At 38.9% G+C, this 288358-nt stretch overlaps 7 protein-coding genes and 1 non-coding gene across 14 annotated transcripts; 3 read left to right on the plus strand and 5 right to left on the minus strand.

The window, feature by feature from the left end:
• Nucleotides 1-2724: 2724 nt before the first annotated feature.
• Nucleotides 2725-16753, minus strand: DNTTIP2 (deoxynucleotidyltransferase terminal interacting protein 2). 2 transcript variants are annotated; one of them, XM_075156314.1, is made up of 8 exons: nucleotides 16285-16401; nucleotides 13828-15581; nucleotides 12190-12325; nucleotides 11395-11490; nucleotides 10850-11014; nucleotides 9607-9716; nucleotides 3565-3663; nucleotides 2725-3230 (listed from the first exon to the last, which is right to left on the minus strand). In XM_075156314.1, exons 2-8 carry the CDS (start codon nucleotides 15579-15581, stop codon nucleotides 3224-3226), a joined length of 2367 nt encoding a protein of 788 aa, XP_075012415.1. In that variant the 5' UTR covers nucleotides 16285-16401; the 3' UTR covers nucleotides 2725-3223. The 2 variants fall into 2 exon arrangements, with proteins under 2 accessions (XP_075012415.1, XP_075012416.1); XM_075156315.1 differs by lacking the exons at nucleotides 2725-3230; nucleotides 3565-3663; nucleotides 16285-16401 and adding exons at nucleotides 7949-8100; nucleotides 16649-16753.
• Nucleotides 2843-2927, plus strand: TRNAR-UCU (transfer RNA arginine (anticodon UCU)). The gene is given in 2 exon segments: nucleotides 2843-2879; nucleotides 2892-2927. It is a non-coding gene; the product is annotated as a tRNA-Arg (tRNA).
• A 377-nt stretch (nucleotides 16754-17130) lies between the features above and the next one.
• Nucleotides 17131-29949, minus strand: GCLM (glutamate-cysteine ligase modifier subunit). 2 transcript variants are annotated; one of them, XM_075156328.1, is made up of 7 exons: nucleotides 29610-29947; nucleotides 26555-26620; nucleotides 24779-24863; nucleotides 23958-24014; nucleotides 22466-22668; nucleotides 21106-21220; nucleotides 17131-19368 (listed from the first exon to the last, which is right to left on the minus strand). In XM_075156328.1, the coding sequence occupies exons 1-7, from the start codon at nucleotides 29727-29729 to the stop codon at nucleotides 19199-19201; spliced, it is 816 nt and encodes a 271-aa protein (XP_075012429.1). In that variant the 5' UTR covers nucleotides 29730-29947; the 3' UTR covers nucleotides 17131-19198. The 2 variants fall into 2 exon arrangements, with proteins under 2 accessions (XP_075012429.1, XP_075012430.1); XM_075156329.1 differs by lacking the exon at nucleotides 24779-24863 and having other exon boundaries at nucleotides 22466-22690; nucleotides 29610-29949.
• A 2276-nt stretch (nucleotides 29950-32225) lies between these two features.
• LOC142084970 (very-long-chain enoyl-CoA reductase-like) lies at nucleotides 32226-55493 on the plus strand. The gene is made up of 13 exons (XM_075156330.1): nucleotides 32226-32252; nucleotides 42195-42245; nucleotides 42746-42797; nucleotides 43134-43178; nucleotides 44526-44629; nucleotides 46663-46778; nucleotides 46897-47002; nucleotides 51481-51553; nucleotides 51656-51699; nucleotides 53067-53124; nucleotides 53860-53948; nucleotides 55013-55058; nucleotides 55158-55493. Exons 1-13 carry the CDS (start codon nucleotides 32226-32228, stop codon nucleotides 55283-55285), a joined length of 939 nt encoding a protein of 312 aa, XP_075012431.1. The 3' UTR covers nucleotides 55286-55493.
• A 2130-nt stretch (nucleotides 55494-57623) lies between these two features.
• Nucleotides 57624-131482, minus strand: ABCA4 (ATP binding cassette subfamily A member 4). The gene is made up of 49 exons (XM_075156999.1): nucleotides 131417-131482; nucleotides 127390-127483; nucleotides 126731-126872; nucleotides 124822-124961; nucleotides 121902-122029; nucleotides 117434-117631; nucleotides 113799-113888; nucleotides 113174-113414; nucleotides 111534-111673; nucleotides 110305-110421; nucleotides 109337-109534; nucleotides 104618-104823; nucleotides 103630-103806; nucleotides 100760-100982; nucleotides 98723-98944; nucleotides 96567-96771; nucleotides 93937-93993; nucleotides 89742-89837; nucleotides 86822-86999; nucleotides 85331-85462; nucleotides 84923-85062; nucleotides 83967-84104; nucleotides 83510-83697; nucleotides 82637-82727; nucleotides 81829-82034; nucleotides 81351-81399; nucleotides 80585-80826; nucleotides 80026-80150; nucleotides 78606-78704; nucleotides 77400-77589; nucleotides 75184-75278; nucleotides 74214-74246; nucleotides 72946-73051; nucleotides 72750-72824; nucleotides 72110-72279; nucleotides 70931-71108; nucleotides 69389-69504; nucleotides 67523-67670; nucleotides 65946-66069; nucleotides 65065-65194; nucleotides 64056-64176; nucleotides 63141-63203; nucleotides 62923-63029; nucleotides 61789-61930; nucleotides 61104-61238; nucleotides 59521-59624; nucleotides 59341-59433; nucleotides 58749-58998; nucleotides 57624-57809 (listed from the first exon to the last, which is right to left on the minus strand). Exons 1-49 carry the CDS (start codon nucleotides 131480-131482, stop codon nucleotides 57687-57689), a joined length of 6831 nt encoding a protein of 2276 aa, XP_075013100.1. The 3' UTR covers nucleotides 57624-57686.
• An 11687-nt stretch (nucleotides 131483-143169) lies between these two features.
• ARHGAP29 (Rho GTPase activating protein 29) lies at nucleotides 143170-198300 on the minus strand. 4 transcript variants are annotated; one of them, XM_075156332.1, is made up of 24 exons: nucleotides 198181-198300; nucleotides 195039-195384; nucleotides 172676-172819; nucleotides 163925-164021; nucleotides 163489-163561; nucleotides 158403-158463; nucleotides 157783-157920; nucleotides 157442-157506; nucleotides 156832-156942; nucleotides 156635-156715; nucleotides 156144-156332; nucleotides 155769-155906; nucleotides 154269-154459; nucleotides 152588-152754; nucleotides 151924-152052; nucleotides 151657-151752; nucleotides 149950-150113; nucleotides 149518-149706; nucleotides 149234-149371; nucleotides 147400-147632; nucleotides 146352-146658; nucleotides 146073-146181; nucleotides 145587-145706; nucleotides 143170-145058 (listed from the first exon to the last, which is right to left on the minus strand). In XM_075156332.1, the coding sequence occupies exons 2-24, from the start codon at nucleotides 195298-195300 to the stop codon at nucleotides 144157-144159; spliced, it is 4104 nt and encodes a 1367-aa protein (XP_075012433.1). In that variant the 5' UTR covers nucleotides 195301-195384; nucleotides 198181-198300; the 3' UTR covers nucleotides 143170-144156. The 4 variants fall into 4 exon arrangements, with proteins under 4 accessions (XP_075012433.1, XP_075012434.1, XP_075012435.1 ...); XM_075156333.1 differs by having other exon boundaries at nucleotides 149950-150074; nucleotides 151654-151752; XM_075156334.1 differs by having other exon boundaries at nucleotides 143170-145004; nucleotides 151654-151752.
• A 26127-nt stretch (nucleotides 198301-224427) lies between these two features.
• On the plus strand, nucleotides 224428-256238 carry ABCD3 (ATP binding cassette subfamily D member 3). 2 transcript variants are annotated; one of them, XM_075156336.1, is made up of 23 exons: nucleotides 224428-224764; nucleotides 239118-239154; nucleotides 241475-241576; nucleotides 243176-243264; nucleotides 244168-244237; nucleotides 245112-245209; nucleotides 245868-245991; nucleotides 246965-247021; nucleotides 248253-248395; nucleotides 248778-248847; nucleotides 249305-249374; nucleotides 249501-249598; nucleotides 249677-249768; nucleotides 250287-250375; nucleotides 250452-250524; nucleotides 251543-251606; nucleotides 252013-252090; nucleotides 252184-252249; nucleotides 252351-252440; nucleotides 252674-252793; nucleotides 253233-253337; nucleotides 255055-255111; nucleotides 255879-256238. In XM_075156336.1, the coding sequence occupies exons 1-23, from the start codon at nucleotides 224649-224651 to the stop codon at nucleotides 255954-255956; spliced, it is 1986 nt and encodes a 661-aa protein (XP_075012437.1). In that variant the 5' UTR covers nucleotides 224428-224648; the 3' UTR covers nucleotides 255957-256238. The 2 variants fall into 2 exon arrangements, with proteins under 2 accessions (XP_075012437.1, XP_075012438.1); XM_075156337.1 differs by having other exon boundaries at nucleotides 224585-224764; nucleotides 241478-241576.
• Nucleotides 256239-268101: 11863 nt separating this feature from the next.
• F3 (coagulation factor III, tissue factor) lies at nucleotides 268102-274910 on the minus strand. Its single transcript, XM_075156338.1, has 6 exons — nucleotides 274796-274910; nucleotides 273575-273689; nucleotides 271330-271514; nucleotides 270742-270923; nucleotides 270457-270616; nucleotides 268102-269291 (listed from the first exon to the last, which is right to left on the minus strand). The coding sequence occupies exons 1-6, from the start codon at nucleotides 274863-274865 to the stop codon at nucleotides 269152-269154; spliced, it is 852 nt and encodes a 283-aa protein (XP_075012439.1). The 5' UTR covers nucleotides 274866-274910; the 3' UTR covers nucleotides 268102-269151.
• Nucleotides 274911-288358: the final 13448 nt, after the last annotated feature.

The raw sequence follows: 288358 nt of genomic DNA on the forward strand, positions 1-288358 counted from the left end.
GGAAAAGTCCAAAGGACCGATCCAGAACCAGGCGGCAGCGAAGGTTAATCTGATCGGTTGTTTTTGCCTAAGACACCACATTTTGTTAGTTCATGAACAACGAGCTGTCCTGTTTCTCATGCAGCAGCTCCATCTGCTGTCCAAAAGGACAGGTGGACTTTGCACTGGGACTACATTTACAGAATAAAAAAGGAAACTGACTTGAATAATTTGAAGTATCTCTGGAAAATTTCTAAACACTTCCGCAGTCAGTCCTCCTGCATAAGTGGAACCAACAGCCAGCCTTTACCTACCTGTGTAAACCAACTAATCAAAATGAAAATATGAGAGGAAATAACACATAAGTGTCAGGATTCTTCAGTCATACACCTTCAGAACTAGTCTTCTCACAGGAAACTCTGATTCTTCACTATCTGCAGTCATTTAGTGCTGCACTGTCCAAATGTACCATGTTACCAAATCACATTGGTGAGGTAGTGACTCACTTCACCGCACAACAAATAGGCTCAGGTATTCACAAACTACAAGATGTTTATGGCTATTCTCAGTTACTTACAAGTGATTTATTTGAGTTGCACAAACATAAATTTAAGCTTATTATTCTGAAGATCAACTCAATTCTTCAAAAAAAAGTTCTGTTTCTTTTATGCAGTGCAGGGCCTTGAGGACTCAAACTTTGCACACTTTGCATTCCTTTACCAGGAGCACTATGAAGAGTTCTGTCCATAACAGAACAGTTGTGGCAAGACCTACTCTGAATTTTGTATAAGTTAGTGATTTTTGGTCTGTGCTTACAACTGCTCTGGCTCCACAAGAGTTTGTTAGCTTGGGGGGTGTACCTCCAATATGGTACTTGCTGTAGCTACTGAACCCTTCCAGTAACACCCCAGTTTCTGGGCAGCATTGCAGGAGCTATTTAATAATCAGCCAGCTCATGAGCTTTGGCTCACTGCTGGCCACAGGCGCACTAGCTGACTTCACGGGAATCACGGGACATACTACCAGTGTGCCTTCATTGCCTGAGTCACCTTGGTTATTCATTACACTCAGTATCTCAGCCCTTCATGCAATGGCTAGTGGATTGTGTATCCTAATCAGCTTATTTTACATTGATTTGATTCATTTCCTGGTTCCTCAGATTTTAGGGTGCACTTATTTTCACATTTTTCTCCGCTCTTATGGATACTGATGCTTTTAAATTATGAAGTGAAACATGAGATTCTCACAAACCCGTTTTACTGTATGACCTAGGCCACGGCACTACAGAACAGATATTCCAGCCCTGCCTGCTCCAGCCACAGCTTGCTCTCCTGAGCTCTCCAGCGCGACCTGGTGCCTGGCAGCCCCGTGTCCCCTCCCCAAGCCCGGCAGGGGCAGCCACGGGAGAGCCGAGCTGGGGACTCACCCCAGCAGCAGAAAGCCATAGGCTTCGCCTGGGCTTAGAATTCAGTTTTGGGGCAGGTTAAAGAAAGAATAACCTCATGCTCTTGTCTTTTGGGGTTTCTAATATGCCTACTCTTGATCTAAAAAAATAACATCAAAGACTTGTTTCAGACCATAATTACAGCTTTTAAGGGAAAATCTTGTTTTACTGAATCCACTGGGGGTTTAACTGTGATTTTAGAACAGATATAGTTCAGTCATTGCTCCCTTTAATAGATTTAGTAATAGGCATTCACAGTATTTGGAACAATGATCCAAGTATACTGTAATGTTTTCACCCACATTGAAAATATTGTCACACAATAGAATATTATTTCCCTAATTTATTTTCTTTTTTGTTCTTTCCATTTAGAAGGGTTTTTTTAAGGTCTCCAGAAATATTCTTAGCGACTAATTTCCATGTGATTCCCACATCCCATTTCTCTACCTGTTGACTCACGATAAGTTGCTGCAGTGTCTAGCAGAGATTGCATGGACATGTTTTTACTGGTCATCTAGGTCTTGTGTTTCAGATTCCCACACAGTGGTTTTTTTGGCTCATGTGGCACTGGAAAGCCAGCAAAATGCTGCAGTGCATGGGATGCCCAATAAACATAACCATAGTTTTCTAGGTTCCTTTAATTCAGATGCTATCGCTTAAAAAACCCCAATCCTATAAAGACTTCCTTATGCAAATTTAAGGACTTTTGGAGGAACAGTTCCCCAATATAAGGCAATTGTGGTATACAATTATATTCCCCCAAACATAAGGATTAATATTGAAAATGCCCAAGTGGGATGATGGCAAATATTTTATATTGATTACTGATGGACTTACAAAACGTCAGTCTTTCACAAGAAATAATGACACAGGCCTATGGCGAGTGCTTAACAGTAAGCTGTGGGCCCCACCTGGGACCTGGCCATGGGCAGCGCTCAAGCAGCACATAGAGGCTGCCTCGAGATTCGTTTATACGGCGGCTTATAAGACTAAGCCTACTCATACTGGTTAAAAAAAAAAAGAAAAAAAAAAAGAAAAAAAAAAAAGAAAAAAAAAGAAAAAAAAAGAAAAAAAAAGAAAAAAAAAGAAAAAAAAAGAAAAAAAAAAGAAAAAAAAAGAAAAAAAAAGAAAAAAAAAGAAAAAAAAGAAAAAAAGAAAAAAAAAGAAAAAAAAAGAAAAAAAAGAAAAAAAAAGAAAAAAAAGAAAAAAAAAGAAAAAAAAGAAAAAAAAAAGAAGGAAAAAAAAAAAAAAGAAAAAAGAGAAAGTATTCACCGCTAACGCGTGAAATAGAGTTCATCCCAAGACCACTTACAGCCCTGCCACGGCCCGGGCGCCTCCGGACGCGCCGCGAGCACTAAGCGCCGGCCGGGGAGCGTCGGGCGCAGGGCCTATGGGCGGTGTGCAAAGAATCCAACAGGTGGCTCCGTGGCGCAATGGATAGCGCATTGGACTTCTAGAGGGTGAAGGGATTCAAAGGTTCCGGGTTCGAGTCCCGGCGGAGTCGCGTTGGCCATTTTTTTTTTTTTTTTTTGCCCGCCCTCCCCTTGTGGCTGAAATCTTCCTAGGCCGCTCTCCCGTCCCTTACCTCTCCGCCGGAGCAATCGGGTCGACCGACCTGGCGCTTCCCGGCGGCCGGCTTCTGTCAGCGAGGCTCTCTGGGCCCGCCTCCCGGCGTGACTGACGGAGAGGGGGGAAGGCTGGGAGCAGGCGGAGACAACGGCAGCAGCCTCCATCGAGCGTGGCAGCAAACTGGCCGTCTCCGCTCGAACCTCCGCTAGGCCCCAGCAACGTTAAGATGCTTCACCGCCTGCGGGAAAGGTGGAGGGCCGAGGATGGACGCCGCGGCGAGTGGCCGTTGGCCTCCAAGCTCTCCTCCTCCCCGTCCCGTCGTCTCCCCTCAGGCAACGACCGCCGTCCGCGCGCGGCAAGGGAGCGCCGGGGCGCGCGGGCAGGGAGCGCCGTCCGCGCGCGGGCAGGGGCCGGCAGCGGCGGGCAGGGGGGCGGCCGTCGGACAGCCGGCGCCCCGCTCCGCACGCACACAGGCTTTTCAAGAATACACACAAAAGCAAGGCCACCAAGCAAAGCCCTGCAACAGCAACAACGCCACGACTTTGTCAGTATCTACACACCAGCCTACTTACGCTGTGAGGCTCCTAGGGCAGTCTTCGGAAAGTAATTTTACTTGCAAATGAGACCGTGCCGCTCCTGGAGGCACTTCAGTGATGGTCCACAATACATTTCTGGTGATTTTCAAGCAACAAAACAAGCCCACAAAATGCAGTCGACAAAACTGAAGCATTTAATACTTGAGTTAATACCATCTTTTCTTCCTAACTTACACATACCTATAAATAGAAGATGAAGAGCCATTTTAATAACAGCAATCAAAAAAAAAAAAGGGTGGTAAAACACAAAACAGTAGCAGCACTAAACAAACCTCCTTGATTTTGCTCAGGATTGAATAAATTATAAATTCATCTGATTCATGATATTATTCAATTTGTGGTTTTTTGATAAATTATTTTTAATCCTGCATGTGTGACTACGGCCTCTTTTTCAAACTGTAATATTGTTTATTTAAAAGCAATAAAGGAAAATCCACATAATCGAAATGAAACACACCATCAGGAACATTAACTATCACTGTTTTGCAGCACAGTAACCCACTCAAGAATGCCATCTAGCTATAAAATATATATAGCCCTTTACAGAAACATCACTTTATCAGATAAATAGCAAAAACAAAACCTCTCTACATTAACCACATAAAAGCAACTAAATCAAATGACAGAATACAAAATGTTCCTCCTTGTTCAATCACTTCCAGCGATGCATTTCAGTTCAAATACTATTTCCCTTTCTACTTTTTGTATTTAAAGATAGCTTTATAAAATTTGCTTAGTTCCAAGTGAAAAAAATTTGAAGGCAGAGGCTTTTACATATACAGCTTTGCATGTTGGAAGCAATATTTACATAATCAATACTCTAAAAATGCAGAAGTTAATCAAGGGCTACGGTCCAAAAAAAAAGAGAATACTGCAGGTTCAAGGAGCAGGGCATTTCCTAGAGCTAAGCATGGTGACAGCTCTCCTGCGATACCAGCTGCGTAACAGATCCTAATGTGAACCCGAGTGGAAAAGTATAGGGACACAATTCCACAAAATATTTGTATGAAGAGGCTTTTGAGGAAAATGTTGCACAGACAACGTAGTCATAGTATTTCAAAATGCATTAAGAGAATCAGGAGAAAAAAATTCAAGAATTATAGCAAGCAATATAAATTGAACAGATGCTGCTTGCTACAAATTTATGGAGTAATTAAAAACAGAAAGCAATGTGGAAGCAACGAGGCAGTCTAATAATCAATAATAATCCTTTTATCTGTCTGGATATGAACAAGAACTTTTTTTGCTGTGAGGAGAGTCAAGCAGTGGAGCTCTGGGAGATGTACAGTCTCCATTCTTGCAGGTTTTCAAGACCTGATTGTATAAAGCCCTGAGCAACCTGGTCTAACCCTGCTTTAAGCAGGAGGCTGGGCAGGACAAGCTCTCACAGTCCCTTCCAACCTGCGTTATGGCAGGATTCCAAGTCTTGGCAACACTTACCTAGGTAGGCTCCTGTGATAAAGACAGGACTTTTTAAAAATTAAGAGATCAGAAATAGTTTTATCACATGGAAAATAGCAATGAGAAGAAGATACCTTCAGTTTTAAGGAGACTAAGTTGGTTGCAGAGAGATTAAAGACCCCCAAAGAAGAAAAAAGGAATGAACCGCAAACGAGAGTATGACACAGCAAAGAAAGAAGTATTTTACTTCTGTTGCTAAACTAACCCCGCCTACTAGTGGCACTGCACCAGCAACACCTGAGCCACTGTCAGCCGAATCCCTTTTCATTATTGCCTTTGATTGCAACATCTAGGAGATGGACTTGAACGCACTGGGCTGTACAACCATTGGATACTCTCTGGCCCAAGGACGAGAAGAAGGAGTACTGGCAAAACCAAGGGGAGCATAAAGAAACAGGAGAAAGGAATTATTACTGTCCGCACAAAACATTCCAGTGACATCCAAACCAGCAAGAGGGGCATATATAAAAAAAAAGCCAACAGGGTACCTACTGCCCTTTAATCTCAGGAAAATTTCTTGTTAATAATGGTTTATGTCAATAAAGGCAAAATTACAAATTAACTCAAATATTTCTGACAGCTATTAAAAGAAAATATTATTTGCATTTATAAGCAAAGTTTCTCAAATTATGCTAGTGTTTTTTTACGTATTTGAGTATTTTCAGAGAAATGTGATAATCTCATAAGCTTATGCAATCACATGGTGCATTTCTTTTTTACTCTCTCCCCAGCAACTTAAACTTTACGTCAATTTCTATCAAATTTAATTGAACGGTAGAGTCCAAACACAACCTGCCTATGCTTTTATGAAAACTGGTGGTTAAGAAAAGGTACACTAACTATTGCCTTAACTAAAAGAGGCTGAAGCACAAGCTCAGGCAATAGCTGACTGGCAAGCTGGCAAACACAACCCGCAAGTACTACCCTGCAGCTCAGTGAACACTGTCCAGTACATCTCACCTCTTGTTCACACAGAACACGGACACTTGCTGGGCACAGTGTGTGGCAAAACAGAAGACATTAGAAAGATCAAAGGAAGGGAAGGGACATAGAACATTAAAAAAATCCCTCACTAGCTATGTTGTACATAAAGTAGCTTCTGTAACTAGCTATTGAGCAGCCTGAGCAACAGACATTGAGTTGTTGCTTGCTGTGTAACACCAAAGCTTGCATTTCTCTTTTAAGGTCTTTCACAGTTGTACATTGCTTTTCCGAAGCGGCACTTGAACATCCCAGGATGCAACAGAATGACAACTACTGTGGTGCCTTGTTTTCTTTCCTCAGCATTCAGTATTAATTTTTTTGTGCTTCCATGTCTCAGCCAGAGAACAAGACACCATAGCTGTTTTTATTAGCTTTTTTATCATTTACAGAGAATCGAGATATTAGGATACATGTAATTGTATTAGAATAGCATCTGCATGTTAGCTGAGACTTGGGGACACGTGGTTCTACTTTTATGTGTTTGATGCTTCCCAATGAATTCCCTTTACTTTGCATACCATTCATCTCCAGGCAGTCAAGACTTTTTAAGGAATTTACATTCCCATTTGTCTCTGGTAGCAAAACATTATGGTCAACTTCAGAAGAATATAAAAAACTGCAAAGGATCAGGGGCAAATTTCTTTCAGGCTTCAGTTGGTGATCAATATATACCATGATGCTCATTTCATTTTAGCTATTTCCAGCACAAATAGCTAATCCTTAAAAAACCAACTACTTCTCATTCTCAGTAGCAGAAAATTCCATGGTTAAACACTGGTCAAGAGCATATTCTTGTTTAAGATCTGCAACCTTTAAAATTCTGTGTTTGTATGATAACAATCAACACCACTCGACCTGATAATCACTTCTAAATCTTTCTCACCCAATCCACCTAAGACAACATAGTGACAGGTTTATTTCTTCTATTATCCATCTTTTCTGCTACCTAAGGGCAGTAAATGAGTAACGCTAATTGTAACAGCAATATAATAACCAGGTCATTAAAAATCAACCAAACACCGCAACAGTTCTGACAATCACAAAAGGTTATGAACCGTCATTAAAGGGGAACTGAACTAATGCCATCTCTGGTTCTATAATGGTAGCAGAGGCCTTCCAAACTCACTCTATTCATTTACCTGAAGAACTATTCCAAGTCAGCTACCAGACCACAATCTGCATACTACACCCTAGATAACGGATGCCACTGTCAAGTTACTTTCAGAAAGATCATGAGAAAATTATCAAATGGTAAAAATTAATAAAAGCAACATATGACTGAATGTTAAAATTTTATATATAAAAGAACACATACTTACATTATTTTATCTATTAAACAAGATGTAATTTATATCTTCTTTATTATTTCTTTATATTTATTTATAAATTATATATATTATTTATATTACAACATATATATATATATAAAAAAAGTATATGTGTATATGCTGAATTCCACGACATTCTCAATCCTATTATGGTCAGTGTTGAAATAAACCCTTCACAACCAAACTATTTCTCAATACCTTCTATTACAGAATTGGCCAGCAGCATCTCTGAGAAGACATGGAAAAATTTATTCTGGCATGTAACGGGCACTCAGGTGAATTACACACATAACTTTAAACTGAATTTACTAAGTCACTGATGTTAAGACTGAAGCCTGAAAAGACCACAATCCGTGAAGTTGGATTTTGTGCTCAGATTTAACAATATGCTTTCATATCATTATCTTTTTACATAAACATTAATTTAAAATAAAAATTAATTTAATTTTAAAATCTAAATTAATTTAAATTTAGATACCTGATAATTTGATAAAGCTCCCTACCAAATTCTCACTGCAAGAAAATCCCTAAACCTCAACTTGCATGACCTGCAATCTTAAAAAAAACCAAACACCACAACCAAAGCATTCTGTAAAAAGTTTTATAACAAATAAGTTGTTCCAGCTTGTTATTTTTCTTCAAATCTTAATTGTGAAATTTCTTCTTCTTCCGATTCCTCTTCCCTGCTGCAAAAGCTGCTTTTTCACTCATGATCTCCTGATACTTCTTTTTATTGTATCTGAACAAAATAGATAATTTACTTTTAAGCATGGTAAACCAAAGTTCAGGAAAAGATAACATGGAAAGTACTCTACATACATAATTTGCCAAACTGAGTTCTCTCACGTTTTCCGAGTCAGATTTCTTTAATTTTATACACTTAAGTCTAGGTAAAGGGAAATCAACACTTGGATTAATGATAAATGCAGGTAAATTTGTTTTGGGAGTAAATTTGATTGAAGAATCATTAATTTTGGCATAACCAGGGGGTTCTTCATTACATATGCAATCACATTTTGGACAGTTTGCTAAAACACTGCTACTGCTCATAGTGGGAATACTCATCAATTTCGACAATGCTATGGACAAGTGATACCCATTTTTATACTGCCTTCTCAGCCAACTCAAGATAATCAACCTTACTCTGCTCAAGATTGAAAACTGAGATGAGATTAACACTAAACAATGAACGGGATATACTACTGAATACAAGTTGCTAGCTCCTCTAATACAGATTCTTACGTACCTGTACCAATCACCACAACGGATCACTACATACTGAGAAGTACTGAGGCTTTTAATTGCGACACTGAAACCTGACAAATATCTGTACTAATGCTAAAGTATCTGGTTAAAGCCCTTAATTAGCCACAACGTAAATTAACTCATCAAATTTCAAAGACGTTAATTTTTAAAAATAGCTTCTAATAAATACCTTATAAATCAGGTCAAGCCAGAAAACTAGTTAAGAAATAGCTATACTAACTTGCCTTCCCAACATAAATAATTAATTTACAAGCCTGACAACATTAACCTTATAATTCCAAATCATGTACTACTTCCAAGAAAACATGTCATTATGCGAAAAAAGTGCAGATTAAGATCATGTAATGACCAATATCAAAATGGATCAACTAAGGGATCTACTCCAGAAATTGTAGTATAGGCAGAGATTAATTAATCCAGTCATAATCTTCAAGACAGACTTCTAGAACAATTTTGATTCCTATGACAGGTGGCAGACTGATGGCATGCTTATAAAATGAAACCATATCAACTTTCTTAGAATTATGAAAGCACTTTTCTATCAATTATAACAAGAAAAATTATTCAATCTTTAAACAACAAAAAAAGTGCATGCATAGGCATAAATCACTCATTCAGAGCCCTTGGTTTTTGGTGTAAGCCTGTGCAGACACTTATTTTAGAAGTGAACCAGAATAGGGCTGATATGGTACCTCTTTAACACTGATGTTATTTTAGGAGTGGCTGCCAATAGCCATGACCCAAGTTGGATAAAACCCTTTTATGACGATAAAAAAAAATGCTGTCTCAGTCTAATTATCCTCTGTACCTTAAATCTTCTCAATGGCAATGCTGCTGAAATGCTAAAACAGATGAAAAAGTTTTCTCTGAAGTATAAAAAACCCCATATAAGCGGAATAAAAACAACAAAAAAGTTATATAGTTAAAAATACTCCTCTCTTACATAGGATATTAGTATTACAAAACCGTTTTTAAATACCTTCTAAACTCAGAATCCGCAAGCAGCTCTTCAACAATTGTTCTCTTCCTTTGTTTCTTAGGGATTCGACTATGGTAAAAGTCTATAGGAGAATCAATCACGGTTCCAACCTAGAAAACAGAAATGAAAACATTCTTACTGTACAGCAAGATGTTAATTATTTTGCCTTTTTTTTTTTTTAAATCAGAATGGTAACTTAAGAAAGTGCAAAATATCAAAATTAAGCAATGTTTTGTATGCAGAGTCACTTTTTGTCTCATTATTTAGTGCACAGCAGAGTGCCTGAGCTTTAAGACTGCACAGTTTTCAACGCTGGACTGCTGCATCAACGCTTGTATTCATAAAAGAAATCCAGTTCTTAACTTTTAAATATTCTCCTAAGAAGGGAAAGCAAACCCTTATGACCATCTTAACTCTTTCCTTTCTTAACTCTTTCCTGTCTCTGTCATTGTGGTGGTTTTCTAGATGGCTACACAGCAGTTAATCCAGCTCTAATACAAGGGCTTCATCCTGGAATGCATCACATTTTTTCCAACTGGCATGTTAGCCAGTTCTGATGATTCAGGTTAGTAGTGGAGATACATGGAGTATATGTTTCATGTAGTGAAAACAGACCTGCACAGATCTCATTATGTGGAACACTTCCGTCTAAGTTTTTCTATGCCCAGAAACTTAAAAAAATACAGCAAGACCCCCCCTTTAGAGTGAAGCGGTAATATTTTGAGAAATGAAAACAATTTCCTCAAGCATGCTAACTATTCAAAAAGGCATAAGTAGATGGAAGCCTATTTCTATAGTTCCTGCAGTAATTATTTTCTTTATGCAAACCACTTCAAAGCTGAGAGCTACAGCAGCAGAAATTCTGGCTGATCACAAAGCTAGCTGTCTCCATTCAAACTATTAGCTAGTAAGAAAATAAATGCTAATTATTTTCTACACACTTGTTAAAAAAGGCTAATACTTTAAAAAAGCAGTGAAAATCTAGTCCACTGAGGGTTCAGAATACGGATTAAGTCAGATGTTTGTTCAGTACTGAGATCAGCTGAAATTAAAAAACCCCAGCATATACACATATGTAATATAGGGTTAAGCAGTTGTAAATTGCAGCCAAGTAATCAAAAATACTTTAATAATTAAGCTATGAAATTAAATCAACATAGAGGCTAGCTATAAAATAGGCAGGGAATAAGAATAGCTGTTCAAAACTTCAGCAGTACAATGCCACCTTCTGCTGCTTCCTTACCTGGAAATACTTGGGTAGACCATCTCTGTCATTCTTCTTATAAAAATGCTTAGGGTCCAATGAAGCTCTCATCTTCAAAACTTTAAGATCATTTTTCAGTTCACTTGTGATTTCTGGGGCTTTCATACCAAACCAACCGTCACCTGTTGTTTTCTCTCGCTCTGCCTAGGATGCAATACCAAGAATAATACATTTGCATTCAGCAACTAGGACAGGATAGAGCAGGGAACTCTCCCCTCCAAAAGAGGGATAAAGCATTTAGAACATAACTCTGTACCTTTAAAAAGCGTATTTTATGAACCTTGTAATAAGAAAGTCATCAGCACTGTATTAATGACAGATTTGTACCATCTGAGCACACTATCTTGCACTTCACTGTCCTGATGACTAAAAATATGGCTTTTCACAGGATGGCTCAAGGAAGACATTAAACTGCAGTTCACCACTCCACTTCCAGTGAGGCCTGTATATGCACACAGGCCCAGCATGGGGCTTTCTACCAAAGCTTGTTTTGTTATTTGAGGCATTATCAGTTCTTCACTTACCCTGCGCTGTTTCTTCAGCTGGTGAAGTGATTCCCTGAAGGGTGGGACACATTCCTTTTTTTCAAAATCTGGAGTTATTATACTCTTCTGCAAGAACTGTAGGAATTTTTTTTAATGTTAGATAGTCATCTCACTGATACAAATTTTACTGCTTTACCATAGTTACAGAACCTACTAAAAGAATCATGCAGAATCTAAGCAAGCATTGTAATACAATACTTGAGCTTCTTCGATCCACAACAAAAGTAGTAGGGATCTTCAAAACAGAACCCTGGCCAACAACAGAAAGCAGTTGGCTAGCTCTGGAAGAAGTGAGATAGCAAATGCTCTAGAATAAAGAGGGCTATCATGGATAAGCCTAAGAAAACAGTCTCAACGAAATTAACACATTCCGTTTATCTCAAAGGGTGCTTTTGAAATAAAGCTGCTAATTCCGTATTAGGGAGAGTACAGACCTTTATTTACTGAAATTCATTCTTGCTATGGACTAAATATCTTGTTAACAGACCTTCAGCTCGTGTATCATTAGGCAAAACTGCAGGCATAATCAACTTCGCTTTATTTTACAAGCTAATGCTGGTATTTGCACCGCTTTTCAGTTTCTGAAGCGTCACATATGTTTAAATCCTTACCATTAAAATCAAATGTAAATCCACACTTTGGCTAAAAAGAATGGAAGTTCTCAGCAAACCGTAAAACAGGACACTTCTTTAAAAACAAGTAAACCAACCTTATTAAATTAACATCTTTGTGTTACTGTAGTCACAGGTAACTGCATAATTGTAAACACGTTACCTGGTCCTTCTTTTTCTCCTTCAGTTGTTTAATTACAGTTGATCTAGGCTTCTGTTTTTTTGCATCAAAACTAATATATAAACCTCCAAGCTTCTTGATATTCAAACCAGGGTCTATGCTGCTGGAAAGATGTAAACTAAAAGAGAAATAGTTAATGATTAGAATATCGTTAACAAGCATGCAGCTAAACCTTCTACTGTCCTCTGAGAAAGATAAACAGAAAAAGTATTTTTCTTATTCTTCCCACTTAGGTTCAGTTCTGCAATGATTTTAAGTCTGGGTATCCAGAAGAAATACATAATTTAGAGGTGACAGAAGATGAGGGGGAAAAAAAATCATGCCATTATATGAAGTGAGAGTTCATTAAAGAACACCACCTGTGGAATCACTTCACAAATCTTTCATAGTAACTCTAATGCTGTATTCTTATCTTAGATATTACTATCTTCTATAAAATTGAATTCTTAATTTGCTTAACCTTGCCAAAAGAACTCATGACCAGCATCCTTCTTCTATACATTGAGAAGCTTGCTAGCTAAAGAGAAAAAAAATCCACAAAAGCACAAACATACGGGTGGCAAAAATATTGTCAACTCTTAGTGAAAAGCATGAAGAAGCTAGAATTCATCGTAGGAATGTTTAAGTCCTTGTCTGTCTAACAGTACTAGGAATAACGTTATTAAACATTTCAAAGCTAGTATGTTTCACATTTTTTTCATTATTTCATGCAGGCAGCCAAAGGAATGTATCCACAAACAATGTACGATGGCTGACTCAAAAGGAGGTTTTTGATGACAAGAATGCTTAAAAGCTATGAAGTATTATGGAGAAATATGGTAATATCTGAAGATGTACAACAGATATTTATTGTGGCTTGAATGCTTATTAATACAAGCCCATTACAACTTTCTATTAAACTGTGACTAATCTTCTATAATGCCTTTACATTGAATGCTTGGCTAAGTTTTTGTAAGACTTCTGGCCTACCTGAAGGTTTTTAGAAGATTAAGACTTATCTTAAAGAGTTTATGCTTTAAACATATGAAGCATATAAAGGGATTTTAGCAGGAGTTGGTCTACAAGAGCTCAAGAAGTCTCATCCAACCTAAATTATTCTATGATTCTATGCTGGGCTGATTTCACTTGAAGTGTCACCGTCTCACAGCACAACAAGAACTGAAAACATAAAAGTATATGTGACTGTTTAGGATTAAAAAACATGATCTAATTAGGCAATGTGTAAGGAATTTACTGGACTTTTTGTTATTTATATCCAAAATAAAAAAATCAACAATTAAGAAAACTGTGACCTGAACAAGCAACTAAGTCAGCCTGACCAGTTTAACGCAGTTTCACATTTTGTTTTTTTAAGCCGAACACATACAAGGCCTCCAGATGCCTAAATATTTCACATTTCTGTTCTGCTATATACAAAACTGAAAAAAAACTCAAACCCTGAATTTATGGGCCATATTTGTGTTTTATAATCTGTGCAACCCCACTTTCCACATCAATATGACTTATGTGATGAGACTACTCCCTCATTTATTCCACATCATTTAGCACTTAATGTACACACCCTATGCATATGCTTGAATGAAATGCAGATTCTTTAGTTATTCCCAAAACGGTACTTACACGTCAATCTTATTTTTCAACAAATCATCATCTTCATCTTTCTCATCTTCATCTATCAATTCCTCTTCAGTCTCTTCCAGATCTGAGGATTCTTCATCTTTTTCACTTCCTTCATGCTTACTTTCAGCATCACTATCTTGGTTTACCTGATCTAGATAATACTTTTGGCTAGAACTCATGCCAGGCTCAGTATCAATTACAAAAAGCCCTTCAGCATGCAGTGAACTGTTTTTTAAAGATTTGTTGAGGGAAGGAGTCCTCTCACCTTCCTCTTTATAATACAGATTCTCTTCAACTGTATCTATGTCCGCCACGTCACTATTTTCAGATTCATCACTTTCATCTTTGCTCAGAAACAATGCAACAGAATTGTTTCCACTGCTTGATCTTTCACTGCTCTGGGATACAGATTCAGCATATTCTCCTGTTTGGTCTTCACCACTGTCCACACCGATTTCAAGCATCCTGCATCTACCAACGCTGTAAGTTCTTTGTGCAACAGCTATGTCCTTCTGTGGGCTGCTCACCGCACTAGCTTGCTCACCCTTTCTTAATTTACCGGCGTGAGTGAAAGACTGCTGTGCATCTGCCTCAGCATCTGCTCTTTTGCATTCTGGAATTTTTTTACTTTCATTTGGTGTTATTTGCCCTTGGGATTCTAAAAATTGTTTGGGACTCATGCAATCAGTCAAAGAAAAATCCATACGCTCTAATTTCCCCTCCCTCACAAGTATTTTACTGTGTTGTTCTTGTATTTGGCCACATGCTTCCTCTGAATCATCTACCCCAACAGACTGTGTATTCTTTATTGCTTTTTTTCCAGGCGATTCAGTGTGACATTCAGTCATTTTTGTAAGACTGCTGGGTTTCACATCATTCAAAACCTCTTCTTTCACGTCTTCACTCCAGAATGTATTGGCAGATTTGGAAGAACATTTGCTTTTAGGTGAATTGGGTCCTCTATTATCCTTAGTGACATAGGAAGCAACTTCTGTGTCAGAGACAAGTTCTGCAGCAGGTCTAGAATCAGAAATTATTACTGGCTCAGATTTAATAGTGTCCTCAATTAAATTCTCACCTTCTGAAACAATTCTGATTCCCTTCTCAGTCTGCTTAGTATTTTCTGCTTGTGATTTCATTTGCATGCTCCTAGTAATTCGTTTGGTAGTGATGGACGGTTCCATATGAGAACTTAAGCAGCATGACTCCGCATCAGAAGTATCTTCACTCTGGGCTTCATGAACTGTATCTGGCTGCAATTTCTTTTTGCTTTGCCTGCTTCTTGTAGTTCTGGTAACATTAGGCATCTGGACACCAGAAACAGCAGAGGAACAAGACTCAGCTTCAGAGATATCATCTTCATCCAGAATCCTGCTTAACTTATTCAGAAGAGCTGTCTTGTCATGTCTTTTTTTGTCAGGAGAATCCGGTTGATAAGGAACTACAATTTGTCGTCTTCTTGTTACTCTTACAAACAAAGGTGTCTGAAGAACAGACACAGCAGAGCAGTTTGATTCTGTTTCTGACACATCCCCATCAGCTTGTGGTTCAGCAACAGATTGTGCTGAATGAACAATCGCATTCTCATTTCTAGTAATTTGCATCTCTAAGCTATCACTGACATCTGACTTTGTTTCTGCATGTTCCACCTCTTCAAACTGAGATTCCTGATTTGCCTCTGGCTTACGAATTGATTTAGTTCTTCTTCTAGTCATCCTCATAGACACAGGAATACTAATTTCAGCAGATGCCATCTAAAAAAGGAGTAAAAAAAAGTGTGCTACTGACAGATAAAATAACCTTATAAAAATGAAGCTATAGAAATCACTAACGATCTCTTTAAACAAATCTACTCAAGCTGACAACATATTATGTGTCTCTGTGTAGCCCTTCCTAGGGAAGAAGTGTTAACAAACCATCCCTTGCTTATCTATTTGTCTACTGTCTTTTGGTCAAGGCAGGAGAAGAAACACACGTATCCATTAAGAAATATAAACAAACACATTAAGGTATATAAACAAGTATCTTCTAATTCTAAAAAGTTCTGGCAGGCTGTCATGGGAAGCAAATCCAGAAGCGATGTTCAGAAACATTCAAACATTTGTTCAACTATAAAATACTGAAGCCTAGCAACTGGCAGAATGTGCCCCAAAATGGCTTCCATAACCAATTTTAGCAGTTTTAGGAACAGACTGGCCTCACAGCAACTGCAACACTAGGTATTATCTGCTTCTTTAACGATATTTTTAAGTTACCTCGAAGGCAATTCAAAATTTTGGAAACAAAAAACACTCTGCAACAGCACAATCTTCCCAAGACACGGAACAATGCTGGATCAACATAAACCATGCTACCTAAACGATCTGTATTTACGCAAGCGTTTGCACGTCTAGTAGAAAACCCACAGACAAATGCTAAAATAACTGCAGTGCAAAGGGAAAAAAAAAATACTCTAACCTTTAACTCGCAACGTTAAATGGCTTAACAACCTACGACGGCTGCAAGCCCCGACAGGGAAAGGCGGTGGCACGGCCAGCCTGGAAGCGCCCTGCAGGCCGGCTGCGGCGGGGCGCCGCGGCAGGCAGGCGGGCACACTGCTGCCCCTGCCCGGCCGCCGCTCGCTGCCGCCAGCCTGGACTACCCAGCCGCCACCACCGAGCCGCACGGAGCCGGCGGGCTCCACCGCCCGCCCGCTGCGGACACCGGGGCCCTCGTGGCGAGGCCGCGTGCGTACCGGAAGATGGCTGCCGCAGCGCCGCCACCGCCCCGCACGGCGGGTGGCGTCCGGCCGCCCGCGACCCCCGCTCCCGGCCCCCCTCACCTCCGCCGGCCCGCCGGGGCTGCCGCTGCCTCCCCCGGCCCGTGCCCCCGGCTCCCTGCGCCGCGCTGCCCCCCGCCTGGTGGCCACCATCTTGTCAGCCGCGCCGTCCCCGCCCCTTCCGCCCGCCTTTCCGGCGGCGCTCGCCGGGGCAGGGGGCGGGAGCGCGGCCGGGGAGAGCCGCGGCCGGGGAGAGCCCCGTCCGTGAACCGCGGGTTGTAAAAAGAGGTAGAACAGAGAGCAGGAGCGCTCCAGACACTGACGGAAGATGAGCAGAACGGTGCAGCGTGTGGACCTCCTACTGAAAAGCACTGCGGCAGCCGCAGACTAGCACACCGTGCTGCCGGGAGCGTGTATTCCCGGTTATGGGAGAGGATTATATACGCCATTAGATGAAATCCCGTTTTATGACAAAGGCTAAAATACTATTTATGACAGTATGAAATACTGTTATTGAGATGATGAGAATTCATACAAAGCACAGATTAAAAGCCTTCAAGAATTTCAAATTTTAATTCAAACTTTCGAGTTTCTCACGGAAGGAAACCCCACCTCTCCCACATTGATGCAAAAGAAATTATTAATGAGATAACCTGATAAAACGTTATGCTATCGTTGACTCTAGAAAAATAAGATTATCATGTCTTACAGTTATGTCTTAAAGGGTACTTTTCTACAGCAAGAAAATTGTTAACAGTTTACAGAAAGGAAATAAATAATTATCCCATTAGACCAGCCTATACATTGTTTTAGCACAATTCTTGTTTTGTAGCATTTCAATTTATAAAACTGAGCACACATGCGAGTAACACAATACAGAATGTCAACAGCCAAACACAGAGACAGAATTTACAGATAGTGGTTAATCATCAGCAGCACACAACTCAAAGCTGGTAGGGAAGTTTAAAATGAAACTCGCATGATTTTGAAACTGATACATACTGACCCAACACTAAAAAAAGACTACATTAAGAGAAAAAAAAATTCAAACTTTTATTGACGCATTACTAGTTCCAGTCTCCCCCCCCCCCGCCCCCATTTATCAAAAGAGCTGAAGAAGTCCAGGAAAATTGCCCAGTATTTGCCACCTACAGATAAGATATTTGAGGACTCAAAAGTTATCTTGAAAAAGATTCATCTTTTAACTTAGTGGAATGGATTATAGGAAGGTGACACTCTAGACACTGCCTACAAGTATTCAAATTCCATTAGCTGCCTACATGACAGAATTTGAAAGATGTTGGTGAAAATTCTTTCCCTTACAGTCCAAAGCTCAAAATATGTACAACTAAGTTAATGAGTACTACTAGTATGAAGCCCTCTCCTGCCTGAAATCAAAAGGAAAATGAGTATTTTAGACACTCAGTGCCAAGCTCCTGCCGAACTATAATTTGAGCTTTTGCTATCTATTCTGATTTAAAGGCCAAGGAAATGAAAAGGCCTTTTCGTTATAAAGACTACATTAAACCAGAAGCCTTGCCTTAGCTGCAGCAATCTCTCTAGGATTCAAAAGCCAGTGTGCTAAGCTACTGCCAAACAGAAACATACCTAACTTCAAGCTAACATTGCTTGCATCATTTCTGAATGGCACTCAAGGAACAGTTTCCTAGGGAACCCCAAAAGAAGTCATCCATTTTACACAATCCTTCAGCTTCAACATTTACAATCTGTTCTGACTTGGCCGATTCTGATTACGTAGCTCACAAGTATCAAAAAAACAAGCCACAACTGAGAAGACGACAGGCACAATTCAATTTTTGATTAACAGATTTTTTCATCCCTCGTTTTCAATTCTTATTTTAAACATTCACACAATAATACATTTTCCATTTCAAACGGTAAAGATGCCATCACACTTGTGCAAACACTAAACAAAACATATTGAGGCACAAAGAAGCCAGAAGGAATTCAAGTAACAGTCAGAAAGTAATTTGGAAGATGCATTTTTTCTAAATCATAGAGGTCTTTTACACTATATTAAAAATAAACCAATTTTCCCATCCATACAGATTAAACAGCTGACTTGCCTATATGTACATACCAAGTAATGAGATACCAGTTTAATTTTTTTAGGTAATTTTTCATAAAAGATGACAATTTTCTACAAAAACTAGTCCTTGAATGCTTGAAATCTATGTATCTACCAGACAAGTAACTATTATTTCAGAGAAATTCATCTTTTTAAAATAAAAATATATAAGTTTCTCTATACTACCTAATGGCAGCTAAAATATAATGATAATTTTACAGTGAACTGGTCATACAAAGAAAAATATTTTAAACTGTTTCTCTATAGATAATTTCAATTAAAAAGAAACAAACCCAAAATATTTCATATTTTAAATGAACTGGACAATAGGTTAAGAAAGAAAAATAGTGTTAGAACACTGCAGACACTCCTGCTGACACCACACTGAATAATTACAACTTTTGGTCTTTGTTACAAATGCTGTAAAAGTGTTTCTATGAAAAAAGCGATGTTCCCCTAATCCCCAAGAAATTAAAACAAGTAAGCCATTAAAAAAAAAAAAACCAAACAAAAAAGAAACTGTTTTAAGAGGCATTTCTTTTAGCTTGCATGATATAGCCTTTGGACTTGATAATTCCTCTGCTTTTAACAATGACTGAATACCGGAGAAGCCATAAAGGAATCCACTCGTGTGCTTTCGTGTTCTGGATGCTTTCCTGAAGAACTTCTTGGAAGCTTGCTTCACAAAGTAATTCTGAAGTTAAAAAGGGATATTTATGCTTTAAATAATGTCATGTAAACAGCTGCAAAAAGCAACACTTACTAAGAGAAGCCTTTTCCTACAGTCAAAAATCTTAAGCAGTGCCAGATACTCTACAGATCCACTCTTGCAGAATGCACGCAGAGTAAAAGCAGCTGAGTGTTACAGAAGAAGTCCTCAGGACACTTTTTTTTGCAACATTGAGTATCTCCCACAAAACTAACTAACTGAGATCTCTACAATATCAAATGGAGTTGATGATCAGAGCCATTAGCAGGAAAAAATGAAAATTAAATTTGAGAAGCTAGCTAGACAAACCAGAAGTGAATAAAACATAAGGCTGAAATCAGCAAAGTGCTGAGCATTCTCAGTTACCCCTGCAGTCACTGGAAGCTCAACATTTATAGCATCTCCCATAACTGGGCTCATAATAACCATAAACCCAGAAAGCATTAAGGAAAATGGGCTTCAATGCCACAAAGCAGAAAAGGAAGGCAAGTACAAATCCTCCTAGTTTTCTCTGGAAAGTCAGTCAAGGGAATAATCTCTTTGATGAGGAGTATTCCCAAAAGATAGTCTCAATACTCTTTAGCTGACCATGACAGAAAAGTTAAGCTTAGCAAATAATGCATGAGGGAATCACTACTTGCTTTGTTTGCTATCCAAATCCTCTTCTTCATTTCATGACTCTCGATAGAGAGTATTTATTAAATCACAAGTTGCACTTTGGACTTCACAGGACATGGAAATTGTCCTATTGAATGGCAATTCATCTTGTATGCTGTCAGAGCAGTGCTGATATATGCTCAAGCACTGATGAAATTAATTAGTTGTAACAGTGGTACTATAAAGCATGTACTTCATAAATAGCGTTTCATATACTTTTTTTCTTTGGAGGGGGGAATGGGAAGAAAGGAGAAGGAAGGAAAAATATGATTATCATGAATAGTTGATCATAAGGAAGAATGTAGGGAAGGAATGAACTAAATACTGTTTAAGATTTCTCCCTTACAATTCCAGCAAGATATTTAAGGCATCATTATAGTGAAGAAGATTAGATCATGTTTGAGAGAAACTAATATCCCAGAATATTCTAGGGAGCTGGTAACTCAGAATTTTAGAGTCTAAAGGAAAGCCTCCAAGTCCTTCAATCATTTAGTAAATGAATCACGGCACAAAATAAGTAAAGAATTGACACCAACTCTTTTTGTAATAATGTTGTTTTAAGAAGTCACTACTTTGACAGAATCCTGCTTAAAGCGTAATAATTTTACATGTCTAACATTACCAAACTATCAAAAATCAACTGACCACCAACATTTCTATGCAAGCTATTTCACAGACAAGTTCTGGGCAAGTGGACTTTCATTTGTCGTTTACCAGCCTTCAGCAATACAACTATCATTTCATCCTATGTTTTGTGGAAATAAGCTATTTTTTGAGCATAGGTAGTACACATTTCTCAGTAGTTTGTTTTTCTATTTACTTTATTTTCTCTGATTAAAATGATTTCAAGAAACTATCCAAGGCTGGAAGATTGCCTTTTTCCCCCCTTTCTTGAAGCAAAAGCAAGAACTTAACAGAAATATTTTATAGAGGAGAAACTTTTAGAATCCTTTGTTCAGGATTCAAATGTAATAAACTTTGAAGTTCAGAGAAAGATTATTCCCAATTTTGTATTGAATAAAAGCATTTAGAAGTCTTCTGTTAACTTATCTGGCAAAGCCTTACCTTTTGGGTCATTGTGGGTTAACAGCTGAATGTCAAACTGTTTTGCAAATGCTGTGAGATCAGGTGGCATCACACAACAGGAAGCTAGGTTCACCTGATTACTACTTGGTTTCACCTGAAAGTAACAGAATTCTTTTATAAGAAAAAAAAAAGTACTTATTGTAGTTGTTTCCCCCATGACCTTTATTACAACAAAAATTTTGCTTTGAACAATCTACCTTTGACCATTGTTTAGAGGTCTGAACAAGGCTAATTAATTCTGCATGATGCTGAACAAGCAACTCCTACATCTGCTATTTCCTCCAGCACAGAGCCCAAAACAAGAATAGGATCTAACTTCAGGTGCTGCCAGAGCAAGATGAGTACAAGCCCATTCTGGCTTCCTGTCTGCTGTGCTCCCTAAACAGCAGCAGGTTTTTTTCCCCTCTCTAGTGAAAACATTACAGGGACATTAGTTTGAAAAAGACTTCAAATAAAAAATCCAAATAAATTTTTGTTAAGGGTATATAATTTGCCGCCTTCCATGCCTTCAGGTAAGTGCCTAAATTAAGTTAAAAGGGACTCTCTTCCACTGCTCATCACAAACGGACTCCTCCTCGGCTCATCACAAACTGTATTCATGATCACCATGCAGGTAGTCATTAATCTTCTCAATTATCCTCCTCTCAGTGTACACAAAATGAGGAGCATAAATTAGGACTCTCAGCAGGACTTCTTATACACATATAGTATGTTCACATACCACAAAAGAAATGTCATAAGAGGTGTATTCAAAGAACTAATAAGGAAACAATAAATCCACGAGCTTACATGAGCATGGACACTAGTACAGATCTCCATCAATCAAATGTTAAAAGGCAATTAGTCACATTGGACAACAAAATATTGTGCCACTTCATTCATAGCCTGTCTTCCTCTTTACATTTAAGCTTAGCATTCAAACAGCATTTTTCCAAGGGGAAATCCCTCCATTCATAACACAGCTTAAAGTGAAAAGTTATGTTTTCAGAGTCACTGGAATAAATCTGAAGGTTTAAGAGTACCGTTTATACTACTTCCTAAATATAAAAGCATTCAAAACTCAAATCTTCAGTACTTCAGAGAACCTGCTACTGAACAGACCTGTGGCTTCCAGCCTTTGCTGGTCTGTACCTCAGAACACTGAACAAGTGACAATCACACTTTGAGCCTCCCCCACCTCAAACAACATTGTGACCGTCTATAAGATGCTGAAAATAACAGGCTAATTAATATTTTGTATATAAACCCATTTATAACAGAACTTTTTAACAATGTGGCAGCCAACAAAACAACAGTTATTCTGTCCTAGAAATGCTACAAGTAGGAAGTTTGTTCTCACCTGTGCCCACAGATACAGCTGCTCTAACAGGGTTTTATCTAGGTCAGAGGTACCTATGGCAACAATCTTTTTGTTTTGAACTAGATTTTCCAGTTCTTGCCAATAAGGTTGCAAATACTCCAAAGAGAGGCTAGTTCCATCTTCAACGGGAGCTGGGGCAATAATGACTGAGTCTAACTGAGCAACTCCGAGGGCAGAACATGCTGAGGAAAAAGAACAGAGACACTGCAAAATCTTTTGTGAGATATGAACATAAGCAGTATGACTCTTCAAATTCAGAAAAAAACACACCTCCTGCTTCATTCTGCTAGCTTCCCATTCATCATTTGAAACTCCGAGTGTATCATCAGTCAAGGATAGTAACACAATGTTTTTAGCAAAGAATCAAACATACAGCTGAAGGCCAAGTTTCAACTGTAGGTCTTGGAGGAAAAAAAAAACCAACCAAAACCAACAAAAACCCTACCACCAAACAAAGCGTGAAGCTTTTTTCTGCTTTTCAATGTTAAAGCTATATTCTTCTCTGAAGACAGTGGTGACACACAATTCTTGATTCCTTCACTCCCAGTTTCTTCTAAAATTTGTAACTTTCACTCTGAACTATAACTCAAGTACAGGGCATGGACTAGAAGAACTATTTGATACATGTGAGGAGTTAGTCTAAAAGCACACCGAATATGGAGATTTATATTGCCAGACAGAAGTGGAAAGTCTTGCAGTATCACTGAGCTTTAGGAAAGATGCAAGTCATGAGGCCTCTTCTGCATGGCAAAAAGAATAAAACTGCGTAGCTAAATAAATTATTTTCTTCTGGAGGAGGATTCTATCAATGCATTTTTAACAAATGGTACTACAACTTACAATAAAGACGCTATTAACTGGGGTATCAATAGAAAAGAATGATATCTGACCCTTTGTTCTTTGGTAACCCCTTATGCCCAACAATCTTCCAAAGTGGTAAAGTTCAGTGCTGCTCACAATTAGTGCTAATTAGGTTAACAAAACTTTATGTATCAGTACAACCATTGTATTGTATTTTCAATAAAACTTAACTATTTCATAGGCTGCTTGCAGCATTGGTTTATTTTCTAAATAATCTCTGAAATACTGCACAGTTAGTAGCGAAGTTCATCATGTTAAAAACAACTGGCAACTAATAACAACTGTAAGAACTATTGTATCACTGTTACTAAAACATCACATGCTATTCCCTTTTTAACAAGTTTTGTGTGAAAGAATAAAAACTTGCTCCTGCTTGGAGCAAGGAATCAGATTTGAGTTTCTGGACCCAAGGTTAGAGATCCACATTTAATAACTTTACTGACTGAACTAGTATAAATAGACTCGATCACCTAAGACTCTCTTAATAGGAAAACAGGATATACTTCTGACAGTCACTAAATACGCCTCTTAGATGGAAAAGGTTCTAATTTTAATTTTCAATACTAAAGTAAAAAAGAAACCCTACCAGAAGTTTGAGTTTCACACTTACCCAGGTCAACTGCATCTCTGATCGATGAAGAGTTTGATCCAACGATGAAAAGTTTTGCTATTTTCAAAGAAACTGGAATCAATAACTAAACAAGCCAGCTATTATTAAATACATAGCTATTTACTTTTGCTATATACACTACTTAAGAGTTCTTGGGTAAAGGGTTCTTAGAATATACACCAATTACTTCAAAAATCGGAAAAAAAACCAACCTTCTGAAAGGTAACTGCCCAATAAAGACACTCTTCTCAAATTTCAAAGTTGTTGTGCAATCTCAGAACAAGAAATCATCCAGTTAGATGATCTAATAAGCTGTAAAGCTAGGACTTAAGCATCACAATACTAAGCAATAACTGTAACAACCTGTATAAAAACCCCAAACGTAATAGTACAAACAGACCTCTTCACAACTTACTGAGACTCAAAATGTACTAGTGTTAGTTTGGACTGCCTCCTTCAAGTTCATCATATTCAACCTGGAAAAATTATGCAAATAAATGTGCTTCCAAGGCTATTTCTTCATTGCACTATTATCTGTAATATTTTGCTTCAGAAAAATCAAAGATTCACAAAATACATTTAAAATGTCTTGAGGGGATGCAAGTTAAACTAGAAAAATGCCGAGCTGCTTTAAAACCTGAAATATGAATTCAAGTCTTTCTTAGCAACTTCTAGATTACTCAAAGTCCAACAGTGTGCACTGATGTCATTTGACTTTGCAATTACAAAACACGGTGGAAAAACTATACATATATGAACATCCCATTAATGACTGCATATGAAACCTTTTCATGCCGCCAGATTTTTGACTACATTCTTACCTGATACTTTCAACTCCTCCCTTTCTTCAGGATTTATTTTTTCTATAGCTTGAGCTACAGTACATTCCAGAACCTCCAGTATTTCCTGTAGTAAGTACATGAGACTTAGGAACAACTCATCAAGAGGAGACAGTAATTTAAAAAAAAAAAACCCAAACAAACAAACAAAAAACCCCAAACAAAAACCTTACAGCAGTTAGAAACAAAAATAATATAAAAATGCAATGACAGAAAGTAAGTAACCCAATGCTTCTTGATCTCTGAGGGGAGGTCAGGAAAATGAAGCTATATGCCTCTAATATAAAAAAAATACAAATTACTGATGAGAATTACTGGATTAAGATTTAGTAGTGTTCTGATTTTCTGATGTGAACAGATCACCGTGCCAATTCAAACTGCCTTGCTTTAAAAAAAGCCTCATGACCAGCTGAAAAAAAAACATTAGGGGTTTTGGGTGTTGGGTGGGAACATCTTTGCATAAAAGTATTTTGTAATTTCAGTGAAGCCTATGAAAAGCGTACAGTGAAAATGCTGTAAAATACAGATTTAAAACGATAATTTTGAAACTAAAAATTAGGAAAGTTTCAGAGATTTCACCCTCTGACCTCATTTAAGACTAGGCTGACATCTCATGTCAGCTGGCACAAGGTGACTTTTTAAAAGTCTTCACCTACATGAGATTTTGTATTATACACACACACACCACTCCGCCCGCAACCAAGAACTCTTTGGTAATTTTTGCTGTCCTCCCAAAAAATCCTCAAGTGAGTCTTCGAGTTATTCCATACAGTCAGCATTTTAAACAAAAGTTAACTTTTTTTTTAATTACTGGAAACCAATGTAATTCATAAAAGAATTTGGAATTATGCAGTTAACATGTTTTGACAGTAAGACCTAGCTTACACTAAATAATTAACTTTAAATGGATCATTACATCATACAGAGACAAATGTTTATTTATGTTCTCTTCTTGAGAAATCATTAGATCTTCCACAAATCATTCAGCAATAACTGCCTCCTCACACTCCAGTGTACAATGCAGCAATGTGCAGTTGATGCCACCATTACACAAGAACTTGTAATAAAACCCAAAGAAACGGTCAGGGAAGTTTTTTTAGATTTTTTTTTTTTTTTAATTAAACATGCTAATATTTCACAGAATAAATAATGGGAACCTATCACTGCTTTGCTGAATTTCAGAAGCAATAGTGAAAGAGGAGCAGACAAATACACCAACATCTTGATGTCAGATGCCCATGACTGTGGTTTTAAGAATTATGTGGAAGTCTTTAGTTCTTAAGGGAAAAATTGCCACTTCTGCATCTTCAGAAATATTTCTGAGACAACCAAGGCTATGCTTCAGAGTTCCCCTCCAAACGGGATGATCTTCAGCTATCCAGTTTATCATCTCCATAGTTTAGATAATTTTTACAAGCATGCTAGCAAACTTCTAAGGTACACAGAGTATTTTTTTTGTTGTGATTGCCCCAACAATTATCTTGAAATCTTACACACCAGGACTTTTATTTTGCTAATAATTGTCTTATTTGCCATCAACAGGGTTCTTTACTGAGGTATTTCTTAACCTCTCCAAATTCAGTAAATATTAAAAATAAAAATAAAGAGGGGTTGAGAAATACTCTTTTAAGATATCTGGAGCTGCGGATACTTTTACAGAAATTTAATAGATTCATTTATATTTTAAAAGGTGTAACCAACTATATATTTCTCTGTTTTCACATGTAACATGGATAACATGCATAACACCTCTCCTACCTGATTTAGATCTTGTCCAATCTTTGAGCTCCATTCAGTCAGCGTTTTCTGAATGCAGTCCCGCACCTACAAAATATTTTTTCATATTGCAGTGTAGGTATGTTATAGTTGCACAGAAATACAATGATTCATAGGCATGTAGGACAGACAGAGCAGGTAAACTAATTACACCATTCCCTTAACCACAGAAGATTCTTTCTTCATAGCTTCCGTCTGAAACTTGTTCAAACCAGTTTACTTACATATTTTCCTCTCCTCTTTCACAAAGAGTTTTAGCAGTAATACAAGTACTGTGCTTCATTTATTTCTCAGACCAATGCCATCTTTAAAGGAAAGAACAATGCTAAGCAAGCGAGAACTAGGGTGTGGGGTGTTGGGGTTTTTTTGCGTAGCGATTCTTAAGTTACAGTGTAGTCAGATAATAGTATACATGCTGTGACATTGTTAGAAATGAGACTTCACAATCAATCACTAAATACTCATTATATTAATTACTTCTCTTTCCAAGATACATCTGGCCCTTTTCATTTACTGCCTACCTATTCCACTGTGCCAAACCACTAATGCTTTTAAGTCCTTCATTACTGAAGGGGGAATCTTCAGATCCTACCCCACACTTGCATTTTTCCTGCATCCACAGATGCAAAACAAACTTGACTAGGATTCTGATTATGGATTTTCTGGAACATAGTAAGGCATAACTATTAAGTCTAAATCAGCTAATTAACTGCATATTGTACCAGTGCTTCAGCTGTACCAATGCTCTAGCTTCCCTCTGATACATCTCGGGAGTTGCTACCCTGCAGGCTAAGTAAATGTACTGTTAAGATTGGAATCTGCCACAGGTAGGAGCACTTTCATAAGCTGCTGCTTTACTTCACTTTTAGTAATATATTTTATACCTGTGTGGTTATCTACTTTTTGTACCATTAAATAGCAATTTCCTGTAACAACGTTAATTCAGAGCGCAAAATATCATGCACGAACTAGAAGCCAACCTCCCCCCATAAAACTGGATATCATAAAGTTTAAGAGATAATACAGTAATAATACTTTGTGAACACAAATTCTATAGATTCTTTCGCAGCCATTTAAAAAGGTATGAAAAAATAACTCCGTCAAAAGGCAAGATCCGACTCCCCCCCCCACTAAATAGCTATCCACAATGCTGGAAATCTTTAGCCTATTTTGATGCAACTTATAATGTTATCTTTTCCTTTTTGAGGGAAAGCAAGGCAGTGCTAAATATGTATACTCTATATATTGCTACTTTGCAAGTCTCAAAGTTTGTACTTCTACTGTCATTAGTATGCACAAGCCTGTCTCCAAAGCACACCATTCCCCTGCCCTCAACACATGTGAAAAGCGCAGCTTGACTGCTTTGACCAGCTTTTCCAAATACAGTTACGTCCCCAAACTCCTAATATTAGGGTTCATAATTTGCAAAATTTTAGCTTACATTCTGCCACTGAGAACTATATACACGCTAACTACACAAATAGAAGAGTTAAAAGCCAATTTATTTCTGATAATTAATGCCAATTATTTGCTTTTAGAATTCCTGCAATTCTGGAAAGCAGGTAGCCTTATGTTTACATGCAGATTTCTGTATAAACAAATGAATTTAAATATCTTTACTGATTAGTTATGCACACTGGTCACTCTTTATTTAACAATCCTCCAGAAAAAACTCACACAAGGGAGCCCATTACGATACAGCTATCTCTTTGCTACAGAATCTAGCCCTATTTCACACATATCACAGAATGTTGTAATAAGTAAGCAGGCAAAATAAAGTTATTACCACATGATAACTAAATAGAAGTATGATGAATTCTTCCTTCTTGTTACATCATTCTCCCAGTCACCTTTCTTACTATTTGTGTATGATTAATATGCAATCAACCAACTTCTAGATTATCAACAGTGCCATTACATAGCAATAACCAGCCAAAACCATAGTTCTTCTGATTATTAAATGACTATTTTCAAATTACTGGGTCATGACAAGACAGCAAATACAGTGGTTTTGAAGTTCATAGCCACAGGATCTCCAGACATTTTATCAGGATTATTCTAAGTGTTGACACATACTGCTAAAGGTAATAGTTTTAAAATGGTGATTAAAAAGTTCTTTCAACTTTTTAACAAAGAATGACAGCTATACTCTTTAAAGAAGACAGCAATGACTAATTTTCCTAAGACCTGTCCCCACCAAGAAATTACGTTACTTTCAGGTTAGAAGAGAGAGTTTTTGTCATTTGTAATGCAAGCTCCTACCTATTCATATCTTTCTCGTGCTAAAGAAGTCTCAGGGATCTCCTTTACCATTACAGACAGTACTTAAACTTGTAAGCGTTTTAATTCTTCTTTCCCCGAGAGAAGCAGCACGCTCTGGTTTCTTCCGAAAGAGACTCAAACACAGCAAAGTGCTGCCGGGGGCGCGGGGAGCATCTCTGCGCTGTCGCTAGTGGGGCTGGTTCTGGCTGTCACTGCCGCCCCGCCGCAGCCGCACTGCTGGTCTTCCCGCGCACCCCGCCGTGGGTGCGCTGCCCGCCGTCAGGCGCTCCCCGCCGGCCCGACCGACTTCCCGACGGGACAGAACGCACCAAGGAGACGTTTAAAGGGAAAAAAAAAAGCAGCCCTCTTCGCCTCTCGCATCTCGTACCTCGAGAGCGCACGCGCGGTACGGCCACGGGCACGCGCGGCACGCGTGGAGAGCAGGCGGCGCCCCCGCCCGCTGCCTCCCGCGGGCACCGCCGAGGCGGCCGTTAGGGCGATTAGACCCTTTTCCCCTCGATGACGGACACCAGGCTGTGCTGCCCAGCGCCAGAAAAACACACCCGACTCCGGGTCATGCTTCGATCGCTCGGACGTCCCCGCAGCCGGCGGCGGCGGTGGGGAGGGGTAACCCCGCGCTCCCCCAGCCGCCGCACCGGCCGCTCGGCGGCGGCACGGCCCACCCCGGCCCCCCGCCGCGCAGGCGCCCGCCGCAGCCCGCCTCCCGCCTAAGGGCGAGCCCCCGCCGCGGCGCCCTGAGGCCCGCCCCGCTCACCTCCTCGCCGGGGGTGGCCGGGCATTTCTTGCGCAGGCAGCCCCAGTTGAGGAGGTTGCCAGTCTGCAGGGTGAGGGTGGCCGCCCGCTCCAGCAGGGCGCGGGCGCCGTCCGTGCCCATGGGGAAGCCTGCCGCTGCGGCAGCCGCCGGGCTCTCCGCGACACCGGGCAGCGCCGCGCCGTGACTCAGCACAAATAACGGCGGCGGGGGGATGCTTTGTAACCGTCGCCGGTCACATGGCACGAGGACAATGGGCGGCGGGGCGGGCCCAACGCGGGAAGGAGCGCGGCAGCCGGGCAGCACGCGCCCCGCCAGCGCCGCCTCACGATCCCGCCGCGCGCCTGCGCGCCGCCCCTCACCAGGCGTTTGCGCTCACCGGGCAGCGCCCCCTGGGGGCCGGCCACGGCGCAGCACGCGGGGCGGAGCGAGGCGGGGCGGGGCGGGGCCTTCCGAGAGCGGGGGTTGGCGGGAGCAGCGGGCCGAGTGCGGCCCGGCCCGGCCCGGCTGGTGCCGCCGCACTCCGGGAAGGTTCGCGGAGGGTCGCGCCGCGCCGCGGGAGAGCATTGGCGGCTGCTGAGCTGGGGTCCGTGTCTCGGTCCGGGCCAAGGGGGCCAGCGGCCGCAGGAGCGGGCCTCGGCGTCGCGCCTTGAGGAGCGCCCGGGGTAGACGTGGCTCTGCCGGGCAGGAGCGGCCCGCGCTTCGGTAACAACTCCGCTTCGGCCCCCGGCGGCGGCAGGGGAACGGCTGCCGGGCCGGACAGGGCTCCCTGCGGGCGCCAGGCCGCGGGTCGCCCCGGTGGGCCCCATGCAGTCACAAACATTACTTACTTAGGTGCTCTGCAGGCTTAGTGAAGTTAATGAAACCATCTGAATTTTAGTCATGACGCTTTTAAGTAACAGATAGTCGATGACAGACACTGAGAAAAAAGGCCCAGAAAAGGAAACCAAATGCTTATTTAGTTTGGTTATGTTTACATTTTGATGAAACTTAAAACTTAATGTCAGGGTATAACTCTAGGTTTACACCACCTGATTTCAGTGGAGACACACTGGGTGAGACTTGAAGGATTATGGTTTGGGGATTTTTTTTAAGACCAGGTGGCTTCTGGAAAGCCACACTCTGAACGTTGAAGTCCATCTGTATTGGAGATTCAAGGTGGGGGGCTTCTTTTTTTTTGCTTTTTTTTTTTTTTCCCCCTAACTACAGTTAAAGGGAACAGTAAGCCACAAGTTATAATTTTGCTGTCAGCACAGGAATTTGAATCGTGTTTTTAACAGATTTTCCTTCCCCAGGCTGCATGTTGCACTAATACAGAGAACAATTTGCATAACTTCTGTCAGTCTGAAGCACTGCCTGGTCGCTTTCTGGTACAGAAGGTTAGTTTAAATGTTCTTTATATTTGTGTTCTGATTACTTTTCCATATTAGATTGCTTTCATGTATTTGAAACGTTTTCCTCATTACAGAGCATCTGGAAGTGAAATATTCCGAAAGAAATGTCAGCTTATTTGGAAAAGCAGTAATTTTGTTTTCTTTTTGTTTAACATAAAAATCCAGAAGATCTAACCTGGCCCAAAGGTTAACCATCCAGATTTGTAACTGGCTTGAGAAGGAGCGTACACCTCCATACGCTCCATTCACAGGTTTGCCCATATTTACACTAGCAGTGAATTCTGTCCTGTTAGGTCTTTCTGATTGGCCTTCTGGCTTTCCAGTCGAGACCTTTTCTTTTGGTGAAATTTATTCTTTAGTATTTCATTTAAGTAGCTTTGATGGTTATAATTCTATGGAAGCGGGTTAAATTTAGGGATTGCAGAAGGTTTCCAAACAGTGCATAGCATAAATCTTTCTGTCTAATGGAAATTTATGGCAGTGAAAAGGCAATGTTCCTTTATAGCATTGTAGAATTTGCTGATATTTAATTACCTTAGCTCTAGAAAAAGGATATCATGTAATGAACACTGGTTGGAGGAAAAAAGTATCAGCCTTTATGCCATGCATTTAATTCTCAGTGGCAGCAGGAACACATCACAGGAGAAGGGATCTCAGCAGAGTTCTCTTGCCAGTCCAATCACCCTTGAAACGTAAGGTAAACTATCAGAGAAAGAAAAGAGGATGTTTTCTAGCTCATGGTCAGCTGTGTTTTTGCAGGTTATCTGATTAAGCTACTTCAGATCCGCAAAAAACATGAAATGCGATGGATTTCCTGCAGTAATTCTGTAATGTTCAAAGAAAGATAAATTACCCTTTTGAATGAAATGCCACTGAATGCCACTCCAGGCGGCCGGTGAATATTACTTTTCTCTCCCAGTTTTTGAACCCCGGGAGCTGCAGACCTTGGCTTGTGCTGGGTCCCGGCGCTCCCCCGCACTGTTGCAGGCTGCCTGGGGAACCGCTGCTGGCTTTCCATGGAACTGTCCTAGCAGCCGCCCGGCGCGCACCACCAGGCAGCGGCAGCGGCCCGGGGCGGGGCGGGGGTCTGGGCGCCGCCTCCCCCGGCCCGGCGCTGCCGCCGGGAGCCTCCCCGCGGGGGCTGGGCGCCACCTGATTGGCCGCAGCGCAGGGGCCCGGGGAAGGTGCCGCGGCGGCGGGAGGCGGTGCGGCGGCAGCCCGCAGGATGGGCGGCAGAGCCGGCTTCTTCGAGGTGGGTGCGGGCGGCGCCGCGGGGCAGCGCCGGGGGCGGGGGGCGGACGGGGCGAGGCCGGGCCGGGCCGGGCCCCGCAGCATCCTGCCGCCGGCGGACGGGGCTGCCCGGGATCCCGCGGACTCCTCTCTCTTCCCCTGCCATCTGCATTGAAGCACCGCCGTCCGCTCCCGGGTCTGCCAAGGCAAGTGACCGCCGCCGGAGCCGGGCGGAGGGAGCCGGGGGGCGCGCCGCTCGCCGGAGTTTCCTCGGGGCGAGGGGGCACAAGCGGCCCCCGCCCGGCCCGTCCTTCCCTTCCCCGGGCACGTTCCCCTCGCCGCTCCTCTTGCCCGCGTCCCCGGTGGTCCTCGGACGTGGCCCCGGAGGGGGGGGCGGTCCCCGGGCTCCAGGCGGGCTCTCGGCGCTCCGCGGAGGCGCCGGATCAATGGCTGTGGGCTCCCCGCGGATCCTCCCGAGGGCAGTGCCGTGGTCAGCCTGCCGGGGTGGGTCTGGCAGTGCATCCCAGCCGTAAGGAAAGGGCGAGAGCGAGGAATGTTCTCGGCACCTTCTGTCCCCAACTTCTTGGAAGACCCTGTCGCCAGCCGCTGTGCACGTCGCCGAGCGCCGTTCCGCTGAGCCTTCCGGCCCGGTGCAGGCGTGCCCCTGGGGCGGCTCGGCTCGGCTCGGCTCGACGGCTTGGCCCACTGCTAGCACGGTGCGTTCGAGTCTTGCGTGGGAAATAAAAAATAGCCAGACGGAGTTTAGTACAGTCAGCTCCTTGTGTGTACAGAAAGTGCAGAGTAATGTGCACCTGGGGAGTGTGAAGGGTAATGTATCTCATCAACTTATATAAACAGCCATGCCAACTCTTTGCTAGCATTAGTTAGACTGGCTAATACAAAAATTCTTAAGAGTGGCTTGTATTACAAAAACAGGTCGGTACGTGCTAAATGGCAGCAATCGTGAATGTGTTTCTACAGGCTTACACTTCAGTTTCTCTAGCACGACTGTCTAAAAACAAATGCAATTCCTCCCCCCATGCAAAATACAAAACAATTGTTGTTGCAACATTAACAGAAACTAAAACAATCTGAAAAGCAGCTGCTCCTCTAGTTACTTACCACGACCTAAAAGTTCAGATTTTGCTTTTCAGAGCTATGAAAGTGTTTTGGACATCACTAACAATTCAGCAAAATAAGCTGTCTCTAGCTCTTGTGGGGGTGAGGTAGGCACCTGCACTGTGCCTTTTCCTCTGCAGTGTTGATTTCCCTGTTTTTTTAGGAAAAACAACCAAGCTTTTCACTGCCTCCTGCTTTTCTACCAGAGACCAAAACTCTTGTGAGATCCAAATGCAGGAGCAAGCACATGTGTATTACCCTCCTGAATGTCTTCAGTCATTGTCTGGCCTGCAGGTTTGCTCTTCTGCTTTAGTGGTGCTGGACTTCTGAATAGCACTTGTTACTAGAAGACCTCAAAAGCACCGACATCATTATTGTTACCCGATTTTGCAGACGGAGAAACGCAAGAAAGTGGAATGATCTGCTCCATCTTGTTAGGCAGAACAATAGCAGCAGATACAGGTCTTTGAGTCCTAAATCAAGATCCTGTGTCTAAGCAACACTAATCCAAACTCAGAATGTCTCATGAATTTATATGTCAGCCTTGTATGTCTTAGTCCTTTTCTCTGTACAGCAGATAATGGGTGGAAACAGGTTTGCCTAGCTCATCCAGTGTGTGTCTGAGCTGATTCAGGGTGTAGGATGTGGACAAAGACAGGCTATGTAGCACTGAGCAGTGCTGTTGCATATCACTTTCTGTGCTGTTCTCCTCACTGATTTGCTTTCTGTTATAAATTCAATGAATTTGAATTCTGAATTGCATTTCCCCACCATGCATTCAAAACTGAGCTATCAAAAGAGAGAAGGTAAGTGTCCCACCTCCCCCAGTGCTTCCTGGGGGGGAGGTGATGGGGGAGGGGGGGCAGAAATCTCTATTGGTGTTATAAACATTAGCGTTTCCTGTTTGAGGTACTGTATAGTTCTGCACATTTCCCTGTACATCTCTAAACCATTCACCCTTTATTGCTCTTCTGTGGTGCTTTCTTATCAGAATCACAAAGCACTTTACAATCATCAAACTGTCACTGTCTGAATTTTTTAGAATATGACTGTTACAAGTTTAGCAGAGGTTTATTGGTAGAATATTTCTTCCTGTTTTATTGAGGTTATGCATTTGATCATGCTTAGTACACAATCAATTTCATAGGTTCCTGAGTATGTAGGAAGGTCCTCTCCCTTATCCATGAATAAAACTACTCTGGTGAACGGACCTACAAATAGATGGGAAGAACATCAGACTGACTGAAAGGGTTGTCAAGCACTGGAACAGGCTGCCCAGGGAAGTGGTTGAGTCACCATCCCTGGAGGTATTTAAAAGACATGTAGATGTGGCACTTGGGGACATGGCTTAGTGGTGGATTTGGCAGTTGGACTCGACGATCTTAAAGGTCTTTTCCAACCTAAATGATTCTATGATTCTATGACTGTGAGTGCTAAGACACTGGCTGTTAATCCCCTTCCTTTCTTTATGAGAGTCTTTCTCAGCTCAGCTGAAGACAGAAACACTTAAAAAATAGGCAACATTGTATTAAAGTGACTATTAAGAAGCCAGTGAAAGGCAGATTCAGCTTTGGAAGTACCTTTAACTCCTTATTTTGAATTGGCTGTGTTCAAACTCAGTACCAAGAATTATGAGTAACCACCTAATTAAGCCAAAGTATGCCGGACCTAATGGATGGACAGAAAAAAAAAAACCCAGAGTGATTTCCGTCTACTTATGAGATGTCTGTATTAAAACTGATACGCAAAGTCAGGTTGCTGTACTCCTAGACATATGTCTCGATGGCTGCCTCTACATTACTTATTCTGTAATAATGCTAGAATAGGTCTTGTTTACTTCAGGTATTGGTATGTTTCTAATTTCACCTCAGCTTTTTTATCACTAATAGCTCTAATAGCACTAATAGGAGAAGCTTAGCAAGAACAACTACAGTCTAAAAGTACTGCATACCTAAAAGTACTGCACCTGATAATTTGAGGAGATTCACCTCTGAAAATTTAGAGATTTATGATAGAGACTTGTATCTAGATAATTAATATTTTGTAGGAGTGCTTGTTTCTCCAAATTGATTAGAGAACAACTCTTCTGACCTATTTTAGGTATGTTTCAGAGCTTATGACACAGTTTATCCTAAAAGTGCCTGCTTTTCTCCTTTCCATACAAAGAATGTCTATGTGACATGCTCAGATGTAAATGTCTGTAGTAGAGAGCTCTGAAGTTAGGCTAATGAATTCTACCCTTTCTTTCTACTTGACAGGTTTAGGTCTTCAAAAGCAATTCGTACAAAGAAAATAGTACAGCTCTCTGACTTCCTAGAGGAAAGTTACTTGAACAAATACACTTGATTTTTTCAAGATACTTGAAAATTAGCGTCGTAAGAGCCACAGTTGTACTTTTGCTTCCTTAACTGGTTTGGATGGGAAGTGCCTTTTGTGAGCAGTGATAACCAAAAATGTTTTGGAGTCTTCACTCCCTGAGGATAGATTGAACTGACATATGCAGTACAGTCTAAAAGCAATAATGTACTGCCTCCCCTTGCTGGCATTTAAAGTTTCTCCCCCTTCTGACTGTGATGAAAACGCTCTGAATGCAACAGGGGGATGACTGCTGCCTAGCTAGCATTGCTGAGATGTCACAGCTCCTGTTACAAAGGTTTCTCCCACTCAGAGCTATGCTGTCTAAAGCCTCATCAAGAGCACTGACAGCAAGTGTCAAAAGCAGGACTGCTGAGGATTTTAAGATTCTGTATCCTCCAAGAGTTGCCTGAACAAGACAAGGCCACATACAAGATATTTGAACGGCCATTTAAAGGGACACTGCTGAAAATTGCCCTGCTATTTGAAGACATTTGCTTTGTTTTCACAAGTAACACATCAAATTATTATCTCAGAAAAAGATGACATAAGGAAAAACATTCTCCCTTTCTCTTCCCTCACCACTTCTCCACACACTTACCAACACTTTCTACACTCAGTTGTGCTGCTTCACTTAAAAGACAGCAATTTGTCCTTTTTCTCTATGGAGCTTGAGAGAGAAACTTCTAATTTTGTATAGGAAAATATGATAGTAAAACATTACTTGGCAGGAGGTACCTGGAGTTACTCAGGATCTGAAAGCTACGTTTGAAATCAAAAGTCTAATTTTAGAAAAAATAATGGACTTCTTTGAAATATATTTTAAAAAATTAATACAAATCTTGTGAGTTCACCTGTCAGTATAAGGGCTTCAAACTTCCCAGGGCTTCCAGTCTTCCTGCCCAGTCAAAAGACAGCAGACCCATCCTTGATACCTCTAGGTAGAAAAAAAAGGAAAAAATCTCTCTCTCTTCAGTCTCTTCAATTCCATGTCAAAAGCATACACTGGATGTACATTTTGACATCCATACACCAAATGATCCATGAAGAGTAGGAATGGAACTATAGATACTGAAGTTCAACATTGCAAATCACAGTGCTGATGCAAAGAAATGATTGCGATTTCACAAAGAATTTATAAACCTCTTCTACCTGAATATTGTCATTGTAGAAAATAATCACCATAAACTAAAGCCCTGAGGCAATGAATATTCTCTGCACATGGAAAAGGCTACGCAGTGGTGTTGAAAAACCTGGACGTCTACTTAGTGTTGAGTCAAAGCTGGCTTAGGTTCTCAGATGGAGGGAATCCAGTCTGCTTTACAGTGACAGTGATACTCAGTGAATGATGTGATTCTTCAGTACGCCTGGGAAATTGGCAATGTGCAGCTCTGTGTTAGCCAGTGTAAGTAAATACCCACTGAGTCAGTATTAACTGGTGCAGGTTCCTTTCCCATCTTGTGTATCCTCCTGGAAGATGTCACGCTAGTAGAAGCTGGAAAGTTTTCATAGGCTTTCAAGACCCAGAATTCACTGTGAAAGCACAAATCTCTAACAGCTCTTCCATTTTGTGAAAAATAAAATGGCCTCCCACTCCAAGGGAATAGACCTTTCTTTTCCTTCCTGACCATTCTAAACCAGACTTATTTTATACGCTGTCAATTATATAAATGGATTTGTCTTTCTGAAGGGTGAGCATTTGTAGCTTTACACCTGTTACCATCCTCGGGTCCAGGTCTACAAAGAGACTTGGGCTTTGCCTTGCCTTCAGGCACGACAAATCTGAAACAGGTGGAAGAAATAAAAATGTACTGAGTTTCAGCACAGTTCAGATGGTGGTTCTCATTGGCTTGCATAGGAGTAGAACTTAGGAAGCTGAGGAGTAGGTACCTAGTGTGTGTCTTGTGAACTTTTAAATGTTAGACATCTAAATTCTACAAAAGTGAAATTTAATTGTGTAAAACCTTTTGAGTACGGGTGTCACTGTATTTCCTCTCTTTATACACAGTGAAATAATGTAATAAGATTCTAGTCTCATGAAATATGAGCTAATCATTTCAGAGAGGTAAGGCTTTACTTAGTTGGACTACTTACAGAATAAGGTACAGCACTCCACAGGTAAGATGATGAAATTTCACTTTGTGATTAAACATTTGTCTTGGTTCTGCTTTGGGAATTCCTCACGCAGCATGTGGCTAAGCTATGGAACTCCCCGCTTCAGAACACTGTGCATGCAAAAAGTTTACAGAGGTTTAAAAGGCAAGTGGATAAACTATTTGAGGAAAAATCCATCAAAAGCTATTAAATACAAAGGCAGCACTTCTGGTGCAGGAAAATCACAGTGTCTGTGTCTGTCTCCTCCCTTTCCCCCAGTCACTACATTCTTGCCCTGTTTTACTACTTTTCCTGAGTCACCTGCTGCTGGCTGTATCAGAAAGAAAGATACAATTCTAGATGGATCTTTAGACTCATCCTCTGCAACAGTTTATACATTCCTGTGCAAGGGAAATTTCAGACTGAAAGTCATTTGTAGCAGCAGCAGCACAAACATAGTTTTCAGTGTAAGTACACTTAGAGCAATTTCCCTTTGGCTTAACTCTATTGACTTCAAGAAAGTTATTCTTGATATGCCCTAGTGTGAGATCACACTAAGGCATGCTTACTTCCTTCAGGAGCAACACAGTATACCAGAAAAGTCTAAGGAGATAGAGAAAATTACTAATGCCATAGGAAAAAAAAATGTTTAGAAATATTTAATTAGGGCTGTGGCAACTGAATTTTTTTTAGTGTTAAATTCAAGGAACCTGACTTATGTAAGCACTCTAATAGTTCAGGGAAAATTAATTCATTCTGCATTACTCTTTCTTGGGCTGTTTGGTTCCTAGACTGTAAAATAAGCAATTTTTTTTACTGAGTAATTTCAAAAGAAATCAATACAATATATGCTTATGTCAGTGCTTGCAAAATCTCACTCAGCTACAGTTTACTGAATCTGCTGAGTACAAAATGCTGCAAATAAAACTTCCAAGATGCACAGACATGACAAGTGTGTCAGTATTTCCGTAATAGTTATCACATACTTTTTGAAGATCTGTTGATCCTTAAGCATTTGATATGGCTTTAAACTGTGGGAATTTGATCTACTGTATTTTTGTAATCCTATTGAAGGGACACTGCATCTTAAAAATTGTTTTTTAAACACTTGTTTGCTCAACTTCTTCCTCTATGAATAAACTTTTCCCCCTCTTATTTTCCCCTTTTATTTTATGAATAAAAGTTTAACAGCTGAATGTACTTTTTTCTGTTTATATCGTATATTGATTATTCTTTGCCCTCGACCTATTCTAAACAATAATAATCAAGAAATTTTCTGTTTTTAAAGACACTATCAGTCTTTAATCCTTATGCACTAGAACAAACTTGTCATCTAAACATTGAAGACATATATTTGTAGTCACTTATAAAAGAGTTTTAACATAGCTATCTTGCACAAATCTGCCTATTGATTAACTTCTAATCAAAGTATTTTTACTGAAGCTGCAATTTAAAATGCCTTTAAAAATTCACCAAATAAGTGGACTGTAAGTCATACTGCACCAGTGCAAGCCAACAGTCAATGTCCTATTGTGCTAAATGCTTTGAAAACATCGAAATTAAAGTTCTCTGAGCCAAACAATTTATGTTTGAAAGGTGTGATACCCATCAGTAAGTGTTCCAAGAACAGATTGCTGGGCATCTAAAAACTGTTGCCAACCAATGCATTAACTGACTTGGTGCTGCGCCTGAAGACTGGAAGCACTGTGTTCAGTGCTACAGGGGTTCATGTGATTGGCCACTATGTTCAGAAAAGGTAACATTTCTTGCCTTGGATCAGGCTTTTCTGTCCCTTATGCAGGGAACATTTAAACAGTGAGGATTGTTCTGATACAGCTAAGAGGCGTGATCATTAGAGGAAACGGTCACCTTGTTTTCACTCTGTCATCACACAAGTTTCTATGGGCTAGAGTGGAATCTAAAGCTGTGTTCCTACATCTGTCTTTCCGAAAAGGGAAAGAATGTTTGATATTTGCTTAGATCTTGAAAGTAACTGAAACTAATTGAAATGTTTGAAGTTCAGTTCAGAAATGGGTGTCCACAAATATAGAAACATTGAATAATTTAGGTTGCAAGGGACTTCCGGAAGTCATGTAGTCCAACTCCTGCTCAAAGCAGATACAACTAGATCAAATGGCATTGGGTCTTGTCCAGTCCAGTTTTAAATACCTCCAAGAATGGAGAATCCACATCCTCTCTAGGCTTGTTCCAATGATTGGCCAAGCTCATGGTGAAAACATTTCTTTGTACCTGATTGGATTTTCCCATATTGCAACTGGTGTCCATTGCCTCTCACCATTATCACTATGCACCTTCAAGAAGAGTCTGGATCCATCATCTCTATAGGCTCCCCTTAGGTATTTGAAGAAATGGGCCAGTACAGGCAGGTATGTCAGTTTGGCACTTCAAAGAGACATGCTGGAAGGGAACCAAATAACATTATAGAAGATCTTGGATGATTTGTTTGTTTGTTTTCCACACTGATTCCAAAGGTTCACAGAAGTACCTAAATTTCTGTACAGCCACTCCCATGAAAACCACAGAGCAAAAGAAAAGGCTCTATAATTTTCAGTTCGGCCTTGTGCATAATGAGAATAACCCAATTAAAAGAGCGTAGGTGGCAGAAAGATATCCAAACCACTCTGTAGTTTGCCTGGAGAAGATTTCTCTAATACAGCCACTGAAGGCCATAGACTAAAACTGCCCCTGGGGGATTCTGATCCAATATGTATATGCTGGGAGTGGGTATGGAATGAGAAGGAGACTGCTAAATCTGTAGGCCCTGCTGCAGTCTTTAGGGCAGCCCAGTGGTATTCACTGGTGTATCTCAAAGCTCTTGTGTCAAAGGTTTCAATAACCCTTGTAGCACCTCGGCATCAGAAGGGACAAAAAATGGTTTACAGCCCCCACTGTATTTGTTCTGCTGACTGCAAGAGTCAGAATGCTGTATTTCAAGGGAATCCACTTTATTTGCTTTCCCATGGAGATGTCCCACAAATAGAGACATTAAAACTTGAAATTTGTGTTATTTCAAATATAAAACATGAAGGGGAAACATACAATATCCCAATAATCTGTCACACATTCATTACATATCACAAAGGAGGAAAAGTCCCTTGATGTCCCACTTAGAGCTTACAACGCACAAGTAGAAAATATCACTGCATTAGTATTCCTTGTGGAGATCAGATTTGATACTTCTGGCTGGAGCTGAAGTGCTCCATTGCTGCACCCACAGAGAAAGAACAATTTGGGACAAGTGAAAGAAGGAAATAAGATACTTTAACTAAGTGATCTCTTCAAAGTAACCCTATTAGAAGGATACTGAACTGTGACTTCTATTTTTAGTAAGGAATCATATTTAAAGTCTAATGTTAATGTATCCTCTTGGCCAGTTAATACCAAACGTAATCACTGCTAGATGTTTATTTAAAAAAAAACAACAACAAACTTTTTTGGTACTAAGTAATGATAGTCCCAGTCATTTAGTGTGACAGATAAGCTTTGAACTTTCACTCTTAGCTATACCACAAAGCTCCATTACAAAGAGTTTGATGAGAACAAATGAAATTAAACCACCATCACTGTATTTTAGGTTTTGCTAGCCTGCTGCAACTGGGCTTTGAAACGTCTGGGGACTTTTCTGCTTGGCTGTTGATTAAAATCATAACCTTTGCCAAAGTGTCTTTTGATCATGGAAATAAACTGCTCTTTCCTCTTCAGAGCTGTAGCTAAACTACTGCTTGGAATATAAAATGCTAATATGTAGTTACTAATACAGGTGATCTCAGAGGCAAGAGTAACACTAAGTATTCCTATAACAACCTTTTAAGGAGTTGTGAAGTCCAGATCTTTAGCTGCATCAGTTCATTATGTCTGCCAATGTTTTCCACTCTCTTTACAATTCAAATATTCTGGGAACAATGCACATTAATCTTCAAGCTGTATGTACTCAGAATATTTGCTTAAATACATATATATGCACATTTAATTTTTTTTTCTCAAACTGTCTTTCTAGTTTTACAAATCATAAAAATACTTTTCCTTAGTGATTCCTGTGAAACTTCTCTATCCCTTATTTGTTCCTTTTGCTCTAGTATAAGAAAATACCCCACATCAATGTGTTTTGATCGATAAGTTAGCTACTTCTGCTTCTGAATATATCCAGGAAGACAATTTATTTGGCAAGAAAATTATTTTTGCAAGTTGAGTGCTTTGAGAACCTGGCTGTGATTAAAGCTGTCTCTTGAGCACATCAGAAGTGTTTTTAACGCAGTCCACAGATCAGAGAAAAATGGCGTCTCACTCTAAACAATGATTGTGAATCTGGGAATCAACTAAGAGTTTAGAGATTATTTAGTCAATAATTGGTAATTATAATTTTGTGTCCTATCAGGTGGAAATCCTTGATTGGAAGACAAAGAAACCGCTATGTTTCCTAGATAAGGTAAAACAAAAATCTGTTTAAAATGCTAGGTGATTTTAAAAATTACTAACTTTTCTTAAGTAAACCTAGTTTGTGAAGGGTCTTTCATCTCCTGATAGTCTTTCTTTGGCCACTGAAGAGGCAACAATTCTGCCCACTTCATACTGACTACAGAGTACTTCAACCCTTTTCCAGGAGGAGCTTTTGGGCAAAGAGCACAACTTCAGCTGCTTCACTAAGATGGTGCCAGTTGTGCCTTACTCACTCATAAGCCATCAAACTGTCACTGTGGTTGTAGTAACTCTTGATCACTGCTAGACAAGCTGCCTCTGAAACAGATGCCACAAATTGTCACCCCTTTTTCCAAAGAAGTGCTTTGAATCATCCATACCAATCCTAGCCACTGTAAGAAATTTATGTTGTTACATTGTTTGAGTCACATTTCTACTTGTATAGTCTTACACCTAGTAGTTGTCTTTCAAGATATGCATCTTACATATACAATATTTTTTGTTGCCTAGGTGGAACCAAACGCCACAATTAGGGAGATCAGATTGATGTTCCATAAATTATGTGAGTATAACTTTGCAGCAGTTCACATCACATCAGAATATCCACTATATAAATAGGAGAAAATTACATAATTTGAAACATGTGATGTACACACACATAATGCTAAGTAACCTGCACATGAATGCGATCACATTGAGATTTCAGTATCATTTTTTTATACTATCCTGACACACCTTTGTATTTTTTTCTGCTGCGTAATTTCTCACAGATATTCATGTTGAATAAATATTCCTAAAAATCTTTAACTAAATCTTATCTTGTTGTGTTGCATTCATTATAATAGTGGATGATCTAAAACAAACATTGTATATCACACAATTCTGTATGGTCTTACAGATCCTCGGTGGTATCCAGCAAGGCAGTCAATAAAACTTGATCCAAGTAAGTACTTATGAGGACTAGAGTAACAAAGCTGTGAGGAGGGGCCTGGCATAAAAGGTGTACTTTGCATGCGTATCAGCTCTTGAGAATGAGTTTCCAGCTATGTTAATTAGCACTATGAAGGCTGAAGAGAATCCAGAACAAATTTAATTCCTTGAAACTATTGAACAGAGTTCCACTCATGTGCCTGGTGCTTGGTAATTAACTCAGGAGTCTGCACATTGTTCCAATGCACTTTCTAATTACTGAGCACTTTTGCTTTCAAGACACGCAGCACAAAATCTAGATACTAATTTGCCTTAGCTGCAGTGAAATGATCTCCACAGTGGTGCTCAGCTGGGAGTACTAAAAAGGGCTATGAGTTAGAGCTACCAATTCACATAATCCTCTGCTCTCAGGCAGGAATTACAGTTCTTTTGAGGTAAGCTAATGCAAAACACATTGCCATGGATGTAGGATTTGCTGACAAAGCTGATGTCAGCTGGCTGACTTCATTAATGCAGTTGTAGATATTGCTACTAGAAGCCTCTTAGTACATGGCCTGGGTACACAAAAGAAAGTCTAATTGCCAAACTGTGTTAATTCGTCTCAGCATTCAGTATAAAATGTAGCACTTTTTTCTTTTGCTTCCATTAAGCATCATTTTATTTAAACAGTCCCTTAATAGTGTGCCGGTGAAGATTAGTTCATTGTGTAGAATCTGTTCATGGAAAACAGGCATATGAGCATCTTATTTCCTTCTTCAAAGATTTACCTGGTCAGAGTCCTCCATGGACTTACGTTGTGAGACTTGCCATGAGAAAATGCTGGCCTTCTGGAGATTCCCCCAAATCTAGGCATTAAAAGCTTGAGTACTAGCTTAAGTCCTGTGGAATCACCTCCTAGCTGGTTGGTTAGGAAAAAAGGAGGCAATGAAAACCTCTGTAGGAGAGCCTTCCAGTCTCAGCTTATGCTAGCTTCTGTTTGTCTGATGATGAGCAATGAGAGGAAGAGAGAGGAGGGAGATGGAGGTGCAGCTGACTAGGAGGTCAATGAACTATGTTAAAGGGCAGTGACCCATCAGCAAATGCTGCTGTAGCAGTGGTGAAGCAAGTCTACTAGACTAGGCAGGCACATAGGATTGAGAATTCTCCTAACTGTCTTGATGTGAATAGAGGATCCAGGCTTATATGTGATTATAGGGATCAATTAGAATTAAGTATAGACATTCTTAGTTTATTGAGATTCCAATAAACCCACGTCACGTCAAAGAATCTCCAAAGATTGGTTAAAACACAATATAGACCTAGTATGCTACCAAAGTTGACTTGAATTTCACTGAGATGTAATTACTTCTTTCCTTCTCAGAAGGAAAGTCCCTGAGGGATGAGGAAATCCTGCAGCACCTCCCTGTTGGCACAACTGCTACCTTATACTTTAAAGATTTAGGGCCACAGATAGGATGGACTACGGTGAGCTATGCTTCAAGTCTGAGCCATTTTAATGGCTATTTTTCCATAATTAATCCTCACATCACTTTTTGTCTCTCTCCAATATTTCTGCATGATGTCTGCTCTGATAGTAGATGCAGGCAATGAACCCTCATTGCTTCGGTTCATTTAATCAGGGAAAGCAGTAACAGAATATTCTGAATGCCTAGTTCCCTGGAAAAGCAGCAGTGGAAAACTTGCTGCAGGGTAGGTTGGCTCTACTGAACTAAGGTGCAGGTTCTCAAATTGCTTTAGATGTCTACTGCAAAATCACTAGGAACTAGATGTCTAAATGCCTTTGAGGATCTGGTTCACAGGGCCTGCGTAACTCCCCTGACAAAGATCAGGATTATACTCCTATGAGTTTGTCCTGCAAAGAGGCATGTGAACAACTTCACATGTCAGTAATTGAAGTGTCTTCAGCAGAAAAATGCATGAAAGTAAGATCAGTTAGCTGTCTGCATGTGGCTGCATCCCAGGATGTTAGTGGCAGGCTAATGACAGCTGATAATTTCTGGAATATTAGTAGCCATCTACAAAGACCTCGCATATTTACTGTCTTAGCTCAAGTGCAAATTCTGTCACAACTCACTTGGCAGGCAACACAGCACTGCTGTTTATGCAGTGAGGTGACCAATGACCCTTCCAGTTCTTCAGAAGGTCCATGATGCACAAATTATACTAGTGCTAATGGAATAGCACAGCACGAAGGGAAAAGTACCCTGTAATTTAAAGGCACATTTACCATTTCTTAACTATGAGACATTAATAAAATCTTGTGTTAATGACAAATAGCAAAACCAACATTCATAGGAGGTAAAATAAAAAAAGTCAAATGTTCTGCAAGACTGAATCTTCACATCTGTACTTTGGATGCAATGCTGATAAATCAGACAGGTATTACAGAATCCAAAAACCAGTGAGACAGGCAAAACTTCTAATGGCAATGTAGACTCCAAGACACACATGCATTGATATATATCAAAATATCACAGTGCAGAGTAACACCAGATTTCTTCCATTCCATAATCTTTTACATTCTGCTCTCCCTGCCCTTCAAGCTACTTCATTGAAATGTAAGCCAAGAAATACTTCAGTCTTATCAAATAAAAAAGACAAACTTCTCATCTACAATCTTCGCCAGAGAAAATGCTGATTGCTACAGAAGTTGATAACACAACTTTTCTGAGTGTCAAAATAGCTCTAAATACATTAGAAAACAGTGTTGTGTGGGGTTGGTTTTTTTTTTTGTGACAGAAGTACAATCAATTTCCCTTCTTTCTCCATAAATAAGGTATGAGCCTACCTTCCTCACTTACAGAAGTGTGGAAAATTCAACTGTTAATGTTTGGTCCAAAGTTAACTTCAATTTAAAGTGATATTCCGAAGAAATACACACTTATCTGAAATGAAATCAAGTTAGATAATAGATTCTTTGGCTTTCTCTCTTTTTTGTTTTCTTTCTGTTCAAATTAAAGATTGTTTGAACATAGAATGAATTGATTGTTTCCCGGGACATCTGCTGTGCTAACTGTTCGTACAGATGGGGTCACCTATGAACACTTTCAAGCTGTGTTTCCAGTTTAAACAAAATTCATTTATTAGAAACAAAGCTCCTCTTTTTCAGGATAAATTCTTCACCAAATATCATTTTAACCCAAAATAAAGCAACAGTTTTTGAGGGCAAGAGGAGGGTGAGAGCTGCGTAAATGTAACATGCATGCATGTTTATCATGACCCGTGGGCTGCCATGATTATCTTTTCATACACATACTGTGTCAGCTGCACTGGCAATGGCTGTTTGTATGCAACTGTAGCAAATGCATTGCAAAACATTTATGTGCATGTCTACCACTTTCATAGCCCAAGCCCAAACCTGTTATTCCCTCCTTGCCTCTCTAAATGCCATCCTGGGTCAGTGGAGGTGTTTACCCCACTGCATTAATTATCACAAAGAAACCAAAGCAAAACCATCATCTAATTCAGCTGTCTAATTATTTTCTCTCTTTTTGCAGGTATTTTTGATAGAATACACAGGTCCATTGTTCATCTATTTTCTGTTTTATTTCCGCATGCCTTTTGTCTATGGACTGGATGAGAGGTTTACATCAAGCCCGCATCCAGTAGTTAAGTAAGTCCGTTTGCAGGCTTGAGCAGTATTTCGTGTTAGCATTGTAGTCTTATTCCAAATGTCTTGCCACACTTGTTTTTTTAAGCACTCTTAAATGCTTTTGTCTTGCTATTTCTAGCTTGGCATGTATCTGCCATTCTTTCCACTACATCAAAAGGTTGATTGAAACAGTATTTGTTCATCGGTTCTCCCATGGGACTATGCCACTGAGGAATATTGTGAAGGTAAATTGTGTCAGAATGTATCCATAGCCCCCCTTACAAACCCAACCTAGCCAACCTATGCCCTGCCTCTGCAGCACAGATTTTTTGGTGTGGCTTTTGTAGTAATGCACAGCAAATCTCACCCATAAATCTGTAGTTCTTTCAAAAGACTTCTTAATGTTGCTATTGCACAACCCAGATGTTGCTATACTGTTATTCATGTTATAGTATTCTCATTGCTCTTCCAGAATTTTAAACCTTCAGCATACCCTTCCTTCTCACTCAGCTAGCTCCTTGGGTGTGAAGGTTTTAGTAACAATGTTAACTTTTAAGGTAGCACAGGCAGGCACAGTATTGGGAGGGTTGCTTTTTAAAAAAAAATCTACTTTTTATAGCAGTCATTTTATGTCTTCTTTGCCCCTAACACTCTCTTTGCTGTTAAGCAACTGTTAATTTACCTTTGATCCAGCGCAAAGCAGCTTGGTTGGTCTGCATTTTCTTCTCCCGCAGGAGCACTCCCTAATGTTACCAGTGCTGCTGTGGCACAGGGCAGGCGTAGAGATGTGGACCTCCTGTTTCCTAGATGTCAGCAAAGTAGTACAGTGGACTGCATGGTTATGCATGGGCTGTAGTTATGTTACAAATGTTTGCAACAGAGTACACACTGGTATTCAAAAATACGCTCAGGAAGACAGGCAATTGTCATCTACAACTGGAAAAGCGTATAGTATAGTATCAGCATTTGGGTATTTAACATTTGATATTTAGACGTCCCTTGGAATTTGCATTATGGCAGTGATTCTCCCAGCAGCTGAAGCTCTACCTTGTGGCTAACTCCTTACACCTGCGCAGCGGCTCTGGTAGTTCTGGTGATAGCTTTCTAAATGGAAGGAGGGTCTGTAGTTGAGCAGTGGCCCTCAGAAAGAATCCTCCCTAGCAATTTAGTGTGTTTTCTGCAGCGGAAGAGTGCAGGGGTTGTTAAAAGGCTAGCAGATCTCTTAAAGACTTGTTCTTGATGCAATAGTAGCTAATGTGTGCTGAACAGCAGATAAATGAGCAACTTTACCTTGAAAAAGAATCTGTACAGTGTGATAAATCTTCATTTTCTCACTGCCATCTCTGACAACTACTCGTTCCTTTCAGACCATACAAACTGTTGTTGCTAAAATCGACATTTGTACCAGTCATTCCGATCACTTCTACTTTTCCACCTTCTCAGGTTGGTGGTACTCGCATTCATCTGTAAAGTTGCTCACCGTTGTTCTACTTGCTTAGCAGTGCTTGGGTTTGATTTGCTTGACTTTGATTTCATTGACTTTGGTGGTGTTACTCCGAAATTGTGCCAGTGAGAAAAATATCACATCCTCTTCCCTTTTTTCTCTCACATACAGATGGTAGACAAAGCTTCTTACTTGAGGTGTTTGATATAGATAGCTTATTTCCTTAGTGCAACGGAAAGCAACCTTTAACAAGAGACACTTCAGTCTCAATGAGCAGAGATCTGAGACAGGAAGTGATGAGATTTGTGATTTTCATCCTTTGTTTACCAAATGGAAATAGGAATAAATGATGCCGTAAAATGCTGCAGGGGTTCACCAAAAGCAGTTCATGCTATATACTAACATAGTATAATTCTTTCTAAGATGTGATTTTTCTAGGCAATGAAAAAGTAGAATACCTGATTTATCTGGACTTAGTAAACAACTGGCTTAATGTGAATAAGATAGGGATTAATACAAAAATGGTGTGGTGATAAAGGAATTAACTAAAGGAAAGATGATCGTGGTTGTGCCAGAAAAGGATCTGTCAGACCTTTAATAACAGGGAGGTGCCAGTGGAATTCCTCAAAGATTAGTCTTATGACTGGTCTTACTGAATATTTTCATGGGTAAAAAGAAGGGATATTTTCGCTTTCTATAAAAACATCTGGAGGAAAGAAAACACTAGACCTAAAGAAGTACCATTTAAACCAGAAGACAATGTAATGAGACAAACAGAAGGGTACACGCTGGTCATGAATAAACATAGGCAGGGCATTAACAAGTAGTTTTGATCATCACAGGGATTATCAATTGGAGTAGAGAAGACAAAAATCCTAACCATAACTTTATAAACTTAGGAATAATTTATTTATGGGATCCCTGCAATATCTGAACTTGATCCACAAAATCTTTTTATAAGAGATTGTTGTAAAGCTTTATTATTCACCTGGAATAGGAAAGATTCACAGAAACAATTTCTTTCTTTCAAGTGAGTTTATGAAGTCTGCATGTACTCTGCTGTTCCTATCTGAACCTCACCGGAGGCTTTTGTATGAGCAACAAGGCTTCTAGTGGCAGCTGGACATTTGTAGTGTTACTGCTAAGGACCTTAGCAGTGGCAGACTCCGCTCATCTTAAAGCTCCTTTTCTTATGACTGAGGAATACTCTTGCAGTAAATCATGTTCTTTGGGTGAATAGTACTTGTTCAGTTTAATTACAGCATGTATTGTTGGGAGCTGAACCATGATAATTTATTCATTTAACTTTACTTCACTGAAATCCATTGCCATATGATCCATCCTGTGCCAAGCCCCGAAGTTAGGGAAAGGTTTTTCGTAAGATGCCATTCCAAGATTACAAGAAAATGTTTCCACCTAAGTTTGTACAGCAGTTAGTAAATTGTAGATGAGGATAGAAGAAGCTAGTATTAGGGAGGAAGCAGTAGTTTATGGATAGGACTCTAACTAGATTGTTCCTCACTGCAGTCATTCTTCTGGCTCTGCTGCTTTTCCTGGGGAAAAGGAAAGTTGTCACAGGGAAGTTACTTAATCTCTCTGTCATTTTGTCCCACCTAATCTGTAATTATTGGTTAATAATTTGCTCTTTCTCAGCAGTTATCTATTAATATATAATCTCAGAGCAAGGACGTACTATGTGCTTGTATTACAGTATACCCAATAGGGTGTCCATTTTGTCCGAGCTCTCTGGGCACTTCAGGGGTTCAATTAACTCTGAAAAGGAAGTGGAAATGCAACAGAATGTTTGATACAACTGCTTGAAACAGATGGGGGGGCTTACCCCTCACCAGCATTTTCAGAAAAACGCAACATCACACACTGCAGTCAGCTAGTGTGGGTTACAGATACTGAGGTAATCATTTTTGGGGTATTACTGCTAGAAATGTAGTTCTGGTATATATAGGGGGAAAAAGGCTGCAAAATTCAAAGCCAAAAAAAAAGTTAAACCAGTCAGGACTGGAAAGAATGCAGCCTTGGATAAGAATTTTGGCTGCATGAGCAGGAAGGGAAAGCTGTGAAGGAGAAAGCAGAAAGACCTAGAAATGTCTAAGGTACGTGAACCTAGTGGAAGGCCAAGAAAAAAGCATCACCAGAAAGAGTAAGAGGATCAGTGTTTTACTCAAGAGTGAAAATAGGAGGAAAAGAAAGATAAGGGGAAGGAAAAGAACAGCAGAAGTGGTGAAAGGAAGGGAAAGAGCTCAGTTTTAGTCTTGCTGAAGTCCAGGTGATAACCAAACATGCCCTAAAACATTAAAAACTGAGACACTAGGTTTGATAAAGGAAGAAATCTCAACTGATGAGAGGCAAGGGTTAAAGTCTGTCTGCAAGAGAATGGCACCTAGAGGTGAGAGCATAGAGGAAGAAGAGGAATGGGCCAAGAAAGGGCCTCTCTCCTACCTGCAGATATAAAAGGAGGGAGAAGATAACCTGTCACCAAGATACAGAAGCCGCAATGAGTGTCAGAAGAAAAACCACAAGTGGCAGGGCCAGGAAAACCCAACAAGAGGTAGAGATTGTCATTGTAAGTAGTTCTTTTCATGGATGAAGCCTGTGAACAAGCTCTGAGATTGGTCAGGAATGAGTCAGTGCAGCCATTAGTGACAGCTGTGTTATCAGAGTTTAGAGCATGGAAGCTGGATCACAGAAAGCCAAGGACAGCAGCAGAAAGGACAAACTAAAGATATCGCAGTGAAAGGGCAGTGGAAAGCATCAGGCATAATGACTTTAGGTATGAAAAGTTAAAGCATGGGAAAAAAGAAAACTGATGGGGTGAAGGAGAAGAGGAAGGGCAAGAGATTGGAGAATACAAAGTAATAAGCAGGGAAGAGAACACGGAGCCTAAATCTGGTTTCACAAAGTCCCAGGGGTTAGCAAAACAAGTCTCTCTTTAACATACAGTCTGCATGGCACTTCATCCTTGGCCAAATGGCTTGCTAGACAAGATAAATTTGTTTTCAATAGTAGGATCATACCTTCTAAAACTGTTTATAAACTTAAAAGCTCCAACATATTTGAGAGAAAATCTCACTCTATGAGCACTGTTTCCTTTCTGTTATTTCTTGTTGTCTGCTCCCACGTTACCACACTTAGTATTGTCATTTTTTGTTGTATTATCAGCAATTTGAAGAATCAGCCCAATTCATTGTTATCAGTGGTCCTTGCAGTGAATACTGGCCTAAAGGATTGTACTAAAACAAAGAAAAATTCCCTGTTTTTCAGAACTGCTTTTATTACTGGGGATTTGCAGCTTGGCTTGCTTATTACATCAATCATCCTCTTTACACTCCTCCTTGTAAGTAGCAAAACAACCCTCAATATGATTTAAGTACTTATGTGTTTGTATATTAGTGTTTGTATATTAGTACTAATCACATGTAAACTTTTTTTTTTATAGCTTATGGGAAAAAACAGATAAATTTTGCTGTGATCATGTTTCTGGTAGGTTTGTTGCTCTTTTTATAAAATGCTAAAACATGTTGCTTTATTTCTTATGTTGTGTTAGTGGAGGAGTGAGTAGGATAAGCAGATGAACACTTGGGACATACTACTAAAGCTGACCACTTGCATGCAGAACAGATAAATCTGTCAGATTTTAATGTGATCTTGTACACAAGGAAAGATTTTGATTCAGTATGCATTCCAAGACTGGGATATTTATCTGCTGGGATGATCTCTCATAATCTTTAAAAGAATCCTGGAACTACCAGTTTTGTGACACTGTGTTTAAAAGCCAGTGATTTTGTTTTGTGAACTGTTTATCGAGTGTTAAGAATCACAACAGATCATAAAACTCAGAGAACTAGCCAACTAAGAAAGTATGTTGCTGATAATTTCCAGGGATAGAGGTTCATTTTGCTTGGCTTCAGAAATTTTTTACAGCTTTCTTTATGAAGCAAAAATCTTAAGTCACTGTCTGTTCCTTCTCACAGCTCCTAGGAACATTTCATACATGCAGAAGCAACATTAGTGTAGCCAACAAAGATGTACCGATTTTTCCTATGTATGCGTAACTTTTTCAAAACATTGGCTGTTTGCTTGCCTTGAGAAACTAATCATCAGTGACTGCATCAGGATCTCAAAGCAGCTTCCCAGTATGAAAATTCTGCGAGTTCATAATCTATTCCCGTTTTACAGAGATACTACATAACTGAAAGCACAGTTATGGGAATAAAACTCAAGAGCTCTGACCACCAGTCATTTGCTTTAATAGTTGTGCTTTGCAGATACTGGAGACTGTCCGTAATCAGTTTAATACACTTCTGCATAATTGATGGGGGAAGCATTATTTAAAACCAGTGGAGGAAGCTGGGTCAATTATATTTCATGATTCATATCAATTATACTCTAGAGATGAAAACTTACTTAGAGTCCAGCCCGTATCTTCCTTGGGATTTTAATGACTTTTTAGAAACCAAAACTATCCAAATCAATTTTTGGGTGTTTTTAAAGACAGAAGAATAACAAAAAGATAAAGCAAGTATCTCCTGGATTTACTTTTATCCCCTTTGGCTTATTGCCTTTAGATCTCATGAGGATTATATAAGCAGTAAATTTGATCTTTTGGACACTGAGTCCACATTTGGTGGCAAATATCACAAATATGTAACACAGTATAATATGGACTCATGTTTGAATAAAGACATTCCATCCTCCTGTCAGACAGCAATCTTGATTAAGGATATTTATGTTTACAGTAGATTCTTTTTCCTTTTTTTTTTTTTTTAAGTACCCCAGGAAATAACAAAAGGAAGAAGAGTAAATAGAAGGGAAGCACATTTTTAATTCTGTCATGCTTTTTCTTGCAGCTGTGTGAAGCTGGAAATTTTTCCATTCATGTTGCACTTAGTGACCTCCGGAGAAATGGTAAAAATTGTATTATCATTTTTCACTGTTGCGCAGCCATTCAGTACTTCTACAGTTACTCTACCTCATGAAAGACCTAATCCTGGAGGGCGTTGATACCTGCCAGCTGACTGCTGTGGGAGCGCAGGTTGCTCAGCACTGTAAAGACTGGATTCTAGGGGAGATCAGACAGTGCAAGGAATCCAACACTACACTGTTAAACAGCACTTCTTATCTTACTGTAATTTTTATTGGTTAAGGCGAGGTTGTGTTGGGGGGAGCAGTTCTATTAGTTACTCTGGTAGTGCAAAAGGAAACAGTGCTCGTATAAGCTATGCTTTCGTGAGCAAGGGAAAGTAATTTCACTGGCTTCTACAGGGGGCACAAGATCTCTGTGCAGGCCAGGGTTCCTTGGGCACGAGCCAAACAGCTTACAACTATTAACTATGACTGCTAAAATCCCATTCTGTGACAATCTGACAAAACCTTTAACTTCTAAATCTAAAACCTGCGGTACCTCTTCTTACAGGAGTGACTGTGATCAAAGGTATATGTAGATGACTTTCTAATGCCCAGAACATTTCCTCACAGTTATCCTATTCCTTCTTGTGGGTCCAGAGGACATCCTGTTTTCGCACATCCTGCTTGTCCCTCTGACAGTGATGAGGCACAGGAGTAGGCAGATTTGGGTTGTCTTTATAGAAAACAATATATTTAGGAATGTGAATATTTTGTGATTTGTTTTCTAATCTATAGGATCCAAAATCCGTAAGATCCCATATCCAACAAAGAATCCTTTCACATGGCTGTTTTTCTTTGTATCTTGCCCTAACTATACATATGAGGTATGTATTTTCAAACACGATGTTAAGATTTTAGTTTTGCTGAATATATTTTCATTTCTTTTAGAATTTCAAACATGGAAGAAACCTCTGAAACAGTTCAGCTCAATACATTTCCCCTCCTCCCCTAAACCCCATGAAATCAGATTGCAGACAGGAACTTGTCTGTTCTTCCTCTCATCCCTTGAGGCAGTACTTTTGGGGCTAACCTTAAACAGACAGCCCAGACCCTGGCCTATGCTTCAGTATGGCTGCTAGACAAGACAAAAAGCTACACTTTAAAGCAGTGCAAATTTTGCAGACAGGAACAGGGAGAATGCCACTGAATGTGTGTTGCAATGAGGGGATGGGGGCATCTGGTGGATTTATAACATTATTATAATTAAGAGAGCCCAGGAATATCACAGTATGCAGGAAGATAGCGGGCAGACAAATAGAAGATACCGTGGTAGAGAAAATGGTGAAATAGACGAATAGAAGATACTGTGGTAGAGAAAATAGGAAATAGGCCCAGGTCGTCTTCCCCATTTTCTTAAGTTGTACAGTCACTTGTGTTGGTGGTGACTGCTTTAGAAGATTGAATCAGTTTATCACTTCATATTCCTTAATCAGGAACCAAACTCCCGACTCAGTTCAAAAGCAGTTAAAACCAGTGCAACTCAGTGTAAAATTCACTCTTGCACAGAAGGACAGCATCAGGTTTTAACTTCAGTGGAGATTAAGAGATGTTAATGAGAACAGCATTTGGCCTCAGACTATAGAAAGTCACCATTCCTAGCATTGATGGAGGTGTGACATATACAAATTAGGCAGAGAAATGGAAAGGACACTATGTTGTAATGCTTAAAATTTTGTCATGATAATAGCTATGGAAGCAAACACAAAGGTTTTGTTTGTGATAAGGCACTGTTCACTTTTTTGGCTAAAGGTTATTAATACTAGAAATTGATCTGTCTGACCTTGGCTTTTTTATTTACCTATACTAGGACAAGGTTGTTTTTGATCAATAAAGACTTAAATGCAAATGCTGTCACCAGAAATATTTTAAATTTCCTTGGCCAAAACAGGTGGGGACCTGGATCAGTTTCACTATCATGACTCAGTGTGTTCCAGGTGAGTAATGTTTTGGTACTTCACCCTGAAGTGATGTCAGCAACAGGAGTGTGTTTTTAATCTGATAATGAAATATGTCTTTTTCTCCCTTCCTTCCAGTGGGGCTGTTCACCTTGCTTTGCTTCATTCAGATGACAATCTGGGCAAAGGATAAACACTGCACCTACCTACGAGAATTCAAGGATTATCCAAGTCTTCGAATGCCAATTATTCCTTTTTTGTTGTAAGAAAAAAGGTTTAATTTGAATATTGCACGGAACTTCAGGAAGAAAAAGCTCATAAACCTCCTGCCAAATAAGTGAATTAATTTAAAGGATTTTGGTGCATGTTGAATCTCCACTGCTGAGAGAAATTGTATGCACTTGAAAGCTACACTTCCTTACATTCAAGAATTCTCAACTCAGAAGCACCTTCAAAAAATAAGGCTTCATTGCACAGCTGGTAGTCAAAAGCCCCTACAGTTCACTGTAACCTGATTGACTTAGATTTTCCTGCACTAGTCTATTTAGATTGATGGATCAGAGATACTGAGAAGTCTGTGCTGAAAAGCAGCTCCAAATTTAGCAGTGGCATTCTGCAATACATAAGTAGATTGGAATGAGGACGTACCAGCTAACTACTAGAGAGCTCAGCTCAGCCAGCACGGCAAGCTGTCCTGAAGACAGCTGCATGCTCTGCCTTCTTTGACTTGAAGAAGAGAGTGTGTGCCTGGAGGCAGGTGCTTTGTAACAAATAACATTACCAAAGAATATGAATGATTCCTGGAATAAAGAAATAGGCAATATCTCAAATACCTGATTTGGGTCTAACCCCTAATTTGCCAAAAGAATCCGAAGTAAGAAGTACTTGTAGTATTACTGGATGTAACATCCTGCGTTGTTGGGTTGTTTTGTTTGTTTGGTTTTAGTCATCTTCTTTAGTAAATTGCATACTAGTAAATAAGGTTCAGAAGATCTGATCTACGCTGTATCTGTGATATTTGGCCTGTTTTCATATAAGAAGTCCTTATGATACTAAAGGACCTTTTACCTAGCATTTTATGTCAGCATTCTCTGAATCATTTTTAACGCACTTTGTAAATACATGAGGTGACTGCTAGTCCTCAGAATGCTAGCTCCCTTCCTATTTTCAGAGCCAGGGAGAAAAATCAGCTACATTTTGGACTTCCTGTGTTTTCTTTTTCACAAGATGTTCAGTGGGACTTAGTTGGGTTTTGTGCAAATCTAGTAAAAAAAGACTATAGGAATCTATCTGAATGACATTTTAAAGAAGCTATTTTAGAATATGAAGAGAATGCATAGATACTGTTTTGTTTCATGATTAATTTATTTATCTGTAATGGATGTATAGAAAGATTTTTGCAACTATTTGTAAGGGTGAAATATGCAATAAATTCTAGACTGTATTTTGAAATAATTTGAAATAATTATGGCAAAAGAAGACTACAGCTCGTTGCTGAAGTTTTGCAATATTTTGTACAGTAAAAAGCAAGAATGTCCTTATATTAAAAAAAAAAAATCTACATCAATTGAAGAAAAAACCTACCAAAGCAAAAATACATGACCCAGATTTTATTTCTGTATAACATATCTTAGAGAAGATTTCTTATAAATGGTTAGATCTGGTAGACAACTGAAGAGATACATCATTATGAATTTGTTTTCAGTATTGTTATTTTCTGCTAGTTTAACTGTGAACCAGAGAAAATAGCTAAATGTCAAATGATTTCCCACTGAGGGCAGCATGGAGTGTAAGCAGGTTGAAATTTTCCTTCTGAGCACAGAGAAAGCACATACCCTATTCACACTTTACACCCACTTAAGGTCCAGTCACAGGAAAGAAGAAAAATTTGATCTTGTTTAGTAACAAAGATATCTTTCTAGGCCTCCATGAGAAAACAAAATTTTTGGCAGATTTGGACATACTCTCTTTTCTTTTAATCTACATTTTGACATTCTGCTTCTATTTGAGAAACTTGAAGATGAGTATGAGATCATTGTCATTAAGATTATTTTTTTTCTTGCCTGGGTGTGAGATCTGAATTAATTATTCCCATTCTTGCTGAGACAACTGTCTGTTTTCACTGGCAGCCTGGTGAGACAGTGAAGCAGTCTCCCAGCACTAGCCCCATCAGCCAGCACTGATGTTCTGACCTTGGTAGTCCTGTGCACTCAGGATGGCAGGAATCCACTTCTAAGCTGGGCAATGCTCTCTGCCTTGGGACCTGTCTGCTGACCGGTAGCAGTTGACTTAAGAGTTAAACAAGAAAAGCCTACCAGCCTGAAAGGACCACATAGAGAAACGGTCTTTCATGCTCTTTACATGTCAACAAGGAGGAATGAGACTTCTCTTCTTGTATCTTATAATGAACTTTATGTTAGAGGAAGATTTTGTTCTATAGCAAGGACCTGCCTTTCCTTTGACACTTTCAGCTTTTAGTGTTCCTGGTAGAGCAGTAGAAGTTGGCTGTTGCTAGGACTGTTGCTGTTGTGAGCACAGTGCTCAGAAAGGTGCAAAAAAATCAGTATAATACTGAGTGTGGGAACCTTTGTTTTACCCTTGTACTGCTCTGATATGGCACATCTTTGCACTGTGCACACTCTAAACGCGAGTGACTGTAGGAATAGTCTATGCAATTGCCTGCTGATGCAAAGCAGGGGACACCTTTGCTTCTCGGCTGGCTCCAGCTGCACGGGGATGCAAAGGAATTTCTTCATCCTCCATCTGCTGTTTAGCAAAGTTCACAAAAACCTGTGTGAGGAAAGCAGAAAATGTCACCACCTCATCAACTGAGATGAGTTAGCAGAATGTTTCTGTACATTTGCATCCTCTTGGCCTCTGCAGGGAACAGACAGAAAAGGGAGTCCATAGACATGAACTGAACTGAGACACTGCATATCATCAGGGATCATTAATTCCTTCTTTATTTTGATAAACTTCCTTGCAACTTCTTTCCTTTGGATGCACTTACTTGCAACTAAAATCGTATTTTTTCTTAGGCAGGAGATGAGTTCAGCAAGGTTTGCATGGCTTGCACAATGTAAGACAGTTTGGTTGTGATGGGAAAGAGGAGACAGAATACTTTAGCAGGAAGCTATAAGGCAGCCAGAAATGTCTCTTTAGCCAAAGACATCAAAGACAGCTTTGCATATGTGGACCCTCAGCTATTTAGGAAAGCAAGCAGATGGGGCTTATACCCTTTAGCAAGTGGGTGTTGCCAACAGTCCCAATGGACTTTCCAGGCTTTGTGTATATAATTGCTCCCGTATAAAAGTGCATGACAGAGATATATAAACATTTAACTAGATATCACAGCACTGCTGACACAACACAGTCCAAATCTCTTATTTAAAATAAATTTTTATTCCCAGCTCAGCAAGCCTCATTCTGAATAGCTGACCTTGCTCAGACTGCTGCTCCTAAAGGAATGCGTTGTGTGAACTCTGGCATTTGGGAAACACTGTCTTACCAGCTTTCAAATGGCACCTATTTACACAGGGAATTAGTTACAGATTTCATATCTGATCAACCCTCCTTGATGACGGGTCTGGGAATTTTGCCTGAGAAAGGGGTGCGAGGTAATTCTCTGCTCTGAACAGTTTGGTCCTTCAGTTGTTTGGATACATCTCCATTGCATTGCCTAACTTTTGCCAGACAGGCTTTCTCATGGATGCTTTGTTTTTCACTCACCTGATCTAAAGTTGTTTGAGAGATAGAGTATTCTTCAATATGCAAGTTTTCCTTATTGGAGATTATTAACCGAAAAATCTTAGCCAGAGAGGAGGAGCAAATCTGATACTGCAGCATGTTGTAGTGTTTCTCTCTTTGTAAACAGCCTGGGAAGTTCATGCGTATGAATTGCTCAGCAGGAGCAGGATCTGGAGGCAGCCCAGACTTTGGAGCTTTGATTTTCAGAGTGACAATGTAGCCATCTCCAAACCTGGGAAGCACATGTGGATTTGGGAATTGGATGAAAAGATGGTTTCATTATTCAGGAAGGAAATTCATTTTCAGCAGCTATGAAAACATTAACAGGATCTGAAAAATAATGCATAAGATCTAGCTTTGTAGGAAGCTCTGTATTTGCCCTGCAGAAGTGGTGTGTAGCATAACGGAGTTAAAATCAGGTCTGCTCAAGTTGTCTAGGATACCACAGAGTTGCACCCAGAAATGGGCCTGTTTAAACAGCAGCTCTTCAGATTGGATTGCTGTATTAAGAATGGTACATGTCACAAACATTAAGTTTTCACATTAAAAAACACCATAAAAATATTCTACTTACTTGTATTTCAGCTGCTGAATTGTGCCCAGACATTTGAAGGTACCTTTTACCATGATGGCTAAACGAGTACAGAGGGCTTCACATTCTTCCATACTTTCAAAACAGAGAACAGATATTTGAGATGAAAGCCAGCAGATGACCTTTAGCTACTCTGGGATTCTGAATTCTAACTCTTTTTACCTGTGTGAGGTTAGAACCACAGCTCGCCCATCTCTGAGCACACTGACAATAGAGTCCCACAGGAGGCGCCGGGACTGAGGGTCCATTCCGGTAGTCGGTTCATCCTGTAAGGGAAACGTTAAGACAATCAGAGTCAGAGAAGCAGATAAGAAAAAGAAAATCTATTTAGAATTAAGTCATTGTGTGTTTGGGCCTTAGCATATAGCTGCTTCCCTACTAAAATTTGTGCCTTGAGAAAGCACATGCACCTTGAGAAGCATATGAGTGAATGGGTACTAATGTACTTCTTGGCACAAAGCAGTAAGGAAAAAGTACAAGAAACTGCAGGTAAGAATATAACGTTGTCTGTGTAGGGCACAGCTACAGGGAAGGGAATGCAGTGACCATTATGACAAAGGCAGTCCCCAGTCTAGAGTCTTAGATATCAAAAATGTAAGCATTTGTGATACCCCCTTATAAAAACATTTAGGATCCAAAATAGAAATAAATGGAAAGAGGCTCATGCAGTGGCAGTTACATCAAATTGTGTCAAGTTTGGCTCCCATGTTTTGGCGGACATTAGAGATGTAGGTCAATATACTGGAGAAACAAATAAAAGAATCTTATATCTATAATACTAGCTTTAAGACAGAGATGGACACTTCGAATAAAATCTTCCTTTGCTGGGGCAACAACTCTTGTAAGAGGGGACTGAGTTCTCCCCAAGTAACCTTCTTACTTACATAAACATATAGGACACATTTCTCAACCCAAGAAGCTAGTGAAGTCTCCCTGATTTACACCAGCTAAGGATCTGGTCCTGCATAAATCAGTTAACCCAATTAGTAACAAAAAAATGTTAAAAAACTTGGAGAAAAAATTTTCTTTCAACATTTTGTCTTAAGAAATTATGAGAAAACATTTTATCCAGCTGTTTACTACATACAAGCAGAATACATGTAAAGGCATATTAAATGGCACAAGGAACCATGCTATTAGAATGTTATTAAAATGTTTCTTCTTAGCCTACAAATTAAGATGGTACAGTATAATCTAAATAAAGAATTTTTTTAGTAATTGCACTTAGAATTTCCCTTGAGATACGCAATTATCTGATAACTTTGTTATTTGATTATAACTACATTTCAGCATTTGTATAATTTAGTCTAAATTTGTATAATTTATTCCAAAGATATTAAAGGCTGCAAAAGGGTAGCTGTCTTCCTCTGTTCTGCTAAATAAAGCACCAAGGTATATGTCGTAAGATCATCTTTTACATGAGTGGTTATACTCTGACAAGAAAAGGCAGACTGAAACCAAACATGGATTTAAATTCAGATTTATCTGGATTATAGTTTTTATCTCAAACCATTCTGTGTTGAAGATCTTTCTTTCATAATCACTTGGGGTCCATTGAAAACATAGTTATGCATCCCAGTCTATCCCTGAAATTAAAGAACTCAAAATTACATGGAAGTAGAAGTAAGTTGAGGGCAGAAAGGAGCTTGCAAAGACTATCATAAACATCCTTGTACCTCTTTAGCATGTGGTTTTATGAGATCTTATATTGGACTATCACAGAGTTATGTTACCATGACACTTACTAGCAAGACGAGTGGTGGGCAGCCTATCAGCGCAATGGCAGTGGAGAGCTTGCGCTTGTTGCCACCGCTGTAGGTACCAGCCAGGTGGTCTGCATACATAGGAAGTCCCAGCTTCTGGATGCCCCATTCAGCAACCTATGAGAAAGACCGTCTTTTTCACACAGCAGCTAATGCATAACAGATGGGATTGCTGGCAGAGACATGGCAATCCCCTGGGTTTTAGCACATTCATTTTAGAACCGGAGCAGGGGAGTCCAAAAAATTTATGATAATGAGGGGAATTCTAACTACTTGAGGGAAAGCCATAAACCAGCCTCAGCTGTAGACTTCTTATCTGTGCAAGAATTTAAATTATTTTCTTCTGGAATCTGCTTCATGTTTTCTTTCTTATACACAAACAACTTTAAAGACAAGAACAAAACAGCAACCAGGGCAGTTCTGAGTCATAGCAATTGCATCTTTAGCCTTCCACAGTTGGCGCCACAGTTTTGCAAGTACCATTAATGCCATTTGATAGTGCAGTCTTGTACTTAACTGTCCAAATGACAGGAACCACTCCCAGGACTTCAACACACAGAATGGCAAGTCCACTTTGGAAATTCTGGCCCTTGGCATGTTATGAATCAGTTAATCCTCACAAATATTCACTGTAACTATGTATAAGTCAAAAGCAAGAATGCTTTACCCTCTTAATTTCCTCTGCTGGAACCCCCCGCAGGCGTGCATATAAATAGAGATGTTCTCGTCCTGTGAGCAGGTCATCAATGGCATCAAACTGAGGGCAGTATCCCATGTTTTGATGGACATTAGAAATGTGGGTCAATATACTGGAGAAACAAGGAAAAGAATCTTATATCTATAATACTAGCTTTAAGACAGAGATGGACACTTCGAATAAAATCTTTCTTTTCTGGGGCAACAACCCTTGTAAGAGCAGAATGAATTCTTCCTGATGCACCATCCTAATAAAATACCTGTCTGTACAGAATAGCAAGGAATATATTTTCATCTAAGTCAGCTCAGCCCTGGTTAAGAGTGTAAGCCCATTTCCCCTCACCCATTTTCCTATTTAAGTATAGGCTAACTTAATGAGAAGTTTCTTTGACCAGCCATACTTCTTGCAAATGATGTTTATTTCTAAAAGAAAAAAATCAGTCAATTTCATCTCAGAGTGTGGTCACTGGGAACAGACAGGCAAGACACAAGGCTAACACTTCGTTGGTAGTAATAGTAGGAGAAGTACAGAATCACAGAATGGTTAAGGTTGGAAGGGGCCTCTGGAGGTCATCTTGTCCACTCACCCTGCTCAAGCAGGGTCACCTAGAGCAGGTTGCCCACGAGCATGTCCTGGCAACAAAATAGCTATTGTTCAAATCACATCAATGGACAAAGAATCAAATCCCAACTACCCCTAACAAACGAAGACACACAACCTAGAACTAAACTAACATAAGTGAAGACCAGATCACGCTATATTAACTTATGACATTATGCCAGTGCTGTGTAAACAAAAATGCTAGAAACAGCCAAAGTCCCAAAGCTCAGATCAAAGTACCCTGTTGGACTGGTTATCTTACGTTTGCGAGCTCTTGCCATTAGATCCAATTGCCTTGTCCCACTGTTAGCATCACTATAACTTACCCACAGATTTTACAACAGAGTGCTAAAAGTATAAAGTGCCAGTGTGTGTTAGCTGTGGTCTCTCCCAGTGCCATAAAACTAGAAAAGGGCTGCTCGGTCATTGAGACTATGGTCTGGGCAGTTCTATCCCAGTATATGGACTGTCACAGTTGTTTTGTTTTTTTTTTAAGGTACTTACCTATTGCCAGCCACTACAGCATCTCCAGATGTCACATCAGTATCTCCAGTCAGCATTTTGAACGTTGTTGTTTTGCCAGCACCATTCACTCCCAAAAGACCAAAGCACTAAATTACAAAATTTATCACATTCTTTAGTATTTCCAACTTGCAAATCAGCAGGGGCATGAAATCTGAGCTGATGCATGGAATGTAATCTAGTGTTATTGAACAACCTACCTCTCCGGGACGGATGCCAACACAGAGTCTGTCCACTGCAGGCTTGTGCCTACCTGCATAAATCTAAATTGACAGAAAAAAAAAAAAAGAAAAATCGTATTTCAAGACATCTACAGCAAAGAAAGTCTTCTGAATTTTTTAGTTTAACGTTGTTGGGATGAGGCAACTTCAGAACCAAGGCAGGAGTAAATAAAAAATTAAAAAGAAAGAATAAGCATTCTACAAAGCCAGACATTTAGTTACATTAAATAAATTTGTAATGACCCCTAAAAATACCATTTTTTCTGCATGCAGCCTTTTACGTCATATCTTTAGCACCAGGAGACAGACCTGATGCTTTGCTGGGACAAAGTATTTCTGACATATAAAACCAAAGTGGAACAATACAGCAAGATAGTCTGAAGAATCCAGTTCTCTATTCATGAGATCCCAGCAACGTGTGTAATCTTTGTATTTCTGTAGCTCAAGCTTGCATGCATTCTGATAGCATAATTCAGATGCCTTCAATGTCTGGAAAGAAGATGAATTAGCAATAACTATAGCCTTCAATGTGAAAGCAACCAAATGGTTAACTTGAGATTAAAACTCACCTATGGAAAAAACAGCATTGTAGGAGAAAAGACTAGCAGTAGAAATGGACTGATAACTGTCATGTCAGACAATGTGAGGTAAAAAAAACCCAAACCCTTAAGCTGGGAGTGCTGCACTGTCCTTGCTGGACTTCCCTGTGATTTGATTTCTAATCAAAGGAAACAGCCAAATAACATGTCAAGCCTTGACTTCTAAAATTTTTGTTATTTTCTAAGGCAAAAGGTTGATTTTGAAAACAATACCATCTGAATCCACAGCTGAAATACATTCTGAAAGAATAAATTTACACTAGATTCATTTGTTTCATTCTTCTCCAAATATTACCTTGGTCAGTTCTTTTAATTCTAAGATATCTGTTTTGTTCCCTCCATTCAAAATTCTTTTTCTTTCTTCTGCAACGTCCTCATCTTCACCAATAATAGGTGACATGGCAGTCTCAGCAAACCTGCAAAAACCCAAGAGATTGATTTCAGAAACAATGAGTTGCCCTGGGTGCAGTTAGAATAACAGTGTGAAACAATGGCTAAGCAATTGCCAAAAACGGGACTGGTGGAAGCAGTGGGATTGAAACTTCACAATGTGACATTGGCTGGAGCATTCCTGCTGTTGGGAGAATCCCTGACCTTTGAAAGTTAATCTCTAAATACTAAAAAGGGAGGAAATGGCTTGCTCAAAAGAGCATGCCTTGTCAGTCACTGATACGACATAACCTGCCCCTCAGCCACAGCTTTTGCTATTTGGCTGCTCTTCAGCAGCTAACGATAGTCCTTCTATCAATCTTTTGAGTAGACCTCCCTGTAAGACAATAGTTTCATAATTATACCAATTTGTACTCTTGTTGGCAGTCTCGAACAGGAGTGAATGACCCACTCACACCTGGAAGGTAGCTGCTTTCATTGAGCTAGAGGCACACTTGTAAAGCATAGTGTCCAGGCTGCAACTGTCCTGTGCAATGGACTAGAATTCCTGTCTTGGGATGTCAGGCTAGTACCTCATGCCAGTACTTATGAAACAAACTTTCCAAGTAATTACTTTTCCAAGTAATTTTATAACCTCACTATTACAATGTCTTAATCTGAAAAAATTTACATTAAAGTCTTAATTCAAGAAAACTCATTTTTTTCATAATATATTCTTAAATCCTGTTAAGATAATGCACATTTGTAAATGCTTTCTTGAATCAGGATATCAACAAATTAAGATGAAATCAGGTCAGTAGACAGAAAAAAAAAAGCTGAAAAATTCAGAGAAAAAGAAAAAAGAGGGACATAGAGAATAACAAAGACACTCACCCTGTTAATAAAGGAACATTAATGAAAGCTTTCAGACATACCATCTTGTGGAGAACACACGGTGCTGCATAAGGAGATTCAGAACGAAGAATGCAACCCCTTGAACAGCCATGGCAACCAGGTTCTTTCCAACAAAGTCCCACTGAAAAGGATTGGAAACATGCTCCTCACCTTTGGAGAAAGAGAACCAGAAAGCAAGGTGAAATACTACTGAAAAAAAACAGAGCTCCTCAGAACAAAAGGCAAAATCATAATGGTTTTGGATGAAAATCTGTGCTTTATTTGATCATGATCAGGCAATGTCTCCATTTTCCAGTGTCTTATAAAGATTCTTAAGAAAATACACTCCAAGCTTAGCTGCTGCTTGGGAGCAAAAATTAATATAAGCTCTCTGTATATGCACTAATTTGGATATCATAACGTGAAATTTGCATGCATTATGTGAAAGACACATTTTCTGAATAAAAACAGATAAGTTCTGCTATATGACTATACTTTAATAAAAAGTAGTCTGATATCAAACAGCTGTATCCCAAGAGGATGGATTTGAAGAACAGCAGCCACTTTAAGCATTAACATGAGGGCCACTGAAGTATTCAAATGAAATGAAATAATATATCCTACTGTAATGATCTAAGGACTTCAGAACAAATAATAAAAAGACACCGGAGTTCGGCACTGAACTAATGGGTTCATTTCCAATATAGACTACTGGTTGGGCTGTAGAGTTCTGGCAGCTGTATCAGAAGCTGTGATTCCTTTGGAGAGGTTGAACTTTCATACTCCTCATCCACCTGATGATGTGAAAGGGGAGAATTTCAGAAACAGCCACTAATTTTCCAAGATAACACTTCCAACCATCTCATCCAAGGTCAGGACACGTGACACTGATATAACTTGTTGCTTATTGGCTCTTACTTACCAAACCTGGCATATACTTCAGTCACAGCTTGGTTCATGGCCAAGTCAATGAGTCCACGGCCCAGGCAAAAATGTGGGAACACAATCAGCACATTTTTCAACGTTTTATTAAACTTCAGCAAAGACTATAAGAAACAGATGCAACATAATAAGGAGTTGAAACCAGACTTCTTTAAGAAAACATAGCAACATGAGCGCTATGTCATGTCAGAGTTCTTTGTCATGTCAGAGAAACTGGATGTTCTGTGTTCTTACAACAGAGAAAACAGAGTATTTATCAAGTTACACCTAAAGCATCTGCAACCTAGAATGCAGCACAACAGAATGCTGGCATACACTGCACCAGACAAGGTGCCTGTGAAAAACTGTCAATAGGGAGAGAAATTAATCTTTGTAATGAAGTACTTCCCTGTGTAGCAGAGGTAACATGTAATTCTGGTGTCAGCTATTATAAACAGCAACTGTGAGCAACAAAAGAGAGTGCTATTTTTCTGTTGTAACATCTCTATAGCTGGAATATTTCCATAATCAGGACTGCCACAATATTGAAAAGTACCAGTGCCTGGGCATAACTACACAGTAGACTCTGGTGCAATGTGAAGATATGCAAAACAGTGTAAGTGCCAGTAGCAGTCTAGCTGCACCAACACTGAATCCAGAGAAGGGCAATTTTCCCTCTGGAGACACAGTGTCTACAACGGAGACATATTCTCAAAGATAACAATACTGGCCTGCTGTCCCATAGACTGAATCGCAGTAGATTGAACCCTGCACTATCAAGAAGCATGGCTGAGAATGCAGGAACACCAGGGACAGAAAGTATTGTAAAGCTGGCCCTTGAAACCATGAACTGAACCAAGATCTGTTTCTCCTTCCCAGCAAACAACAATGCTTGATCAGCACATGGTGTTTGAAAATGCACTATCAATAATGATAACTAATTGGATTGCTCTCAGATGTAGGAAGGGTGTCAATCTCAGTGGCCAGAGTATCAGCAACTGTAGAAGTGGTAGTAGTAGTGCATACAAGCCAACAGTTTTTTATAAAATGATCTCTTAGCCTTTCTAAGAACTAATTTTGGCACTCACTGTATTCTGTCTATTCTTGTACTTTTGGTCACCTTCCTGATGGTGTTAAACCATTTTTGGGCAATTCTCAAAATGCTACTATAAGAAGAACATCTCCCTAACACAATGACTAGCAGGAGTAAGTGTCTTTTCTTACTTAGTGGTGACTCTATGATTTTCTACCTCTTCCTGTACAACTCAAGCTGCAGAAGCAAGCGCAAAGTGCCATGTCCCCTCCTCCCCAACTGTGAAAGTGTACAGAAGTTTGCTTATAGGGATGAAAAACATTCAAGGTCATTCCTTGTGTGTGTGGCCCAAGGTATCAATTGCCCTGAGTCGCTTCTCTGGGTTATTCTGCTCACCTGTCCCTGCAGTTACTCAGCAAGTTTCCTTGATTTACTGCCATAAAAAATGGCAAGGTAGAGAAAGACAGTTACTGTTAGAGAAGGTTATGCTTGGACACCCTTTGCACAGCTCTTTAAAACCAGGTGTCAGGAAAAACATTACTTACCGGGTTATTTTCAAATAACTCCAGGATGAATGTAATGGCACTGCTGTTGATCCCCACAAAGAGATTAATACAAGACAATGCAACATAAGCAGTGCTAGGGACACTGAAGAAAGAAGAAGCAGGGTACATCATCGGAATTACTGCCCATCTGCATGCAAAAGATAGAAAAACTATGATAACAGCTTCTCAGTATTCTCATGTCTGTTGGCCTAATGAAAACACAAAGTTGAGCTTTCTTCTCATCCCAAGAGTAATGAAATGGTGTAACCAACCAGAGATGCTACTACAGTATTCTTTCCTTGGTTACTAGATAAAAAGTTTTTTCTGCTTAGTCGTTTTTGCTGTTAAAATGCAGAGCAATAGAAACTGCTAAAATTGAGAAAACTTAATGCTAGCAAGGTTATTATCACCCCAGGTATCCTTGCACATCTCACTGGATTGTACACCAGGAGGGAGAAACAAAGTAGAGTTAGATAAAGCAAACATGATGTACTGCTTTGCTAGATACTCCTCAGCCTTTGGAACTGTCCAAAGAAATCAGAAACTCTGTAAATTTTTATATTATTTTCTAACTCCTCTACCATTGTTTTTTTACTCCTGATTTGGAGCTTCCTGTGCCATGATTTCTGGGACATAGCAAATGCACATACAGCAGCACAAGAGGAGTATTCCTCTGGAATAAACTTACAATGCTTAGCAACAATCAGACTGACTAGGAAGAATTTAGTAACAACAACCTGAATTGCTTAACAGGACAATATACATGCGGTGAGAAAGAATCATTCTAAGTTTCCCATTGTGACTGCAGCTAGATGCAAGGGCTAATATATGATTCTATGAATTTACCTTCCTTTCTGTTTTTTATTTTGAGTAGCAAATTATGAAATTATTATTGAAGTGACTGCCATGTGATTAAATTTTTTCTGAAAATTTCATCTTGGTAGATGCTTTAAAATATGCAAAGACATTTTAAATGTCCATCCATACAGCCATGAATTACTGTATTTTCAAAAAATACAGAGAGCCACAGACCACTTGTTAAAGATACCACTATTGCACTTTAAAAAGATATAATGAAAATGAAAACAAATGAACATTCTGGTAGCATGTTTTAACATTGGGTATTTTACAGAGATTAAATGATGATAATGTTTTGCATTTTCTCAGGGTTTTCATTCAAAGAATATGAGAACTTCAGAAAATTAAAGGTAGTATGCCCAAAAAAGAACTGTTCCCTGTTAGGCTTAATTTGTGATATACATAGGAGGATCTGAAAAGCTTAATTTCTTTCTTTAACTCTAGAAATAGATCTGGTTGATCATTTTGCCTAGACTACATCAGCTGCAGGGCTAACAGGAATATGACTTTATAGATAAAAATATATGATCACTAAATGAGAGAAAGTGAATTTCAGTCAGCCTTGTAAAATGCTATTTTGCCAACACAAATGCTCATTTGAAGTTAAAAAAAAAAGTGTTGAAGACTCAGTACTCTTTGACCTTGGGTTAAATGCTGAAAGTTATTTTAGTATTGGCTGTCAATGAGGTAAATGAATAATCACTAAATTCCTACACAACGTACATATCAGAAAACAGCAAACTGAACAAATATATTTTCCTGTAAGGATCACATTTAATGCTTAAAAATGTAAGGCAGTGACAAAAAAAAAATCTCCTTTACAGCATGTGGCCAGACAGAGAGTGTAAATATCCTGGAGCAGGGACAGGATCCAGTTCTAACCTGTATTGTATCCACTCAGTTTTATTCTTTAAAGCTGGATTTCACTAAGTACCGAGCTCAGTAACATGAAATTATTTCCATGTGAAATACAGGGCCCCACATGCAGGAACAACCTTGAACACTCACCCATACAGAAGCAGCAAGGCAACAAGCACAGGGAGATTAGTCGGAGAAGTGTATGCTTTCTTGTTGAATCCAGTGAATATAACCACAACCATTCCAGCACTCAGTGCATAATTCACCTGCCACATCACAGGGTGAAGATCAGTGTGTAAGATCTGAAAAGGTCTGCAAACATATCCAGATCCTACACATTATTCCAAAAGGATTTTGTATTGAGGAATACCGGAATTTATGAGCTAGACTAGTCGCATTCAAGCTTCTGGATCAATGGGTCCTTGGCAGCATTCGACATTTTTCCGAGACATCTTTTATCAGACTGTTCATCAAAAATACAACATATATTGTTGTTTCTTAGATTATGGTTTGGGAGCCAATTATTTCATGGTCTTGCTGGCAGGCTGCCCACAGAAAGAGGCCATGGGTATGCAAGGAAAGTGCAGTTTCTGGTGATGCAAAGGCTGTGTAGGAGGGAAAATGCTAGTTACTTGAAGCCACATTCCTGGGAGGACGCTAAAGTGAGTATGCTTGGCCACTGCTCTTCTCAATTTCTCTGTTCAGTATTAGTAGTACTAGCCTACTGCAATGCACACAGGGCTCCCCATGCAGAATGGAAGGTGGCGTTTCACAGAACTGCTAACACCAATTAATACCTTTGCATCATGCTGTCGAGGGCCAAGCAGAACTCCTGTCAAGGAAGCTGCTGAGAGGCTGCTGTGACCAGCAGGGGACAGGAACTCAGAGACCTGCTTCTTTTCCCTCATTTACTAAATTAATGATTTGCTTTAGCTTCTCCTGAAAGAGCACCTTCCAAAGCCTGAAGAGTTTTGGGCTTTTCAATTATTTCAATTTTTTTTCTTTTTAATTTTTTCAATTCCATGTTCATGCTTTTCTTATTGCACAAGCCCTTGGCCACTCTGTTTGTTGAGAAGGCATGGCTAGAAAACAAGCCCCTTGCTGTGCCTCAACCAGGCAAAGAATTTGCTCCTTTGTGACAAAGTGGCCTGAGGAGTAATGGGAGGGTAGCTGAGCCCTGTCTAAGCAAGCCTGGGCCTGTGGTCTAAATCCTTTTGGAACAACACAGTGAACATGATTTAGTGACCTAAACAAATACATCTATGTCATGTTAGACACCATAGAGTATTTTGTCTGGCCTCCAGCTACCGTTCCAGCAGCCTGTGAATCTCCCGCTTAGATATCTTGAAACACGTTACGGTTCTTCTAGGAGTGACTAGCATCAGGCAATTGGGCTTTCCCCTGCTATGGTAAGTTGTACTTCATTATACGTTCAGTTGTAAGGACTGGAAACCCTAAGATTACAACAATTTCAGCTTCATTAGTTGAAGAATGAGCTGTGCATCTGATTTAATTTCTACATCTGTAATTAATTAGGTGGTCAAATCCTTAGCATGCTCTCTGAGAAACACTTAAAGAAATGAATGTTTTGCAATGCTCAGAATCACCTTCACTCAATTCACAGATTAGTCCCTAGTTCATGCAAACCCAGGAATAATTGCAGGCTATGAAATCAGATCAGCAGTTACTCACTATGTCCCACAGGAAGTTAGTCAGCCAGTAGATTGCAGGGCTCACACCACTGACAAACTGTAGATGCTTGGCTTTTGTTACACGTTCTTGAATCAGGTATAAAACAAAACTAGCTGGTATAAAGGACATAGCAAAAATCACACAGATGGCAACAACAGCATCGACTGAAGTGGTCAGCCTAAAACAGAGCACAAGAAGGGACTGTGAGCAAGGGAATGGACGCAATGCAACACAACATTATATTAGCTTTTGGGGAATCTGGAGGGAAATTTAAGATCTAGAAGTAGCAAGGCTATTTTGTAAGTAAAAGACTTTTCCAATTTCAAAATGTGCTAGTGTATTTTCCCAAGTTGTGCTGGGGACTGTAGCGAACAAATATGGATGTTGGTGGCACCATTCCCTGATTTTTTACTCGCCTTCATTCTCTGGAACAGTTCAACTCCTATATATATCTCAGCTTGACAGCCTGTCCTGTATGGTGTGTCTCGAACTAGGCATTAAGGCATAATAGTCGAAGTGCTCTGGGAGCTGGGAAAAGAGGGACTCAAAAAGACAGGCTGCAGTCTTGCAGACTGAGATGAAGCGCAGATCTTGCCGCTGTGCTAAGGCAGAAGTTTTCACTTTCACTGACTTCTGAGCTTAATAAGAGACATGAGTGGGAAGTCGTGTCTTCTTAGGGGTGACTTTTTCAAGAAATTATGGCTTTTAGGTTCTGGAATACACCATCCCTACTACATGCCATTGAAAATCTACCTGTGTGCTGTCCTTGTCACCAAGACGGAGGTTGCCGATTACTGCCTACTTGTAGTCAATTAAGGACAATTTCTGATTCCTTTTTTGATTATGAACTCAGTGTTGTTTCACAAGTAGATTTATTGGCTTTGGAGCATGAACAAAGACTTCAGAACCTTTGTGCTTGGGAATCAACAGAAACATGTAATCATGTATAAGCAATTGTCATAGCTCCTACATGGGATGGGAATGAACTCTTATAGGAATATAATGAGACAGAAAAGAATAGACTGTATATCTAATTCTTGATTAGAATAAAACTTCAGGGAAAGGCCTCCACGTTCTGTCAGTTGAATTATTTCTCCTCAGAGTGTGAGTACACTGGAGGTGATAAGCTGCCAGGAGAGGGAGGGGTAAAAGCCAGCAGCAGAGCACAGGCAGACTTACACAGTGACTTCAGAGAGTTGCTCCTTAGTGAGGTTCAGAGGATGGTTTACAGCAGTGATCCCATATTCCTCAGGGGCTTGGCCAGTCCGCAAGTTAGCTCTAAGGATTGCATTATTGGCTACATTAAGGAAACTAACCATAGCATGCCAGCCTTTGTTGTTAAACCACACCTAAAAGAGTCAGAAAGCACAGATTCATTTAAGAAGCCTTCACTAATAACCCTGAACTGCAGGAGAAAACTTGGCTGCCTTTTATCTACTTTGGTGGGCATTGTCAGCAGGGAAGAATCCAGCACCAGGAATTCATAGCTCCTAGGCACAGTCCAGCAGGAGGAGCTCACATACTATGCTTTTAAAAGGGTTGGGCAACCACTGTCAAGGGATTTTATAGAACCACATTTTAAAATTTAGCAGAACGTGTCCTATTCGGAAGTATTTAGGACAGCAGGAAGTACTAAGAACGTGGTTAAAAAAATCTCACATTAGAAATAACTTTACTTTAACACTGTATCCCATATTACTTATTATAAGCATAGTATTTCAGCCCTTCTTGCATCTGAGAATGCCACTAGCAATATTCTTACAATTTGAAGTCTATGTCAAGAAAGACTGTGAGTTAGCAGACTACTTCCAGCAAATACCTTAATATTATCTTCAGTTTCCATGTATTTAAGGAAATTAGAAATTTCTTTAGCAGCAGCCAGTGAAGCTTGTCCCTAAAATAAAAAAGAAAAGGTTAAAGACCAGCTGTCTGGGTGAAATCTGGTGCTGCAGGTTTTCAGCTTTGTAACAATTCCTTAGTAAAGGGGCAAAAAACCCGATAAAAATCTTGCTTACTCCTGTCATATTCATCATTCGGCCAAGATCACTTAAAAAATTGACAACTTGATCTCCAGAAACATGAAGGACTGGGAGCTTTCCTCCTATAGAAATTCCTCCATATCTAAGAAAGAGAACAGTACCATCAGTCACTTGTACCACAGTCGCAAAACTCTGTACATTGATGGAAATACTAAAAATCCACTTAATGTAAGTTTGATTTCTATACATCATATAATTCATGTACAACAATCTCCACTCTTCCTCTAACAAGTTGTATTAGGTCTTTATAGGGCTTACAAATAATAGTTCTATCAGTTTCAGAGGGGTTCATGCCAAGATCCTGAGAAAATTATTATTTAGATAGAAGATTTAGAGAAAACAGTTATTTCTACAGTGCAAAATCTTTAAATCAAGACAATTGACATATAACTGTTTGGACAGCATGGAGGACTGAGGACAGCATGGACCTCAGTTAAAATTTCAGTTGCCCTGGGAGGAGCAGGTATTCACCAATGCTGGTGCCAGCCAATACTCCATAATGATAAATACTATTGCACAAGATGAATCGAAGTCTAATCCCATAGAAAGTAATGTTTGCACGTGAACAAGCAGATATTCTGTGAAGGAAGCCAGTCATCCAGCTGCTAGCTTTGAAGTGAATTCCTACTGCTGATGAAAAACTAAATAAGTATGTTCTTCAGGCTAATCAGTCATCTTTCTAAGCTTAGTATCTGCAGTATAGACATCACACTGGAGTTAGCTGATGGCTCTACATAAGCATGGAGCGCTAGTGGAATCTGTTTTATAACTACTGCACATGTTCAGAGTGGGGATGAGGAGTTGTGGTTGTTACTTCTGTATTTGATAGGCTGGTGTCTAGGTTTCATCTTACCCAGGTCCTTTTTTTGGAGAGTTCATATTTTTCTGCTGCATTTTGAAAGAGCTGCATCAGAGCACTATCGCAATGTAGTGCAGTATTATATTGTAACTTTCTATCACTCAGATCCCATTAGTCTGATTCTTGTAGATAATCAAAACTGTGATAGTTCCATTGTGTGCCTCTGGCCTTCATCCTTGAGGGGGTAGTCCAAACAAATATAACCCCTTGTCTTTATAAAACCCTTGCTGACTCCCAACCTATTTCCCATTGAAGCCATCTCTTTGTTCTATACTATCTGCCACAATTCCCTTGTCTATTCAGAGAAATATTGTGAGGCTCCACGGTTAAACAGAAATTCATTGTTCCTTTATTTACCACCATAAACTGTGAATTCGTTTCTTACCTTTGTTCATTGACCCAGTATTTGCTCTTCAAGCTGAAAGAGACAAAGAGAATCCTGTCTCTTAATGCACTGCACCGAAGTCAATGGTATTGTCAGGCTTAAATTGAAATTAAAGGTGAATTCCTATGCTTTGCAGATCTCCAGTTTCCCCTAGGCAGCTTTTTTTTGTTTTGGTTTTTTGTTTTATTCGCTTTCTTTTTTAATTGCTGCTGATTACTTTGAGTTGTGGGGTTGTCAGGATTTTTGGCATTCCCTGCAGTTTTTTGTTTGTTTGGTTTGGTTTTTTGCTTTGTTTTGTTTTCTGACATGATTCATCTCCAGCTCATACAGAGATAAGCAAGATTTCTAAAGTGACACATACTGGCTCTATCCTAAATCCATAATGAATTGATTTTAAAAGATTATCTAAAGCAATTATGACATGTCCTAAGAGGAATCAGTCAAAGGCAGCCAGCACATAGCTAATATAATGGGAATTTCAAGAACTCTGCTGGGAATTGAAAAGGTAGCAAGGCCTGAATCAGAAATAATAGGGCATGGACACTGCACAGCTAATTACCATGCACGACACTCATGCAAGTTGAGGAGCTATCAGTAGGATAGATGTATCTATGTTGTCCTTTGGCTCTTTAGCACTTCTGGAAAGCAAGTGATAATTAACTCAGGCAGATGGTAATGCTGGTGTGGCTACAGTTCTTCAGGGAATAAACTAGTATCTCTGCAAGGCAGTTTACCATGCTGTGCAGATGCACCAGTTTTCTTACCATTGACACAGTTACCATTAACATGGCATTCCATCAATATTGAAATTTAGCTCTGCCTATAAAGAAGTACCTGATTAACAAATAGGTATAATTAAAACTCAAGACTACACAATACTGTGGCATATCAGGTGCTACGTTATTATTAAATGAGAAATTCATGGCCAGGTACAAAACACTGCACGTGAAAAACAGAGATTCATCCCTACCTCCCTTTTATCAAAGTAGGATATGTTTTCACGAGAAAATCTGAAATATTTCTGTGGGTCAGATCTTGAAGAATTTCTGTGCTGTGCTGCACTCTCTGGAAAGAAAAGAAAACCTAATCAATCACAGTAAACTTTACAGTCTCTAAAGCTATTAAGTAACTGTTTGTCAGGAAAACAGCAAAAGTACCTTTAGTTCACAGGAATTGCTCAGGTTCATAGTATCACTGAAATGAGAGTGGGTCATTCATTTTCTAGCCCAAACATCCTTACTTTACTAAGATTTCAGAAGAAATCATGAAACCACAGAAGCTTGCAATGCCTGACAAAAAAGTTGCACTTCACTCTGAAATTTGACCCAAGTTATTTGCAACAAAGGCCAGGGTTGCTCAAGGCCTTTTCTTCCCTGTGAAAGAAGGAAGCTTTCCAAATAAAGTGAGGTCCTAGTGGAGATAAGGTAGTTTTCTATGATTTAGCAAGTTGAAGTAAAAATCAATATGAAAACTTCACCTTCACTAGCACGTTAGATACTTTGAATGAAAATTACTCTCTTTTTTTATAATGAAAATGATGCCACATGACGCCTTTGTGAGTCTTTTGCAAATACAGAGTCGCTATGAAATGCAGACTCAAACTTGCTGACTTTATCCCAAGGTAGAATATACTTAAAAAGGTTCCTGGACAGTAAGTCTAATGAACTTTCTAGAAGTTCCTACATTTGTCCACAGAGAGGCAGTACCAGATGACACAGAAGATATATTACAGATGTCTAGCTGATTCTAGACAATACACAGGAATACTGGTAGCATCCTCATAGTGCCTTCATTAAATGAGCTGTCTATGCTCAGACATACTTCACAATTAGTTACATACTGTTGCTTTCCTGGAGACTTAAATGTGAACTGTTTCTTCCTGTCAAGTTATAAAAAATTATCATATCCTTCAAAATTATCAGGATAATATTATAATAAATACATTTCCCTTAGAGGACTAGAATCCCCACAAACAAAGAAAAAAATTAATTTTGCATCCTACTTGGATTTGAAGTTTTTGACTAAATTTCCCTCTCAAATACACTAGCATGCAATTAGCAAAATTCAAGATTGGCTGTCCATGGGCAGGGATTACTTGGAAATCAGAAATAACTTGGGATGCTGTGAATAAGGTCAGACTATAATCTCTTTATTAATTTCTTTTTTTGCTTCATAGGCAGGAATTCTACAGATATTTAAAACAACTTTGCTTTGTTGTTTTGTGAATAGTGATAGAGAAACAAAAGCAAGCTGAATCAGTATTTTTAAGAGATCGTGTCATGGATTTGGATTCAGAAATTGATTAAGCTTGTGACATTAGTGTTAAAATTAGTATTATTTTAGTCATTTGGCTAATGTGTACAGCCTGGCAAACAGGAATATTGAAGTTGAACGGTGTGCATGGTGAGACATTAAATTAGTGAGCTATTACTCTGAGAGTGACTACAGTTCTGTTTTCTTTAACGTGTTAAAAAAACATTTAGAAAATGTAAACACCAACAGGCTATAATTTTCCTTTGCTCTTCAAAAGAGCAAACACATTTTATAAAGGGCACTATTGAGATTATTATTGATAGGAACAGGTGGGAATGTAGCTCTCATCTCTTCTCCATACAACATCAGTAGTTATTAAATTACTCATCTTCATGCACATGCATACAAACCTTCGTTTTGCTAGCTTAGAACTTTCTAGAAATGGAACCAAAAGACATGTAAAAAACTAATTATTTGGGGTTGACTCAATATTAATTTTTCCCTTTTTAATGAGATGACCCCACTCCATTATTTTCAAAATTATGACATTTTTTCTTTCCTTCCTTTCTTCTTTCTCTCTCTTTCCCTTCACTTCTTTAAAGAAAGGCAATCTTCTAAACAGAATTGTTCTTTAAGGCAAAGAAATTTTTTAAATTTTTTTTTAAATTATTTGATAAATTGTTAACGTTTTTGTGATTTTCTTCTATATGAAAAGTTTGCAATTTGGATGAAAATACTAATCAAATTTACATGTGCAAGCTTTTCCAATATCTCTGAAACTGAATTCAAAATTCCAGCAATTCTCGCTCCCTTAAAAAAATGTACTCAATTCCTTCCACGTATATTGGCACAGCAAGGTACTTACACGCTAATCCCTTTTCCAGCACTTGCCATGAAACTTTCCTACAAAGATTTATGGCACAGGGACACTACCTGTGGTGGCGGGAGGCCTCCTGCACCTGCAGGGCATTCTGGCAGCATAGTGAGTTTCTTGTGAGTGCTGCACTTGCAGGAAGGTGAAGGATTCTCAGGGCTCCACTTTTGGCTCAGCAGGAGGCTGCTTAGGTTAGGATGAACAGCAGGTGTGTTCCAGGCAGTTGGCATACTATTGCATGGGTGGTTCCTGTGTAGAAGAACAGACTCTAAGCTGTGCAGAGATACAGTTCATGAGAGCTCACAAATCCACAAAATCACAATGCTCTCAGCAGACATTCTCCTCTCAGCCCTTATCCTGTGAGTTATGAATAATAAGAACATTTCAGAATACTTCATAAACACGAATAAATAAAATCTCCCCTCACATCTCTGCCAAGTTTACTTGCAGATAGGACACTGAAGGAACAAGGGGACTGTGTTTGACCCATTAGTACACACGAAATCTGCAGTGGACACATATCTTTGTGAAGAAACGATCCTTCTCCTTGCTCATGCTGTATCTTTTCTCTCTTTATTTTTTTAAAGTTTCCTCTTCGTTCCTGCTGTACCAGGCAGAAAAGAGGAAGGGGAAGAGAGAGGAGAGGACAGCCAGAAGAATAAAGTTGCTAGATATCACGATTAGAAGAGAGGCAGGAGAAAAGGAACAAATGGCAAAGTATAGCATGCCAGTGACAAATGCCTCCAAAGCAGGATTCACAGGCAGGAAAACAATTGTTAAAGTAAGAGCTCTACTAACGTTGTCCTCCAGAGTGAGAATAGCTTCAAATCGTAGAGACTGTCCAATTGCTACTTCACAATCTAAGCAATTGCTGAAGCTATTGCTTCCAAACACACCAGTGGGAACAGGAGGAACCTGAGGGGACTCATACGTGGAAAGTGCCAGGGAAGCTGTGAAGATTTGGGTCTGAGCCCACTGGCCTACTGACATACATTTCAAGGTTGCTTAATTCCCAATACAAGGCTACACGAGCTGGCTTCCAGCTAGTCACATTGAGCACTGTGAATCATTCTTAATCCAGTGGCATTGTTGTCTTGCTGTTTGTTTGTTACTTTTGACCTGATATTAGATATTATTGCCAACAATATATCTGAAGCATTGGCTCTAGTGAAAAGTCAAGCCAATTCATTCTTGTTTCACTACTCAAGTTCCACTAGTAATACCCTGCTAGAATCTCGTTCAAAAGAGATTAGCTAGCAACTTACTGAAGAGGCTGATTCTTCATGCAGCGATTTCCGAATCCTGGTTTATTCAAGAAAGCATCAGTGAGGGAGACCATCTGCTCACTGCCGGGACGCTCATTGCTAAGGGAATAAGATAGGATTTTCTCCATAAAAATTTTTTTTCAAACTGTTGTACTGGAATACACATAGCAACTGGTGAAGGACAGCCATATGGCAGAACCAACTGCCCCCCTCCAAATGCTAATAATTCAACTATTTTTTTTTTATTTATGCAAAACCCCAGAACCTTCCCAGATGGTTAACAGGCTAAAGCAACAGTCCTTTTCTCCTAATATTAAAGCATGACTTCCGACATAGTCCTATAGCAATATTCTCCAAAAAGCCTTGAATCCACATTTCTACCCTCTCAGCCCTGTCACACTCAGTAATCAGAAGATGAAAAACATATTCTGCATTTTCACTTGCTGAGGCCAAAGAGATAATGCTGCTAAAGTGAAGTGTCTGCAACTAACAACTTAATAACATTAGACTACAGAATATTGCTAGTGCCAAGTGTTATACAAGTGTGAATATCAAACTCCGCTCCATACACTACTATGTGTAAATTAAATTAAAGTTTCATGTGAATTTTCAGTATGAAACTCAAGGAAAATGCTTCAAAATTATTGCCTTCAGTTTTGCTGCTTTCTGCTAGTTGCGATCTAGTCTAGGATTAAACATTGTTTATAAATTTCCTCTGCATTGCATATGTTTTGAGTGGGTGCAAGTTCAGCTTTGGAATATGTGGAAATGAAGGTGAAGCAAGTGTTCAGGAGAGCACAGAGGAATTGTGCAATGACCTGGAGAGAACAGAACTGAAGCCTCTATGAAGAATTAAAGGAGACAAAGTGCTAGTAGACAAAAAAAAATTCAAACCCAGCCAAAGGGTACTGTGTGAGGAGAAACTGCCAAGCAGCAGCATTAATAAAACCTAAGAGTCTCTGCTTTCATCTTGTTTCCATAACTTTGCCCAAATACTGTACTAACTATAAATAAATCTACCACAGGTCAGCACATAGGCTTGAATCTCATTGTTCTTTAAGATTATGAATATAGGAGTAGTTCAATGGCATATCAGATACAATCAGATTCCTTACTGTCCTGGATCTCCTGTTAGACAGGATATGTAACTTTATAAGTGTTGAGGTCAAGAATTCAGGTAGGAAAAGGAGAGTACCAAAGATAACAAGGTATTTGAAGGACTATTGATTAGACATACTAGCAGCTGTATTCTCCACTTGCACCAATTTCATGCTATTTTAAATCTGCTGATTCCAGTGGAGTTAATCCTTTTTTATACCACATAGAGTGAGAAAAGCCCAGTAAGACAGGGCCCCACGATCCTAAACGCTAGGGAGAAAAGGGTGTATATATGACAGATGTACTCAGTGATTCCTCTTACCTGAAGAAAGTAAACTGTTGTCCATAGATCCAAGGGTGTAAGGTTAAGGCGGGATATTCTCCAAACGGAGGAATAATGACTGTAAGTATTAAAGACAGCAACACAAAACTAGCAGGGAGAACAATCTGCAGGGAACATGAAAACATCACACTAGGTTATTAGATATATGTTGTAGAGTGACACTGTACACACCTCATCATATATCTAAACAAAGGAGGGATAGCAGGAGCACACAGATCAGATCTGGTTTACCTCCTGAACACCAACAACTTAATTTCCAATGCTCTCAGTTAAGATTCTGGTTGTCACAGAACGGCATTATGTTAAAAATAAAATGCTGGGCTAGTAGTGATTGAATCATGAACTTGGTGCAGGTGATAGACTCTATGCAGAAAGAAATAGAATAAGAGGCAGAACAGCTGGAATCATAATTAGAACAGTTAGGGACACTGTTACCCATTTGCAGTACCTCTGTTGCTTTGCATAGAGGCATTGCTGCGAAAGACAGTGTTCAGAATGTTGTGGGAAAGAGTCAAGAACCACAAAAGTAAGTCAATACCTGGGCTAGGAAGTCCTTGTGGCTGCGGGAGGCATGGTGGAACCGTTTGATGAGCAGTGCTTTGATCTGCTGACGTACAAGCTGAAAACCTTTATACTGTTGGGACCCTTTGCCTTCATTTTGGTCTCCTGCTATGCCTACTGGCATTCGAGAAGTGTCATTAGTTTTCAGTGCGGTTTGTTCACCTGGTTTGTTCTCAGTAGAAGTTTTGCCAAGAGTAGAACCATTTTCTTGAGTGTCTCCTAGGTTAAGATGAAAAGGGGCAGAGAAGACACTTTATCCTCCATACATGAAGGTAACACAAACATTTTAATGAGCTCCAGATTTTACCAACTGTATATATCACATCACCAGATTGCTTTAATTACAACTGTTGCACTGGGGCTGTATCTAGTGGCATCATTTAGGTTAATGCTCCTCTTACTCAGCAGGATGAACAAGTTAATCATGTATGTAGTTTATGGACTAATGGTCAGTAAAGTACTTTTTATAAAACTACTAAAATCATTGACATCTGGGGGCTTGACACTCCACTTTTATTTACATATTTAAGAACCTCATCCAATCTAAACAAAAGTCTTTCTGCTGACTTCATGTTGTTTCTCAGATATCATGTCAGGCCCTAAAAACATATTTGCTGACCAAATTTATTTTGGCAAGAACACCATACAAAGACTGAAAGTTCTGAGGCTCTTCTTTACCTGGCATTCAGAATACAGAACAGTCTCATGAGAAGTTTATCAAATACTGATTCATGGATCTATACCTGCTTTTTGCATTCCAGGGTCAGCTTCTGCTGTGACCTTTAGGAAAACCTGCCATAGACAAATACATCTCCCGGTTAGGAATAGAACAGGTACAGTAACCTGACCTCTGGAACACTATACATCATCCTTTAATGTAACAAAAAAATCTAGGTACCTTTTCAGTACTCCTGCTTATTACACAATCAGAGGTCTCTTATGAAATATCTCAGAAAATAAAGAAAGGAACAAGCTAAGATACAAAGACAGACAGATTTCAGGCTAATGAGTCATGCTCCACAAGGCTAACATGAAGTAAGGCTTGGATCCTTTCTCTACGCCCATCCCAAAGACTTTCTGAGTGTGCCACAGGGTATGTGACTAGGTTTTGAAAGGGATATTAGGAATTAGTAAGATTACATGTTTAAGAACAGGAATTGTCTCAGAAAACATTTTGGGGACTGATGGTAAGATCAGCATATATTTTAATCTGTCTGTTACCTCTTCAAGTGGTGTGTCTGAAACTCCAAAACTGCTGAGTCCCAGGTCATCCAATGTTTCCTCCAGTTCTCTGAAGAGACTGGCATAAGATCGCTGTTTAAAGTGTTTATTGGGCAAAAGGTAAATGAGTTCCTGACCAATACTTTCAATTAATTTTGCTTCTGGGATATGATGATGAATTACTTCTGCTAGTTCATTCAGATCTCCTGTGAAAAGTCAAAACGCTGTTCAAAGAACAAATATTTAACCATGCTAAGCATGATTTCAAAAGCTGTTGTTTGCACTATACAGAAGGGGACTGCTCTATTACATAACTCACAAATACCTCAGTTAATTCTGTACTAGACTGGGCTACGTTGCTCTGGAACTATGTAGCAGGAAGCTATTTCAGGTCTGTTAATAAAGCACAATAAAATCTTCAGGAATATCTACTTAAGTTCTTCTCTTACGTAGAAAAGCCAAAATGACTTTTTCTGAGAACGCCAGTTTCCTTTGCTCTAGACATGCTTCAGTTTCCATTAACAAATTACACATTTTGGTGCATAGTAGTTCAAAACTCAGTCTATACTTCTAAAGTACACAAACTTCCAGTTCATCATCTGTACCTGAAACCACATATACATCAAAAAGGGGCAATGGTAAGCAAAACCACAAAGAAACCTTATAAAATTCCTGTTACAATACAATAGAGATGTTAGACACAAGTACTGAAGAAATGGGCCTCAGCAGCATTGATCTGTAAGATGAGATTGCAGCGTAATAGGAGACATAGCTATGTGCTGGAATGCCAAACCATCCCACTTCTTACCATCCAGTTCCTGCTCTGGATCTCCTTCTTTGTCCCTGTGTGCACAGCTGGAGCAGGAGCAGGAGCACTGAGATCCACAGCTACAAAGTGACTAGCATGGACAAGCAGCAGATACAAAGATGAAAGTGCTTCAGATACATGCAAAACAGGATGTAAGGGTTGTCAGCCTTTGAATGGCTTAAGTCAGTGAAAAATACGTAATATCTGGAGCATCTTGAACATATTATACTGAAAGTAATCTGAGGACTGGATTAAGCAACGCAGAAAACATAAATCCACCTGCACAAAGCATATCTGTCCATTCTAAATTACATGCAAAATACCTGGGAAAATGCAATCAGCAGTGGCCACGAGTACACAGATCATGTTGCTACTAAGACTGGAAGCACTACTAACAGCAGAAAGAATCCAGATCCCTACTTCTTAAGCTGTGCGAGGCTGGTTTAGCTATGTAGACTCCTCTGGTGTCTGAGCTAGTTACTAGACTGCGTTATGTTTACAACCAGTGTACTGCAAATGCAAGCATCAGAAAGACCTGTATATGGACAAAGGCAAATTGATTGGTAAAAGTTTAGACATATTTAACTGACGAGAGTGAACTATAGGAGACCACTGAGGGCTTCATATCCACCTATTATTTTCACCTGTCTAACTGAATATATATTTACAAAACCAGAGAAGATTTTTTACAGACTCATGTATCTATATAATTTCATGAGATGTCATCAAATTTTCTCATTGCTTTCTTCATTTTGAAGTCAGTTTTGCACACAGCCTCAAGCAGCACTTAACTGCTTTCTACCTTGGTGTGGTGCATGAATACATGCAAGTGTTTTTCAGATTACATGTGCAGGGAGGAAGCTACATACTTACTGCAGCCCTTCCAATTCTGGTGTTTTTCAGCTTGCGAACAAGAGTAAGATAGAAGCCAGACCCAAAGCAGTTCTTTAGGAATACAGGAGAGCCTGAGCAGAAGAGTTTCCCTTGGGATATAATGGCTACTCTGTCTCCAAGGATGTCTGCCTCATCCATGTGATGGGTTGAGAGGATGATGGTTCTGCCTAGAAGGAACAAGGAGGAATGTTCAAGGCATGGACTCTCTCTGGAACTCAAAACTGTGCTTAGTTTTTTGGCAATTAATGCAGGGTTTTCTCTGCACCAGAGCCAGGTCCCAGGTTTGCCACATCCGTAGGTATCTGTTCAAATAATCTTGTTTGCTTGTACTCATATCCCACTGCTCATCACAGTTTACAGAGCAGACACATGCTGCATCTATTTTTTTATTTAAAAAAAAAAAAACCACAACAATTTCCCCTCTCAAACTTGTTACCTGAGCGATACTTCAGCAGAAGATCCCAGATAGATCGCCTGGAATACGGATCAACTCCAGAAGTGGGCTCATCCAAGACTACCACTTTTGCTTCACCCACAAAAGCAATGGCAACAGACAGTTTCCTCTGCATTCCACCTACCAGAGGACAGACACATCCAGGAGTCCGAGATGAGTTATTTAAGCGGCAGAGATGTAATTAACACTGCTTTTCAGTGGGAGACAGACTGATACAAGTAAAACAAAACCCATCCTCAGACAAATATTTCTGCAAAATTATATCAATAGTCATACTTTTCTTCTGAAGTTCAGAACAGTTTGTCCAAAATTTTTTTTTTTTAAATATGTTTTTCATCTACGCATTGCATTTTCTGCTTCTTGTCAGAAGCAAAAGCAGGAAGATATGAGATTTTCATATTCTCATGTGAAACTAGCCAACTTTTACAGTTGCAATCAGGACAAAGTAGTGTAAGAACACCTGGCTGTTTATTCAAATCAGCTTTTGAATCTGAAAGTGAAATGTGTTCAAATACACTATGTGCATTTGTACCTTTTGAATTAAAGAAATTACTCCTACTAAGTAATACAGTATTATATAGTACTGATCCAAGCAGTGGAACAGCATAATAGTATAATATTTCATTTGCCTTGAAATAATAGAATATTGTATTTTGTTTTTTTTCTTACATTGACAGATTTTTTTTTATATACTCATTTAAAAATAACAGCTTTAAGTATATTTGAATTTGTTGTATATTTATAAGAAACAGAAGCTTTAGGGACAGGTTGTGCCAGCTTTACTACTTGTACAGTCCCATTTACTCTTCAGAGTAAAGACCTCCCCAGTGCACAGTGATGGGTCAGAATATGGCCTCAAACATGTAATTGAAACAATAATTGCCCAAAGACAAAGAATAGGGAGCAGAAAAAACATCTTAGAACAATCCTGTGGGCACCTGACAAATTCTGAGCCTCTTCATTCCTTTTATGGGTGAGGCCCGTGTCTTCTAGCATTGTTTCCAACTCTTGCTCAGCTTCATCCCTGGATCTCCCTTTCAGTTGAGAATAAAACAAGATGTGCTCTGCTACAGTAAGGCTGTGAAATCAGACAGAAAGGCACCAAGGTAATTTAAATGAATAAGCAGATTTTTTCCAAAGCAGCAATAAATTCACTCTAGCTTTATCTTGCTAAAGGAAGAGGGGCTGCTTTACCCTAAATCTGGATCACAGATCTTCTTTGGGAGAAGTGCCTCTGAGATATATCTACTGCCAGCACAGTAAGAGAAGCAACACAGGCTTTGGGGATGTGTCAAGCATGCAGACTGGGACCCTTATTCTTAAAGCTAGTATGGAATGATACTTACTGATTGAATAAGATGTTGTACTGAGGGCACATGCCTAATCTCTGCCGAATGGAGTCCATGTGAGTCTGAATATCCAGGCCGCCAATCAGCACAGTTCCAGAGGTGGGTGGGAAGAGGCCTGTCATTATCGACCTGGGAAAATAAAATGAGGAAATTCCCACTCTCTTGTCTTTCTGTGCCAGATTAGGAAGATGCATTGCATGATTCCACTAGGTGGTGCATGATGACTTCTCACTATGGGCCTTGATGAAACAACTCCAGTAAAAAGCACACATATAAATACTCTTGCACTGCTACAGTGAGAATCTTGTGGATCTGCTAATGTAATTTTTGATACTCCTGTCTGTATGGTTCTGGCCTGCATTAAAAAATTGTTTTATTCAGCTACTCTGTTTCAGAGCAGTTTGTTCAGCATGTTACATTGCCCCTATGTACATAGGGGTCTAAAAGGAAGCTCACTAGGACCAAGTCAGAGAATAATGGTTTTGAGATCTCCAGCCACCCTGACTTATGCCCTACACCTTTATTTTCTGTGAAATGGAAGGGGGCCAAAGGTTATGTTGCAAATGGGTGGAACCTGTTACTAGATTTGGATGAAGAGTGGATTTTTCAGTTCTGAAAATTTCAAAGCAATAGAAATTTTTGTTTTTATCAGGAGAATAGAAAAACAAATTTAAAAAACCTTTCAGCAGATTAGGATGTTTTTATTTTGGGTCAAACATATTTCTTGTGGAACAATTAAAAAAATTAAAAAGCATTTCAAATTGCATTTGATATAGAAGTCTATTTTAATGAAAAAAACTAAAGTGTTCTGCTGGGAAACATCATCATGAAACACTCCAGTTCTTTCAACGTTTGATGAACTTGTCACAGACTCATGAAATGTTTTCTTCACCAATTAATCCTATTTTGGGAAATAAAGTTCTGTACAAAGAAAATTAAACATTCCTAAAGTCCAGCTTCCTGAGACGCTAGGGTTCTAGGACTAAAGGAACATTTTAATCTGGACATGGATCTTGCATATATGTAACCATTTTGTCTAAAGAGGGCCTATATTTTATACTCCTTTGCACACAGACCAAAAACCATGACTGACTTAAGGCCAGTTAAAGCCAGAGAAACGAAGAACATGTGGAGTGTGGTGGCTTTCAAATCTTCAGCTCTTTCAGCCAGAAGATCATTCTCCCTCTTCACCTATCCGGAGTTTGGCCACGGGAAATGAATTCTGGGGGAGAGAATTGCTTCCTTCTCTCTAGACTTTCACTTGTTTATGTCATGCATTGCCTCCCTCCCAGGGCTTTAGCTAATCTAGGATATCTTCTCTTTGCCTAGGGGCAGCATTTCCCTGTCTGGAAAAAGCTTGATGTTGTGCGTCAAGCTAGCTGCAGGGGTGGTAGAGAGACAAGAGAAGAGTGAAAAGAGAAGACTGCTCCTCAGGACAGAGCAATAGAGCACTGCCCTGGATTTGCTTCTTCTAAAATACAGACTTACATGGTGGTTGTCTTTCCTGCTCCATTGTGACCAAGGAAGGCTGTGATCTGGCCCTCATAAAAAGTAATATTCATCCCATCTACTGCTGGCTTGGGCCTGTTCGCAAAAATCTTCACCAGGTTCTGAATGCATACTCCTGGAATCAATCCTGTTGGCTCGGGCTCAAAGAAGGTATTTACTTGAAAGGCAAGAAATCAAGAACGAAAAAAGAATAAAAGAACATGTTTTAATCCCAGTTCTGATGATGACACATCAGTAAGTGCAGAAGCAACAGCACATACCCAGTAAAATACAGCATCATGCGCCAGGGCCAGATTCTCCAGTCACACCAATACCAAACTGAGGCAAGATTTCTAACTGCAGTGCAATTTATTTAGATTCACCCACATATCAATGACAGGAGAAGCGGAGCCCAGAATTGTAATGGTCTGTGGAGAGGTAACTCATTGGATCAGGTGAAGCTGAACATGCTTTCCTTTTTCATTGTGTAGCAGGAAGATTATTTGGGATTGTTGTCTGTAGATACTTAGGCAGGCTGAGAGATGGCATTAAACAAGCAGCAGGTTGCCTTTCTGGCCAGGATGAAATCTGCCATTCAAATCATCTGCCCAGCTGTGCATTCCTTTACCATGATGCTTTAAAAAAAACCCCAACATTTGCTTTTAATCCCGGTAGGTGAAATTTACCCCCTTGCTGAGGCCAGCTCAAGACTTAGGCAGTACCTAACATGAGCACTACATGGGATGGCTTTCTCTCAGGATTAAAAATGCATTATTGTAAATAGCACCATCAGGATGTTTTATTGCATCAGCTTCTAGACAAAACAAACCTCCTTTGAAGTAAATTAAGCCCTTGGGCAACATAAATTATAGGAGTTGAGAAATTGAAACTAAAGACCCTGTCCACTTTTGTTTACACAGAATACTTAAGGCTTTGTAGGGAGGCTTGTTTTGCAATTGCAGTTTACTTAAATTGTACAATACCCAGCAGGCCTGTGTGGAGAACAGCCAATGCCATCTGGGTGAAACCAGCCCCACCTCCCATCAGTGGCTTGTACGACTGTCATTATAAACAATACTTAGGAAAAAGTCCTAAATATGTTGCACATCACAGAGCTGTGTATACTACAGAGCAGCTGAAATAATTCATGTAGAATGGGTAGCTTTATTTTAAATAAAATTATGTATATGACAAACTTTTCTTTTGCTTTGTGAAGGAATCTAAGTTTCCTTTTACCTTACTGGGCCGAATATAAACATCCCTGTATTTACAAAAGTTCACACAGAGTCCGGCTAGATAGTTCTGCATATATTGGCAATTGAGGTATCATCCTCGGTTTTATATGTATCATGAGCTCAATTCACATTTACCTGCAAGACTCACTGACAAGTTCTGAGGCAAATTCTCTGATGATCCCCCCCATTATCTGCTTTGCATCACCTGAAGGACATTAGTGGAGGGTTGAGCTCCTTTTTTTTGTGATTCATATTTCTCCATTCTGATCCTATTCCCTCAGTGCAATTTTGGGCCATTTAGGTCTTTCTTCAGAGGTGGCAGCATTTATGGGGGAGGTGGATGGGGCTTTGGTGAAGGCTCTGCTTAAAATGTATCAAGCAATTAGGAGAGATTTGTAGTGTGTCTGCCCTGCTAACCCGTGCTAGTATTGGACTGCACTAGAGTTAAGCCATTAGAACTACTCTCCATTTCCCATCCCATTACTCTTCCATGAAGCACTAGCTCTTACATGAAGCCATTTTGGAAACTGTGTCCTTGAAACATATCAGGTCTGCTCCTGGCTTCCCCACATGTCTCCCAGTTCCTCTGTGGCTGGCTGAAAGGGAAGGCAGGCTTTTTTGTACAGTGACAGGCAAAGCCCTTCCTCTGTGGCCATGTAGCAGCTGGAACTTGGGAGCTGACGAGTACAGCACCACAAAGATAAGGCAGTACTAGGAGTAGATTGGCTGAAATAACCTTTGCCCTCTGCCTGTCTTTTTTCTTTTGAAGTCCTGCCCTGTTTCCATTCACCCTGAATGCATGTTTTCAGTGCCTACGTGAGGAGCTCTGATGACCTCCCTTTTATCTCTAGCTTTTCAAGAGAGGCAGAGTGGGCCCAGAGCTGTCTGTAGCAGTTACTTTTGCTACAGAATCCACATGCATTCCTCTGAGCATCACATACAGAAAACTTCTCTGGCTCCCCACAGAAGACGACATTGGGACTTGAAAACAAGGCAGGTCATTCAGGAATTCTTAGGTGGTGGCTAATGTCAGCACCAGAAAAGGCTGCAGATAGACACACAGAGGACTTCAGATAAATCCCTTTGAAACCAGCCCTTCCCTACAGATGCAAGACACACTAAAGATAGGCAACAAAAAAGAAACCAAAAGGGCTAGGAGGGAAGAACATTCCTCTAAGCGTAAGTATTTTTATTGAAGTCATGGCTCTGTTTAATTCTAAGAAGTCAATGTGTACATCTCTGACGCTTCCCTCAGCACGAACACTAACTTGCTATAGAAACAGCCTGTATTTGCACGATAAAACACAAGTTACAGAGCTCTTCTGGAAGACAGCGCTCTCATGCGTGGTGGCTAAAATATTCTAAGGGATTGTGAACATAGAGGAATCAGTGACAGAGTAGCTGGGAGAGTCAATGCCTCTCTTGAGCTTAGCTCTGGCAGTCGCATGCTATCCTCTATAGCGTACTGGGCTCTTGTAGCTTGACTCCAATCATTCCTATGTCTAGTTTGTTATGAAGTACAATGAGTATAGTATCTCAGAAGTACTCAGGTTACTCTCTGTCCTTACTATTAATTTCATCTTTGTCCTGGACATCTGTCTTAGGCTTCCCCTGCTTGCCGGGTTCTTTTTCTCGTTTGTGTTTACATTGTTTGTTTTTACCATCCTTCTCCCCCTCGTTGTCACTCTTTTCTTCTGGCTTTTCAGGTTCTTCAGATTTCTTTGTTCTGCTTTCTTTTTCTTCCCCTTCCACGGCCTTCTGATCCACACAGCCTTCTGACTCTGAACTTTTTTCTATATAAACCAAAAATAACCAACATTTAATTTCCTCTTATCTCTAGAGGTGCTTTGAGGAAAAGGAGGTAGTCCTAAGCCTTGAGCTCTCCAAGAGCATTAATCATCAGTGCTTTACTCAGGTTAAGAACACAGCACTCAAAGCCATCTAGCTTAAAATCTGCTTCACAGTGTCAGGAACAGATATTTAAGGAAGACGACTGACAGTTTTGCAATTAAAGACTTAGAGTGGAAGATCCTGACTAATATTGGGTACATGCTTTACATTTTGTCCATGCAGCTCTAGACCAAGTTCTTCATCACATGAAGAGAAAGGCCATACAAACATTTCCCAGACTTACAGGGAGTGAGAGGAAGAAAAACAAAATGAAAAGGTTAAATGAAAAGCAAACTGCTAAACTGCTACTTAGATTAAGAGATTAGCTTCAGGCCAGAGTGAATGAGTTGGTGTTAACTTTTGTATAAGAATTTCTGGCTTTCCAATTTGGTCTTAGACCTTGCTGCCATGAAGGAAAACAGTCATATAAAATCACGTATGGCGACAAGCTCAAATCAGGAAGAACAGTGATGTAAGAAGAGGGAGCCCCTGAAGGAACTGTTTACATAACACGAATTCAAGCTGGCAGCCTAGAGTGCAACTAGCACAACTGTAATTTATCAGATGGCCTAGGACTTAATTTTGTTGTGAAATAACACCATAACTTTCTGCTATAAGAAATTTTAGCCCATAAAACTGTGTAAAATTACCTGGTGCACAAATAGCAACATAAAGAAGTGGGGGATACAAAAGGGCACTGATAGAAGTAAATTTTGAATGTACCAACATAATTTACCAGTTTAGCTTCATTTTCAGTTGTGCATTTACATTAGCTGACATTTTCTTATCCAGTTTTCTTCCCAACACATTAACCACTTACGATAAATGAAGAAAATGCTTAGTATTACCCTTGAAGGAAAGATACAAGAAAAGTTCTACAGTTGTTCATGTAAGCTGAGGCACTGAAGAGTCTTAGTTCTTCAAATAGGTAAGAATCACGTGCCTCCTACAAAGGAATTAATCAGAGATGACCTTTCCAACTGCCCCTGCTTGAGAAAACCCAAGGCAATGTTTTGTAGAAGAGAGATGAAATAAGTATCAGCAACTCAGGCTAGCTGAGGTAATCATGGAATAATTTAGATCAGAAGGGACTTCCAAAGATCTCCAGTTCAGTCCTCAAAAAATAGGGCCAATTCAGATCACAGTGACTATCTCCAAAAATGGAGATTTCACAACCTTTCTGAGCAAGGTTCTAACTACCTTCACAATAATTTTTTTTTCTTATATTGAATCAGAATTCCTGTTTTCCAACGTACATCCGTTGCCTCTCATGCTTCCACTAGGCACATCTGAGAAGTCTAGGTCTATCTTAACTTTCTCTCTCAAGGCTGAGCAGATCCAGCTCTCTCAGCATCTTGTTATATGCTCCAGCTCCTAATCAACTTGGTGGCTCTTTACTGAGCTCCCTCCAGTAACTCTATGTCTTCCTTCCAGTGACAATCCCCAAACTGAACAACACAGTACTCCAGATGCAGTCTCACAAGTGCTGACTAGAAGGGAGGAATCACTTCCCTTGAACTGATGGCTATACTCTTGCTAATAAAGTTCAGGATGCATCTGGTCTTCTTAGCTACACAGGCATACTTGATGGCTCATGTTCAACATGCTGTCAACCAGACCTTTCCTACAGAACTGCCTGCCAGCCTGGTGGTGGCTAGTCTGTATAGTCCTGTGGAGTTATTCCATCCCAGACACAATATTATGCATTTACGTTTGTTGAACTCCATGAGGTTCCTATAAAGCCATTTCTCCAGCCTGTTGAGCTCCCTCTGAAGAGCTGCCCTGCACTCCATTGTTCCCTCCAATTTGGTAACTTCCACAAACTGGCTCATGGTGCCCTCTATTCCATCACTCAGGCTGTTAATAAAGTCATTAAACAGTATTAAGAGCAGTGTCAGTCCCTGTCAGACCCCTCCCACTAATAATTGGTCCCCAGTTATGCATTGTACTGCTGATCACAATTCTTTGTGCCCAACAGTTCAGTCAATTTTCTACCCACTTTAGCGTCCACTCAAGCAGCCTGTATCTCATCAATTTGGCTATCAGAATACTATGTGAATCCATGCTAAAGCCCTTGCTAAAGTCAAGTTAAATGGCATCCACTGCTCTCCCTTTGTCCATTGATCCAGTCATCACAGAAGAAAATCAGACTGGTTAGGCAAGATTTGCTCTTGATAAATCCATGTTCATTATTTCCTATCCCCTTGTACTTCTGTTCTTGGGAATGGCTTCCAGAAAGATCTACCTCTTAATCTTACCAGGCACTGATAAGCATCAGCAGAACTAGGATAAGAGCTGTAGAAGGGACTGCAAGATTGTCCCATTTTTTCTCAACAGTGAACTGTTAGATCAGCTCAACTATCTGATGTAACATTACTACAAAATAAACTCTAGGCTTCACTTAAGCAAAATTTTTTATCTAAGTAATCTAAAAAATGCCATTAAAAACTCATAAAATAAAAAAAACTGGCAATAAAGTAGTAGCCATAAACTTTTCTGTTGCTGACCTACCTGAGCAACTGAGTATTTTGGGGCTTTCAAGCCTTCTCACAACCTTTACTTTGGGTATTAAGAAATCATGGGTCCGCCTTTTATTAGAAATATATCAAAGAACACACAGAACTTATGAGGCATTAAGATAACCAGAAAATGGATTTCATTTCTACTAAACTTAGGCTTAAACTAAATAAATAGAAAATGCTAAAATCCTACAAGTAACTGTGCTCCAAATTTGAGATATTCAAAGGAGCTCTGGTGCAGGATATGCCCAAATTCCACAGAATGTCAATGAGATGTAGTGGCTGTCATCTTATCTGGGTCTTTGGAAATTTTCCATTAATCTATAAACATGCTCCAAGTCCTCCTTTGGCTCTTTCCTCCTCTGTCCTATACAGTCAGATTCTAATCTGGTGGGCAGCATTTGAAAAGCCAAAGCAGGTAACAGACTCCATAATATCTAGACAAGCCTCTACCATTCTGAACACTGTCACAGGAAGTCTAAAGGAAAACCTGTTCATTCCCTCAGAATGCACCAGAAGGCAAAGCCTCTGAAAAAAAAAAAGCAACAATGTTATAACCTCCTTTTTTTCTGATCAAAACATGTGAGCAGGGGACATATCAACATGTTCACAAAAAGGATTAACTTCCTTGTGATTCAGAGGTATCACCCTGAGATAAAACTGCCTTGTCAGCAGTCTGTCTGAGTTGATGAAGGGTAAGGATGGTAATGAGAAGACTGAAGAAATTATTTCCTCATCTGTCATTTTGATTGGTTTCACTGTTACCTTGTAAATTTAAGACAGATTTCAAAACACCACCTTCAGCAAGCCTGTATTCCAGACATTAATCATCATTCTGCATTAATTCCTATTTAAATACAATCACCCACATGTTGTTCTTAACTACTCCAGTATCAGTGCACAGAAAAAAAATCTGCAGAAGCAGGACTTTTGCACTCATTCAAGGGTGAGTGCAATTCAGTGATTCAAAGATCCAAGGGTTGCATCAATTTTGATCTTGCTTACAAACCCAAAGTAAACAGATTTAAATTTGTGTCAAACTAGATTAAAAAAATCAGGTTTAGAAAGATGGAGGAACCTCAGTGTAAACAAGATCAACATTGAATTTCATTTTGACTCATTTCACAAATGCTGTGTTGGGCAATAAGAACTCCTTGAATGTCTCAAAAGGTGTCGGTTAGAGAGTGGGGGTTTGATGTTGCTTGTGAACACATGCTTTAAAGGCTCTCAGATGGAACAGTGACTCACCTCTAATAACTCTAATAATAGCAGGCCACTCCAAGTTCAAAGGCACCTGCTGAGATTCCCAGCGTATGGCTGTCGCTAATCTTTGCAGCAGCTCAAGTAATGGAAATGTTACGCAGTCACCTCTAAGCGGATCAGTGGTTTTGAAGTTATTTCTAAACACCAAAGTTTTAAAAGAACTCACCATCAGCAGTTGCTGTTTTCTCAGCTTTTGGGTTTCTAGAGCCAAGCCAGTAAGATTCCTGCACAGGGAAATACCAAGGCTGTGGTAGCCCATAGTCCCCTAAAACAAAAATAAGTAGGTAAAGTGCACTTCATAAACACATTCCTCAGTGGGCACAAATTCATCTAGACAAAGTCTGAGCTATAATTATAAACACTTGCAGTCCTAGTGTTGCATATCAGAAGGTCAAACCATTCACCACATACCTCACAGAACAGATTTTGTTTGCAGATATTTTTTTCCTTTTGGACAGGAGTAAAATATTCAGAAAATATGTGCTCTGATTGGCTTTACCTTTTCTTAAGTAGAACATGGTTTAATTACAGAATGAAGCTACTCCTTATATGGGGACAATCTGAACCCTTACCAACCAGGCAGCAGCTGCCAAGGAACATCCTGATTGCTTAAGATGGGATCCCAGCCTCACTCAGGGACTTTCTTTTAAGGCCCACCCCTTGAGGGTTGACATGAGCGAAAAGCTTATTATATTTACACTTATTACCCTAGGCCTGAATTCACAACTGGCAATGAGAAAAAGAGTCTCTGGCTGTTATTTCAGCACACAGCGTTGCAGGAAAAGTGACAACAGAGTAATCATTTTCTTAAGCAGAAATAGGCTTTTTTGGTTACATATTAATTCTGTTTTGAAGAGAGAAAGTACAATAACATTATCATTCTTGTCAGGCCAGACCAGAGCTAGTGCAAGTCAACACTGCTTTCCTGGATCATATTAGTTTATAGAATGCAGGGATTTGAGCTGCTATGTTTAAAACTGGCATCCTTGTAAACCCAGGTGTCATCGGCCTTGAGCTACTTATTCAAAATAAGCAAAGAGAATTTGTGATGCTCACTGAAAACCGGTCAGTTTTTCTGTATTGAAAACCACTGTTTATGAAAGTGCTTATTTCTGACTTACCAAAATTACCCTGTATGTCAGGCAACCACTTGTACTCCCATTAATGCACACAAATGCTCGGTCTGCATCCATAAGTAGTTTGCCTTGCACTTGTTATGGACCAGATTATACGCCTTTGAAGCTGGTGGCTAAAACAACTGTTTCTCATTCAGGATGAACGCAAAACCCAGGTGAACTCCATTATGGAGCAGAATGCTCAAATAGCCAAAAGACTAGTGTGCCAATGGGTGGTTGGCTGCAGAGAAAACTTGAGCAGGAGCTGAACCATATGGTTCAAAGGATAATATAGGGAACTCATATAGTAAGCTCAGAGACTACAGCATTGATTTGGTAGGTCTGCATGTGTGTGACACAGAAATGCTATGAGAAATTCCACAGAAACAGAGGAGCAAAAAGCCAAGGAGACACTCAGAGCACATATTGGGAGGAACTGAAGCTAATGAATAGAAGCCTGAGAGGAGTTACTGTAGTATAAAGTGCTGGCTGAAAAAAACCAACTTGGATCTATGAGCAAAGAAACTCCTGTTCTTCAATTCCTGCAGTGTTCATGGAAGTAGTACATTGTCCATTCTTTTTTAAATAATCAGAGTTGCAACACGGGCTTCTCCAAAGAGGAACTTTGAGGAAAGTTACTGCAAATCAGCTTTGAAAATAAGTATGTTAAAATTGCATTAAACTTCTTTGTGAGGACACATTTCTTAAAAACTGAAAAGGCATTAATTTGGTGTAGCATAGCTCACTTTGGTAGGGACACAAACAGAGCAGACTTAAGGTAATATTTTAATTTTGAAGCAAAATATTCTCAGACACATCTAAAACCATTTAACAAATCCATATCTTTTCTTGATTTGGATTAACTATCATAAGTGATGTGTGCAGACAAGCACCATCTTACCTTATCCGTAATTAATTTTCCTTCATACCTAGAAAATCTGCAAGATCTCAAAAGATAGCCATCTGCCAAGAAACACGTTCTAGAACTACAGTTCACATGTGGGAGTAATAAATTAATGAAAAGAAAGCTCATTTGCTTGTGCAGCATAAGAGTCTGCATTTATTATATTGTACCAATATTCAATAAGAAGCAAGATAACCATTTAAGCTACAAGGACAAACCACTTTCTCACAAAGTAAGTTCCCAAACTTTGTAACTGATAACAAAGAAAATCCTTTTGTGAACTTGCACTAGAACCAGGATTCCCATTTAGAAATAAAATAAATCCACAGAGGAACTTTCACAGCTGCCTAGGTCACAGTATATGTCTCAGGAAACAGTACCATCCTTTAAGAAACAGTAGGCCTAATGTGGCCATAGTATATATGATCTAGAACTGTTATTTCTATATTTTAAAAGATTTTTAAAATTCTTACTAGAAATGGTTGAAACTTCTCAAAAGAAAAAGATCTACACAAATTGGCTTTTAAGAGATGATATTTTTTAGATTTATTTTCTATTTAAATTTAAAAACAGGACCAGAAATTGCATCCCCTTCCTTACTTTTTCCTCCTTTTCCATTCTTTTCAGGACTAAAATAGGAGAAAGGAAAGAGAGAAAAGTGGAAGCCCTTAATAAGCTAGTGGTGCTATACTGGATAAGACTCATGGTCTACAATGTCAAGTACCCTTTTTCTGACAGAGAAACACTCAGAGACTTATTAGACTAACACAGTTTACAACAACTACCACTACACTTTGTAGGAATAAGAAATTGACGTACCTGGAAAAACATTGTCAAGATACCAAGAAAGTATTCCATACAGAAAAGCATCAAAAAGCATCATTTTAATGGAAAAAAGAAAACTATATTCATCTCCTTCCAAGGGACTGGTTCTGATGTTACCCCATTGTAGGCCAAGACCTTGCTCTTCATAGCGTGACAAGTATTCTGTACCGAAACCAAAAGCTACCTGAGAAAGCAAACTCTGGAATAAAGGAAAAATGACATTCAACTCAGAGGAACATTTTGTAAACCAACCACAAAAGACGACGATCTTTAGGGTCTGGACTTCAAAACTTGATAATGCCTAACAAATGATCAGGGGAAAGTGGTTTCACTTTTATATTGGACTGGGATGTTTAATCCTCTGAATGGCAGCAATTCTAAACAGCATTTAGCCATAATAGACTGAATTCAACCTTGGCTGTACGTTCTTTAGCTGCTAGGCAACCTTCACAGCTTGTTTTTTTCCATTAGTCTCTGTTCAGAAAATACTATAGATGCATCTAGAAATTTGCAGCGTACACCTTTGCCTATCTTGGAGAAACAAAATACTTTGAGTGCATGGGGCAGGGCTACTATAAGTAACAAGACAGAAAGTACACCAGATGCTCAGGATAAGGAAAACCACAACCATCCCCTCCCCTGGTGTGTCTGCTACCTAGTTCTCACACAACAAACTAATAAACCAGTATAGTATCCAAACATCCTCTTCAATGTTGCATTGCAAAAACAGAGAAAGAAGTGATATAGTGCTGTTTCACAGGATATGTAGTTCAGCCAGGAATGCCAGACCTTAGGAAATGAGGGGACAAGAGGGATCCCAACAACAACTCTGAATGAGGAATTATCATACTGTGCTAAGTGAAAAATGTTTGGTTATTAGCAATACATTCATTGTTCAATTACTTTACTTGTCCTTAAAAATTTTTATTTTTTCTTCAGGCCCCCTACACGTGCACACCCCACCCCTTACCATCCCTTGTAATTATCTCTTCTTCAGAGACTAACCTTTGAACAACAAATATAAGACCAAATGTATCAGGAACAGAGAAAAATATTAATGGCTTCTGGCCAGCAATATCCTTTCTTACACAGATGCCTCCTCCTTCACTTCAGGATGAGAAGAGAGTTGGTTTTAGGCTTAGACTGTGTTTTAGTCTCAAGATTTCTTCCCAAATCAGAACCTGTTGGAGGCCAACCCTACTCATTTCCTGACTTAATGACAGGATCAAGTTTTGCACTTTATTGCCTTAATTGGTAGAACTAAAAATGGTATATACTACGTCTGCATAGTACATCAGTTAAGAGTGCTGATTCATAGCCATATTTACACTTAGTTATAGCTTTTAAAGAGTTTTGTTTTCTTTTTCCTTTTTCATTAGATTTCCTAGTGCAAGAGGAAAAGACAGCACTTCTCTTTTACCTAGGTTGTTAGAATGCTCAGCAAAGATGGGAGACTGGATTCAAATACCCGCTCCCCTTCCTGATTCATTGGGCAACAGAAAATTAGTCTGAATAATTTTGTAAGTTCACAGTTCCATTTCAAAAAACAGCAAGAAGTTTCCAGCTCCACTGAATTGTTAAGTATCTTGCCTATTATGGAAGAAAACCAAGAAGGAAGCACTGCATGGAAAATGTCTACAGCTTCTTAGATGGAAGATATTTCTTAGAGCTTTGGCACCTGGGTTCAAATCCTAACTCTATGTTCATCTAAAGAAGCAATGTGAACCTGAGGTCTTCTCATCCTTAGATATTACCCTGTTAACTAGGTTATAGCACATGAGAAAGATAACTGTCCCCATTTTGTGGATTGCCTTTGTATTTATTAAACATACCAGAAGGTAAATTTGCTTTGACTTACAAGGAAGTGTTCAAAATTTTTGAACATTATGCTAATTTCTTTGCATTCAAAAAGTAAAATAAGTTTTACTGAATTTTCTAAAAGCCATGAAAATATCTCTTGGTCACTAGGCCTGCTGAAGGCTTATTCACTTGCAATCCCTAATTATTTGAGAGAGATTCAGAGGTCTCCCTCTCTGAATCAAAAAAGCAGAGAGGAAGAGGCATGCAATGCTTTGTTACTCATGTATGCACAGTGAGAAGGGCAGCAAAATTTGAACCCAAAGATACCATATAATCAGTGAAAGGCTTACTGCTAGAATCTTCAGATTAACAGTCATGCGGTCTTGCCAGACAAAGCAGACAATATGAGGCAGATACAAGGTGAAGTAGATGACTCCACTGCAGGCAGCTGCCAGATTTGCTTTGGAGAAGAGGGTGCTGAATAAGAAACACTGCATTATGGTGGCCGTGGTGAATGTCAATAGGAATAGAAAGAAGAGAAGTGGACTGCTATAATGTAGTACTTGTCCGCACTGTAAGCAAAAGGAAAATGGAAAAATTTAGAAGTATTGCCACTTTCTGAACTAGCAGAAAATGTCAGAATTGCCACTGACATGTAACTGTAATGAGTAATAACGCAGTCTTTCTTACCTAACATGACTTCTAACTCTCCCAGGCAGTAATGTTTCAACACCTGAGGTCATTACAATAACAAATCCTTCACCTAACTTTATCCTGCTCCTGGATTGTCACTTCAGGTTAGCACCATAGGCTGTGGAGTTCATATTCATATTTGATGACTGAATTAAGATCATAACTGATTGAAAACAGACATTCTGTCCCTGTCTTAATAAGCAAATGATTCCAAGCAAAATGTTCCTGCTTGGAAATTTATACATTTTAAATAAAAGTATTTCAACTATCATAATAAATTTTCATTGATTTCTTCTCATTTTCTCCTCAGGCCACTTGCTCGATGTGCAGGAAAGACAATGTAAGGAAGCCTGACAAAATGCATCAAAAAAACCCCCAAACAAACAGGAAAATTATAAAGCTTCTGCAGCTAAATGATATTCAAACTCCAAAAGGGTATCACAGCTGAGGAATCCAAGTGCAATTTCTCAGAGATCCTTGTGTCCTAACTAACCCACTGGGTGAACTTTTATTGACCTTTTTTCCTTAGAGCTTTTGTAGATTAAACACTCCCTCTCAAGAAGAGCATGGACTGCTGCTGATTATCTATTTACTCCTAAAAAACAATGTTGAGACCTATTTATTAGGCTCAACTTTGTTTTGAATCTTATAAAAGGCTCAAATAGGTCTATAAGGCTATAAATAGGTCTCAGCATTGTTGCAATATCCCACTGGGCCTCCGAGATCGATTTCTTTATCAACTGACACAATCTCTCATAAGAATATATTTACAAAGGTGCCTCACACTGGCATAGTGAAATCCAGGAAAGGAAGCAAATTATAGGTATAAGCACATTCCTCTCTGGTATTAACTACCTCCTGATTTTTAATTAAACCAGTGTAGTGAATAAAGTAAGCTTTCTCTATCCACCCAAGCTGTAATGGAACCACAAGGAACTAGAACAACTCATCAGGGCAGACTGATAAGATAGAGCAGATTGAACCCTAACTATGCATTTATATCAATACCAGTTCCCCACATCAGAAAAGATACAAGGGCATTCCTCCTTATCAAAATGCTACAGATTTATATAACTAAATAGAGCAGCTAGGAGGAGCTTGGTTCTCAGGTAACAGAGATAAGAGGTAGTCCTTAGAGACAACATCCAAACTGTCCTGAAAAGTTACAGAAATTACAGCAATTCTGAGTCACAGAAGCAAAAGGTTTGTTTTTTTTTTTTCTTTTTTTTTTCAGGCTGTCCTGAAAGTTCTGTCCTTGTGGTCTCTTTTTCCATTGAAATAGTCACATAATTTCTACGCAGGCAAGCACTGAACATTATAAATGAATCGCATATGGTGAATTACAAGATTAAAATTCTTCATATTATGATCCCTTCTATTTAAAGCAACAATTATTATTTATTGGGAGATCTGCCTCTGCCTACAGGAAATACAATATACAGAGTAATCAGCTTGTTGTATTGTTCTGTGGGCGATCCCACAATAAATCTTACTAGTGAATTTATCTTTCTGTCTCTGCCAAGTGCTGATGCTGTCATGAGGTCTGCTTAGAACAATGTGCCTGCTACATGCTGCAATCAGAACAGGCCAGCAGCCATTCCCATCTCCCTATGAATGGCTACTATTTTTTCTCAACAGCAAACTGGTATCAGCAGTGCAAACACAACAGTGAGTTTGAGAGTGGCAATCCTTACCATAATCAGTGCTGTGAGGAGGAACGTGCTCACAGCCATCATGACGAAGCTGTCTAGGAACCAAGTGCACCAAATCACCCCATTAGTTATACCCCTGTTCTTCATAGCCTCTTTCAGACGCATTTCCTTCTCCAGCACTATACTCTTCACAGTCATGGAAACTGAGTATATCCAAGCTAGCACCATGAAGATGGGAAAGGCGCGGTTTAAGGTGATCATGAAGCTACCCAAGCAGGAAGGGAGAAATTAATTAAACTTAGGTAAAACAGAGAAACATTGTGATGAAAAGCAAGAAAGAAAAGGAAAAGGAGTGGGGGATAATACATTTATTGAATATGGGACTGGAAATTCTCAGTCTAAACATCAACAACACCTTGCTAGTGAACTTCACAAGCAACCTAAATATTAATGAACTAACAGTTGCTGCACTCCCATGAGATAGATAAATGTTATTTCTATTTTACAAAGAGGTTCTAAGAGTTATTGAAGGCTACAAAACATGTGGTGGCTCATGAAAATACATCTCTCTCCACAGTGAATTGCCATAATGCTTTTACTATAATGTACAAAGAATATTTTAAGACATATGCTAATGTTAACAATTTGGGAGTGTCACTGTCTTTTTACACTCCCAAGATTCACTGGCAAAAGAATTAAACAAATTAAGCATTAAAAGCATCAGATGCTGCCAGCAAGGCTGCTGAAATTCATATAAACCATGACCTGGGGAATGCGTCGGGACTGTCCCACATGGTATCACTTCCAGTATGACAGTGCTGGGACAGGCTGCTGTGGGTGGCCTTTCATGTATTGTGATGAAGGCACTGCTCCCTTTCTCCATCCCTCCCCCCAGACTCTATGGCTGCTCAGCCCTGGCAGATGATCTTTGGTGAAGCACTGCCCCAAGTGTGCTGTCAGGGTGAGAAACAGATTTTGGGGTGAAAAAGCTGAAAATATTTTCTATGAAGTTGGCATTGCAATTTCTCAGTGAAATTACCCTGAAAACCAAATGGACTTGATTCTTTAAAGGCCAAAAGCCTAGAGCTGCTAAAAACAAAAAGGAGCAAAAAAACCTTCAGCTTCCTAAATCTGAGCCCTACAGAACTACGTTTTTGCCATAAGCTTCTCCATTGTCAAAACAAATAGAAAATCTTCACTTTTTCCACCAAAAATTCCTGAAGAGCAATCTGGCCTGCTGAAACAAAGCCATGCTTTTGTGGAATGGCCTGGGGTACACTGGGTTTTGCCTGTTGGTGGACACACGTAACCCAGCACTAGGCCATGCATAGCACAACATACATGTTCACCATGAGGATGTGCTTGCTTCACCTAAGCAGCCTCTCTGCAGAGGCCATCGCTAGGTTTGGATATCAGCCCTGAAACTGTGTGACTGCGTGTGGTTGCTGCAGGCTTCACAGGACTTTTGCACAGATGGGGTTTCTGCCTCTGCAGAATTCTCAGTGGGGAGGAAATAAACAGCAGGCTTGCCAGAGCAACATTTTGTCAGGCTAACGGGTAACAATTGATGGGAATGACAAGTCAAATTATGTGTATCTGCAATCTGCCAATATCTGAAGTACTAGCATTTGCCTGAACAGAGCACAATGACAGAACTATGAAATGATTTCTATAGTGCTTGGTTGTTTTTTTTTTTTTGGTTGTGTGAGGGTTTTTTTGTTGGGTTTTTTTGTTTGGTTTTTTTTTTTTTTTTTTTTTTTTGAGTGAAATGTATACCAAGACATTTGCAGTAGCACAGATTGCAGCATTGGAACAGGCACACTGTGAACAGGGAAGAGGCACCACTTCATAAAATATGGAGCACACATGCTGGTTCAGGCAGTGCTAATGGAGGTCCACAACCCCACTGCCTCCATGTAGCCATGAAATCTCTACACCCAGGAGCACAGTCTCTTTCTTTTTTTGTTACGAAGCAACAAACCACCTCTTTCTCTTTTAGTTTCTTTATTCTGCAAGGTCTGTAGGTATCTTCAAGGACCAAAAACTACAGCTTTGGGTACTAGCGTATCTAGATATGATTAAGTCTAGGGTTAGGGTGGTAATACACTTGAAGAGACTGGGTTGTTTGATTCTTCAAGACTTACAGAGATAGCAAGAGAGGTACCAATTCCATTGGGACAAGCATTTTCTGTTCAATTTTTCTTTAGGAAATGATTCTTTGGATATAAAGAAAGCTGGGTTTTAGAGATGTAATCAGGGAAAAGAAGCTTACTACACTTCAATGGATTCTGCACAGTTAACTGAATGATGCACAGTGTTTGTTCTAACATGGGTCAGTGCTTTGTGTTCAGTTTTGCTACAGGCACTGGTCATATGCTATAGCATGAGGCTTACTTTTAGTTAGATAAAAATTTTTTAAAAGATCACATTTTTGCTGGGTCCTGTGTAATCACAGGGGTAGTTCCAGGGCTGACATTCTTAGGGATCAAAGCATTATAGTTGGGGTGCCCTGTTGACAACAGATTCTCTAAACCTGAAGGTTTAGGTGAGGTTATTATTATTGCCTGGAAAAGTAAGGCCAAAAAAACCCCAGATTATTTTTTGGATTTTGTGTGATACGCAAAAATTGGAAGAAAACTGCTGCTTTTAAGGGGCCAGTGTTTTGTGTTCATCTTAGGTCTGGACATGGGTTGCCTGGATGCAACAAAGGCTAAGATTGGGATAAGGGGTAGAACCTTGGCAGACAGCTTCTGGAGTCTGGATAAGGAGGAGAACAAATTCATTCAGTGATGTCTCAGTTATTGCTCTTGCATGTATACCTTTGGAATAGGGTTAGAACTGGTGCTTAAGAGTCTTAACGCACCCAGCAATCCAAGAATTCATCAGAATTAAGATAAACTGCTTTTACTCACACATCATCCACAAAACATGGATATGGCATTTGCTGCAGATAAATTCCTAATGGCACTTCAGTGTTGGTCTGGGTCTTTATAATCCCATGCTCAATCATGTCTTGGAGATATGCAAAGCCTCCCCAGATATAACGTAAATCATCCACAGGATCAGCTCTTGGACCAGGATCCCAGTACCTCAAAAGAAAATTCACATGGAAATAATTTGGGTAAACAGTGGCTTTAGGGAAGGCGCAGGAGGGGGGAAATTAATAAATTTTAAAAATCTTAACTACTGAAATTGTAGGGGCACTGCCTTGTCTCTTCTAGATTTTGGTCTGTCAGACCACATTGCTTAAGAAAGTATATGACCTGAAAGGTTCTTTTGTTTCCTTTAATTTTCTCTACACTGACACAGAACAGCAATTTTGGCCAAAAATGTACATAAATTAATCATGTAGCAGAGTAACTGTTCTAGAATAGAAATAACTGTACTTGGAATACAGTATCCTTGGAGATTAAACTGGAACAGCTGAATTGCAATTACCAGACACCATTATATTCCTCTATGTAGACAACCCTGAGAAATGATTTCTGCTATCCCTTTAAGTGAGTCCATTTGAGGGGGACTTGAGGAGGAACAGCAGAGAAGTTCTGCTGTCCAGGTGGAGGACAGCAAGGTCACAATCCACGTAGAACTTCCTTGTCTGCCTCTCCCAGTGATGGAGCCAATTAAAAACTTAAGCATGTTAATGAATAGATTCTGAGCAGAGTCATTCCCTTTGCCATGTATCCATGCACTTACCCACCGCTTCACCTAACTGTCACAAGAGTGATACCACTTGTGTTAGTACCTGGCAACTGGAGATGGATTCTGCACTACATTACATACTAACTATTGGTGAATACAGTTGAATTTAATGCATGTATCCAATGCAGGTTCTAATGTCCTTATGTCTCTCATATTCATGTTATGGCAGGCAAGAACTGAGAAGGAACCATCACTTACCTGTCTTTGATTTTGTTTGTTTTCTCCACTGCATCTATGTCCATCCGGATCTTGTACTTCACAAGAGGTGGAAGACTGCTGGTTGTAGGCTCTATGTCTGGAAAAACAACACCAGCCCAGAATTTGTTTTCCTCCAGCAGACGAAGGGCTTGATGAGTCAGTTGAGTTTCATCAAGATAACCTTCAAATTTATCCAAGGTCAAGCACTACAAATAATCACAAAGAGAAAAATAGCAATAAACTAGTAAAAGGTATACATTAAAGCAAACATCAGTGGTTGAAAACAGAAAAGGGAGGTAGGTTCATCTGAAGTAGTTGTTATTTTCAGCTTTAAAAGCTTATGCTGAAACTATTAAAAGTTGACTCTCTCCTCCTTCCTGAAAGCTTCCCCATCCTTTGTCTAATTCTTATGACAAATTCAAAACACACAGCATTATCAATACAAGCTCAGAAACATCATTGTCCCTAAAACGAACCGTAAACCTCAGATTTAGCATTTTGCTGTGGTCAATGTGAGTGGATGGAATTATTCTGAAAGCAGTTTATTCCTGTTATTTAAGGATTGCCTCCTCCAAGCTCAAGAAATGTCCATCCCGACAAGTAAGAAATCAAGCAAGGGTGGCCACTAAAACAGGAGCTGCTGTTGCAATTTAAGTATGACAGGGCAAATTTATATGTACCTGTACAAAACGTATAGCCAGTACTAGGTTCAGCCAAAGCCTATGGTGCCACATTTACTAATGACATAGAATGAAATTTTTTTTTTAAAATATAGTTAAGCCACTGTAATCATTCAGCCATGGAAATGTGAACTCTGCCACTTGAACTATACTTGGAAGTTTCCCTCAAAAAGGCAAATATCTGAACTGGAAGGGCTAAAGCTGCAGCACAGATAAGGTCCCAGTATCAGGAACTGTCTCCACAGTCTGCATCCAGGAGATAAAATTAAGTCAGCTATAAAATAAATCTGGCCATAAGAGCTTTTTAGCAGTCCAGATGAATCAAAACACTGTCTCTTTTTCAAGTTTTGGGACATTTTTTTCAGCCTAGGAAGTGCCTGACTGAACACCAGGGAGCTAAAGGATGACTGATCTATAAGAAAACCACATTAGCCATGGACTTCAGCTGAAAAGCACTTTGCAAAGTGAAGCGCTGGCAGAGTCAGAGCATAAATTTGCATCTTAAAGTCTCTTAGGTATCTAGGCATTTACTCCTATTTAATGCCAGTCAACTCGTCAATTGATCTTACTGATAATATTGTGTCCCTACTGAATTCTGACATGTGATTAACGTGCTGGCTTAAGGTAACATGCTTGGGCTATCTCAATAATAAAGTGTAGTTTACCCTTCACAGCAAACTGCCTTCTTTCTTAGTCTCTGTCATTATTGTGAAATGTATTATTATCAGTCCATATACAAGACACCAAGTCATCAAAATCTAAGCCCTTCATGACCCCCCATTTAACACCTACTTAACAGGCATTGTAAGACAAAAAGATTGTGAACACTACAAACTCTATCATTAGTTATCTGTAAAATTACAGACTTATGTTTGTATATGTAGCTTCTGCCCTTCAGAATTGGCAAGACATTACCAGAAAGTACAAGTATTTAACCTCCTGATGGACTGGGAAGATACTTATTGAATTATCTTGCTTCATAAAATTCCAGGAGGCTAACTTGTTTGATCTTATCTTCTTGATCATCTCTTGCAGGTCAATAACCAAAAATTACTCCACATCAAAGTGCTCATACAGGCAACTTGTTATGTAATGGGCAGACATCTTAAAGACTCCTTTATTTAACCTTTCCCTGTAATAAATCATGCTCTGTTTCCTTTAAAACTCGAAGTATCACAGTTTAATGGGATCTATATGGAAATATATTTTTAACTGGTAGCAAAACAAAACTGTTAAATTGGTAACTTTATTATTTTGTAGCTTTACTCTTCACGGTGTTTTGCAAATGTTAATTCTCCTAGTTTGCTTTACAAAATTAAACTACATAGAATTTCATATCAGAAAGCAAAATAATGCAGAAACACCTTCTAGTTTGTATGCCAGAAAAGAAATCAAATTAGACTGATGGCTCAGGTTGTATTAATTTTTTTGGGATATCCCACAGAGTTAACTGAGTTCTGGAAATCAGTTTAGTTCTTGCCAAAGTGCCAGTGTTTCCACAGCAAAGTCCTGCCGTGTAACTGTGTCTTTGCAGTGTCTGGAGGACTATTTGCTGTTTCTTTGTTATGAGGAATTATTTTCAAGGTACTTGTTGCAGCTGCAGAAGAACTCATGTAGCTTTCCAGGGGAATCTGCGGGAATGGCACTGGCAAAGTACTGACAGACAACTGATCTTCTCTAGATTTTCAGTGCAGAATAGATAGTGTCTGGACTAGGCTGAGGAGCAGTACAGGCTCTTATCCAGAGGTCCAGTCAAGGAAGCAGCAAGTGTTTAAAACAGAAAGCACAAGTGCTTATAGATCTTCTGTATGAGTAGAATGAAACCAAAGCTTGTATAAGAACATAGACTAAGACACCAGTGCTGCAATAATTCACACCATTTGAAAGTGAAAAGAGATTTTATATTATAATCTCCTAGTCAAAAGCTAGAATTTCTTTCTCTTAACATTAATTGCATTCAAAACAACAGCTGTATGCTCTACCGAGGCTTTTTTTTCCAGTGAATTGCAACACAGCTTGTGCCTGCATAAACCTCACTATATCAAAATTCATTAATCAACCACTTGGGGAAATTTACTTCAGATTTTTGCCCAGTAATTATTTCACAATTTAAAATGGTCCAATGAAGATGGGAAAACCAAAACTAAAATACTAAGAACAGATATGGAAGATAAACCCAGAAAATAATAAGCATAAAGAGGTGACTAGGTAGCACTCTCATAGCTGTTCTATGGCCTAAGGTAATCAAAGGGAAGAACAGGAAATTCTTGGGGTAGTGAGGATGAGCAGCCACTGCATAATTTGTGGGATTCTCAGCTGAACCACAGCTTGCAGCAGAGATCTGGAGTCTCCAAAGATAGTTGCTGGCAGCACACCTCTCCTCATTGCATGCTATGGTAAAGAGTAGGGTGTCCCTGAAAGGGAAATATTTGTTCTCATTGTGCTTGGCACAATGTGAAAACATTCTCAAATGCTAACAACTCAGTGTAAACAGCAGACTTAAAAGAATGAGCTCATTACAAAGAACTTTAGGACACAAAGATCTGTTACCAGGTACAGTAACTGCCCTGATATTTTAGACGTTCCAGCACTGACCTGCTGCAAGCACTATGTTTCACTCAGCTTGAGTAAGAAGTAATTCTGCTAGCATGATGCCAAAAGGTCATTGGAAGAATCAGCTGTGTGCAAAAGCCTTATTGTTCCCTCTTGTAATAGCTACAGGAAGGCAGATAAACTCTCAGCTCCTGACTTCTTGCAGGGGATGAATGGTCTTTTAGACTGAACTGGATTGGAATTAGGAGAGCTAGGCTTGGTCCTGTTGCCTATGACTAGTATTAATTTTCTCTGTGAGCTTGAGGCTCAGCTTATTTAACCATTAAATAATAACTAAAAATTTACTTTCCTTTCAGAGATGCTTGTAAGATGTAGTTCATCTCTATAAAGATCCTGACCGTCATATGGCAGATGCTAAGTGTTGAGTTCCCAAGTATTAATATTACTGCCAACAGCAATAGTTTTTTAAACTCTCGGAGTTAACCTGCAACATTGCAAGGTCCACTAGTTTTGCATGGGCTCATAAATTTACAAAGAAGAGTTGGCATTTCATTTATCTAACTTTGCAGGAATCCACCCCATCTCAGGTCCAGTTCCAAACACATCTTTATCTGCAGTCAGAAATATAGAGGATTAAAAAACAAAATCAAAAAACCCCATCCAACAACAAAAAAACCTCCTGGTGTCACTTACCCAGCTCTGGGAAGGAACGGATGCAGCAGTTTGCCTAGCCCTCTAAAAAAATATAACCTTTTTTGCACTGGACTTAGTCTGAGTCTGACGAACTCATCAGTAAGTTAGATTGCCCATACCAGAATAACCTCTTACTAAAAGTATCTTCCAAAGTATTTTTACAATGTCTTGATATTTTAATCTACATTTTTAGCATTTTTCATTTATGTAATGAAACTTCACCTCAGTTCCTGCACTGTGGCTCTCAAAAAGCCTCAGAGAGCCCCACTAAACACACAGCACCCTAGAGAAGGGGGGTACAGATTCCAGTAAAGAGACACAGACATCTTGTCAGAAGTGGCTACACAACAAGTGGAAACTCCCTCATTGGTTTCTATGGAATTTTGATCAGGTACTTAAATGAGGGACTTACGAAAGAACTATTAGCTTCTCTGGTCCTGGTCTTGCTGAAATTAGTGGCCTGTCAGTTATTAGTACTTACAAAAAAACGTTTCCTCGAGGTTTTGCATTCACTTTCTGCCTCTCAGCATCAAAGTGTGTTCACACATTCAACCAACATTTTGAATATAGCATTTGGGGATCATCATATTGAAGGTTTTTTTTTTCATAATATGTCCTTGTACTGCTGTATTATTTTAAAAACATGCTTTTAATATTGAGATTAAATTTGAAACAAATGAGCATGTCTTACAATTTTAAACTTCTTTTCTGTTGCCACAGACCCCAAGTACTGCCTACCCTGCTTTAAGATATTCTCTATGAGTATTCCCAGCAGTGAGAGGGCTGACCTTACCTCCAGATACTGCCTGAGCAAACGCAGAGCTTGGTCTGCAGCACTGAAGATGTTCCGCCAGTCAAAGTCTGCCATTCCCTTCTCCCGGCTCCCTGGAGACCCATTGTGGAGAAAGTTGATTATGTATTCAGCGGTTAAGCCTTCAGCACCCAGTTGGCTGTTTAAGAACTCCCTCACTGTAGGGTGCTTCAGAGAGTCCTGAGGAAACACATGAGGACAGCTTCACTGCAATGATCCTCCCCACATGCCCTGTTTAGCTAGAAAGGTTTCCATTTCCGTAGCTTGCTCTGAGCTATGAAGTAGTACAAAAGGGCATGCTAAGGAATTAATTTTATAAATGGGCAATTGCATAGCTCAACTGGAGGTGATGGATGGATGAAAAGCAATTTACCCTTCACTATTTATTGCATTTTTCCTTATAAGCAACAGGATAAATGCAATAAATGTCTAATCTAATAGAGAAGAGTGTGGAAAACCCAATGTTTTCTCTAGTATGAAGTCCTTTATAAACTTTAACTACAAATATTGCTTGCAGCTGATCAAAGTCAGATCTAACAGATGTGGAAATAAGCAATTTCCTAAGGTAGTAAATTGCTGGACCCAGCAAAAACATGGTCCTACTGCCTTCTTTGCCTATGCAGAACCCAAGAAAATCAAGTTGTCTGTTCTTGAAGGACATTTTGCAGAGACAGGGAAGCAGCGATTGCTGCCTTTTTTAAGAAGTCATTAGCCAGATTCTAGAGAGTGTCCAGATCTGAGATTTTGTCACAGAGATGCTGTAATGCAGCTACGACTAGACTTCAAACAAGTCCAGTAACCAGTCCAACAGCCTTAAAGGCTGCAGATTCCTTGCTGCAACGGCTGTGCTTCCAGCCAAACCTTCCAAATTAATGCTCTTCTCCCTTAGTAAAAATAAAGGGTGGTGAAAGGCTGCTTTTACTGAGGATCCCTGCTAAGTTATAACATACACGGATCATATTCATTTGCAGGCTGTTTTGAAAGAAGTACCACAGCTGAGGTCCTACTTCTTCCCAAGCTTTGGTCAACAGTCTGAGGCGTTCAAGTTCCTCAAAAGTGGAGTTTGCCTAAGGAATGAAACAGTAGAAAAGAGTGTTAGAAAGCTAAGGAGATAAACTAACAGAATTTATGATCCAGCCATTCATTGACAGTGAAACCTGTAACTTACAAATGTTGTAATTTTTACCTTCAATACTTAATAAACTTGTTAAAATAGCAATAATGTTAATAATCCTCAGAAAAAGAATTTGTAAAATCCAACTGGAATCACAGTCACTTAGGATACATTTCTATTGTATATGTAATGGAAAAAACAAGTGCACATTAACTGCAGTTAACTTCTATTCCTTTAAATACTCAGGTTTTAGGTAGAATGATTTCTTCCTCTCTTTTTCCCCTTGACTATTTCTCTCCATTAAGAACTAAAAAGAAAGATGATCATGTGGATAGATGAATAAATGGAAGGCAGTTGGAGAAGACAGATACTCTCACAGTTAAGATAATAGTTAAGATTTGAAATGTTGGGCTGCTGTAAATCTGATGTTTTCCTGTGTGAGCTACGAGCAGCAGTTCTTCTGCGGCTTACATAGATGTTGAGAGTAAGTGAATTGCTGGTTATGAGGTGGTCAAAACCTAAGTCATATGTGACCTTGATTTAACTGCTCAGATTCATTTCGCCCAACTTCAGGCACTTAGCTGAAGAGTCCAGGCTCCATCCTATTTTCGTGAAGTGAAAATTATTTATCATTTCAACATATATAATACTAAACCATGATGTTGCTATTGGTTTGTTATCTCTCAGTGTTAGATCTCAATGAGTCTATGCAAGCCTCATAGCTGCCTTATTTAAATATTTACTGGCACTGATGTTCTTACATCTGTAAAATATATAAAAACGTTACTATTTTTGCTAGTGTAAATGTGGATTCATGTCAACAAAAGGCTACCTGAGCTGGAAAAAGCATGTGGTGTGGACCAAGACGGGATGAATCAGTGAAGATCCGTCTCCTGTTTTTTAAACGAAGAGTAACTGTCCCTCCTCTGATGACCATCAGAACAAATGGAGTTTCGAGAAGAAAATCTGATTAGGTTGAGGTAGCTGGGTAACTGTTTTTCATAAGATGTTTCTCAGAATGCAATTTTTTAGAAACATATATTTTTGTATTTCAGAACTTCTTACATTTTTTAGGATTTGCCGTACAGAAGGTGAATCAGGAGCAAAGAGAATTTTTCCCATCAGCAGGGGCTTCACAGCACTCCAGGCTATTTTGGTTAAAGGGTTTGATTCCAAGTTCTGGATCAATGCATTACAAAAGGGCGCTAAAGACAGAAAGAAAGACAGTCTTTATGAAACCCTACTCCAATCCTATCATACATAACATCCTGCAGGGCTTTTTACTGGCAATATGGACAGTTTAAAGCATTTTGAATCTGAATGGGTTAAGCACATTCTGCAATGTAGAAGTACAACATCTGAATAAATGGAAAAGACTACTAAGTAGATATTGCAGTTGTAACGTACACACCATGGAAACTGGAAGAGAAAACATAAATAAATTTAACCATTTGAAAGTTGCTGTTATTTATAAGGTATTTCAAATGGAAGGAAACTAGACAGCTCAGATCTCACTGAACAATTTTGAGCTCCAATTGCTTTTTTCCTAATAACTTAGGTCCTTTGTATTGTAGCTGATACTGATACGAACCTATTTTTTCTCCTATTAGTGGTTAGTTCTTATACAGTATAAATTATTGGACTGGAGATCCAGCAGGTTTGGATGTTGAATTCCGAAACAGTTCAGAATTGGATCCTGCAATAATTTAGAACTAAAGATGTTAATGTAAACATTTCTATCTTACTCCTGCACTATGAAGTAATTAGCTCACTTGGATAGCGTTCAACTATTTTGTTCCCTGGCTGGGAACTTTTTCAGGTCTTTTGAAGGTTCAGACATAAGTAGAGCCAAGTTTCAACACGAACAGTGAAACGTAGGAATCTCTACAGGCAAAATGCTCACCTGTACTTCATAACCATACAACCATATCTATCATAGCAGAAGGGACACAGAAATGTACTACCAGCTATAATATGGGTGTTAGTACAGAAAAAATTGCTGGTGGTCTCAACGTAGAGAAAAACTAAATAGCAAACAGAAGGGGACATAATAAAAAGATAAAATAACAAATGGTAGAAAAGATAAAATGGGTTCCTCTTTGCATTCTCTCCTATTAAAAAGCAAGAAGTTAAGAGAGGAAATCAAAGCAAAAAAATGGTAAATTGAAATACTTTCTATGTAAGATTTAATTATGCTGTAGAACATTACTGCTACAAAATATATGTACTTTTATGCAGGAAGAGAACAGCTGCCATGTATCAAATTGAGTATTATTTAAAAGGAGAGATTTTAAAATTCCTGTGCTCAAGGACATCAATCAAGTTGAGAGACATTAAAAAAATTATCTTGGAGAAAAGCAATTCCAGAATGCAGAACTGTATTTTCCTGAACCTTCTTCAGGAGCGTCTAGTTCTTCCTGATATCAGTAGCATATATTAGAAGATAAGACACAGGGACTGTCTTAATTATGATGATGACGATGTTTATGCCTTCATATTGAAAGCAAATGCATATTTCTGGCAGTTCTCAATTCCTGGGCTTCTCTGCTTCCAGCTATGAAATAAGTATGAAGAAAAACCATTTCACATGTCTCTAATTTCCTGAATCAACTGCTTAAAAATGTTATTTTATAAACACAACAGTGGTATTCTAACATAAGTGCACCCGTCTACAGTTTCTGTAATGGTTCAGTGAAAAAACTTACTGGTCGTATTATCATAAAGATAACTGGATTTCTTCTTTGTTGACTCAATCCCCAGGAAAGCTTTGTAGTTATTATCTTCATACCAGTTGAAGGAAAGCACTCTGGATCCACCTCCTTCTGGGTAGCCACAGAAAAGATCAGACAGGGAACTCATGAGGTGGCCTAAGGATTCTGGCCTTCTGTCTTGTACAAATGGTTGCAGAACCATCAAAAGGTCCTGAACACTTGGCTTCCTGGCTAGCTGCAGTAAGACAAGACTTTGTTAATTGCAACCCTCAAAGGAGGTAAGTATCTGGTGAGGTCTCAGCTGTGCCCAGACTGGTAAAGTCTGGATGCAGTCAGAACCTCATCCTTTTATCTCCTCTGTCCTGGTCACAGGTACCATTTTCAGTTCTTGTTCTCTCATGTCTTTTCTGAAGAAAAGAATATGCTTCATATTTGCCAAAGCTTATGTCTACATTTATTTTGTAATGAAAGAAGAATGACTTTCTAAGGAATCAGCTCTTCCCAAACAAGTCTATTTTCTTTCTGATAAAGCAGGTAACTGGAACATAACTAGAACAGAGGAAAAGGAGAACTATGCACTACGCAGAAAAGTGACGCCATCTATTATTGAAGCACCTACCTTTTGCACTGCTTTGGAGACATTAGACAGCACCCTCCCCCAGGCCTTCAGGTCAGCACCTGGCGAGTTTCTGTCCAACACAGTGGGAAGCTGTGAATAGATCAGAAATACAGATGAATTTTGTACAGTTTCTACATGACAACAGCTATTACAGTGAGAGAAGAAAATCCAAATGGCATCTCTTTAGCTCAAATACTTTAAGTTATTTGGAACAGTGAGTCTTGTAAGCCTGTCTTGTGGGGCCACAAATCCAGTAGCCGTGTACAGACTCACACAGCAGCCTGTGTAAGTGTTCTTACTAATATGAGGCTGAAACAGTCACAGGGCACTGAAAATATGGGATTTGTTCTGCTTATCTAAGCCCACCATGCCAAAGGTGCAAAAATGGAAGAGGAATGCAGGAACTGGGATTTCTGAGAAGCTGCTTCTCACAGACACTATTGTTCCAGTGAGATGTACAGGCTCTTGGTAGCTTCTGAATTTAGCAAAGGTTGTGATACAGAAGCCCCCATTTGCCACGGAGGTAAATAACTGGTAGTACTTTACACTTGAGAGATTTCCTGATTTTGGAGACAGTCTGGTCCTCGCTGTCCATCAGATCTGACAGAAACCATTACTTCTCCAGTCTCCTGCATACTGGCCAAATGGCCTTTCCAGCAGGAGTTAACACTTTAGTTATCCCTGGCTTCTTAAGGAACAGGTGACACCATGGCATGCCATCACATACCACTTTGCTTGCATCACTGCATCCTTCTTAGTCAACTGTCTAAAAAAATCACATGTGCGCTTGGAGTTAGTAGTCTTGAGGCTTTCTCAGGCATCTATTTCTTCTGGTATTACAATAAAACATAAAGCTGGACTTTTGGATAGCTAGACTGTAGTATTTATGAGATAAGCCCCTAAAAAGACTTCCCCAAACCTGTGTAGCTATACATCCTGCTGACTCCCTGCCATTCCTTTAAGTCAGTAGGTGGTTAAGAAAGCAGGAGACAGCTGCACTGTGTAGGTATCTGGCAGGGAATCACAAAGGCAAGAGTTTTTATGGAAAGCTTATGTTAGCATGTTCTGTTCTGTCACTTGCAGTTCAGGCAGGAAGTATACACACACAATACTTCAAAATATACTTTTCCTTTGTCCCCTAAGGGGAACTAGTCTCTGCAAAGATTATACGGGATTCTTGGAGCACTTGCCTTAACCTGGCTTTTTTGAAACTGTGAACAACAGGAAATGTAAACAATCTGAAGCAAACCAGAGAAAAGCCAATGAAGATTTATTCTGCATATGTAACTCAGTGTAGATTTACACTCAGTTTGATTACATATCAAGCGCATGTGGCAATACTGATCATAGCAGCTGTTTCAGCAACATGTGTCTATGCTTACTGAAGAACTGCTTATCTCTACCCAAAATTGCATGAAGGTATTAAAGAATTTTATTTTCGTTTATTTGTAAGGTTTAAAGAACTTCAAACAAAGCTTAAACAGGCAGATTCAAGAACAGCAATGCTGCAGAAAGGGGCTCATTTTCCTTGCTGCAGCTGAACCAGCCAGACAGTAAAGGAAGGGTCTTATTCTTCTGTCTCTGCTTTGCTATCAAAAATGTGGGTTGGTTTAATTTCTGGCAAAAACCCCTAAAGGGTATAAATGAGCACATCAAGGATTTGAGTGTATGTTTATGCACATACATACCTGAACATGTTGATCACAAATTCAACAAGGAACATTAATTTCAAAGTGGTGGTGAAGCACATTGTAAAAATAACTGTGGCAAGGAGTGCTTATGCACAGTCTACCTTTTAGTTTAACAGGAGTAACTGAGATAGATTCTGATTTAAAAGGGGGACTTCTGTCATGGAAAAAACCAGAAATATATTAAAATTATTATTTAGCAACTACAGTGATGGGAGTATGAGAAAGCTTCTACCAACTTGAGGTCTCATTGTGCTAGGCATCATGAAAAGATAATTCCTCTTATCCACAGCTGGGTGCATATTAAAACCCACTGGGAATCAGGCTATGGATACCCTTCCAACACAGACTTCCAATACTCAAGGGAAGTCTTGGCAGACATATCTTGTAGTAACAGACCAGACTGTAAGCCTGCATCTGAACACCCAGACTTTCATAACTCCAGATTTTGGTTTCAGTTTATGTTCATTTTTCCCATGTGAGTCTATTTTTGTTTAAACACAGACAACTGCTTCATCAAATCTCATTTTTCCATTTTATTTGATATGGCAGCAAAATCATGATATGTTAGCAGCTTAATTGTACAGTTGGGCAGTGCAGTGTGCATATTCATATGAAGTCCTTAAATGCTGAAAACCTATCTTAGAGGTACTGTAGCATTGATTTGCTGCTACTTCCAGCAAGCATCAGATATATGAAAATATCCAAGTATATTTTTAGAAATGGAAAACAGCAGCTTTCAAAAGCTGACCACAGATTCTTATCAGGATTGCCAAAATCACATGGGCACAATGAATGACTGTCAATGCTACAATAGTCAAACAGTAATTTGGCTGGTGTGTCAATTAAAGCTCCTGGCATCCTCTGTTCCCAGTTCTGAGCAACTCAAAGCTGAGTAAAATCCATGTTAAATTAATCATGAAGTTACATTGCTGTGGCAGAAAAGTCCAATCAATACCTTCTATGTAACTTTAGCAGCTGCTCATATATCCTGCCTGCTGTATACAGCAAACTGCCAATGTGATGGTCTCATGACATTAAGTTACAAGGTGAAAAACAGCAAATTAAATTCATTGTTGAAAAATGCAAAGTCATGATCATGGGGAAAACAAACACAAAAGACAGTGATGGCCTCTAAGTTTGCTATCATGAGGAAAGAGAGCTTGGACTCTTTATGAATAGTTCTCTGAAAACAACAGCTCAGGAATATTAGGAAAAGAACAAAGAGCAAAAGCAAAAAAAACCCCCAGTATGCCATTTTATATATATAAGTATATATATTCATATTATTACTGTAAAATATATAATAAAATATAAATAACAACAAATAAATATGTATATAAAATGGCATATCATCTTCATACTGAACCAAGGTTGCAGTTGTGGTTAATTTATGGCAAGAAAGTCACAGCAGAAACAGGAACAGCACAAAGAAGGGCAATGAAAATAGACAGAGGTAAGGAAAAGTTTCTATAGAAAGAGTGATGAAAGCCAGTACAACTTGTTTGTGTTGGTTTTTTTTAAAAAGGCTCATTTGGCTATCGCAACTCAAGCTGCATCATAGCTTGACTTCAGTGTAAAATTCTGTCATGCTGGATGGAGCAAAGACAAGATGGGCTGTACGGGGTATTTTCAGAACCCTCAGCAAGGTCTCTGTAGGTCTTGCCACACACTGTTTTGCTACACATACTGGAAAGACCAGATAATAGTTCTGCTGTACTATGAATTTCACCTGTTTCATCCCAAAGCATACTCAGAACTGTCTAGTGTTCTGCTGATGGTAGGTTAACGATCACTCATCCATATACCCCTGTATATTTGCAGGGGTAAATAAACAAAGATCACTTGGAACATTGGTGATGTATTACAAAGAAAATTCTTGAAGGGCAATGAAATATCAGCCAAAAAAATGACAACATAAGGCAGGATGATTGTGTTAATACTCACCAGCTGAAATAGCTTAAAGAAATCAACATTTGCATACAAGGCATCTTCTACTCTCTGTAGGTTTTCCTGGGACAAAGCACACATGGCCTTGTGCACAGAAGGGAGACCTCTTCGGCTGCTGAAGATAATAAAGCGGTCCAGGAGCATCTGACTGCAAGCAATGTCCTTCAGAGTCAAGCTAGGGACACCGTAGGCAAACTGCAACCAAAAACAATGTTTCATTTACTGTTGTGGAACCTTCATACTGCTCAGGAACAATTAAATATTTATCAGAAGTGAACACCTTGATATAAGCTTGGCTAATATTTTCATGAATGGCAGAAGGATGTGGTCAACTGAAGCATCAGCTCTTGAACCACCTTCACTTGATGTTATGCTGTATCACCTTGCCTTCAGTCACGTTTTTCCTTTTCTCATTAGTGATTCTTCCTTTCCTTGCAAAAGATTTTGTAAGTGTTCTTCCCTTTCTCTCTCTGTCATCTAAGCACACCTGATGCCATGCCACCCATCCTTGTGGTCAAGGAGGGATAGATACGGCTTGCTTGAAAGTATTTCCCCAGGACCGACCGATTGTGGCACATCACACTACCTTTTGTATTTAGGCTAGTTATATTTTTGCTGTCAGTTGCTCTAAGAGTAAAAGGCCAGTTCCACTGATTCTCAAGCTTGATTTCCCTCAGTATTTTATTTCAGTTATGACTATTCCACCCCAATGCTTTCCCACAGGCATTACTCATTGTAACTGTGCACAGGCATACAGACAGCCCTTACAAAGCCATTTCACATTACCCCACACCCATCTACTGATTATCAGTTCTAATGTAAACATGGAACAGAAAAAAACTATTATCTTCAGTGTTCAATCACTGGGAAAAGATTAGTTTATAGTTAAACCAATGTAAGTGCAGAATAACTCCACAGAAATCAGTAGATCTACCTGGGATTTACATTGTTGTAATGGAATACTCTTGGTAGTCTATGATTCAGTTCTGCTTGCTTTATAATGGACAGAATACATAGCAATATAATAAAAAGTAGCACTGGAAATTGCTCATAAGCTAATGTTCCCATCCTTTGTCCATCTCCTTTCACAGTACAAATTGTAAGGAAAAAAGCTCACAACACTGAGGACTGTAAATGCCTATTGTGTTTGAGACGAACACAGACAAACAAGAACTATGCACTGACACAGTATCATTAGGCTAAATGAATTTAATAAACTGCATAGAAAAAGAAATCGTCAAAATCTGTACAAAAGATACCTTTCTTTAGAAAAATCATCTGATGAGCATTCCAGTCTTTAAGACATTTGGATCAAAAGAAACACATCACACCCATACCAGGTCAGACATAGCTGCACATTTATTTCCTATCTAAGCAAAGAACAAGGCCATCTAAAAGATTCTGAACATTATCAAAATTTTATATCTGCAAATCTCCTATAGTTAGCAGCTGAGACTTGTTTGGTGGTGCCTGTAAAGAGAAATATTTAAAAACCCAGAGGAATGAGAAAAAACTTAATTCAGTTGCTTTGGAAAGTGGATTCAAGCTTCAGGAGTTTTTCATTAAGTGCTTCAGATGTCAGAAGCTACCAACAAAACTGCAAGTGTGGCTGTGGAAAGTCAGCATCCAGAATAGGAAAGGCAGGGGAAGAGAGGTCTAGTTCAACATTGTATTTTGCCTACCATGACTGCCTCAAGTTTCAGCTTATGGAGCTGCAACTGACAAAAAAAAAGCACCTGAATTATGCACAGATTGTGTATTGAAATAATGATACAAAAAAGGGATGTGAATTTCTAATCAAAGTATCTGAGAGGTACTGTCACTATCATCACTACAACTGTACCTATATAAAGGCATTGTTAACACAAGTTGGACAGTGTTGAGAGAGGCAGAATGCAAAAGAGGAAATGCAACTGACAGATACAGTCTGACTTGCAAAAAAACTCCAAACCCAAACACGCTCACCCTCCCTCAAACTGGAACATTTGAATTGGATTTAACTGACTTGATGTCAGTGAAATAATTTGCTTATTTGTTCAGTCAAACTTATGTCCTGGGGATGTGTGTGAAAAGAACAGTATTTTTTAACCATATACGCCTGATCTGGCATGGTCCTCATCATCCAGTGTGAACTGCAATGAAACTGAGCTGCACAGGGAGGCAGCCTGGGAACCTTGTTTTGACTTGTGAAATGAGGAAACTGTGACATTAACATCATTGAGAAGGATTAAACACACAAAAAAAAAAAAGACAGGTTATTTACAAACTGTAACTGCATTTCAAGAATGTTCATGAACAGATGGGATTAGAAAAACATCAAACCTCCGCCCTTCCAATTTTTCCGGTAGGGTGGGCTGTTGCTAATCTTTCCTGAACTTCTTATTGTGTTTCAACGTCAGTCTCTTACCCTTATCTTAGAATGACTCAAAAAAGCAGAGGAAAACTTCAATACTTTTTTTTTTTAAATCAATGTGTCACTGTTTGGCCAAAGCTGGCAAGATGAAGTCCAAATTATTTTTTCAGCTAGTTAGCTGTTTGATCAGGTTTAGCTTTCAGCTCTGTGTGTCATTTCCTGCACTTCCAGGCGGCTCGGACCTAGATCTGCAGCCAGCTGTTGGCAACAGTCAGGCTCTTGTAAACAAGTTGCTTTCAGGTTGATCAGCTCTGTGCCATCAGAGCCAGGGAGAGAGGGTGTTCAGCCACATGCAAGCAGAGGGCAGAGCAGCATGAAGAACTAGAGATGAACTACCATGGTTGAGGCTCAAGACAACCAGATCTAGGTTCTAGTCAGGGCTCTGCAATTTCTACCTCAGCCAACCATAAGTCCAGCCTGAGTAACTTGCTCATCAAGAAGGTCTATAGGAATTAAGCGATTTATCTCCCATAGGAGATCAAGTGTTCAATTCCTATTGAAAATAACTCTCTTGTGGTCCTTTGAAAATTACAAGATTAGGTTTTCTGCATAGCTTGCTCTTGGAAGAATTATTCACAGCACTTTCTGTCCTCATAGCTGTAAATCATCTCTTGTGAGATGATCTTGTATCTCTGTGATTACTGCTAAAAAGAAAACTTTAAGGAGGACAGCAAAAGTGGTATTTAACACCAGGTCTCCTCCAGCTTCCTCTCTAACCGATGTGCATTTTCTTTAATTTCCAGCATAAAGAGAACTACATCTCTTTCTATATCAGCACGGAAAATACAGGTGAAAGACACCATGTTCCAGCAGGTTTCAATCATACTTTCAGTGTCGGTGTTGAAAACTTCAGTCCTGCATACACTGGCAGGCAGAGTTTTTAACAGTAAATGAATGAATGCCACTGGGGAGCTGATAGGGACTAACACAGCAGCACCCAGTTCTCCTGGCACAGCAGATCTCTGACGAAGAAGAGGCTAGGGATGAAAAGGGAAAGAGAAGCCCAGCAGGATATCTGTATATATTCTTGTCACAAGCAGCAAGGAAGCAAATTTTCACCATCTCAGCGATACAGAGGTGTAAAAGTAAGTAGGATGTATCAATTGACACTGGCTTTGGTATGGTCTTGTGGTATTGCTTCATGACAAAGTGAGAAGAGGGGAGGGCTTCTCCTGGTACTAATCAAGAATACAGCAGATAAGTAGTCTGGCTACTAGTCACACCAGCTAGAACCTGTGGTGCACAAAAGGAACTACATGCAAATTCATAAATGCCCTCCCTCTTTCTGGCCACACACAGTTCCAGCATTTGTGTTTTATGTGGCAGTGAAAAAGAGGAATTGTGTCTTTGAGCCTCAATTATTCACTTGCTTCCACCTACACTAACGCACTGTAGAAATTGTTCCAGACTTCTAATTCAGCAACATTCATTCATTAATACAGCATTCCTCGCAGAGCTCCCAGCCACCAGTACACGCAGAGGCAAAGACAGCCTGAACTTGGTCAAACACAGTGCCCTGCTTAGCTGCTTCAGGAGGGATTTGACCTGCAGTTTTCACTCTGAATTTTCTGAGCAGATCTGTTATTCAATCAGAATCTAAGAAAGTGGGTCTGCTTCTCCACTCCCACCTATTAATGTGAGGCAATGCCATAAAGCCACCATATTACTCTGCTGACATTGGGGCAGGGAATTTAAACGTTGAATTAAGAACCTCAAATAATTCTCTGCTGCTATTCATCAGGACTGCTATCTCAAATTTAGTCATCGGGACAGATGCATTGCTTGGCAGTATTGTTTCCTGATGCTCGTTATTTGGGAGAAACAACAGCATCGAACCAAATATCTATATTTAATGCATATTCAAAATGTTTTTTAAAGATGAAACAAACACCTTTTCTTCTAGATTCACAAAAAACAATGGGAGAAGTTGTACAAACAACCTATAAGGCAGCAGGTATTCTGGGCACAAGGCTGAGGCTACTTGGCATATACAACCCAAGAGATTGCATTCCACACAGGTTAACAGGTTGGTAGCTGTTATACTCTACCCACCTGTTCAGGGCGCACTTGAGCATTAATAAGCTGGAAAACGACAATGTCTGGGAGGCCAGCATCTTCCAGCAAGAAGGAAGTGAGAGTCTCCCCATCTTTCAAAATGTCTAGAATTCGTATTCCTCTTCCTGGATGAAGGAAGGAGTGCAGATATCAGTGAGATACCAAACAAGGGAAGTTAAAAAACAACTCATATCCTGGCTTAAACCTGCAAAAAGTATGTGCTTCAGCTCATATACTTAGTAGTGACTAATGGGGTCCAAAACTATTCTTGAAATTCAAAATAACTTTAATCCTTGGGGAATGATCATCAGAAAATGCTGAATGTTCTGACTCTGCATATCTGATCTCTCAAAGCTGTTTCAGACTAGAACTTCAGCAATGGAAGTATTGAAAGCATCCCTGACTGCATTTGAAAGTCTCTGCCTTTTTTCTGAGGTAATGCTTTATTTTAAATGTTCAGATTCAAGTGTGCTACTGTTCTTAGTGCTCTTTCTTCTGGGCCTTGTGTAAATAACTTTAGCCAACCCTTTACATTTACACTAATTTATCGCTTGCTGTTGATTAATCTTAGCTAGTTACTCTTATTCTATAGTTTTGCAAAAATGGCCCCTTGAAAATCTTTCATGAGAAAAACTCATTTTCCTTAGAGAAGCATAAATTGCTTGCAGTTTAATATTAAACTAGATTACCAACAATTAAACTAAAAACTTGCAAACCTTCAGAAAAACCAATGAGGCTACCCACTGTTAAATTAAACATACATGAGAGGCCACCAAATTTTGCTAATCTCATTTATAACAATATTCAAAATACTGCTGCTCTTAAAGTCAAACAGTGCCTATCTTTTTTAACTTGTCTCTGTTACAAATCAGTATCAGTGTGAATTCTGCCTCAGTATGGTCCAAGTGAAAGCTTGGAAAGTGAATGTTGCTCACGTCCATTGAATACTACAGCCTTTATTAAAGGTAGTTCACATAGCACCAACAGACTTAGGTAAAGAATGCTTGAAAAGCACTAGTTCTTCCAGTCTTTGGAACAGGCAATTGAAACAGACTGGAGCAGCATGTATCATACTGACATGGGGAATGTAGCTTTAGACATCTCCACCTAAATATGCACAAATTTGTTGCTGAGTGTCTCCATTTTGTGAGTTAAAAGTAGAGTCTTATCGGAGTTTGACAACTAACTTCCACAATTCCATCTGCAATAAGCATATTCTGTCCTAGGGCAGCAGGGGCTGAACAGAACTTCAATTGCTCCTCCATGTAATTATTCAAGCAGTAAACACTGAAAACAATAGTAGGGTTCTGTCCCCCATAGTCTCACTGATGCTCTTCCTGGCACCCAGGCATTGTGGAGGAGAAAGCATGTTAGGAACACATCTCGTCAAATGTGTCAGTGCAAGGGGGGAATGGGATAAGGAAGGAGGACTCAAGAGGTGGATCCAGTTTAAGGAATCAGGAGAAGGAGCAAACTTAATTCTGACATTTGTTAATTTTTCATTGCTTAACTTTGCAGCTAGAACAATATTCTGTTAACATTGTTACTTACAGGCAATAGTAGTAAGCTACACATACAGAGAACTTAAATAGTCAATTCTGCAGTACCTTTTTCTGGATGGAAAAAGGTGGCAATTCACATTTTTAGTTTAGCTCCAGAACCGACTTGGTTACTTTGTCTTATGAAACAGGAGATTCCAAACTTTTTTTTTTTAAAGTAAAACACATTCAAAAACCCCACAGATTCTGAAAGAGCATTAACATTATATTTCACAGGAGTGGGGAGGAATGTACTCTATTTTCCAACTGCTGAGTAAAGTTGATATGGGATGCAAAGACAACTTCCCAAACCATGGGGTGTGGTCTCTTAGCAATATGTTGCAAACTCATAGCATGTCATGCTTTTCCTCACCTCTAAATAGGCAGGTTTGGTTTCTATAGCTGTGTACAAACCACAGCTCAGATTACACTTAAGTTCTTGTTGTTTGCATTCTGGGGCATTTTGATTGTCTCACTGCTATGTACAATGAGATAGTCCCTTTTTCACTTCTAGTTAGAAACCTCTGATGAGATAGAGGAGCATGTGTATCAGATGGTTTATACACATTTTATTAAACATATAGAGTGAGTATTTGATTTTAATAAGAATATTATTCCTGTGGCAAAGGACTTGAGAATGGTACAGATCAATTCTCAGAGCCAGTCCATTTTTGTGCCATTAGTTTTAGGAATATCTTTTCAAATTCTGTACTAAAAGCCCAAATATTGAATTTAAAAAAATATTATTAGTCCATTTCCTACTTTTCCCCAGGATTGTGTTTTGAGTTTGGCAGATTGTTTTAAATAAAAATTAATGGAGTCAGATAATTTGCAATCCTGTTTATAAGAAGCGTGCAATATCTTCTCTCTCTAAACACATTATCAAAAAAAGAAGAAAGTTTTTCCTTCTTCACTGTTCCAAACCTGTTTCAGCTACTTGAAGCAAAGTATCTCTAAGCTCTTCTCTGGGTTATGCTCCTAATGTATATTCAGTTATATTCCTAGCTTTACATTCCTCTGCATCTTCCAGTGATGCTTTCTTACTGCTTCTGCCTCTACTGTAATAATAAATAATGAAATCTCTTCATCCACATATTTTACTTTGGGTGGTGAGATATCCATGTTTTTGTGTTTTGAGTTTTGTCTACTGTTTTTAAGGAAGATGGTTGTAGAATGGAGCTGAATGACTCTCTCCTTTCTCTCAAATGAAAGGTTTGTTACAACAAACTGGACAAGTTTTAACTTACCCTCTCTAACAGTAAGCAGAGTAACAGCTGCATGTGAAATACATTATAATGTTGACAGTCTGCAGAGTAACTACTAGTCAGCTCTCAGAAGGAAAAATTCAATAGCCTAAAGGATATAAACAAAACCATTACCTGCAATTCTTTCAGGATTAGTTCTCATTGTTTCCATAAACTGAGTCATAATGATCAGTTCTTCCCAGATTCTGCCAAGGTCATGAATTTCAGGGGCTTCCAGTAAGAGTTCCTGAGCATCTTTATATACTCTTGCAAGGCTGAAAGAAGAAATAGTGAACCAACAATAATTTCAGACTGATGAATCTTAAGAACCTTTCACATAAAGAAAGGTGAAGTTGACTTTCTCTGTGTTACAGATGAGGGAAAAATAAATTATTTTGTCCTCAGTCTTGAAACTCAAAGCCCAGTTTTGTGGTGACAACAGAGTAGTTTCAGGTGGTGTGGGATTCAGTTAGATTTGGAAGTCGACAGAAGGTTTAAGAGGGCTACTGGTGTTGCAAAAGGTTGGCCTCTCATACACTTTCTTCATTAGCCATGCTGATCTTGCTGGGGAGACAGGACCCTCCCTACACAGCATTCATCTCACAGCTATGATGCAAATCTACTCTGGTTCTGGCCCAGGCTCAGCTCCAGCAGCTGGATGGGGCATTCTGGCCACGTGCAGCCCTGCTCAGCTAGGTAAGTGACACAGAATCCTCCTCCCTCTCCCAGCTCAGTCCCCTCCAATGTAAGGGTAGCTTTTAGGTCCCTGTGTTTATAAACAAGTACGATAAAATTCTTATTAGCAGCAGGGGACGCCATTATATTTCTTTAATGGTGTTATGTTTTTCCATACATGGAAGGGTATATCTCAATCCTCATGGCTTATTTTAGCTTACAGGAAACAGCAAACAGGAAGGACTAAATTCTTTCAGAAAACACAATGTATTTGCTTCCTCTGTAATGTACTGAATTTACTCTGACTCACAAAGGGACAGTTTGCTCTGTAATAAGCAACCTAGAAAAGCCAGAATGTATAGAAAACAGAACCCTCTAGCTTCACTGGGTGGTTGACTGTATCCTACAAAAACAGTCCAGCTAACTATTTTAAATCCTGTTCACTAGGAACAAAAGGTCAAATGCTAAGTGAACTCCAAGCTACGGACTATCATGCAACTGGAGCTTTAATGGCCTTGACATTGTTAGGTCATGAATTTTAATCATTGCATGCTCCAAAGTGGACTATTTGCAAAGGGAGATTTGGAGCATTTTTTTATAGCTATTCTAAGAGGTTTTTACTCTAAGGGTCTTTGCTATGCTGTCTTTCATGACTCAGCTATAACAAACAATGCAATGAAGCACTCCCACAGCTCTTTTTCACTAACAGTCTGGAAATCTCCCATCCTCCTATTTTGTTAATAAGCTTAGTATCTGAAGGTTACTGTGCTGATTACAAGTCTCACAAATATATAGCCAAAACAGGTGCTACGTAAGTGGCAGTGCAGATCTTCCTTTGCTGCTACTTCATCAGAGGTCTCATTCAGAAGGGACAACTCAAGAGATGAGAAAAGAAAGCTTAGAGGTTTCATACTCTTATATCAGTAAGATTTGTCCCGAGACATTCACTAAGCAGTAGGCAATAGAAAGGATACATTTTATTAAGTGAACACGCATTCCCTAGAGACTAGTACAACTTAACTCTTCCTCAAAGAGGCCCAAACCTATCATCATGAGCTCTGTTTCAACGTCGCTGACCATTGTTGGAATGAAACCGATGTGCTAGAACTGAAAATTTTTGTCTTCCAGTATTTGCACCCTGATGTCTTCTTAAATGCTCACCTTTCCCTTTTCACACCACAGAACAATTCTTTAAAATATCCTTCAGTGCACTGAGGGACCTTTCTAAGCAGGCTGAGGATACTCCATCCTTTCTCCTTGCATCATTCATGCCCATGAATGCTCAACAGGTGCCAAGAGCAGGCTATCAGCAGTTGCCTAGCAGGCCTGTATTACTGCGACCCCGTCTCACGCATACAGCTCTGCTTACATGGAATTGTTGTAGTTGGACACAACACCTGGACTCTCTCCATGGGTTGGGCTACGGAAACAGGGGTTGTTCATGTTACAGAAGATGCCATGTAACCATGGCAGTGTTCCTGCAGATGGCATTGCCTTGTTTGGGAAGTGACCTAGAGTACGGAAACACAAAATATAAACGATTAGGTGTCTTTTCTAATGCAGCCTGTGTAAATCTAAATAGCATAATGGGTTGGCTCACTACAGAAGCAATGCGATGGAAATCATACAGGTTTGTCTTTTACTAAGAAAAAAAAAAGTCACCGATATAAGCAATATGACTGTTTTCAACTGAAACAAATTCTGAGCTAACTTTTTTTTTTAAATAAGTAGTGAGGCAGTACTTTCTCAGTAACAGAATTACAGAAATCTACAACTTGATAGAATCTTGGGACCTCATGTAAGTCCAACCGCAAAGTATCTCACGGGAAAACTAGAGCTTTTTTTTTTTCTCTTCACTAGTAATTCTTACAATATATGGCTATAAATAAACAAACTACTTGAAGCAAAGTCTGTTCTTTTGCCACTGGAGAATAACACTCAACAAACAGGTCCCAGTACCTCTGTCTGAGAACTTCTAGCCATTATCTAGCACAAGTCAGAGCATAAAAACATCTTAAATGTTCTTACATTCATGTTGGCGATACAGTGGATTAGCTTTCCTCAGCCAGACAAGGGCAAGAAATAATGACAGAGGCCATACAAGCTCCACCAGAAAACGAAGCTGGAAAAGAAAAAAATCAATTCAAAATAAATTTTACAGATGAACCATGTATAGAGTCACTAAGTGACTGGAGGGCTGAGGCCCCTTCTCACAGCAGCAATGACCAGTGCAGCATGTGCCCATGGTTCTCTCTTGCCTATTTCACCATTTGGAAAGCACACCCAGAAATAGCAAGGATTTCATCAGAGCCCCATGAAGCATCACCATTAACTCAATGGCTTCTCCACGTCTTCAAAAGAAACGTTTAAGCATCCTGACCGATGTAAAAAGAGGTGGCAGGTATACTAAACTGCCAGATAGACCAGATATAAGTCTACATAGTTTTTATACAAAGTGGTTGACTCTGTAACAATACAGGAAAAAAGGATTAGATGCAAGAGAGGAAAAGTATGGGGTTTTTTTATCCACACTTTCGCAATGCTGGGCACATTAATAGACTGTCAGTGCACTGTGCTTACCCAACGATAAAAGACTTTATCAGAAGCTTACATTCTTTGATCTTTACTTTTGCTTCTTTTTGTCATAATTCATTTCAACATTATTAATTTTCTAATACAGAAATGTATGGTAGAAATGTATACATTAAGATCAAACACCTTATTCAAAAACATAGAAGACCCCATCAAAGGCCAGATTGCCCAGATTTATTGCCCAGATCTTTCAATACACTTAGAACAGTCACCAGCTTCCAGTCATGACAGAAAATCAAGGGCACTGCTTTACCACAGAGCAACATCCTGCCTGGTTTTCAGTCTGTTTCCTCAACTCCTGTGTTTCAGTTTGTTTTACTGCCACTGTGTGTTTTGGCAGAAGTTTGAAATTACAACCCTTTGATCCTGTGACACAGGCTTTGGGCTCTGAGGACCAGCTATGAGATTTTTGCGTCCAGCCACGTGGCGCTTTTTTTCTCCTCCTGACAAGAGCCAGGACAAATTCTCTCCAGAACCGGGGCTGTAGCACATGCACAGGAAAGCCATCCCTGCCTCCTTTCCTTTGCTCCCACCTCCCCGAACAGGCACCAAGTATGTAACAATAATGCATACAGCAGCAGAGCCAGAGAGAAGATGGGTCACGTGTGAATGTTTTATTTCAAACTGAGCCATGCAGGGCAAAAGATACTCCACAGCATAATTAAGAACAGGTTTTTGGAGCTGCCCTGTTTTTTCCACTATAACTTTGTCTAATAGCTTTAGTTAAGCACAGCTTATGCTTACAGCAAAAGGGTAGAAAGCTTTATACCAGGCAACTGTTTCCTATTTCACACTTTTTCTCTTAAGGCTTTCTTTTTTAAAATAGAACCACCACAAAAAAACCCCACCACCACCTAGGAAGTTATGCATGCCTGATATTTTTAAAGCCAGACAAAATCTCACCAGCAGCAAAGGGCAGATGACACAATTGTTAGAGAAGAAAACCTGCCATTGTACAGTTCTTCTTGACAGCTGTTGACCACAGCTCAGAATAGTGTAACAGACCCTTCTCAGCAAGGGTCCACGAGGTCTGATTAACACCCATTGCCATCCATTTAAGATGATGTTTGGGACAAGCACTACACACCCATAAACTCAGAGGGGTAAGAACTGGGGAGACTCCTTGGTTGTCATCTTTGCTGCAGAGTTAATCTGAGTTATTGCTCAGATGTCCATTCTTACTTCATTCCCAGGAAATACAAAATCCTCAGGCTTGAATTCAGTAATTCCTTTCCGTCCAATCTAACTAGTTAGGAAGGGATTGAAGGCTAAAGAACAAGGGAAGCTTTCTTTCAAGCTGGTACACAATGTGTCATGCTATAAGGATGTACCAAGTGCTGTTAGCCCTCTGATTCTTTTCTGTGATCCTTTTCCTGAGGACACACAGGTGTCTCACAACTCACTAGAAGGATCAGAGAGCAGGCCACAAGTCTGCAAAACCACAAGATAAACAGCCAGAAATCCCAGCAACATGCACAGAGAAATGTAATATCCAGATGGAGCTGTAACAGACCAAGCACAGCTTATACCACCAGATAAATGTGACAAGCTTAAATTGGCTGTGGATCAACTGTTAACTCTGTAATGAAGTCTTTCCTCTTGTGAATTAGATTAGACTAAATTATGAACTTGAGTAGAAGATTGGATATGCCTCCATTTATGGTACTGCATAATGGTTAACAAAAACCAGGCTGATTTTCCCAAAACATATTTTATAGCTACTTTTGACATTATGGATTTTTGTTTTGGCTACCTTATTTCTTTGTGTGGACAAATAAGCAGGTGTATATACTTAGAAAAGGAAATTATTTTTACTGACTCTGTCGTAAAATGTTTTACTTTTCAGAGTGGAGAAAATATTTTTCTGCTGTGGATTAAATCACTGTGCTTACAAGCTAGGAATGATCATCATAGACGGGGATCTCTGGCAACACCAGGAAACACCAAGTTAGCATTTTTGAAAATTCTACAGGAAAAAATAAACAAGAAAAAATAATTCCTGAAACTCAAGCAGGTAACTTTGGGTCACATATCTGAGCAGATTTGTCCAAATAAAACAGTATTTACACACTGAAAATACTGAGGAATTACATAAATACCCATTTGCTAAAAATTAAAAACCAGTGGCTTCCTATTCTCTCAGTATACACATTTGAAGAAGCGAAAGATGTGGATTTTCTGTTTGTTTGGTTTTTTTTTTTTTCCCCCTGAACTTGAGAACCAAACTACTACAGCTCCTTGACAATCAGTAACTGAAGTCCAGCTTCAAAAAGAGGTCCTTATATTTGGTGTAATTTAGTTCAAGTATGGATTGGTGACTTTCATACTGTCTTAAATCATGAGCTGGCAATGTTATATGCATCAGCTCTTGATGGCAATGTAGACTGTGGGAGAAAGTCTGCTGGGAAGCTATGAAAGAAAGGATATTCAATTTGTCTGAAGAAAATCAGACAATCCTTTGATCCTGGAAATTTTAGCACATGAGGCATTCCTAATGACTAAAATCAGGTCAGCATAGGTAAGCATTCCAACTCATACCATGGTTCAGTTTGACCCTATTGATCTCTGTTATTATGGCAAAATTGTTTGCATGACTGTTACAGATGCCCTAATGTACTTTATTATTTTTAGTTTGAAACAGGTAGTCTATCTCTCTAGGTCTATCTTTGACGTCTAGGACCTCAAAGGGACTCCCTTTGCTTGGAAACCAGGCAAAGGGACTTCCTTTGCTGGACAGAAATAGTTGCAGTACCACAGATGACCAAGACCCTTGTTTGAGGTTTTGTTTGACTAAGAAAATTGTGGCTTGGTACCACAGATGACCAAGACCCTTGTTTGAGGTTTTGTTCGACTACGAAAATTTGGCTTAAAGGGGGAAAGGGAAAAAAAAAAAAAGAGCAATAATGAAATAAGGTGGAAAGTAATAGATAAATTTGCTCTTAGGCAAAGCATCATAAGATGTAAGAGGATTTGAAAGTATTTAAAATACTTCTCTGATTTTCATTCAGCCATTTCATTCATTATGTCATTCAGCCATATTAAAAAAAGATAAAATCTGTGTGTGAACCTTAGGGCCCTAACTGGATTCACATCTAAGAGCAGTGGGGTGCGAGGAACAAATCTAAAATTAGGAATCAAACCTCCCTGAGCTGAATGGTGCCCACAATGTTTTCTAACACCAGATCTTTTTATGTGAAAATACAAAAATGTTACTACCCACAACTCTTCTCCTGGTACCCAATACTATTTGTCAAAGAAAACCCAAATACAAGTATTCTATGTTTGGTCTGTAAAGAGCAGCTTTGCAAACTGCACCAGACAAGATCCAAGACAGCAGGCCCATACAAAGATCACATTTGATTCTTTGAGTAATTTGTGATTTTTACATGCTGATAAATGTACCAGTCACTTCATCCAGTGGAGTGCACGGTCCAAAGCTGGAACCCAAAGACTAATACTTTACCTTTTGTCTTTTCCGGAGGATCCAATTCTTCCAGAGTAGAAGTCTGACTTGCCTAAAGAAGCTCATTCTGCATCAACACTTCTGGTTAACCTGTGGCAAAGAATGCATTGCCATTTCTCAGCTGACAGCTGAAATAGACCTCAGAGCAAAATTAACAGCTTTTTGTTCTTATTTTAAGATTATGTTATCACAGAGATTGGTTCCTTTCATTGTCTGCACCATTTAATTTTGCACTTGATACGCTATCATACATGAAAAATTGTGGTTTTCCTTTGTTTGGAAACTGTTTCCTGTGACACATTTATCAGTGCCAAAAAGCAATAGAGTGGAAAAGCATCTTTTTCAAATGAAAAAAAGTCATTAACATTGAATCCATCTATTACCTGCAAGTAATGAAAGCAGTTAATTATTGCATCATTGATCAGATTAAATCTGTGCTTTCAAACTATTTTTTCCAAGAAAAGATGGATTTACAACTGGACATTAGTTTACATAAAACTGTTTAGTTATTATGATAAAGACAGAATTAGGTTTTCCATTCAGACACTATAAATGTATATTGATTAACACAGCCTGGAATGGATTTTTTAAAGGCAAATCCATTTTGTTGTTATTTTATTAAAAAATACAGGATCTCATATTTTTATGATTTTAAATTCAGCAACTCCCACTACATTTTAGTAGGGATACAACAGAATTTAAACCATTGTATGCTCTGTTTTCTAGGTTCATGTCTCATTTTAATCACCATGAATTTTTACCTTCAAAAGGAAAAAAAGAATTTGACATATAAATCTAAATACCGGGTACAGGGACCTATTTAAAAATAAACAAACCACTTTAATTTGCTACCTGTATCAACTTTATAGCTGCCCTATGGGATGTAAATGATTGAAGAGTAGTTTCTTCATGAATGTTTAGTAACTGGGAGAGTGTGGGAAAGGAAATGGAAGTTAGATATTGGAAAGCACTTTCTAATTTTAAGAATGGTAGAACTGATTGCTTGGAAGGGCTGTGGGGCCTCCATTGCTGGAGATTACTCAAACCTCTATCAAGACTTACACAGGTAAAACTGGATTAGATGATTTGTTGAGTCTCTCTTGCCACTATTCTTCTAGAATTTTGTTTCTGGAAAATCTATTAAGTGGAGGAGATTTTTTCTGATTTTAAGAGACAAGGTTTGGAAGACATGTCAGAATATTTTGGCCTAATGTGTCAACAAAGCATTAGTTAAAAACATTAGATAAAAATCAGTAATAATTATTTGGCTGTTTCAGAAAATGATCTCAGGTCCACATTTTATGAACTGAAAAGGAATTTAGACCTCAACCAGGGAGGAGGTGGCCAGCACTGACTAACCCTGCTGGAAAGCGATCCCTAAAGAATGTGCAGATCTCTTCTGACATACTGGGCATGGAAGAGATTGGAGCAGGATATTTAAGTCCAAACTTAGCGAGAATTGGCTGTGCTGCTTATTGGGGATCAAATAACAAAACAACAATTCTGCAGAAAGAATATCCATGCAAAATCAATTATGCCAAAACCTGGAGCATTTTCCATATTTTGTAGGTCACTTTCGTGCAATTTTCAATGTTACTCCATCAACTCTAATTGCTTAAGTTACAGAGCACCAGAAGTGAGACTAGCTATAAAAAGCTACTGCTGTTGTAAAGAGTAAATGGATTAACACTTGATGGTTTGAAGAGATACACTTTTGGGGTGCAACAGCCTCCCACTTTGAGTGGGTAAAAGCTAAAGGGAAGAAAATTAACCCACAGCTTAGTGACTTTGCCCAACACCGTAAGTTGAAAAATGGTCTTAATAGTATAGACAATACTGGGATCCTAAACACTCATCATGACATGCGGAAGATGACCAGTTTTGTTTTGGGAATTCTACCTTTACACTGATGGGATCTGAAGCCTATTTCAACCCATTATGGGAGGAAACATTATTGAAGTCTTGACATTAAGACCAAAGAACTGAATACAGCGGAATAAGAAATTCTGTATCAAATTGGCTAAATGCTAGTCCTTCCAGAGTTTGCCATACTGTATTTGTGCAAAAAGGCAGCCAACAATGTAGTAACAGAGGCCAATTTTGCAAGCCTAAGTGTCATAACACAGACATTTCTTTTTCACAGAGCTGACACTAGGAAACGAATATAGATTGATTATTTGATTGCTGAGTGTGCTCAGGAGACAGAAAACGCTAAATTTAGACACTAACATTCAAAATTTTTTCTCCTTCACTTCGTAATTGAAAAGAAACATGTCTAGTTCTTATTCAGACATTTACCCAATCCAGGGCATTTCTGAGGAATTAGGTGTTGGAAGGGTTTAGAACCCAGGAGTAAAATTGGCTGAGCATCATCAAGAAAAGGCAATACTTTTGCAGTTTCACTAGTGGCAGCAAGTTCTGCATGTAAACAGGCTGATGGCTCCTAAGAACATTTTCACGTGGAAAGCTGTCCTATATTTGGTTGCAGGCAGCTCTCAGCAAGTCACCAACTTGCAGCTGCCATCAGTGTGGCATGCCTGCCGCTCCTCAGGAGTTTCCAGCGAGGTTCTCTTCACAGAGTTGCCAACTATAGGCAGTCAGACGGCTTTCTGACACTCTTGCATAACCCAGGGCTCTCCAACCTGCTGTTATTCTGAAGAATGAATCCTGCAGCTGAACAAATGAGGAAGAGCCAGTTTTGTTCCAGCTCCTCTCGCCTTCCTCTAAACCCCACATGGACACTGCAACAGCTGTGAAATGAAATTCAAGCCTTCATGTCAAGGCCATAAAATCTGTAGTCTGCCAATGGCCTGGCCTCTCCTCTTCCTCCTGGCTCTTTACTGACCCATCCATCATTAAGAGTTTCTATCTCAGTGAGAGATTCCCTAGTAGTACAGAGAGTCTTAGCTCATGTTCCTAAATCTCTCGCTACATATGACATACCTGCACGTACTCTCACTACTATTAGCGAGAAAATTTGTAGTGCAAGGCCATAAATGGGATTAGGATTGCCAGATAAAGTGGCTGTTAGTATTTGCTCTGGAAAACCTAGCTATTCTTCTGAGACTAAAAATATAAGTAGTAAAGAAGCCAAAACCAATAACCTTGGGGGAAAAAAAGGCAGTAAGGTTATCCAGATTGTGCTTGCTATTTAACCTTTAAGGTTTTTTACATTAAACCTTGCTAGTTACATTTGTTGATAGTGATGGGGAGACATATTCCTTACAAGAGGAATAACTTGATGACAGACAACCTAATTAATATGCACAACATGCCAAAGGAATTGCTCTTTAAGAAAGTGACTACTGGATTGACTACCAAGGTTAAGATTCTGCTAAATGAGTCAGAATTTAAAAGTACTTTTCCTTTTGGCCTAAACCAAACTATTTGTTATGGCATTAATACATGAAGTACAATCAACACATAAAAGTTAAAGAAAGATTCTATTTTGCTCATCAGACACGCTTTAGAATCATCTCTAATTTTAGGATCAACAAGAATACATTTGTATTTCCCCAGACTACTTTGTTTATAAAACCTTCACCAGGAGCTAAAGGGAAAGAACCTTGCTTTCCTAAATGGAACAGCTTCACAGATGTGAGTGTTAAAGTGTATTAAGCTTACACTGCTTAGAAATCTGAATTAGACAGGTGAACATGAGACAAAAGTATAGGGAAAAAAAAGAACTTAAATAATGCAATCAGAAGACACTGGACAGGTAAACCTCAGATTCTGTAGCAGCACAGAATAAGTAAGGAATAATTAATTTTCAATCCTGAAATATCCTTTCCTATCTGGGCATTACTCAGAGAGACTAACATAGAATTGTGTGGTTAAGATTCAAGCTCTCCTAATTTAAGTAGAGCAAAACACTATAATAAAATAATGGAGTAGGACCATGATAAAAATAGTACCTAGCAATAATATGTTGAGAACTCCACTTGGGCTCAGGAGGTACATGAACTTCTGGAGTGATTAGTCATGGTGGAGACCTATATTCACTCTTTAAAGTCAGCACCCTGCTCACAAAATCAGTGGTAGCTTGAGACAGCTGCAATTAGAAACAGCACAGGCGCTAGAAGAAATTCAGTTTCCAAAAAAGCAAAGTTTATTAACATAGATATTAACCACCTCCTAAAACCAGAAAAAGCCCCACACACTTATGAACTGTTCATTCAGTTTTTCATTAAGAAGCTAATGCAAATTATGACTGTTACTATTTAGAATGGCATATGCTTGCTGCCTGAAGAAAACATGCTCAAGGGATGTGACTTACATCCATGGCATATGAAAATCTGTTTTATTAATTTTCCTTTTGCAGGAACTGATTTCCTTTCCAGAGGGCTGACTGTAAGGGCCAACAAAAATAACTTCGTTCTATCACCAGCATACTATTGAAGCATGGGAAGACTCTTGCAAAGCCCCAACTCAAGAAAAAAAAAATAGCACTTATTTTTTACTTTTTTCTCTTCCCCCCCCCCCCCCCCCCAGCAGTTCATACTATAACATGGAAGAATGATTTGCTGCATACATTCAGAAAGAAAACTCATATATTGTTGACACAAGACAAGAAAGTGGAATAAGTAATTGGTTACATCAGTTACTGCCGCTAGTTTTAATACACAGTTAATTAGTTATTAAATTAGTATTTTAGTATTAGTTATTAAATAGTTTTTAATAAATCTAAATACTGATTTTGAATCAGTAGAAATAAATTCATTTAATTTTTAAATTAAAAAAAAATCTAATTTCTCAAAGTTCAATCCTATCTTACAACCTCCAGGAACACATCAGAAGAAAAAACCAAGGGTTAAAAATATTTTTAAACAAAGAAGTAATAAATAAAAGCCTTTTCTTCACTCTTTTTCTGGCTTTTGCACTTCAGCAGGAAGGTATGGTGACAGCTCTTATCACCTAGACCTTCTTGCTAGACAGCACATACCCTAGTGTTACAGCTGGAACCACAAAAAGGTGTCTGGGTTAGGAATGAAGTTAACCATGTATTTCTCAGCTGATAGTACAGGAGGCTGAAGACAGTCATGCAGCGAATCAGGTATTTCTATACTTTATGTGAGGCCAGTAACAGTGAGGCCTAGAAATGAGGTAAGCACATTAGCATCATGTAAAGTAAGGTTTCATATTTTGACTGGCTGCCAACAACAAACAATAGCTCTTCCCTGACTTCATCCTGGAGGTTCAGTAGAACCTTCCCGGCCTCCAGATTGTCAACAGTTAGCAAAGGCTCCTCTTACCCTCTTATCAATTACACCTTATTATCAAAAGCTATCAAGAATTTATCTCAACTGAGTATTTCTTTAAGCCATTTTCTTCTGAATTCAACCATTAGCTACAGTATGTTCCTGCTTTCTCTGAGGAGCCTGAGCGCCAGGTGTACTGACATATCACAGCTTTCCTCATTGCCATCAGGTAAAGAACAGTGCAACATGTTCATTAATTCTCAAATTCTTTAATATTATCATGACAAACACGTCTCACCCTCAGTAACTTTATTGGCAGATTCTTTCAACTGTATGTCTGCTGATATGGCCTTAGAGAAGATAGAAGTCTTTCCCACTACTTCAAAACTTAGCTTATGGGATTTTCAATACTTTTTCTAAGCTCCATTCGTTTCATGAAGGTGGCACAAAGTTTTTTTTCTATTGGACACAGTGTTTTAGACACTGGGAATTTCTTCTAGGCTTTCTAGACAAATCAGAACTGCAGTAACTGGAGAAGACAATTTTTTTCACCCCATTCTTTTTCACAAATTATTCTGACAAAATTAATGTCCTTGCTGTTGCTATACTTCCCTTGTGAAGGGCCTGGGAATTTTGTTCTTGTAACATCTGCATGTGCAGAAATATAGGTAGTTCAGTACATTTCTTCATGGACCATCACTCTCTAAGAACAGAGACAGTGAGACACAAAAGTAACTGTTTCACAACACCACTACAGCAGAAAAAACTTCGCATTCTTTTCATGATCTTTGATTTTATATTTTCTAGAACTTCTAAAATGTCAGCAAGCTGCACAGTCACATAAAATACATTAAGCTGAATACAACATGACCTTATGTATGTTCAGACTCAGACCTCCAGAGATGCATTCAGAGAGCTTTTCAACAAGCTTTGTCCTACTTCAACTAATATTTACTAAATCAAGTTACATATTCGTATTAAATGGCTCATTTCACATCTCCAACATAAATTACCCTCAAGTAGTATGGTCAGATGCAGAAGCAAAAAAGCAGAGTGAACATTGCATTCTTTATAGATTTTCATCTGTAAGGGTTGAAAGCAACAGCAATGCAGCAAAACCTCCCACCAGTTCTCACACATGGCTCTGTATAAGCATTATCGCAGCTTCCCTCACTGCCTCTCTGTGACTACTCTTCCAAGTAGAAGTTGAGCACCAATCCAGCCTTCATTATTTAAAAAAATAAAAAAGAATGTGGCAGTGTTTGCCTGATTCTTTCTCCTTCACAGGGCTTTGGGGAGACCTTTAAGAATCCTCCACGAAACTTCGTCTCACTGAATTTAACAATCAATAGGTTTACACCAGACCACGCTGCAGCTGTGTCAGCAGAGCACTGCACTCGGCACACTGCCTCCTTCCCAGCGCCATCTCAGGACCTTCAAGCCTCTGCACAGATTTGCCACCTAAACCACTGACTTTAACCTGGCTTCCTTCACAAAGGATGACATGGCAACCTCCTCTTTTACAACTGGCTTTGACCTAATTTCTGTTGGACATAAATTCGTATCACAGCTGAGACTCACCCTGCTGCAATCTTGACAGAGAAAAAAAGGGCTTTATAAAACCACAGAGGGAAGTCCACTCTGATTAATTAATGGCAGTGCAAAGCAGAGAAACTAGTGCTGCTGCTGGGCTGTAGACTGTGTTTAAGCACTACAACTATGTCTGAGGCAATCAGGCAATTTAATACTTTTATTCAGCAAACAAACATTTTAACCCTGACATTCCAAGTCAAGTTACTTTAAGAAAATGGATCCTTTTTATGCTGCCCGCATCTACACAGAGACAGCTCTAACAGATTAAACTAATCTCTCCTAATTAGATTTTTTCCATCACAATTGGATGATGGTAGGGTATATTTGTTTTCTATGTTCAACTACATCAGCTGTGCCTGTGACACATTTTTGCTTTGTAAAGAGTGGGATCTTTGAAAGTAAACAGAGAAACCTTATGTGGGGCCTATCAGTTTACATGGGAGGGGAAAATACAGTTCAGCTTATGGAGCGCACTGCACAATTTCTCCAGTAGCTCTGACCACAGTTGTCACTATCACTTAGGGTTTTCATGATGATCTGTAGTTTGTTGCCAGCAGCAGCAAAAAAGGGGGCATTCCATTTATGTATCAGAACATAATGAAAGCAATGAGTGGAAATAGAGATTTGGTGATAGTTCTCGCATTATGCTTACCATAGATATCTGACAACATAAAAGTTCCCTGTGATGTACATTCATGAACACCTACATGCAATCCATAGGGTCATATAGTACGTGTGTTCTGTTATCCCCTTACCTACATATGCCATAGTTTTAACAGGTATTTTAAATACCAGCATTTTATTAGTTTTCTTATTTCCAGGCTTATTGCTGACTTCTGACTACAAAGTCAAATCTGGTTAAATGCTGTTTGTCCAGCAAATTATAAAAACATCCCTAGTAAACTCTCCAGCAGCACAGGCAAATATTTCTCTAAAACTAGTAGAATTTAAAAATTACCTGAAAAGATAGCTTTGAAAATATACACTCATGTGTACTAGGTGTGTTCATGGGCCAACACTTTTTCAGGTATAATTTTTATATTTTCAGGTATAATTCTTTCCAGCATCCAGACAATTTAACTGGTGAGATGTTCTTTCTTATACATGTAGAGGAACATGTCCCTAGACACAGCCTCGCTAGAAAGCTAATGCAATTAATGCTAACACAATTTTGCCCAGGCAAACTGTAAGAGTGTGCATGTATAAATGTATCTTATATAGATAAACAGATACACCTGTGTGTGTGTGCGTAGAGAAAACTACACATACACAGGCTGGCTTTTTCTGAGGTAAGGTAAGTTTTGCACCCAGCTATCTTAAACTGCTTGGGAAAATCCAAGCTGAAGGTTTTTAAACTTTTCGTAATGCGTTTCAGAGGTCTCCCTCCATTAAATGGATAAGGAGTGACCTGGAGAACAAGAATGGGAAGTTGTGGCAAGCCGGGGTCAAATGATATTTCTTGGATATGGCTGCTAGTAAGAAAATTAAAGAAAGGAGATGGAAAGTAAGGAAACAAGTTGCACTACTTGAAGAAATGGCAAAGAACAATCTGCAAAGAAATGAGTGCACAGAAATTGGTAGAAGCTGTATTATTCACAAGGTACGGCTCAAGGGGAGTGCTGACAAGAAATCAGAGACAATAAGAAAAGGCCAGTGAAACTTCTGTTTGAAAGGTGTATTTCTAAGAACCAAAGACAATCAGAATCAGATTCCTCCACACATCAAACACAGGGAAATGTGGCATCTTAAACAGATCCTGTCCATGTGCAAACCCAGCGGTGGGCTTATCACCCCAATCTGTGGTTAAACAAGCACAAAGCACACCAAGTGCAAACTCAGAAGGCATGTTTTCTACTTCTAGCGTAATCCAGTTTACTTCACATAGACAATCTTCTGTAATCCAGCAGCATAAGAGGAGCGAGGATTTTCCTAGCATTCACCTTCCTCAAACATTTTACATTTTGGAAGATTTAGGATGGCTTTTTCATCTACTTGTGAGTGAAAACATTTTAAGGATCCCACGCATGTCTGAATCAGAAACAGAACTGTCCTCTCTACAAAGAGAAATGGGCATGCAGATAGAACATTTTATTCAGAAAGGCTTGTCTCCAAAGCACGCTCCTGTGAAACTAATTTTCATGTTGACATGTTCATATAAAATAGCATTGTTTGTAAATATCAGACATCCACCCCCCCAAACTTTGCTAGTGGAAAGTTGTCTGGCCCCATGGACTGAACGTGCATTAGCAGCTGCAGCACATCAGGTACAGTGCTGAAGCTCGTGTTCCAGTTTAGTCTCATCCAAAAAGAATAAAGTTTGTGTGCTCTGAGATCAGTCTGTACTGTGAATCACAGCGGTATGTAGAGAAGTCACTTAAAAAGTACAAACATGCTCTGAACTAAGTTACCAATGTTAGCATATGCACACTAACTGCCTTCGCAGAGCATTGCATGTCAGCTTCAGATAAACTCAATTAGGCCTCTGGTACACTACAGAAGCTGAAGAACTCATGGATTTGCAAGCAAAACAAGGACTTCTTAAATAGAAGCAACAAAAAAAACCTTAGAAAACTTACCACAAAAGCTTACCTCATGTGTGAGTGCTGCTGTGCTGTGGGAAAGAGAAAGGTTTCTGAAGGAATGTTCAGCTTGGCTGAAAAGAAACACATATCTTAGATGCAGTTTGTGCTTGCAGAATAACACTGCTCAGTTTTAAGGAGATTGTTTTAATCCCCTGCTTGATACAGAACAGCTCAATCTGCGAGTTTAAGGACTCCTGAATAAAAATCCTCCCAAATGTACAATATGACCAGCAGAAGCACAATGTATTTCTGACGGTATTCCTCCAGATCTGAACAAACCCTGTACTTGAGAAGATGGTCTCAGAAGGGTAATTCTGGTAGCATTAGGGGCCCCGCTAAACAAACAGCTGTCATGACTAATTAGGTCAGGGACTTACGGTAGTCGGTACTCTGCCAAAGCTTTAAGAGGGATGAGGCAGTGCATTACGACTTCAGAAAACGCAATTACCAAGCAAATCTGGCACAGAAAGGTTTCCTCCCCAAGAGGGCAGGCCGCAGGGTGCTGGCACTTTGCAAGTCCCAGAGCCCTGTCACCTGGGGCAGGTGGGAGGGATTACTGCAATTCGGTTGGGGTGAACCAATTTCAAACACAAGACCTCAGGAAATCTGCATCAGAACCGAAACAAACAATAGGGGCCATTAGTAACATTTTCAGTCAAAAAGAAAGCCACTCGGCTTCAGGCTCTGCTGCCGCGGCGGGTCACGTCCCGCCTCTGCCGCGGCAGGTTCCTCAGGGTTCTGCCCCGCGCTGGCAGGAGGCGGCCGCCGCTCCCCGGGGCCTGCTGAGGCGCTTTCTCACACGGAGGGGAAGGCCTCAGTGTACCAGCCTGAACAAAACACAGTGTTGGCATCAAGGTGCAAACATTTACAGAAATTTACAGATCCAAAAGCCACACACTGGCCCTTAAGCCACTGCCTCCCAGACCCCCGCAGGCTGCTCCGTCCCCCGGTCTGGCAGGAAGGTTCTGGAAGAACCCTCTGGCCCCTGCGGGTCACAGGGTCACAACTCTTAAATAAGCTTCAAAGGTTTTAATTTCAAAAGAAGTGCATTTGCTCATTCACTTGTATTGCATAAAAAGAGTCAAAGACATTATAAAGCAGGGACATGCATAATTAATCTTTTGAAAGTGATGATTTTTTTCATAAAATAATGTGGTTTTTTGAGACACCTACTCATCCACATACACAGGCATGCAGAAGGGCACTGTGCTCTCCCGCTCCCAGCCGAGCCCCCTGGTAGCTGCCTGCCTATGCGAAACATCGAACAAAGGCCTGAAGCACATTTAAAACAGCAGAAACCTTTCACGCCAGCAAAACATGGAAGCAGATGGTACATAAAAAGCAGTAGGGTAACAACCAGTAGTAACCAGTATTATGACTTGGTTAAGAAACATTCATCTTTTTCTCACAGATTAGTGTACGTTATCATAATTCTCCATCTCAGCAGCCTGCCCCAGGGAGTACTGGAGACCCTCCATCCAACTAGACAAATAGTTTTTATTACAATTTCTTAAGCTATTAGCATATTCAGTGCTAGAGATATGCTAAAACACTTAAAAATAAAATGCTAAAACACTTAATAACAAATTAATTTGCCATTTTGTGGCCCTAGTCTATACTAACCAGCACTATCCTTTCACAGCTGTGCTATGAGGTTCTGTTACAATGCTTGTAATGTTTCATTAACACTATTTCTTCTCATTAACCAGTTGTGTGGGTTCCCCCCAATTCTCAACGTGGAACAAACTCCCATCTATGTCAAGAAGCCTTTCTCCCTCCTCTTACTTTATTATGCAACTCAATACCAGTCTGGGCAGATAGCAGCATCTGGCTTCTTCAGCTTTTCTGTAGTATAAGGCAGCTCCCCAATGAAACAGCTCCTAGCATGGCCAGAACCATCAGTGGTAGCATGGCCTTTGCCAAAAGCACAAGCCATGCTTCTGTGGAAATGTGACAATGAATCAGAAGTTCAGCGTTGCATTAACATCTTTTGTTCTGGAAACTAAAATCAGATTAAGTCCACTGAATGCAGTGTGGGATTTTGTTTAGGATATTTTGGGAAAAAGGGCAAAGGAATGGAGTAGGAAAGTCCAGTATATTTTACATTGTAAAAACAGAAAAGTGATTCTTTGCTTTTCCTGTCCTCTGAGAGTCCTCTTGGTTCTTATATCAGTAGAAAGTACCATGCTAAAATAACATACATAAAAAATATGTACTCTATAGTATGTCAGAAAGGGTCACACTAATTGTAATCTTGTTAAGAAAAGCGTGCCGCCCCCCATCCCTGGAAGACAGATGCAGCAGAGTACTATGCTATTGCAAAGGCCAAATGTCTGTATTTTAATAAGTTAGAAGAAATCCAGATATGGAAGCCATAAAGTCACTGAAATGTTAACAAGTTAATATATTTTAAAGCAAATATAACACAGTGTACACATAAAAACCATTTAATACAAAGTGAAAACCATTAGATGCACCTACTAATGCAGATTTTTGGTTATTTTCAGCTCTATCACTGAAACTTGGAAACAATGCTCTTCATTTCAGTTACACCAGGTTAAGTGGTGAAACTGATCTATAGCAAGCAAATCACTGCCTTTTCATTCACCAGGGAAAGCCAGCACCACTGCAACTGACAGTCTCTCCAGAAGGGCATCCAAATGAAACAGGCTATGCACATTTGCCCCACTTGCTAAGCTATACAGGAAACCAGATCTGGACTGATTGCTGCTTCTGAATAGTAAAGCTCAGTAAGTGCATCCTTGCTGTACAAAAAAAAATATTAAAGTGACAACATAGAAAACTGGCAACAGATAACCATGTCTGCCTAAAATATACACACATGATACATAATTATGGGCCATGCTGGCCAGTACGTAAGTCTGTTCAGGAGCAAAGCTTTAATTGCACAAATTAGAAAACTGAACAAATGCTTTTACAAAGCAAAGCACAAGCTTTGGTTTATGCTTAGACAGTGAACATTAAACCTTCCATTTTTATTATAATGTCTATTATGAAAAATGGCTCTTCTCACTGCTACATGCAATAATTGTTTCTCTATGAATAAGCACTCCATTCCATACAATGAAATGAAGCTCAGTGTCTTATTCAGTGAACCCATTAGCTCTCTCTAGACTGCGAATGCATTAAATCTTTATGAAAAGCTACTGAATTACAAAAAGTTTGACTTACTTCCTTCACAATTCCCCAGCCCTCCCCCCCATTTTTAAAATGCTGCATATATAAAAATAACTCCAGTATGGCACAAAAGTGGGATTCTCAAAGGAAGGCAAAGGATAAAGGAGCAAGGGGAAGCCTCCACTGGCAACATCAACAAATTGCATACAGTCCAAGAGGAATTTGCACCCTATACAAAATGAGCTTCCCTGTGTTCCAGTTCTTGAATCCTTTTTGGTCTCAGTCTCTGGTAAGTAGGCTTCAGATCTGTGGGGTGAATATCCTCTGAGCTAGTTTTTAGTTCATTTGTGTTTTGTTCAGGATCACCTGATGGAAGTGCAGAGCTCCTAGCCAGTTTCACAGTATTATCCTGGTGAAGCACAGAGCTAGCACTGGTTGGTGCACAAGCTTTAGCAAAAGAACCCTCTTCATTTTGTTTTGATTTGTTAGAGGGTGGTTTATAAAATGTCCCTGGGGGTGGCTGCAATGTTCTTGGTGCCCTGAAGGCAGCAAGAGGATTGGTATCAGGACCATTCCCTTCTGTTGCTGTCCTTCCAGACCTGACAGAAACAGAATATGGCTTACTAGGAAGAATGGCATTAGCTGGATTGTTACCAATGCTGCATGATGAAGATAAGGCACCTGCAGTTCCACTCTCAAGTGCTCGGTTCTCCTGGGGCACATTAGTCACGATCATTGCTGTCCTTGCTGTGATATCATACTGTTTATATTGCTTGTCCCAAGTTTTCCGCAGCATCTGGGTGTCGTAACAAGGAAGTCTGCAGCAGGTATTAACAGCAGGGAGTGCCTTCACCTCTGAAACTTCTTCAATAGTAGGGCTCCTGCCAAACTTCTCTGGACTTACTGCTCCTACATTTCGTGAATTTCTTTCATTCAAAACACATGGAGGAAGTATTCGGTCTACAGGTAGGCTCACAGGGCGAGTAGCTGGTTTTGTTCTCGGAACCCGCAATGGAACTTTGGCAATCTGACGGTTAGGTTTTGCAGGAAATAGGTTAATTTTACAGCTGTCTTCACCTAGAGAAACAAATGAATCATTGTCTCTCTCTGAAACTGGACTCACAGCATCACCTAGAAACACACAAATAGATGTGACTGGATCTTTGCACCAAATATAAAGAGAAGTCAGCAAGACTTTTGCTAACAGAACATGAACTTTATTAATGATCCCTTGGTAGTTGGTATTTTAAAGGGATAACAGTTTTTAGGTATACCTTGAATACATACTAGGAGTGTCCTACTTTAACCAAATGTTAGCATTTCAATAGCAGTAGAACACATACTGTACAGATGTAACCAAGGAAGACACTAAGGAGAAAACAGGCAATGAGACACTGCACTTTTTTTTTTGGCTGGTGCTTTCCCATCCCTGAATATTTTCAGTTTTAATATGTTTGAAAATGTTGTACTGTTAATGTACAGGACATGACTGAACTGGTAACACCAGCTGAAAATCAGTATAATTACAAGGGATCATGTATAGTTACTCCTAAATAAAGTAGATTAAATCATATCTAGATTAAAACAAACCACTGTAGTAGCACAGGCAGATAAACAGAAAAAAAATCTTATAGAAGATTTATGGTTAGGTTAGCAAACCTGGCTCTTTTGGAGCAGAAATATTAACATCCAAAATTCTGGTAGCCGATGATTCTGTCAGAGAATTACTCTTCCCAGAGACTTCTGGTTTAGTTCCAGTGAGTGGCAATGATACACATTCTGGGGGAAAACAATGGTCAAAACATGTTAATTGCTGGATATTGGTCTGCAGCATCATAATAGATTTCCGAAATCCACAGTCACAACATAATTATCGTTCTTTTTTTTAAAAAGGGAGAAACCAAAACACTGTTCTATTCTCTTGTCAAATACTTTAAGCTCCGATTCCATAAACACAGGTTTTTTGAAAGACTCTAGCAAGATTTAATTCTCTGTTCCTCTTACAAATATAAACAGTATATCAAGCAGTGATAAGCAGATTTTATCGCTTGCTTCTGTCTAAATTGAAGAGCTGTATGCACTATAATCAAATGCATCCACGACTGCTTATTCACCCACCCAAAGACTTAATAAAAGTGCACTAACCAGTTACAGATGTATCTACTTGTTCTTTTGTATTCTTGCTATTGTTCGATTCCAAAAACAATGCAGCTGTTTCTGAAGCTCTGCTTTCACTTGGAGCTATCAGAATACCCTGTTAACAAAAGTCAGAGCAAAAGTAAATGAGAATTCAAGAGGAAAGGCACTCCTTAACAAAAAATCCACGAAGATTTAATAGAAATGTGCTCTGGAACACTGCAGCGTTTGACACAGAAGTTAAGATGGCACAGGTAACGTTGCGGCAGCGCAAGTAAAGTTACTCACCTCCTTTACAGAAACAAATGACTTCCTCTGCTGCTGTGGCTCCCTCTCTTCTGCTGATAAAGCAACTCTGACTGTAATGGCAGTTTCTTCAGTATGAGATGTGCTCAGAAGTGGTTTCAATGAAACATCAAATATCTTTTCATAATATGTTATGAGCAGCTCCACTACCCGGGCCTGATAAGGGTAATCCACAAGTGACGACAAAGAAATTGTAGCATCTGTTTGACGTGGCCTGATCAGAGTTGGGCCAAATATTATTCCAAGGTTGCTGGCTGACATTTTATTTTCATCAGACTGTTCTGTAACCCTGCATAAAGAGGGGAGAAAAAACCCCAAACCCCAACTGTTAGAAGGTTTTACTACTTCAGAAATATTTTAGATATTAAAATATTATCTTATGTCTAAAGAGGCTAAAAGACAATAAAAAACTGAAGATGGGTTTGGTAGACAGGCAGAATGGTTAATATTATTTGTGGCTATTTGGCATTTCTGGGGTTGGGGAAAAGAACGTGTCTCTCATTCTAAGTAATAATATAGCTGTGGCCCAATATTACCCATTTTTATTGGTAGTCATCAGCTTGGTACATCCTCATCAAACATCATCATACAATCCAGCACTTGGAGGACAAGGAAGTGAAATGTAACTGGAGAATGGTTATTATCAGACATGATACAAGTTTCAATTTTCTGTTATTAGCCACAAAATCACAGCCCTATCTAGGTCATATCCTGATTTAAATCACACCCAGGTCCCTGCAGCTGCCACTAGTTACTACTTGCTGACCCCAATGCTAGCTGAGAATCAAGAATAATGGAGCTCAGCTCTTTCCCTCCTTTCTTTCCATCTCATATTATTCTCTCACCTGAGAATTCATTACATTGGAAAAAGAAACAGCATCAGAACAATAAGAAACAGCAACAGAACAATATCTTCCAAGGCATACGTGACTTCTTCCTCTACAGTCATCAAAAGGGTACAAGTTTCCTAGTACGCAGCATGTAGCGGTTTATTTTTCAACATCATCTTGCATTTAAAGTCTTTTCTCACCTGTGAAGGTGTCCAATAAGGTACTGAAGAGTGTTATAGTTTGGTACAGGCAGTTGTTTCAGAAGATCTTTAATTTTAATGATGATCCTATTCAGTTCAATACAGATTGACTGTCTTTTCTTTGATTTGGGGCTAGCTTGTTTAGCATCCAATTCCTCATTAACATTCTGGCTTTCTTTTGCAAGTCCAATAAACTCATTGTAAAGCCGAAACAAAATCAAGGGTTCCGGAAGCTGAAGAAATAAGAACATTTCAAAAACATAGTCAAGCCTGAGTTTTAACTTCTTTGTTTCCTTCCTGTTTTTCTTCAACTTTGTCTGGTCTAGCATCTTTTCTTAGATGATGACATTGTTTAATCCTTGTTCATTAGCTCAAACCACAATTTGTCAAACCCAATCCCAGGTAACAAGAACACTCCTCCATACACCTTTCTCCAGAAATCTTTTACTAGCCCTTTCCTGCAATAGCTTCAAGACTGAGCATTTATCAATACAGGTACAGATTTCAAGAAAGTGATTGCTATGAGGGAGAGTGTTACACTGCATATGCACAAATACCATAATAATAGAGCAGTTATTTATTTTTCCAGTCTTTGACAGTATATTACATGTGGTATCAAGTTTGGATTTTAGGCCACGTAACATTTGATTTTAATAGTGATTTAAGTATTCTCTCAGTATGAAAATGAATGTTAATAAAAAAAAATTACCAAAAAAGACAAAAACCTCAAACCTGACCTGGCTATTTGCATTGCCCCAGCTTAGATAAAAGCAAAAAGTAGGAAGACTAGATAAAACTCAAAATAATTAGTTTTAATAATTAGTCTCAAATAGGGTTTAACTCAGGATTCTGTCTAAAAATGTCTTAGCTGCATGTTTCTAGCACTGTTCCTGCATTTAACATGAACAGGTTTACCTAAAAACCACACCAACAGATGAGCTACAAATGAAGTAAGACCAGAAGAAAACATGTTATTTGACTTCTTTTTTAATTATCAGTCATTCAAAATACAACACAGTGCCTCAAACTGGTACCCCAGTAGTATGATGTATATAGTATGCTACCTTTTTACTTCAGTAAGTAGGCAGAGTACATCTTTTTAATTTTTCAAAAGCACTTAACTTAATGGTGTGATCATAGGATTAGAATGCTCATTTCTGACAGCCAGTGTAAGGAAGAGGACAGGACCATGCAGCTAAGGATTATTCCTTTCAGGGTTAACAAGTTTTCAGTGTGACTCAGTAATTTCACTGGGCAACATCCCAGCCTCATTTTTTCAGATACATACTGAAACTGTTTTGGATAACTCAATCATGAAGCTTTAAAGCTCCATTTTGAAGAGCTAAAAAAACCAAAAGGATGGATAATCCCTCCATAATGAACACATCATCATGACCATCATGAGTGTTTGATGAAATTTTTGTTAGCATATATTAACAGCAATATATTAGCATCTGTCTGCATGAGGAGGCAAGAATATGGGGATGTTTTAACCTTCACATAAGACAGGCAAATTCAGTAACCGGAAAGGTTTTAGAAATTAAAGTTTCACTACAAGTGGATAAACAAAAGTTGTTCTGTGTATGGTACTAATATTTAGAGAGACATTATGCCCACGTGGAATACAGATTGTAATACCAGCAGTCAGTAATCTCACAGCTTTCCCTGCCCCTGTCACAGGCTCCGTGTGAAAATAAAGCAGCCTACTGCAAATACTCAAGGCACTCATTTAATCTTCTGCAGCAGGACTGCTGAAAAGCTTTTTTTTTCTCTCTTGTATTGCAGAAATACACTACGCTACTTTGGTTTTCCATCTGACCTCTTAAGTACATACCTGGCGGAGATACAACTTGAGAACGTTGCTGATATCATGTGCATAGAGTTCTGAGAGCTCAACCAAATCCTTTCCATTTTCAAAAGCTTGACAAAGCTTTTCAACTCTTGATTTGGCTCCATTCACACGATAGATACCCTGAAATTAAAAGACCAGCACAACTCTATTTTAGTTTGAAAGGCAAGTATAAATCACAGATGAGATCAGCAGTACAGCATTAACATCTTAAGAGGGTTTTTTAAAGATTGTTCATACTTAAGTCTTATAAACAAACTTGAGCATACCTTGACATTCAGCGCTCTGCTTTCAATTTCTGACGTACACTTTTTGATGATGAAAGGAATGCCATCAGGAACATTTTTAGCAGCCTGGGCAAATTCCACTCCAAACAAGTGAAGCCTTCCATGAAGTTTTTTGTGCCCACATTGAATAGCTAAAGTCTCTAAACATTTTTTATGGCACGCAAGTGAACACTACAGGGGAGGAAAAAAAAGCACATGGTTTGATACAATCTGACACCATAAGAAATATCTCTGCTGTTTGTGACCCCATGTGTGCAAACAGAGATTTATTAGTCTGTTGTGCTTCTGCTTTGAGTTCACGATGATTCTACGAGCCACAAAGTCTACTTTTTGTACAGAAAAATAATGCAAGTTTCCAAAACTCCCCACTTTACATAAATCCCAAGCAGCAATTTAAACTACTTTTCAACTTACCTCCTCACATTCAGCTCCGTGAAATACCACTAAGCTGTCACATTCCCTGCATTTAGATGGAGCTCTCAGCTTCCGCAGTTTGTGTGTTTGTGCTGCTTTGGACATATTAGCGTTTCTGAAAGGTCCTGGAGAATTTGCAGTTTCAGATGTCAGATCATTTAAACCTGGAAAGAATTTCTCTGTTACAGTCATTCTAATGTCTACTATTGGGATAGGGTATTTATTCTCATTTTTTGGAACCATGCTGCAGAACACAGAATTCTGTAAGTAATAGCAACTATCAAAGTAATCAAGAACATTTCAATCACAAGCAAGCAGAACAATGTTACAGTTTACATAATGGACACATTAACTATCAAATAATCTTACATAAAAGTGGAATCAAATAATCCGTTTTGCATTTTTAAGTATTTCAGTTTTCTCCTATATTAATGGCATGTGAAAATACTAGGACATTTAATTCCAACTACCCTGCAGTTCAGGCAACTATTCATGAAAGTTTCATTCTATGTATTTCAAAATCCTGTACTAGAGGATGAAAGATGACATTATGGTTTGCCCTGTAGTGTTTCTGAAATACTTAAAAAAGAATACTTTGCAGCAGGGAAGAATTAACACACACTCACAGCAGACCCCATATAAAATAAAAAAGAATCACTGATTTTCAGTCACTGATTCTATAACATCAAAATATTTTCTAGAGGATTCTAAAACCAAATAGTAACTGGTGCTTTTTGTGACCAGTTTTTTTCAAGCAATTTATTTAAAATGCTATCAACAACTGAACGAAAATCCTTTTTTTTTTACAGATAAAAACTTAAAATTAACACATACAGTTAGTTGCCCAGAAAGCTTTTTAGAAGCTCAAGTATTGATTAAACAATACCACTCCAAGTGAAAGTTTGCATTCATTAACATGTTGCCATGCTTTAAATCTTGATCTAAATTAGTATTGTTAACCACAGGATTGTTCCTGGACGGCAAAGTATACATTTAGGAAATAAGGACTAACTGAAGAATTTCCTTTACTGAAAGAATTTCCTTCACTGAGCAAATACCCCAAATATTTCAGAACTAGTTTGTGAGTATTGTAGACATCCCATAAAACTATTTCCAATAATCCAGTTATTCAGGTTTCAGTACCTGTGGCAACATTGTCTTTATATAGCCAAAATTAATTTGAAAATTAGAAATGGTCTGGTCAAATCGGGGACAGACATTACCAAACTTGCTTATCTAAGTTGAAAAGGGTAAAATCTCAGTTATTACCCTGAAAATTTGGATCCACTTTTTTCCCAATCTGCCAATTACCAACTCCCCATATCTGTGCACTTTACTTCAAAGTTTAGAAGTGATCTTACATTCCTCAGTGCCATGCAGCTAATTTTAAATGCAAATGTCTGGAGGGAATAGTTAGTGGATCATTTATGTTTACCTCAGGAGGGAGAAAACACTAGAGATGTTCAAAGGCTGCCCATATAGTTAATCTAAATGTATGATGACAATTCTGCACAACTTCATTAAAATGACCTGAACATTATTCTTCAGCTCTCAACCTCAAGTGGATGCACACTGTATTGAAAAACAATGCTGTTGGTAATCACAGCCTTGTTAATGTACTTTTCTTAAGCACATTAAAAAGAAAAGCCACATTCTACAACAAAAAGCATCTTCTGGGGACTTCAGGTATGGAAACAACATTACCACAGTCTGAAGGAGATGGTGGCTCTCTTTCATCAAGATCATCTGCAGATGACATAGTACCAGTGGAAGGTGTTCGGGGAAGTCGTCTTTTAAAATCCCCTAGCAGATGAGAAAAATTTTCAGGAAGCTGTAAGTATCAGTTCCACCCAACTGCTCATTTTCATTACAGGCTCTGTCCAACACTTGCTAAACTAACAATGATGTCTTCATTAATGTAAAACAGTCCAAAGAAAAGATTTCAAATTAGTATAGCAGTGAGTGTAGTAGTACCTGGGCTAGCAGATGGAGAATCCATGGATCGTGACTCGCTGCTTCCCCCTGCACTTTCAGAATCACTGCACATTCCTCCACTCTGGTTGCCAACTGACCATGATCTGAACGGTGGTGGCCCTCGCATTGCTTTTGAAAAGAAAATCCGCAAATTCCAAATGTCAAGGACAAAATTACATTATTTTCTTTTTATTTAAAGATTATGATTACATCCAAAATAGGAAAATATTGCAAAAGTTACATGAACATCCAATATAGTGAAAAAACCCACAGCATATACATCCTGGAGCTTTTACAGGAATAACAAAATGAATTTCAGAAACTTGAGATTTGTACTTTTGCAAAAGACCTGAAATCAATGTAGTATTTACAAAACAATGGATTTTAAATTGCTAAAGTTAATTAAATAGTTTAGTACACTGAGCTTGACAGTACCTGCTGTTATCTCACCTTTCTTGTCAAATAATCCAAGTATACATAGAGGCAGTTTTCCATTTGTCCTTATGCTTAAGGACATAACTGTTTTTCTATAGGCTTCGAACTTTAAAATACATTTTTTTAACCCCTTCAGTGCTACATGTCCGACAGTGAGACACAAAGCACCTGTTTTTTTCTGGTATTTTTAATTAGAGACTGAACTCCAGATGAAACACAGAAGAACTACCTTGAATATCTGTGCTGCTGGAAGATCTCTTCTCTCCAATCTTTTGCGAATGATGATATATCGGGCTTCCCGCATCATCTAACATCTGAGCAGGAAAATCTCCTGAACACTGAGATAAATTACCATGTGACGTATGGACACTGTTGGTTGATTGCTTATTAAAAACCCTTCAGAAAGAAGAAAGTAATTTGATGAGTAAGACAATTAAATGAAAAGCAATTATTTTTTTTATTTCTGGGCACTAAAAATGCTTCATTTAATTGCTGTTCATGAACAGGCATATCTGACATTTAATTATTAAAGCCCAAATTAAAAAAATAAAAAAAGAAGGCTGGCAATTTATTTTTAATTAAATATGTGCAATTTCCCAGTGTTTCCTCACCCCCCATAAATCAGCTTTTCCACATCTCTGCAAGGTATTATGACCATTATTTTGCAGACTTTGAAAAAACAGCAAATTTGTTCATCTAAAGATCAAAATAATTTAGAGGCTATTGCATCCTACTTTTATGCTTTCCTCCAAGAGATTCTCTGCCCAGCCACCAGGACCATTCAGCTATAAACATATAGGCATTAAAATGCTGTGCTTTTTTAAAAGCACAGAAAATATGTTAAAGCTGCCAGAAAGCTTATAGTCAGTCCATTGTGAAAATCTGCTCCAGCTGAAGGAAATGAAGACTTAAAAACATTAAAATTTGCATTTGTCCAAGCTACTGTCCCTTAAATAAATGCAGACCTGAACAATAAAAATGATCACTTCAAGTACACGAAGAATCACAAGGCCATGTCAAAGAAAGCAAAAGATGGAGAGAGGGGAAGAGAAAAAACACACTCCTATAAACAGAAAGAATTTGAAATTTCATGCTCATCAGTTTCTCAGGGAGCTGCACAGTTAAATCCCCCTAAGTCAAAGTTTATGAGTATAGCCTAAATCAGTCTTAAAAGGCAGGAAATTTACAGACAAGAACTAAGAATCTCAGCTTTAACTTTGAATTTCCTGGCTTTTGTTGGTAGACGTCTGACTAAAGCGTTAGGTTTTTTGTATTTAGTTTCCTTTTGAAAGATGACGACACTTTCCTGTAGAACTGTGAAACACACAGATTGGAATGGATATGCTGGTGCTTTCGTGCCCAGATGACTATTTTACAACAAGTTAAAGGTGGAAAAGCATCTGGCATACTGACACGAGGAGTTGTCTTTTTATCTTGTAGTCTTTACTTCCACATTAGCTGTATCTTTAATAGAGTAACAGTAAAAACTGCCATTTCACAGAGGTTGGGAAAAAAAAAAATTAAGTTATAACACAGGGACATGTGGACTCTCAACTTTTGTAGTCACATAGCATGAGACAGAAATCGAGCAACACTTCCTGCCAAAAAGTTGCCAAACAAACAATACGAAAGAAGGTACTGTAGCAGCAAGGCCTGCGGAAGAGGAAAACTACCTCCTCAGACTTTCTAAACTGATTATCTACTGCTGTCACACCACAATACAGCGTTAAAAACTTTTCATATTAACCAGTATCTCCATTAAATAGTAACAATTCTTGTGCAACAGTTGTCAATGTTTTAGCAAGTCTTATTACACAAAATGACATTCTGAATGTTCTTTTACTGTTGAACATGTGTGCCTAGCATTTAATTCTAAACCAAGCAAATGCCACCTGTAGTCTGGGACTCACCCATCAACCTGGGAACTCTGGATTTCAAAAGAACCTGATTCAATAGGAACACCTTCCTTTGGCAAACTTTTCACAAACTCTGAATACTGCTGACCAGGGTCATAGAGTTTGGCACTCTCACAAAGGGACTGACAGTTAACTGGAAGAGATACAACCTGAGCGTGCTGCAGCTGGAACAGGTTAACAGTTGCCTGTTGGGAGAAAAAAAAATTTCAGTATTTGTAGATCATTTACTAGATATTTCACTTGCACTTTGCTCAACCCAAATTAATACCCCAACAGAAAATTATTTAAACAATAAGACTAGAAAAATTCTAGAAAATAGTAACATTTGTAGGGATGGACTTCGTGCAAGATTCCTGAAAGTCAACTGCAAAAACTTCGGTAGTATAGATGCTAATATTCCTCTTCACTCTGGGTTATATTGAATCCTCCAGGTAGCAAAGACAATTCCAATGGCTTCCCAATTCGGGTTGATCAAGATAAACAGCAAGTTTTTCTGCTACTAAAAAGGCATTTTTCATGCTCTGGAGGGAATTTTAGTCACCACTACAATGAATTAGTTGGAATTCCAAACCCAGATGAGCTCTGTATCACCTTGAGACAAAACTCCTTTTTCCAATAGAACAGACTAACTGAACACTTTCTTTGTTAAATTACATGAAACTTCTGAAATATTTCATCACAAGGCACAGACCAGGAAAGGAGACACTGCACAGTTGCTTCTTCAGCTTTGGGGTTGCAAAGTAGTTCGCAATTTAGATATACTTGAACAAGTTTGTCTAAGCTTTCTACTGGTTTTATGGGTGGGTTTTTGGGTTGCTTGGGGAGGGAGGGGTAGATGTGTGTTTGGATTTTTTTATTTTCCGTCCCTGCCCCCCACCCCAGCATTAAATTGTCTTTGTCTCATCTAAAAAAAGTATACATCTATTGGCATAATGCGCTTTTTAAGCTTTTTTAAAAACTGTGTATGTAGATATACTGTTTTGACAATCTTTTGCTTATTTACATGCATTAAATTAATACATTAGTCACAATGGATCCTGTAGTAATTGAGACTGTCATCAAGATTAGCAGGCTCCATGCTGCAGCGTGTTAATATCCATTCTGTGCTTGAGCCAAACATCTTTGCTAATGCACTAATGAAAATAATGGGAATGGGAGCTGTACTCTTAAGCAACAAAGTAATGCCACTGCCATCCATATTGTTAGAGAGATTTTACACGAATTGTGTAGTCAGGGTTCCTGCAAGGCGACAGCTCAAAAAAAAACCCAAAAACACTCAAGACATGTATAACACCCTCCCCCCTTTTTTTTTTTTAACTCCTAACAGAAAGGGAACACCACAAACATATTAAAAGTTTTCCTTCTTTTTCTGTTGGTTTGACCTCTGTCCTTTGAAAACTTTCTATTTTAAGCAGTTAACACTATAGATGGGCCTTTCTCTTACTCTTAATATTTATTTAACTGTGCCAAACATATTTTAAAAAGCATGCTTACAGCTTTAAGAGTAAGATCACACTGGTAAATAAGCTCCCGAAGCTGTGTTAAGACATCACTTTTAAAGCTTTCCAAATCATTTCTTTTTTCTTCAGCCTCTGCCATGCTTGCTTTATAGTGTTCGTTGGCCTCCTCAGCCTAGAGAAAACACAGGTATAAAGGATTGATGGACTACAGGCCTTGATACTAGAAGCAAGAAAAACCCACAAGATTCTTGTAACTGGAGATTCCCATTTAGGATAAAAGCCTGAAAGAGCATAACATAATTAAAATTAAGAATGATGAACAGAACACTTGCACAAACGCTCCCATTGGAAAAGCACGAGTAAAACCAGTGTAGGCTTAACTTTAAAAGCAAGGAACAAAAACTCTTACTTTTTGAAGGGCTTCCTCTTCTAGCCTTCGTTTTTTTTCCAGTTGCTTGCTGAAGTCTTTCACGAAGCTTCCACTTGAACTAAGATGTTCCTCCTCAGCACGAGCAGTGCAGGATTTTGCCTTTTCATACTCATCTTGACGCTGTGTATATAGCAACTTCGCTTTTCTTAGAGCAGCTTCCAGCTCTTGCTGCAGAATGCAACAAAAGAAAAAAGCACAAGAATTAATGATTTTAATTTTCCAGTTATTTAATGTGATGATTAAAGATGCTGTTATGCACAGGTCTGTACACTGCAGTTCAAAGTACATAGTCATAGAAAGATAACCTCTTACAAATACAAGTATGTCATGAAATTGACAGTTCCATACTACATCCAATAAGCCCTATAGATTCTATATGTGATTTTAAGTGCATAACAGCTTAGTTTGAAAGTTTCATCCCTTTAAAGAATTTTATATTGAACACTGTTAGATATGAAAGAAATACCAACCATTTTTTTCTGTTCTCGCTGCCAAAGCTCCTTGATATCTTTTCTTTGTCTATCCAACTCATTTTTCCTTCCGAGAAGAGGCTAGATAGGAAACATTAATAGAGTACATAAAAGGCTTATTCTTTTGAATAATCTGTGCTGTTACAAAACTTTCTAAAAACCTAAACAATATCTTGTTTTTTTTTCTTTAAGCTTACCTGCACAAATTTGTTAGACTGGAGAGCAGCAGCTGTTTGTTGCCAAAGTTGATTGTTCTCAATATCATTTTGAAAAGCATTAATGAATATTGATTGGAATGGCATATAATCCTAAAATTACACATAACAAAACATTAATGTTCTAGGTAAGGTAGAGGTATGCTGACATTCTAAATGTCTATATAATTGAACTAGATTTTAAATTAAATTTAGCACGGTATTTATGTGTGTGTGGAAGTCAGAGTTAGGTATGAATGTAGAAAATGACTAATTTCTCAGCTACATTTCATTTTACTAGGAAAACACTCTGAAAGAGAAGTCTACAAGTCCAAATCACAAAGCATACAAGATATTAGACAGAAAAAAGCATATTGTGAAAACTATAAGGCTATTGTACATTTTCAACAAAAATAAATGTATATAATCCAAATTTTCATAGGAGATAGGAAGACATAAAATACAGCAGATCTTTTAACCAGTGATTTACAGTATAAATCAATTCTATATCAACTTAAAAACCCATTCCTCAACATCCCCAAAGTTTCACTTTTGGGCAAGGCATCTAATACATATTTAAGACTTTAAAATAAAGCCCCTAAGATGTACTCACCTGGTGTCCAACAACAGCTTTAGCAGTTTCAGCCATTTTTGCTAAGTTTTTAGCACACTCCATTTCTGTTAAAAAAATTCACAGTTACTGTTTACACTAACAGTTGTACCACATGCTAAAAGCTTTTTACATTTGTCCTCTAACAGACAGGCTATAGAGGGGACCACCTTCACTCTGTTACACGCCTTTAATTATAGGAAATGTGCAATAGTTCTGTCTACTTCAGCGGAACAGCTACTAATTTAGAAATCACATTATTGACAGTCTGCAGCACAGAGGCCTGACAACAGATTTAATTTCATCATGACAAAGCTGATTAAATGCCAGAAAGAGCCACTCACCCAAGCTAAGCTTTTTTTCTACCCATGCAACTACATCCTTCGTATATTTTGACCATGCTTTAGCATAGGACAGAGCCGATTCAATTCCACTGTCATTTCTTAGAAGCATGCTATCAACCTCCTCTGCTCGAAGATGTCCTGAAAATAAAGCATCGAACACAAAGAAGTGAATTTTAGACGTGACCACACACCGAGAGCAAAGCCAGTATTAGCCAGTTGTGAATGCTTAAGCAGCTCTGATCTTGACTTGGTCTTTAATGCTAGTTGACTCTAAACAGGACTGACAGAGGTTTTAGAACAAATTAAAGGGTCATAGTATTTTATCTGGCATAGTCATATGGTCAGAATAACTTTCTTAAAGAAAGTGACCCAACAAAACACCAATCACACGATGACATACAGAATTGCTTCAGGCCTTGGTTCTTTTTCCCCCCCCCGAAAAGCAACGCAGGTTGGTTATTCACAAAAGCATAAAACCTCTGCAATAGCAAATATTTTACAGTGAAGTTTTAATGGCAGCATAGTTGTAAAAAAGTGACCAAGCAACTTATTTATAACATTTTAGAAGATGAAAACACAGATACAGAATGGTATTTATTAAGAGTAAACGAATGACCTACCTTGAATATCATCCCTTTCATGCAGTGAACCCCCAGACTCCACAGAAAGATTCTCAAAAGACTGGTGTACAAGAAACAAAACATTAAGTTAGCAAAGAAAAGCTCTTACTGGAACTGACAGGCTAGCAAAATAAATGCCATCATCTTTTTTTGCAAATAAAGCAACAAACTGTACTGTAACTCCCTCTCATTTAAGGCACAATACCTTCTAAGCTCCCATAGCTGTCGATTGAGACATAATAAATAGCAAGGGATCATTATATACCTTTAAATCAACAATCTTGAAAGACTGTGATGAAAGAGTTAATTGTTTAACAAATCAGGTTGATATTTAAACAACCTCCAGCTTTTCTTAGATCTCCACCTATCTTTTAAAAAGAATTTCATACAGACCTAATGTCATATACCTATAACAGACACCATTCGACAAGCCATTAGAATCCTGTATTTCTTCCTCAAGGGAATAAAGTTATTTCTCCTAAATTACTTGCAGGTGTGCACTGTAGGCACAATAACTGACTAGTAACACTTGCTAATGAAGCCCTGACAATCAGTACAACCTGACAGAATTTAATCCAATAATGAAAGGAATTTAGCACAAAATTTCATCCCTACCTTTGTCCTCATGCTGCATTTTGCCACCCCTTTAATTGTGCAAGTTGAACTTTTTGTAGGACTGTGCTGTAAATCAGGCCACTGAACAAATTTGAATGAATAAGAAGTTTACCTAGTAACCACCATCCCCTTTTTAAAAAAAAAAAAGCAAAACCCAACACAACCCTACATAATTTTAAGTGAATAAACTACTCTTGAAAACTCAGAAGCAGAGAGCAGGCAGAAGACAAAGGATGAGAAATAGCTGCAAAGTGGCCTTAAGCTTCACAAGAACAGCTTGTTTCCATTTTAGACTTTGGTACTGTTTTATTTTCAGACTTATAGCTAAAATGGAGCACACTAACAATGATGCAAGTAGTTCTTGTTTGGTTGGGTTTTTTAAATGTAAATGGAAACTGATCATAAATCACACAAAAATCCCTCAACAATCATTGTTTATTTCACAGCAAAAGCAGCTTTTCCATATACCAAAACATGCAAAGTATTAATCATCAATTACATTGAACAGAATTAAACTATAGTCTAAAGAACAGCTCCATTCCTAAGAAAGTGGAATACCAGTACAATTCCTGTCTAATAAAAGAGAGTTTCAGTAAAATGGAAGGGCTTTTTCAGAACCGGTGGGAAATCCATCCAAAGCTGTCTATCAATGGTAAAAAAAAAAAAGTCTGAATTTAGAGATGAATCAATATTCGGTTGCACAGAAAGCCTGAACATTCCTAGATTTAGTTCTGATTTGGGTATAAAGCATTACTGTCTTCAAGTAGATTTTAAAGTGGCATACAGTTGTTAGGGAAGATCAAATAAGAAGAGGAAAAAACCCCATATTTTATATTAACTCAGGAGGCATTTATAAGTTCTGGTCCTAAAAATTATTTCCCATTCTATAAGACCTAAATAATTTCAGTCCTGAGAACTGCTCACTCCTTTCCAGTGATTCAGGCACACAGTCTAGTTAGGGCAACTAATCAATGCGCATTCATCCATCCACATTCACCCCATTGCAAATATGTAATACGATGTTTTCAAAGCAAGCACATGGACAACTACTTTTGCTTATGTCCTACAACTTATCAGAACTTGACCCATACAATTTGCCTCCTCAAGCATCCAATGACTCATCCCAGTGAGCCTAGAAAAAATAAAAAAAAGCCTGACTTCTAGATAGATTTCTCTTCTCAACTTCAACCAGTCTCTTCTGCCTTTTTTCCCCATTACCCAAGAACTCTCACCCTGACAGAGGCAAATCTCTGCACGCGTTTTGAAAATTTTATCCTTCTCCTTTATTATGCTCTCAGATCTAAACAGCATTGAATAGCATTCAAATAGCTTGTTGAGTAATGAAAGGTCAGACATGCCTGTCTCGTCTCTCCCAATGTATTCTAAAGCTCTTCTGTTTTTAATTAAGAAATATCTTTGCTTCCACCTTGTACTTCTGGTTGTACTACAAGGGTTAAAATGAGAACAATTACATTTGCTAAGAGGGGGTATACATATCATTTAACTTAAGCTATCAAGTGGAATGCCTGAACTAAAGAATGTAGACTCCCCTGCAGTCAAGAGAAGCAAGATCAGCACTCCCCCACACCTTAGAGCAATCCTCAACAGCTTAGTTAGGGAGGTCCCTAACTTAATAGGCAATTAAAATCTCCCTTCTTAATTAACCCTCAAAGCATTTACATGTTAAATTCTACCAAAATGTTATGCTCTAATCTTTTTTAGATACAGCTAGCTGCTATGTTCAACCACTGAATGTACACATCTACAGGAATGAAAAGTTAATACAGCTACTTAAATATTTTGCATTTAACTCCTCCTAACACTCAACTCCTAGTTGGCCTCCAAATTGCTCTCTGAATTGCAAATCAAAGTGAAATGCTTCATCTGTTAAATGTGTATTTATTTGCCTGAATGAAAATGCAGTTAAATTTAAGACAGATTTCCAAGAAATTCAATCATATCATCTTACCTGCTCCAAAATTTATAATTGTTCCCTTCCACATTAGGAAAAGCAAACGGCTTTACAAAAAAGGGCTTTTAAATTTAAGCTGGTGACTTCTGGAGCATCTAGAATAGAATCCTTTCTTCAATTCGCTATATTCTAATTTCCCCTCAGTCTTCCCCCACCCACATGTTCAGAAGAGTTATCTTTTAGCCAAGCATTCACTTCACAACACAATATATGGGACCATCTCGTTCCACAGGAATACATTTTAGCATTGCAAAGCCATTACAAGATTAAAATGTTGGCAAATTCAGCACCTTCATTCTGATGGTGAACCCATTAGCTGAAATAGTACTTGTTCAAATCATCTCATTTAAGTTCCATGGGATGCTGGCTTCTGTGCTATTTTATTTCATACTTTTAATCAGCAACCTAATTCTCTGATTCTAAGTCTGCTGGAATCCGTTTTCCGAGTAGCCTCCTTCCCCTCCATGTTTGCGAAGATGAGTTTTGCAGCAGCGACAGAAGTAGAACTTCTGTGATCATCCATCTTTCTCACGTGTGTTATCAAACATACTGCAAATTTAAAAAGACTATTTCTCAGCTGTAGCTGCACAGCATTGCTATGATCAAGCCTGTGTGAAGGAACGCTAAGCCTTAAGCCTTCAACGAAGCCTTTAAAAAACTCTACAACCTGAAATTTTTAACCTTGCTGCAACTTAATTGTCATACACACCAATTATCAACTGCATTTTCCTTGCATAGAATCATACAGGTTGGAAAAGACCTCTAAGATCATCGTGTCCAACTGTCAACCCAACACCACCATGTCCACTAAACCATGTCCCTAAGGGCCTCACCTACACGTCTTTTAAATACTTCCAGGGATGGTGACTCCACCACTTCCCTGGGCAGCCTGTTCCAAGGCCTGACCACTCTTTCAGTAAAGAAATTTCTCCTAATGTCCAATCTAAACCTCCCTTGGCGCAACTTGAGGCCATTTCCTCTCGTCCTATCGCTAGTTACTTGGCAGAAAAGACCAACACCCACCTCACTACAACCTCCTTTCAGGTAGTTGTAGAGCGCGATGAGGTCTCCCCTCAGCCTCCTCTTCTCCAGACTAAACAATCCCAGTTCCCTCAGCCGCTCCTCATAAGACTTGTGCTCCAGGCCCTTCACCAGCCTCGTTGCCCTCCTCTGGACACACTCCAGCACCTCCATGTCCTTCTTGTAGCGAGGGGCCCAAAACTGAACACAGTGTTCGAGGTGCGGCCTCACCAGTGCCGAGTACAGGGGCACGATCACCTCCCTGCTCCTGCTGGCCACACTATTCCTGATACAGGCCAGGATGCCGTTGGCCTTCTTGGCCACCTGAGCACACTGCCGGCTCATGTTCAGCCGGCTGTCAACCAGCACCCCCAGGTCCTTTTCCTCTGGGCAGCTTTCCAGCCACTCTTCCCCAAGCCTGTAGCGTTGCCTGGGGTTGTTGTGACCGAAGTGCAGGACCCGGCACTTGGCCTTGTTGAACCTCATACAGTTGGCCTCGGCCCATCGATCCAGCCTGTCCAGGTCCCTCTGCAGAGCCTTCCTACCCTCCAGCAGATCAACACTCCCGCCCAACTTGGTGTCGTCTGCAGACTTACTGAGGGAGCACTCGATCCCCTCGTCCAGATCGTTGATAAAGATATTGAACAAGACCGGCCCCAGTACTGAGCCCTGGGGAACACTGCTCGTGACCGGCCGCCAACTGGATTTAACTCCGTTGACCACAACTCTCTGGGCTCGGCCGTCCAGCCAGTTTTTTACCCAGCGAAGAGTGTACCTGTCTAGGCTGTGAGCCGCCAGCTTCTCTAGGAGAATGCTGTGGAACTTTTGCATGTAACTTTTAATTTGACCTGGTTTACTTGAAAGTCTGCCTCGAGATACACAAAAATTCAGAACAGAATTTCGTACTGAGCATTTTTTTAATCTCATCTTCAAAGTGTTTAAAGGGGAGTTTAAAACACTAATGTTTTTCTTTGACTACCTATAAGTTGACAGTGCTATTTCAGTTCTCTTAGTGAATTGTTGTTGAAACAGCTACAGCACAAACTGGGCTCTAGAAGAAGAAAAGGTTATTTTGTAATAAATATTAGTCTTTGAAAGCCAAAAAGAGGTCATTAAACCTTCAGCTTCTAGTCTAAGAGGTCTATTCTAACTACTCCAGCATGCAAATCATTCAAGTATCTTACTTTCAAGTATTTAGTTCTTTTCACTTAAGCAATTTAAAAGTCTCAAATACAACTGCAGCAGGTTATCATTTACATATTTGAGCACTAGCCCCGTTGAGTCATCACTGGCATTTAGAACTGAGAATACATTCAAGTATCTGAAACATTGAATGCATTTTTTTCATGGGTTTAATCTTGTTTTAACACTCAAAAGACTCCAAGTGTCCCAGCCCCATGATACACAGAGTTTTAGTGGAAATGAAAGTCTCCTTTAAAAGATATCATTCCACACTCCAAGAGAACGCGTTTTGCCTACCCGACTTCTCCGAGATACAGGAAGTCCCAATGACGAGCCATTGTCTACATCTCCCATAAGGAAGTCTGAAACACTGCCAGAAAAACAAAGAATTGTGTTACTTCATTACTTTACCTCACCAAGCAATTTCAGATCACTGAGAACAAAAATTCAGATAGTGTTTCTAATATCCTTTAAAAGTTCTGCAAACGATTTTTAGAAAAAGTCTTATATTGCCTGCAATCTCTATACCATCACCGTTTTCCTTGTTTAAAAAAAAAAAACGGAACACCCAAACAAAGCAGTAAAATTGTTCTGGATGTCGTTAATTTAAATCAGTTTATCAGCTAATATTCATCCAAAAGAAAACTAAACTGTTTGTTGTTATTGTTGTTTAGGCTTAATTTGATTCAGCTCCACCGAGCTCTTTAAAAACTCCTTCTGGATTCCAACTTACACGTTTCCAAAGGTGAATGCCAATGTTTCAATGGAAGAAAATATTTCACTGAAGAGTTCTCTCTTGTTTTCTTCGTTAACTTCTTTGAAGTTCACCGCTTAGGAAAAAAAATGAAAACCAAAGGGTGAGAGGTGGGGTTAGTCAAGCAAGTTTACTAAGCCTAAAGACAAATTTTATATACAAAGTCTCCTACAGAACATGCAACATTATACTTTTCTGAACAATTGAAAAAACACAGTTTAAAGAAGATTAGAAAGGAAGTAAACACTAAAGAAATTAACACAATCCAGATGCTTCCCACAATGAAATCAGATTACTCTCTCACTTCCTATATCTTCCCATTTAAGAAGCAGCTTTGTGTAGGAATACGATGGTAATGCAAGGGGAGAAGAAAAACAGTCATTTACCAGCAAGAGTCAAATCACACAGCAGCAGCAACACCACAAAGCAGCTCACAAATGCAGTCAAGTATTGGAAAAGCTTTCTTTTCTGGGTAGAAATTTCAGAATTCAGAACAGCAGCAGTAGTTTATGGGGGTGCCCTCCCCAACTGTATGTGATCCTCTGTATGTATTCAGAACACAGGATTTCTGGCTTGAGTACAGACAAACAGAAAGCTATCAAAAGGTAGTATCCATTGCAAAACACTTTGATTATGAGCTCCATGGTCTGGCAAAAGCCCCTCAGTTTTGCCTGTTAAAAGTGGGGAAGAAACTCAGCATAACTATCATTGTTCCAAAATAGGAAAAGGAGCGTTCCTCTACAAACTAGATGGTTTAAACTGGTGATTAAGACAAGTATTTAGCCACTCAACACTGAGCCTTTAATATGCTTCCATTACAAACTGGAATAATGAGACAAGAAGAACGATTCATCCAGAGCTTCTATTAACAGCTACTAGACGGGGGGGAGGAGGGAGAAAGGAAAAGACAAAAAGCACAACCATTTTTGTCTATTTCCAACTTAACTCCTTAATCATTGTGACTGGGAAATTTTTTGTAGAGAAGTCGCGTACACTCCTTTGAGCCGAAGCTGAGCCCTCTGGATGGAAGTTTTCCCCATCTTAGAATTTCACATTAGTATTTATTTTTTAAAAGTTTAATTTTTTTAAGCAATGCAATATTCTTTATTATTTAGATGCCTAAGTTACAGTTACACTCATCTGTTTCAGAGATACTGCAATGACACACATACAGCTATTCACCCCTATTCATCACTTTTTGCAAGACCTGTGACAATGTTAGTTTATGTATCCTCCTTACATTTCAAGTACAAATATGGAAATAATGGACCACAATGACTTCTAGAAGTAGCAAAAATTAAATAATGTTAAAATTTTGCCCATTCTATACATATTTTCTTAGCAAATTGAAGTTAACAGACTTTAACCTTAAAACGTATTCAAACTTCCTGCCAGGTGCCTAAACACTAATGGGTAACAAACAAAGAAAGTACAGTAATCTGCTCCCCCATTAGACTTCCTTTGTGAAAGGAAAAGTTCTTAACGAGTAAATTAACACAGTTGAATCCATTCCTTTTTACACAGCATGCCGACAGGCCTGATCAACATTTTTATAACAACTATTTCTATACAAAGCTATTACAGAAAATACGTATTCTTCTCATGGGCTATGTTCACAATTACTTGCAGATCTGGAAGAATGTGTTGTAATAAGCCTACAGCCAAAAAAAAAATCGCCACATATTACAAAAATATTAACAGTCTCTGTTGCACAGTTCACTGCTAAATTAAGGCCTCTCCTACCTCTTCATTCTTCTACACTTCGTAATTACATTAAAAAATGCCTCTGGAACCTTTGTTTGAAATGAGACTCAATAAAGCTCCACAGATGGTAATTTTTTTTAACAACTTCGTAAACAGCAGTGGATTTCTTTATTTTTTTTAAATTCAGGTTAATTGAAAACCTCAGCTTTCCAGAGATAATGCTGCTTATAAGTCTAAACTTTGCATTCCAAATCATTAAGCAACACCAGTTACTACGAGATCTATTGATTACCAGCCACTAATGACTGGAAAAATCATTTGAGTGCCATAAACTGTTTCAAAATTAAAAGGAATCAACAAAAACTGTCTATACATTCAAAGCACTTACCACTGAAACATTTGTATACCCATTAGCTGCAGTGTCTTCAGAGAAGGAGCACTTCTTTCACTTTGCTAACGAGACATTAATATAGATAGCCTCTCCCTAAAGAAATGTCGCTGTTTCACTCTGCCTTCCTGTTCCAGGAAGAGTTTTGTTAAGCTCTACACTTTATATACCAGAGAAATCCTTTCTTTCCAGGATCCATCACAAATGGTATAACCAATCTCAAAATTTTCAGAATTACCACTTTTCTCAAAAAAGGTTAGTCCAAGCTCTTAGTAATTCAGTGGAATACAAACAGCTTTCTTCTAGCTTACTACCACTGGAATGCTGATGTACTTAACATCAACTTTAAACCATGCACGCTCTTTCCCCAGGACATCCTGACTGCACACAATAGCTACTAACAACAATGAACTATAGTAATCTTTCCATGTCTGGAAATGACAGCTATCTATCTATAGTTCTGCAGATTTCAAAGCAAGTATACAACTTAACAACGCTTTTAAGTAAGACTTCAGATGGCACATAATGACCTTTAAAGAAATCATATGATGGCAATATATTAAAATCAGGAATCCAGTACCTGAAATGCAAGCCTAGCTTGCATTAAAATGGATCCGTATTTCCTAAGTTAGCAAAGCTGTCTTCAAACTGAGGTGGGTTTGGCAACCTCATAAAAATTCTGCAAGACACTGCAAAGTTTCAACTCTTGGGTCATGCTATCAAAAGCTTTCTGAATCAAGCACAGAACAGGCTGAGGAACCAGCCATGGAAGTTCTGGAAGCCAGAATCCCAGAAGCTGAAGCAGAGCCTGAGGACATTTGAGCAATGCTTCTGAAACTATGAAGAGGCTGTCAGCTGTCAAGACCAAAGTGCAATCAGGGCCTTTAAAGGATGATGCTTAGACAGCTCACAGTGACCACAGCACAGCATACAAGCTTCTGCAATGCTCTCTTGTCCCCTTCCAGTCAAATCAAGACAGCAGAGCCCAGGAAACGCAGGGGACGCAGCCATGCCGGAGTCTGCAGGAGTTCACTTGCTTCCTCCTTCCCCCTCCCCATAGACAGGTGCAGGACTGACAGCAGCAAAGCTACCTTGCCAACTGTCTGCAGAGCCTGGGCAAGTCTAAACTACACCAGCTTGCAGAATTTACTCTTTGCAGGTCCATTTTCTTGCATCTAATAAACAGATACGGTAACACCACCATCTATTTCCTTAGACAGGAACACATCTTCAATCCCTACTTTACTAGCTGACTTTTAAGCAATAAGCAACTGGCTGACTTGTTGGAACTGAATACCTTTGCAACTAGTTTTCTGTCCTTAAACTCCCAACAATGCTTTCAAGAACCTTTCAGAACTATTTCAAAAACAAAACCAATACCCAAGCAAACAAAAAAACCAACCAAGACCAAAAACACTCCCTCTCTCAAAACAAAGACTTGTAATAAAAACATGCGTAAAAAAAATGAGGGGGGGAACCTGAGTAAAGAGCAGTAGTATGCAGACTGGAAAGAGGCAGAAGAGTATTCTCGGGATCTCACAGCTAGAGAGGATCAGGCTGCCCAGGCCCCACTGTTCTACGTTAAGTTCTCTGTGCCATATAATTTCACCAGCCTGTACTTACTACTGAGTTTGGCAGCTTCCCCAACTTAAGCTGGATGACAACAAGACAAGTTTGAGGAACTGTTTCCTACTCCCTCCATAATAAATTTTGCTCTGAATTTACATCACAGATACACCAACAAAATTTAAATACTGCGAGCAAGGTGAACTAACTTCACTTTGATGCAGAACTATTAGAAAAAAACATACCTATAAAGGGAATTTCTACAAGACAAGTGCAATTTTCTGCTTTAACAGGAATCTGCATTCATTCTAGTGATTCAGTTAAGTCAAAAGGTGCAATTTAGAGCAAAAGAACAGTACAAACTTGAAATCAGCATGGGGTCAGAAAAACCAGGTACTCTGGGGCCATCAACTATTTAAAGACACTGACTGGAAAAATAACAACTATGAGTATGATGGTGTGCCGGACTGGGAACTGACTTCCAGAAATAGGAGCCTAAGCAGGTTCCAGGCAAGATACTTCAGTAAGTCTCAATTCTTTCAGATCAAGTGAAGTGTCATTTAAAAGACACTCTTCACAAAGCACTCAAGTAAGCATGTATAAGTAGTAGAGTCCAAGCAAAGAGGCCCAGTGAACCACGTTATGTCCAAGATATAACCAGAGAAAACAAGGGTTTTTCCCCCCCTACATTTTCCTGCAACCTGAGTCTAAAATGGCAGAAGTCTGACATTATCTGTTCTGCCAAACATCATTCTCCGTAACAAGATTAAGATAACATGCTATAGCTAGTTTTTCCTTCAATCTGTCCAAAAGGAAAAGCAGAACTACACGCACATTCATATCATTCCCACAGAAGGACCTAAGAAATGGCTGAGAGGCTTGAAGGAGGTACACAAGCACTCTAATTTTTGCTAGCATTCAGAATATTCCCACTTGCAGTAATTTTAACGGGGTGGTCTGTCTGCACTGGACATTACATTTAAATCACAGTGCAACTTGTCATACTTACAAGAATACTTCACAAGCCAGAGTCACTGACAGTCACTGGTTCCAAAGTTATCGTAACTGATTTCATTAATAGCAAAGGCAGTCATTTGTTAAGATAATTTGCACCTATATGAATTTCCAAATACAAACTAGATTTGAAATCCTGGCATTAAGCAAAAATTCAAAAAGGTCCTTCTAGAACCTAAACCAGCTATGCTTCTATTTCTGAAGGTGGGGGGAGGAGGGGGTTGGGAAATCATGTGTAAATCCCAGCTTGTTTCTGTTTCATCCTCTCCTAAATAAACATCAGGAATTTTTCATGCCAGGTTAATCTTCTTCCTAGTCATAAATCTGACTACAGATACAGAGTGCTTCCACATCTTTTTATAGTTCTGTCCTGCAATGACAAGAAACAGATGAGTCAGATGAACTCCTTTCATAATGTCACATTAACACAGCCTGGGAAGACAGAGGAAAAAGGATACTGGCTCTGTCCTACCAGCTCCTCTCATTCTTGTAGCTTCCTGTTTATTCAAAAGTTACATTACTTCTCCTGAAACAACCACAGCTGAAACCTGTGAATGCATGTGTTACTGACAGGTCACTGTAAGCAAACTTAAGGTCTGCTCTGCTTACAATTCACCACAACTTGCTGTGTTTCTACTTCAACTTCCTCAGTTCCAGCAGTCATACACTTCAGTTTGAATACAAACAGGGAGTAGTATAATCCTCACACAAAAACCAGCTGTAACAACCAAACAGGTGCTAAAGAAAAACTGCCTTCACATATACCACAGGTTATGCTGGGCAGGAGGTAGGCCGTTTTCATACAGCAAAGGTTTTGCTGTTCTCAGAGAAGTAGGACCGAAGTACCGGTCGGAAAGAGCTGAAGCCCTGTAAATCCCCGTTTCCATCTCCAGACACATGAGGAATCCAATACATGGCCGAGCAAACACCGATAGGCGCTACTGAAGTCTTCACATGAAAGTACTTGTTTGTATCAAAGGCTACAAATATTGAGGCAGGACTGACCAAGACCACCTTCTTCAGTGTGATTCGGAGCTCCCTTTCCTGGGGAACTCTGTGAGGCCAGGCCACACAGCGCTGGATCACAGGAACGACAATTCGCCACAGAGCGAGTTTGTGTTTGCTTTAGCCAAAGAATAACCATACAGTTTACGCCAGCCTCTCCATTCTAGGTCCAGAACGTATGCTGCTTATGAGACAGATGAGTAACTCAATGAGAAATTGGTGAGAATGCTATGAACAGCAATTGCATGCCATAATCTTTTATTCTATCAGAAAACACTTTTTATCTATTTATTCAAGCAGGAAGAACACATTTGTATCAGATCAGCACTCTGCACCATGTCATCACTGTACTTTGGATCCTGTAGCAGAAGTCCTAAAGCTAGATTTTCAGTACTGTCAATCCATTGCCAATGAGAAAATTATTCAGAGTAATGTAACCAAGAGGGGGAGAAAGGTCAAAACTTGAGCTCAGTTCCAGCTCAAGGACAGAGACTGTAACAAAATCAACTCCTTTCATGCTTTTTTTCTTTGAGAGGTTTCTCATCATACAGGAGAATATTTAAGTAGTTCAAGTAAGCTATGGCTGAACACAGACTTTTCAGATGTACCTAAAGTACAGTCTTACAACTTGACCCACTTGAACACATTTGACAGAAAACTGGAAGACATGACTGTACTGCTTTTATTTCAAGTGGCATTCCTACAACAATAAAGAGTGCAGTTACTTTGAAAATTCTGTAATTATACAATATGCACAGTGCTTTCCTAACAGTAGTTTTTCTTTCCATTTAGAAAATAATGCAATCCCTCCATGACTGCTGTAGCTCCTCATAAACTCAATATATTAACAGTGAGTGAACTCTACAACTCAAATGTTAGTAGTTAGTTTATTTCAAGTGCTAACATATTAATTATATGAACTAAAATCTATTCAGGGGTAAAAAGCTAAAAAGTATTTGTGAATACTTGTATTGCCAAAAAAAGGCTTAGTACTAAAGTTATTTTTTCTGCTCACTATCAAGAGCAATGAATGAATCCTAAAATAACTACTCAAAGAACAGCTACTCATCAAACCAGGCAGAAACAGACACATATAAGAAAATGTACGAAACACCAATGCATCTGCCCAGGGTTCTGTGCTATTGAAACTGTATGATGGAACAGTGTGCACTGAGAAAAGAAATACGTATGGCGTCAGATTCAGAAGGCTGCAAGTACTCTGGAGGAATGGATTATGTAATTCAACAAAGTGCTTCATTCCCCTCTTCAGAAGTAGAAGTGAAGGAGGGAGAACACATAAATCTAGATCTGAAAAACTGGTTCAGCACTAGAACTACAGAAAGTGACCTTGGACTTATGATGGACTTTAAATCAAACACAAAAATTGACAAAAAGACCAACATAATTATGGAATCACTCAACAATGTTACCGTGTGAGACAAGGAAAGTAATTCTACTGCTTTACTCTGTAATGGTAAACTTGGACAGTATAGACAGTGATCAATTTGGGGCACTGCATATCAAGAACAACCTTGATAAACTATGTAGTCCAGAGAGGATAGATATTATTGCAATAGTTTTTGGAAACATGATTTAGCAAAGGTTGATGTAATTTGATTTATTTGCATACCTTAAGTCAGTTCTCCTCAACATTTCTTAAATTAAAGAAAGAACAGCTGAACATTGTCCTGTGTCCACTGAAATTAGGGAGGAGTGGAAGACACACAATAATCTTACCATAGCACTTAAGCACAGAAACAGCTTGCCTAAGGTGGATGTAGAATTATGTTCACTAAACATTTAACCTGTTCTCATGTGTAAATATCTGATTACCATCGTACATGTGTACTTAACTCTTCCCGAGATCAACAAGACAAACAGCAACCTCTCAGGGATACCCTCTGCATTTCTACTGTTATGTACAATTTTCTAAAGCAAGTTCAGAAGTTGCAGAGTTGTAATCCTGTGATCATGTCAAATACCAGGGATAGATCTATAGGAAACTCTACATGTAGCAGGAAGAAAATGCAAAGTGGGCTGCTAGTACCTGCCAAGACCAAAGAAACTGGCAAAACTATATATCAACAGAAAGAATCCATAAGAAGCTTGGAAGAATCCAAGATACAGGAATCAGGCAGCTAAACATGTTAGCATTTTAACTGATACTCCTACTTCACTGAATCAGCAGTATACGTTCAGACATACTAAGACAATTAGGAAACAAGGGGAAAAACCCTAGAACAAGGGAAAAACTAAATTATGCATCTCTGAAGGAGGATGTTCCACATGATTTAACCCAGGCAAAAGGTGGAGATTTAACCCTACTCAAAGCATTCTCCATGCCACATGGAAGAAACTGTACTGGATCCACAGTAATATACTGGACTTACTCCAGAGTAGGGAGAGTTGCAGTCAAAGGCTACACAGAGAACAGCTATGGCTTATGGGGCTGGAGCAATTGTGTACTTCACCCTTTGCCTTCGTCTGACACGCAGAGAACTGCGGCAGCAAAGGCCAGCAATAGAAAGTATTAACATATACGTCTGCAAGGCTTTTTTTGTTGCTATTGACACCTTTACCATGCTTATGATCTGTGGAATTTATAACTAAGTGTTAGGCCACTCAGATTTGGATTGCTCATTTAGGTATTTCTTCACTTGATATAAATACACCACCATCCCTACAAGCAGAGATTTTTGGCAAATCTCTAAGTGGATAAACGCGAGGTTTATTATTCTGCGATACACAGGTAAAGAAAAGCTCAAGATCAAAGGCTTATGCTTTTGGAATTCAGTAGAATTGCAGCTAGCTTCCTATAAGCAGAATTTTACTACATCAACAGGAGAACAAGCTATTTAATATTACTTTTCACTTAGAGAAGGTATTTTTAAACAAGTGTTAGCGTATTACTCTTAAAAAAACCCCCTGTTTCTTCTGTATACATAGGATCCTATCTATAACTCCAAGCCAGAGTCAATTGGAGTTGACTCTCCAATTAGTGACTTGACACCAATTACAATTTTCCAAGAATATGAAAGGTAGTAATTCCTTACCTTTTACTTTTGCAATAACTGTTCCTGCAGCACTAAGAATATCAACTGAGTTTAGGGTCTGATGTTTATTTATCACTGCTTTTAAAACACGTAGCAACTCCCCCAGGCGTTCGTGTACTACCTGATGCAGGCCATCTTGATTTTCTGAAAAAAAGTAAAGGAGAAACTACATTAAAACAGTGAATTAAGGCTCAATTACAATTACAAACCACTTTGATGGTATTCAGCTGCACGGTAGTGTAGGCCACATGGAAGCTGGGCCTGTTTAGAACAAAGAAATTGTTAAAAAAAAAGAGTTATACTAGTATTTGCCAACAGTTTACTTGCAATGTTGTATGCTGTTTACATTTCTCTGAAAAAGTCAAACAAGTATACTTAAAAAAAACCTCTACACCAATACCCTAAGGTTTCTGAATTACACCATCTTTTTCTCATGTCATTTCACTAACCACCATTTTGATAATTACATATATTCAAAAAAGAGTATCAACAAAAGCAGATTTGGATTACTCATTGGATATTTCTTCACCTGATACAAATTCAACACCATTTCTGTATATTCATAGAATTAAACAAAAATTTTTGGCAAATGTTGGCTAGCTTTTAACTCAAGTGTCAGTCAAATCTTAAGCATCTTCAGACACTTAAAATCTACAAAGGTCTGAATTTAAGCATGTCAGTCCTGATAAAGAACTTGAACACCTAAATTATTTTGTGGAATTAGGCCTAATCAGAAAAATTTTCAAACAAGCACACAGGGCAATGGATTTTACAGCATATGCCTCTTGTTATGCGTCCCTAAATCCCGTCCCCCCACCTTATTTTAAAAAAAAAAACCAGTTCTTGTTGCCTACATGGCACAGGTTAAACCACAAGCTCTTCCGTTCTGTTACAGAAGAGGTGCTGGTGCACGGAATTAGTGTTTCACATGCACTAGAGTGCTGCGTTGCAAGTTGTGGTAAAAAGCTTTCAAATTCAGGAAAGTCTAGCTTATGAAAAAGAAAAAGAGGATCTAATACAAGCTGACTCACTTCCCCATTGAGCAAAAAGGAATGGCAATTCTGTGTTGTCTGTGGCCATGATAACAAACAGGTCAATACAGACAATTACAGTACAGTTCAAATTGATCCAGTGTTACTCAGAGAACAGTTTCAAATCTAAGCCATTTTGTTCTGGCTACAAGACATTATATTTAGGCTAGAGGCACCTAAATTTTTCTGAGGAATCAACAAAATACAACATGACACATCAGTACAATATATCACTACTGTCAGGTGGGTAGGAAGGGGGACTACATACAAATTACATGCAATTGTATAAAGTGCAAAAGCAAGCCTTTTAAGGACCACTGTGCTTCAGGCTTTATCTCCCTAGATGTCAAGTACCAGGAGATTTTTTTCAACTCAGACTAGCTTACACATGGTCAAAGGAAAAACCTTGACTCAGGAAGTGGACTAAGGCAAAAAACTTATCTACCATTCACCAGCACTTTGCGTGTTTTTTCCTGCTGGAGGGGAGCTCTATCCGTAACAGGACACACAGAAGTCTAGGAAAACTCATCTTACACAGCAGTAAATTAAGAAAGCTCTTTAATAAATGTAATTTATTAAAGAAACTTATTAAAGAAACATAGTTGTGGCTTTATCTTCATTTACATGTATACATAGTGGTTTTTAACTGAGGACTCAAACACAGCAAAGGCAAAAAAATGTCAAGAGGCTGGTACTAAATATGGCTATGATTCAGTACATACACATTAGTACCAGCCATAGTTTATGACAAACACACATTGATCTAAAGGCATACTATAGCTCAGAGTTTGGAACTTAATGGGGAAAGCAATCCAGGCTTGAAGCAGTTTCCATGCAAGCAACAATAGCGGAAGCTGGGACCTTGGATAAGAGATGATTTATAGGGGATATGAAAGAATATTAGAAAATCATGAAAGGCATGAAAATAGTGGGTAGAATCAATCGCTTACCAATGTCTTTCAGTTAAATATAACACACATGATTAAACAGAGCAAGCAGGAGCCAGATTCAAAACAGATTCTTCACGTAAAAGACCTGTGTAATTTCTTGCCAAAACACAGCATCGACACAAGAAGTTTACATGGAAACAAAGAGAGACTGGACAAGTTCTTCTAAGTTTTCCCTGTGGGTTACTAATGAGACAATAAATGCCTTACCGGGTCAGGCCATGGGTCCAGCTAGCCTGTGCCTGACACAGCAGTGGGCGATGCTGCTTAGGAGACTAGACAAGACTGGCTGCTTTCTGCAGTCCAGTCCCCCAGCACCCGCAACTGCTCCACCACAGTTGTTCCTATGCACTTCAGTAACTGCTTACAGACCTGCTGTCTTTGAATTCATTTAATTCCTTTTGAACCTGCCTCCACAACTTCTTTTCACTCAACTACTCTACTTTCTAGTTTACAGAACTACTAAGCATTGTACTAAAACAAACAATGTAACATGCAACAGCTCAAGAACTCCCCTAGGCAGAAAGCGTTCAGCAGATACGTCCAACTTACCATTTTTATTTTTCTCTAGCTATTCCGTTTTGGCAGTCTTTGGAGCTCAGACACTGAGTTAGATACAGCTTTAGTCTAAGCCAGCATGGCCATTGCCACCTTCTAACACTTCAAGAAATTCTATAGCTGTCAAAATGAAACCAGATAATTGTAATGGTCCCTTTGGGCTTTAATCCATCAAAACCTCAATTGTACTCCATCAATGCAAGAATAAATGCTGTTGGGAGTACTGGGCAGCTCCAGGCAAAGGCAATGGGGAAAAGGAAAGACAGCAGAGTGTACTGACGCCCACAAACCGAAGTGAATCAGACAACATACAAAATATATACGAAAATTATAGTAACACGTTATTTTCAGGAAATAGGATATTAGATAGCTAATTCCAGTTAGTAATTCCACTTAGTTCATTAAGGAACATGTCTAGTGTGTAGACTTAAGTTTTTAAATACTTAAGAAGGATGTAGTTTATGGATGTCATGTCTCATCTCTTCTTACAAACCTCCAGAGGCAGACAAATATTCCACAATCCTTCATTGGGACTAATGATTATATTGGCGGGACTGGGACAGATAGGCTTTTATAGAGGTATTTGAAGGCTTTATGCCACAAACCTTCCCCATCAGCTGTCTCTGAATAACCAGAATATATGCAGTCCTCACATGAAGGGGGTGAATATTGTGGTCAGCTGACTAGAGATAATCTGCACAAGTGCACCATTTGACCAGAACTGCATCTCTTGCCTAGCCAAGATGAAGGTGTCCCTGCCTTCTAATGCACAGATGTCCACTTCTGGCTAGAGAGAGAAGAGTTCCTAATCCTATTCCTGTGATCAGGAATACCCGTGCACATCTCCCATAACTAGGTCCTTTTGGCAACATGGCAGGTAGACTTTTGGACCCCTAATAAGTAGGGGAGGGGAAACAAGGCAGGGAAGCCACCAAACCAATCTAAAGATTACTCCCAGTTTGAGAGTCCTCAAGAAGGAGTACATCACAGGCATACGACAGACTGCATGAATTATTCTGGGGAGTTCAGTGTGACCCACAACTACAGGCTTGTCATTACAGGATAAAACAGCCTGTTGAGGTTCCTTACATGTTAGGTGAAGGCAAAAAAAAATTCGTACAGAAGACTAATTAAAGCATATCTGATCCCAAAATGCAGTTTCTTAGTATTAAGATTTGATAATATCTTACCAGACCAACAGAGTTGGGGAAGAAAGCAAAATAAGTGGGAGGGGGAAGAGAGAAGAAAAAAAAAAAAAAAACTTAAGGGACACAAGCCTCTTCAAGTCTGAAACAGAAGCAGTAAGCTTCAAAGGGAAGTGCAAGTTGAAAACAACTGCTGAGTTGAATTAGATGTTTATCATACCATCCAGGAGAACACTATCACTAAAATAATGCATTCAAGCATGAGATTAGTTATTTGTAGTCTCAAAAGCAAAGGTCTAGCTACACCCAACTGAGATTTCTTTGTATTCCATCTCTGTATTATTTGTTTACAAATTATCTGAAACATTGTTTCTGCGCCTCCAGAAGACAAAAGGTCTGTGACACAAGTAGTGTTTGGGGAGGGGTGGGGGCAGAAGCCATCGGGAACCACAACTACACTGCATTCAGCAACTGATATTCACCAAACAGACACCAAAACAGATTTCCTGTTCAGGACAGACTTATAAACCTCAGGTAGTAAAACAATCTAAATATGCCAGATTAACAGAAACACAGTTTTAATACTAAGGGGTCAGAAAATGGCTAAGAGACCAAAACAACTGTAGAGCAAATACTGTTTACAGTGAAAAGAATGCATAAGGAAATGTGTCTCCAACAAGTTCCTGCAGCAGTTCAATCTGACTTCAGCAGTCACGAAAATTAATACTTACTTTCAGTTTTTCTTCTGTCCCTTGTCTCACTGTACACATTCATTTATCTACGTGAAGTCAAGCAGGAAATTCCTCCACCAATGGATGCTATATCAGGTTTAAAAATCTTTTTAAAGCTTAATAACACTAATTGCAATACTGTAGAAGACTAGTTAGCACCCGGGACCAGAGGACTGCGACTGCCAGTGATCCTGCAGCTCAGAGGACCTCTCTGGGCACATGAGTTCAGCTGTTTGCTTAGGTGACTAGTTTCATGGAATCTCCTGGAAGAATCAGTCAGTCCTCTACCCTCCAAAAGAAAAAACACAGAGCTCAAAACTAGAAAAAAAAACAAACCATGGCTTGGAGAGAGCTTAGTAACCTATCTGCGAATCTTCTTTCATTGGGGTTTAAACTGTCATTTACATTAGTTGAAAACAAGCTCTTCCAAAATGTAAAGGCAACCACACGAAAGCATACTCTGCAGGAGAAGTGGAGAAAGAAGAATAGGGTGAAAAAGCGAGTATTCAAAACTGACAAACCTAATGCACAAGAATAATATAACAAAGCAGCTGGGAAGCCGGTCAGTGTTAGCCAAGCCATCTCAGTAGCACACTGTTGTCATTAGCATCCCACTCCTCGGTGGTTTCGGTCACCACATTTTACAACCACTTATCCATCCTTTATGTAAAAACAGCATAAGCTACCTATTTTCTAATTTTAGGTATTTCTCAACAGGAAACCTTTGTTTAGTAAATATTACCAAGCAATAATGGCCTTACAGCTACGGATTCTGTTCCTGCAAAACAAACTAAAATTTGCTCATCAGGCTTGTCAGCACCAGTCACCCTCCCTGCCAAGTCAGGGCTGGTCACAATACATGCAGTTGGGAAAGGCACTGCTGTGTCAGTTGGCTGGTATTCTTTTGTCTGACCTGATTTATTGTTGGCCCAAACATTTCTGAAGCTGTTTATTTCAACAAATGTTTGCCAGTACAAGTTTAAATACAGACTAATGTACAGTTTTTCCCCTCCATGGCCATCGCATATCCTACATTGCTGTTCAAACCCATACAGAAGATGCATGCGCCATTCTGCTTACCTAGAACATTAACACTTTCTAACAGTGGAAGACTCTCTCTCTACTACCCAATTTCCACCAGGCATAAGAGAAGGGGAACCACTAATACAACTATTGTTTTGCTGTGACTAAAAGTCTGTTTAGAACTCAAGTTGGTCATGTTGATGAAAAGGAAAGATAGAGTATCCAACTAGATAAACCAACTGAGAAGTAACACATCCGTGAAAAATTCCTGAAGCCAGATTACATATGAGACTTTCAAAGCAAATATTCTAATTCACACCATCTAGTAAGGTCCTGCTTTCCATAAGAAGCTTTTTACAAGTAGAAAGATGTGATTATTTACTTCATGCATTCAATAGCTTTCAAGAACGTTACACACAGTGAAAGATACTATCAGTGTGGAACAACCTGCCATACTCTCTAGAGCCACAAGTTTATATACATAGACCAGTCTTTTGACTATGGGGGGCAATATCTATAAAGTCACCTCACTTGTTGTGAAAATCTTACTATAAACAAGGTAATTTGTATTTTTGCACAAATAGTTTATCCATTTACCCTCACAAATACAATTAAATGCCTTGTCTTTGTTAAGTGTCTACCATGAACTAACTTGCTCACTCTATGGATGTTACCACTAGTTTAAGAAGATGAAAAAATGCAACTGGATGAGAACACTTAAGTGCCAGTTGTGTACAAAGCTACCAGGACATAGCCAGCGGCAGACACTAACCATCACCCTCACTAGGTCTAGCCTCCATTTTGAGTACTCCCTTTGTAAATTGCTGCTTTCCTGGGATCAGCTGTGGAGTGTGTACTTCAGTTCCCCTTTTACTTCCACTGAAATATAGGAGCCCCAGTTGCTGGCTTTAAGTACTGCTTTGCACCTTCTGCATAAATCCCAATCTCCCTTAGGAGAAAGGGAGAAGCCAGACAGTCTTGCAGGGTGGTGGCAAGAACAAGCACACAAACTGGGAAGCAGTTTCCCAATATCTGGATCCAGAACTTTTTATTAAAGTTTCATCTTATGGAATGCGAACAGTCAGCTCCTCATCGCTTTTGATCTTGGAAGGATTCAGAAGAAATAAGTTTGAGTAACCAACATTTCAATCTGCAACACTAACATCTTGGCTAAAAGACTATCAACTCTTATTTACTAATAACCTCATTTTTGGCATTAAGGTAAATTACAACCTGTTACCATTATGTTACACAGAAGGATTACATGGTATCAAGTAGTTATGCCACCTAGGTCGGGGGGGGGGGAAAAGTCAGCATTGGAATGAAGCTGATCCAAAGTAAAACAAATTTAAACTAAAATCATGTTACTATCATCTTCATCAACATCCATATTGTGTACTAGGAAACTGTCAGCACTCAGTTCTGAACCTGATCCAGACTATGAGACTTCCCAGTGAGCATCACAGAGTAGACAAAACAATCATACAACAATGAACTGTGTGGAAATCACCTAATTCCTACATCTCAGTTTGGGAAACAGTCCCAGATTAACCCATCATTTTATTTTTGCCCTCCTCCCCCTATCAGCCCCATTCTAACATGATTAACAGCTGCCATATTTGTCTGGTTTGACAGAGGTCACTATCACACTCAAAACACAACAAGAACTAATCAAACACAAATGAAAGCATGTTTTACATTTCCGTTTGACCATAATAAAGTTGACCCACGTGACTGTTGTCTAGTCTCAAGGAAGCTTTTGTAAGGCAATAAACATATGGGTTAGACAGGATTTTCATCGATTGTACAGATATAAAATGACCAAAACCTTTTTTTCTTTAATGGTAGTGTAGATATTTTATTTGTTGGTGGCCACAGTTCAGGAGTGATGAGAAAACAGCAGTCTTAGCTATCATATTTCTTCCTCTATTTGGCTGTATAAACATGCTACAGATGTAAGGAATGAAACATTTTAATTCACTGAAAAAACAAAAACTCAAAGAATTTCTGGAAGAATTTATTGTTGCAAAATCTCTAAGTAGGCACTACTGAAGTCATCTTTCAACCCTGTGTTGCAATGCAGAATTAGAAGCTACCTACCCATCCCTATGTCAAGAAACATTGTATTTGAAGCTTTCAAAATAGCAAAATAGCCAGTCCTAGCTTTTGTGTTAATCAGTATCATGGCAACCCTTGTTGTCATGGCATCATTAAAAGACACTACACCAAATTCATAATCTTTGGCAACATGTGCTCCAAAATCCACTGCAACCCATGTTTTAATCACATTATATTGCAGCAAAAGTGACAATTTATGGAAAATAAACAGTTAAGCAATTATTTCAATGAAAAAAATCTAAGGACGTGAAGTTCAATTAGGGGTTTGGGTTACTGTTTTTATGCCTTTCTTTTCCTCATTCTTACATTTGACATAAAAGCATTGAAGTTTGGGAGTTTGGGTTTTTTTGGTTTGTTGTGGGTTTTTTGTGTTTTTTTTTTTTAAAAAAAAAAAAAGAAGAATAATATACAGATCCAATTCAGTTAGAATACATGGGAATTTCCTGCAAATAGCTTGTTGAATACAGTATATTGAAAGTAGCAATATTTGATTTCATTTATTATATGCAAATAATGTTTTTGTAATACAAAAAAGGATTTAACATTTGCAAGTCAGTTGCCTATTTACTGCTAAACTACTAAATTTGATCTTAAAATTACGTTGCACGAATTTAGGTTAAAATTAAAAAGCACCTGGTATTTACATTTTTTTGATATTTTAAGGGTGAAAGTTCTCTCTTGACTTTTTGAAATAAACAGGGTGAAAGTGGAGGCTTTCAATTTTTGCAGAAAAATTGCTCTTGGATAAAACACAGAACTATCCCCCACTAGTCCAGCCTTCCACGTAAGATTTCTAGCATGATGAGCTTTTGTTTTGTAGCACAAACATCCAAACAGCCCTTTTAGATTTGTCATTTGCTATCAGGGATTGGCCAAAATACGTCAGTCTATCCATTTAGATCGACCATTAACCATGCTGACTAGCATCTGATGTGACTTTAAGCTGTGGTGATTTTTGTTTGTTTGTTTTTAAACTGGGCTAACATTCCTACCCCATTTTTATTATGGACCAACTCTGTACTTCTGAAAAGTCAAAGCTTATATAAGTAGTCCTTCTTGCCTATGTAAACAGGGCAAACCAAGACCAGATTCATTTTCAGAAATGAAAGTTATAAAAATCAAGATGTCTTAAAAAACCTTTTCAAAAAGTCAAGAAAATAGATAGTATACATGCAAAATACATCAGAATAATCAAAATCTTGTAATTCTGCCTACACTGAAAGCAGTTAAATATTTTCATTATGTTGGTTTGCCAACTGACATCAGTAGAACAGTTGTTACTTCACATTCATTTCACATTTAAATTCATAGATGAACTCCCCATTTGTGTATGTGGGGAAGCCTTTCGGAAAAAACCTACCACAATGCAGCTTTTCATTAATCTATTTCAATATGCTGTACGCTACATTCCTTCAACTTTTGTATTCTACTAGCCTTGAGATTCCAGTCAACTAACCTAGATGTGTTCAGCCATGCAGTTTAATCTTTAGAATACATTAATCTTTTATTAACCCAAAATTTAAAGACCAGAAACCAGTAATGAAAATTGCTGGAGTTTCCTTATTTACCTGTTTCTGACAAATCAGAGTGAACACACTACATGGCCATTTTAGCCACTGTTCATATCATTTCCCTGAGTCTTCCAGAAGTTTAAGAATAAAACTAGGTGAGGATAATGCTTCAGCACTTTCAGAACACATTTTAAGTTAGAATTGTAAGTTGTCAAGTGGACATAAGACTATATTCTTTATGATGAATACATTTGCAATAAGCCTGATCAGTCACATTTCACTAGAAAGTCGTATCTATCAGGATTAGCAACTATACTTTAGTAGTATGCTTCTTATTTCTTATTCAAGGGCATTTCGCTAAAACTTAGTAAAGTAGTCCCTGGACTGAACAGCTGCCAATGGAAGACACTTAAAATAAAATGAGAAAACTTCTATGCTTTAACAACTATGTTCCTTACATATTAGTTCAAGTTCTGAAAACATATGAAGTAATACTCAACTCAACTTTCACACCACAAATTTCTGAAAAAAGAACAAGTCAGAAAAGGAAAGACTATTCCCAGAGGGTTGATCTTATCATATCAAACTGGCACACAGAAGGCATAGTATGAAAGTTTTGTTTTATTCATTCAAAAGAAAATAAATTTAACCTTTGCTAACCCACATCAAGAGATTATAAAAAAAATACTTAACCTTTAACTCATTTTACTTTTAATCTAAAATACTATTTGTTCTACATGACTGTTCCTTCCACTTTTCGCCTAAGTCACTGATTGAGCGAAGAAGCTATTTGATTGCTGCCAGCCCACCTAGTTTTCAAAAGACCACACAAAGCCAGGATTACGAGATTATATGGTGTCAAACAAGAGGTGCATTACTTTGTGCATTTCTTTTAAAGGATCTTTTAAACACAGTTATGGACTGCTGTGGGATGTGATAGCACTCCCTTTCTGTTTTGTTGATTAAAAGAAAAAAGTTATCAAAATCAACTTAGGGATTCAAATCACTAAAGCAGCAGCCAGTACCATTAGTTGTCTAGAAAACTGGTGAACATAAAGGATTAATTATTTGAAGTTCCAGCTTTAAAGTCCTGCTGAAACAACCACCCAAGAGAGTAAAGCCTGACTATATAACTTGCACAGGTGACACAGAGTGATGAGCCATTTGAATGCTCAAGAGGAAATACTTCCCACTTCCTAGACTCAGAAACAGTCAACACCCTCTGCAATACAACCTTTTGGTATCAGATATTTCACACTAAACATCTTTGACAATTTCGTATGAAGAGAAAACACTGCAACACTGTCACTATAGCAGTAACTGATGTCACACTGGCACTTGCATGCCCCAAAAGACAACAGTAACCCACTGCACAGCTCATTAGGCATTTTTAATGGAGTAGTATTTCTTCACAAATACCTTGCAATAGAAAGGTGAAAAAGACAAACCACAGAATCTGTTTGCTTTATGGTTCCAGATTTACACAGCTGTTTCCCCCTAGTACTACTGAAGCTGTCATTCCAGCTAGTCAATCTAAATTAAAAAAAAAACAACCAAAGGATGTGCAGGCCAGTAAAAGCTACAGAATGTGAAAATTGTAATAGAAACAGGCAGAACTTGGTCAACTACATATCTGAATAGTAGTCCCATGCATTTAATTTTTCATCCAATGGCATGCAGCATTTGATGTTGTATAACAAGCTTCTCTCATTATTAAGAATCCGATTTATTTATATACGCTCCAGACCTATTGTTTTCTTTCCAAATTAAGCTCTCTGCCACCTTCTCTAAAATCTCGTATCTAGTCATCAGCTGAAGCCAGTTACAGCTAGAAAGAGTTCTCCATTCCTTGATGAATTTGCTTGCTTGTTCTTAACACAAGGGCTTAAACATGAACACCAGAGAGCATTTCATTTGACCACTCTGCAATCTTAATCCTACTATTAGCTTCCCCTTCTTTACCACTGGCTTAAACTATTTATCACGGTCACTTTCTCAAGGCCCTTCACAAACTGTCTTCACTCAATTATCACAATTCATGTATGCTACTAAGCTTTCAGATAAACAATTTGCACCTTATCAAATGAAGCACAAAACATATAGGACTATCCCTCCAAAAAGCTGCCTCCTTCAACTGCTCTTCTGCTGGCAGCGATTAACTAACTTGTGCACTGAGACCACAGCCCATTTTGTTGACAAATACTGTTCTGTTTCTCTGCACCTCCACTTCAGTGATTCCAGTAAACATTTTTTTCCACTTGTTGTCAGCATTGAAAAGCTTCTGGACAGACTTTTTAGTTTCATAGTTGTGGTAGCATCTAGAACAAAGTACCTTATATACCCTATATACAATCAATGAGTGAAAAAAAAAATCCCCAGGAAAAAAAAAAACACCACAAAAATGCAAAATAACTTAAGCATCCTAGTAAATACATTCGTATCACTGTCAACACTAAAACATAGGAATAGGAATTTGTGAACATTGAGCAGTCTTTAAGCTAATGCTTCAGGAATTCTCTGTCCATAACTATTTCAGCAACATCTGATCTCACAAATAGAGCTAAGAATATACTGTAGTCCAAAAGTAGAACATCAACTGAGATGTTAAATTTGTTCACAATACAGAGCCCTAAACCGATCACACCTGCATGAACTGGAAAAAATTCAATACAATGCTCAGAGAAGAGCACCCTTTGGAAATCCTGTGCTACAAAACTGAAATTTGGCCCAAAATCCTGAAGATGTCAAAACCTCATGTTGAAAAGGCATGGGGCAAGAGAGAGGACACACTTGTGCTTTAACTCCACCGTACAAATACACTTCCTGCAAATTCTTGATCTGCAAACCTGCAATTCATTTTAATCAAAGACAACATTATTTTCTCAGCCAAAACTTCCTCACCAGGCCTTCCACATCCTGCAGATTCCTAAAACTAGAAAAGGATTAAGACATTACCAGAGTCAGAAGAAACACTTTAGTCTTTCCAAAATAAAAGCTTCCCTTTCCCTTTAGCCTTCACATATGCATAGCGGCATACATACTACCACAGTCATTCTATGTCTCATAGATAAGTAGTACTACAGAACTTTTAAAAATGTAATGAACTGCTGCAACACCCACCTGTGGGCCCTGAACCAAGTTAAACACAGCACAGAGAATCAACACATTTGAAAAAGGGAACATGCTATATTATTACAATAGCTCTTTGGAACCGCTAAGTTATCAGAATTTGAACCTTATGCTTTCTTATTTCTCCCATACATTCTCCAATACCCATTTACATTAAAAAAATTTTAAAAGTCTGTATGTTATTTCACATACAGACATGCAACAAGGTGAGAGACCAAAGTCCCAGCATTCATTCTCTGGTCATCATTCTAGACCAAAGCAACCAGAGCCATTTCAAATGCTGCTTCACAAGCGAAAGGACTATGTAACTGAGTGCCCTAACCCCAGAAATAAGTCTTGTAAGTTCATTTAAAAGCTTTTCACTACTTCTTGCATTAGATATATTTTCATTGCCATTTGAAATTCAAACAATAATGGGGCTTTCACTGTCACTTCAGATTCAAGCAATAACTGGACTTGCTCAAATATCTGAAGCAGTTTGGTCATGACACAGAACACAGCTCTGAAGAGGTAAGCTTGATAAACCAACCTTAGTCTTAAGTTGACAGAGTCTCCAAAATAAAGATAACCAAAATTGGCAAATAAGAATAACTACATGTTTTTTAAAATTAGCCAAGAAAGTACCTTCAAACAGTAAACAAGGAAAAAGCGGTAAAAAGGAAAAATCCTTCGTTCAGCTAAATCACAGCCTCTACAAAAAAATTCCTCAAGTCCTATGTTTTTCAGTTACACTGTTCTGTAATGAATGTCGTTAAGATGAAAGTTTAACCTAAACATAACTATTTTCTACAGTCTTACATAAGTCACCTCAATCTTCTATAAAAAGGGGCATTTCAGGGAGAAACAGGAATGAGCCCCCATAAAATCCCTACTTTCCTTAAAAAAGGGAAACAGCTACCTACAAAGATCAAGGTCCAGGCTCTGTATCAAATCTCCTACCCTGCCATGCAGTTCCAACTCCAATCCATTAATAAGACATTAGATCTAACATAACCAAACTACTAAAACTGCCAGATTAGATGAACACTTGCTTGGAATTAAGAAACAAGTCAGCTTCAGTTCTGTGACCTAGCTACATAAATAGGAAGAACAAACACTCCCAATGAAACTGGTGGAAAAGGAATGATTTAGTCTATGAAATCTTCATGAAGTCAAGATCGTTAAGATGACAGTCACAACCCATAACTCTATGCTGTTAGGCATACAAAAATTACTTGTATTGATGTTCTTGTTTTATGTTGCAACTTTGATAAATTGATGCATCAGAGAAATGAGAAAATGGAATATTTTTGTGAATACACGACAATACATTTTGCCAAGAATAGGAAACTAATTCAGAGGAAGGTTTTTTTTGTTTTGTTTTCCAACACAAAAGCTCCTGCATGTACACAGGAATTGCTGTTAAGAACACAAGACTTCACACTGGATACAGATCAAATCTTATCTTTCCAGTGTTGGGGCAGAGTTCTTTGAGACATATACAAGTTTTTGTGTTCAAGTGTTCCCCTGTTTCTTAAGCTGCAAACTATATTAGAAGAATTTTTGTTGTTGAAAGGCCTAACTTTACATTTACATTCAAAAAAGAAAATCTGACTATTCATCCTCTTCCTCACTACTCACCTTTCATCTTGCTAATCTTGTAATTTCAGTTTCATTAGTCTAGTTGCTGCGATGGAAAGGGAAGGTAATTCTAATTAACAAACTAGCTAAGGCTCTTTAAGTGTTTTGAGATTCTTTTGTACATCAGAAACGCAAAAAGGAGGAAGGATGGAGTTTTGCCTTGTATTACATTTTTTGCACTTCAAAAGCAACATAAAAATGGAAAATGCCTGTGCTTTCCCATAAGTTCAGAGTTTTCCTAAAGAGAGATATGCTAATTATTTAAGTCAACAAAAATATCCGGACTGCACATAAGGGTTGATTTTACATTTTAAACACTCACAGGCCTTCAAGACACACCCCCCCCCCTCCTGACTGCTGATCTTAGACACTATAGCAACAAGTGAACATTTGTTCTGAAGGAATGTGGAGTATGCAACTGGGGGAGGGGTAGTACTATCAGCCACAAACTTATCTGCTGGTCCACTAAGTTATTATTTAACTTCAATCTTCCCTGAAACTGAAGAAAAAGCATTTACTATCCAACGTTAACAATCTGCATAACAGGCAGCTTACACTTTGACTATGAAGAGCACAGCTTTGCCTGAACTGAACTTCAAGAGGAGGTTGGTTTTTTCCCCTCCGCTTGTTCAGAGTACTGGAAAACAGCAGAATTGTTCCATGACTGCAGATTAATTAAGCAGTGCTCTAATATTGCAAACCTGTAAAGCAAAAGAAAATGCCCAGCTCCTCTGGCTCTGGTCACAGCATCTGAAAGTCCAAGACTCCCTAACAAAAGTGTGCAAGATGGCAGACTTGTAGAAAACAGGAAGCTTGGGCAAAACAGGTTGTGGAATGGTCTGGAGTGAAATGGAAAGAAAGGTGGAAAGTTCTCTCTCCCAGCTTTTCCTGGGGAAAAGCATAGTCCGTAGCTACGACTGTCTCCCATAAACTTTGACTGTAAACTACTTTTTGTTGGATTGTTGTGGGCTTGCCTTCATTCAGGCTTCACTAGTTCCTTTATGGACAGGGTTCTCTGGAGTACATCAAACTTCTGCTTTCTTTGCAGAACTTCTCAGGTTTGAGGAATTTGACACTGGACAGGAACAGGACTCACTGGCAGGGATCTCAGTGCTTTCTGCTCCTGAGAGAGACCAGGAAGAAAGGATAGTGTGAAACTAAGGGAAGCATGACCAGGAGGCCTCTGGCTTGCTGTGATCCTAGAGCTCAACTAACTGAAGCAGTTTACACGCCTGTATTTTTTTCTCCTCTCAGTTTTGCCACAAAAAGCATCAGAAGCTGTTAAAAAAAAAATAATCGCTACTATTAGCTTTGGGTTCTTAGCAATAATTTTACTTGTTAAAAAAATTTAAGGAAGTCTTGACTTTGTTCTTCTCCTTGTTCACATCCTTTACATCTCTTAGCTTGAAAGACTATTTCACACTTGTCAAAGAACAGTTTCAATTTCAGATTGACAGAACCAGTATTTAGAAGTGACTACCACTTGGAAGTATGTGAAAGGGTGTACTAAGGAATTTCCAGGTCAGAAAGACTGGAAGCACATAGGTCTTTGCATATGAGAAGCAGGTTTTAGGAAGGCAAGTTTAAAAGATGACTGTCAAATTCAAATATGCCAAAAGCTGATTAATTTGCCATTGCTGTTCTCCCCACTCCCCGCCCCCTGCCTCCCCCTGCTTACATATACTTCTGTCAAACTTAGCATTCAATAGAGGAGACAAAAGAGTTGGTACAGGGTTTAGCAGTGTATGCTGCAATGCCAGGGGGGAGTGCCACACCAAATCTGCCCAGACCCTCACAGTCTTGTTCCACTTTAACCTCTGGCCACTCGTTCCTTTGCCAGCTGCCTACTCCCTCTTTTGCTGGTACTCCGTACAACCTTATAGTCAGCTCATGGAACTGATCTGGCTGAAAACTAGTCCCTTTCTTCCTAGAATCTGGCCTCAAAACTAGCTTGCTATGCAGTCACCAGAGAACTACTGCCAGTGCCAGGAAGAAGTGGTGAGATCACAGCAGCTCACACTTAAGTTTCTTCTCTAAGCTACTGTGGAAATACGCTATTAGCATGGTTTAAAACTGAGCCCTAAACATAACAACCTTTAGAATAAGAAAACAATAATTTTAGATGCATCTTGTAGATTTTCAACAGTTACAGAATTGTACCATCAATTCAGCTGTTAGTGGTGAAGAAAAACCTGTAATTTCTGCAGGAGCACCTTCAGAAGTTACTCCTTCCAGCTGCCTTACACCTGCCCTAGTCTGGTTTAGTCCTGGCTTCCCTGCTACCATGGCTCACAAGGTCACTTCTGCCAACTCTGCTATGGGAACAGTAACATCCAAAGCAGCAAATACAAATCGTCAGAATTCACCTCTTAACACCTTATTTGGTTCAGCAAGAGGATGAACAATGTTATTACAGGCTAATACATTTAAAATATGCAGTTAGTTCTTTGTGGACCAAGTTTGAGTAGAGCTATAAAGTACAAAGAAGGTCATATTTTAATAATAAGTTACAGAATTATTCTTCAGATATTACAAGTATATAATACTTCCGTAGATCCTGGAAGTGATTAACATTAAAATTCCACTTCAGACTATTTGTCAACATTCTCAAATGTTGTAATTGGATTTATTATCTACTAGACAGTTTGTTTTCCCCTTTTTTTGTACTACATGGAATAAAAGAAACAATGTGCTATGCTTTACATGAATTCCTCTGCCTTTTCCCGAGGATTCCTGAAGGTCATTTAATCAATTCAGAAGCAGATTGTTTACGCATTTGATAATCACTATGTTCTCACAGTCCCCAAAAGTTAGCTGCCCTAACAGCATTTTACTTTCCCTTCTCCCATAAAGGTTTTTTATTTAGGACACAAAAACTATCAAACAAAAAAACCAGCATCATCTTCCACAAATATTTTAAAGAAATCAGTCCAACCTCCCTCAAAATAAAAAAAACCCCAAACATTCCTTCCAGAGACTGTTGCAAAAAAAAGGTAAACATTTTATCAGATCCTTGTTTAGAGCAATTTGCCCACCTACCAAGCATTCATACTATGAGGTGTCATTAGACAGGTAAATACATCAATTTAAGGTGTATCAAAGACAGCACCTTTCATTGAGAAACATCAAAATTGGAAGAAAGAACAAACAGCAAAATTACACCTAGTATTATAAATTATCATAATTTCAATCTGTAATCTTCACTGCAATAGCTAATGAACTTCAAATTTCCCTAGCAAAATAGGACTAACTGACTTTCAAAAAATACTGCCTCAGAAAAAGACATTAATGTTTTACATTATAAGAAAATAAAGAAATAAAAATCAAATGCTAAAAATACTACAGTGCCTTAATCGTACTAAAAATACTAAAAATGCACATAATGTCAAGCCTGGAAGGGCTGAAGAGAAATCATTCATCTTTGACCCTCAGGCACTATATTCAGTAGACAGCTTCTGGCTTTTAGTGTAGCATGTGATTAATACCAATCTCCGTGGTGTTAAAACAAGGTTTTGAAGTCGCTAGAGATTATAAGTTCCTTATTTTGAGGAAACTATTTAACTTGACACACCTTTAAAATTGTCCCACTGGGCTGAATATCTTATCCTTCAAAAATAAGGACCTGATAGGTTTCAAGTTAGGTAGCATTCCTGATTCTTTTGAAAGTATTGGTGCTAGTGTAAAGAGGATGCAGACATTCCTGACCAGGCCATCCAGCTTCACCAGTATTTTCACCTCTGCTTCAGTTTTAAAAAAAAAAAAAAAAAACCAAACTCTAACAAACCAGACAGCAAAATCTGATCCTCAAAGAGAAATATGTGATGAAAGGTAAGAACTTTATCTTGCTATTCTGTTTTCCAAGATATCTGGAAAAAAGGGTATATTAACATTTTAGAATAAGCTACAATTTACATTAGTTGAAGATAGGATGAATTTGAGGAAAAAAGTTTTTGCTCATGCAGAATTACCCACATGAAGCACGCAATATCGCACTTTGAAGATTACTTCAAAGTTTGTGATAAAGCAAGCAATAATTCCAAAATATATTCTGAAATACAGTCAAGAAGATTATATATTAAAGTGTAAAGTATAATTACTCCGGCACTTTCAAACCACATGCAAATTTTACCCTTACAGCTATTCATAATGAAACACAATATTTCCCACAGTCCCAAGGGCAGACCTTACAGTAGGAAGCATACATTCCATTCCTTAAAAAAAATAAATAGCAAATGTCACAAAACTAGTCACTAACTATCTTCAGACTAGGGAAACAGGAATGTTTCCCCCATCTCTGATGTGATACAAGTAAAAGCTACTATTTACTGTTTAAAAGTGAAACACTTAGTAAAGTATCTTCTAATTAGGAACTCAGACTGTGTCCTAAATATTCTTTTGTGTGGTCCTTTTAAACCTGAGTAAATGAATCTCATTTGAGCAAAGACCACACAGTGGCATCATTTGCTTAAAGCAGCAGTAGAATTTATTATATGCAGTAACAGCACAGACTGTAGTGTCACCAGTCTCATACATAAATACCTATTCTTAAATAAATTCTCAACTTTGCATATCTATGCAATAAGCAATACTATTTTTTAACTGATAAATTCTCTAATAGAAGTTTGTAAGAGGTAGGTCCTACATGTTTTGTCCCAATAAGTGGCTTACATACTTTCTGTACAACTTCTATGAGGTATAGGCATCCTTACATTTTGAAAAGATCGGACAGTATATAGCAGTTACCCCGTATCTCCTATTCTCCAAAAGAATATATTATGCATGTAGAAGCCACCCAGCCTCAAAATTCAACAGCGCTTACTTGCAGATGCATTAAACCCATTCTTTGGGACAAGAATTAACCTCTTCAAGTTACAGGATTTACCTTAAGTATACCTCACACACTTCAAATTCTCAAATATTTTCAATGCTGTGGTCAGGTTGTTAAGCCCTCAGCAGGTCTCCGTGGGAGGCAAATAGCTTCTCAGTTCCTAAAACATTCTCTATCATGGAAAGTTACTTCTCTTCTTGAGTGCCACTACCTCAGAAGATAACAGACAGCTCCAGCCTTTAGATTGTGCTTCACTGTATGCCCTACCTTTTCAAAGAGGAGTGCAAGTTGAAGGCAATAATTAGGTTCTCACGCTCTCAACTGATAGCTGAAAAGTTACTATTGGAACTCAAAACAAAGAGAAAATTCACCAGTTTTCAAGCCATTATGTCTTAACAGTTTGTACTTATGATGTACATTAAAACTGAAAGAAAACTAAACCTGGGGTACATCAAGAATACAGAATGCCATCAATAAAACTGAAAATTCAAATGAACAGTCTTAAGAATAGCACAGATTGCAGGTAATAATCTGAGTCTTCCAGGTATTAATGCAACATATACTCAAGTTTGACCTTGCAGGCAGGGATTTCTGAGGAACTGTTTTCATTTTCTTCTTATCAGAAAGAAAAGAAAAGTGACTTATTTTGAGTGTCCTCAATATATTTCAATTATCTCTGACCTCATAAAATACAAATGCTACAAATGAAGACGACCTTTCAGTTCAAACACAAAAAGATGATAATGTAACTATCCTTACTAATACCAGCCATAAGACACAATCTCACTCATCTGGAAATTTAACTGAAGACTGGACCAAGAGACTGATGCACTAACTGTTTGTGCAGTTCAACCACTACAGGTTCAGCCTGTCATCAAGTAGAATTAAATAAGTTTCTTGTGAAACAGCACTGAATTAATTGACCTAGGTCCAAAAAATGCCCAGACCTCTTCTTTAATGAAGATGTTAGTAAAGTATCTTGATCCTATGCCTCAAGTTGGATCGCTAATAACAGATCTAGTGAGTACAATGCTTAGATTCAAAAGGGAATTAAAAAAAAAGACAGCAAGAACTGAAGCGTATGGAACACATGGTATTTCACTCAACACAAGGGGCAACTGCAGCTCCCTCGTGTCCAAACAGCTGACAAACTTTTCAACTCTACAGTAATATTCAGAGGGTTTTTTTGTTTGTGGGTTTAAGGTGGTGGGCTTTTTCGGGGGGGGGGGGGGGGGGGGGGGGAAGATGCGGAGGGCGGGGTGGCGTTTTGTTTTTTCATGTGAAGTATCATTAAGAAACAAGTTTCCTACTTGGTGCCAGCAAGGAGATTCCAAGTTTTTTAGATTTCAGTTTATACAACAAACATTTTTGGGTGAGAATCTGAAAATAATCAAGTGAATTACAATGCTGGGTTTACCTTTGTTGAAAAGTAATATCCAAAATCTATTCAGCATTATGACAATGAGACTACTGTAAGAAATGAAATTATGTTAGCACAAGTAATACAAAGAGAAATAGCCTTGAAATCTACAGGAAATGTTAGCTATATAACACTCTCCCCTTAAAAGAGATGTCAACTTATTCTTCATGTTATATATTGACTTGCATTGGTACCATACAAAACACAAGTACAAGTCTATAATCCAAAGGCACTTATGATCTAGTTTAGACACGAATACATGTTATAATCCAAAATAGCTTAGATTTTTCATCCAAGATAGTATCACTACATCAGGAGAATATTAAGTGAACCACGGGTGAATAACTGCAAGGCTCTTCCAAGACAGTTCAGATAACACAAGCAGGGAATACAACCATCAGTCAGTACGAAATTTAAGGCATGCACCCACTGGAATCAGCCTACCTACTGATGCAGACCCCAGCAGTGGAATGGCCAGCCCTGGCGAACAAGGAGCCACGTGCTCAAGAGTGAAGTTACCATGCATAGAAAGGAGTTTTTAGACAAATCTGCCAATCTGAAAGTGGCAATACTATGACTAGCAGTAGATGTAGAAGCTAACTGAGGGAATAGTGGTTAGAGGCTGAACGACCCACAGTAGACTCTAGGAACACTTACCAGGCAAATACAAGAGCTCACTGATGCAAATGTGTTGCACCACTTACATTTGCCACTTGTGAACTACCTGAAGATGTATGCAGCATATACACATCAAAATAATTTCTCTTCTGTAGCTAGTAGCAGAATTTATTTTTAGTTCTTATTTCATAAACTTTAGAGCAAAGTTTTACTATTCAACAAGATCTACATCAAGTCAATAGATTAATGCTGTCCAAAGAGGAAGAAATTAATTTCCTATCCCTGCAATTGATCCCACCTTGGAATTCACGTAACTAATTTCAGTAGGTGAAAGCTGCAAGCATTATGAGCCAGAATTTTATGTGTAAGAAGTCTGTTCAATCACCTTAGTAAGTATTTGTTAATTTTTGGACAGACAACTGTAAACATTTCCAAAGATAAATAAGATGGAAAAATCCAATCCAAACTACGCAGCTTCCAGGAGGTTGTCTCCAGCCAGCAGTAAGCAAGCCCAATATTACAGAACTCAATATATTATGAGATTTTGGGGACAGAGGTCAAAAAGAACACTCCCAACTGTGGAAAAGAAACATCTCTCCTTTATAAATTAACAATCCTTTAAATGTACAACACTGTTTCACAAATTAATTTCACAATGTAGTATAAAACAAGACCACAACTCCCGTCTTCCATGTTAGTTTTTTGGATCTTCGGAGTCCAAAGTTTTAAACTCAACATTAATTAACAACTGCTGCGTGGCAGCTGGAACACTTCAGTATTTTGATAGTCCTTTCCAATGCCCATTACAGTGTCAGTAGGCACCAGACACCCCACCTCACAAATAACTCCGCTCATCCTGTGTGCTCAGCAAAATCACTTGACATGAAGTGATCACTAGTCTCAAATTATTGCTCTGTTAATATTTGTTCACACCTTTTGGTAGAGCTATTTCAGCTGTGTGCAGACTCACTTGAAACACAGAGGTGACTGCAAATCATCAGCACTCAGGACATCTTATACGAAACTGCTCTGGATGTCATTTCAGCTATTAACATGATAACATTTCTGTAGAAGTTCGATAAAAGCTTTCCTGCTATGATGACCAAAAATGGACTAATACCATTTCCCTAAAGGAACAGGAACACACAATAATGCACACTCCTCATAAGCAAGAAAATTTGCAGTTTCCACCTGCTGGCAGAAGATGGTAAATACTTATCTTGTAGAGGAAGAAAGTGCGAAGAGTTACATTCTACCTTAAAACTCAAACTACTAGCATGTAAGACTTTCAAAAACCAAACCAAAACAGCCTAGAAAACTGAGACATCACCAAAATATTAACACAATTCTTTGGAATTACAAAAAACATTCAGGTGGTTGAAAACTAATCAGTTGATGGTCTCCCTAACTTTTAGCATCAGCCTAGACAGCCTGCTAAAAGCCTATTTTCCCTTGTTATGATTATGAAACAGATTGCACAGTGTTCTGATGAGGAAATACAGAACCCAAATAACCACCATTTCCCGTAATCATCATGCTGGGGGAGGGGGAGAAAGGGACGATAAAGGGGGAAGGTAAAGGGCAAGGGGGAATAACCATAGTAAATACTAGTTGAAAACATACGAATGGAGTTGTGAGAGTTTCAGAAAACCTAAGAATTAAGAATAAAGAAAAACTGACACACCTTCTGAAAGAATGGCTTCCTTCAAATAGAGTAGCACATCTGCAAATTTTCTGACATCATTCACCAGTTGCATGATATATTCTGGATCCACAACAGGATTATCATAGCAGTCAGAGTTGGAGCTAATGCTGCTCAGAGAGCTGCTCTTGGTGCTGCGCCCCATTCCCCAATTTCCTGAATTAGAGATGGTGAAGAAGTTGGAGGTAGACAGTCGGGCTAATCCCAAACCACGCTTGTTACTTCCACCGTTCTGTCGCAACATCCCAGCAGCCGCTGTGCTTATAGTGCTCTCGCAGTTAACACTCAGTGTTGCTTAATGTCCATTTGACAAGCCAAAGATGAAACCCTTAAAAATTGGGAGGGGGGAAGGAGGTGGAGGAGAAGGAAAAATGCTGATTAGTACAGAAATATATGTGAAGTAATACTTTTGTACTGACAAGATCCAAAACTTCTTTCAAGATGATACTGCTTTATATTACAATGCTTAACTGAAGTATTACAAAGGTTTTTGACTGTTTGAAGTTATTTTAATTTGTACAGCAGATACAGTGTTGCATAAAAATCAGTGGCATGCAGAAATTATTTCAAAAGCTAATTATGATGCATGCTTATTTCATGAGAAAAGTTTCTTCCCTGAATATTTATTATTGAAACCTTAAGAATCAAGTTCTTTACACTTACCCTGAGACCTGTTCTTTACCACGAAATGTTACTACAACTGAATACAACTGCAAAAAACACTTGATGTGATATAGACCATGAGCAACATCCCCACTTGCATCAACCACCAAGCTGTGTTCAGCATCCTGTCTCTTAAGATAACAGACAGCCTTGATCTGATAGGATGAATTTTCTTTGTGTAGATTGTGCCGAGGCAGAAACCGTGGCCTCTCACAGTTCGTCTCAGAATATAAAAAACATCCTGAAAGAAGTTATGTGGCCTTTTCAGCCTGCTATCTTTTAGTATGAGAGGCAATCAAAGGAAAGACATAGAAAAGTGAAGAAATTTAAGAAGTTTTAGTATCAAAGTTTATCTGCAAGTCTCAGTGCAGTTATCTTGAAGGGCATTGCTCTGCTTTAGTACACTTTAAAAGTTCCACCATAAAAAGGCACAAATTTGGGGGAGATTATATTGGTATAACTAAGCAACTACCTGCATTCCTTTCATTTAGGAAAAACGGAATGCTACTGCAAATTTCCCCATGTCAGGTTAAGCGATTCATTTCAGAGCAGCAAACTCCAGGTGGCGGAGTCAGGTATGGTTCCAGCAGCTCGCACAATGCCTGCTATTATTCTCTCAACACCAGGAGAAATTCTCAATGTTTACACTATATGGTAAACACTACAGGGAAAAAAAAACAAATTGGAACATGACAGCTAAAAAGTTAACATGGGTTGCAGACATATCTGCAGCAAAATCTCAAATTCAACTATTTTAGCTAAAAATAAAAGTTATTACAATCTAAAAATGCAGGTTGAAACGGGTTATCCTGCATATGTTTGTACTTGGTTAGACCAACTGAAGAAGTAGCACCTTTAACATTTTGCACATTCCCACTATGTATTTCAACAGGCATTATTCTAATGCATTTCAATTATTTTTCCATTAATTCTGCTCGATTGCTCTTTGCAATTTAAAAATATCAGAGGAAATGTGGTCAAAGCAGTTGTTTTTGTAATTAATCCGACAGGCCTTCCAGGGAGTGTGCGCTGGGTGGAGGGGGAAGAAAACTTCAGAATTTAACACAAATTAACTGCTCTAATTTCTGTTTACTGTTTAAAGTCAGTACCTATAAGAATACACATGAGACTATACAAATAATGCAGATAATTAAGCAATTCCAAACACCTCAAGTAGATTGAAGCGAGGTTTACATTTAACATTAAACATAATATTTAAGCAAGTTTCTTCTGTTCCCACATATAATTCTCATGGCTACAAAGCTACTCTGCAATTCTGCTTTGCAATTACAGAAAAAAAGCCACATAACCTTCTCTCCTTTTAACAAGCGTGACATCTATTTATATCGAGACAGAGATTTTCATATTATTTAAAAGACACGCCTCTTTTAAGTCTGGCCAGCTTCAGAGTCAACTTTAAGTAGCATGATGTGTTAGACCTGTTCCCGTAGCAAGTCCATGCTTTTAAAGCTGTGTTATTTTAGAGATATGTTGCATTTTTTTTTATTCAGACGAGCAACAGGTAATATAATAATGCCACCACTTTGAAAATTATAAAAGTGATGACAAAGTGTTTCCGAATGGGAAAAACTTGAGAGAAACTTTTGCTGTAAAGTAGCACCAAACTGAACAGTTTAGTACAAGTCACCTTTTCCTCGTAAATATTAGCCCTTAAGTCTGCTCCTTCTGCGTTACAAGGCCGATGGGGAAAAGTCTCCCTCACAGAACACATGCCTTTCATTATTGAGAAGTGTTTCATATTTCTTCAGGAGACTCTGGCTTTGAAAACGAAAAGCGTCCACCAGCTTTTCTATAAACGCCTCCAGACTCCTCTGGTTAAGAGCGAGCCATTGCCAGTACCGACGGAAAAAGGAAAAAAATGAAGCGCCAGATATTTCAGAAATTTGCTCTCCCAGCACAATTTCTCCGGTAGGGAGGGAAAAAAAAAAAGGAAAAAGGAAAAAAAAGAGAAGACGCTCCCGAAGGGGCCACGTCGCTCGGCCGCTGCCAGTCCCCTGGCCGAGGGCAGGGCCGCTCCCCGTGCCCCGGGCGGGGGTCGGCGCTCCGCCCTGCCCCCGCCGCGCATTCCTGGCGGCCCGCCGCCGCCAGACCGCACGTCCTCCGCGGCCAGGGATTCCCCCGCAGCCGCCCGGCCGCGGGGGGAGCGGCGGCGCGGCAGGTAGCGGGCAGAGGCCGCCAGGAGACCGCGTGAGGTGCGGGGCAGGGCGGAGGTCGGCCCTCGGCCCCCGCCCGGTACCGCTGCGGGGAGCCGCCGGGCGCGGAGATAGGCTCCGAGGGGCGAGACCCGCACCGGGGACCCGACGGGAGCGGAAGAGGGGCGCCGGGCCCCTCCAGCCGCCCCCGCTCCCCCGGCCACCCGCGGCTCCTCCCGGCGGCGACAAGCGACGCCCCCCACCCTCCCGCCGCGGCGCGTGCCACCTCCCCCGGCGGCGGCCCTTACCGGAGAGCGGCGGCCGAGCGCAGGCAGCAGCCGGGCCGCCGCGGGCCCTGCGCACTCCTGCCCCGCTGCCCATGGAGCGCCGTCCCCACAGCGCGGCCCGCGCCGCCGCCGCCGCCGCCCCCGGGCTCGCCGCCGCTCGCGGCACCGCCCCCTCACGCTCGCGGCCCGCCGTTGGCCGGCCGCGCGCCGCGGGGCGGGGCTCTGCGCGTGCCCCGCCCGGGGGCGGTGCCCGGCGATCCGACCCCACCCGCGGGCGCGCAGCAAGCGCGGGGCGCGCGGCGCGGCGTTGGGGAGCGGAGAGGCGCGCTCCGGTCGATAAGCCGAACAATGGCCGGGACACGGGAGACGGGAAGGGAGGATTCGCCCTCCCGCTCCCGCCGCATCGCCCTCGCTGCGCCGACAGCCAGCCGGGCGAGGAGCAGCTCACGACAGCTGCTCCCGCCGAACAACGCCCGCTCAGCCGCGGCGCTGTGCCGCGCCGCCGCTTCGGTGCAAGGCACCGTACCTCCTCCTGAAGGGAGCTCAGAACTGCCGGGCAAGTAGCGTGTGGGCATGCAAAGCTCGGAGAAGGGAGAGAGCCAGCGAGCGTGCTGCACAGAAACAACTGGTGTACACAAAACAAGCTTCAGAAGTGAGGAAGAGCCCAAATTCAGACTACCCGGTGTTTAGCAAACAGGATTTACTTTTTTAAGTGATTTGCCCAACAAGAAACAAAAACACTGTGGCAAAGGGGAGAATATATTTCTCATACTCAACCTCCCACGCCTTCTACTCCTGAATCTGGTATGTCATTCATTGTACAGCTTCCAGTATTGTTACAAGTGAGTAAGACATGTGCGTGCACAAACACACACTTTCTACTATACTCAGCTTGCTTTTATTTCTGGATGAGCTCTGCTGGCTACTTAAGGAAAATAAAAGCAGTAACAAAATGAAAATGTAACAATGTCAGATTATACCCCCAGGATGGGAGTGGATTCAGCTTCCCAGACAGCCCAAATTTTGGCATAATTTAACTTCTGAATTTAGCTGCATGTGCACATTTTTCTGGTTAAGAAGAAAAAGAAGTTGGAAAAGCGGAAGTTTGCAGCATCATGCAGAAACTCAAATAGTTCCCAGTAGCATCAGGACCTTTAGACCTCTGTACAGACTTTTGTTACATGAGCTCACAGTGACTGATGGCAGCAGTAGTTTTTCCATCTTCTAGAGGCAGGGACTACAAACCCACACTTTATTTCTCACTAATTAAAGGGCATTTAAATTCAGCAATCTTAGATCCGATGCCCAAGCTCTGGAATGGGACATACTTTCGATAACGTATCAAAGCCCTCAGCATCTAATTCTTAGCCCAGTCCCGCAACCCTGGCAGCTTCAGGCTTTACATCTTGAAATTCGCCATCCTTGCTCCAGTCTCCTTCTGCAGCCACTCCAGCACGCTACCCATTCAGGATTTTGTGTCAGAGCACCAACCTTCTCCTTGGTCCATTCTTTCTTTACATATATGCCATAATTTCTTCTGTTGGAAGAATTGTATTCCATTTCTGTTGGAATTCATAAAGCCTGAAACTAAGCAACCAAACTAAAAGAAGTTGTGACATTACTTACCTCTAGTGTCAATATTAAGCACTGTTCAATAACTTTTGTTTACCTTAAAAAAGTCCTAAATAATATATGATGTAAATTTAGAAATCCAGTAAATGGTTAAAAATTCTCCAAGTCTTCTAAGTACGGAGAAAAGCAAACAAAGAAAACAATGCCCTGAGCTTCAAAAGATTTTGATCATTCAGGTAATTGATCCAGCAGATGTCAAAATCAGGCCAGAGTAAACAATTGTAAACTAATTTAAGGTGAAAGCAAGGAACTATGGTAGGGAATGTGAGTTAAATAGTACAATCAACAATCACATCATCAGAAAAAGTATTAAAGGTTTATTGTGGGAAAAGTCACTGAAACCATTAGGCAAGTGTCCAATAGCAATAAAAAAGATAAACAAGAAATTCCACCTATACTTATCAATAGATAGAATACAAAGCAATGGCTACTATTTGGTCTGTCAAACCTTTGTTAGAAAGAAAAGCATAGAGCTACAGCAGACTCCCTCTCTTCCTTATAGACACTCTTTTTGAAAGCAGAAGTGGCTTTATCTTGCCATAATTACACCATTCCCAGCCACATTTTAGAAAATGCGAGGAGGAATAAACTCAGTTGTTCAAAGTACATACCCAGCTCTAGTCCTTTCACTGTTTCTGAAGTAGGCATGCGTCTCGTTATGCTTCAACCTCTCCATGCGTTAGTCTTCCCTCTCTCATCTCGGCTCCCACATAGGCTGACCTGTGTCTATACAAGAATTCAGCAAATTTTTTTTTGCGGATTGTTTATTTGCAAAAAAACCTGGTTCCAGATGTCAAACTGAAAGTGACAAAAAGTAGAAATACTAGGATTACATGTTTTTATGCTTCTGAAATACTTTGTTTCAGGCACTTTTGATTTAAACATAAAAGTGTTCTACATTGTGGGAGGCCTAGCTTCAAACATCTTTTGAAAAAAGGTTTTGAGCCCACATCTGCCACATTATGTGAATGTTAAGTGAAGTTCTGGGTTTTCCTCAAAGTAAAACAACAAACAATTGTCCTTTTTCATTTTGGTTGTTCAGAGCGTTTTTCCTCCCCATTTTCAGTTTGGCTGCCAAATTGAATACAGAGTCCTCTGCATTCCCCCTGAATCAAGACTAGCACAAAACAGCTGCAACCATGTCCCAGACTGTACAGTGTTGATTACCTCCTAAATTGCCTTGGAAAATATTACATGAAAGAGAAATGGAAAGAACAGATCTACCTTCAAGAAAATACCGCTTGCACGAAAGGCCAGGTCTATGTCACAGCTTGCAACTTCTGCTGCAGTAGATAAACTGGAAGGAGGATTGAGAGTCTGACAGCTGCCATGTTTTGGTCATCCTTTGCTACTCCACAGGGCTAATGCCCCTTTTTAGCCAAGTATAACCTACAGCATCACTAATGTGGGCTTCAGGGAAGCGACAGAAGTTGAGCAGGTGAAAGGTTGTTTAAAGTCACCTTTTTTCTGCACTTCATCCAACTATCATAGTTTGCTTGGAATGAACAATCAGTTCCTTCAACGAACAATCAGTTATTAGGCAAATAGTGAAGACCAGGGCAATAAAAATAGTACAGTGTCTCAACAATATATTCTCCAAGAAGAGACACCAAAATTGAATTTGTTTTCATTAAGAATGCTGAATTTTCCTGTGAGCAGCCACTGAAATCTCTAACTCATTAAAAGCCACTTGTGTCATTCTTTTAACAGTTTTTTTCCTGATAGAGCATGTGTACATAGTGAAATAAAAGGTATAGCACATCTCTTTTACAAAAAACCCCACAACAATCTATGGAATAAACTCCAAGTACCTGCTTCTTCTTTCTCAGTGTTGAACAGTACTTTACTCACACAGAAGTCCCTTTGAAATCCAAGGAAAAGCCTGCCTGATGAAAGCTGCTCTACACTGCAGCTTCCAATCACTGCTAAAAGAAGAAACATTTCCAGGTAGCAGCATTAATGTAACTAGAATTGGGAAAGTGACATTTGTTAAGAAATCACTTTCAAAATACTGTCTCTGTTCTATGTATCTGCAGAAGTGCCAAATATTCTAGAGTAGTTGGAAGACATAAATTATGAGTATATAACTCTTACTGCGAGCAGTAAGAGTTCAACACAGAGCTGGATATCTTACTATTGTTAACTTCCATGTCAGCAAGGGAAGCAACAGCTGAGGAGGGAACCCAATTCCAGCCACACACTGAGCATCACTATAAATAAAATTGAACAAATTACTTAGAGAGTTAACTTGGTAGAATTTTCCACCTTCTGCTTACATTCCAGTGAGCAGAATTCTGCTCTCAGAGAAGCATTTCCATAAACCATATCTTTCCAAGAATCTTATATAAGGCTCCTGCAAAAGGCCAACATCCTTTGTATATCAGAAAACAGTTCAAGAGTCAGCTCCTGTTAAAGTAAATAATGTGACATTTTTGGTAAAACAAAACCTTGCCCACAGCTACATTTTAAGTTTTAATGAACAGTCAATGAAGAACAGCTAGAACTCAAAATTATTTGTATAAAGTCTGGGAAAACTTAGAAAATTGTTCCCCCAGCCCCATTGCATCTACTGCTGGTTTATAAAAGAATTTATTTTTTCTCTCATGAGATCTCCATTTTGGCTGTAATAAATGCCACCCACCTACCTGAGAACCCATTAAGATACCCAGATTCATACGCACTTCCTAGAACACCCTACATTTCAGCCAGTGCACCAAATGCCCTTAGGGGAGCTACGTGGGTGAAACTGCAGCAGCCACTATGCACCGGAATGAACCTGCAGAGCCAACTGATAGAGAACAGAAACGCCCCATCTCCTGCAGACACGCTTCTCACCCAGGGATCAGCCATCCCTCTCTTCTCAGCCCCGATCTTCAAGGCAGACCACAAAACACTTCAAAAGATGAACAAGGGAAATGAAATTCATAGCTTTAGCAGGTATTAAGAACCGTATTTTTTGTTTAATGGCTCATTACAATTCACCCCCAAGATAATCCCTCCATGCTTCTTAACGTGATGAACGAGGCCTCTTTCTTTTCTATAGGAGATAATCACTTAATCACCTCTCCCCCTGCTAATAGTCCTCTTCTCCACATATCTCTCCTCTATTTCACAATTATTGACTGTTTTTTCTCTCAGATGATCTAGCTGATATTTGGCCTAATGCAGAGCAGTTATTCTCAAACGTGGTGCCCCAAAACTTGTTGGCTTTTTCTTTTCAATTATACCAACCGATCTAATTTAAAACTCTTTCCCTGGTCTTTCCTCTTTTTATATAACATCCTGCCCGGCTGAGGATGAGCTACATACCGTCATAAACTCAAAAATGATGCAAGGCTGGAAGCGTGATGTGAGAAATGCAACTGGACACAGAACAACTCCATTTGCTAATCCTCCAGGGAAAAGGATCGCCACTGGCACGGGCAGCACCCCATTTCTTAACTTTTAAAAAGCAGTTTCTTAAAAAACGTCCACCTAAACTAGCAATTGCAAAGGAGGACAGTGGGTGGTGAGGAATGAGAGGAAAGACTGCATGAAGGAAACAACTTCCAGAACCTTCGCAGCTTGCCAAACGCACTATTAACCAACAGTAATTACGGCACAGCGACCTGCTGCTTTGGGAGCCAGGAGGCCTGAAGCTAACCACCCTGCCTCAGTTAGCCCCACCTGCTGTACCAGTACCAGCTGGATTTAAGGGAGAGAAAGCCCGACAATTAAGGGTTAGCAGAGAAACAGGCTGTTTCTACAGGGAACAGGAGGTTTGGCTGGGAACTGCTTGTAGGTGGTATCTTGCCAAAGGCTGTCAGGCGGGCTGTTGGTTTGATGTGCTCTGGGTAGCAGGGTTACCGCCTGCCAGCTGAGGGAGAGGTGGTGAGCAAAGCTGTCGGTGCTGGATTTGCCTTGCAGGAGAAGGGAGTTGCGATGTAGGCTTTGTGTTTTGAATTAAGGGTTGGAAGTAGATTATAAGATACAGAGGCAGTGTTGCCCCGTTTCTGAAAGTCTTCTGGATGCCAGGCCTGCGGGGTGCTGCGGGGGCTCCTGCTGTCGCTGGGTTTCTTTCTCGCTGCCCTGGAGCATGCCAAAATCCTTCTAAAAGCGCTGACCATTGCTGCTCTCAGCTGTAAAGCAAAAATTCCTTTATATGTTCTTGATAGTTTTTAGTAGCTTAAGTGTTTGATAAATCAGATGAAAAACAGAAAAAAAAAGTGTGGCTAGAAACTTTTCCTTCCCTCCATCTGCAAATTTACTAACACGGAGTAAATCAATTCAAGGGTAGCAAACAAAACCCCTAATCCTCCATAGTTTCATGACTATTGTTAGAGAAAAATAGAGTGTAATTTAAACATATTTCTTTGCCAGAGAGAACAGTGTGTTTCAGGTTGGGAGAACAGGTAAGGTCTTTAAGTAGCAATCAAATGCACAACATGTGATTAAGTGGTTACTACTTCCAGATCCATGCTTTTTTCTCTTCCTTCCTTCTCCTGTCTCTGATGTTGTGGCATGATTGTCCAAATCCAGTCCTGACAAAATGATCCAGGTTAAAAGAACCCCTATGGTTAAAGGTCTTGCGGTTCACTGGGATCATTTTGCCAAGAGAGCAAGTACGACTTGCCTCGATGCTGGCAAACCTAAGCGTAATAGTTTGGGATGGGGTAGGAAGCTGCAACCTCACAACCTGCTTTAGGTGAAGCTGGAATAATTTTTCTCATTGTGGCTTAAGGTTTTCTGTGCTGGTCTCACAGACTCTATTTGGCTTCCATATGCGGTTTTGTTGCCAGGGATCATATTTTTGTATTGGAGCCTAGACAAATACAAGAGAGACTCAGCTAAAGATCAGCACTTCAGCTGTTGTACAGTTTGTGCAGGAAGAAACTGTTTCATATTCAGGTTTTTATGCCAATATATCTGTTTCAGATACAATGATGTATGTTTCCTGTTTTTTTTCCCCCACCTTGGGAGGAAAAAAAAGAAAGGAAAAAGAAAGAAAGGAAAAAAAAAAAAAAAAAGAGTTAAACCGAAACTATTCCCAGCTGCTTGCAATTATGTAGGCAAAAAACCTGCCTTATACTGCACTCATAACAAGATATGTTATTCTCAGTGTAGGTGTCCTCAGAAGAGTGTAAGTGAACTTTGTTTAATGGGTGTAGTTAAAGAATAAAGATGGCTGCTATCAGCTAGTAAGGACAATTGAGCTAATCATGGTGAATTTGAAGCACAGTGTGTGAAGACTACATGTGCTGTTTTAACAGTATATCTGAGCTGCGGCTAGGGGACCGCTCAGAGGTAGAGGAGGGAAAGGTGATGAACTGTGTTCTCCTGTGCATGACTAATGGTCAGTATTTGGTACTTCAGGACCAAAAAGGACTGGAAAATACAGGTTATTCTCATTATTACAGAGCAAGGTATACTTTACCTTTACTATAGCTCATAGGTAATTAAGCTCTATGCTAAAGTAGACCTATGTGATTATTCTGCTTTCTAACTACAGAGGCAGCATCTGACCATAATATTACCACGGCTAGGAAGACATAATCCAGCTATAATGTGTGGATGATCTGAAGTTTTACTGAATTTGATATGCTGGTCACATAACCTGAGGAATTATTTTTTGTACAAGGAGCTCATTCAGTGGTTTTCATCCTGGACTTTATAACTTGAATATCTCAGTCAAGTTCTTTCTAACATATTCTTACCAAATTAAGTATTACAGTCTGTTTTATGATACAGTAGTCTTAATCATCTGTATTAATTTAGATCTTTAAAATGACCTCCCACTTTATGGAACACTGGTGAGGTATATGCTAGAGGGTATAATATTGATAAAGTTGCTAAAGTGATTGCAATGTGTTCGTCGGTTTTGAAAGTACAGTGCTATTGCCTGCCTCTTTTGGTGTTAGTGAATTCAGATCAATATCCTGAGGCAATATTGTCATGAGAATTCTTTAGCATATAACTAGATTAGCAACAAAGGTAAGCCTCAGGAGAGAGCTCTGCTCCTAGTCCTGTGTAACAGTTTACATATTTTGTTGGTGGTGTTTCTCATCTGAAAAAATCTGCTTGTTTCTGTCAATGATAATTACGAATGCCTCTTGATCATGAATATGAGCTTCATATGAGAGAGAGGGAGAGGACTCGCTACTCTAACAATCTTATTTTACATTATCAATATTCTATACTGGGCCAGGAACTGAGCTCTTCCATTCATCAGTATTTCCTTTCTTTCAAAGTACTGGATCTTCACTCAAGTGATATAATTACAAACAGAGGAAAGAAACATCTGTCATGCAGTTGTGAGACTTATGTGAGATTTGTTCACATGGACAAATGAATGCAAGTAGAAAAGATACAGGTATGGGCCCTTTAAGGGCGAGAAAGTTACTGAACACCTCTTAAATATCTTTGAGTATGCTAATCCCTGAACTACTCTACAGAAGCTTCAGTAAAAACAGTGAACTCTGTTCAGTTTCTGATGAAACAGTTGTAGATGCCTGGTCCCCCGGGACAACTCCTGAGCTGGTCTCAGCTGCGAACCTTCCGCAGCCTCGGTGCAGCACCTACGTTCCTGAAGAGGATTTCCTACTGGCCTTAATGGCTCCTTGCTCAGGGCACAGCTTGTTCAGCTGTCCTATAATGAGGCTCCTAAATCTTCCCATTCACAGTACAGGGAGTGTAGGTGCCTAATACAGGATTCCCTGAAGGCCATGGGCAGGGACACCAAGTGTTATAGCCCATCAGCCTCTCACTGGACTTGGCCCAAAGGTTGCTAATCCAACACCAGCAGTGGTTTGTCTGTTTTGTTTTGTTTCCTGTGTTTGCTTTAAATAGTAATGATGAATCTGATTAGCTGCAAGACAGCAGATGCTATTGTAATATAAGATTTGAAAAACAGGTGTGAGAACAGACTCTGGCCTTCATTTAAATGGCATATGTTATTTATTATTATTTAACATTTTCTTGTGCAATGAAAGACAAGTGTTCTGCCCTTTGAGAAACTCCTTACTGAATAATATGTACAAAATCAGGACCATTATTATTTATGCACATATAGAAATCTGAGGAAAATAAAATTGCTGTATCTAAAAGAGCAGTATATATTTTGAAATATGATACCGATCACAGAAGGGTTAACTGATAAGCTAATAGAACTGATCTATTTCTGTCATCTCACCTAGTTAAAATAATCCAACATGATACTCATGGTTAAAGGTCAAAAAGGAAGTGTGTAAAGCTCTGTTACTTTTGATTATGTATATGGCATAAAAATACAGAGTACAATTCACTACATTGAAAACCACAGTATTTTAACAATTTTATTCTGACAAAAGCCATAAGTGGCTTGCGCTTACTGATAGCTATTAAAAAGGAGTTTAGTTTCAGCCCTAATGAGATATGCCCTAATGAGATATCCAAATTACATATAAATAGAAAACTGCAGTATTGAATAAAAATAAATAACCCAACCGCTACTTGTTTATGTCCAAGTTATTACTGCTTCATTGGCACCGTAGCAGTATGTAACTGTGTTTGATAACAGCATGAATGAGAAATCAAAGTTGACAGGTTTGCAAATCTAGTGAATGGAAAGCCCACTGGTGTTGCCTAAGCTATAGCAGAACCCTGCCATATGGAGATGCTCCTCAGCTTCCTCCTGTGAATTAACTTGTCTTGGTAGGAACACGTGGGGATTCCCCGTGAGTACCCCAGCTTGCCCCATGATTCAGAAAGATGGTGGTCCCCACATGTGATGGGATGCCTCTGTGAGGAGACTTAGACCACATCAGGTCAGGATGGCTGCAGATAGTCCTTTTGCTTTGGCAGACACTGCTGGTAGCTGCTCTGGGAAGAGGAGTCTGAGTAGGTACAAGCTTACAGAGAGGCCAATTGCATTCTCCTAGAACCAGAGGCCTTTACCGAGGGCAGGCCACAAACCTGGCCGGTTCCTTCCTTGCCACCCTGATATTTTTTGCAGAGTGGCTTTGGAGACCATCCTCTTCAGATAGACAGCCTCCTATTCAAGATTTAGCCATAAAGCAGCATATAATCAAGAAAGCAACGCTGGCAATCTTCTTTAGCGCAGGAATGCGACTCCAGTGCTGATGGAGCATTTGCCATCTAATTTCAGTAACTTCTTCCAACCAGTAGAAAAATCTCTGAGACGGGCTTAGCTGCCAAACGTTACAGGCTTTGAAGTCTGCTGGCAGGTAGAAGCTGCATGTCAGTGACCTACAAAAACATCAAAAGGTATGTCAGGGAATGCTGTTGCAAGGGCTGGAAGCTGGAAATCTAAAAGAAAATCCTCAAAGATAATATTGAAGGACTTCAAAGGTAGGAGATATGTAGAAAATAAAAAACACTGGTCAAAATCAGCCAAAGAAACAAAAATTTTCTCTGACTTGAGTAGAAGTTGGAAAGGAAATAAAAGGGAGAAATATGTACTGCTTTTTACGGTCACGTGTGTATGTACTGCATAAGCAACAGCTATCTTGTCTTCAGAGCGTGTATATCAGTACACTCAGAATATAAATAGGTGCAGTTAATGCCTCAAAAGGAGACTAATAATTGATATCCATATTTTTCTTCTTACTCATATATCTAAAGGTGCTGTATAATATGATTTTTTTTAATAACAGTTTATCACAGTGTAGCGAGTATGTAATAGTGAAAGACACCATCATTAAAGATCAGGTTATGTGAAGGACCCAAAAGATTCGAAGTGAAGGCATTAATGTAGGAAATTTACTCAGCTATAGATTAATCTCAATAGTATAAGGCTTTTTGTAATCTCTGGTATTTTCTCCCTTAAGTAAGGATTTTTCAGCAATAAAAACCTAACATGAGAAAATAAAATTTTTGTAGAAGGAACTTGGGAACTGGAAATAGGTAATGCTTTAAAATAAGAATGACCAGGCTGGGTAAGACCAAGAATCCAGTAAGACCAGTATCCTGCTTCTTATAATAGCCATGAATGGATGCTTAAGGAAGATATGAAACACTGGACAGGGATATATAACACTTTCCCTGAGCTTTCAGCTGTTTGCAGCTGAGAAACTTCCTGAGCCAAACATGACTTCTGTATATCTAGTAATTCTGAGTGAACCCCTCTCCCATGAACTTGTGTAGTCCTCTCCTGAAATGAAACTTTTAGCAAACACAACATCCTGTAGCAGGGAGTTCCCAGCTTTAACGTCCGAGAGTCACAGCTACTGTACTGACATTCAGACTGGGTTTCTGAATCTGGCTCCTGCCACAAAACCTGTTCTGTGAAGACAGGCTCTATCGGAACAAGCTGCAGGAACGGGTCCTCCGTCAATGCCATTGTGCAGTGAGTGAAACAAATCAGAAACGAGAAGGAAATAGCAGCAGCATATGATCCTGAACATCAAAATGACCATGTGAGGACATTTTCAAAATGCATTATAGGACACTTGTGTGTGTGCTCTGTGTGGTTTACCATGGGGCCAGAGTGCACAGGGCTGTAGTTAAAATCCCATTGATAATTTTTTTCCTTTTTGTGAAGTTCTGTTTTCAATTTTCAGTGTGTAGCAGTGTTACCAAATGTGGGAGAAGCTGCTGCCACTCTGGACTTGTATAACTGCCTGTGCACTGGGGATGCATAACAGAAACGGATTTCTTTTTTAAATTTTTTTTTTTTAATTCCAATGGTAAGCACTGATTCTCTGTAGCCTCCAGTGTGGACAGAGAAGCTTACAGGCAGGTGGTACAATAGATCAGAATTTTCCTGCTTTGCATCCATGAAATTTAAAAAAAAAAAAAAAAAAAAAGCAGCTGTGAAAAGGAATGCTGTTGAATATGTCAGATACAGTAAGAAGGGTTAAGCTGTTCAGATAACCTGCTTCAGATGCAACATAAACCTTCCCCCCCTCCCTCTCCAGGAGGAAAATAAACAGTTCCCTTGTCCCTAGGGTGGTAGCAAGCCCTAACAAGGAAAAGCAGGACACATTCCTTCCTTCCTTCCTTTATAACTAGTCACTGAAATGCTCCCAACACATTCCAGATCTGGCAGGATAGCTTAATTGTCTTCACCTGGAGGCCACTGCCTGAATTCCTGTCAGTTAATATAACACGTATGGAGTGAGGCACCATGATTTCTTTCTGCTGAAAGTGGGTTACGCACCCAGTCCCATGGTCATGAGCAGTTTCATAGGTTCATTTGCATATAAAGATTTATGGGTTTCCTGGGTTTAACTGTGCCTATAAAAGTTTGAGTCTATAAATGTCATCAAACATAGTTCTTCCCTAAAGACTTAGAACAGATATATGAAAGATGAAGAACTGTTTATTGTAATAAGTTGTGGTTATGAGTGAAATTTTTAATTGCTTCCTTTACAATGAAAGGTCTGTATGGAGAAGGGAATGCTGCTGGTTTGCTTTCACTGGTGGTGAAATAGGGAAATTTCCGTAACAATAAATGATCAGGTGTGCAGTGTTAGCCCATAAGGCAGCTGAAATTCTGCAAAGCTATTCAGATAATAATTCTTGTCACAGAATGTCATCAACCAGTACTCTGGGTCATAATTCTCCATTTCTGTAGTTACAGATACCGTTCACACAGAATGTCAAGAGGAGTCCCAAGATCCAAATCCTAAATCAGTAGTAAACCTGCAAGTTTATACCTTTTGCTAAACAAGTAGCTAGACAACTAGACTAGAAAAATAAAAATATTTAAGCATACAGACTCAAAGTAATTTGTCATTGTTATGTACTTGTTCTATTCCTACCATCATTTACGAGATATTTTGTCATAAGCTTTGAAACCTTACTTGTGTTGCCTGATTCTGTTCCAAGTGAAGCAAAATGTTAATGTTGTTATAGATAAAGACTCTGGAATAGCACTGAAAACAGTTGCTTCCTAGAAAGCATGTTGACAGTTTGGTGAGGCATCAGGGAGTTCCACTAGACAGCATCTTACCACAATATTGCATAGATAGCCAGAATAAGTTTCAACATAGACCAGTGATGGCTCTTTATTCATGTGTCCACTGCAGAAATGAAAATATAGTAAGACCTTAGAGACCTTGAAAGGCTTGAAAATCATGGTAAACATGACTCTAAAAGAAGTAAAAATGTGCAAAAGTGCAACCAGGATGATAAGCAAGAGTGAGAATTTTAACAATTCTATTTTTACCCATGTTTACTGATTTATAAATTTTATTGAGTGGAATAATGATCTAGTGTAAGACTTCTGACAACAAAATGAGAGAATTATGTAAGTGAGAGACAAGTACAGAGGGGAATGACAAAAAAATTTCTGAATAAGGAAAGGATCTGTTTTACCAATGCTATCCTGATATACCCCTAAGTGTTAATCTAATCTAGACTGAAAGCTTATATAAACCACAGCTTTGCATTCCCATGGCTAAAGAAACAAATATTGCTTTTTGAAAACTGCATATAGTTATCATACGTTGTATATTCTTGTACATATCCTGTATCAACAAGTCTGTATTTTGGGTTGTGTTCAGAGATACTGGAAGCTATAGCTTCTAGTCCTGTAGCTGCTTAATTTCAAAATAAATCTGAGAGACAGAGGGTTCTTAAACATGTATGGGGCTCCTACTAAGGTGAAATTAATGCTATCATTTTCTTCTTAAGCTCAAAAGATTAAGTTCTGTGGCAAACGACAAAAAGCATCTGACAATGTTAATCACTTTAATTTTATTTTACAGATCACTCTCTGGATGCTCACATCAACTATTTCAGTTATATAGGCATTCTTAGAAACTTTTTTTTCCCCCCCTTTATGTAAAGAACCTTAACATACCGCAGGAAAGGTGCGGTATGTTTCTCAGGTGTCTTGTACAAATATGCTTCTTCATTGCTCCTATAACTACTGAAACATGACCTAAAGTAGACCAACAGTAACTTAGACTGGTTTAACTACTATGACAGCAGAAGGAATATGCTCATTAAATACACTGTTGGTAAGTTAAACAAGAAATTAGGAGATCTGTAGATTATTAGCTCCGTAGTTGCACTACTAATATTATTTCTGCATGATGTGTTTTACAGATATTCTATAAAATCAAAGTTATGAAGGCAAAGAGGGCTACGCTGTTTCACCAGCGATAAGCCCCTACTGCACAGATCTTCACGTCGGCTGTAGTTAGTCCACAGGCAGTCACCTGTAATACGCACCTGAGACTTGGGAACGAAGAGGAGATGAATACAGATCAAGAAAATAACAAACCTAACTGTAGGATTTAAATTAGCTGTCAAGATTACAGCAAATACATATATTGCCCGCCATTAAATATATAACATTTGCGTGGATGATTTCCTTCGGCGTTTGCTTTTACGTAACGCTAATGTAAGTGGCAGCTGGGCGTTTACAAACCTGACCTTACGGCACCATCCTGTGGCACGCTTGGTAATCGCACGACTGCCAGCCGCTGCTGCCTGGCTGCGGCCTCCCGCGGCGGGTGCCCACGCTCCCGAACGGCGTGGGGCAGAGGGCAGTTCAGAGCTTCAGTCTCACGGCTCCTTCTGTGGCTAAGTGTCACATTGGCTACTCTAGCAAAGTTTTACCTTATCCGTGGGAAAGTGGTTTGAAGAGAAGGGAGTTCTCCCTACTATTCTAAAATTGATTCAAATATAGTCCTCAACCCCTGGCTAATATGATTAATACAAATAAAATATAGAATTGGGAGATATGTGTTTGAAGAAGGACAACTCCGATTGGATGGGCTGAAAATCTTCATCCCAAAATCCTGAAACAAACTAGAATAAGACGACCGTGGGGTTGGTTCCATGGGAAATATTTCAAATAAATATATGAAGTCAGGGTGGTAAATGCATGGAGAACAGGCAATACAGTATCTGACTGTATAAAGGAGGGAGAGAACAGAAGTGATTCATGTCTGAAAGGTCTCTGAATTTGACCTGAGTTGTCTGCAATAATTTAAAGCATATAGTGAAGTGGTGAATAATCAGATGTAAAAGTAGACAAGATTGTATTGGTCTTAGCTGATTTTTTTTTTCTCAGAAATAACTTGATTTTCTAGGCAAAGACAGTGTCACACACTCTATTCAAGTGAATATTAATAAAACATATTACATGGTGCCACTCAGAAATTTATTACTGAAGCTGGCAAAGTTGATAATACAGGCAAGGAACTGGCTAAAAGTGGTAAGGTACTGAATGATTTTTGAACGGTGAATCCAGCCAGAAGAAAGCTATTAGATTTTAATATAGTCATTAGTGACCTGTCATAAATGTTACCAGTGCTCTGTTGACAAAAAAATTAGAAGGTATCATTAATATTATGCAGAAAAAAACTGGTTGATCCAAGAAACGGAGGCATGAAACAGAATGAAATTCTACAATACAAACTATAACATCATACTTCTGAAGAATAATAACAAAGAATGTGCTCTAAGGAGAACACAATATTTGGAAATAGCAAAACAGGTTGATGTAGTTTATACAGGATGATGACAAGTGTGATACAGTTGTAAAAACATCAGGATTTACTTACCACCTGAGGTATTTCCTGCAGAAATAGAAGTGACCCTGGTAAGACTTTAAAATGGAATATTCAAGTAAATCAGTACGCAGAAAAGACACATCACTGGCACATGTGCAGAAATGACTACTGAGGTGACCAAGGGAAGAAAAACAAAGGCTGAGTGAGATTAGACGTGATTGTTGCATATAAATATGTTAACCACATAAACACCGAGGAGGGAGATCTGCTAAAGCGAAAGGGCAATGATGATGAAGAACAAACAAGTATGAACTGTCAATTTATAAATTAAGATTGGAATTTAGGAGAAAGATCCTAACCTAGAGGAGTGAGTTTCTAGAACAGATTTCCAATTGGAACCTGGAAACAAAATCTTCAACGGTGAATCTAAACAAAAGAAGAACTGGACTTGATCCACATCTCTTCCAGGTCTATATTCTTCTTATAATGTTATTCTGAAGATTAATTAATTGTGCCTTTTTGCAAATATGACCCTAGAATTTATTAGCTTTACAGTATTTGTGCTTTAGCCCCCAGTTGACTAGAAAACTTCTGGGGAGAAACCCAGACCTATACAGCATGATATCATTCATAGCACCACTCTCTCCAGTGTTAATCTTAACAAACTATCCTTCAGGAGATGTTGTTGAGTCTTCCATAAGCTGTCAGCCGAGCCTTACCAGTGGTGGATCAGGTATTTCCCAGATGATCCTATCAACTAAAGACTGGTGGGATGTGTTAATTTATTAGAGCCAGCCAGGAAGAAGCTGAATGCTACCTTCAGAAGGTAAGAATGTAGTTAAATAAGATATCTACACTGGAATGGCTATACAGTGCATGGTCACAAGCATAATGAAATTTCTGGTTTTATAGCACAGGTTGATTGAGAGTTTTGTGCTACTACTTGGTTCGTGTTTGCATTAATATTGCCTTGAAAAAGCAAACAAAGAAAACCCACAACCAAACTGAACGTGTAAAGAGTTAGTTTGGCTTCCCAAACTAAGAATTCACTACAACATATACAGTAATTTTGAGTTCTTTTTCAGAACACTGTTTTTATTAATTAGTATTAGTCAAGCCCTATGATTTATAATTTCAGATTACAAAAATAAATATATAATAAGCTTAAAGATTAAGGCACAGATGTTTCTGAAGGTCAAATGTATGGCACAACTAAGTTTAGGAAAAGAATTAGGAGGATTAAGTTTATATTTCTTTTTGCTAGTTACCATATGCAACTATTAAAGGTTTGGTCCATGCATAGTATTTCGTTACTTCTGCTGCCTGTTTATGCTATTCCCATCAAGTTAGTGTGAGATAAACTACCGTGTGAACATTCAGTGCATTAACTAAGCTGTGATAATAACATGGAAACATGTCTTTACTTGTGGTAAAAACTCACTCTCATCTTATTTCAGATAACAGGGCAATTGGCAGTTGACATTTGACTTGGAATGATGTAACTTGGACGATTATTTACTTAATAGTTAAACAGTGTATCTTCTATTTATATATTCTGCATTAAGATGGACTGTGTGGGTTCAGTCTTGGTGAGCTGGAGCAAAGAATCCTGCCCTACCTTGTGAACTGTGCCTTAGCTGGCAGGCAGAGAGGATGAGCTTTCAGCTGTGGCTTAGGGTGTAGCTCTATGTAGGAAGGAACAGAGAATTTCTCACGTTGGTTAGAGACATACAACTTTATGCCTTAAGGCTGAAGAGTAATATGATTTCTTTTTCCTTCTGCTAGAATGAGATGAAACTTCACTATTTATTTTTTCCTACGAAAGAGATATTAATTTCTTTTCTCTACCAAAAAAGAAAAAGTGTGCATATGTATCAGTGTATTTATATATACACATGCACACATATGTATGTTTACATACCTACAGAAACTTTCACAATTTTTTTCTAAAACATGTAAAACACTGTATAGCATGAGGGCAACTGTCCTGATGGGTATCACATTTGGACAGTTATATACATTATATTCCCTGATGTATTCAGTTTCAAATTTTGATTTCCAGTGTATATGAGCTGTACTAGAAGGCCCCGTAAGCAGTGTCTTTGTATGCTGAACAAGTTAAAAGATGTTTAACTGCAAACACTCTCTTGAGTACTAGCAATCTAAATAACTTCTCCTAGTGATCTGACTTTATCAGCAGTATCACAAACTATTAGTAGTCGCAAGATGTAATATTAGTAAATTAGTAGCAAAAATTATTAGTAGCAGATATTAGTAGCAATATGTAATATTAGTAAGTAGTAGTAATAGTAATAACACCCTTTCTTAAAAAAAAAAAAAGTAGTAGAACACCAGCAGTCTTTTTGTATGTATATTCATGGAGAAGAGCTTCATATTTGTTTAAAACTTTGCTATTTTTGTCACATTCTTCAGGGATCTACTTTCTGCCTCCTCCTCTGCTATTATTGATCCTATGTTTATTTAACAAAAGCCTACTTGTTTCACGTTTCTGAATTTTACTCACTAAGTTACACATTTTGTTACCTATTCTACTATATATTAGGAACATACTCCTCCTGCCTGTTCCATGCAACTAAGAGGTTTGCTATGTTAATAACCTTGTTTCCCTGGCCTTTTTCATTCCTCTCATTCTATACCATCTTTGCTGAAGACCATCTGGATGATCCTGAAGGTACGCTCCAGCCCTGATTTTTATGATTCTATGGTCTTTAATCAACAATGAGATCTAAAGTCTCTCTTGGTTTCCTCAAACAAATTTAAAGATCCACCACTTGTGTACCTTCTGTACAGTTCCACTGCGTTCTCTATTTTCTTATCACTAGACAAGTATCAGCCATTCACGACTGGCACCTTTCCTTGTTGTTTCCTGCTCTGTTACCAGTGCATTTCCTTTCAAAACTGTGAGTAAATTCAAATGCTTTGAGAGAGGAAGAAGGCAACTAGATCCTACCTATTGGAAGATTTTTGGATCCAAAGATTACAGATCTAAACCAACATCTCAATTATGACAACTACTGGAAGCCAGTGCATATACTAGTAAAACACCTTTTTGCAGAAAATGTTGCTAACTAAAGCAGCTGCCTTCTGCACGTGTGTCTTCTGGAATAGTCCCAAATAAGTCTGCCACAAAAGTGGTCTAAAACTGCCCAAGAAACTTGAATTAAGGCTGTATCAGGATGCAAACTTTAATTACATGGCTTCATATGTTTTTACCACAGTATTGCTGCCTCATTCAGTGAGTAGACAGTTATTTAATATTCATTTGTAATATTAAATTAATTTGTAATCAGTATCTAGCACTAGAGATTAAAATACAATATCAAAAATATGTCAAAATACAATGCAAAATTTAAAAATCTATTATTAAATGCTAAGTATTTTAAAAAATACTATGTTTAAAGAAAGCTCCACCTAACTGCAACCACTTAGTAGCACAGAACACTTCTGCAAATACCTCTCTGATGTATCTCATGATAAATATTCTGAAAATGGGGAAAAATGCAGTTATAGGCCAACTTTGAACGTGTTAGATAACTTACCCTGGAGCAGCATCCTACAGTGATTCTGTGGCAGAGTTAAAGTGGTAGTTCAGATCATCTTATCAGCATTTATCTGCCTTAGCCATAGAACTGTCATTTCTCTTCCTATCATCACCTGCCTCATATGCTGTGTCTCAAAATTTTTGTAATAAATTACAGAGCAGGCCTGTAGGCAACAGCCTACTTACCTATACAATCTTAATCCAGTACAGGTTCATGCAGGAACTGCATCTGAACTCCCTGTCAAATGCTTCTCCTACCATGTTTCCCCCATCTCCTCCACCATAAATTGCTAGCTCAGGTACCACAGGCTCCTCGTCTAGCCAGTTTCAGCTCGCACCTTCTCATTAGATTTAAGTTGTCTTCTTTCAACCTTTTCCTTCTCCAGACAATTAGCTCTAAATCCCTCCTTTCCGTTTTCCTCATTAGGTCCCAGTGTCATCTTCCTGTTTTGCAACACACGTCCAGTCTGCTTTTCTTGCCTAATCATTTAATTCCCTCCCAATACCAGAATCATTGTTCAGTCCATCTAATCTCCTTGACAACTGGTCTCTAGGTCCTCCTTCCTCTGGCTTCCTGACCCAAGGTGGCTCAGCCCCCTTTCCTAAATACTGTCTTGCTAAGCCACTACAGTTTCTGTAGCCCTTCTTCACTGATTTCTTGTCAAGCCGTTTATTTCTCTTCCACTCTCAACCTTGCCTCATCCTAATGCATTCCTTTCATCCCTTATCTGGTTTTATCCCCCTGCATTCAGATCAGTGGGATCATTCTTAAAGCCAAAAACTGTTACCTGTGCTCAGTCCCCATTTCTAGCTGCATTTTGGTATAAAACCATATAATTTCCCATTACAGGAAAAGCTTTTGAGCTTGCATAGTACTCGATCAACAGCTTAGTCTGTACGGAGGAGGGCTGCAGAGACTTGGATAATATGATCTGTAAGGAAACTGATGGTGCATGCTTGCTTTACAGGGTGATGCCGTTTGCTTAGCAGCAGGAGCTGTGAGGGACCTGAACATACCGAATGATGGAATCTCCAGCCCTGTTGGTAGCCCACAGCCAAGAATTGTTACAGAAGGCATACAAATCTATTTTTCAAAAATCAATAATTTGGCAGTGTGAAGGAACAAGTGAAAAACTTATTCAATAATGCCACATGGATACCATATATGACCTATTATTAGTGTGTAAGAGCAGACCATTAGGTCCTAGAATGTTCAATGTCTCTAACATGGCTAATCAGAAGGGCTGCTATAATAATTACCAACTTGTGAAACAATGAGCGGAGTTTTGGAAACCCACTTCAAGTTACCACGTTGCTCCTCCACCTTCTATCTTTCTTCAGCTGGTGAGGGTGTAGCAAAATGGTAATTGAGTCTGAGTGTTAATAAATGCAGAGTATTGCATACAGAGGAGAAATTCTAATTCTACTTTAATTCTCAAAAAAAGGATCAGAACTATGTTGACTCAGAACAATGATTAAGAAATACTGTACTTGCCAAGGATACAAGTTTAATGTGTAAAAAGTACTAAATACTAAATAGTTTAAAAGTCCCTGTAGTAAGAGGTAGTAGGAGGCAGTAATTTCCAGGAATATGCCAACAGGGAGAGAGTCCTGCAGAGTCTGAAAATTGAACCCTCACTACTGATCTTTCACGGTGATTAACTAAGCAAATAGATCTGCACACAGAATGTATTAAAATCCTTGTTCTGTTATATTAGCATCCTTTCTACATTACCAACGTTAAAAACAAATTACACCTTGTTTAAAGAACACATCATCATAATATATATTTGTGGCCATAGCTCCTGGAGAACAGAAAGATGGGTCTGATGAATTTGTTATGGTTTAAACCTAATGTCTGATATCTCTTGACCAAGTATGAGAGAGGGATATGATTCCTTTTTGAGTGGTTATAACAATTCAAGCTTCATCACCTGGAATAAGAAGGAACCATACCATAAACAGTGATGATGACACAGTTTTTCAAAAGTTATGTCTCTCTCATATAAGCTAGTCTCTGCCAAATTCGAGTCTGCATTGCAAAGCATGGTGATAAAGCACAATGACCTAAAAGCTTGTTACATTTTCTTAATATATTGAAAGTAATTTATTTTTCCATTGCTTCATTCTGGGAAATAATTGGACCACACTGGCATGACATCTTTTATTAAAGAAATTAATATCCAAGCTGAGGCAGAAGATTTCTGCCAACTTTCAGTTTACATCATTATAAATCAGCAAAGATATAAATCAGCAAAGATATAAACAGCTGAAAAGCACTACTTATAAGGGAATTGTGGGCAATCTCAATAAAAGAATTACAGCTCTACCTAGGAAAGAGGAATTAGTTGTAAACCTATTTTAAATGCCTTTGTTTAAATTGCTGAATTCAGATATCAGACTTGACACCTTGACTTTGCAAAGATCCATTATACTGTTCATGAATGCCTTTTCCGTAAAATGTTCCTTAAAAACTTCCTTCAGTTTTCTCACTTTTTGATGAAAAAGGGAACAATTTCTTAACCGAGCATTATTCCAAGTACGATAGGAAGTTAACATCTATGTATCTAATAAAACATAAATATTTGAGATAAGCTAGAAATAAATGTTGAGCAGTGAAATACCTTGGCTTTCGGATCACCAAAAGCTGTCAAGATCAAACTGAGCTGTGATTCACTTCACGAAAAAACTGAACAAGCTAAACAGGAACATTTAGTTTCACTTACCATTCTTCTACCCACTCACCTAGTCCAAACAGGGTAGGCAAGTGAAGCACAAATGCTAACTGATACTGACTGTTAAGAAATGCGGAGTACTGCATTTTGGAGGGAAAATCTAATTCTGTATTTATTTCACACAGATTGTCCAACGATACTGACTCACGAAAGGAATATCAGCAATCCAAGCATCAATATGGATAGCTCAGTGAAGACAACTTTCTGTAAAACAGTCAAAACCAGAAGCCAACTAACAGGAAAAGCAAATGAAAACAGTAAGTAAAATAAAATGGAATTCTTACTACAAATCGGTGGTTTGCTCTCATCTGAAATATTAGGTCTGTTTTCTGGACCAGCAGAATATGAGTGATTATAATACTTAATGACAACAAAAATTAGAATGGATGTCAAACACTGTACTTTAGAACTAAGTCAGTGTGTAAATTTTTGAAATTAGAGTAAGATCCACTATGAAAGCAGATGTGTGGAATCTATACTGTCTTTTAGAGTATCTGATACTATTCATGTACAGGAGACCAGATAATTTCTGAGTCTGGTCTAATAATGGTAATTCCTATGTACTTCCACGTTTTCACATGGACTTTTAAATTTATGAGCTGCACTTATAAAAAATGATCTGTTGTCTTGTACTTTGGAAAGGCATGAGGTATTAAGTAGAGGTAAGAATTGTCTTTATAGAGGATAGATCACAGTCACATTAAAAAACCAGGCATATAGAGCAAAAAATATGGTCAGAAATCAAGGAAATGCAGAAAGTAGACTTGTGTGTAGCAATTAAGCTCTTGTGGGTTATGGTGTCAATTAATAAAGATTAGGACAAGTACTCCTATCCCCATACAGTGGGGAAGTAAGGCAGTAATGGCACAGGAAGTTTGCAAGCGTCAATATATTTAAAAGCTAATGCTCTGTACATCCTGAGCTCTCTAAGCATTTTTTTTCTATACACACCTTCTCTTCTTCTCCCCACATTATTCCCAAATTATACTTTCTGCTCAGAAGGAGTACCTTCCCACATCTTAAGTTCCTGGAACCAATCATCTGAGGGGCATGCAGGAGGTGGGTAAGAAAAAGGCAAGAACAAGAAGACAAAACAGGAGGTACCAAGAAATGGAAGTACATCTTCTCTCTCTGTTCTGCAGATCAAAGAAAGTTTATGTCCATTTCAATTTCACCCTGTAGGCCCCACTCTGAAGATCAAACCTGTGTTATAATCAGCATATGTTTCATGGAGGAGGAGGCTTATGGGTTTTGAGTGGCTGATACCGTATCCACATTATTTCACCCACACTGGAGTTTCAAGTTGTATGAAGTGACTAACCATACAATGATTCCATTTGGTTGATATTAGCTGTATTGATGAGGCTGTCATTGAGAAAAGTACGTATCATTATTCATATGCACACATATATGAACTGATACATAATTAAATGTAGCTCAACTTCGGATGTATAATTTCCTTCTGTTAGAAATCAAGCAACAAACTAATACTCTGGTATAGCACGTCAGTAGAATGACAAAACCTTATCACTTAAGGCTGATGACTGCATTAACAGAGCAGTTCATTAATTTCCCTGCAAACCATGCCAAATTCTACAACTAAGAGATATACCTAAGAGATAATACAGATTTCACAAAAGAGACCACATCAATCCCTGGAACTGTCCTTCTTGCTCCACTAGTTATTAAGTTTTCAAATATCATAGTACTTTACTTAACATTAAACAAGTGAACAATCTTACTGAATTTATATGGACTTAAAAATTGAGCAAGTGCAAGTCTACAGAATGGAGACCAGCACTATACAAATGACCTTCAAACTTAACTAACATACATGACAGCTTACCTCAATGTATGTAAATTAATCTCATTCTACTGCCACCTTTCACAACATTTGTAAATTGCTCTTCCTGATATTAATATATGTTACATTGGACCTACAATAAACAACATGATTTTTCATTTAATTATTAGATGATATGTTGTTCTCAGAATATAGTTGGGTGTTGTATGCCAAGTGCCAACAGCAAATAATACAGGTTCTTCCTGTTCTGACAGAAACTAAATCAGAGCATCTTCTTATTTGTTAACCTAGACTCCATTTAAAAAAATGTATTCACATAACTATTAGTGGGACAAAATATTCACTCCATAACAATTTCTTGTATTCCTGACTTTGACTTACTCCTTAAAACTTAACTGGCTAAAATCAAGATTGACTGAGGACATGACTTGAGAATCTGAACTGTTTAGCAATTTTATTACTGCTTTTTATTAAGCAGAGTTTTTTTTTTTTTTAAATTGCGAAATTGAAGAACTGCTTAGGCAGATACTGCTGCTTAACATTTCAGACACAGGACCATAGCCTAACACTTGCTGTTATGAGGTCTCCTGATGTCCATTATAGGGTTTTAAGGCTTTAATAGCAAATAGGCGTTTTTCTTCCTACAGGCTTCAGTCTTCCAGAGTGCACTTTCTAGTTTAAATAGCTTGCTTTCTATGGATGTTCTTACATAGCTAGTAAGAAGTTTGAACCGTATCATGGACCATATTAAAAGCACAGCTGTCAATTTGATCTTGCTTCTTCAGAGAAACTACACACACTATTATTAATACAGGTGACAGATGTGGTACTCTTTGTTTTCTTCCAAGCTACCTTTCCACCTCTAGCTTTTACATTTGAGATACATTTGAATTAATGTTGGTGTTATTTGCTACCTTGGAAAACTCTCACAGTTCACTTGTAGCAAGAATACCAAGAAAAAATGGCTGCAATGTATAAAGTATTGAAATGCAGCAGATCTCAAATTGCAGAACAAAGAAGGAGCTTTTGTCACGAAAGCATTTGAACAGTGTGGGTGATTTCATCAAGGATCTGCTTAACCATGAGTGTTGTTGGAAACTGATGAAATAATGGATCAATAAAAACCTCATGTTTTGAACAAAGTGCCCATTTATCAATTATGCTAACAAAGTTATTCTGAAAAAAAGCAACATTCAAGAGTGGAGGCAGTAGAAGAAACAGTGGCGACTGGATGCGTGAGACAAGTTTCTCAGAAGATGATAGCTGTATGTGAAATTATTGAAGGACAAGTTGGAAGAGAAATAAAATACGTACTAGGACACGGTGTTGGCTAGCCTCAAAAGATGGGATAAGGACACTGCAGAAGACAAACATAGCAGAACACAAGTCATGCAGTCATGCAAACAACAAAGGTCAGCATGGCCCAAACAGATGGACATTGTATGTAAACAAAGTTAGGCTATATTAGATAGCTAGTTCTGTGGAAGGGTGGAACAACCTAAGCTTGGGAGGAAAAGGACTTGTAAAGAAATGCATAGCAATATCATAGCGCTTTTGATCTCTGCACAGATATTAAGATTAAAAGTAGCAGCAAAACTGTACTTTAAAAATTCAGTAAATCTGCAAACTTGTAGAAACTTTCATTTTTGTAATGATTTGAACATAAGTAGTTTAGTTTGATGAAGAAACGACCTCTTTTTAGGTTCTCACATTAATTTACTGCCAAAGTAACTAAGATTTAAAAAAACAAGATATTTTTACAAACGTTCATCTTATAAAACAAGATGAATTTATTCATGCTGTGTGATTCTGCTGTATATTTTTCTGAGAATCAGAAACACTTTAAATAGTTTATGATTTTTTTTCCCCAAAACACCAATGTACAGCAGATATTGTAAAGTAGGGAGATTACTGATTCGTCCAAGGTCACAGAACAAATGCCATAGAACTAGATTCAGTAGTCCTGACTCCAGTGCTCTAGAAAATGTGAACAATTTGATGTTTCGAGATTCCAGCTTTTACATCAAAACATAAACTTGCTCCAAAATGCCTGACGAGACCAAGGATGGGGAGAGGGAGCGAGAAAGAAAAGTGTATGTGGTGTTTCACAATGAAGAAACAGAGATAACTTCTCATCAAACTGCAGCTTCAGCCCTGCTACTCCAGGCAGACATATCTGAAAGAAATAGGAGTACTCGATAAATGGACTGACCTATGCGCACACTTTTGTACTACAATAACAAAGGCACAACATACAAAGGTATTCAAATGTTTTCAAAAGCCTGTATGAAAACTTTTTTAAGACTAAAAATAGATACACAGATTCTAAATGCATTTTGATCTGCATTTAAGTCTGACCAGAGAAATTGTTTTGTCATTTCAGTGTTAACCATTGCACCAATAGAGTCTTTAAATATCTAACTGACCAGTTCTTGTAGAAAGTACAGCCACTTCATATACAATATCAGGTGTCTTTCTGAGGGATATGACCACAGGGGAAGATCTAGTGTAAATACAGTTATGCTGGTATGGGTGTTTTTGCTGGTATAGCTCGACTTGGCAGTGTTATTAACTGTGCTGGAAAAGCACCTGTGCGAGTATAACTGGTTTTGTAGGAGAAGGCTGGCTGGTATCTCCCGCTGTACCTGGTGTGGCTCTGCCCAGGAAAACAACAGGGATTGTTTTCCTGGACTTACACAGGTGACAACTCATTCCACCCTCTGTCTGACAGTCAACCTTGGCAGCTCCTCTCATGGCCCTAAAAAAAAAAGACAGCGTGGCAAAACTTACATCAAAGTCTCTCTTAAAGGTTTATTTCCTATTGTCTCTACATTTGCATGGCATTCATAATTCACACTCAGAAATCACACCGTACGCCCGCACGAAGACCCTCCGTGGAAGCCCCGGGCGGCGGGAGGTGCCAAGCCGAAGATGCCAGAGAAAACTTAAACGGAGGCTGAGGCCGAGGCGCCGGCCCGGCCGCGGGGCGCGGGGGCAGGCCCGACCTCCAGGCGAGGACAGCCGGCGGCAGGCCCGGCCCCGCTGGCGCAGGAGGAAACGCCCCTTCCCTTTCACCCGCTCCCCGCCGCTGGCGTGGGAGATGGGGAAGGAGCGTTAATTACCGCCGCCCCCGTTGCACAACCTGCCCGCGCCGCCGCTCCCCAGGCGAAGCTCGGCGCGGCTGGCTGCCGGCCGTCCTGCCGGCGGAGGCGAGGCCGGGTGGGCCCCGCCCCCCTCCCGGCATTCCCCGCGCCTGCGCGGCTGGCCTCCCTCCGCTCGGCTGGCCTCGGCTCCGTGGCTGCACTCGCACCATGGCCGCCTACAGCAAGTACCTCACCGTGCGCCACTCCGCCATCGCCGGGGCCACCGCCGCCGCCTGCGCGCTCCTCTGCCTGCTCAACAAGCGGCGGGCGGCAGCCCAGCACGGGTGAGCGGGGAGGGCCGGGCGCCAGGCCTGGGGTGCGCGGGGCGGGAGGGGCGCCGGGGGCGAGCCGCAGTGCGAGCGCTGGGAGGCCGAGGCCAGGGAGAGCTGCGGTCGCCCTCTCGGCCTGACGGAGGGGCGGCCCGCCTCCCTGCTGTAACGGGGCGCTGCTGCCGACACCCTCCTCCCACCCCCCCGGGAAGAGGGGTCAGGCTGCTTCCCCCTCCCGCCTCCCCTGAGGTGCAGTCGGTGCCGCTTTTGCGAGTATCCAACCGCCTCCACCTTGTTACTCAAGTTACATTAGTTTTCTCCATTTTCCTGACTGCGAACTAATATTAACGAAGAGTTGACTTCTAGGGATGTCCTAGGACGCCCTATCTGCATAGGCAAATAATGGACCTCAGCTGTTGTTTTAATGCTGCCGTGTGGCAGGTACACGGATAACAATTTCAAAGAGGTAGTACCTGGTTATGTTGCCTAGGAGGATGCCTCACTGGTATACGTGTGCTAGGGTGTGTATTTGTTAATCTCCTATGAAATTGGGTACCATAAAGTGTGGCAGATGAAGAATATTCTTCAGACTCAATCCTTTCATGATTTTAGCGTATTTGTGGCTGTAGACTCTTGACCATATGCTAAGACCCGGTATGTTACATGAGTACAGTTAGATATCGTGTAGTTGCTACAAACTTATCCTGGTGCTAGATCTTGATGGCTAAATGGACTTACTCAACAGACTCAAGTAATAACATACCTGTGATTAAGCAACAATCCGGTTTTATTTTACCTAATTCCTTTCATACACATGATATCTTTAAGCGCTTCATGAAGTTAGGTAACCTTGTCATACAACACGTCAGAAATTGATACCTTGCTGACAATTATGCATTTGCCATCTTACATTGTTTGCATGAGAGTAGAAACAACAAGATCCCAAACTATTGCTGAGAGTTACTCTTCTTATCAAACTCATAGGGAGGGATGATATTTTTCAGGTATCTCTGCTTAATTTAGTGAAATACCGTTGTAAAAAAGGAGAAAGGCTATATAGAATGGCATAAAAATGGTGAGCTGGGAGAGTTACTGGCACTGTAGTGCAAGATTTTCACACTTAATGTATTATAATGGTGTTTGTAAGAAAGACTAGGCCATACAGATGTTCTGGGAGTATCTACGTTTTAATTCAGATCAACAGTGAATTTTTCACCTTTTAAGGTGAATCTCCCAGTTGTCCACACTTACCTTGCTCTGCCTTTATTGAGGAGTGATCTTGGAGCACACAAACTAGTTTACATTCAGATTGGAGCACATCTTCAAATGTAGATGCAAGTCCAGTGTAGTTTTGAAGTGCATTTAGTGTATTCCCACTACCAGTAGCATTCAGTTGACAGGAGCTGGCTAGAACTTGTCCAGAGTAATCTCCCTATTCTTGAAATAAATATAATGTGGGTCCTGGGTTGTCCCCATAAACTATTTTGCTTGCAAATCTTCTGATGTTGCTCTGCAGGACTTGACAATGGCAATGCATCTATTAGCTTGAGAGTCAATATACTGAAAATGAGTGTTGGCCTTATTGCTGAAGGCTATATTTGGCATGCCTTCTTCCCGTATGAATCTTTGATTTTGCTAGGTACAATGTTAAAAATCTGAGGCATTCATATGTGTTAGGTGGACCAAACACTATTACAAGGTTAATGAGAATTGGAAAGGGGAGGTAATTTATGAATTATGTTCCAGCTAATTCAGCATTTGAATGAAGTTGAGATAGCCTGACCTGATCTGTCCCTTTCCTCTATCTGTACTGCAGTCTTTCTGATATCTCATCCTTTGCAGCTGTAATCTTCCTCTCTCAAGCCATTTTGCATTCTCAAATGTATTAGAAATGCAGTTGCTAAAATAGGTACCATGCTTGCAAACTTGATAGTTCCACTTGTGTGTATGTGTTGCTTTACGCTTTTGAGTCCCTCCACAGCTTAAGTCTTATTTGCTACTGGTACTGTATTGTGGCCATAGATTCCAAACTCTAACATCCAACATTCAGTTGTTTCAATAATAGCTCTGCTGCTGCCTGAGTGCTATTTTTGAGGATGGTTTTTGCCCACTGGTCTTCGTTCTTGTCTCCATGTTTCCTTGTGAGGCAAACCTTGCCAGGAACCTTACAGAATGCTACCTATCAAGACTAGGCAGTAGGTGAGCTACGTTGCCTATGCCACCAGCCTAGACAAAAGCATCCAGTTATTATCATTGCCCCATCCTCCTTTAGTCTCACTAGTTCATGTATCATTCATTTCTTAATGGTTTGTTGCTAATGTAAATTATAGCATACTTTTGGAAAGGATTGTCATTGTGCCAAATCTTTATATATTCCAGCATAGTTGTGGTGGTATATGATGCTGACATATAATAAGAAGTAGTAAACCTTTGTGCAGTAATGATAAAAATCTCCAGGGCCTAGTGTGCCCTCTAATTTCTGTGTTGTACTTCTCTCTGCCTCTTTGGGAAGAGGGAGAAATTGGGAGAGTACGGCTGTCCTAAATTTATTTACTTATTCCTATGGAGAAGAATTTCACTTGTAATCTAGATAGTCTGGAAGAGGACTGGTAGTGTATCTGCTGCTTGAAGTTAACTGAGTAAAGTGTGTGAGGAACAGTGGTGACTTAGTTTTATGTGTGTGAATTCCTTTGTTCACCTTGGTATATAATGCCTGAAAATGTTGTGTCATGTTAACGTGAGATGAATTTCAGCTTCTTGAATTCTGGAAGGTGAAATTCTAGTTTTGAGCTTCCTAAGGGCAAAGGTGAATGTTGCAAACTTGAATATAAACAGCAAAATGATGGCCTTAACATTCAAGTAAACCATGGAAGTGTCGTAGTGCAACTGTAGACTTTACCTGCAAAACTTCTTCTTTCCTCACATAGTTTATTTAAGAATACACACTTAAGTATTTATGCTTATACATAGTTTATGTTCAAAATAAGATATACTATTATATCATGTTTTCATGGAATAACTGTCTGTTTTCTGTTTTATTTTGTGTGCTTTTTTTAAAGTTTTGCTGGAATGTCAGCAATAGTTCGGTACCACTGCTGGCCAAAGTTGAAAAGTAAAATAACATACAAATTTAAAAAAAAAAAAAAGGGAAAAAAAAAATCTTTTAGAAAATCAAGTATGTTTGAATATGTAACAAAAAAGTTATCTTACACAGACTTCATATTGTGTGTGTTAATTTTGGTATAGAATAATCAGTTATAGAAATGATGAGGAAGGAAAGAAGAGGCAACTTTCACCTACTTTTCTGCTGTCAGACAACAGGGGCAGTACCACTCATATCAAGTAGTAATGTGTGAATAATTAAGCTGTATATGTTATGCTAACCTACCTTAGTAGGTCAAAGATCACTTAATTAGTGCTAGCTGGATTAGTCACAGATGTTCTTCTGTAAGAGCTATTACATCCCTCATGAGTTTTGCAGAACTGAAAGGTGGTATCACTTGCAGTTTACAATATATTTCAACCACAACTTTCTAAAATTCTCCAAAATAAAACAACATAGAACTGCTTGCTTATAGTAACTTCTTAGCATTCCACATTCCTTGGAGTAAAGCGCAGAAAGAAAAATGCACTGTTTCTCTATTCAAGTTGCTCTCTTCAAAAAGTCTGTTTCCCTGGAAAAACTTCTTTTCTTCTTGGGAGCGAGGGAAGTTGTTATATGTAAATGCAATTATGACTTCAGTTGTAGTATTTGGGTTTTTTAGCATGATAAGAAGTTGTCTTGTTTGAGAGACTACATTATCTCATGTAGTCCATGATACAGGAGAAACCAATCATGACTTTAATCTATTATGAGCTGTTTCTGCAAACAGAAGTGACTCCAGCACTGATCAGCAGTGTCTTGATAGTTGAAAATGTTGCTTCCATTTAAGGACATGACTCAAAATCTGTTTTAAAGACCAGTGGTTCTATTTTTTTTCCCCACTATTGAGTATTGGAAAAAGATTTATAGAGTGGAAGAATGAAGGAAAGCCAGCAGAAGTCAGATCAGTATTCTTTGTACTTTGTCCCCTTTCAGTTAAAATCAAGAAAAAAGTTTAATGCCCAAGACACTGTCACTGAGCAAGGTGTGAGAAGACTGGTTTTTGGAATGGATTTTTTTTTTTCCCCCAAGTAATAAAAAGTATTGAAATAAAACTTTGAACTAATCTTTACTGTTTTCCTAAATTATGTTTTGTGCTGTAACCCAAGTACTGTCTGATTGTGTGCAAACACAAACAACAAATGTTTCTCTTTTAACAGCTGCTGTTATTAGGGGATAGCAGTTTGTTGCTATGAATTACTATTTTAATTGAACGCAAATGGTCTCAACCTTACTGACAATGCATGAGTAGGGATTATAGTTCATGTTTGTGCCATATTAAAAAAAAAAAGGCTAAAACTGTTGAAATGCTGAGCCCCTTTTCACCCGCCCTGCCCTCCAACCTTTACATTTCTGCTTCTCCAGTTTGGTTCACCTAAACATTGTAGTTCTTTAAACAAAGACACTAAACCCATACTAAATATAAACACTCCAAAAGATGTTAAATGCTGAAATAGGGTTATACTGTATAGGCTTGTCAAAGGGGAAAAAAAAGCCCATAATATACAACATATGTAAAATAAAATGAAATTGTATGTTACCTTTCATCCACAAAAATCTAATCCCATGTCTTTTTTATGAACTTTGTCTTGAATATTAGACATTACTGCCTCAAACAAGAAGCAGCAGAACATTTGCTTAAGATTTGATTGCTTCAGAAATAAAACCTTAAGGGGTGTTACATAAAGGAGCTGGATATTGTCCTTTATCCCTCTAGTAAGAATTGTTCCTGAATATCCATGTAGTTTCAAATAAAGTGCTTATAAAAGTGGAGAATGAACTTGGATTACTTTCAAAAAGAAGGTATTTAACTCATACAGCTTTCTGCTGGAAGAAGGGACTGAAAGGAGTAATAGAAGGTAATTAGGGTAAAGAGTTTGGAACTGCAAGATTAGGGAAAGGGAAGAAACAGAATGGAGTTAATAGGAAGGAATTTGTAATATATGGAAAGGTGACAAAATAAAAGATTTTAGAATCTGCTCCTAGACACACTGGCCTTTCCTGTCACCCAGCCATGTCCATTAGCATCCAAGAGGATGCTAGGGTATGGATATGAAATTTTGTATAAATTGAACTTCTGAAACCCAAGTGTTTGGCGTGCCTCCTGTGGAGAAAAAAATACATAAGGGAAGAACAATGTATGCTTGGGGCTTTAGAGGTTAGACATGGCTAAAGCAAGGGGAAAGGCTCATTTGAGTTGAGAGAGGTCAACAGAGTTGTTGACACAGTGTATATCAAATAGGGTTTTACACAGTTCATCTTAGGTGACACACGACCTATGCACTTGCCTGTCATTAGACTTCTCAGCCTTTTTCTTCTGACAGAGTGGAAGTAGATGTTCTGCTTATGTCATCGTCTAGACTGCCTGTGAACCTCCAGTTTGGCAGTGATTGATACAAGTACAATCAAAAATGATAGGCACGTGTTCAAACATTTGGAGGAGCTTTCAAATATAACACAGAAGTTTAAACATAGCAAGTGGCAGTTGTAACTTGAAGCAAGTCATGCATTTTTATTCTGTTTTTCTATATTTAGGATGTTATTCTCTTTTTTTAGTTTGCCTCATTTCTTTAGGTTCTGAAGATGTTTGGGTGAGCCTTGCTAGTGTACTTTGCATGAAGGGACCTGTTCTAGTTGAGTCCCCTCTGAGTGTTTGACAAGAAAGGTGAAATTACATTGCTGCAGATTAATAAACTGCTTCCATGTGGAAGCTTTAAATGGGAACCTGTGCTGCTATGTGAAAAGGTGGCAGGTATCAAAAAAAAAAAAGTTTTTACACAACTATATTAAAGTAGGTTTTCCAGAATGTGAACATGACTGTTCAGTCCACTACTTGCTGTATGTGCACTAGCATTTGGAGGGGGGGGGGGGGGAGAAGACAAAACATACAGATAGGATACTAGAAAATGCATCTAAAGTCTAATCTTGTAGAAAAACCTGCCTGGGGCTCAGAAAACCTGTCTTCAGCTGGAGGGTATGGAGACAGGAGAAACCAGATGACTCAGTCCTACTCCTAGCATTCAGACTGCCTTTGTTTTGGGCCTGGGTAGTTAATTAGTGGTTTCTCTCTCATTAAGTTGCATAAAATGATTGCTGTCTAAGCCAAGATCTAGTGTAAGTGTGTGTAACGTTGTGAAATAGTGTTTTTTCACTTTGTAGGGAACTAGCTAGAAGTGTTTTTCCACTGTTACCCATGAGGGAGAGCTACAGCCACAGCTCAGGCCAGAGCACAATGTTATGGAAGAACTAATAGCTCTAAGGTTTTTCTTTACATGTTATTTCATTATCGAGATGCAGACTTCTACTGAAACTTAGACTTTCATAGAATCATGGAGTTGTTTGGGTTGGAAGGGACTTTAAAGATCATCTAGTTCCAACTCCCCTGCCACGGGCAGAGACACTTTCCACTAGACCAGGTTGCTCAAAGCCCCATTCAACCTGCCCTTGAAGACTTCCAGGGATGGGGCATGCACAACTTCTCTGGGCAACCTGTTCCAGTGCCTCACCACCCTCATAGGGAAGAATTTCTTCCTTCTATCTAGTCTAAACCTACCCTCTTTGAGTTTAAAGCCATTACCCCTTGTCCTATCACTACATGCCCTTGTAAAAAGTCCCTTTCCAGCTTTCTTGTAGGCCCCCTTCAGGTACTGGAAAGCTGCTGTAAGATCTCCCCGGAGCCTTCTGTTCTCCAGACTGCACAACCCCAACTCTCTCAGCCTGTCTTCATAGGAGAGGTGCTCCAGCCCTCTGATCATCTTCGTGGCCCTCCTCTGGGCTCGCTCCAACAGGTCCATGTCCTTCGTATGTTAGGGGCCCCAGAGCTGAATGCGGTTCAGTTCCTCTACAACAGTTCTGCTTTGTTGCCGCCTTCTCAAACATTTGTAGCAACTTTTTGAGCTTTAGCAATGCAGAGCAATGCAGAGCCCCCGCTTGCAGTGACATAGCTATCTGTGACCTTCTCAGAGTCCCCTTCTTGGTTGCCTGAATGCATTCCCTTCACGTTATTTTTGGTTATACTGCAACTAGCTACCAACCTAGAGCCAAGAAAATTGTGCTCTTGGTTTCTGTGTGTGCTTGGGGTGTACTGCGTAAATGGGCATGCTTTTGGACTGTGCCCAGGCTTCTGAGTAAGGTTGCTGCCCTTGACCTGAAATAACTGTACTGTTGCTCTCTATTCCTCTGTGCGGGGTATGCAATATGAAGCTCTGTCTACCAATGAGTGTGTTATGAGCGACACTATACTTTTCTCATTATACCTGTTACTTCTTCACACTGTAACAAGGTATGCTGTTGATTCCATATTCAGTCATTTGAATTGTATTCTGTCTTTACAATGTCACAGTAGTATCTTGACTGCAAAACTGACCTGAAAACTGCACAAATAATCGCGAACTATTACAAAATCATTTATCTTGCATGATTTTTTTTTAAAGCTATGAAAATTGCTCACTGCCATTCTAGAATGTAAGGTCTACAAAATACAAATACAAAGGTTGCTTAGAGGTAACAATCCTTTGAAAAGCTCCACTTATCCCTAAAACAGATAGTCTTCCTTTGCACTGTGTTGGGTGGAAGCTAGTCATCCTACTCTACAGAAGGAAGGTAGCATGACCTGAAATTTTAGCCTTTTTTGCAGTTAAGCACAACATAACATTTTCAAGCCCTTATTTCCTCTTCACCTGTCGTTAGACTGGAAGTCTTGCTTCTCTCTCTCTTTATCTGCAGTTCCCTGTTGTTATGCTTAGCTCGGTGTAGATTGCTTTCACTGAACTTTGTTCTGGAAGGAGACAGATATTTTTAGAGACAGTAATCCTTTAACTTTTTCCTGTTTGCTAATAAATAGCACAGAACTAGTATTCGTGAGACCTTTCAGTAACTAGACTGAACGGCTTCTTGAAGGTATTTCCCAGTTTCTCAAATCACTTTCTTCTTCAGGAGTGTTGAGAGTTATCCTTTTTGAGTAACCACCATTGTCGCATGTTTCTTTAGAGAGAATAGCTTCTCTGGTACGGGAATAGAGTTAAACCCAAAGACTGAGTGCTGTGACCAACACTTATTTGGAGACTGAAATTGTGTGGTGTTATCATCAAGTTTTCTGCCTCCCCCCTGTGCTACACTGCTGCCCCTGAAGTAGGATCAGCTGCCAAATGCCTGTGCAAAGCCCTGAAACTCTTTATTAGTTTCTTTAAAATATCTTCCTGGTTTTGGCTGATCATGTTTCTCGATGTTGGAAGAGGTGTTTTGTTCTGTTGCCTACTGTGTATTGGGTAAGTACTTGCCTATTTACTTATCTCTAGTGAGTTGCTATTCAGTTACCGTGCATGTATGAATGAAAAGTTTGGTGTAGTTGTGTTATCCCAGTACTGCTGATACGTTTCTTCACTTGTTGCATCTATGTTTTCTGTAAAAGCTCTGTGCAGTGGGTAGCAGGCTACATCTGAGATGCTGCTTTTCTGGAAACTTCTTTAGGTGATACATGTCCCGTTATATCTCTAGCCTGTTCATGGTGGTGTTGTGGTTTGTTTTTTTTTTAAAAAAAAAAAAGTAAAATCATGGAATGATTTAGGATAGAAGGCATCTCAAGAGGTCACTTAATCCAAGTGTCCGCTCAGAGATCGGGTTGTTGAGGGCTTTGTGCAGTCAGATCTTGAAAACATCCAATGACAGATTCCAGTCTTTGGACAACTTATTACAATGCTCTTTTATTGTAATAGCGATTTTTTTTTTTTTTTAAAATTTTTTTTTTCCTTATATCCAGTTAGAACCTCCCCAGTTAAGTTCTGTTGTCTCTCTTTCTTCTGCTGTGTGTCCATGTAAAGAGCCTGGCTGTATCTCCTCAGTGCCTCTTAGGTAATGGAAAGCTGCTATTAGGTTTTCCCAATGCTGCCTGTTCTTCAGGATGATCAAGCCCCCTTCCCTCAGCTTCTCCTTATAGTGCTGGTGCTCCGCCCTCCTGACCATCATGGTGGCCCTCTGCTGTACTGCTCAAGTTTATAAAAGTTTTTTTTTGTACTGGGGGTCCAAAACCGATCATAGTACTCCCTATCATAAACGGTAACCTTGAATAAGGAGTGTCTAAGACATTGCTGTAGTTAAAAGTGGCTTTTCATGTACGCCTATTGTAGTCACTGAAGTGTTAATTTGATTTGAGTCTGACTTTAAACACCATGAGCATAGAGGATCATTTTGAAAGAATACTTTGTTTTGTTTAGCATGAAGGTAGCAGTCAGAGGAAACACCATGAAAATTGATGTAGGTTAAACTCATGCTGAACTTTATTTTGTCACAATAGGTGGTCATGTGAAGCAGATGAAAGTTGGGTTTTTTTAATTATTATTATTTTAAAAGGACTAAGTCTTTATAGAAGCTCCTTCTCTCCCCATCCCTAGTACAGAGGAAGATTTTTACAGAATTACTTAGTCTAGGTATTCTGGAAGTTTATTCCATAGATCGATCATCTGGATCAGAAGTACTTTGTATCTCATTCTGCATGATTTGTTCTTGGCTTTGTGATCCGCTTTGCTGCCAGGGGGGTTGCTGCATCAACCATGGTGATCTATGGATGAAGTTCTGCCTTTGAAAGTAGAATTTGACTTATTGATTGCTTTGAAATTTAAGCTTGAGACTGTGGAAGTTTGGAGAAAGACTGACTAAGAAAAGCCTTGGAAAGAAAGCCTTGGAACAGGCTGCCCAGGGAAGTGGTGGAGTCACCATCCCTGGAGGTATTTAAAAGACGTGTAGATGAGGCCCTTAGGGACATGGTGTAGTGGGCATGGTGGTGTTGGGTTGACGGTTGGACACGATGATCTTAGAGGTCTTTTCCAACCTGTATGATTCTATGATTCTATGATTCTATGATTCTAGTGTAGTAGTAGTACCTGCTGAATACAGACAGAGAGATGTATATAATTAAGATTTTTAATGCTTCCATAGAAAATTGTGAGGAAACTATGCAGAAACACTTTTAAAGTGTTGTTTCATCTTGGAATATTCTGTGTTCCTATCCTCATGCAAATGTATTCCTATCCAAATCAATAGATTTGGCTGAGTTTTAGAAATATTTTAGTATTTTTCTTATCTTTTTTCTATGTACTGTCTGGGTAACCCTTTTCAAAAACGTCACCATCACCACCCCTTCTTGTCTGTGAGGGCATGAAGGAAGCTCAAAAGTCTTCCCATTATCTACTTGCTACTTAATGAAGTCTGTTATTTCATTACTGTCTTGGCAGGTCTTTTTTCATAACTTCCTGGCAGTAAACTTAGTTTCAGTCAAGCATCTTGCATGTGGAAAAACTGAAAAGCAAGCAGACGTTGGAGATGAGTTATAGTAAGTTAAGTAATTCTGCTACACAACTGTATTTTATTGGTACAGTAAGAGCTTGGAAGAAGGCTAGCTTTTATATTTCTACAGGTTTTATTATTTCAGAGAAATAAATCGGAGCAGTTCAGTATACAAGTTTTCGTGTAGTTTTGAGTAAATGTTACTGTATTGAATTTGTGCTTGACTCATGCTTTCAAAATATTCTCTCCATATGTAAACTGTCATGGTTCAGTTTAAAATCACAGTATTGTTTTTAAGCTGCAAAGTTAGGCATAAGTTAGGCATTCAAAAATGTAGTAATTTACTTTCCTGGATTTATGGTATATGCCATACTTATTTTTTCTTGCCATAAAGTAATCTTTTGAATATTTGTTCTTGTAATCTTATTTTGTCACCATACCTTTTTTTTTTTTTGGTCACCTAAAGCAAGGTCCTGTATTCTCTTAGTATCTGTAATGTAACTATTGAATTCTTTTTGATAAAATCTAATGCCTCAGGGGAACTGATGGCTGGAAGTAAAAACGCAATTCAAATCCAGGAAAGGGCAGGAGAAAAATCTCAGGATTTTCTGATATAGAAGGAAAAGGGGAGAAATGAATGGTGAACAGTCGCTGCACAGTTCTGCCTTCGAGGTAGAGAGGAATAGAAATGTGTTCCCTATGGGACATGTTTCACATCACTGCTGAATTCAGCGCCACTCCCATTCAAACTGTCTGGATGTTGGTTTTATGTTGGGATCTTTCATTGTCCCAGTCAGTCCAGCTTCAGGCTCAATACATACACTCAGGGAAAGGTTTCATTGTGAGTACCTTGAGATGAAGAGAGAGTAACTACACTAAAGATCAAAAGTAGAGCTCTTCTGCAGTTTGATAGTAGCTGCCTGAATTGTAGTAATATTGGTTGAATAAGCATGTGATGAATTATACTAACCTGAGCTGTATCATAGCTGTTACCCTGTCACATCACCGAGTCAAGCATCGTAGCACTTGAGCTTCAAGGCACTGCTATGATAATAAAGAGCACAGTTTAACTCAAACTGGAGAGTGGTATGTGCAGATAGGGCAATCACTAAAGTTAACATTGCAGTAAAAGGCAGCCTTATGTTTCTATTCCAAGCAGTCCTTACACCGAGCTGCTCAATGATGACCCCTATACCAGAGGAGTTATTTGCAGTAGAGAATTTGGACAGCATGTAGCACTTACCTCCCTTCACCAATAAGGCTTGTGATGCTCCAGCATTAAGTAAATGAGAGGTCTGGAATAACAGAGCTTGAATCTATTCCAAATGTTAGAGCGCTCTGCTGTAACCAGATAGTCTTGTTGTATTCTTGCTGACTAATTGAGGGTGTTATATAGTCTTTAAATTCACTGAGAATGCAACCACAATCTCACAAAAAAGTTCTACAATAGTATAATGAGTCTGGAGTAGTGCCAGTAGGTGTCGGACTGAAAAAATGAGACTCTTGAGAAGGAAAAGCTCTGCAGTAATCGGCCTGTGGAAGTTTTATTCTAGGCAGAACTATGGCACAGTCTTTTGTTGCAAGTAAAACGGTTTTACTTGTTAACGTAACAATGGAATTTTTTTTTTAATAGCAAGAGCAGCATTTTTGGAGCTTTGTAGCCACATTTATTTTTCTGCTTCTAGATAATCCATACTTCATATATAAGGTTCTTTCCTTTCTTATTGAGGTATTAGTATTGTTTTGAACTTGCATGGATTTTTTTAGAAAAAGAAAACAAAACACTGTGAAAGCTCTTTTTACATTAGGTTTTGAATTTAAAAATACTTAATTTTTATCTTAAACTTTATAAATATAAATACTAATTAAATGTGAGTTCACAATTAAATCACTGTTTCTGAACAGTCCTTTCTCTTTAGTGGATAATCAGTTTCAGCTCAGTTCAGTAGTTTCAGCTACTGAATTTCTCTCAACAGCTACTGTAGGAAAAAATGTATGAATAAATACATCAAAGGTATTCAACTGCCAGAATAATTCTGGGCCTCATCTTCTTAATATATTGCTATTTTAATGTATTCATTTCTGATCCTTTTAAAGCTGAAATAATTGTGTATTATAAGTGTTGTGACTTCAAACATTGGCAGGCCTTGAAGCTACAAAGCTAGGAATTGTTATAGCACATCTGGAAGAGCAGCATGCTTTCATTTCGCATTACTGCAAGTCATGAATCATCTAGGAAAATACCCACATAGTTTGATCACGACTTACTCACACCTAAGAATACTACGTTTCTCCTAGTCCCAAACCAAATGTGATTGGACTGATCCATACTCAAGGACACTTTTTAAAAAACAGGTCAATCTTTTGTACTTTGAAAAATTACGAGATGTATTGAGAAGTTTCTTGTACCAGCAATACATTGCTCCTATGTCACCAGGATGTAGTCTCCAACTAGATTGTTTCTTAGACTTTGCACACTGTTACCATTTCCGCAGACATACTTCCATCATGGCTTGATTAAGCGTTTTATCTCTTTTGAACTTTTATTAAGTTATTTCTCCCCCAGTCTGCCCTCTGCTGCCCTTCATGTTCTTTGTTCTGTCTTTTGCACAAGTAGTCTTACAAGATTTTTATCTTCTCCTCTCAGGCTTCTGCCTCACCATTACCTTTAATTAAGTTCTTGTTAAACTGGCATCTCTCCCTTCTCATTTGCATGGTCTCCTCCTTCCCTTCTTCTCTCATATTCTTCTGCTACCTTGCCTCTTCCTTCCATAATAATTAAGTTATTTCTCGTCATTGGTCAGTGACATTCATAGATCTTTCTAATTATCATAAATTAAAATAGGCATGATTTTATCCTAGCTATTTTCTTTGCAGAGCTTTAAAGCACAAGTGTGAAATGATGCTGTTGATAAAGTTGTGGGATAACTGGGTGTGTGGCAGTCTGCAGTTGTTTTGATGTAGGCAGAAGGAGCAGTGCCTTTCATAGTTTCTGGTTCCCTGTAATTTCCTAGGTGCTGTCTTGAAAGTGTATGAATACTGTAGTTTTAAGGCAGCCTGCTCTCAGTGTTTTAATATAATGGTTGAGAAATGGTAGGTTACAATTTAATATGGTTACCAGTCACTTTTAAACTACGTAAATGCATAAGCTCTCCCAACAGCTTCATGTGCTTATCTGATGCTTGAATGTTCAGAAAGGAAGACAGACAAGCTATAACTGTCTTATATGTCAGCTTGCCCTTCTTAAAAGGAGAGAAAGAAGAATAGCATTGTACGTTTGAATGTTTGTGTAGGACTAGTTGATAAATATTTTACCTCTAACTATTCTGTAAAATGCAGGGGAAGGAAAGAGGACAGAATAAAAACTACCTCTCCTTCTAATGCACACCTTTGCAGGAACTTGGTTTCAAAGGATCTGACTTTTTTCTCCCCTGCAGCGCATGTTTATGAACAAATAATCTTTATATATAGTAAAATATGTTATTTGAAAGGCAAACATAATGCAAAACAAATCTGGCTTATGTAGATAGTGCGAAACATCAAAGTCAGGTTGCTTGGATTGCTGAATCTGCATTCATGTAGCTTTCATTTGTGGTCAGTGGAACCATGAAGCCATGCTTGCAAAGTATATGTTAGAAACATAAAAACACTAAGAGTTCATGGTACAGAAGCCAAGGTAAAGCAAAACTCAGAGATGAAAAAGGGAGGCTTAGTTTCCCTACATCAAACTGAGTACTGGAAGGAGTAAGGTTTCATTGAAATAATATAAAAACAGCACATAAGTTTGACATAAAAGGTAGCCCTCTTGTGAAGACATTGTACCACTTGAAGGAAATAAATAGGGATATAATCCTAAGCTTTCCTTTTTGTCTCTTCTGTGTAGAGATCAAGACAAAGAAATGTGTGTTAATAACAAGTAAAATACTTTTATTTTTTCCTCTACAGTAAAAGAAGTGGAAAACAAGCATTGCAGAACAATGAGGTAATTCTTTCTTCATGTAGTATATTTTTAATAATTTAAAATAATACTGATAGGGTTTTTTTAACTTTAAGAACCATAATTGTAGTTTTAGTTTCGACAGGATGGCTATGGTGCAAATGTGGTTTGAATGATACTTGCAGACTTGCACTGGTGAAACAAATGGAAGAATCAGGTTAATCACATATGGCTGGACTGCATAATGATAGGTGCTTGATGTGTATCATGTGCTGCTTCATCTCTTTGTGCATTATGAATGTTTAAGGACTGGTGGTGTAAGTTTGGCTGTATGCATAGCAACAAACAGCTGCCTGTAGATCTGGTATGACTGCATTTGCTTTTTATTTGAAAGGAAAAAGTATGGAACAAAATGTAAAGTCTGACCATTTCTAAAAATGGTCTGGTAGGAGGTTTAGCATTTCCCTGGTATTTTGTGTGTCTGTTAATTCATTTATTTGAAAAGGATATATTATATCCCTTTAAGTTAAGTTTTTTGTTTCATGTTCAAATAAAATACAACAGTTAGCCCAAAGGGCAGAGCCCATGATTAGAAATATTGGGTCATATGATGGTAAGAATAGATAACTATTCCACATACTTCCATCTTTGCTGAAAACTTAAGAAAAGGCTTGCACTGAATAAATATAAAGGTCTATGCAAGTATCGTGTTAACTTCTAGCCAGACCTTGACTGCACTATCTGCCATAAACACTTGTATTTTGCTCAGCTATACCTATTTGTAAAAGTCTTAACTAGCCTTCTCTTATTCCTACCCATATTGGATATAACTATACTGAATGAGGAATTAACAGTCTAAGGAACAAAACCTCTGGGAAAGAAGATATTGGAATTAATGTAAGTGCAACACAAAAGTAGAAACAGGGAAGAGATGAATAGGAAGGAAGAATAGGTTCAGCTCAGACATCAAATGTATTTAGTCAGGTACTCCTAGAAATTTAGCACATCAGATATTGTGTTTATAATTTCTATTACAGAAAAGCGAGAACATGTAGGGTCATGCTTCATTAGGGCTGGACAGTAGTCTTTAGTTGTTGGGATTGCTTGAATTTTTGTGTAAATAATTTTTAGTTGAAATAATTTTATCATCTACCATATAGCATCCTATCTGGCTAGAATTTTTATCTGTACCTTGTGTTCAGATAGTTTTTAAAAAGGACAGGACTATAGTTGACTTCATCCCGTGAAAAACAGGTGTAGGCTTATTCACAGCGCATTCAGAGTAAATTTGTGTTTGCTCGGGCTCAGAGCTTGCACTTGTTGCCCATCATGTTGCATGTGTAAACAGTAAGTGAAGAAATTAAGTTGGGCTCTTTGTGCAAGTTTCTGTGGCTTAATCATCCTTGGAAATAAAAAAAATAGTGCTTGATAGGATTGTCTGAGTTGATTAATGGTGAATCACAGGCTACTTTCTTTGTCTTCCCTATCCTGTCTCCCTAGTTTTTTCTTTCAGGTTTCCTGTGTGAGTATGTTGTAGTATTACTATAGGCATTGATAACTTATGCTTCACATAAGTCTTGGGTAGCAAAGATAGCAGGATTAGGTTGACTAGACAGTACACATGTATGCCCTTTTAGCCTGTTTTCAGGACTGAATTCTTATGTCACAACTGTGAAAGGAGAGAAGGAAAACAAAGGAAAGAAAGAAAAGATACCTGGGCCATTAGCTTGTTAAAAAGTATTCAGGTTAGTCAAGACAGAAGATAGGGTTATATGGAGTAAACAGATGCAACTGACCCAAATAAAAGGGTATAGGAGGGGATTTAAGTCTGGTAGATTTAGCTCACTAGGAGTGTGTTGCACTGTTTTTTAGAAGTAAAGGAAAAACAAATTCTGGTTTCACTTGAAGCAAGTTTGGGCTGTACAGTCAAAGAGTTTAAACCATTGATGGTCTAGACAAATGATGAAAGGCATCTTTAAAAATGCCTGCTGATGGTGTCTTCTAGAGACAAGCAATGTTAAGACATGGCAGATTGCATTATAACTTGTAATTGGATGTTTTAATGCTGTGGTCTGCATTGTTTGTGTATCACTTTTAACATAGATTTGAAATAAATATTTTGTATCATGGCAGCTACTTCCTATTGCAATTTGTTTTGATAGCTTAGTTCTCTTAGGATTTCTGTTAGCTGTGAGGGCATATGCTCCCGATTCTTACATTTCATTTAACTTGTGTGAAATATTGCAAACGCTGCAAAAGGAAGGTAGCTGTAAATAACTTGAATAAGGAAAATATCACATCAACATTTAAATAATACATCACAAAAAAAATCTCACTTTTCTTGTTTTGCTTGTTCTATGTGAAGCAGAAAGAGGGAAAGAAGGAGCGAGCAATGGTGGACAGAGTGTTTATCGCAAGAATATGTCGAATCCTGAAAATAATGGTCCCTAGAACACTTTGTAAAGAGGTAAGCATTGCCTGCAATAACAAATAAATACGAGCATTTTTGGAGTCAAGTTTTCTTTCGTAATTACATCAGAATTTAAACAAAAGCATATACCTTACTTGAATAGGACTAAATTGTACTATATGTTTTTAAAATAGCAACATATTAATATAAAAATCTACATGTATGTTCGGTTGTTAGATCACTAAAAAGTTGCATTCTGGTTTTGATTACAAGATAAGCCATTTACTGTCAGCTAATAACTACTATCTGTAGCATATGTTTTAAAAGGGCATCCAGATTTTGTTTGATTCGATGCAAGGTAGTAAGCTTCTCTGTGCAAATGCTTCCTATCTTTAAATAGCATGCTGTTTATCCATAATTTTGCTTTTGTAACTTATATCTAGGCCAACCCTTATGAGAAAGTGAATTTGTCAAAAAGTGTGTTAGCATCATTTCAGGAAGGCTATGCAGACTAGAATTTAGCAAGATAAAATTGTTTGCCTCAGCATCTTTCTCATGATTTCCTGAACACTTAAGTTTTATTAAAAAAGCATTAGTTGAGCTCAGAACTTAAGTGATAAACTGTAATATATTAGAACTTGAACATATGTCAAGCACAAAAGCAATGAACTCCAAGGTACAGAATGTGGAGCAAGCATGGCAGCCAGCTAGCCTGGATGAACAGGGACCTTCGACAGCTCATTCACAAAAAGGAAGTACACGGAAGGTAGAAGCACGGGTGGGAATGCCTCAGAGAGCTGACAGAGCTGGCCTCCATCAACTTCAAAAGGTCACAGCCATCAGAAGAGGTTACTGATAACCCCCCAAAAAAACAAATATCACTCCCATCTTCAAAAACAAGTGTACGGGAAGCTAAAGACTGGTCAGCCTCACCATATTCCTAATAAGGCTGGGAGCAAATCTTCCTGGAAGCTAACTCTGGCCACGTGAAGGACAGAAAGGTGACTGCAAACAGCCGGTCTGGATTTATGAATGGCAGATCATGCCTTACTAATCTAATTGCTTTCAGTGATGAGATGAGTGGCTGTGGAAAAGGTAAGAACAGAGGATGTTGAATACTTTGATTTTAGCAAGGCTTTGAGACTAAGGTCTCCCCTAGTACCCGATAGCCGAACTGCATTGGCTGGATGACTGGACAGTGAGGTGGATGGAAAACTGGCTGGACTGTTGGGCTTAAAGGTTTTTGATCAATGGTATAAGGTCTGACTGGTGACTGGTTACTAGTGGCCCTGTAGTGGGGATTTGGAGTAGGACCTTCAGAGGTCCCTTGCAACCTACATGACCCTATACTTACGGCAGAAAAGTATCTCAGAATAGCAGTAATTTCTTTATCCCTGCAATCTTCCATCTTACGTGTCCGGTATATGTATCAACCAATTACACCTTTTTAAAAGACAAACTTTCTCCATAAAAATGTAATCAGTATTCTATTAAAAATATTGTATGCTAATGTGTTTCTTACAAAGTAAGCAAACACTGCATTAGCTGGAGTCATCAGGGTAATACTTTTCTGCTAGATACGGTTGGACCACTTACTAAAAAAAAGTGGTGAATTTTATCCATTGTTTAACTGTTACATTTCTATTTTTGTACTAGACAGGTTATTTGCTGCTTATTGCTGTGATGCTGGTAGTCCGCACATATTGTGATATTTGGATGATTCAAAATGGAACAGTCATTGAAAGGTATCTATAAACTGGTTATTTTTAAACATACTTTCTTGTGTTTAACAAGGAAAGAAATCTGTCAGAACGCATATTCAGACATTTTATAGCTTGCTTATTTATGTGAAACAGTTGGAAAACTGGTATAGTTGCAAAATAAGGGGATCCCTATATTTAAAAAAAAAAAATAATTTTTAATCAACTGTTTTTCTGCTGTTGGACACAATTTTATTTTTTTTAAGCAAAATTTACTTACTAAATGACTTTCTGTTCTTTTGGTCACATTTTGTGCGCTGAAGACGCTAAATCTTTTGTTGATCTGAACGTCCAAGAGAGCACTTCAGAATAGTGGCATAGTGATTCTATGGCATAGACTCAGACATGTTGTTTGGATATTAGGACTGTTACTTCTTCCTACTGAGCTGTTTGCTCTTTAGGTTGATAAACACAGTGCTTTCAGTGTTAATGTTTTAGAAAGTGTTTTCTAGACCTCTCTTTATTCTTGTTGCTCTTGTTGCTAATTGAAGCAAGTCAGAATTTGTCTTGAAGTGTACTTCAAAATGATACTGTATTTCAGGAGAGACTTTCAGTGCTTTGTAGAATGGAAGGACTGCTTTGTTTCTCTCTTGTGAGAATCTATGAAGGCAAAGAAGGAAAGGAACTGGTATTCTGTGACCATGAATTTCTGAGCCCTTAATGCAGGCAGTTACTGCAGGAGCAGAAGGGAGATAATTGCTTAGTCTGTCACTTACCAGTTAACTTACAGAAGTCTGTCATACTTGATCCTACAGCTGATACTACAGGTTTCCACGATGATTTTTTTTTTCTCTATATAGTCCACTGAGAATTTGTCCACTTAAGACACGCTAGTTTATACTTTCTTGTTTCTCTCGTAACTAACTTTTAGCTGATGGTTGTTTACAGTGCTATAATTGGCCGCAGCAGGAAAGATTTCAAGAAATACTTGTTCAACTTCATCGCCGCAATGCCTGCTGTAAGTGCTTTTCTTGTGCCAGCCTTTTAGTAGAACATATTTTAAATGTAAATTAAGAATTTGAGGAAAAGATCTCAAACGAGTGTCTTAAAACCCATAGAAATTAGTAGTTTTACATGCAGGTCTGTATTAAGACACACTTCATTTTCTGGCTCCAGTGTGTGGGAGACTTTATCAGCATGTTTACCTATTGATTGCAACTATTTTTCTGACAGATATGTTTAGGTTTTCAGGTTGGTTTTGTTGATGGCAATTTTGACTGCTAGCTTAATGTGCCATCTGTAGTACTGCATAATAACATCTTACGGATTGGATGATGTTTCAACATTGTAGGTTTGGGATTCTTTTGACACCATTGAAAATGAAGATTTCTTTTTAGTCTTTAACTTTTGTATTTCTTACAACTTCTTCTGAGATTTGTTTTGTTTTTTTCCACCCTTTAACTTTCTTTCAGCTCATCAATATCTCTGACCTGCACCAGATAGAAATAATTGTTGCTACCTAATAGATAACGTACCTGGTTTACAATAGATTTAAAGGCAAATTGATCAATTTAAGGTAGTGATTGTCAAATGGTGGCTCTTTTCTAGAGCTTATCAGAAGAGCTGAAGATATGCTATATGAACATAGTTTTATATTAAATCTTTTGATGTGGTGAGATCTACTGGGAACTGGAGTTTTCAAAAATGTAGATAGAAACCTAATCAGTGGTCCTGCAGATGCTATGTGGTTGGTCTTAGGTGTATTAATAGTATTATTGACTTAAAGGGGAGAATTCACCTGTTCTAAAGTGTTTGCACAATCTATGCTGCAAACTGATCTAAGTATATTAAATCTTGTTAGCTAAATATTGAAATACTGTCTTTTATTTTAGATCTCTTTGGTGAATAACTTCCTAAAGTATGGTCTAAATGAATTGAAACTTTGCTTCCGAGTAAGGCTTACCAGATACCTCTACGAGGAATATCTTAAGTAAGTAACACCTTGTTAATATCTAAGGGTTTTAAAAACTAAATTAATTAAAATCAAACCAAATCATTTTAGGTGCATAGTAAGAAGGTAGCAAGGTGCTTAATAGGTTAGGTGTACTGTTTGGAAAAGGCTTTTGGTTCCAATTAACTTGCAGTTAAGGATGAGTGGCTTATCCAGGTTGTATATGGCACAGATAAAAAGACAGCAAAGTTGGCTCAATTAGGAGAAACAATAATGCACTGTACTGCTTCCATTACTGGGTCAGCTCCCAAAGTACTTGAGTTGCTTTCATATAGGTCTAGTAATCCTGCAGACTGAATTGAATGCATGAACTTGAGTAGCTGCTTATGTCCTTCTGCACGGAATTTTGGTTGTCAGGTGTGCTGAGTTTGTGAGGGTTTTTTTAATTTTTAAGTGCAGCAGCAGTGCAGAGAGCAGCATGGGCCTGAGGTTCAACTAAGATATCCTAGAGCCTAAACAGTTCTGCAGGATTTAATGAGGATCTGATCAGGCAAAAGCACAAGCTATGTTGACTCCATACGGTCATTTAACGTTTGCACTGCTTTCCATCTTGATTGTATGAAGCAGGGGGGTTCTAGTTATTTGAGATCCCAGGTAATGAGTTTTTTTCTGCCACTTAGCTATTGTTTTGTTTCAGAGCTTATACATACTACAAAATGGGAAATCTGGACAACAGAATAGCTAATCCAGATCAACTCCTCACACAAGACGTGGAAAAATTCTGTAACAGTGTAGTGGACCTGTACTCGAACCTTAGCAAGGTAAGTCTTTTCAGAGAGAACTTTGAGTAGTAGCTATGGATGTTTAGGATGGGATGTCAGAGCTCAAAACAATTGCTTGCATTTATATGTGTGTTGCTTGGAGTATGGTGCTAAAAAAAGTGTTTATGATATTGTTTCACACTCTGTGGTTTCCATGACCTCTGCTAAAGCACTGTTGTGGATTGTTACAATTTGTATTAAAATTTCTTTTAAAAAACTTACACATTCTTTTGCAGATGAGCAGTGATGAGTATGCTTTCTCAGCTAGTTAGGTTTCAGAAGAAAACCAATGGCTAGCTTTTAGTTACATACGAATATTATTTTGGGTAGGGAGGTGTGGTTGAATAAGAATTTTCCTGTTTCTAATGTAAATTTTAGGGGGTTTAGCTAATGAAGTAGAATACTGTTGAAATTTTTAGACTAAATTTTTTTTGATGCTATGTTGTTAGTACAAACAGAAGTATAAAGCAAAATACAAGTTGCTTTGTTCAAAAACTTCTGACCACAAAACCTGTAGTTCAGCTGCTCTAGCTTTGAGAGAGTGTGTACGGCATAGGATGCTTGCAAATGGGAATACTGCTTCTATCGGGTACGTAGCCAACGACGTATTATTCTGCTCAGTATTTCTCACGATTACTTCAGTTAAGAAGCGATCATGGGGTCTAGTCCAACTTTGCTTAGTGAGCAAAGTGTTATTACAGACCTAAAATAGTGAAGTACTTTTTTATACGGTATGTACTTTATCTGAAGATCATGATGCTTTTATGTTCAGTTCTTGAGTGAATGTTTTCAGGAAAATGTCATGTGGCTGAGATTCCTTTTGTTTTAGCATTTAGCTTGTATAATAGGTTAACCAGTGTTGTGCTTTTAATGCAGAGCTGTAACTGTTCTTGGGGTGGTTGGTGGTTTCTGGACCATTTTATATTCATGTTATGTTAGTGTTGTAATACTTTTTTCTATGCTTCTCTTACAGCCCTTCTTGGATATAGTTTTGTATATATTCAAGCTAACAAGTGCAATAGGAGCTCAGGTAAATTGAGTGGTGTTTTTAGCATTATAAGCAAATTTTCCCTTCTTTGGTTATAGCCTTGTACCTACTTGGAGTCTGAGGAAAACTCTAGATCTTAATTATAGATTCATCCATTATTTGAAGGGATATACTGAAAATATGCTTTTACACTTAATGTTTTGTATGCTTTAGTGCTCTCTATCTTGAGGCAAGCAAAATAAAACCCAGAATTTGCAGACATTCGATCAACTATTTTAAGAAACAAGAAAGTTCTTTATTTTCTTCTAGCAGTTACTTGGGCATCCCATTTACTACAGTGCCCTTCTGGCTGCTTTTATCTTGTGTGACTTCCATTTAAGGGAGAGAATAAGTTTTCTGTTTCTTTGCAGCCTCTGTAAAGGGAAGCCATTCCTTGCATTGAGTTGTATGACCATTATATTCTTTTCTCCCCCACCTAAGATGACTCATTACAGAAATAATTCTTCAGCTTAGTAAAATGATACATTATCAAAAATGTTCAGGGTTTGACAAGAAGTAGCTCTGGGACACATGATGTAGATTTTGTAGAAACAGACTGAAGGAAGGCTTAGCTGAACCTAGGTAATTTTTCCAGTCTCAGATGTCTTTGCATTGCTCTCTGTAATACTTAGTTATTACAGGCAGTTTATGCCAAATTCAGTTTATGCCTTGGTTTTATGCCATGCCACACTTCAGTAATATTCAAGCATGCTGTTTGGGAGCCCTGTTCTATTGCAGCTTAGGATCCAGAAGAATGAGAGATCCCTACCAGGACTGCTTAAGAGAAGCAGGAAATGTGTTGGAGATGTATGAATCAAAGAAGGGAATGGGCTTGAAATATTGACTGCTATGACAATGTAGCAGATACAGAGAAAAAGAAGGAGAAGTGGAAGTAGAAATGAAGGAGAGGAAATGAGAAAGGACCTGGAAATTATTAATGAAATAAGCTAGGACAGTGGAACACAGAGATTGCACTGGGTGATGATAAAAACTTGAGTAGAAGGCTGGGATGGGAAGGGCATCTGGGGACAGAGAATTAGTAAAATTAATAAAACAGTATCTACAGCACAAAAGAAAGGAACATGATAGGAATTGCAAGAGTAATTGAATTGGTAACTTAGACACATGGGAGGTGAGAATCAAGGGATTCATGCTTTCTGGGCATTTTGGATACAGATGTTGCAATTTGAGACCATCTAGATGGTAAGCTTTTATTCTTTTTTGATATTCACAGGGTCCAGCTAGCATGATGGCATACTTGATTATTTCAGGGTTTTTCCTTACACGTTTAAGGAGACCAATTGGCAAGATGACTATTATAGAACAAAAATACGAAGGGGAGTACAGATACGTCAACTCACGGCTTATTACAAACAGGTATAGATTTACTTGGGTGGCAAAATATAAGTGAAAAAGTAATACTGTGGTGTAAATGGAAGCTGTATGTTAAAATATATTTGGAAAGTCTGAGCTACCAGTTCTGAGCGAAGTATTTGCATCTTTATGCAGATTATTATTAAATAATTTGTATGTGCGTTATATTCCTAATTCAAAAGACAAACTGTAGCTGGGCTATAATAAGCTTATGTTTTACTGTTGTGAAAAAGTACAAACTCTTATTTCATAAGGTAACTGAGAGAACTATATTCCTGTGTTTTATGGCTGACTTTGTCAAAGACTGTCTTTAACAAAATGAAGTTGCATTCTTTGTGGGTTTGTTTGTGTTGGGGTTTTTTTGTTTTTGGTTTTTTTTTTTTAGTGAAGAAATTGCTTTTTATAACGGAAACTTGAGAGAAAAACAGACTATTCACAAAACCTTCCGTAAACTGGTAAGACTTCTTTTATCTTTTAAAACATGTTAAGCAAAATTTCAGTCAATTTTATCACGGTGATTCTTGACATATATTAATATAAATTGAATTGTAGTGGCTTGGTGTTTATGCTGCTACAGTCATCAGATTTAAAAATAAATTAGTAAGCTATAAGCAGAACACAAGTTTCTGATAGAATGGTCTTTTTCGTGCCATTTACCTCCTTTTCACCCACCACAATTACTATTCTCTCACTGCTTAGTTTCACGTGTAGGTTGTTTTGATATAGAGTGCAAGTCTTCACCAGCAGGGACACTTGTGCAGTGCTTGTCACAGTTAGGTGACAGATGTTGTTGAGGTATTTGTGACTTACTGAAAAATAACTATATTTGGTATCAAACTTATAAACTTGTAAAATAATAAAAGATAGTAAAACAGATATAGTTTGACCTTTTTTTCTTCTGTAACTTACCAGGTGGAACATTTGCATAATTTCATCCTGTTCCGGTTCTCTATGGGTTTCATTGATACGATCATTGCCAAATGTAAGTGTTTGTCCAGTGCTAATGGACTGCTATAAATAACAAAGTGCTAAACTTTTAACATGAGAATTCTCTTTTTTCTTATTGCTTCAATTAATGCATAGCTTAATATTTACTCTTGAACTGCAGACCTCGCCACTGTGGTCGGTTACCTGGTTGTTAGTCGTCCATTTCTGAACCTGGCTGATCCTCGTCATCAGAATAGTACTCATGCAGAACTTCTGGAGGTAAATAGATCAAAATTAAAACAATTTCCTGAATTTAAATTTTGTTAGTCTACAAAAAGAAACTTTCTTCTACTGTAGGATTACTACCAAAGCGGAAGAATGTTACTGAGAATGTCTCAAGCTTTGGGCAGAATAGTCCTAGCAGGCCGTGAAATGACAAGATTGGCTGGGTAAGCTTAATAGTGGTTGTGTAAAATAATCTTTCTTAAAGTTACATTGTTGCTGTTTCTCATCTTATTTTAAGAAACTGACTGTAGAATTAAAACAAAATGAGCTTATGTGCTTTGTTCATTGCAGCACCCTAAAAATCTAGAAGTTAAACATTTTACACTGAAAACGTATTTGAAGACATGCTAATTATGTCCACTAGTAATTTCATGTGAATAGTAGCAGCATACAGTTTGAATGTTTAATTGAAAAGACATTGTCAAATGCTCGTAAATCAATTATGTATTGATTATTTACCAAACTTTTTTTTTACATCTTGAGAAGTTATCAAATATTTGGCTATTACAGAAAAAGATTCTTGTAAATATTGTGAATATTGGACAACCTCTGAAATGTAAACATTGGATTTCAATGCTGGGTTGAGTAACTTTGTCATTTTGACAGTTTAACAGAGTACTCATTAGAGCTTCTATGGATTTCTAAAATGTCTAAAGCTGTTGTTTTTTCTTTTTTTTTTTAGTTTCACAGCTCGAATTACAGAATTAATGCAGGTTCTGAAGGACTTGAATAGTGGCAAATATCAGCGCACTATGGTATCGCAAGAAAAAGGTAGATGTGACATAATATGAAATATGTGCAGCTCTGTGTAGTGCTCCAGTCTCTAATATTTTTTTCTTAATTTAAGATGCAGATAAAAAACAAGCTTTGCCTTTGATACCTGGATCTGGAGAAATTATCAACACTGATAACCTTATCAAGTATGTTTACAAAGTTTCCACAACTTCAATATTTTTAACATAGTCTGACTTTTAAGTCTTTCCCTTTACCACTATTAATAGAGGTTTTAATATACATTATTACAATATGCAATTCCTGTTGTACTGTAGTTTATTTACGAATAAGTCCACCTCACTCCCACTCAGCAGTTCTATTCTGTAAGTCAATCCTTGTCTTCTCATGTTAGCAGAAGACGTAATATGCTGTCTGGACTTAGCCTTTTTGGTAACATCTCCTGCTGTCATTTGGAATATGACTTCCCAGACCATTTTGTTAACACTTTATCAAATTTCTTCTTAGAAATATGTTAGTTACAGATTCTATTCATTATATATTTCAGCTGTAAAAATCAGGGGCAAGTCTGTATTCAGTTTCAGAATATTTGCTTGTATTTCTGTATGCTTGAACAGTTCACTGATATACTCAAGTATGAGTCAATTCCTCAGTTCTTTGCAGTCTGAGAAACATGGTATTGATATAGTAGTACTACTTAAAGGCATGAAGTAAAGCCAGTTAAGAGATTACATAGCCTCAATCTGGGCAATGTGGAAAGCAGATAGTGGAGCAGAGGGGAAAAGAGATGATAGAGCTATTTTTATTATTAAAAAAAAAAAAGCAAGTCAGAGGTGAGCAGAGAAGTCATGCATTGTGTATCCTAGAACTAATGAAATACACTTCCACTAGCAGGTTTAAAATGAAGTGCATCCTTAAATGTAGGTTTGTACCCACAAGATGTTTTGGAGACCAAAGGCTTAGAGGGATTCAGAAAACAAATATATGAAGGAAAAAAAAAATCTGTAGACGTTTGTTAAACGTTCAGGTCCACTTTTTGTTCAAGAACTTAGCTGTTAATAGTTGGAAACTGGGACAGTGTACTGAATGAAGTACTACTGAAATCTTGCCCTATTCCTTAAATCTCTGAGTAAGTATTAGCTGCTTTTAGGCAACTGGTTTTTGGTTTGTTTTTGTTTTTTGTTTTTAATGTTGCAATACAAATAGGTTTGATCATGTTCCGTTGGTGACACCTAATGGAGATGTTTTGATTCAAGACCTTAACTTTGAGGTAAGTTTTTTAATATCATAGAAAACTATATTCATATAAAATTTTTAACGTGAAGATTATAATTTTAGAGGTAATCTGATTTATAAAAAAATGTGCAAACAAAACTGGAGAGGTGCTTATATGGTATGCTTAAATTTGAACAAAATTAATCATCACATTAGTTTAAAAAAAAAGGCAAAAGCTATTTTCCCAAAAAGTGTTTTTATTGTTACAAGTGTGTTTTCTTCTAGCTGCAGTTGGTGCTAAACTAATTGGAAAAAAAAAATCATTGGTGGAAATTACCCATTGTAATGTCAGAAAGTACTATGTACAAGCCTACGAGGTTACCACCTTGTTTTATTGTTTGTAGAAGCTTTCAACAGTACTTTCTCACTACCCTTTTAATGTGTTGGCTTTGCGTTTGTAGGTTCGATCTGGTGCAAATGTTCTGATTTGTGGACCAAATGGGTGTGGGAAGAGCTCACTTTTTCGTGTTCTTGGTGAGGTAAGGAAACTTTTTTAAATAAACGGGGGAGAACGCAAAGCACTGTTGTAACTGGACTTTTTTGGTCAAGTTTAAACCTTTTTCTTGTTGCAGTTGTGGCCTTTGTTTGGTGGGCGTTTAACAAAACCTGTAAGAGGAAAGTTGTTCTATGTTCCCCAGGTGAGGCAAAGTAGTTAATTGACAATAGTGTTCTCTTTCTTCCTACTTTGACTATGTTTAGAAATATTTGACATACCTTTTTGTTTCTGACTGTATCTCAGAGACCATATATGACTCTTGGAACGCTCAGAGATCAAGTTATCTATCCAGATACTTTAGAAGATCAGAGAAAGAAAGGGATTTCTGACCAGGTAATGAAAATTAGTTCATTAACTCTTTGTCTCGCTTTTAAAATTACTTTTAAATTTTTATTATTTAAAAATACTGAAATTGCTATTAAAAACACTGTATTTAGTTTGTTTTTAATATTTATCAGAGTTGATAGTACACCAGTGTAATAGTATAACCCTTTATAACCTTTTTCAATCATTTCTTTATTACGTTCACTTAAACTCTCTATTTGTCATTCCTTTTTCAATAAAAGGTGCTGAAGGAGTACTTGGATAATGTCCAGCTGGGTCAAATCTTGGAACGTGAAGGAGGCTGGGACAGTGTTCAGGATTGGATGGATGTACTCAGCGGGGGAGAAAAACAGAGAATGGCAGTATGTCTTAAAAGCATAAATACTTAACAAATACAGGACATAGGTTGAAAATGTAATCTGAATTGTAAGCGATTTTTTTTTTAACTAAATATTAATATTTTACTTAAAGAAGAAACCCCCAAAATGTATAATACCTGAATACTGAGAAAACAACCTAAAATAGTGCTTATTGTACTCAAAATTTAATAGGAAATGTTGACCTTTTACCACACCTTACATTTTGATTATATAAACAGAAGTTCTAAAATAATTGTTTTTCAAAAAAAAAAAAAGAAAGATAATATACAGCTCTTGGATTTTCAGGCTTCAGTGGGTGCCAACTTAAAAGAAATTCCCTTGCCACAGTAAATTTTTGGACACTAGTTCTTAGTTTAGCTTCTAACACTGCATTATTGGTTGTAGTTCTGTATCCACAGTAGCTTTTTGGTTCACATTCCAGATGGCAAGATTATTTTATCATAAGCCTCAGTTTGCAATTCTGGATGAATGCACCAGTGCTGTTAGCGTTGATGTAGAAGGCTACATTTACAGCCACTGCCGAAAGGTAAGCTCTTTGTTTCTAGAATTATACCTCTGTATGTTAACAGGAAACTTAAAATGATACAAGGTGCACTCTTCCTTATGCCTAGTGCAGATTACAAAAAAAAAAAGCTTAGAAGGGCGTGCAAGGACCCTTTATGCACAGTAGAATTCAATAATTGTTTTGTAGCCTTAAGATAATTTAGATGTATATGTGGCCTCTGTATATCGGAGAACTCTTACTAACTGGTAAGTAACCTTACTTTTCCAGATAAACTCTTGGAACGTCAAGTGAAGATCAAATAATCTAAAATTTTACACTTTTTTGTTGTTTGGGAGGTTGCTTTTGGCCAGGGCAACAGAAATGAAAGGCTGGAAATTAACATTTCCATCTATTTTGAGATATGAAAAGCTAAGCACTCTAGGAAAACATGATGATATTAAATATAGTTTTCTTTTTCCTTTCCCTTTTATACTCACCTTTTCAGATTCTATGTAGTGCCATGTGAAATATCAATAAGATTCAATTTCACACCCCTAGCCTGGGGAAGAATGGGCTTGAAATAACATTAATTATTGAGTAGCAGTATTCTCAGAATGGTAATGGAGCAAAGCTGTGCATCCACTGAAACATGTACTTGAAACTTGAAGTAGGAACTTAAGGAGCCTTCTGTGCTAGTAAATTGACACTGGATGAGGACTCTGCAGAATCATAGAATCATAGAATAGTTTGGGTTGGAAGGGACCTTTAAAGGTCATCTAGTCCAATGCCCCTGCCATGGGCAGGGACATCTTCAACCAGATCAGGTTGCTCAGAGCCCCGTCCAACCTGACCTTGAATGATTCCAGGGATGGGGCATCTACCGCTTCTCTGGGCAATCTGTTCCAGTGTTTCACCACCCTTATTGTAAAAAATTCCTTCCTTATATCTAGTCTAAATCTACCCTCTTTTAGTTTAAATCCATTCCCCCTTGTCCTGTCACAACAGGCCCTGCTAAAAAGTTTGTCCCCATCTTTCTTATAAGCCCTCTTCAAGTACTGAAAGGCTGCAATAAGATCTCACAGAACCCTGCTCTTCTCCAGAAGAATGAACGTTATTTCTTGAACTAATTTTACCACATTAATATCATCACCCTGACAATTTTCTAAGTCTGTTTTGCATATACTTGTTATTCTGTAAACTTGAATGTTCATTTGTACTTTTGTGGCTAATGCATGTTACTGAAAAATTGAATTCCTGGTTAAGCTGTCCTTGCAGAAGGAAAAAATGTTGCCCTGTTTTATCACCGGAGCCATTTTGTCCTTTAATTGGTGTTACTGTTAGGGATGCACAATTAACTGAGTTGCAAGGAAACAGAAGAAGATTATTCACCTTTAAATTGCCACTTCAAGTTTATAATTCATTAATAGCTTTTGTGGTTTTGACTTTTTTTGCTGTTAGACTTCTTTTAATCACCAGGTTTGTTGTTTTACCTGCCTCCTACCTTACCTACTCATTCTACGTTTTGCCAAATCGTTAGGAGCAAAAGAATGGTGAAATCAATTAAAGATAAATCCCTTCTGCTTTTTTTTTTAACTGCAAAATCTTTTATTAAGGCTATATATGTATAGTGTTAATAATAGAGTCTGGAAGTTTGTATTTATGAATTCAAGCTCTTCAGATGATATCATGCTGAAAAATGAGTAACACCTAACCCATGAGAAAAATCAACTGCTTTATCGTGTGTATTTTCTTCATGTAGGTTGGCATCACTCTCTTCACTGTCTCCCACAGAAAGTCACTCTGGAAACATCATGATGTATGTAGTCTTTGCTTCTGCTAAGGATATCTGTAGGTGGTAGGGGTTTTGTTGTTTGTCTTTCTATTAAATTAACTTTACAATTCAAGGTGTTCTCATTTTGCATCCTATAGGTCATGTTCTGTTTGTTTTTTTAAAAGGTTTTACTTTCATAATCCAGTTGCATTATATGAAATATTCTTATGCTTCTAGTTATGAAGGGAAAAGTAACCAAAAATCCTTAAATGTATCTGTAAAAGTAGCCTCAAAAATATGAAAGGTACACTAGATATTTAAGTCTTCTTTCTTAGCCTCAAAAAAAACCTTGAACCAGAATTGAGTAAACAGCATGGAGTTTTTGCTTTCAAGATGCCTAATACATCTACGCATAAAAAGAAGTTCATCTTTAATACATGGACTTCTTTTCTTCTAAGAAAGATTTTACTATTATTACCTTTTATGCAGACAGACTATATGTGTGGGAAAAATACTGAATTAATACACAGGGATGAATGTGTACCTTAAGTATATTGTCACAAAACCCAAGATAGCAGTGTTAAGTCTAGGTGTGACCATTAGCAGACTGATGCATGATATGAACAAATACAGTTTAACTCTTTTTTTCCAGAGGCAATTGAATTTAATGAAACATGACGTGGGAGAAACTTACCCTCTGGCTAGCTGAGTTTAAGATTTTGCATTAGAACTACTTCAAAATATAATTTATTTAGGCATTTTTAGACCTGGTAGTTTTTAGATGGTTGGTAATGTATGTTCTTTTATTTCAGTTTTACTTGCATATGGATGGCAGAGGAAACTACGAGTTCAAGAAAATAACTGAAGACACAGTTGAATTTGGATCTTAAAGTCATGAACTGAACTCCTACAGAGACTGATGATTACAGGAAGTGCGTAGAATGGCAGACATTGTACAATAAAACTACTCAGCTTGTTTTTTAAACAAATTAACTAGGATAACCCAAAACAAGCTGTTAATCGTTTACTATTATGTAGGATATTGCTAATTGTGTATATGTTGGTTTAATTATTGATATGTACTAAGAATGTCCTTATTCTTGTGGTTTAAAAACCTGCCTAAATTAAATTGGGCTTAAATCAGTGTAATCTGATTCATCCTGGGATGCAAACCATTTGAAATCAGCTGATTTGACTTTTGTAGACCTTCTTTCCCTTCAGTGAAAAGCCCTGTTAAAATTAGGGTTGCTACCTCTCTTGTTCCTGCAAAGCAGTCTTGGATTTTTGCTCTATTCTATGCATATTTCTGAGTTATCTCTCGTGGTACAGGACATTCTCCCATCTTCAGATCTGTGCCGTTAAATGAAAGAGCCTTTTCCTTGACCAAGCCTTGTGATGTAGCCAATACGCCCTTGCTGATAAAGGATGGACTGAACCTGAAAGACAAGGCGAATTTCTCTGCTAAAAAAATTAAGCTTGTTCTTTGCTGGGTTTTGGATTCTCTTTAAGATCTGTCTGTCCGTGCAATTCTTTCTGCTGCTCAGCAATCCCATTCTCTCCCAATTTAGCAAGAGCTTCATCCATTCCCCACCCCAGCTGCCCTTTTTCTGTCAGAGAAATGCTGTGGTAATGAAGAGTTGAGAGGAGGTTGAGGGTGGAAAGGACAGCCAAAAAAAAAAAAAAAAAAAAGAGGAAAAGAAAAGTGATGTTCCTTGTATCAATCTTGTGCATGTTTTCGGCTCTGAAGAAATGAATGGCTCCAACAAGTAGAAACAGAAAAAAGATTGTGGGTCCAATCATGCTTCTTTTGAAATCAGTAGGGGTGAGAATGGACTAAAAAATGTTAATCTGTGAAATAGCAGACTGTTGTCCTGTATGTGTTCAGTCCTGTAATACAGCAGCTGCTTTTTCCAAGTTCCTCCTTTTCTCCCTCTTCAAAAAATCAGATCTCCTCGTGGTTTTAGATGCCCTTCAGATCTGAGTTTGAAAGTAAGTGGTAATGGTACTTCCTGTTTGGTCTTCTGGGCAGTGAAGCCTAAAATGATGCTTTCATCCTTCACATTTATTCCCTTATTTGTCATGAAGCTTCTTGATTTCTGATAGAAATTATTCCCCAGTGATTCTTGCTGTTGTCTAACGATCTGTAGTCCCTGTTGGTTTTCTTGTTCCAGCTGCCAAATCCCCTTGAAGAAACCAAACTCTTTAAATACTTTACTGTAACCGTTTTTTCCATACAGATGATTACTGTGGTTGCCATATGACTTTGACAAACATAAATGCAGCAAGGTGATTTTTGTGATCAGGGAATAGGAAGGTATAACTCATACTGAATCTCTGTTTAGGCTTTAAAACAAAAATTTACAGTATCTGTTGTACAGTGAAGGTCTAGTAGTTTTTTAGTGTTCCATATAAGATATAATATAGGAATGCACTACATGAAGGCATGCATAAAATATGCAATAAATCTGTTCTCTGTGCATCTTTTATCAAAGGTTTAGATTAAAAACAAAACCAACTTTTTATAAAATGGATCTGTACTTGGATGCACTGTTGTCTGTTGATTTTTACCCAATTTCATTAATCATCATCTTTCACGTTGAAATTGCTACCTGTTAATATTTTTCCTTTTATCATAGTTCTTGGCCATACCTGTCAGTACTACTGTTCTTTCATAGTACTGAAATGCAAACAGCTATCCTGTTATAAGAATCTAGTGACCACAGTAGGTTCATAGTATAATGCATCAATGAAAACCAAAAAAGTCTCTCTGAAGTGTAGCGTATTCAAGAGAATAAGATACCAGAATAAATTTTTGATCCACAAGAAGGCAAATAGATATCTCATTTTACTAATTTTTTTCTGTTGATTCAGATTCTCACATCAGCCGTAACGTAGCAGATAACAGCATGCTGTATGTGAGGTGGCACTTTTTTTAATTGTAACCGTGACAATAGGGATACCAGATAGCTGCTTTTTTTTTTTCGTAAAAGTTCTCAGCACAAATGCAACTTCTTCTCTTGAAAGGGATGTTTTAGTAGCCTTTTAAAGAGACAAAGAAAAAAAAATTCTCTAAAATGAGAAAGTTCCTGTTATCCTTGTGACTAGGGCAGACTTTGCAGTGGAGTAGTGAACTTGGGATACTTTAATGTATTTTTAACACTGAGAAACAAAACCACACAAAGCACACTTGTATAGCACCCCAGCAGCCAATCCCAAGGTACTTTACAATTCAGTTGATTAATAACAGATTTTTGTGTAATCTCAGATTTATTTTAAAAACTAAAAGCAAAATAATTAGAAATCCAACTCCATAACCAAGGAGGAATAGGTTTGCCTTCAGATGCCATGAAGTTCATTGAAACTGAGGATGCTAGTATCTCCTTAGGGCCAGAACTTAGCGTTTCTAAATATACTGGAAGGAAAGAAAAAATTCTTCTGCGCTTGATTGTAAGAGAGGCTTATAAAGAAAGTATAAAAAAGAATGATGTTTTAGAATGATATTCTTAAAAGGCCTTACATTAAAGTATTTTGAGATAGACTTGGTCTAATGAAAGATTGTAAAAAATCTAATGAAAACAATCCAAGTCTCAGTTCTGTTGCAGAATTGCACTGTGATACTGTATTTTAGCTGTTAGGTCTTTTTAATAGCACAAGTTGGAAGTTTGTAAATTGGAATTCTGAACTATCTTAGTAAGACAAAGTACTCATGAATATTTTCAGTCTCAAACTGTTGGTGCTTTGAAGATGGTACTGGTAATAGTCAGATGGCTGCATTTCAACAGTGGTGGGAAACATTCCTGTATGTAAATAATGTAAAGTGCTTTGGAGGGGGAAATGGCGCTATATAAATGTAAGACATTAAGTGCCTCTGAAATAATAATAAATCTAAAGATAAAATATATCTAGGCTTTTTATGTTTCTTGATGATGTGATTAGGAATTTTGTAACAATACAGTGACTGCATACTCAACAAATCTCAAGTTACTTCGTGAGCCGATTGACTTGTGTTCAGCTGAAATTCACCCTGGAATCAGCCAGATGATGCCATCCAGTTGTAGGCTTAACAAAAAACATGAGCTCAGTACTCAAAGATACGTACTTAGAGCAATTGGATTATAGGTGCATTAATCTGTTTTAAGTCTGCACTGATTCTTACCTCTCCTCTCTCCTTTGTCCGCTGGCCACTTCTTTTCCCTTCAAGTTTATTGATTTTTAGAAGGTGCAGGCCTCAATAAGGTTAACATAATATCAGTACTTAACGTGGTAATTCTTTTGAATGCTCCTTAATCTTTTCACTTTGAGGAAAATAGGATAATCATTCTCCACCTTTATTGTATTTGTGATTTTTAATGTTTTTCTTTGTTGTGGTAGACATACCAGCTATCAGGATACTTGAAATTCAATAGTGTAAGAGTGAAACCGATATATGCTTGAATGAACTGATTTTAAGGGTCTTCTCTTATGATCAGTGTTTTCTAATGCTAATTAATACTAATTTTTCCTTCTCTTAGCTGAGATTAGTTGTGCAACAAGTGTATTTGTGTAGCATTCTTAAAGGGTAGAGCTCCCTTTGAAAGGAAATTCCTCAACCGAGGATGCAGTCTAAAAATCTAAGCGTCATTCAACTTAGCTGATGAGCTGGAGAGAAAAAAGGGAACTTCTGTGTTGTGGATGTGATGTTTAATACTTAAATTTAATATTTAGAGTAGTGTGAAGTCTGTTACTTGTTCAACTCCGGGCTCAACACTTTAACTCTTCCTTATGTAGAGGAAAAACATCAGTTCCTGGAATGGTAGAACTAAAACCATGGAGCAACAAATTCAAACTCCTTTTCAAGGATCAATCCACCATCTTTTAAGGATGTTCAGTAGCCTTAGTCCAGTATTTCTGAATGTTTATTGAAGCTCCAGACAGTTGTCCCCTCTCAGCAAAAATTAAGCTTTCTTGACGAAGTCTTTTTTTTTTTTTTGGTGGGGGGGAAGGTGATGGTGCTTTCTACTAGGACTAGCATGAGACTGGAATTAACTGCAAGATGAACAGAACATCACAAAACACGTGAACCTTGTCATCTTCTGTCCCAAGTGCAAAGCATGCTTCACTGCATAATGGATATATTTTTCTGACAAAAAAAAAAAAACCAGAAGGAAATGCACACAAAAATCCAACCTACCTCTGACCCTTGTAATTCTTCTGGGAAAAGCTGGCGGTGTAAGCTACATCCTAGCCAGTACACGTGTTGCAGGGATGTTTCTTGCCCAAATGTGGCACAATAGAGTGGAGTAGGCACACCTGGCTGGACAGCCCAAATATAAGATTACTTTAGCACCATTTGAAAGTGACTTGCGCTATAAGAAAATTCTGGATATATTGCCATTTCATTAGCTCTGTACTGTATACTAGAGAAGATGACTAGTGAGAAACAAAGCAGCATGTAGTGCTACCGTGACATTTACTTGACAGGCTTTTTAACTAAATCGCATCTATTATTGACAACTTAAATGACTTATGCTTCTGCAGAATAGGGAATTCAATCTTCATGTTTCTTAAATCTACAAAGCAGAAATATCCTATGGAATAGTACTGAAGAGAGAGAACTAATTTAGTGATTCTTCCATAGGATTCAGCTCTCTGCAGACTCAACAGACACCAGTGCGTCACCTAATCTTTGGTGTTCTGAAGCAGTTTAGAAATGTGAAAAAACATTAAGATGTCCTATCATCAAGATAGCAATTAAAAATCCATTATTAAAATTTATATATAATTGTCATACATACTATGAGATGTCATAGAAATGTCCATGATAATGATCACCTGAAATCCAACTGTGAAAAATAGTAGGGGAAAAAGTTACCTTGGTTTTATAGAAAAAATAAACTGCAACTTTTATCTGTCAAGAAGAAAATCAGTGGTGTGCAAGTTCAAATTTCTGCTTATAAAGCTGCTGTTCAAAACAGTGTATAATAGAAATAAGGTGGTAATTAGGTGTAGATGCCAGTTGGTTTGTGCCAGTTCTTTTCATGAGCATGGAAAGACGTTTCTTGGTTTTATGAATCAGTGATGTGCAGCTGTTTTGGGAGGAGGTTGGTTGATTTTCCCCTCACATCTTGTGGTTCCAGGCTCTTGCTATTGCTCTGGGTAAGGTCAGATTTTTATTAATGATGTCTTAAAATTCACCTGGAATTTTAGAATGGCTGTGCACATTACAGGTTCCTATAATATATTTGTTTATATGTTCTGATGAAACTCATCCTATTGTGTGCATTCAAACAAGATTAAACTGGCTTCATCTTGAAACAGAAATATAGCCAAGCTAGGTTACTGTGAAAGCAATTTGTCTTATATATGTTATCTTCAAAGTTGCTCAGTGATCTTTGAACTGCTGCATCATTTTCTTTCCTTGTATGCAAAAGCAGAGCCAGAAGACAAGCAGCCTGGAACTTCACAGACAGAAGCTGTCTTAAGGGAATAATTTGAAAAGTATGACAGATTCAGGGTTTAAATAGAAATAATATGCCTGAACATCTGGTGAAATTCCATGGGGATTGACTTTGGAAACTGAAGGCATTTTGCCAGTAATCTTGTGAGGAATGCAACAGTGCAAGAGTAATCATCCAACTGGCATTTTAAACAGGAGAGAAGGGGAACTTGGTGACTCCACTTCTGTGGAATATATCTTTCACAAACCAGGCTTAACAATCACAATCTCTCTCGCACTGGTTAGAAACCTCATTCTTAGTGACCTTTGGCAAGTCTGAACCATAAAGATTCAATATAATGGCTTTTACTGGCAAAAGGAGCTCTTGTGCTGTAGTGCCCAGCCCCGTTCCCTGCTCTGCTTGTCCACACACCAACATCCTTATTCCCCACCCATCCCTCATTCTGGGAAAGAAGTGGCATCCACACATGATGCCACACCAAAATAGAACAGAACTGGAAAAATGAAGTCAATGCTGTCTGGACAAAACTAAGACTGCTGAGATTGGTTTACTTGGGTAGAAATAGGGAACTCCACCTACATGACTGAGCAAGTTTTCTGCATTAAAATAACTTTAGAGTTTGGCACAAATCACTGCTAATTTTTTAAGCTTGATTATAGAAAATTTGGGGAATACTGCTCTGGAAAAGACACTCCATGTATGCAATCGAAGAGACCTTCTTCTATGTAACCAAATACACCCTTCATTTCCTTAGACTGAATGGTTTAGTGCAAGCAGGTACTAAAAACCATTTGACTAATTTTAATCATTGTGAATCATGACAAGGTAAGTAGTGTGAAGATGCTCCCCAAAATAAGCTAGTCTTTATTTTTTTACTTTATTGTGGTATTCTAGTGGGGGAATGTATTGGCACAAAAGCAACAGAGCTAAAAACAGCTATATCAGAAGCTGCTAATGTGACAGACTTAGTAAAACACTGAAAGATAACAAAATATCTATAGAGGGGCAGATAAGCTAATGTATTTGGGGAAATAATGGTTAAAAAGAGGCGTGTGAGCCGGAGGCTTCTTAAAACTCAGATGCAGTCTTACATATTGCAACAGGACTTATCTGGAAAGCCAGGAAGCATTAGCAAATTTTTTTGGAGCTTAGTAGGGAATTAAGGGCTAAGGTCAAATCTACACATTGACATTCTTGTCTTTTTTAACCCACAAGTAGTAACTAGATAATAAAAAATTTAAAGTAGATTTTTTTTTATTAGAATAGTTATATTTATAATAGTCCTAAGTAGAGAATTTTGAAAAGGCTGCGTGAGGTTAGTGCTTCAATACTCACAAAAATCTCTTCATGCTTAGCGTGTTACCTCTGTAAACTTCCTCTGAGGCACTGGGTGCATGACGCCGGTGGGATAGAAGGTACTTGAATAGGTGGGCTGGTAGGCAGTAGTAGTTCCTGTGTATGGCATGTATTTTATTGTCCCCGAGGTTGTTACATACTGCAGTGACCTGCCTGAGAGACGCGGTACCCTCACCTGGGACTTGTTTCAACTTCTTGTGCCTGTGCGTCTGGTGTGGAAGGTCGTTCCCTCAAAAGCCTTTTTTGGGGTTGCTGTTTTAGGACAAGCTCAGCAGAACTCAGAGCATGTAAAGCCCCAAATAGCCCCTGTTACAAACATGGCTGCATTCCAGCTATTCCTGCCTGTGCCTTTCTTTTCCTTGCCACTGGACAGATAGCATGTTACCACAGTTCCAAACATAGTTTGTAACTTCAACATAACTTACAGGGCTTTTACAGCTCAATTTATGCCACGTGCAGTAGTAACATGTTTTCCAGTGCTCGTGGAAGACTTCAGTCCCTTCTTTGAGGTTCTCAGTCCATTCCCCTAAGAGTTAAAAGGGCAGCGAGAGGAATCTGTTTTCTGTTCGAAGCATACCAAGGAAAGAAAGTCTGGTAAGAAGCTTAACATGCAGTGTGAAAATCTACTCCTGAGTTTTCTGAGACTAAAGGAGAACTTTGTCAGGAGAAGGGAGTATGGTTTTGTGCGGGCTTTAACACCATCGTGCAAACAATGGGTAAATAAGTACTTGTTGCTACCTGTTGGATTGTTAACTGGGGCCTTGTTTCCAGCAGTGCTTGAAAACTGGACAAGACAAGGTACGTTATAACCCAAGATCCCCGGAGAACCTGGCAGAGGGAAACACAGACTGAATGGAAAACAGGAGGGGTGTTCAGGGGCAGAGCGCTGCTCCTGCCCTTCCTATCGGATCTCATTGAGCTGTTCAAACTATCTTTAACTATCTCACTTAACTATCTCAAACTTCGTTATTAGGAAAGAGAAGATCTAACAAATTTCAAACATGCCCTTTTCCTTCAAATTTTGGTGAAATCTGGATTCAAACTGGGTATCAGTGTATTAGCCATTTAGGAAAATTTGGATTGTTAACATACTGATTATGCCTTTTTTTGCCACTTGGGGTCACCTTTTCTAGTCACATGAAACATAATACCAGACACTCAGTTGCAGAATTAATATCGTAGAGATGGCTCACAGGGTAGAAGTTGTATATGCAGTGCTACTGTTCTGGTACGGCAGTGTGAAGAGCAACGAAGGGACAGATCTGTGGTGTTCGTGGTTCCACCACTATAGCGATAGCTATATATAGCTATAGCAGCGGTGACATACGATGGTATGGCTGCACCCTTGATGCTTTATGGAAGCAAATGATCATGTTATGAATAAAGTGGAAAGATGGGAAATCAGATTGAGTATCATCTCTGTGGAGATGTATGTATTTGGTGTGAACGGATGGTAAAGCATGAAGGCAGCAGAAGGAAAACCTTCTGTCATTAATCAAGGATGCACTCTTTTAAAAAAAAAAACAAACAAACCAAACCAAAACAAAAAAACAACCCCACCCCACCCCCTCCCCCAAAAAATCAAAACAACAAAAAAAACCCCAAAACCTTTTTCCCTGGAATAATGAGTACTTTTTATGGCAGTAGGTTTTAAAGTCTCACTTGTCATTCTAGCTCTTTAATTACACTAGCTTTTTAATTGAGTTATGTGATTACTGAAGAACTAATTAAAAAATTATCATGTCATCTCATTGGGAAAATATTTCTCTATTCAGAGGAAGGAGGTTTTTAATTAAACCTCTTTTGATGAAATAGTTTTGTGAATATAACAATATCTGAGTACTTTGCTATTTAAATACTTCTTGAAGTAATAAGGTAGAAAATTTGAAAATAAAAATAGGAGAAAATGCATCAGCGAGGATAACTGAGATCTGGAACTGTGAATACTCTTTAAGTTCAGATTAATAACTTCATTGCTAGTTAAGCAAGCCACTAAAAACATTAATATTTAAAGGTAGGTAGGTGCATTGAGAAAGGCACTCAGAGCAGTGCTAGCAAATGTTCTGGAAGTTACTGGCCCAATTACGGTGACCAAGGGAAGCTGTAGAGAGTAAAAAAATGCTGCTATGCTATTAATATATTCTTGATTGTTGATTAAGGGATATATATTTATTCAGGTGCTATATTTTCATTTAAATGAGATCCTAACCAGCTGTTTGCAGAAATGAGACAGTGGGTTCCTCTCTGGGGAAGAAAAGGTAATGGAAATGAATAGGGGATGGGGGAGAGGAATGGGAACATCAACGAAGGAGCCAGGGGAAGAAAGGATCTGAAATGTCGTGAGCTTCTTGCAGGAGCAAATCACTGAAGTGTGTCACTAATAGGGCACAAATTTTGACAAGATGAGAAACAGGCACAATCCCTGCCATTGGACATACGAGATAGGACCTGGCTGTAAAAACCCTGGAGGCAGGCAACATGGCCGTGTCTTTATTCCTGGGTACTGGCAGGTTTTACGGGAAGAAATCACCCCGAGGCACATCTTTGTATGAACTTGCCTAATTCAGCTACAGTTACAGGCTGAGGAATTCCAGGGAAAGATGTTCCTTCTGGGTCCTTTGGGGATACTGAAATGGGCTCTATGGGCTGCATGAGAGCCTGTGCCAGAAGAAGCAGAAGGATCTCACTAGTGGGAAGATTTCTCATCATAAGGTGGAAGGAAGAGGAGATTTGCAGCACATCTGTCCTGGTCTTTATGCCCTGAGCGTTTGTAAGCGTCCTGCTGTAGAGCACTGGAGGACACACACCAGCAAATAAGGGAAGGGCAGCTTTCTGTGCCAGTTTCTCTTTGTTGAGGGAATGGGCATCCTGTGTGAGAGAGCATATGCCACGGTGAACGACACCACACCTAATGGTTGTGGGAAGATTTTCAGCTGGCCAATTCCTGCTTCTGTCCCGTCTAGCTGGTTGTTCTTTTTTGTTTTTCCTGTCTTCCTCAAACACGAATACCAGGTCTTCTCTGTCCTTCAGTGACAAACATAGACTATAGAAAGCGTGGTTATTTGTATGTGGATAAATGCTGCTTAATTAGAAGACTACCCAATTGACTCTTGGGTCTGGTACTGTCAAAAGCCCACTCATTCCTGTCTATTACAAGGTTCTGAAACTGTGTAGCAATCACTACTAACCTGCAAAATAATCAGCATGACAAAACTGAACCAAGAAGGTAATCTATCACAGCTGTTTATTCTCACTTACTTAATGCAGAAACTCTTTGTCCTGAGTTGCCACGTAATTAGTGATCCAAGTTAAGCTTATAATCACATTCTTATTATTACATGTCTCTCAGCAGCAGCCTTCTCACAGTGGAAAGCTGAGTCTGCTAGAAATAGATTAGCTAAGCTGTTTGCTGCCATACCTATCACATATACATTTATGAAGTCCTGTACAGTTGTTCATTTTAAGTAATGGCAGTAATTTTATTGTCTGAAATGCTGTTAGGGCTGGCAGAAAAGTAGCAGAACAGTATCAGCCTTTATTCACTCATGCGAAGAAGAAGAATGTGGTTTTAAAGCAGTACTATCAAATGAAAGTGGCTTATTACAGTATGCAGTGTTATGTATTCATTTGTATAAGGAGAGAACACAAGTACTGTGTCAGGGAACTGTGCAAATGCTTTTATCCACTTGAACTAGCTGCATACCTTTTTCTGCAACAGATGACAAGGAGCAAAGTGGAACAGGGGAATCAGGAGCATCCGTAGGAACACGCTTGCTTACAGAAACCTGCTTAGAAGATAAGCTAGGGAGTTTAGGTGTGTAGGAAAAGCCTTCCCTTTCTCACATCGATTCCCTGGGTGGCTGGCTCTGTCTTAAATCGGTACAGTGCTGAAGTGGCCACGTGTATTGCAGATAGGATCTAGTCTTTCTTTCTAGTGACAATACCTTTATTTAACAACTCCTTTTGACCACCCCGCTATGCTGAGAAAGTTATATCTCTGCATAAAACATTTTGTGTGGGCTCAGTACACCGACCCAAGGGATAATACTTCTGGAAGTTTGCAATAAGCCCTTTTCTCGACTGTGTCCACAAACAGCAAAAAACCTCTTTGAAATAGGATCTGAGAGCCCTGTGACTCTGGTTACTCAGCATTGTTGGATGATAACACACTGCAGCGAGGGAACAGAAGCACTTCAGGTTTCCAGGACTTGTGCCGTAGTGGGTCACTCTCATGCCGTTTAAGGCACTTGTTTGTATTTCTATGGGTGTTCTTTCTTCAACAACCTTCATATTCAGAACCAACCAAAAATCTCTTAACTAATGAAGCATGATTTATAACATAATTCTATGTAGCTTATGACAACCAACTGCATGGTTTAGTTTAAAAAATGCTATGCTGTAACCCACAGGCTTTCCTTTTCCTACGAGCTCTCCTTTTTCTGAGCTTGGCACTGAATGAAGCAGAGGAAGCAGAACAGCACAGGGAAGGGAAGCAATGATGACAATTTTGGAATGTTTTTAAATTTACTCCCACAAGCTCTCATATTCTTGATTGCTGATGTAAGATTCCTCCACCATACAAGGCTTATGCATCAGCAGAAAATGCATTAAGCATTTATTACACAATATTAAGTAAATAGGGTTTTTTTTTGGGGGGGGATAGTGGTGTTTGTTTTCTTCCCTCTGTAAAAAAAGGGAACAAAGAAAACCCCCATAAACCACACTTATACATTCACAGGAGTCTTAATCCGTACAAAGAAGGTATCTATAATACAGTAGGGATGAAAAACATAAAATACAATTCTGTAAAAATTGGTAGATTGGGATATTAATTTTATATTATGTTATTCCTTCTCATAAATGCAATAGATATAGCTTTATACGTGTCTTAAAAGAAGATGAGATATACAGCCAACCAGTGCCAACTACAAGATGCATTTTTTTTCCAGTCTCTTGATTTTTTTTTTTTGTGCCTATCACCATCATTAGCAGCAGTAGATTCTCATCTCTGGGCCAGGCCCCATAATGCCTTGAATGAACATCAGTACCACAAGCAGTACAGGCACCACTGTGGGAATCCAAAGAGACGCCTAGTATACTTTCCATTAGAATGAGAAGGTGTGAATGCAAACACTGAATAATCGCTCACATAAGTGGACAAAAGTTTCCTAAACGTATTTTTAATTTAGTTCTGGAATGAATGCTGTACTTCATTTAAAAAATTAAAAGAAAGTCTTATTTTCCCAATCACCTTTATTTCACTAGAAAAGTATAAATTACCATCATAAATACAGATATCACCAGTATAAAAATTAGATTCTCATTTATAAAATAAATATTAAAATAGTCAAAGCAACAGGTTCCTCCAAATCCCATCACCAAGATGATTTGAATCTATACCACGTAAACTATTCATTCACCAACTGTTTAATTAAAAACAATGTTCAAAATGCAGTAAATACTGCTACCTACTCAGTGCTTGCATGAATTGAGTTACTACTGACTCAAAAACTGCAAAGTGTTTGTTCTAACACTTACTTGGAACCATCAGACTACCGTGTCTGTATAACTCTAGGTGTAGTGTAATCCGGATATGCTTTCCAGATGGACAGCAGCTACCTACTTCAAGAGTGTTCCTTACAAGTTGCCAGTACAGTAGTTTCAGTTTGTTTACCTTTGATTGTGTATCTCCAAAGATAAATTTTATCCAAGTTAATTTTATCCAAGAAGTGCAGAAATAATAGTAGCGTCTTTGCCACATCTGAACTAACAGATCATTTCACCAGTTAATAATGTTAAAAGAAAGTCAGATAAATACAGGTTTTGTTTCATAGAAACAGAAAGATGTTCCTTTTAGTTAGGTAAAGGACACATATTTTTCAAAAGTAGTGTTTTTTTCCCCTCACAAGTACCATAAATCTTCTGGCTCAGTAAGGCCATGCTTTCAGAATGGCTGTACCTGCTCAAGTCAAAGGTTCATCTAGTTCAGAATCCTGTTTCAGACAGGACAATAGAAGAAGCTTGGGAAGAGTATATGAGCAAGGTTAGGATATTGTAACAGATCACCAGAACACTCTTCCAGCCTCCGGCCACTAGTGACACAGGGGCTTCCTGATATCTGGATTTTTCATCTGTGGCTGTCTAATAGATTTTTGAATCCACATAAAGTTTGGGCTTCAAAATTCCTGTTTCAGAGAGGCTAAATCCATCCAATTACTCAATTTATGTTTTTTGTTGGGTTTTTTTTGCTTTTTGCTTTGGAACTGCCACTAGCGTCCACAATAATTTCTCCTTAGACACCATTAAGTGGTTCCTTTTCTCTTGCAGCTTTTGCTTTCTTGCGTTTACACAGGATCACTGATAGGACAATGGCAAGAGTGATGACCGCAATTGCTATCACTGCTATGATGATAAAGACTTCTGCTCCGTATTCTGTAGCAGAGGAAAAAAAAATCCAAGATTCAGTGATCAGAAGCCATAATGTCACAGTGCTACAAACTCTTAGAACCCACTCCACTGAAGTAAAAAATGCTTTCTGTATTTTACAGTATCACAGAAGTAGAGTGACCACCCCAGTGTGAACTGAATTCATTTTAACGTGAATTTGTTGAACTGAGGTAAAGATTTATTTCACCTGGTTCACACTAGGTTTTAATCTAGTTTAGTTAGTGCACTAAAATACCATGCTACCACCACATGAATAAGTCAAACCATTTCCCCTGCCCCTGCATTACTTCTGTGAAACTAAGTCCAGGTGGAAATTTATTCTAGGTTAGAAGCTAGAAAACACTAACAGAAGAGATTTCTATTTAAGTTGTAATTTACTAGAATTCAACTATTGTGATAAACAAAAATATGTATCTAGATAAGAAAGTTAATTCGAGAGAGTTAATTTGCCAATTTTAGAAAAGCTTTTCTACTTAGAGTGAAAATATTCTTATGTGGTGGAGAAGAAAGATACAGTACAGCAATGTGATATCATTTAATAAATATTGATGACTTTATATTGAAGAAAGTGTTATCCAGATTGTTTGTCTGGAATTAGACTGGCTGATTCACTGACCACTCACCAACTTATTTACCGGTAAAGAAGTCAGTCTGCCAACTGCTGACAGTTAAGAAAGGCTTAGTCTCATCATCTGCTCTTGAGATAATAACTAAAGTTCAGTTCAAACTACAAGTCAACAGATATGTAGGTTTCCAGCACTCCTATGTTTTAGAGCTAATCTTTCAAGCACTTACTATGTTATTGGAAGGATCTGAGGAAAACAATCAGAAAACAAAAAAATGAAGCTGAAGGCTAGTGATGAGATCTGAAACCTCAGTGACCAGTCATCAAGTCAGACAATTTAAAACGAATCAAAACAATTTAGCAAAACCCTAAAACCAACTCCAACTAGCTAAAGATGGACTCTTACTTAATGTGAGTTCTTCCCATGAGTTTCCACGTTCAGTCTGTGTCTTCTCACTTATACAGTAAATAGTTTATTCTATCAGAGGCATCACAATTTAAAGAAGTATAAAAATATACTCAGAATTGAAGTGTTTTTTTGTTAGAATGCTAAAGACTGTATGACAAACTTCACCAGATACCTACCATCTAAGATACTTCTTCCTACACTGGTACAAAGCACCATGCTTTCTTGACCATTACGGTTTTCTCTGCGGGAGGGAATCATTCCCTGTACGTAGAAACAATAGTTCTTTGTGCCGTCAACGCTTACTTCAAATTTATGGCTTTTTGTTGTTGCATCTTTCTGTAAAAGAAAAAAAGTATTTCAAGAAAGTATTCTCTGCAAAAGTGTTAGCTCTTAAGGTAGCACAGAAATTGTGTAGCTATAATACAGCTACAGAATATGTAAAAAGTAGAGTTAGACCTTACCTTTCCAGAACTTTGATCTTTCCAGTAATAGAGTTTGTATTCCAGGTCATGTTGGAAAATATCTCGAATACTTTGAAAGCTTCCATTAGGAAATGTATATGGTGTAAGTGGATCTTGGAACACAACACTCAGTTTGGAACCTTTTTGTGTGTAATTCTGTATCTCCGGTTTTCCGAGAACAGCTAAACAAGCATTTTCAGAATTAAAAACCTGACATCATCTTTTCTACACAACATGCTCTTTTTTCTTCCTCCCTCCATTCTCTTGCTTCCTCAAATCTATTGTAAGTCTACAGAGCCAAAGTAATACAGTGAAATCCTGAATTATTAACAAATATCTTCATCTAGTACACAATGTTAATAAAATGGTCTACTCACTGCAGTGAGAAACAAATGGTAACTAAAATCTTACACGCTCCCCTACGACAGGGAAAGCCTTATGCCTGAATGTCGTCTTCTCAGATATCAGTATGGCTACTGTAAGAAACTACAGGAAAAACCTTTAGGCCCAGTCTAAACCTTGTTTAAGTCAGTGGAAGTAATCTTGAAAGGAAGTTTATGATAAGATTTAATTGGCAACCCTACTTACTCTGATTATAAGGTGTAAATTTTTCAGAGACTGCAAAAGGTGGTTCTTCAAAGTTATCCATCCCCGAGGACTTCACAGACAGTATCTGTGCTGTATAGGTCTCTTTTACATTCCTGAGCACATCAGTAACATCACACTCTGTTTCTGCTGTCAATATGCATTTTTTTTTGGTGTCAGATGTCTGTCTGAAAAGAGCAAGAAAGAAGTGTCAACACTTTCCAACCAGACTCTTACATATTTAGATATGTTAAAAAACATTTTTTCCCCTCAAACTGTATAGATTTCCCTCATCCAATGGAACAGTCTTGCAGGTGTACTAGGCTGAAAAGGAGAAGGAAAAAACTCAAAAACCACTATCCTGTACAGCTGTATTTCACAATTCAAAGTAGAATCAAGTAAATAAGTATGATCCATATTATAGAAATATGTTATTGGATACATAGATGAATTAAAAATTCAATCTTTTATATGAACTGAATAGAAACCATAAGTAGTTCTGATTTTGGATTTTTCTGCAGTTGACTTCTTTAAAAAAACATAAGATGCATAAATCACTTTGAAAGTGTTATTCCTGATGTATCTGAAAACTATTGCCTTAAGAAACATCATTTGTCCTAGGAAGCTTTGCTGACACCAATATTAATTGTTTAATGTGACAACAATGTCTCCTCGTACATGTCACTTATTTTTGCATCTGTGCAGGTGCAAATGTCACTGAGAACCAGACAATTTTCATTGCAGAATTACCATAAAAAAAATTGACAAAAAACATGATCCATGCACTTCTTGTGATTTTTAAATGATAGAAAGCAGGTCCATTTACTTGAGAAATAATAATGAAACCAGGAAAAAAGTGTTAATTCCCCGTTTTACTTCCTAATAAGAAGGAATGGAAAAACAGATTAGGTATTAGTGCTTCAATTCTTTTCCCTGTTTTTGCTGGTGAACTAAGGAAAAGAAAAATTGTGGGATCTCAGCTGAAAGAGCAAGAGTGCTGACTGGAAATTAACAAATGAGTTTTCCTCCATATGGGTCAAGTTTTATTTAAAAGTCGCCTGAACTCCCTTCCCACTTCACCAGATTTCTTATGATGTCACAGATCAGTTAGTGATAGTGTCCTAGAGATGCCTTGAAAAGGAACGGAGGAGATTTGACCTTTGTGATCAAACAAACGTACTCTGCAAGTGTACATAGATGAGAAAGCAAACATTTAAGCACATTTCATCCATAAGAGCAACTTGTCTGAAGATGTGTCTGTTATTCTATATTGAATCTTGGGCAAACAGATTGCAATTTTTTGCAACCACAAATGGCTGGAAAGAAACTCCAGATTCATAAAGTTCATAAAATTCATTCTGCTAGTGTGTGCTTTTAAGTCTATTAATTTAATCACTCCCTTAAAGAATAAAAGAGCACATTAGGCCATTGCACTGGTATTTCATCCATTAGTCATGAGACAGCTCTCATTTCTATGCCATTTTTACAGACAGAAGAGACTACAGTACCATATTTTCATTAATATGTAGGAGAGTTGATGATGCAGTTTCCCTTTGGGGCATGTTTAATAATGGTCTATGAATTAATATGGGAGCTAAGAACAGCACAGATTTATTACTGAACTTCATGGAAGTTTTGTGCAGTATTGAAAGAGGTATCAGACACTTCATGTACGCTGGCTACTTTTTATGTCCACAGTGTTTCATCGCTTACATAAAACATGATGACAGAGGAAGTCTCGACAGAGGTAGACGAACAAAGGTAATTTTTAGTATTACCCAGCAAGACAAATTATTCATTTACTATGATTCACCAATTAGAATAAAATGCAGATTCATATTTATCAGACACCTCCCAAGACTAAAGACAAAAGACTCAGTCCAGACACTTTGAAAGACATAAAAAGGTGACATTCTATCTAATACATGGCATGTCAGATTGAGCGTCAACTTCTTCAAAGTATCTTGGCCTAGATCTCTAGTGCAGCTGGCCTGCACCAAATCCCAGAACTGAAATACTGATCTAAAGCTCAATTCCCTGTTCCTGAAGTGGGCAAAACCAGAAGCCTGAATCAGATATTCTTATAGTTGGATACAAAGAAGTATTAACAGCTGGGTTGGCAATTTTCCTAAATCCTCATGTTTGGGCTCTTTTCCTGTTACATTCAGTCTCAGAAATATTCAAACACACTCTATTTGCATCTTCTTCAATTGCCATTAATGGGCACACCTTAGTGTTATCTACTTACCCGTGTATTTCTACTGTATAGAAGTAACCTGATGGTTTTGGTTGCCACTGTAGTATAGTTTTAAAATTGATTGAAGACCAGGTTATATTAACTGCTGTTGGTAGTTCTGGATTGCCTTTAAATACAGAAAAGAGAAGAGTGCCATCAGTCATACTAGATGTAATTCCCGGCTTCCTGCAGTCACTGTTTAGTTAAATGAAGCAGTTGCTGTTAATTGCTACTTGGAAAAGTTCTTTTGGGGGAAAAGGCTTGGTCCTGCGCTTTGGGCTTATACTCATCTTACTAAAAGAATGTGTCCTGGCAGAAGCGAGAAACACAAGAAGAAAATTATTTTCCCGCTTATAACTCCTAGGCTGGCGAGGTAACTTATTTGGAGTTCTGTCTAATGTCTCCTTTTTGATCCAAGACCTCTGAAGAAGCTACAAAAGCTTGAAGATACTCATGAGAATGTCCAACCACCAAATAAATGCAGTGTAGTTCAAAATCATCCCTGGCTGTATCTGCTGCCAAAGGCATTAGCTCCCAGTTTCCCCATTTTTATTTTGGGAAGATAAAGTCTTTAAAAATCAGTGGTTGCCCTACGCGTTTACATCTGAGAGGGGCTACCCCCGGATGAATTCGTGGCCCGCGCACAAGCAGAAGGGAGGCCGCGGTGACCCGCAGAGGCCACAGCTGCTTCGGGGAACTGCCCGGGAGGAAGCTGGCGCGGAAAACCCCGCACAACCTCTGTAACCTCTGGAAATCAAGCGTTTCACTGAGCGATACCGTAATTACTTTCTAAATTCCGCCTTCTCTGCCTCTCCGACAAGTTGGGAACGGGGACCAAGGGGAAGAAATCCTGCAGATCACTCCCTGCTGCAGCTGCGAGCAACTGCCGACTCCTGAGACTCGGCCCCGCTCCCCGGCACCGACGCGGCTGCGGTCAGGAGGGATCCCCCCCGGAGGAACCAGCCCTCGGCGACCCGAGCGCTCCGCCGTCCGGGTGCTGAAGCAGAGTCGGGTCGGCGCCGGGGCCCGCCACAGCCCGCAGGCGCGTGCCGCTCTCCCGCCGCTGCCCCCTCCCCACGGCCCCGCGCGAGACAGCCGCTGCTCCCGCCACAGCCGCGCGCGCGGGCGGCCCTCCTCGGGGCCCGGCGACTCTGTCAGAGGGACCGAGCCCGCCGTCCGCCCCGTCCGCCCGAGCCGGCGGCCCCCCCGGCCTGCCCGCCCGCCGTTACCCACCGGCGGCGGCCAGGCGCCACAGCAGGGCACTCAGCAGCAGAGCCTGTCCTCCGGCGACGGCGCGCAGCATCCTCGGGGGAGCGATCTGGCGGTGTCCCGGCGAGGCTGAGCGCGGTGAGCTGCCGACGGGGCGGGAGGCGCTGGCTTTTATCTGTGGGAGGAGAGGCGGGGACTGCGGGCGCCTCGCCCGCGGGGCAGCCCGGCGAGGAAGGCAGTGGGAGCGGCGGAGGCTGGGTGGCCGACGGGGTCATGGGGAACGGGAGCGGGGCTGGCGGAAGCGCTTAGGCACCGCCGCGTTGAGCAAGCGGAAAAGGGGATCTTCGAGGAAACTGGCGTTAGTGTAAGGAGAGGGGCACAGAGGGAAGGGGCGGCAGGTCCCCCGGGCGGCCCCAGCCCCGGCACCGTGTCCGTGGGCGCAGGCCCGCCTGGGTGTGCAAGCACACCTGGACATGCCGGCAGCCCGTGTCTCCCCGCCACCTCGGTGTCCCCATACACTTGTACCAGCCCTCGTTTCCTGGCCATAGGATGGAATATTGGTGAAACTGGGCAACACTTGATAACCAGCTTCAACCAGGGCAAACCTTTGGCTGGCTGTCAAGGGCGAGGGGTGCTGGCACCACCCCGGCTCGGAAATGACTGCTCTGGAGGGTAGCTGATCCTGCGGAAGTGATGTTGGGCTAATTAACTTAGATCCTGTAAATTCTGAAGGGCTAAACATGTCAGTTCTTGCCTCACCACACAAAACGTTTGACACAACTGTTCAGCTAGCTCAGCTCACATCCTGTATTCGCTCGCTCCGTGCACACGCATACGTGAACCCTGTCAAGGCTCACCTGTCAGACTAGAGAGCAAATAAGGTTCAAGAGTTCAGGGGTTTGTACCTCACCTCTCCCATAAAGCAGGGACCAGTTAAACCTTCTCCTACAAGTTTACATTGGAAAGGTATGCCATTTTCACAGGTAACAGAGAATCTGTCTCTGACAGAAACTTTTCTGAATCTCAGCCTGCAGCCTTTGCGACAGGCTCCCTGGCCTCTCTGGTGTATATATTGCTCTTTCTCACGGTGCTGCCTTTCTAAACACTTAAACCAAGCTTTTTGAGCCGGGGGTTTGCGTGCTGTGTTTTCGTCTAATACTCAAGCTCTAGAGGGAGCTGTGTTCGCACTTAGCTCATGATTCTTCTGCGGAGAAGGTGGGAAACACGATATAGTAGAACCTATTGTGTAATTAAGGGGGATAGATGCATTTTACAGTGTTAAGCTGACTCTTCTTTTTATTTTGGTGCTGATTTGTACAATGTTTTATACCTGGAAAATATAGAAGACTAACGGGGAAGTTTCATATTTAATTGCCTTTAATTTTCATGATTGACACATACTTAGATGTAAGCAATCAGTTCTGTCTCATAATGCAGAATAAATGCATATGGACCAAACTACAATATCCATTTCAACCAGAATCTGTATCAGAATTCATATAGTGTGTTCCAAGGTGCACCTAAACCCTGGATTTTTAAATTATCAGCATATCTTCATTAAAATCCAGCCATACACCTTCTAATTTTCCTGCCTTGTTTTTGATCAAATTTCAGTGCTATCTCTATGCAGCTGTATGTCTGCATTACATCAGCCAAAAAGCTCACATGCTTTTAACTTTGTGTGGAATACAAATCTAGTGTGACTAGATTTTCAAGATTGTGACCTTATAAGATCACAGTTGATTGCCAGGAGACTTTACAAAGAGAAACATACTCACTTGTTTAAAGAAAAGAGGTGCTTATATAAAACTTTAAAACACTTTTAGGCTCTAAGTCCTCTTAGTTTCCTTGTAGTTCAGTCACAAAAGATGGAAAGTGGGTCAGCGGTGGTTTCCAGTTTTTATTGAGATGATCTCAGTATCCCCTGTTCCTGCCCATCCTTCTCACTCCTACCTCTTTTGTCATGACTTCCCATACTTGAGATAGGTGAGGAACCCTCCAGACCCTGTCCAGACTAACCAGCTTGACCAGTGTTACCTTATTTCAATTTCCAGCAAGATATTTCAGTGTTCACTAATGCTAGGCTTTTAGATGTCCTGCTCCATGCTGTGACATGAGGGAAGGAGGCCACAAGTTTACTAGAGTGGTGGGAAGCAGAGCCTGAGCAAAAGGATGTGCATGGATCAAGCAATCAAGCAGGGCTTGGGGGCCGTTGTGTGGTTAGAGGAAATGGGTAACTTTACCAAGCTAGCCATTCTGAGGGAAGGAAGTTGAAGGGAAAATTTGAAAGCTGGGGGGAAAGACAGCATGCCAAGGGGACCGGGTAGCTAGTTCAGGTTGGCAGGGGATGGTGTGATGGACAAGGGAGAAGCACTGAGGTGAGGAACTGCTGCTGCTGCTGCCTCTCCTCTTCTTTCTCCTCTTTCACCAAGTCTCGGTGCACATTTGACCGAAGAATGAGAACTGCTCAGCACTGCCTGACTCCAGGCGCCAACCAGTGTGGGACAGGAGAGGAACCCCGCGCTGCCTGACGTGCGCTGATGCCTCTGAGCTGGAAGTCTGCTCAGCAGCTAGTGACTTAACTGTGACATTCTGGTCACATTTCCTGCCCACTTCAGTGATATTTCAACAGCTAATTTAAGACAAAATTTTCCCCCTATGTTGCTACGTGTGGGCAAGATTATGCTGACTTAGAGCTCTGGCAATTTGTCTAGAAATTTAGAATTTGACTTCCATAGTGGATTGTCAAAATGTAAGCATCGACTCTGTACATGTCTCTAACTGATTTAGTCATCCTCTGCTCATTTTACAGTCAGCAGAGAAAATTTTCTTTCCTAAGGTGAAATCATGTTTTCCTAGTATAGGCATCTAAAGCAAGTCAGATTAATCTATTTAAATATTGAAATAAATGGGACATTTCTATTGATGGAGGCCAGGATCTTACTGTGACTTTTTAGACTATGTGGGAGACATGCAAGAGCACAAGCCTGGCTGCGTGCTTTAGGTTAGGAGATGACCTCTTCCACTCTGTGTCTTCTTCACTCTGGTGAACTTAATGGAATCAAGGTTATTCACCATTGGGAAGGTTTGCCAGATTACAAGCGGATTCTACAGATTTTCATTCCTTGATATGTATACCATGGAACCAATCCACACATTGATCATAGGGAAGGTGAGGAGAAAAGCGAAACTAAATCTGCGAACTCCATCTTTTCAGAAAGAGATGCATGTATTTATTTTTATCGTATGATCTTTCAGATCCCTAAACTGGTTAGCTTAGAGAGAGCCACAAAATAATTTCTTGTTTAGCAAAGCAATTTCAACATCGTGTTTTCTGTACTATCATATATAACTGTTGACATTGAAGTGGAATGCCTCAGGTGACATCAGTAACAGATCAGTTTCCTTACGCTAATAGTTTTGCAAGATTGTAAGTAAGATTTTGTAATACTTAATAATGTTTTGAAATTTTGTAGTGCTATAAAATATCCATCATTCCATGCTAACAAGAAAGTCAGCAATATTGTCATGACCAATAGTGTAAAGTTTACTTGTGTGAGTAAGATTTGAAATCCCTGGGAACTTTTTCCAAAATGAAATTGCTTCTGGTATTTGTCCTTTCATTTGGCTTTTCAGATCTTTGTTTAATTTGTCTCAGTGATCCATATGTTTGGGTAATTAATTTACTTATGCAACTAATAATTATATTTAATTAGATAAAACAGAAGTTTAGGGAGCAATCTCTGACTTCGTACCTGCTTCAATAAATACCTTAGCATTTATCTTGCAGAGCTGCTCTATCAACTACTGTGTTATAAATGGATACACAGGCTCACAAATACCACTGCCTTTTAAACATTGTGTTTTAGCAGTGCTACAATTAATATGTTTGGTAAGTGAAACAGTTTTGTTAGGTATAATATATCTGTATTTAGTGCTAGTAAATAGGCTGTGAAATTCAATAACATACACTGTGTGTACCTGGCATAGGTCTTTGTTCTTTCAATCTTTTTCAGTTCCAATCAACTTTCTAAAAGGAAAACGCCCTTCAAAAGTCTTGAAATGAGTGCAAGTTTACATCAACCCTTTCTGCCTGTGCATGTAAATGCCTTAAAATAATCAATTAATTTAGATTATATACATCCTGTGGGTTGTATTGCACCCATTTTATACAGGGAGGAAATAGGGATTATATAGGGAGGAAACTGTATTCACCCAACTCTTCTATGGAAACGCCGAAAGTCTATGGTGAAGTCAGGAATGTACAATGTCTTGATTTTATACTAATTTCTGTTCTTTTGTCATAATCACAGGATTATGCTGTCCTTTTTTTTTTAAGCAAAGGAAAATTTCTATCTACGGAAAGTCTCTAATGAAGATAAAGGAAAAATATAGAAAATTAAATTCAGTATGTAGTTACTTCACAAATCTTTAAAAGCTGAGTAATTTGTTAGTACTAATGTTCTGCACCAAGGTATGGAAGGTGGTTGTGAGAACTGGTGTGAGTGTTCATTAGATACATGCACGGGTCAAATGTTACTCCAGTCACTGATCAATTCCGCAGCTCTCTGATTATTGCTGGTCTATTTTTATAGCTGCTAAACAGCTGCATCTTCCCTAATTGTAATGTGAATTGTAGGTGGTGATTACACCAATGAACATCAAGTCAGAAAAAGTAAAGAGACTACAAACAGAGCTTATATAAAAATGGCTATATTGACAAAATTTGTATAACAATATTTGTAATTAAGAGGATTTGTATAATGTTGTAAAATTGATTACCAAGTCCCCTTTTTGATGCACAGAAATTGAATTAGTGTAATTTGACTGACCCCTGTGGTAAGCAATGTCATTAAACTAGTGTAATGGAGTGAAGAATCAACTTTTATACCTAAAAGTAGTTATGTTTATTCCTGAAGTCTCCACAGCAATGCAAGTCCCAGTGTGGTAAATTCCTGTGCATCTCTGATTTTCTTATTACCTAAACTACTATAAATTATTCTATGACTCTAAAACTCCCTTGTGATTTTATAAAATCACATGTAACTTAACTGAAAGGAACAAAGTTACATTGGGATAGAACTAGTTTAAAATTTAAATCCAGGTCTGACATTAATGGGACTTCCTTTCACTTGTTGAAAAAGAAAAAGAATAAGCAAAATTGATGTAAAAATTGAAATCAGCAAAAGATACTTCTTACAGCAGAATCACATGTACAATATGAATTTCTCATTGATACTAGAAATCCTGAAGCAAATCTTTGTACGGTTTTCTGAGAATCTGCTTTAAAAAGTTGTTTTGTGACCACATTACTCATACACACATCCCCTGACTTATCATACAGATACTTTAAAAACAGACACTAGCAAAAGAACAAATCTTGTGGGAGTTTTTGGGTCTGGATTGGCTCTGGGATCCAGTGTGGAAACGATGCCTGCTTGGGGAGCAGGGGAGGCATCCCAGGGAGGGAGGCTTTGAGCCTTTCCCACACTGAAAATTCTTGTCGACATTGCTTTGGTGTTAGCTCCAAATTATTGGCTGCTTTCCTATTTCTTACTCACAGAATGATGTGTGATGCATTTATTATTCTTTTCAAAATATTGTTTTGCAGCATTATTTCTTTAAAAGGAATTTGACCTACAGGTTTGTGTACATTTAATTTCTGTTATCTTCAGGGATGTCTTGGTGTAAATAAGACTCTGTAAATGAAAATTTAAACTACTCTTTGCTTAGTTTGATGCATGAGAGACTTTTCAGAAAGTGAGTGGCTATAGCAATACCACAGATGTATTGTCAGGAGAGGTAAGGTACTGCTGTAGTGCTATACACAGCTGTGTTTATTTACTAGTGATGCTCTCCTGCTAGAGGGTTCTAAGTAGTCATAAATGTCATTGAAGCACAACAGAAACTATGGGGATAGAGACACTAAATTGTATCGATTCCTTCTGTGCCTAGCCAAACCAAACTGATAAGGTTGAATCTATTGTTTTACACTGTGATGCTGTCTGTCTTCCCTTTATCCCAGGTGTTCCACCACAGTTGTGAAGTAGCCTCTTAGAGTAATTCGTTTACCCCAGAATATCTTAATTACATAAATTAATCTTGCAGTTCCTATGCATCTCTCTCATAAGATTTATTTTTACAAATGATGCTAGACAGAAGTGCAGCTACCAGACGTTATTTACTTAGGTTTTCTTCCCTGGGTTTGTGAGGAAGTGTACAAACTGGAAAAAAAAAAAAGCAACGTAAGTATTAAGTGACAATAAAACCTATTTAAAAGGAGGCACGTACATCAGTGGTAGCATCTTTTTTCATATTGAATCCAGTCTCAGCTCATGACTTTTTAATTAAGTAACTGAAATAAATTAATTTTACTAAGCAGTTATTTATAACTGTTAGTAAAAATTATTTCCCTTCCTCACCAATTGTTAAAAAATGCTGACTTTTTAATATTAGATGTGGCATATATAACTTCTCAGTGAAGGTAGTGCTAGTCAAATTCAATGTTCTTTAAAAATATTTGGTGTGAGCATGCCTTGAAGTTTAGGCAATTAGATGGCTAAAATAAACAAAGCTTCAATTTGAGCAAATATAGTCCTAGGCTGTCATTAAACAGTTCTTAGGAACTGTGAGAGAGGAAAAGGTAAACCATACTCTGTTTGACTTGGCTATTATAATATTTAATCCTCTTGTAATACGGCTTTCTCTTTTGGAGTCATTTGATACAACAAAAAAACATGCTGTACTAAAGCTAACCAGCAAAATTAAATTGAGAGTTTCTTTAATACCCTGCATCTCTGTTCTTTGACATTACATTACTTTGTTGATGCTGCCTTTATTGGTGACTCGGGGGTGAGTAGATTAAAGATAATTGGAAAATGGATCAGCTTAGCCAGAGAAGAATAATTCTGGATTTGGTAATTGGACAGAATTAGCCTGCTACGCCAGTGTGGCTTATCTGTTGTACAGCCCAGGAGACTTTATTCTGAAATGATTTCTCCACTTCCCAAATCTGCTTATGCGTATCACACCCAAGGAGAGTCAATGAGCTTATCAAACATAGGTTTGACTTTTAAGAATATTTCAGAAGTTCCCATTTAGCACTGGAGTATACAGGGAACTTTTTCACTATCATGTCTTTGAATTACAGTGCACCAATAATGACATTAGGTAGATATGGCTTTGCTTCTCTAGCTTCAGATGGTAGATTGCTGTGTCCTTTCAATCATCTTTCTAGTCCATCACAGTACCACATTTTTTTCCTTCCTGAAGAACATTAGTTAAACAGTCTTGCACACTGCAGTTTGTATGTTACTATAGCTTACTACAAGACTCAACATTGATTGCCTCCTTGATTGAAGGCAGCCTTTAAAATTCTGAGTTTTCTGTACAATGGGCAATGGCTGATTTGTAATGGTTGTCATGTATCAGTCACAGTACAGTCTTTATTTTGAGCTTTCTAAGTTTGTATTGCAATTAATTTAGTGAACACATATGTATGATTGTAATCACTGGAATTTAATATCTTGTGTTTCTCTTTTCCTCAGAAAATAAAGCATGCCAATGGTAGCTAGAATTGTGCTTCATAAAATATTAGTTACCCTATCTGATTAAAGAAAGATTTTTGTTTAGGGATTTTGAAAATAAATAATGGTGTATTGTTCAGAAAAATACAACTAAAGTCATATCTTATTCTTTAATAAAATCACAATTGAAAGAACACTATTCAAACATGACATGTATTATCTATTTAATTTGACATAATTGCTCACAATTTACTGAATAATTAAATATCATTGTAAAGTGACATTATTTAAAAAAAAAAAGATACAATAATGTAAATTAGACATAATATTTACTGAAATCAGTGCATTTGTGGCCCCAGTGTCAGACTTGAAATTTTATTTTAAAGGAACAAAGAAAATATTAAAAGACATGGCTAAAGCAGCACCATTGGTTTGACCGCAGAGTTCATCATCATGACAAGAAAGAGTGAATTTTACCTTCCAGATGCTGTGAGTGAAAGAAGGATTTGAGTCTTCCTCTTCTCTGATATCAGTTAGTATTGACAAAATACTGGCAGAAACCATATCACTTATTAGATGTTTTCTGCTGCTTCAGGTTATTTGTCAACTCAAATCATAGAGGTCAGTGTAGAGATCTTAAAATTTTAGCCCTGCCAAAAAAACCATGCAAAGGGAGGGACATCACTGTTGCTAATCAGCTTCTTAGCTGTCCAGTATAAAGGGAAAGAAACACCTTAGATCTGATCTAAGGAGAAGGTCTGAAGTGGTTTACAGACATTCTCATTCTCTGTATTTGAACGTCATAAACAATTTTAACTCAGCCAGTTTAAGGACAAGATGATTACAGCATAAACTGGTACAAACAAAGGCATTACATTCCTGTGTGTGGAGCAATCCTCCTGTAGTGGCCAGCACCCAGATGTATTCTTTCACCATTATCAGAGGGGCTAACAGAGTGCACTTCTACTGACCTGTGTGAATTGATTTAGCAGTTGGTAAAGAAGGGGTGAGGGAAAACTTCCAGTAAATAGTATTTAGCTAGAAAAGCTGTGTGGTTTGTAGCAAAGTGCTGAATGTTGAACCCTGAAAGTCTCAAGTGTCATTATATTTTGTATTTTAATGCATTAGGAGTCAAGTTAGGGTCTCTTGTAAAGCCTAAATGCTGGCATTCCAAACTCTTAACTTTTTGACACGTAGCTATTTGATGAGCTGTGTTTGGAGCTTTGGGAGTGTATTTTCATGGAATGTGAAGTACATAGAGGAAATATGTTCTTAGGTTGAATGTTTTCCTTAGAACAAAGAAAAACTAAAAATGAACAACATTGATCAGTCTGAATTTCAAATGCTTTTGCTCATAAAGAATGTGTACTTCCAGATTATTCTATTAACAGCTAGAGATAGCCTGCATTTTTAAGTTTGAAAAACTGATATTATTTGAGTCCAGTTATGATTGTTCTTTCCCCATGATATTTAACTTCAAAATAACATCAGATTCGTTTTTGTTTCCTGGTATCAGTCTCCATCATCTAAACCACGCTGGGCCATACTGACTCCGGCTGATACCAGCAGGAACATCTTGGACTATGTATCTCTTCCCCTACCTCCTAATTTGGTTCCTTTTGATTTAAACAGTGTGGTCGGTGTCTGATTGATACAACAATTTTTAGAATAGGAGGAAAAATACCTTTCATGTAAAGCAAAAATAATCCTTAGCTATCTAAGACATCTAGACAGTCAAAACCATCCCCCTGTAAGCTTCCAATTACAAAGTTGGGCTTCTCGGTGCTTTGGTGAACTAGTAGCAAGTAGTACGTCTGCTGGTGGCAGGTCCCAGGTTAGTGGAAACTTTGGAGTACTATTGCCTAGGTCTTTTCCAAACACTGCATACTCTAGCACTTTAAAGGGTTTTATAACTCAAAACTAACTTGCATTTAGACAAAAATCAGAACTATGCACTCTTTAAATAGGATAATGTAGAATAAGACAGAAGAGAAATGAAAGTGCATATTAAATTAAAGTTCTCTCCTCATTCTTTCCTGCAAAACAGTGTCCTGTCCTCTAGGTTTGCACTTTTCTCCACAATCTTTCCAGGGTTGCAATACACTTTGCAGAGTCCCTTTAGGTCCCTAAAAAAAGCTTTTTTTTAAACTCAGTTTGGAGAGTTGGCTATATGTTCGCTCCCTGATCTTCTCAGCAGTCTCCCATTCTCTGCTTTTATTGCAGGCTCCTCCTTGCTATGCCTTTGAATCATTTTTTTTCTCCCTTTCTTTTTAGCAGAACATAACATACAAGACACAATAAACTGCAAACAAACAAATGAGATAGCATCTATTGCACCATTAAACCAGACTGCAATTCTGCAATAAAGATTCCTTTGTAAGAAGAATTCTAAAATTATCTCAAATGCGACAGGCCCTGAATTTTGTGGCTAATCATTAGTTTATAAGCATTTGCTTATCTTTCCCTGTGGGCCTTTTGAACCAAAGACTTGTCAGTTCTTAAATAGGTAAGTACCACAATCAAATGATGTGAATTGTTGCCTAATAACTCCCAAAGATTTGCCAAAAGGCTTTCAGACTTTTCCAAGTTTATAAAGCAGGGTCTTAGGACTTATTCTAACACTGGCACAAATACCTCTAAAATTCCCATTAAGATGTTAGGGCCAAAGTTGTGAAGAAAAACTATTTTTCATCTACAGAATGTGATAACCTCAGGGGAGTGTTATCTGTAGAATCCTTGTAAGCAGTTGTCCATCTTGGACACTGGTGAATGATAGAAGACACTAATGAAATCAGCTGAGGTGTAGGTAATGCTTAGCTGAAGCCTAGCTTTCCACATAACCACTCTTATTTGACATTCAATGTACACCTGCACCAGTCAGCTTAACCTACTTCAATAACAAATACTGTGATGTGGAATAACAGCATGCAGAAGAGGAAAAGCACAGATTTTCTAGGTCCTCCCTATGAAGAAACAACCCTTAACCATTTTCTACATCTGGGATTCATGTCGTAGAAGAATTAGAGTTTAAGTATTGCCACAGCTGAACAAAGTGTTCATTGACAACCAGATTCTCCTGAACAGGATGCACAGAAGACATCCCTTCAAAAGAAAGGTCTGATCATCATCACAACCCAGAAGTTATAGTGAGTAGGACAAACTCTAGTATTCTCCTAAGGTCTCTAAGTTACAATTGATGTTACTGTGCAGTACTTCTTCATTTCCAAAATAGCTTCTAAATCACTATATAGCAAGTTATTTACTAGATCTGGTTAAAAAAAATAAAAACAAACGCAGCATTTCCTATCATCACATTTGACTTGAATGGCATTTAACATGCTTTTCATGTAACAAAAGTGCAATTGAATTCAAAATGCATGACAGAGACATAAGAATTTCAGAAACATAATGCTTATCAACTTGAGAAATGATTTCATAAGTCCTTGAGTGGTGTTCATGAAAATAAAGTGGGATTTTGTACCTATATAATGAAGTCCAGTTCATTAAAAAAATAGCAGCACTTCAGCAGATACAGGGCGCACTGTTTGAGAAGAGGGTTGAAAACAGGAATGCTTGACTTGTAAATCTCTTCTTCTAAGTTCTCAGATACCCAATAAGCCTAATGTTCAAAGCAGGTATAGTCTTCCCCTGCTAGTCAGTGCCATTGTTACTTGTTTTTCACTTTGGCTTTTGGGGAGAGGACATAAGAAGAGGGAAGCAAATAGAACAAGGTTGTGTCTGATAATGATGCAGAAGCATACTTACATTCACGCTGGTATATAGATACAGCACAGTATGCCTCATGCTGAATCACATACATGTATGTCCAGCAGTTGATCTTGTTGGAGGTAGTTCCCATTTTCTAGTGCAAGTCCTATATGCAGGGAAAAAACCTGACTGTACAACTTGCATAGTTTCTGCATAGATGCCTTTGTGCCAATAAAGGTCAGGCTGTACATTGAGTATCAACTCAGTAACAACTCCCTGCACTAGCAGCACATTAGTTTTTGATAGATATGGAAACATTTGGAAAGATTTAGCTAGATATGTGTAGCTTTGCCTTTCCTTGTGAATAATCTGTAGCATCTATGCTGATCTTTTTCTTTATCAAATAAAATATTGTGCAATATTGCAAGACATTGAAGGCAGATAACAGTGTGCTGATCAATTAGCAGTCCCAAGAAGAATAAAATAGACTGTGGACCTGCTGTTGCAGTCCTTGATAGCGTTTCCATTTTCCTACGTTGTTTTTTTTTTTTCTTTCATGATCCGCCCTGATAAATTTTCCTGAAATGCTTTAGAAAAAAAAAGCATATATTTGTAGACCACCTAATTCCAATCTTAAATATTATTTTGTTATTAACTTGGTTGGAGTTTTAAGAGCTTTAAAGTCTTGCAATTAAAACAAAATCTGGCTAGGCAAACAAAATCTTGAACTGCATTTTTCAAATGTTTCACAGGATCTTTTATTCCCTCTCTCCTCTTATTCTGAGAGGCATGCTTGGCATAGGCACCTCTTGACATACAGCAGAGGCTTGAGCTGAGATTGTATCACCTTGGAATTTTAAAATCTCAGGAGGAATTTGAACCCAAGGTGTTACCTTTTCAAACACATAGTACTGCCAGGCAGAGACAGTCATTCAATGGGGGAGGTAGAATTCCAGTAAGAGAGGCCAGAATTGGCTGGATTTCCAAACTCTTTTGATACAGTCTTTGAACTCTTACTGCACAATTCTGCTTCCATCCAGACTTGCTGTCTTGTATCAAGTCCAAAACTGTGTCCCCAGAATTTGAAAGTTTGTTTCCAATCCTTCTGTTCTTCTGTCTTAAATATTTCTGAATACTTTATAGATTCTTGTCCAAAAACCAAACTCATTCAAAGTTCAGTGGGTGTTTATTCTTTGTTACTTTGAAAAGACTGACTGAATTAATTGGGAAGTCATGTGTAGTGGTGTGCAAAATACACAACTAACAGTTTTGATTCTGTAACGAGGTTTTTGGATTAAGCATGCACTGAGAATTTCCTATTTAATTGCTTGTGCTAATTCCTAAACCTTAATATGATAAAGATTATGATACTTCCATTTTCTAGGAAAGAAAGGAGGTAGAAGCAAGATTTGGAACACAAGACACTTTCTGAATATAAATATGGGCTGCTTTGCCTATGAATTGACTAATGCATGGCTCAATGATTTCTTTGAACCAAGAATCTGACAAACCAAAAATACTAGACTCACAAAAGCTTTTATGTGCTACTTGAAAGAAAGGATGGAGTCAGACACTTTCTTGGCCTGAAACTTGATGGCATAGAAGAAATTAGAAGTCAAAGGAAACTAACAGAAGTACACAGGGAAACACATTTTCTTGCCGCCAGGAAAGAAACGGGCAAATTTTGTTCTGCCTCTTTGGTTATTTTGCTAGTGATCAGCAGTGTAGACTGCCATTTGAGAAAGTCAGTCAGGAGACCAGCCTTTTTTAGTCTCTCTTGCCATCTCTCCTTTCTTTGCCACCTGTAACTTACATTCATAACTTGCCCGAATTTAATTCTGAAGGAATAGTCTGTTATTTAAAAAGGAATGTTGCAGATAAAAATGCTGTAAGTTAAACAGACACTCTAGTTAGTGTCTATAATAGCTCTACGTTTTGCCTTGATCAGTTGGCAAATATGGCTTGTGTTCCACACGTTTCCATAGTTGTTGCTCAGCAACTAATTCCCCCATTAGTTGTGTTTTTAATTGCCTTCACCCAGATGGGTTCTCCAGCTCCTTTCAGGTCTGTTCCACCAACTCTGCCAGTTCTCTCTCTGTCAGTATAGAAGTGGAAAGTAACAGATACTGTTAAGTACAAAGAAGATAGAATTAATATTACATTATTTTTGTATCCTTAACTTTATTTATCCTTCAGAACAGTAGTTCCAGGAGAAATTTTTTAGAATAATTTGCTTTCAGACACAGGGGTAATTAATATAAGAAAAAATATGCCAAATATATATCTGCTCTTAATGTGTTTTTTTCCTGTATAGCTTACTTGTGCCTGATAAGCGAACTGACCTATAACAGCA

Source organism: Calonectris borealis, chromosome 8 (genome assembly GCF_964195595.1).
Source record: "Calonectris borealis chromosome 8, bCalBor7.hap1.2, whole genome shotgun sequence".
NCBI lineage: Eukaryota > Metazoa > Chordata > Aves > Procellariiformes > Procellariidae > Calonectris > Calonectris borealis.

Coding starts and splice junctions, on each gene's coding strand:
- DNTTIP2 (XM_075156315.1), bottom strand. CDS start 16,738: ATGGTGGCCACCAGGCGGGGGGCAGCGCGGCGCAGGGAGCCGGGGGCA. Junction 9,717..10,849: donor GTCTACCCAAGTATTTCCAG/GTAAGGAAGCAG, acceptor TCTGTTTTCTAG/GTTGGAACCGTGATTGATTC. Junction 8,101..9,606: donor GCGGATTCTGAGTTTAGAAG/GTATTTAAAAAC, acceptor TATTTTGTTCAG/ATACAATAAAAAGAAGTATC.
- GCLM (XM_075156328.1), bottom strand. CDS start 29,729: ATGGGCACGGACGGCGCCCGCGCCCTGCTGGAGCGGGCGGCCACCCTC. Junction 22,669..23,957: donor CAGAGATGCAGTTGACCTGG/GTAAGTGTGAAA, acceptor CTTTTTCCTCAG/CATGTTCTGCCCTCGGAGTT. Junction 19,369..21,105: donor AACCCACAATGACCCAAAAG/GTAAGGCTTTGC, acceptor TTTTAACTTCAG/AATTACTTTGTGAAGCAAGC.
- LOC142084970 (XM_075156330.1), top strand. CDS start 32,226: ATGGGCGGCAGAGCCGGCTTCTTCGAG. Junction 51,700..53,066: donor TTGCTGTGATCATGTTTCTG/GTAGGTTTGTTG, acceptor TTTTTCTTGCAG/CTGTGTGAAGCTGGAAATTT. Junction 55,059..55,157: donor CATGACTCAGTGTGTTCCAG/GTGAGTAATGTT, acceptor CCTTCCTTCCAG/TGGGGCTGTTCACCTTGCTT.
- ABCA4 (XM_075156999.1), bottom strand. CDS start 131,482: ATGAGCTTCTTTAGGCAAGTCAGACTTCTACTCTGGAAGAATTGGATC. Junction 66,070..67,522: donor AGTTATTTGAAAATAACCCG/GTAAGTAATGTT, acceptor TGTTTCTTATAG/TCTTTGCTGAAGTTTAATAA. Junction 61,239..61,788: donor CAGCAGAGGAAATTAAGAGG/GTAAAGCATTCT, acceptor TCTTTCTCATAG/GTTGCTGAATGGGGCATCCA.
- ARHGAP29 (XM_075156331.1), bottom strand. CDS start 195,300: ATGTTGCGACAGAACGGTGGAAGTAACAAGCGTGGTTTGGGATTAGCC. Junction 163,562..163,924: donor GCATTCACCTTTGGAAACGT/GTAAGTTGGAAT, acceptor TTTTTCTGGCAG/TGTTTCAGACTTCCTTATGG. Junction 152,053..152,587: donor CAGCAGCACAGATATTCAAG/GTAGTTCTTCTG, acceptor TCTTTTCAAAAG/CAATGCGAGGGCCACCACCG.
- ABCD3 (XM_075156336.1), top strand. CDS start 224,649: ATGGCCGCCTACAGCAAGTACCTCACCGTGCGCCACTCCGCCATCGCC. Junction 252,091..252,183: donor TTTTTCGTGTTCTTGGTGAG/GTAAGGAAACTT, acceptor TTCTTGTTGCAG/TTGTGGCCTTTGTTTGGTGG. Junction 255,112..255,878: donor CACTCTGGAAACATCATGAT/GTATGTAGTCTT, acceptor CTTTTATTTCAG/TTTTACTTGCATATGGATGG.
- F3 (XM_075156338.1), bottom strand. CDS start 274,865: ATGCTGCGCGCCGTCGCCGGAGGACAGGCTCTGCTGCTGAGTGCCCTG. Junction 273,690..274,795: donor GTGGCGCCTGGCCGCCGCCG/GTGGGTAACGGC, acceptor CTGTATTTAAAG/GCAATCCAGAACTACCAACA. Junction 269,292..270,456: donor AGGAAGAAGTATCTTAGATG/GTAGGTATCTGG, acceptor CCTCTGCTACAG/AATACGGAGCAGAAGTCTTT.